At 40.0% G+C, this 241,896-nt stretch overlaps 7 protein-coding genes and 1 long non-coding RNA gene across 20 annotated transcripts; 4 read left to right on the top strand and 4 right to left on the bottom strand.

Moving 5' to 3' along the window:
- Positions 1-35,627: 35,627 nt before the first annotated feature.
- LOC144287750 (putative methyltransferase-like protein 21E) lies at positions 35,628-62,727 on the bottom strand. Of its 2 annotated transcripts, XM_077855027.1 has the most exons (5): positions 58,202-62,727; positions 57,449-57,528; positions 46,808-46,971; positions 45,936-46,053; positions 35,628-43,495 (listed from the first exon to the last, which is right to left on the bottom strand). In XM_077855027.1, the coding sequence occupies exons 2-5, from the start codon at positions 57,516-57,518 to the stop codon at positions 43,092-43,094; spliced, it is 756 nt and encodes a 251-aa protein (XP_077711153.1). In that variant the 5' UTR covers positions 57,519-57,528; positions 58,202-62,727; the 3' UTR covers positions 35,628-43,091. The 2 variants fall into 2 exon arrangements, with proteins under 2 accessions (XP_077711153.1, XP_077711154.1); XM_077855028.1 differs by lacking the exons at positions 57,449-57,528; positions 58,202-62,727 and adding an exon at positions 47,089-53,207.
- A 127-nt stretch (positions 62,728-62,854) lies between these two features.
- Positions 62,855-96,474, bottom strand: ERCC5 (ERCC excision repair 5, endonuclease). 5 transcript variants are annotated; one of them, XM_077855014.1, is made up of 15 exons: positions 96,070-96,474; positions 89,820-89,995; positions 87,979-88,094; positions 87,398-87,484; positions 85,889-85,949; positions 83,593-83,736; positions 80,831-81,038; positions 79,015-80,091; positions 75,982-76,226; positions 72,870-72,989; positions 72,473-72,686; positions 71,342-71,486; positions 67,107-67,307; positions 65,507-65,591; positions 62,855-63,540 (listed from the first exon to the last, which is right to left on the bottom strand). In XM_077855014.1, the coding sequence occupies exons 1-15, from the start codon at positions 96,155-96,157 to the stop codon at positions 62,950-62,952; spliced, it is 3,558 nt and encodes a 1,185-aa protein (XP_077711140.1). In that variant the 5' UTR covers positions 96,158-96,474; the 3' UTR covers positions 62,855-62,949. The 5 variants fall into 5 exon arrangements, with proteins under 5 accessions (XP_077711140.1, XP_077711143.1, XP_077711142.1 ...); XM_077855017.1 differs by lacking the exon at positions 89,820-89,995 and adding an exon at positions 85,134-85,393 and having other exon boundaries at positions 96,049-96,474; XM_077855016.1 differs by lacking the exon at positions 89,820-89,995 and having other exon boundaries at positions 96,110-96,474.
- On the top strand, positions 95,809-134,751 carry LOC144287751 (uncharacterized). 2 transcript variants are annotated; one of them, XR_013355514.1, is made up of 3 exons: positions 95,809-96,722; positions 96,962-97,146; positions 134,732-134,751. It is a non-coding gene; the product is annotated as an uncharacterized LOC144287751 (long non-coding RNA). The 2 variants fall into 2 exon arrangements; XR_013355513.1 differs by lacking the exon at positions 134,732-134,751 and adding an exon at positions 119,918-134,667.
- BIVM (basic, immunoglobulin-like variable motif containing) lies at positions 99,508-139,366 on the bottom strand. 3 transcript variants are annotated; one of them, XM_077855026.1, is made up of 10 exons: positions 138,975-139,366; positions 133,033-133,632; positions 126,630-126,756; positions 118,905-119,000; positions 117,517-117,621; positions 117,203-117,297; positions 106,777-106,909; positions 105,327-105,410; positions 102,204-102,300; positions 99,508-101,176 (listed from the first exon to the last, which is right to left on the bottom strand). In XM_077855026.1, the coding sequence occupies exons 2-10, from the start codon at positions 133,508-133,510 to the stop codon at positions 100,883-100,885; spliced, it is 1,509 nt and encodes a 502-aa protein (XP_077711152.1). In that variant the 5' UTR covers positions 133,511-133,632; positions 138,975-139,366; the 3' UTR covers positions 99,508-100,882. The 3 variants fall into 3 exon arrangements, with proteins under 3 accessions (XP_077711152.1, XP_077711150.1, XP_077711151.1); XM_077855024.1 differs by having other exon boundaries at positions 105,327-105,413; positions 138,975-139,365; XM_077855025.1 differs by lacking the exon at positions 138,975-139,366 and adding an exon at positions 137,871-138,022 and having other exon boundaries at positions 105,327-105,413.
- A 137-nt stretch (positions 139,367-139,503) lies between these two features.
- On the top strand, positions 139,504-160,605 carry POGLUT2 (protein O-glucosyltransferase 2). Of its 4 annotated transcripts, none has more exons than XM_077855020.1 (10): positions 139,504-139,991; positions 141,755-141,960; positions 142,082-142,287; positions 142,726-142,803; positions 145,040-145,212; positions 145,334-145,571; positions 147,308-147,517; positions 148,221-148,310; positions 149,458-149,565; positions 160,495-160,605. In XM_077855020.1, the coding sequence occupies exons 1-10, from the start codon at positions 139,810-139,812 to the stop codon at positions 160,588-160,590; spliced, it is 1,587 nt and encodes a 528-aa protein (XP_077711146.1). In that variant the 5' UTR covers positions 139,504-139,809; the 3' UTR covers positions 160,591-160,605. The 4 variants fall into 4 exon arrangements, with proteins under 4 accessions (XP_077711146.1, XP_077711147.1, XP_077711148.1 ...); XM_077855021.1 differs by having other exon boundaries at positions 160,479-160,586; XM_077855022.1 differs by lacking the exon at positions 160,495-160,605 and adding an exon at positions 151,853-152,090 and having other exon boundaries at positions 139,506-139,991.
- Positions 160,606-166,946: 6,341 nt separating this feature from the next.
- Positions 166,947-172,027, bottom strand: LOC144287754 (uncharacterized). 2 transcript variants are annotated; one of them, XM_077855032.1, is made up of 3 exons: positions 171,680-172,027; positions 170,231-171,215; positions 166,948-168,531 (listed from the first exon to the last, which is right to left on the bottom strand). In XM_077855032.1, the coding sequence occupies exon 3, from the start codon at positions 168,293-168,295 to the stop codon at positions 167,201-167,203; it is 1,095 nt and encodes a 364-aa protein (XP_077711158.1). In that variant the 5' UTR covers positions 168,296-168,531; positions 170,231-171,215; positions 171,680-172,027; the 3' UTR covers positions 166,948-167,200. The 2 variants fall into 2 exon arrangements, with proteins under 2 accessions (XP_077711157.1, XP_077711158.1); XM_077855031.1 differs by lacking the exon at positions 171,680-172,027 and having other exon boundaries at positions 166,947-168,531; positions 170,231-170,628.
- On the top strand, positions 167,533-174,435 carry TEX30 (testis expressed 30). The gene is made up of 6 exons (XM_077855033.1): positions 167,533-167,684; positions 171,017-171,090; positions 171,591-171,821; positions 172,602-172,653; positions 173,167-173,372; positions 173,959-174,435. The coding sequence occupies exons 2-6, from the start codon at positions 171,076-171,078 to the stop codon at positions 174,130-174,132; spliced, it is 678 nt and encodes a 225-aa protein (XP_077711159.1). The 5' UTR covers positions 167,533-167,684; positions 171,017-171,075; the 3' UTR covers positions 174,133-174,435.
- A 145-nt stretch (positions 174,436-174,580) lies between these two features.
- Positions 174,581-206,784, top strand: LRTM3 (leucine rich repeat transmembrane protein 3). The gene is made up of 4 exons (XM_077855030.1): positions 174,581-179,704; positions 179,825-179,858; positions 179,966-179,999; positions 186,330-206,784. The coding sequence occupies exons 1-4, from the start codon at positions 179,477-179,479 to the stop codon at positions 206,698-206,700; spliced, it is 20,667 nt and encodes a 6,888-aa protein (XP_077711156.1). The 5' UTR covers positions 174,581-179,476; the 3' UTR covers positions 206,701-206,784.
- Positions 206,785-241,896: the final 35,112 nt, after the last annotated feature.

The following is a 241,896-nucleotide window of genomic DNA, read 5'->3' on the forward strand; positions in this document are numbered from 1 at the left end:
TGGGCCAAAGGCAGTGCTAAACCACTGAGCCACCCAGGCTGCCCTAAAATATTTTACTTTATTAAGTGAATATGATTTAAACATGACTGATGGCCAGATTTTACTCTACATCCTATGAACCAACCATATGATCTTGGTTGGTACAGATCTTCTTAGGAGGTCTTCTGTAAAGCATCATGCTTCCTCTGGCATTAAGTATACCTGACATAACATTCCATCAGTTTCAGGTGTATGATTCCATATTTGTATACACTGTGAAATTATTCCCAATAAATTTAGGGATCATCTTTCACCAAAGTTACAAATTTTTTTCTTGTGTTGAGAACTTTTTAGAGTTATTATCTTGGCAACTTTCAAATACGCACTACAATTTTATTGACTTGTAGTCACCATACTGTACATTCCAGTCCCATGACATTTATTTTATAACCAGAAGTTTATAACTCTTGATACCTCTCACTCATCTCACCCACACCCCCCCCCCGTTCCCTCCTCTGGCAACCACCATTCTGTTCTCTTTATCTATGAGTCTGGTTTTCAAATTTATCAAGTCCTTGTCTACTTCACGGGCTTCAATTATGTTCATCTTTCTGCCTGAAGCACTCTTACTCTTCATCATTCTGCTTCACAGATACTTCCTCACCTGGATTTCCTTGCCCCTCCTCTCCCATTTCAACCAGGTTCCCTTCTATCCCCCTTCATAGTTTCCTGGATTAGGGCACTAGCTACATTGCAATAATAAAGGAAACCCAAGAAACAATGGCTTAAACAAGATGGACATTTCATTTTTCTGTCAGTTATAATCCTGACTCCAAGGCTATAAGGGAAATCCTGCCACCTTCAAACTGCAGCTTCCATTCTGGGATCCAAGGCTTTTGTTTCAGTTCTCATCATTTCCAGCCAGCAAGAAGGGGGAAAGGGCCAAAGAATATACATGATTCCCTTTTTAGGACATAAGTGGAGAAAAGTGGTTTAAAAAGTGGTTTAAAAAATGGTCCTTTTCCTGTTCCATTGGCCAGAACCTTAGTCGTGTGGACAAGCTATAAGAAGTGGGCAGTGTTTGGTGGTGTTCCCAACCAAAACTCAAGAATTCTATTATGAAAGACAGGCAGAATGCAGAATGCACATTGGTGGAAAACAAGCAGCCTCTATACATTCCCTTCACAGGACTTATTTCAATTAATAATTGCATGTTTATTTGGTTCCTGATTTGTTCAATGTCTGTCTTCTCTTTTGACCATAAGCTTGAGAGAGAAACATTTTACCTATTTGGATCACCACAATGTTCCCCATGCTTAACACAGTTCCTGGAGTATAATTAGATGAGTCATAAATGTTTAGTGATTGAGTAGACAAGAGTTTTTCAAGAATTGTGCAAACTAGTAAGTCTGCCTTCCTCTAACTACACTTCTCAGAGGATAGAATATATACTTTGTGTATGTGGGTATGTGTATCTCCATCGACCCTGCCAATTCCTACGCTGCCTTTGTTCTTGAGCACTCATTTCTTCCTTCTACACCTTATCTGGAGCTTAACACTCAACTAAAACTTTTTTCTTGACCTCATTTGTATTTGTCAATGCTGATCTGCTCCCTATTTTTCTTATAATTCTTTTTCTCTTGGTTTCCTCTGCTAACCAATGTTACTTCTGACCTGCTACCCAAATAGACCAGGTATCCTCTCTCATGCCTCTACAACTGAGGCTTTGTTCATTGATAGATTCCTTCTTTCATTCAACAGCTATTTGAATCTCTACTCTGCTTACTATGCTAGTCACCAAGACACAATATATATAATATAACCTCATGTTCCCAAAACTCTCCAAGTCTGTTTGGGAGGTGGACTAGAAAATAAACATTCAATTCAAAAGCAACAGGTGCCATAAAAGAGGTTTGCTTAAAAAAACAAGGGAACACATTTATTGAGTACCTGCTACAACCTAATTGCATCTGATACTAGTATCATCAGATCATCCAAACTTTAAAGATAAGGAAGCCGAGGCTCAGAGAGTTAAAGTAATTTGCTCAAAGTCAGACATCTCAGAGTGACAAACTGGAACTGCCAGTTCAAGACAATATGATGAACTCACCATCTCCTCCCCCACCCCCGTCTCAACAAGCTCTAATGCAATTCTCCTCTACTCTGCTCTGTTCTATCCTAACCTAGGTTCTTAACATGGCTTTCAGATCTGCATCTTCTCTTTGTCCACAAACATGCAGGTCCAAACAGGCCCCCGTAGTGCCCTCCATATGTTGGGGTAATGGCTTCTCATGTTCTTTGCCTCAGTTTAGGGCCTTGTCAGAACAGTAGGCATTACTGGACACTAGGCAGTACAGAGTGAAAAGACCGCTGTTTGCTAGTGTGCCAATTACCTCTTGCTGCAAACAACCCCATACATTCAAACAACAATATATCCTTATTTCTCATGGTTCTGAGGTTTGATAGAGCTCAGATGAGTGGTTTTTGCTCAGGAGCTCTCATGCAATTGCGGTGAGATGATGGCTGGGACTAGAATCATCAGATGACTTCCTCACTCACATTTCAGGTTCCTGGGCTAAGATGGCTGGGAAAATGGGGACTGAGCAGACCTCTCTATATGGTTATCCTAGGTTACCTCACAGCATGGCTGTCTCAGAGCAGTTGAACTTCTCATGTGACAGCAGGCCTCCCCCAAAAACATGCATTCCAAGAGGTCTAGGAGAAAGTTTTAGGCTTCTTTTGATCTAGGCTTATAAGTTCCAGAATGTCACTTCTGTTGAATTAAGATAAGTCTAATTAAGTCAAAATATCAGTCCAGATTCCAGAGAGGCCAGTTAGACTCCACTTCTCTATGAAAGAAGTAGCAAAAAAACCCTGGTGGCCTTTTCAATCAACCTCACAGAGAGTTGAGTAACACAAGAGAGTAACACAAATCTGAGTTCAAATCCCAGCTCTGCCACTTACTAGCTGTGTAGATTTAAGTCAGTTGCTGAATCTCTCTGAAACTCAGTGTTCTCACCTGTAAAATGTTGAAAACAGTATTTATGTCACTGGGTTGCTGCAAGAACAAAGAGAAATTCAGGGTGTGAAATGCCCTGTGCCAGGCAGGTGCTCAGTAGGCGTTAGTCTTCTTTCCCATCATGTTCCACCCTCCCTCCCAAGCAGGTGACAGAATAGGATTTCCATAAACATTTCCTAAATAAATGAATGAGTGAAACTGTGCAACTCATGGAGCTTCCAAAGTAATCTTCCAACATGCTATTCTTCATGTCACTCTCATGCTTAAAAACACAAAGGACCTTTCAATTACTACAGAGTATCCCAAAACTCCCTGCTGAGCACCTAGAACTCTGGGACCTCTGAAACTCTGCTGCCCCATGACAGATCTCAGGGCTTGTCTGGACAGCTTTCCAGACCTCCTGCTAGCCCAGAGCCCAGCACCCACATGTATCATGCATTATGAGTACCCCTTGCTGGAATAGGAGCCAATTGAAGGAGCTCCCAGTTGCCAAAGCTAAAGCAATCCAAACAGGAAAATGAATAAAGTAGTATTGGATTATAACCTAAATATAATACAAATATTCCTGAGACCATACAGATATAAATAAATCATTTAATAATAAATGGGGAGAAAAGGCAAATACCCTGTGCAAAAGAATTCCAAATAATTTAAGTAAATACTCCCACTTCAAGATATGGAGCATAATACCCTCCCCCCAATGCCTCTACTGTGGAATGAGCATAGTGACTTCTTTCCAAAGAGTATAGTACAGAAAGGGAGAAACCTGACCAACTCTACCTGAGCCAGGTGATCAAGGTCAGCATCAGTCATGTTGAAGGTATGTATTCTTGATTTGATGTGATGAAAATGGCACTTCACCTCTGTGATCTTTCTCCAAACATCCACAATCCCAGTCCAATCATAAGAAAAACATCATACAAATCCTGAGTACTTGACCAGTACCCCTCAAAACTTTCAAGGTGATCAAAAACAAGGAAATTCTGAGAACCATCACAACCCCAAGAGGAGACTGAGGAGACATGACAATTAAATATGATGTGGAATCTTAGATGAGTTCCTGGCACAGAAAAAGAAAGGATGTTAGGCTAAAACTAAGGAAATCTGAACAAACTATGGAACTTAGCAAACATAACGTATCATTGTTGGTTCATCAATTGTAATGCATGTATCATACCAATTTAAGAGATTTATAATTGAAGAAATTGTGTGGAGAGTATTGGAAAATCTCTACATTGTCTTCCCAATTTTCTATAAATCTGAAATTTGTCTAAATACTAAGTTCCTATTGGGGAAAAAAATAGCCCTTGCTAAACACCGAAATGACTAATGCCTTCCGAGGTACTATGGTCTTAGTGGTCATGCCAGGGGCAGGTCCAGCCCAGAAGCCGACAAGTTTTGGTATCCAGGTTGAGTTGGAATGCAGGCTTCCCAGTTTCGAATCACATCATATGTTAACCCAATGCACTTACTTCCTGCCTTCCTTTACTCCATGGCACAGCCACCTCCCAGTTCCCCAAGTTCAAGACTTCAGGGTCAGCCTTTCACTTTTTTGTCCTATCTTCTAAGTCCAGTTGCTTCTCATTTATAATTTTATCTCCAATCCAGTACCTCAACTCAGTACCACTGTCCTAGTTCAGGTCTTCAGCATCGATCATCCACATGCCTTTATGATTCTCCCTGCCCTCAGCCTCCCATTCCAATCCATCCTCCACAGTTACCAGAGTTGGTTTCTCCAAAAATATATTTGATCATGCCAACCCCTGCTTAAAAGTCTTTCACTCCTTTAGATAGAATACAGCCTACTAGCATTCATAAAATGTTCTTCACACTGGCCACTACTCAATTTCTACTTTCCTTCCCTCCCTTCTCCCCAATATCTCTTATGCTGCAGTCCAACCAGGTTGCCACTGCACTTCCCCACATGCATCTCAGGCCTTCATGCCTTTGCAGGTCCTTGAAGCCCCACCAAGAATGCCCAAGTCCTCCCCTCCCCATGTCTCCTTGCTTGTTGAACCCCTCACCCCACAAATCTCATCTCAGACCACTTTCAAAGATTTCTCTTAGTCCCCAAGTAAAGACTCTCCCCAGTATCACCACCCATGTGTGATTACACTGACTTCCACAAGAAGAGTCTGTTCTGTGAGGGCCACTTGCCATCTACCTGTGTTCTCCACACCTAAGCAATGCCTTATACCTTTCACATAGCTGGTGGGTATCCAGTAAATGTATGCCAAATGCCTCTATTCTTGTGTGTGTGTGTGTGTGTGTGTGTGTGTGTTATGTGGATTTATTGTGGATTTATCTTTTAAGTTTTTATTTAAATTCCAGTTAGTTAAAATACAGTGTAATATTAGTTTCAAGAGTAGAATTTAGTGACTCATCACTTACATACAACACCTAGTGCTCATCTCAGTAAGTCCCCTCCTGAATACCCATCACCCACCTAGCCCATCCCCCACTCACAACCCTCCATCAACCCTCAGTTTGTTCTCTATAGCTAAGAGTTTTATGGTTTGCCTCCCTCTCTTTTTCCCCCCTTCCCCTATGTTCATCTGTTTTGTTTCTTAAATTCCACATATGAGTCAAATCATATGGTATTTGTCTTTCTCTGACTGACTTATTTCACTTAGCATAATACTCTCTAGTTCTAATCACATCATTGCAAATGGCAAGATTTCATTCTTTTTAATGGCTAAGTAATTTTCGTGCATGTCTGTTTGTGTGTGTGTGTGTGTGTGTGTGTGTGTGTTTACTACATCTCCTTTATCCATTCATTAGTTGATGGACATTTAGGCTCTTGCTATAACTTGGCTATTGATAATGCTGCTATAGACATTGGAGTACATGTGCTCCTTCGAATCAGTATTTTTGTAGCCTTTGGGTAAATATCTAGTAGTACAATTGCCAGGTTGTAGGGTAGCTCTATTTTCAACTTTTGGAGGAAACTCCATAGTGTTCTCCAGAATGGCTGAACTAGTTGCATTCCCCCCAACAGAGTAAGAGTGTTCCCCTTTCTCTGCCTCCTCATCAACACCTGTTGTTTCCTGTGTCATTAATTTTTGGATGCTTCTGTTCTACAACTCACTCCAGCTGTTCTGGGCCACACTCCCCGGGGTCCCCTTGTTCCTATACACCACCACCACCTCCCACCCCTATTAGAACTTTTTTTCCCAGATGATGTCCCTGTTTGCTTGGCTCAGGAACAGCCAGGACTCTGCAGCAAGAGTCAGCAGAATGAGAAAAGAATTGGCACCTTGAGTTTAATCACAGGCAGAAAACCAGGAGGCAACCTAAGTGGTGGCAGTCTCTCTCCTCTCATGTGAAATATATTTCCTTGTGTTGTTGTTATATCCTGCTGACTCAAGATGAAGCAGCTGCAGCCATCAAGAGGGCAAGGGAAACTGTTTGCTTTTCCTAATAACTACAGCATCCCATCACTTCCTCCCTGACTAATCAGAGTCACAGATTCCAACAGAGAGCAGGGGAGTGCACCCTGCCTAGTCCCAAGCCCATAGGCTGGTGTCCCACTAGCCTAGATGACATATTCAACTCTCAGCCCTCATAGTCTGTGAGACACTCCCCTAAAGCAGAGAGAGGTACCATAGGAACACAGGTCCAAAAAATGAATACTGAGTCATTAGAAACCAAATTAGTAAGACAGAGGAAATTATAAGAATAAACTTCCTCAGATAAATCATACATAAATTCAAAAATGGAGGTATCTGGGTTGGCTCAGCAGTTAATCATCTGCCTTTGGCTCAGGTCATGATCCTGGGGTCCTGGGATCGAGTTCCACATCAGGGAGCCTGCTTCTCCCTCTGCCTGTGTCTCTGCCTCTCTCTGTGTGTCTCTCATGAATAAATAAATAAAATATTTTGAAAAGAAAAGAAAGAAAGAAACTTGGGACACCTGGGTGGCTCAGCACCTACTTTCAGCCCAGGGCGTGATCCTGAAGTCCCGGGATTGAGTCCCACGCCAGGCTCCCTACATGGGCCCTGCTTCTCCCTCTACTTGTGTCTCTGCCTCTCTCTCTCTCTCTCTCTGTCTCTCTCTGTGTCTCTGTGTGTGTGTGTGTGTGTGTTTCTCATGAATAAATGAATAAAATCTTTAAAAAAAAAAAAAGAAACTCAAACACGTTTACATAAATTGGTGTTAAAAAGAAAGCTTAACAGCACCTGGTGGCTCAGTCTGTTAAGTAAGCATCTGACTCTTGATTTTGGCTCAGGTCATGATCGAACCTCATGTTGTGTTGGGGTCCACACTGGGTGTGGGGCCTGCATAAGATTCTCTTTCTCCCTCTTTCTTTTCCTCTGCCCCTCCCCACCCTGAGTTCCCACACATGCGCATGTTCTCTCTCTCTCTCTCTCTCTCTCAAATAAATAAATAAATAAATCTTAAAAAAAGAGTAAGCTTAAATTTGGTCCTCTGGCCACTGAATACCAAGTGAATATTGAGAGCTACATCCAGATGTTTTCTAAAGTTCTTTTCAAATAATTCTATTTTATCACAATGAAACCATTTCTTCATTTTTGTATAATTTGTCTAATAATTTAAATTATAAATCATGGGAGTTTTTTCCTCTTGTTTTTATTATACATACTATATATATATATATATATATATATTATCTCTTCTCCTAAATAGTAATTCTTATTCTTCAAAACACATAATGCCAATGATGAGGGATGGGGGGTAGAGTCTAGCACAAAATTACTGGAGACCAGTGCTCCCATAGTTGGGGCCTAACTATGTTGCATATCAGTAAAACTTCTCTCTTGCTGAAAAGCACTAATTTTTTCCCACTGGAGCCCAGACTTGTTCTCCATGATCCTAACACCAAATGTGGTTCTAGACCCAAAGCAGAAATTCAACAAATGTTAAAGGTAGCATTGTTACACACTACACTTTTCTTAATAAACCTTTATCAGATTTTATAAGTGGAGAGTAACTAATACACTAATAAGAATCAAAATCACAAAGACCATAGTTTATACTTCAATAGGCCCACATTCGATCTTTAGCTAGCAGTGAGGTAAAAAGGTTCCTTTTTTTTTTTTTTAATTCTCCAAACTGATATTTGCATCAGAGTTAGCAGCTGATAACAGAGAGATTATGAAAATTCTGGCTAAAATTAAAATGCCAAAACTGGATCTTCTGGATAATGAGAAACTGATTGCCTCTATTACTGGAGAGGAAATGAAAACAGCAATAGAAAAATTTGCAAGTAGCAAGCCTCCTGTGGTGATGAGTACCAACTGGAATAGGATAAAGCTTTTGAGGGAGAATCAAAAGATCTGTTATGCAGGATTTATGAGGACTGTCTACTTATGAGACCCATGAAAGCCCCAACGCAAGAGCCTTTGTTCTTATAATCTGTCAAAAGTACCAAGTTGGTCCCATTTGCTTAATTAATTGCACTGGAGAAGAGAAAAAAAAGCCTTCCAGGTAGGACTGGATAAAATGACTCAGGTTGAGACTAGCGGTGGTTTCTTGCATAGTTGCAGTTATTATATGTGCAAAATTTCTAATTTACAAGTGCCAGCAAATAGATTTAGACCTCCCTTCTATTGCACAGAAAGTCTTTATCATGTGGAAGAGAAATATTTACAAAGGCTTTTAAACATATTTCATTTTCAAGAACTTTAGTAAATAACGCATAAGGCATGAACCTCTTTGTGACTATTACATCAATTATCACTGGAAGCGTTTCTTCTTTCTTCCTCCAGAGGAAGAAGCATGTGGTATATAGGTGACTTTTTGCTTCATTTCATCTGTTGACAAAAGTTTATGTTCAATTCAATAGGGAAGTGATTCAAGGTAAAAGTTAGAAGTCAACCATCCTTGGTAACTGAGCACTTCATTTTAAAGTAATGTATTCATTCCACTTTTCAAATTACTTTACAAACCTCACCTCATCAAAACCGCCAGAACTTACAAGTAAACACTTAACACAACAACCAAAAAAGACAAAGAGACAAAGCAATTGTGCTCAACAGCACTTAGCAAGTGATGAAGAATAAAATCTAAATCTCTCCAGCTAAAGATAACTTTTTTGACATGAAATCCAAACATTCCTTGGAAACTTTATAGTTGGTCACTAGCTTATTGTCTTTGGTTTCTCTCAAACTATAGCTCCATGCTATCTGTGGGTGAAGCAGAGGAGAAACTTGCACGTAGTTTTAGTTATTAGGAAATCATCCAATGAGACCATAAAAACACACACCACACAGTATATTACTGCTAATGGCGACACCCAAATTTCTCCCCCATTTCTCAGTACCTTTCCTTTCTGCTTAACCTGAAAAATCCTTGATGAACATGAGCAGGTTCGACTTAAAGTAAGATTTTTCAGACTGGTAGCTTATTTGACCCAAAATATTTTCTTTCTTTCCTTTTCTTGTAATTATCAAGTTCCTTACTATTATAATTATTAAGTTATTTATTTCTTACTTCCCAGTGAAGTAAAAGATAACTACAGCATACTAAAGAGTCAGGAGCACCCCCCGTGCTTACTGTAGCACTATTTCCAGAAGGCAAGACATGGAAGCAATCCTAAAAGTCCATCAGTGGATTCATCGATAAAGAAAATGTGATATAGATACACAACTGGTCAGCCATAACAAAGAATGAAATCTTGGCATTCGCAAAAATATGGATGGACCAAGATGGCATTATGCTAAGTGGAATAAGACAGAGAAAGACAAATACCATATGATTTTACTTATTTGTGGAATATTAAAAAAACAAACAACTAAAAGCAAACTCATAGATACAGAGAACAAATTGGTGGTGGCCAGAGTTGGGAAGAAGGGGTTGGACAGAAAAGGTGAAAGTGGTCAAAAGGTACAAATTTCCAATTATAAAATAAATAAGTCTTGGGGATGTAATGTGCAACTTGGTGCCTGTAGTTCATAATACTGTACTGCATATTTGAAAGTTGCTGAGAAAGTAAATCTTAATAGCTCTCATAATAAGAAAAAATTATAACTATATGTGGTGATGGATGTTAACTAGACTCCTTGTAGTGATCATTTTGCAATATATACAAATATTGAATCATTATGTTGCACACCTGAAACTAATATAATGTATGTCAATTATATCTCAATAAAAAAAGAGGAATTAGTAACTCTAAGTATACTTAAGAGTACTTACTGAAAGAATCTTTTAAAACATTAACAACCTTGTTATGACACATATTTGACTTATAAACTGGGGTAGTTTCTTTTGACATTTTCTTATTCTCTGTTTGCATGTGAAATTAATATCTCTGCTTTTCCAGTATCAAAACCAGGCTAACTAAAGAACCATTGTAGACTGTTATGATTATAGAAATACATTGTTATTTTGCTTTGCCAAAACTATTGAAGGTTCCTGGAGAAGTCATAACAAGAAACAAATTGCTAAGGAAGCTATTAACTATTTAGTATTTCCAGACCATATGGAAATACTAATATTATGTGTCCATGAGGATATGATAGGCATGCTTAGTATAAAATTAATATTCTCTCAGTGGAGTGTTTTTGGTATTTTTTTGTTTTTGCTTTTGCTTTTAGTATTTTGGTCAGATTCCCATAAATTCCAATGCCTTTCAAAGTTAGCACAGTTAGGTCTTTCTCATGATACACATGTATTTGGAAAATTATGTCCCAGAACAATTTATTACAGTTGTGAGAGCTGTTTCAACTAATCGGCTGACCCATCTAAGAAGGCATTTGCCAGGCATAGAATGGTAACAAGCCATTGTTCAAGGGTGGTCAGATTTTAGGAATTCTCTAGGGTTTCACTGGGCCCCACACTTATGACCCAGAATTATTGGGCTCCAGAGCTTATTGAGCCAAACTCCATACCTAGATTCAGTCTAAAATGATTCAAACCAGGCTGCAAGGGGACACAAGAGGGCCATAATCAAATGGGAAGTGTTGGAGGGAGGGGTGCAGGCACATGTATGTGTGTACACAGCATTTGTGCCTAAGTCTGGTGAAGATGGGGAAGATCAGAAGAGGTAACAAGTGAGCAACACCTTGAAAGGTGACTAGGAGGATGTCTTATTAATTCATAAGAGGAGGAAAGCATCCTATAAGAGGGAAGAAAGGAGAGGTATAAAGGCACAGAGGTCTAAGAAAGTCCAGGGAGTTAAGGGACAGTGAGATGTTCACTGGCACTGGATTATAAGGTGCAAGGTGGGGAAGGTAGTGGTGCCTATGAGTTTGTGGGACTTCTCCTGGAAGAGCACGATGATTCTGGAGGAGCATCCTTCAGGAGACACCAGCTAGGGTATGCAACCATTTAGGTTTCAGAAGGGTGACTGAAGTGCTCAGAATGGTATAATGTCAGCAGAGATTGTAGCCCAGAAACTGGAGGGTTTACATCCTGGCTTTGCCCTCATGCAGCTTTGTGACCTTTGGCATGTGACTTACTTATCTGTAAAATGGGAATAGTGACAGTACCTTTATGTCCTTGTGAGGATGAAATGAGTTAGTTATGTGTAAGGCATTTTGCATGCACCTGGCAAAGAGTAAGCATTACTTAAGTGCTAGGTAAATAGATCAATGAAGGCAGCCATTAAAGTATCAACTCTTTACCCAGAAAATCTTCTCTGGGCTCCAGACTTAAAGGGAGCCATATTCATTTACAGAAAGATATTCAAAGGATCACTGAGCTCTCTGACTCTAGAATCTTAACCTAGTAACTTGCCCTGAGGAAGAATTCCAATCTTGACCCTGGTGTTAATTGAACTAAGCCTTATGTAAGAAGTTGCAGGGTTCATCTTAAAGGGTGTAAGTGTTGGGCTCCCCAACAGAAATGAAGTATGAGCCTCTTGGGTCACTTTAGTGGGGCAAGAAGAAGGCAACAGATGAATGAGTCCCAAGCAAAGCCAAGAGAAGAGATTTGTCCCCCTCAGGGCTCTCTGATTATCCTTTGCCTCTCTGAAAAGCAATCATTCCTTTTTATAGGTTCTTCATAAAGAAATACAAGGTTATTAAGAACATTTTTTAATTCACATAGTCCAGATATTTTTGGGTAACTATGTCATAATTATTGAGTTATGTGTCCAGATTGTATACAAAATAAATTGCTGTATATATATGAGCAAATGAAATATGAAGGACAATATTCCTTATACTTGCAGCTACAATCACCTAAATGGGTCATTAAAATTTTTATAGGAACACTCTGGTTGCACTTTGTCTTCAACTTAAGCCTGTGTGGCATAAGGGTCATCAAACTTTCTTCATACAAATAGAAATACAGAGTTATGTGGAATAATTTGCTTGCTAAATTCTTTTAGATTTGTATTGCATACTATTGGCCTCTACTCAAAATAATGAAAAAGAGAATATTCCAGTTTCATCATAATAAAATAAATGCATATATACACATATGTAACATGAAATGCTGACTTTTAAATTCAGTTATACTAATTAATGATATGTCAGGACCAGAGTTTATTAAAAACTAATTATTGTAACTAATGGTGTTGGAATAGAAATCTATTTCCAATTGTTACAACTCAGCCACGGAACATTTCTTTAAAATGCAAATTAATTTTAATGTGCAGCATATGTCACCCCCACCCCACCATTACAAATATCTTTATGTATAAAAATAAGGGGTGAGGAAATCTAGATAAAATATCGTTTGTATGTAACTTGAGCTGGATGAGAACCATGAGAGTCTGTTAGAGCTTTCTATGGGATTTCTGGAAAAATAAATGCATCTGAAAATGTTTAATTAAATAATAAATTTTCTTTAAAAAAATAAAAAGAAAATGAAGTCAGGGAAATTAAAAAAAAAGATTGCTTTCTAAAAGAGACTAACAAAAGGCTTCTGATGTCACAAATTTTATTACCTTTCAATACAACTATGCTCCCTAGTGGGGACTTCTAAAAGGTTTAGTCTAAATTTTTTAGAAGTTTGTTTCATGTAAGCATCACCGCATATGCCAAATGATCCATTAAGGATGCTCTATTATAGCTTAAATAGTTCTGAGTTAAATACACAGGGTATCGTGGCCTAAGATGCTAAGAAAGTATGCAGCTCGATTCCCATTTGATGTAACTCTGCAGGAAGATGTTACTCGTGGAACATTTGCTGCATTAAGGAAACCATTTATATAATGCCTTTTATATTTGGATGCTTCTGACTCCTCCAGATAAAGTCCATCTTTCTCAAGATTGTGGAAAGTTAGTCAATTCCCATTATTCCTATATGAGATCTGCGTTTATAGAGTATGCATTGCAAACATGTCTAGAGATCTAAATTTTATCTTAGTGTTTTCATGAGGACTTTATACCACAGAGCCAACTCACTGTCCTAGACCACACCCCCAAGGCCTTCTATCTTGTGTCTTTCTCAAGATAGTAATTTCAGAGTTTAAAGTATGGACTGTCCAAATTTTTCTCTAGTTATCCTGCCCCTAATATGTGCCATCCCACTGATGGTCAAGTGTCCTGGAAACACCTTTGAGACCAGAATTATGTAAGTTGTGTCTGCATACATAGAAAGAAAACTGATAGCCACAAGTACTGAGAATGTCCTGGACTCAAGACCATGAGCATGCCCTGAGAATGCTCTACCACATGAGCCCCTGAAATCTGTTCAAAGTCAATGGTGCAAAAATATCCCCAGTGAATCTTGAACAACTTCCATGTTGAGAAACAGAGCCATTTGATACTCTATAGGCCAAAGCAAAGCATAATGTTCAAAAGTACTCATTCCTTGGAGGAAGATCCGATCACTTACTTCAGGGAACTACAGTTCTTCCACATTGTTCTTTTATATTTTGCTTTCTTTTCACTCACTCTCACTCATCAGAAATCACCAAATCCAGTTAGATATTATGGAAAGAAATCCAAGAACCAGACTGGTCTGAGAGAGTTGAAGAGTGATCAGAGGAGACTGTATGGAACAGGTAGGGTTCCATAGAAGCATTTATTTTAGAATTTCATGTAGGTGGAGGAGGGGTGAAGGAAGGCATTCTTAGTGGGTAATAGCAAAATGAACAATTCATAAAGACAGGAATTGCTGTGGAGTACTCAAGGAACAGTTTCACTGGGTCCCAGATCTATGTTGGGGATAATGAGCTCGGTTGGGGTCAGATAGGAAAGGTTCTTAAATATTAGCCTAAGTGGGTTGGAATCTTTCACACAGCAATGAAAAGTCATGAAAGTTTCATTGAGATCATGAAAACCACATTTCGGGAAGGTTTATCTGATGACGTGCAGGAGAGATTTGGCAATACAGGATGAGTTGTAGAAAACTAGAAAATGGGAAGTATCAATATGTTGTAGGCCAAACTCTCCGTTTAGCTCCATATAGGTGATTTGATCTCAAAAGGAGAAGCCCAACAGAGGAAAAATAATTGCTTCCCTCATCCAATCTCGCTATCTCTGCAGTCCCCAGGGCCGATGCAGCGACATCTGCTAGAACAACACCCCTGGGAGAATCCCAAGTCGAGCTCTACACTCCTCCCCTCTTATTCACTTACTAAAGACACACGGGCTAGATAAGGAGAGGCCTTTCCTTTGAAGGGAAATGGATTCTCCTTGGCAGATAAGGGAGCTTTAAGATCAGTAAGTCTCCACCTGGGACAAGGCCAACTGAATAGATCTGAATTGCCCTGGGTGAAAGGCCTCAGTCTATAGGGGCTCCTTATTGAAGCTACTGATCTTCCTGTGTATTCTTCATTTGATTCCAGTCCTGTTTTCTGACACCTGCCGATGCAGGGCTAGGTCCATAATGCTGCCTAATGCCAGATCAGACCTGCCAATTTCATTCCCTGCATGGCTGACCTAACCCTCTCTCCACCGAGACCTATGCTGACTTCAGCTTGCTTGACCTTAGTGTCTCCAGCACTGCTGGTGTCTAGCTGCCATCATGACCCTGACCCACCTTCCCATAGGGATGCTGTCACCTAAAGAAGCCAGAGAGGGGTTGCAGCCAGCCAGTCATAAGGTGGTGAGGGTCTGAAACACATCAAGAACAGGGCAAGAAAATAGAAAGCCATCAGATAAAGCACGCCTGATTTCTCCTATCAAGTCATAGAGAGAGGGCTGTAGGCCAATTGACTCCATAATGTACAGATCATTTCCATACATTTGTAATGCTCAGAAACATGTCAATGAAATTAAATCTCAAATCTCAGTCTCTTTATGGCAGTGATACTGAGTCCTGAGGCCTTGGCTCTCAGTAATTATCTACAAAGAGATACAATGAAAAAGAGACTGCTTTACTTCTCTTCCTTCGAAGTGATTTAAACGGAGTCACTGAAGAAAAACTTAGGATACTGGCTCTCAAGAATTCTTTATGACAAAACCCAGGTCAATTTCATTTCTTTCCTATAATACATACTTAAATTTTTTTGTCATCATCTGTTTTGTAAAATATTTACATTCTAAATGAAAATGAGAGATGGTAAAAAAAAAAAAGAGAAAAGGAATTGTTAACAAAATGCAATACAAGATAACACAGTTATGGAGGGACTTTGCTATGGGCAACCACCTATATAAAATACTACAACATATAAACAGCCTTCTGGGGGATCCCTGGGTGGCTCAGCAGTTTAGCACCTGCCTTCAGCTCAGGGCGTGATCCTGAGGTCCTGGGATAGAGTCCCACATCAGGCTCCCTGCATGGAACCTGCTTCTCCCTCTGCCTAGGTCTCCGCCTCTCTCTCTGTGTGTCTCTCATGAATAAATAAATAAAATCTTTTTTAAAAAGGTATTAAGGATCCCTGGGTGGCGCAGTGATTTGGCGCCTGCCTTTGGCCCAGGGCGCGATCCTGAAGACCCGGGATCGAATCCCACATCAGGCTCCCGGTGCATGGAGCCTGCTTCTCCCTCTGCCTGTGTCTCTGCCTCTTTCTCTCTCTCTCTGTGACTATCATAAATAAATAAAAATTTAAAAAAAAAAAGGTATTAAGTATGTCCTATAGACCAGGGACTTATTAAAGTGTAAGAATATCGAGGGAATTTTTTAGAAATATTTTCTTCACTAGTAACAAGACAATCTCTTGTGATAAGTGCAATAAACACAAAATGTTATAGAAACACACAGATATAGCACTTAATTCAAAAGCAGAGTCAGGGCAGACTTCCCGGAAGCAGTGACTCCCAGGAAGTCACTGCTGTGACTGTGGGAATGAGGTGTGATGTGATGCTGAGGTTGAGTGGGAATTGACAGGGCAGGTCAGTAGATCCTGCAAGAGAAGGCAGCCACAGGTGCAAAGGCACAGCGCTGTGATGGTGCTTGAGACACACGGGGAACTGGAGATATTCCATCTCATGGGGGCACAGAGCTCGAGGAAGGAAATAGTAAGAGAGGGATAGAGGACAAAGTAGACAAGAACTGGGCCACAGAAGACTTTGCTCACTGCGTTAAGGATTTGAATTTTATCAGGAAGGCAATGCAAAACCATGAAGGGATTTTAGAGAGAACTGACATTATTGGACGTGCTCTGAGAACCACTCATGTTGGCTTCGGAACTGAGGGGTAGAGTGGGGTGGCAGCCCTTCCCATAAACTTCTGGAAATTACTGAGAATCTTAATGTTTCAATTTCCCAGTCCAGGAAAAAAAAACAACATAATTTCTCCTACTCTTCTTCTATTTCATAATCAATTTCCTAATTGAGATATACCTATTTTTAATAGCTTTTATCACAAAACATTATCCACAGCTTTTTGAAACGTCCAAATATTGTTCCCTAGCATCTAAGCTCCCTCAAAGTCCTCTAATAAATTATTCAGATAGAATGCTTCCTGACCAAATCCAAGGATTCCTTCCACAGAACCTCTGAAATGCAGCCAATGTGACTAAATTTCTAGTACATACAGTGACTCGGTAGTAGTTCTTTTATAGGAAGGAAGCTTGTGTAAAACAAAGTGAGATTTTAGTCTAAATGGAGCTTATTCATTGTCATTATCCAAAGCTTCCCAAATTATTTCCCATATTAATATTTTCACAGAAGCATTTCCAGAACCTTCCTGCATCTTAAGTTTCAGGTCACATTTGACTGGGATTAGAAAAGCACCATTCCCCGCAGAGCTCTGCTCCAAGCCTGGGGTAATGTCTACCAAGCCATGTCTCGCATGGCTACTGCTTGCGGCACCCCACCCCTCCACCGCAACCTCCCTTGGCTCACCATAGCATCTCCCCTCAGCCACCAGCACTCACTCATCTACTATCAACACAGCAGCCAGGGGAGCCTCTAAAATCACTGAGCTGAATTATACTCATCCTTTGCTCAAAACTCTCCAATGGCTCCCTCTTTCATCCAGAGAAAAGCCAAAGTCTGCAATGGCCTACAGTGTCCTACAGACATTTCTTCCTAGCTCCTTCACCTTCACACCCTATGACATGACCTGTTGCTCACTCCACTCTGGTCTCTCTGACTGCTCTTCATTCAAAGCTCCTGGGACACTGCTTCCCTAGGACCTTTGCCCTGGCTGTTCTCTCTGCCAGGAATGCAGACACTCTTAGGGCTCACCCTACATCTCCCCATGACTGTCACCATCTCAGTGGAATCTCCCCTGCCCACTATTTATAACAGTGGTACGTACCACTCTTGCCCTGAAATCCCAAAGCCCCCGACACTGCTCTATTTTTTATAACACTCATTTACTGATTTATTGTATTTGCTGATTGTTTGTCTCCTCACACTAGAATATAAAGTCAGTGAGAAAAGGGCTTTTTCTTCCGTGTTTTGGTGTTTGGTTCTGGTGCCTGGAACCATGCCTGGCACCGCATAAGCACTCAGTAAATATTCATTGAATGAATGTGATGCATAGTAAGTGGATTCGTAATTGCCAGCAAGAGTTTTCTGTGTTCAGGTCTCATCCAGAAAGAAAAATTTAAGACCACAGTAAGAGTGGCTAGGCAGGCTAAGGGGTTGTTTTCCAAAACTAAGCACCAATAGTGCATAGCAGGGTCCTCATCCATGACCCTGGTAGATCTCGAGAACTACCTCCCATTCCTCCTTTCAACCATTCATTCATTTCTCATGCATGCATTTTCAGAAGTCTTGGAATAAAAAAGACTTTTAAGTATTACACACTTTACTGTTGATATTTACTCACACACAACTTGAAAAAATAAAACATATTAACTTCCTTTTGTGCTAGGGACCATGCTGGGTGCTACAGAGGGCTTTTTGAAGATGAGAAGATCTGGTTCTGGTGCTCAGGGAAAACCCAGCCTGGGTGCACGGAAGACCGGAAAGTGATTACATCTGACGAGGAGTGAGCAAAGGGCCATCTTCCCAGAGAAGGAACATTCAGTCTCAGTTCTTGAGCATGAGAAGGAGCTCGGCAAGTGGAATATGAGAGGAGAAAATTTCAGAGGAAAGAGAAAGCATTAAGGCCTTAGAGGCATAAAGAGGCAGAAATCTATGTTGAAGTTTTCTTAGCCACCTGTCTATGTTTTTTTCAATGGAAATAAATGACTTTCAAAAACTCTAAAGAAAAGAACAAACGTAAGGAATATTATAGTTACTTTTATTCTTTGGAAGCTTGATTTGTACAATATGTATTTCATTCCAGAGATATAAAAAAAATAAATAGGATATTAGAGGTATTTTCCCTTTGGTTGACCATGGAGAAACTTAGTCCCATTTTTTCCTACTATTCCCTTCCTCTACATTAGTTCTCAATTTTGGTAGGTTCTAGATTCTTCTGAGAATCAACAAAAGTTGTAGACAGTCTCTCAGAAAATTGTACATATGTACTATCGGTCAGAGTTCCAAGCAAAGAACAGAATCCACTCAGGAATTATAGTTGTTATCTCTACACCCAACACAGCATGAGAAGACGTAGTAGAAGGAGAGGAGGAGGCGAAAAAGAACAGAAAATCAGTGGATAGGAAGCAAGTACACATGTGAACGTATTCATGGGTTCCAGGCTCAAAACTTCCCCATGGAAATAGAACCCATAAAACATCAAGCCAAGCACAAGAGAGAAGATGGGTAGTACTGTGCACTGAAAGCCAAAGAAAAAACAGAATGTGCCTATTTTCTCATTTAATCTTTCCAATTTACAGGCCACCCTGCAAAGGCTGTATCGTAAAACCAGCAGGAGACTTCAAGTTTAGAGGATACAGTCGTGTGACTTGATCTTCAATTTCCTCATCTGCAAAATGGGTATAAAATCAAAATCCTATCCTAGTATTGCTGTGAAAATCAGAATAGATAGCATATGTGGAAAAATCCATATGCTCTCAGTGCTTATAAATGATGGCTATTATTATTATTATTATTATGTCTGATTCAATATAGAGATCAGCCTTAAGGATTGATAGTTAACTTCTATGACTTCCTTAAAAGGAAAAGCTCTTACCTACTGAAGTGCTCTAATCAATTAATAATAAACTGTGCCGAATGAAATCAGCTGCTTCAATATAAGCTCCCTAAATACCATCTGATTGATCAAGTAGCAGTTCCACTAAAAAAGATCCATCAAACCCAGGTGAGTCAGCACTGTTATTATCATATCGAACAGGTATATAGGGAATGCCAGATGGGCCAGAAATATCACTCAAAGGAAACAAGCATGGAAGCTCACATTCAGCTTTCCTACTAGAAATGCACCGTAAACTCGAGAGATCCCACCAGAACTCACATCCTCCCTTCTGCCCAAATGTCCCCCTTGCCTCTTTGTGTTGTCACCACTCCCAGTGTCATGTCCACCTCGTTGGTTTCCACCTCTACTTCCTCTCCTCCAGCGCACAGGCTCAGCAAGTAGCAAATGCTATTACTTCAACTCCTGGTTCTGTCCTCTCAATCCAGCGACACTGTTTCTGTCTCGACCACATTCATCTCTTGGAGAAATGATGCCAGCATCTTCCCTGATGCGAGTTCTTTATATTGGGAGCAGGCACATTAGATTCAGCTTTTTAGCTTGTTGCTCAAATCTGCTATGACCACACCAGTGTTTATACTCAGCAGTTACGGAGAGGAGTGTGCTGCAAATCTCCCACCATGATGCTGGATTTGTCACTCTTGCCTTGTAATTATGTCAGTTTTCGCTGTCGAAATATAAGCTGCATTATTAGGTGATTTACAACTTGAGAGTTGTTAAATTCTTGTATTTTCCTCCTGAATTGTTCCTTTCGTCAAAATGTAATAATCCTCTTTAGCCTTAACAATGCTTTTTGCCGTAAGCCCATGTTGCTTGCTATTAATATAGTTAAACTAGCTTTCTTCTGGTGAGTATTTAGCTAGTACATGTCTCTGTATCCTTTAATTTCTATTGTTGTGTCCTTATAGTGATATATGTGCCTTGTAAATTATATACAGCTAGCTCGATGTTTTATTTTTGCCTTTTGGCTGTAAAGGATTTTTTTAAGATCTGTTTATTTTAGAGAGAGAGTGAGCGAGTGAGTGGGGAGGAGCAGTGGGGAGAGAGAGAGAGAGAGAAAGAGAGGATCCAGCAGACTCCCCAGTCAGCTGAGCCTGATGTGGGGGCTCGATCTCATAACCCTGAGATCATGACCTGAGCTGAAACCAAGAGTTGGAAGCTCATCTGACTGCACCACCCAGGTGCCTCTGCTCACCATTCTCTCTTTCACTCTTCACTCCTTCCTTCTCGGTTCCACTTCCTTCTTCCTGTAGTAAATTTATGCCGATGTGTTTTTTTTTTAAGATTTTATTTATTTATTCATGAGAGACAGAGACAGAGAGAGAGAGAGGCAGAGACACAAGCAGAGGGAGAAGCAGGCTCCATGCACCGGGAGCCCGTCGTGGGATTAGATCCCGGGTCTCCAGGATCACGCCCTGGGCTGAAGGCGGCACTAAACCGCTGAGCCACCCAGGCTGCCCTATGCCAATGTTTTTAATCTAGAGTTTTATGGGTGGTGAACTACTCAGTCTTTCTTTGCCTGTGAATGTCTTTATTTTTCTCTGCCCCTTGAGTATAGTTATCTGGGTACAGAGTTGTTGCTAACTACTATTTTCCCTCAGCACTTTGACAATACTGTTCCATTATATCCTAGTATCTGTTTCTGTTGCTGGTAAGTTCTGTCAGTTTAACAGTTCCTCTTTTGCAGATGAGCTACAGTTTTCTTCTGGTTGCTTTTAAGATATGTTAGCCATTTGTGTTTTGAAATTTCATCAGGATGTGTTTTGGGGTGGATTTATTTTATGTATTTATTCAGCCCAGTGCACACACTGAATTTCCTTATCTGAAGATACATGTCTTTTAGTCAATTTTTCCAAAGCTTCAGTCTCAAATCTTCAAATATCTCCTTCCCCCATGTTTCTCTTCTTTCACTCTGGAACTTCTACTAGAAATACACTGCACCATCCAATTCTGTCCTCCACACTTCTCAACTTCCTTTTCACATAATGCCACCTCTTACTCTTTCTGTGTGCACTTGATCATTTCCTTAGATCAAACTTCTAGTTCACTAATTCTCTCTTCATCTGATCCCTACCTTTCTTTAGCTCTACTGGACTTTATCTTACCTGCTGAGATTTTTATTTTGATAACTATATTCTTTCATTCCAAGAAATTCTATTTGGTTCTTTGTCAGATATTTCTGGACCATTTTGATAGTATTGTTCTCATTCTGATCATGTGTTTTATGCCTTTAATTTTGGCATAGCTGCCATTGGGTACTCCATGATGGGCATGGAGTCTAAGCCCACTGCTTGTCTTTTTTGTTCACTCATCAGGACATACTGTTTTCTAACAGGTGTGAGTCCTAGTTCCATGCCATAATTTTGTCCTTAACTAAATTCAGTTTCCTAATCTGTAAAATGAGATAAAACACCTGTCCCACAATAGTCCTGCAAGGAGCATATGAGATAATATGTATAAAGCTCTATGCTCCAAAAACACAACTTTTGTTACTAGCACCCAGCTCTAGATTTCCCCCACTACCTATCACATGGTCTGCTCGGTAAATGTTTGATGTAAAAAAAAAAAAAAATGTAGATTAAAAAAACTTTAGAACTTAAAAACAAAAATGTAGATGAGAAAAACTGAAAACTAAGTCAGTTGTGGTAAATTTTACTCCAAGTGCTAGTTCTTTCTGGGCTATAAATGCCTAACTTATAAATATCTCAAGCATCCATCCATTCATTCATTCTCTATACAAGAACAGCCACCGCTCTAAAGATGAGACAAATAGCAATGAATGATACAAAGTTCCTGCTCTTACACGGTTTGCATTCCAGTGAGGAGGAACTGACAATACATAGATCATCTACCAAACAAAGAAGGAAATAAGGAAGAGAGAGGGAGGAAGAGAGGAAATAGATTATGATTAAGGCTTAGTCAGAGAATCAAACTAAATTGATGCATTTTGGAAAGTGGTTAAGACTTTAGATTGAATGGACATATTCTACACTGCCACTGAGCTGAGGTTTGAAGGATAGGAGGAAACTGTTATTCAAAGATATAAATAAGACAAATAGGACAATGGATACAAAGGTTTTTAGGGAGCAAATCTGTTCCTTCAGAAAGCGCAGAAGCTGGTGTGTCTAGAATTTAGTCCGATTAGGGGGTGGATAAGGTCGGGGTCATATCTTGTGGCCAGGGTAAGGAGTCTGGGGTTGATACTACTGGTACTGGGAAGCCCCGGGAGAGTTTTGAGCAAGAAAATGTCCTCATCTGATTTCCATTTCTAAAATATCACACCGGCTGATCAATGTTTGAAATGGGAAACTGTTTAAGGAGATGCACTTGCATACTCTCTGCCTGATGCCCAACCTGCCTAAAACTGCTGTTGCTGCCAGCAGCACTGACCACAGTAGCATCCCTGTGTCTACGTGAAAAGCTCTGGTCTCATACCGCCATCTGGTGGCCATCCTAGGGACTGTCTGAGCCTATGGCCTCTGAAGGTACCCTCATCTTCCCAGAAAACCCCCCAGTCTTCTAGCTTCTCAGTCTCTAATCAAATTCTTTCCAGTCCCACTTTTAATAGCATCCGTTATTCAATTTGGTCCTTTTTTGTTTTTACAAATAAAATATCAATAATATCTCATTATTTTTCATTGTAAGTAAAAGCAAGTCTGAACCAGATTAAGAGATTAGGTTATGATCTTATTAGTGAAATTTATTATTAATTGTAATTGGGTTCACGGAAAATGTGAGCATCAAGTTACCCTTCACCTTACAAACAACTAACAAACACCTCTAGAACATGACCATGGGGTAAATATGATCATTTGTGATGTTACCTTACTCAAGAGATTGGAAGTCAGCCTCCCGTATATATTTTTAGTTCAGAATGTGGTCCTAGATGTGTAATCATAACATCTGGAACAGCTGGTATGTGCTGAAAGAAGTTCACCATCTTTTTTCTTTCCTTAAGAAAGTAGCAATTTGAAAGATGAGGCTTTGTTTCAAATGGGAAAGCTATTTATAACTGGCAGTTGGCAATTGTTGAAGCTTGCTTTATATATATATATATTTATATATATATATATATATATATATATGAAACAAACTGCCTTTTTCAGCAGTATAATGGTCAAATCTGAAAACTCTCAACTTTTTCTTGGCTAATACAAAGCAGCTTTTCTTATATTAATTTAAATATGACACGAAGGCCACCAATCCCCTTTGAGAGGATTTTCCACTTGCAATAATGTAGCTAATTGCAGTGATATGAAACCTACTTCACTACACTGATATTTTCTTATCCATCAAATTGAAAGATCTTAAAAGCAATGCTTACTCGCTCAACTTTATTCCGGGAAACTTTGACACATTATAGCAAGTCTGTTAAACATTCATTTCTCTGGGCAGAAAGATCTCCTGCTGCTTTTCTAGGTGGAGTTGAAGCCTTGAATTTTTACCCCAGACATAATTAGATTGACTCTTACTTTGGGGATACTTTCGGGTCCTTCCACATCAAAGTCAGTTCTGGATAAGAAGTTGCAAAATTCCTCTTTCTGGGAAAATTAATTAAAGTGTGATTTCAGTAGCTGTTAGTGTACTATAATGAGACAGGCCTGTTGAAAACCTCTGTGCTCTCAGTAATGATCTTCTTTCCCCCAGCCCGGCCTTATTGCCGTATTATCCCAAAGTACCTCCTCTCCTGGGCATAGTCTATACGAAATGAGTTAGGGGTCTTAGCCCTCTTCTTAGCAGAGACTTGTCGCAGAATCTTTCACCACCATCGGCAGCAATTAGCACTAATTGGTACCCTGAGCAGCAGTCGAATGGAAAGGTCAGTGATGGAGTGAGCAAGCAGAACGAATTACCCTTTCGCCTCTGGAATTGAACTTATTGGTTCTGTGTGGAGCTGCTCAGTTCCTGCTACCTTTCCGGGCCTAGGAGGTGGATTAAGGAGGAATTTATTCTCCAAGGTCGTCAAACCAGAGTATTGGGGAAGGTCAGTTCACTGAGTGGGCAAAATAAAGCTGCTGAGTTATGACCACTGAACAGCCATAAATAGGTCTCCCCTCTCCACCCCATATTACTTCACCCCTTCCTATCTCTCCCTCTTGCTTTCAGTTTCTTCCTATAATATTATAAATCCAATCAAAGCAAGTGCTCTGTCAGCATTTTCCTCGCCCTCGCCACAGAGCCACGCTGTTTATGCTCATTACTGTGCACCCAGGTCGCTGGGTGGCTGGGAAGAGATGCCGTCATTTGTCGTAGCCTTGCTTTTCAGTATATTCATCCTACCTACTTCATGAGAGATGAGGGGGATGAGGTGAAAATAAGTAAAACAAGGCCAGGGCAAAACTTTCTGTCTAAAGAATATTAATTCTACTAAGTGCCTTTGTGTTTGTCATTCGAGTCTCTTTACCACAGCTACGTTAAGTCAGCAGTTTGAGAAACCCTTGAGAGCACTGTCAGGGAACAATTAATAATCTTTTCCTCTGCTACAAGAGGCCACCATATGACTTGGCATCACTTACAAGACAACAGAAGGCAAAGGAATGTTGGCATTTTGCCACCTTGTAAAACTGGCTCCTCCCGTTCGCTTAGCTCAGATGCCAGTGCTATTCTGAAGGCTGAGCAGACAGGAATATAAGGAAAGGAGTGAGCATTTGATTAAGAAAATCACAACAAGTAAACTTGAATATCAGCATATAAGTCAGTGCCCTTCTGTCTTCCTAAGAATGAATCTGAAATTCAATGAAAACTATGCACTTTCCACTTTTACATTACCTAGAAAATACTTATCTGAATTTTTAAGCGTTCACTTGGATAAAAGAACCAAGCAATGGTTGACCTAGAAATAATTCGTCCCTGCACAGATGCCTGAGCCCATACGTTAGCCAAACCCAAGAGGAACCTATCAGGATCATTTATAACTAGATCAGTATGTCAACCAGCCCTACCCTCAACTCAGTCAAGTTTGCTGGAATTGAAAGAGTAGTCCAAAAATGAAACTGCCAGAAGAAACATGCAAGGAGACAAATTTGTTCCACTTAGCCTTCTTTTCCCTTCCTAGAAACAATCCAAAATGAAGTTAATGAGGTACCTGGTCTAGACATCTTTCTATTCTTAAAGGCTTACAAAACAGCAGACAATAGAAGTGTCCAATACTGTTTGTGCTATGAAAGAGTGGGTATGTAACTGGATGGTCACTTGAAAATCTAGTAGAGGAGTAAATTTTACAGCAACTCCTTGACTTCGTTCCATTTGGCCAAACTGATGCTCTTGGCCAAAGTCCAGAATTAAAGTGCCTGGAGCAAAATGAAAAGTGTGTAACACTAGCTACAGAGGTGACATGCTCTCATTTATTCAATCAACAAACATTTGTTAGCACTTATGGTGTGGCAGACCCTGAGCTAGGCACTTGAGCACAAAGATGAAAAGCAGCAGCTCTGCCTTCCTTTTGCATTCAGTCCAGTTGAGAGAGTAGAGATGGAAATAGTGACAAAGCAGGTGGCGTAGCTATCCTTGGCTGCACCACCAGTTAGAGAGAAAGGGCTGCCAGCTCTGAGGAGTTGATACAGGAGGGATATTTGAGCTGGGCCTTTAGAGAGGGAGCAGGAAATCAAGATGGGAAAGAGAACAGTGTTCTGGGCCAAGAGCAGGCAGACGAGCAAGGAACAGACTGAGAGAGATCACGGTGACCCTAAGAAGAGCAAGTAGCTGGGTGGGTGTCAGGTCCCTGAGGGAAAAGGAACAAGGCAGAGAAGGAAGGAGGCAGAAGAGGAGGAAGAAGGAAAGGAATATGGTAGAGCTAAGAGAGCGTGCATTGGAAAGTCTGGCCGGGGCCTGTGCGCTACCTAGAAACAAGTCTGCACTGACCATAAGCAGCAGGTGCGCGAAAGAGCGAGGTAGGGAAGAGACCCGATCGTATCAGCTGGGGGACAATTCACCCAGTTTGATCAGTGTTCCTTTTGTGTCCATTCATTTCCTCCGTGTCCTTCTGGATGCTCTGAATAAATAAATGTTTGCAGAGAGATACTGTAGAGATACTCTCTACTGCAGAGAGATTTATTTATTGAGAGAGAGAGAGAGAGAGAGCACGTGCATGAGCCTGAGCAGGAGTGAGGGGGAAGATGGAGAGAGAGAGATAATCCTAAAGCCAACTCTCTGCTGAGCATGGAGCCTGACGCAGGGCTCTATCTCATGACCCTGAGATCATGACCTGAGCCAAAATCAAGGGTCAGATACTCATCTACTGAGCTGGCCAGGCGCCCCTGTAGTAAGATTCTGTTTTTTAAAAACAACACAGTGGAGGAAATTATTCGCAATAGAAGCAAAATAAAGTCAGAGAGAATACTGGCTATTTTTAAGGCAATATTTAGGAGGTAAAATCGATAAGCCTTGATGATTAAATGCCCCATGAGTGAAGAGAGAAAATGGAGTAGAAGAGAACCCTAAGGTTTCTAGAAGGATAATGGGGTGGTTGAAGAAATGCTTACCAGAAGAAGACCAGAACCTCTGTTTTTAACTCCAAAAAAGAGGCACTTGGCCCTCAAAATAATCACAAAATTTCCATCACTATGTTGAACTACATGTTTAAAGGCATGAGCAAATGGCATGTTTCCTATCAGTGCCAGAAAACAGCAAAAAAAAAAAAAAAACTTTTAACCCAGATGAGCCTCATACAGATCAAGGGAAGTATTATCTTGAAATATAGTTTAGGAAAGGTATAGTTTGTGCTTTCTGTACCTACGGTTTATAAGAAAGCAAATGCGACATTTGAAGTTAAGGACAAAAACGTGTTTCCGTGATAAGACCCCATGTTTGTTCACTCCTAACCTCCTTATTTTAAATGCAATCTCAATTTTATCTCATCTGAGAAGAGTGCATTAGTTTTCCTATTACAGCTGGAGCTCAGAAACCCAGGCAGCCGCCCAAGGCCCAGAAACAATGAACAAGGATGGAGAAGTGAACCACATTTGATGTGCATAGGAGACAGACTACAGAGGCAGCAGGTCTGGGCCCACAGTGCACTCCTCTGCACCCCCACCTTCGGGGATCCAAGCTTGTCCATTATTCATTTTGCCTTTGGCACCCAATACTCGGACCGATGGATGAACACAGCTATGCAAATAGTCCCCTCCTCGTTGCAAAATGTACCTGAAAATCACATTTTCCCAAGCTGCCCCTCAGGCATTTTAAATACTCAAAACCAGGTAAATTTTTCAATTGCCTCTGAAGTTAACAAGTACTCCACTGTGCAGGAGTTTTACTCAACCCCCAAAGGAAAAAGTATTTTTTTTAAGTTATTAGCCACATAAGTAAGGTTTTGCACAATAAGTTATTTCGTTTTGTTTTTAATCTTTATCAAAATTACACAGTTTGGGAATGCCTGGGTGGCTCAGTGGTTGAGCATCTGTCTTTGGCTCTGAGCGTGATCCCTGAGTTCCGGAATTGAATCCCGCATCGGGTTTCCTGTATGGAACCTGCTTCTCCCTCTGCCTCTCTCTCTATGTCTCTCATGAATAAATAAATAAAATCTTAAAAGAAAAAAAAACTACATGTTTTTACGTTCTATTCCTACTCTTTCTTTTCTTCACAATCCCAGGAAGTTAAGGATAAAATGAGTGTTAACAATGTTCATGTTACAAATGTACACACAGGGAAGTCAGAAAACATTTTAATAAGGTTCCGAAAGTCATTATAATTCATCCATGCTGCTCTCATCCAAAATCATATATCCTTGTCCTGTTTTCTAAATATATAGCTTACTGAGGAATGCATAAGTGCGGGTAAATCCCTGTTTGCAAAGGAAATCTTTAGTTTTACTTTTGTTGACTTAAATTTGTAATTCAAATAAACCGAACTACTAAATTGTTTTACCTCTACTCACAGTGAAGAGCATAATCTTTCTGATCGTATGTCTTGGTAACACCTATCAGGACAATTGATCAAATACACTATTCATAATATACTCTGGCCTCCGCAAAGCTACGTTCTTCTTTTCTTTCCAATTTACTCTCTGAAATATACCAAAGATGATCTGAAATATGAGCGAATTTTAATCCCATATGAATTGTGCCTGGCATTTGTATTTTGCCTTCATTTTCACGAGGAGCTTTTCTGATGAACTCTCTTACAGAGACTTTGAAGAAAACAGAAACGACAGGTACCAAACTGAGCAGCCTGCAGAGAGCCACTCTAACAGAAGACCCTACATGCCGTCTTCCCAACTCAGTTCTGCCTGGACAGGATTTGTTAGTAGCAAACAATTTACTCTTTGTGAGCCCTGTATGAAACATTTTAAGGATCTAGCTCCCAAGACAACAAATTACCTGGCATCGAATCACGGCTACCTGGTTGTATTGCTGCTGGTCTATTAAAATTCCAAATCAGCTTATTACTGTCTTTACATATTTCTTCAGTGAACAAAAACAAGAATCCTAACAGCACTGTCTCTTTAAGTCAATAGCAAAGCTGGAAACCATCAAAACAATAAGGCACAAAAACCTGGAGAATTCATTTTAAGTTGCTATCAAAGGAAGCAAAAACAAAAAATGTGGAGGTCATTAGACAGAGCAACAACCTCTCTCCTAGTAAAAAAACAAAATGCCATGCTTGCAGAAACTGACCAAGACAAAGGAAGAAACTTATGTCTATTAAAGATTTTTCACCCAAGCAGCCATTTTCATTTGATCCTGAGCATTGTGAGAAAATCAAGTAGATTCGAAGCTTCACACCTGTATGTGCCTATTTCCATGAAAGACTTGAAATAGTTTAAAACAAGACGATGTGGTAAGATGATCTATCGAGACAAATCATTTCTCTAGAAAGAGCTGAGGTTAGAAAATAAAAGTTTTGGGACACCTGGGTGGCTCAGTGGTTGAGCATCTGCCTTTAGCTCAGGTTGTGATCCCCGGATCCTGGGATTGAGTCCCACATCAGGCTCCCCTCAGGGAGCCTGCTTCTCCTTCTGCCTATGTCTCTGCCTCTCTCTCTGTCTCTCTCATGAATAAATAAATAAAATCTTTAAAAAATAAAAGTTTCTCTCCAATGGCATCATGGGGACCTATGCTCTGCTTGGAAGCTATATTGTCAATAACAATATAGCTATGAGACGCATCTGCAGCAACTGACACAGACCACAGACTCCTCGGAGCCCTCCATGACTCCTGGGAGAGCCGGTCACTTCTGTGGCCCATCAAAAGAATCAGAAACCTCCCCCAGTTTTTCAAGATCAAGCAAGCCTCTGGAGTTCTTGAGTAATCCAGAGAGAAGAGCCATAATAAGGCTGATATTCTTCTACTAACCCTGGAGATTGGAAAGTAACAATTTGTTCTTAATCGTTTTTTTTTAAGTGAGAAGCATGACATTTTTTAACAACAATATTATGGTTCATATCTGTTCAATAGTAAAATAGAAACAGACCTAGAAAATTCAACTCAAATAAAAAGTTGACATGAACATGCCAACTCTAGTGGTCAACTGTCCTGGCCTCTATGCTGTTTTGAAATGATCGGTCTGTGTAGAATGGTAAGTAGGACTTGTTTTTAAATGGAAAGTTCCAGAGCAGATTTATGACTGACTTGGTTTTAAGTTTTGAGAAAATATTGAATGTGGCCTTCAAACTCCCTAAGTGTATCTACCTAGAGAGGATAAATGCCTCCTGTCAAATATAAAGATCATATCCCTTCCTGACCCTTCCATTAGGAGCCAAGTTCAGGCAGGTACTTGAAATTTCCCAGCTCCTCCACGATAGTGACCACTCCCTCTTACCTGTTACTCAACTCCTGCACAGGTTTGGGTAATGTCATCAGTAACCCAAAGGCAAACATTGGACTCTGATCTTGCAGAGCAAGTGATTCTTTGAGTTTATAGAGGGTAGGAATTTCCACAGGAAATCCCACGTAGCTTACTCCCCTGGGTGGACCCAGGACCAGTGCATTCCAGGACTGTTATTTCCTACAGACCAACCTCAGATTCCTAGAAGCAACAGCTCTCGATCCATCCCATATCTGTGAATGACAGCCACTGCCTGTATTCCATTGGTAAAATATGAAGTATGTCTGGAAAAATGCTCTCTGTCTTGGCTAGGCCACCTCTGTGGCACTGCTTCAAGTTTTGGGGACCACAATTTAAAAGAGGTGTTGAGTGACTAGAATATGCCCAAGGGATATAATCAAAATTCCCAAAGTAATGTCCAATGACAAATGATTGAAAAAGGACTAGAGATGTTTAGCCTGATAAAGACAGACTGTTTTATACTCTTGTCATTACAATTTTGTAATAAAAGGTTTGTTTTTGTGTAGGAAAGTCTTATATATATCTTTTTGGTTGGATATAAGAGGCAAGCAGATTTCAGCTCCATATAAGGAAGTACTCTCTTATAATTAGAAATATACTGCCTTGTCAGAGATTGGGGTTCCCTCCCTGAAAAAATTTCCATTCACCATCTGTTAGCAATACTTTAGAAGACTATTTTGCACTAAATAAGAGGTCAGACTCCTAACCTCCAAGGTAGCTTGAAATTCCAGGTTTCTAATCATTTATAAACTTGGTTAGTTCATAATATACTTGCAAAAATACTTTTTTGCATGAGAATTCTGAAGCATTTCTGGAACCAATAGTTTATTCTAAAGCAGCTCAATAAGCCAGAAACACTTGATTTGATGCCAGTAGGTATGATTCCCATTACCTTACCGATGGGGTAGTAGATAAAACTATGAAAGCATAGGCTTCAATATTTGACTTAAGTTCCAATCCCTGCTCACCATTTGTAGATTATTGTGACCTAAGCAAGTATCTTAAGCTCACTAAACTTTAATTTCCTCATCTGTAAAATAGGATAATACTATTTAGCTACAAGATTGTTGTAAGGATTAAATGGGATAATGAATATAAAAAGCTTACAAAGTCCCTGGCTCAAGGAAACTCAATATAGGGCAGCTGTTATTATTAGATAACTCAAATGCCCCATACCCCTATGCCTGAGCATTGCAGTGTTTGAAGACTTTCTACATGCATCCTAGACATCCACATATAGAAGAAGGTGGATGGGGGAGGGAAAGGACAAAAACTTTTGTATTAGCCATGTATAAATAAATACATCTTAACATACATGTCTTTTTTTACTTTGAGATAACTATGAATTCACAGTCAGCTGTAAGAAATAATCCAGAAATAATAAGAAATAATCTCACGTGCTCTTTACACATTACATGCCCTTTTATGTAATGCTTTTTGTTTTATAAAATTAGGCATTGTGTCAGGTTTTGTCTCCTTCCAACTTACTGACGCAGAGTAGAAATAATAAATGTTGCTGAAAGCACGGAGAACCTGGGAGAGCTCCCACCCTTGGGACCAGTGCAGTCACTCTTGATTTTTCCCTTTAGCTTGACACACTTCACTCCCTGCTGTGGATTCCTTTCTACGTAATACCTGTCCACAGCTTTGTAAAAAGCAGAACCCCTGTTCTGGGAGATTGAACTTGGGATCTTAGAAAATGGTGGTGTTGTGGCTCATTGAGCAAAGGATGTAGTTTGTGTTTAACATGGCAATATTCCAATTTATATTGATTAGATCAATTAATATTCCAGTGCTGAGGTGAGGTAGTATGTTTTCATTTGTCCAAAAACAATTAATTAATCTATATTGCCTGAGCTCCAGGGGAAATGTATCTTAGGATATGTCTGGGGTTGCTTTCAATACAGTTGGAGGCTTTCATGTGTAAAATTCTGTATTTATCAATTACAGGCAATGAGAAAACTTGAAATTCATAAGAGATTTAGTAACTCAAAAGCCATGAAGAGTACAGTAAGAGCCAAGGAGGGACAATCTGGGCATAATTAGGCAATACACCAAACCAAAAGTTCCCCAAATGGCCAATCAACAGAATCTCATGGGAAGCTTTCAAAAATATATAGATTTCTACACCAAAATGAACCCATCCCAACCCCTGAGGGTTCTTATCCAGGGAGCTGAGGCAAGGCCAGGGAAACATTTCTCTAAAAACTTCACAGGGATTCTGGCAGCCAAGGTTGAGCACTACCATTCTGAGCAGGCATATTTCAAGATGGTGAGTGTGTGCTCATATTAGGAAAGAGAAAATACACTTCTTTCCACCTCCAACTCCAGAATTTTCTGATTGCATTCACTTTAAAATTATTTTTTTTTACAACGTAGGTGATGAATTTGTTTTTCAAGTTACTTCTTGGACATTATCTAGTTGGAAGTATTAATATGCCAATTTTGTGGAAGAGTAGAACTCTAATTGATCACTAATTTGATAAAAGAAAAAATACTGTAACTTACTGCCAGAATTAACTCACTTGCAGTAAAAAATCTGACCAATGCCAACATCTACCTTACCCAGCAGGTGGTGATAGAAGATTTGTGACCAAAGGGGTGCCAGGTGCACTTCTACAATGAGGAGATCAAGAGCCCTTCTTGGCTGAGCTGCCTGCACCCTGCCCACTGACAAACTCCTTAGCACCACCACAGATTCTGCCCCAAGTGCTATCACTATTTGTGAATACTGGAACATTCCCTATAAAGACAATATAAGGATTGGGGTCAAATCTCTGGTATGGGAGCATCAACACATTGTTTAATTAAAAGCCCATCTGAGTACGGAGCTATTACATGCTGTAGCAATAAAATTAAATAGTGTCACTATCTGTTCTTTAATAGCTTACAAGCATTTTATATTCAGAGTTCCCAAGCTAGAATTTCAAGGAATATCCCTTTAGTCTTTGGCTGTGAAATAATCTCTGTGCCATTTTTCCCGTTCTCTTTATTTCAGTCTATTTATAACTATGCTTAAATGTTACTCAAAATGGACATAAATGGTGCATACGCATAGAAGAACATTAAGTGCAAGCAAAAAAGCTTAGTCTGTAGGTTGCAATGTTGAATAGAGGTGTCCTTCCAACAACTTAGAAAGGATGGAGCCTACAGGGATTTACCTAGGGTTCAAGAAAGGTTTCATGGGGAAGAGAACAGCACTCATCCCAGGAAGAAGATGCATTCTAAGATATGAATCATCAGATACAGAAGATGAATTGAATAGAGGATCCACAGAACAATCTGATGGAGGCATCTCCTTTATATGTCAAAAGACCTTAGTCTCACATGAACGCCAAATGTTGGAGTGTATGTATACAAATGTGCTTCTTAAAGTGGGGTCCCGGACCAGGAGCATCAGCATCACCTGGAAACCTGTTTGAAATGCAGGTCATCAGGGGGTGCCTGCGTGGCTCAGGCGGTTAAGTATCCAATTCATGATTTCAGCTTAGATCATGATCCTAGGATCATGAGATCCAGCCCTGCATCAGGCTCCTCACTCAGTGGAGAGTCTGCTTGAGATTCTCTCCCTTGACCCCCCTTCCCCCACACTCTCTCTTTCTCAAATCAGAAAGAAAGAAAGAAAGAAAGAAAGAAAGAAAGAAAGAAAGAAAGAAAGAAAGAAAGAAAGAAAGAAAGAAAGAAAGAAAGAAAGGCATCAGACCCCATTCCAGATCCACTGAATCAGAAACTCTAAGCCCAGATAGTTGTGTTTGATAAGCTCACCAGCTGAGTCTGATGCATGCTCAAGTTTGAGAATCAGTATGTTACAAGAAGTCAAAATCTGGCAAGTCTGGCCAGAGATTTTCTCTCCTCAAGTAGCAAGAATCGAAACCTGTCTTCCAACTACAGCGCAGTCTCTTTCAGCTACCCATCCCCATTACTCTTCTCCACTCTCTCCCCGCTCTCCCCTCACGCCAGTACACAAATGTGCACATGCAAACGCAGCCAGGTGAACACCTGTACAGCATTCAAAGACCTGGAAACCAGCCCTCACTTTCTTTTTCTCAGAGTTTATTTTGTAACTGCACAGTGCTGAGGCAAAGGGTGGAATTTAAACAATCCATAATTAAGGAGGATGGCACCACATATTTATCACATTACACTGTTGTGTATTTACCCCTTGCCGCTCTTGATGCATTTGCATATAATCTTTCATAATTCAATTCACTTGTTTAAATCATTTCTTTTATTTTCACTTCTTTATTTGGAAAGGAACGCTCATTTTGCAGAGTACTGGGGCCTCCCAGTGGCAATCTTAGGTAATTTCAGACTCATTTTTTTATTGTGGAAGCTTTGGAGGAATGGTCTCCAAATCCTTAGCTTTTCACCTACTTGTTAGAAGAATAAAATGGAATCAACGCAAGCTATTTATCTGAGGTAGATTATATTGGCAGCCAAGCTGAAACGTCCTCAGATGTTGGACTCGGTTTCTTGCACCTCTCAGACTCCTTGTTCAGCTACTTGCTTGGTAGAGGTGTCAGTCAGTAGGTGTCAGTTAGTACTGGCCAATGCAAACACGTGAACCAGGAGTACATCCAACAGAAGGCTATTAGAGACAAAAGTATGCTGTGACTCCTCTTCCTCACTAACCTTGAGGTTTGCTCCCTAGAGTTTCCATTCCTACCATCCTGCCTTTGAAGCCATGACTGCCCAGGGAAGCCATCTCCCACCAGAAGTTTTAGCTACATTGTTTTCCCTCCTCTGACTCTGGAACATTCTGTAGCTACATTGTCTCACATCACTCTTCAGTGGCAATCAGCACCGTCCTCTGAGCTTCACGCTCACATGACTGCCTCTGGGAGTGTAACCTCCTCTGGCATCATGGAAGCACACGCTGAACCACATCGGCTTATGTCCTGCCACCTGTTGAGGCCCCCAGCCAGGGTTTGAGGCTTAGTCAGCAATGTCAACCTCCCAGAGATGAGGTGCCTGTCATCGGAGGAAGCTCGGGCCATTTCCACTGAGACAAGCACTTTGCCTTGGAGATGCTGGTGAACTTCCAGTCTCCCTGTCAGAACTCCCTTTGCCCCCTATTTGGCTTCAAAAGGCTACAACTGCCTGAGTCAAGATTGCCCTCACCTTGAAAGATTGCTGAGAGGCGGTTTCTGGTAACTGGTGTGCTCACGTCACCCCAGGGCTTACCTCTGTGCTGATGCAGTGAGCGTCACCACCTAGTAACAGGCCTGTAAACACCAGCATCATGGACAGACAGATCGGATGATGTTTTAAAGTTCAGCCCCACCCCCTTGGCCTTTTCTGCTGAGAGGTCACCCGAGGGCATCCTACACTTGCCTTCATTCTGCCTATGCCATCTTTGAAGAACAGCTTTTGCTTCCACCTTCACGCCACCTTTTATACAAGAGGGTCTTTTTTTGACACCCACACTGGCTGTTTGAAGATCACTATGTATCTTTCATTCGTGTAATATTTGTTCAGTTTCCTTGCAAAGAAAAAATTAAGCATATGCTGGGTATATACATACATTTATAAAGTCATACGCTTCTTAATATATTGTGAAAGGGGTTCATCTCGCTACTGTTCCACTGAAGCTAATTTGTGTTCAGGAGGCAAATAAAGACAATATTCAGCAGATTGGATTGCTCTAAATTAGCTAGAATAAAATTCAAATCATGATTTTCTTGCAGTGCTCAGAGTGGAAAAGGGGTGCGAAGCAGCACCCTGAAAAGAGCACAAGCTTTGGTGCCACAGAGACACAGCTACAACCTCAGAGAAGCTGCTCACCCACACTGAGACTCAGTTTCTTCATATGTAAATTGGACTAATACCTCTAGAGTATTAAAGATATTCAGTGAGATGCCATATGTAAAATATCTAAAACAGAGCCAAAAACTGTGAGTATTCTATAAATGGAGTTATTTCAGTGAGGGGCAAGAGAAGCTACAATTTTTCCAGGGAGTATTTCAAAGAGGCATTGTTGGCTGTCTTTAAAGCTTCCCACATGATGCTGCTTCTGCCCACAATGTGTCCCCTCTTCCTTCTCTCCATCTCCTTTGTCCAGCGTTCAGCAATCTTCTCTGGGAAGCCCTCACTGACTCTCTGGTTGTGGATTAGGTTCCCTCTAATCAGGATGGTCGGGTCCCGGCCCCGGCCCCCAGGAGATGCACTGATTTCTCTGTCTGCCCATTCACACCTAACCTTAGGTCTCCAGGAGGAATGGCCCATCTACCTTAATCACCGTGTGTCTACAGCCCCCTTGTGGCACATTATGGGTTTCCAAAAAATACTGAATTGATAAATGAATGAATGACAGCCATCAGATAGCTTCCTGGAGAAGAATAAAATCCAAAAAAAGTAAAAGTAGTTGCATTAGCTATTTTGACTTCTTATAATTGCCTTTAAGCCTCTATGTATTCTTTCAAAAATATAGAATCTGTTCCCAACAGCAATAGCACCTCTCCACTCTAAGAATGCTGTACATTTTATTCTATATATTTATTATAATAATAGTATAATTAGGGGCAACTGGGTGGCTCAATCAGTTAAGCATCTGACTCTTGGTTTCAGCTCAGGTCATGGTCTCATGGGTTCTGGGCTCGAGCCCCTCATCGGGCTACACATTCAGTAGGCAGTCTGCTTGAGATTCTCTCTCTGCTCTTCCCATTTGCACATTCACTCTCTCTAAAATAAATCTTTAAAAATTAATAATAATTTATAATTATTATGACTAATTACAATTATATTATAATTATTCCTCATTTCCCCTTTTTCATACATGCTTATGAAATGTGTTTATCATGTTTGACATCTAATTCTTAAATTGACTATAAATCACAGAGATCCTAAGGAAGGAGGAAATCATTGGTTAGAAAATTGTTAATAATTTACTAGAAGCAAAGTGTACTTTTACCTCTGAATACCAGGTGGGTAGAAAGCATTACTCATGTTTTTTTAATCTAAGAATTTCTTACATTTTTATGGCTTGTTCTTTGGGCTTATTTATAATGGTTTGTGACAAAGAGACAACCTTTGCTATCATGATTTATACTCTTCCAACAAAGGAAACACAGAAAGAGATAAGAAACCCAAATTAAATCATGGCACCAGATAAGAAAACTCAAATTAAAACATGACACTAAAAAAAAAATAAAAATAAAAAATAAAAAATAAATCCAGTGAAGGTAAGGGGCTGACTCATAGTTTTATAAAATAAACATGAGTATAGATAGACTGTGGACAATGAAAACATGAAAATTTTCAAACCCTAAACTACAAAATCTAGCATTTATCAAATAAGTGATTTTCAGAAACCTTATGTCCTGTATTTATGGTGGCATTATGAAGTAACATCTGGCTATTAAAACATTTTTAAGGGACTATTTTGATTTTATTTGGCTATGCTTTTGTTTGGAAAACCAAACAATATTTTTTGGTATGGTAAAGTATTAGTGGTTGGCAGCAGATACCCCATATTCCTCTGTTTTTCTATTAATGCCATTTATCACAAAATTGACCTGGACACCTGTTTTCATTTTTCATGATGCTTTTAAATTCCTTGGTGTTCAAGTGCCAATTCTAAAATTTGATTGGATTTCAGGGCAAGACAACTGCTTTAGAATCAAGGAAACTGGGAGAATTGAGAGGAAAAAATCCCGCCTCTAAGCTGTTCCAATAAAAGCACTGTTCCTAACAAAGGCCAAAGGTTAGTTGGGTAGAATTGACAGCCAGTGGTATAGGCTCAGCAATATAAGTACTACACAGCTATACACACTGAGTGTCCAGCCTTGGCACACTTTACAAAGGAATTAATGGGACGACAGAACTAAGCAATGCTAACTAAAGCCACTGAGGACACAAGTGCCCCCATTAATACTGCTACATAAGAATACAGAACATTGTCTTTGATTCTGTACAGAACTTAGAAGTAGAGCAGACATTGAAATTAGGCTTGCACATAAATATTCTAGGCTTAATTTCACATCACAACTCAAATATACCAAAACCTGGATGTGGAAATCATTTGTGAATTATTTCCAGGCTTCATAAAGAAGACCTCAGGAATTAGATCCACACACAAACATGCTCACAAGTATCTACGGTTTTTAAATTTTGCTTTGCCCAATCCCCACATTTTGTGAAATTATTTATCTGTTCCAACTTTGTTTCTTATTATTGCCTTATAATTTGGTGGAGAAAGAAATGCACATATTTGACAATTTTTTCTCCTCTACATGCAGACCTCATTGAAAACTGAATTAAAATGGAGTCGAAAAAGGAAGCACAGTATATTTTCATCTAAGCTTATCAATAAGCTTCCTTATCTGTTCTACCTAATGCTGACTTTCAATCTTTTATTTCTAGAACCCAAGTTTCCCAGTTTGCTTTCAAAATTAGTACATATAAATCTTTTCCTGTATGAAAATCCTACCCAGTGGACATACTTCCAAAGGATATTCAGAAATGATTTATCTGCCATATACCAATGGCACTGTGTAAAACAAGTGGGAGATAGTCTCTGTCTCTAGAGACCAGGCATTTACAGAGGACACCATGCTCCTGGAACTCAGGGATTCAAAAAATAAAAGAACATTCTGTTACATTTTCTTTCACAACAATGAATTTATACTATTGGCTCCAAATCCGTTAAGAAGTTACCTGAAACTCTCTTGCCCTGTTGGTGGGAATGTGAAATGGCACAGCCACTCTAGAAAACTGTGTGGAGGTTCCTCAAACAGTTAAAAATAGAGCTACCCTACGACCCAGCAATTGCACTGCTGGGGATTTACCCCAAAGATACAGATGCAGTGAAAAGCCGAGATACCTGCACCCCAGTGTTTATAGCAGCAATGTCCACAATAGCAAAACTGGAAGGAGCCTTGGTGTCCATCGACAGATGAATGGATAAAGAAGATGTGGTCTATATATACAATAGAATATTACTCAGCCATTAGAAACAACAAATACCCACCATTTTCTTCGAGTGGATGGAACTGAAGGGTATTATGCTGAGTGAAGTAAGTCGATTGGAGAGTGAGACAATGGTCTCACTCACATGGAGAATATAAAAAATAGTGAAAGGAATTATAGGGGAAAGGAGAGAAAATGAGTGAGAAAAATCAGAGAGGGAAACAAAGCATGAGAGACTCCTAACTCTGGCAAAGGAACAAAGGGTAGTGGGAGGGGAGGTGGGCGAGAGGATGGAGGGTGATTGTGTGATGGGCACTGAGGGAGGCACTTGACAGCATGAGCATTGAGTGTTATATTATATGTTGGCAAATCGAACTCCAGTGGAAAAAAATATACAAAAAAAAGGAAGCTACCCAATGTCACAATTCTTTACCCAAAAAAAGAAATATAAATATGGAATAAAAACCAATTTTTGAAAAATTTTGGTTGACAAATATTGGCACAAATGAAATAGCATATATTAGTAAACTCTAAGATAGAAGTTTTCATGCAGTATTTAGTTTCCTAAAGGTAACTGATACAGTCTGGGGCATGACGACTTTTATGGTTACTTGTGTGTCACGTGTACACTTACGGGGCAGAGTCTCACCAGCAAGCTGGTATGTCTACTGTGAAGCAAAAACTTCTACTAAAGCCTTGACAATCAGTGTTTATTCTATTAGAAATCTGGAAAGTTACTGAAAGAATTGAACCAGGTTCTCAGTAGCAGTTTAACTTGTCAAAAAAAGAACACAGACACACACAAACACAGCAGACACAACGTACACAGAGAAAAGCGAAGTAAAGGCAAAACTCACAGTAAACTCCCTTGGACTGAAGTTAACAAATCAACTAGCTATAAAATAAACTTTTAGGATAGAAAAAGCCTACTTAAATTACATCTTTTGAGATTAAATTATTATGAAATTGAATCTAGACAAGTGTGGAGAACCTACAGCAAAAAGATAAAAGTAGACAACACACAGTGTGTGGGTGTGGGTGTTAAAATTTGCAAGTGAATGCTATAAACAGAATAAAACAATGGTTATAGAACGTTGTGTTTGACAGATTGACACTTAGAGAAAGAGGAACCATATGGCTGGTTTGGTCCCAACACAGTCTTTGAAAAGAAGGACACTTTATGTATTCTACCTAAAAATAGCTTAGTAGTAATATTCAAACATTTAGCATAGGAGCCATTGTATTCACTTGTTACCCCTAGATTCCTGTTGCCACACCTAAAACACTGCTAGAAGCCCCTGAGTCAGCTGTGAGGAAATTTAGAACTCTACTGACCAGTTCAAAACCCTTTGTGGTAGTAAATTCAGATCTTTCCAAAGTCAACAGATAACTTGTGGGTAAGGGACAGAACCTCAAAGAAATCTCATATATACCTATGTCTGACCTTAATGCTGGCCAGCCCTAGGGCTCCATTCTTGTCTTATTGTGTCTTCTTGCTCCCTGAATGAGCTTTACAAACCATCTCTAAACTAATGACTCTAACTTGACATCCAGTAGCTAGGATCAAAAACTTTAGAGTCAGCCTTGACTCCTCAACATGGTGGGAAGGTCTGTTGGCTCTAGCTTCCAAACATGTCTAGAAACAACCACTTCTCATCATCTCTAGCACTCATTCCCTACAGCAGGCTGCCCTCCTTGCCCACCTGGATGGCTGCCACAACCTCCTAACTGGTCCTTTTGCCCCTTCATAGTATTCTCAAAATAGCAGCCAGAGTGGTCCTCACATGAAGTGATACTGTTTCAGTCTACTCCAAATCATCCAGTGATTCTCCCCTTCACTAGAGAAAAAGCCAGTACTTCCAATGGCCTTAGAGGCAGTGGTACTCTCTGTGATGTGCTGCCCAGATCCCCCTCAGAAAAAACTTATTACCTGGCTGCTGCAAAATGGCCCTCAGCTGTGAGCATATTCAGGGATGGCCTCAGGTGAAGAGTCACCTCCTGCAAGGTCACAGGGTAACTTGCATCCAGTGACTGCATGACATGAGGTCATCAAGGCCCAGAAGGCTTGCCCCAACACAGGACCACTCAGAAAGGCCACTTGGGGTTCAGAGCTGCTGGTGGTTGGACCCACACTGCAGCTCGTCCTCTGTCTCTGTCCCTGTCCCTCTCCTTCCCACAGGTCTCAATACCAATGGTACTCCCTGATAAATGACTGGCAAACCAAACTCCACCTCAGAGTCTGCTTCTGAAGAAGCCAGACTGCAATGAAGATCAGACATGACCTGGCCCCTTGTGATCTCCCTGACTAACCAGTGTCCCCTGCTTGCCCTGCTCCAAAGCACACTGGCCTTCGCTGTTTCTGCTAGAAGATTGGCATGCCTCTGGGGCATAGCTGCCCCTTTTGTTTGGAACAGACTTCCCTAGATATATGCATTGCTTCTTCCCTCATCTCCTTCCTGCTCTGCTTCAATGTCACCTTCCAAATGCACCTGCTTTGACAACTCAGATAAGGCCAGAAAAAAAGAGGGAAAATATAAGGAAGGGCAATTCTCACTTCTTCTAATGTATTTGCTTACCTTTCTGGGTAACGATCCCACTTTGAAGAGATGACTTCACTCATTTACAAAAGAGCTTGAGAACTGCTGCTTTAAATACATAAAGCAGTGCAGGGGTAAGAACACAGGCCCCAATCGCAGACAAGCCCTCTGCAGCCATGTGCCTGGGGCAAGTGACCACTCTTTCAGCCCAAGCAATGCTGGTTGTGAAGTAGGGATAATGATATTCCCTAGACTTCTGAGAAAGATTGTAAGGATCACATGACTTTATGTAGTAACCGGCTATGAAAAGCCAAAGAGATCATGTAATTGCTGGAGTCTGTGGGAGACAGCCCTATGGGCTGCACAGCCAAAAACCCACTAGGAGAACATCTGCAACCTCCTTACACATCAGGACCCTAGGAAGTCATTTTACAAGCTCTGCTGGGCCCTGAGTGGCTGAGAAGTTCCAGCAAAGCACAGGGCTGGGCTTAGGAGAATAAGCACCACGCCGAGGGCACTGTGACAACGTAAGGAACACTGCAAGAGTAGCCACCCACCAATGGAGTGTGAACCACTGGGACACAATCCTTGTTTTTTGCCCTCCTTGCCCTGACTCTAATTACTTCACTCTTTGTTCTAATCTCTAAGGCCCATGTGAGGAAAACCCATAGGATTTCAAATATCTAGGTCTATACATGTGCATCACAAAAGCTTTAAATTTTAAAACCAGTCCTAAGTCTGGTTATTTGAGATTAGAGACCTAAATCTTTCCATGTGTATTTTCAACCCAAAGTTTTTATACTTTCTGTTCCTGTGATAAAACATAACTGTACTTGGCTTAAAAATAAAACAAGAAGTCCTCCCAAATTTCAGCTGTGTTTGTTTGCTTCCATTCATTTTTCATTTACTAGAGTGAAATGTCCTTGCCCATAACCTCAAATCCACAAACGTGATTGATTTCAGAGGTTGCACTCGAGGCCTGCCAGGCAGAGACAACAGACCACCTATAAACTGGCACTAATGAAAACCACAAAATATAATCTCACATTTACCATTACATTATGCATCTGCCTTTTCAGATTTACTTGCAGATCCCAATATACACCATGTATTTATTCCTGAAGGGAGACTCAGATGAGCTTATGTTTAAAACAGTAAGAATGTTCATTTTATACATATTATTAAAAGTTATCCTATAGTTATACATTAAAAATAGTAGTACCATTTATTAAAATGATAATGATAATAATAAACAGTTCTATAGAGGGATGAGGAAAGTAGACCTTGTCCTAACCAATGACCACAGAGTATGGCTGGGCCAGCCCTCCCGACCCAGGTACTCTATCTGGGAAACTCCCTGTTGGGTGTGAGGCAAGTTTATGACGGTGGGGGGGTAGGGAGGGGGTCCCCTTGGGAAAGTCAGTGTTACATCAGATAGTCCATGGTCTTCTTTAAAGGAACACTCTGCTAGAAACTACCTTTGCTTTCGAAGTGCTCCTCTGAAGGTATCATGCACTCCTCCGACTTTTCTTCATAGCTTTATACAACTTAATATTCAGGCTAGGGAAACTGGAAATCTCCTCCAGGTCAAACAACTCTTTAAATCTATCTACAAAATTATTTTCTTTCTCCAACCTGAATTTCATGACCCAGAGAATGACAGTAGTTTCTTTGCACAGATGGTCAAAGGTAATGAGGAGTTCTTCCAGGAAAGGGTGAGCGTAGACAACATCAGCTGCCAGGATGTAGTCAAAATTGTTAGAAGACCTGGGGAAGTTCTCATCTAAAGCCACGCCCCAGGAGAGTTCTTTAACCTGAGGCAAATGCTTACATTTCATTTTGGTGTTTCGAGAAATATTATATCGCAGGTTTCCAAGTAATTCAGGTAAATCTGTGGCAATCACATGAGCACCTATGAAGCAAAGAACAGTAGGAAAAGTAACTCTCCAGGGATAAGGTAAAGCAATCAGGTTTCAAACCAACATGCATTTGCAATTCTGCATAATAGCTAACCCCAAGGAAAAGACTGGTCGGTCGGTACACACAGGAAGGCAATCCCTTCAAAACAGATGCTAAGGCAGCTTTACACCTCCCTTAAAAAAAATTTATATTCCTGTGTCACCTTTGCACTCCCTTACAATTTTCTGTTCTCCTGCGATTTTTTTGTTACTATTGTCCCTATGGTTCTTTGCTATTTATCTATGACATGCTAGGAGACAAATAAGCTAGAGAAAGAGAAAAATTAAAACACTTGGAATCTTTACTGGAACAATCAGAAGTTACTGTTGAAAAATGCACTGGTTCTTCACCCAAACAATTCTGAGCCCAAGTCACGTGAGGCCAAATGGGTGTATACTGCATCAGGGATCCTGCTGTTGAACAAGAGGGGCTCGGGTGTGGAAAGAGGCTTATCAATGGAATTATGTTGGAAGTATCATGACATCCATGTTTATGCCCAAGTTTTTTAGCTTGACCCCCTCACAAGTATGAATCTTCCCATCAAAAGATGTTTAAAACCTAGCCACAACATGTGCATAGTATTCCTACAGCCAAAGACCAAAGACCACAGATGCAGGACTTAGAATATTCAGATGAAGATGTGCACAATCTCCGAGTTAAAAGTGAGTAGTGAAAAAAAAAAAAAAGAAAAGAAACTAGAAGAAGCAAAATTGTAGAAACCAACACCAACAGCCAATAAAATTTGGCTCTGTGAGCTGTAGCAGAGCCTGAAAATGTGTCAATAAATCTAGGCTTGATCAACTCCACATCATTGGACAAGAACAGACTGGGGTAAGAAATAGGAAAGCAAAACTGTGAGAGAAGTCTAGTGCAGCTCAGACCACTTAAGAACCCACTCCTTAGTCACCATGACAAGTTTCTCTAGCCATCAACTATATTTTGTGGGAGATATTAAAGTGAGAGGGCAATATGTGTATCATCGGTAGAATCACAGAAATATGTTGTCACATTCTAGTGTAAGTGGGTCTATCATTTTCTTTTTAATAATAGATTTATTTTTTATTGGTGTTCAATTTGCCAACATACAGAATAACACCCAGTGCTCATCCCATCAAGTGCCCCCCTCAGTGCCCGTCACCCATTCACCCCCACCCCCCACCCTACTCCCCTTCCACCACCCCTAGTTCGTTTCCCAGAGTTAGGAGTCTTCATGTTCTGTCTCCCTTTCATTTTCAACAAATCTTTTTAAAATACCAAGATATGGAAGATCCCCCGCCCACTCCATCCACAGTGAATGTAAACTATCTGACCATTAAGATCTTTGGGTGGAGAGGTAAATACCACTAGTCATAGAATGTTAACTAAACAAAGCTTCCATCTTTGATTATTTGTGTCAAGTTATATAAGCAGCCTTAAAGGATCAATTCTTTTTAATGAAACAAATGACTTCCCAAAAACACAAAAGTGTTCTTGATCAGGAAGCCTTTAAGTATAAACCCAGTGGTGCCACTGACTACCCATATTAAATGGAATGGTGACTTTAGAAAGCCATATCAGGAAGGAACAATATAAAAAAAAAATAGGGGAGGATTTCAAGGATCCTGTATTTCCCCAGTGTTAAAATTAGGGGAGGATTTCAAGGGTCCTGTATTTCCCCAGTGTTGAGAAAGTTGTAAATTGCTAAATCTTGAATTCCTCTCAAGATTTTAGAGTGGCAGGTGTGCACTTCTAAAGACCAGGGAAATCAAGACAGATTTGGGGAGCACACATCAGAGAAGCCAGCTAAATTAAGGCAATGAAGTAGGTAACAACAACAACAAAGAGACTGAAGCGAAGCAGGCTTAGGCATTTGTAGAGACTGTCACACATGTCATGAGAAAAGAAAATGCTGGTGAGACAAGAAGAGAGTCCCCAAAGAATGAAGATGAACTGAGAAAAGAAATTCAAGCATCAATGCCTAAAATTAGAAGCAGATGAGATTGATAATATTCCTTCTCTCTCCCAACAGGTGCTTATTCATGAAAGCATAGGACTTTAAAACCTACAAGGAATGTACAGCTACCTGGGAACAAACGTCTCAATCAAGACCAGCAGAGTCAGCAGCAGTAGACTCTGCCTGGACCTTGTGTCCCACAAGCCTCCTCTGGCAGCCTAGAGGCCTGAGCACACCTCCCATTAGAATACACTTGTGACTTGCTGCTCCATGAGCTGAATTAATAGAACTTCACAGGAAATTCTGAAACACACCAGAAAGGTGACTTTAAAATTGGTCGTGTTTCTCGGTGAAGCCCATTCAATTAGGCCTAGGTCAGAGTAAAATGAATACTAAAAGCAGCTAATGACATCTGATCATTAAATTCTTTGATCCCATTCAATCAAAAATACCTACTTACCAAGTAAACTTGCCACGATGGAGACTAGTCCTGTTCCAGCTCCAATTTCAATCACGTTTTTATCAACCATATTATAGTGCTTTACATTTGTTTCCAGAAAATAGCAAAGAACAAGGGCCTATGAAAGTTTTAAAAAAGAAAAAAATAGTGCTTGGCAAGTAATAACAGAAAGTAAAATTAAAGTCTATTAGATAAATATACAATATATACTAATGCTATGACGTGTACACGTGAATATATGTGTGCAAATGTACAGATCACCACAGAAAATTATCAACAGAAGTACATCTGCCACTATTGGTGGATATCCTCCACTTTTGGAGGATGTCAACATTTAGACTACAAAAAGTCCTTGGGGATTGCTGGGGAGATAAGAAAACTGAAACTATGGAATTCAGTTGCTTACGTTTGATTATCTTTAAAGAAAGCAACTTCTAATAATAATAGTCATTTCAAAGAAGTGTGTGGGATTGGGGCAGACAGTGGAGGAAAGGGGGTGGTCTACACCCTTTATGGAAAACTGGGAAAGGATTGGTGACCTTGTAGAACATTCTGCATGTTGAGACTGACAGATTTCATTATGATTATTTAACTCAAATGGAGCCAGTTGAATGGGAAATAAAAATGTTGGCTAAACTCCCATGGTCACAAAACACTGCAGATGTAAACAGCACTCTATTAACCCTATAAGTCAAAAATAGATTTAATTGGTGGAAGCATTTTCCCAATTTCATGATTTCTATGTTTTAGTGTTGTTTGAGGTCACAAAATAGAACTGGGGAATCTTTTTTTTCCTTCCAAATAATACAAAATAAGGAACAAAACTGGCAAGAAAATCATTGAGATATAGCAAATTTTGTGTGAAATTATACCGATGGCCAAACAACAGCACCATAACAATCCATGCCTTCAGTAATCCGAATCTCCTGACCAACAAAGTGAAATCCCTCCCAGGAGGTGGTTGTTATTAACCTTGGAACAAAACATCTTGCCATGATCTCTGCAACCACTTTCTTGTTGTCATCATCTGTCTTCTCTGAAAGGAAAAGAAAAAGTCAACAGTTGTGATTGTGTTAGTAAAAACCAAGAAAAAGAACCTGATGGAAATGTAGCATTTCTACTTATTCTAAGCTACTTTTGAATATTCACTTACTTTAAGTGCAGTGTAATAGTAAGTAACTATTTTAAAATAACTGATGCTAGAAGCCAGCAGTTCATACATCCACCAAAGTGAAAATCACCATTATTCGTTTCTGCAAAGTCACATGAAACAAATAATAATTGATATACTTTTTAAAAAGCAGTATGTTTCAAGGACTACCAATCTATTCATCTAGAACAAGAGAAAGATTGGTGATGGAACATAAGATCTTGACTATTCACATAGGCTACACAGTGTAACTAGCTACATCAAGAATATATAGTAGTATATCCTTTATGATCCGCCTTTACCCAGGCAAAAAATATTTAATACCATCCAACAATATACCCCTGTGATATTTTATTATTACTTATTTTTATGCCATCACTTTGGGGCAACTCATGGCATCTTAACATCTGCAACATACATAAGCAATTCACCAATTACTGAGCACATATTTAACATGCTAGACCATGATATGATATATGATATATGATATATATATGATATATATGATATATGATATTTCATGTAATTTATTTTTATTTCAGATAATTTTTACAAATAATTTAGTCATTCTTATTTGTGATTTTACAGATAACAAAACTAAGATTCAGGGAGCCTTATTAACTTGCCCAAGCTCACACAACTTGTAAATGAAGGAGCCAAAATGTGGGTTGGTTTTTTTTTTTTTTTTTTTTTATTGTTCCAAATCCTCCCTCTCTACTCCTAAAAAGCTAGAATATAATTTTTAAAAACTAGTTGTCTCTAAAAATTTACAAACTAGTTATGGAGCAAGATACACATCTTTCTCCAAGTCTGTTTCCTCCTTTGTAAAATGTGAAAGATAAAAGAACCTCCATCTGGGAGATTAAATAAGATGCTATATGTAAAGTGCTTATCACCTTGGCTACTATTATCATTATTACAACTGTTATTACATCTTAGTCATGAAACTAAATTATATAACAAGATCACCATAGAAATAAAAATACTGGATTGTGAGGTACAATTGAAAATTCCATACTTACTCATAGAAGCAGAGAGTAGAATGGTGGTTGCCAGGGACAGGGTGGGGGAAATGGGGAGATACAGTGGTCTTTTACACAAGATGAATAAGTTCTAGAAGTCCAATGCATAGCATGGTGGCAACAGTTAATAATAATGTAGACCTGAGGATGCCTGGATGGCTCAGTGGTTGAACGCCTGCCTTTGGCTCAGGGTGGGATCCTGGGATCCTGGGATTAAGTCCTGTATCAGGCTCCCCAAAGGGAGCCCACTTCTCCCTCTCCCTATGTCTCTGCCTCTGTGTGTCTCATGAATAAATAAATAAAATCTTTAAAAATAATAATAACGTAGATCTGAAATTTGCTAAGAGAGTAGATCTTAAATGTTCTCATCACACACAAAAGAAAACAGCAACTATGTGAAGTGATGGGTATGTTAATTAACTTGACTGCCATGTTCATTTCTATACATCTATCCATATATATATATCAAAACATAATTCACACATATTAAATATACATAATTCCTATTTGTTGATTATGCCTCAATAAAGCTGGGGAACAAAAGAAAATTCTAGCACTAAATAAGGAAGGAAGAATGCACTGGTGAAGGTCACTAAGAGATGGCTTCACAAAGGAAATGTGTCTTAAATTTAGCCTTTGACCTATGACTTGCACTAACAGAGAAGCTATTTATTTCTTATTCCAATCCTTAAAACCCATTGACTTTTCAAGTCTTGTTTCTGTTCTCTGAGTCTGACTAGAATCCTACTGGCTAGTTCTCCCACCTCAGCAGGCCTAGTTCTCTTCAACCTAGTTCTTAATTGTAAAAGAGGAAGTCAAGAAGGGAAGAGGACAGAAAGGGAGGGGGGAGAGAGGAGGGGAGAGGGGGAAGAAGGGAGGAACATACAGACAGATCTACATACAACATTGGAGTCTTGCCTGATGGGAGTGCACCATAACCTGATGGGGGTGATTAATTCACACCTCAGTCCTGAGATCCAAAAATTAGCAAGTAAATATGTAACAAATACAAGTATTTCCAAGAAATTTGGGGGCAGTACAAAAATTTTTCAACCTAGTCTTCATAGAAGACAAGCTCCTCCTAGAGAATTTATTTCCCAAATCTCAAAAGTTAAAACCTTTCAAAATTTCCAACAATGCAATTATTCAAAATTTTAAAACAGATAGACCACTTAAAAAATGTCATATAGGGATCCCTGGGTGGCGCAGCGGTTTGGCGCCTGCCTTTGGCCCGGGGCGCGATCCTGGAGACCCGGGATCGAATCCCGCATCGGGCTCCCTGCATGGAGCCTGCTTCTCCCTCTGCCTGTGTCTCTGCCTCTCTGTCTCTCTCTGTGTGACTATCATGAATAAACAAAATCTTAAAAAAAATAATAATAATAAATTAAAAAAAAATGTCATATAATCCTCTAGAATGTCACGATGGAAAACACTTTAGATACCTTCCAGTTTAATCTTGCACCTCATGTTTGATGTAAACTACATATCCAGCTTGTTCAGCTTCCTTAAATATTCCAATGAGAGTAAATGTGCTACTTCATGAGATACATTTAGAAAATGTGATTATTATTGGGGTGCTTGGGTGGCTCAGTAGGTTACACATCTGTCTTTGGCTAGGTCATGATCCCAGGGTTCTGGGATCAAGCCATGCAGCAGGCTCCCCGCTCAGTAGGGAGCCTACTTCTCCCTCTCCCTCTACTGCTCCCCACTGCTGTCTCTCTCAAATAAATAAAATCTTTAAGAGAAAAAAAGAAAATAGGATTATTGAAAATTATTCTCAATACTAAGCCAAAATCTAACACCACCAATTTTGTTGTCTATTAACTCCTAAAAGTAAGCTCCAAGATAAGCAAACTTTTATTTTTAAAACATGTTCCAAAATTTTAGTGAAGGGGGAAAATATGCACACATATATAGATAGATATAGATATAGAGATATAGATATAGATATATATAGATATATATCTCCATTGCCAGTCTAAAAAATTCTGGACTACAGAGTACATAAAAGCCTCAAGAGACTTTCAAACTTCTCCACTGCATTGAGGCAAGAATAAGTAGAAGTGACAGTGTTGAGTCCCTAAGTCCTAAGAGATGTTATTTCCAACTCTGCCCTATGAGCTCCGATAACATCATTCCCTAATATTCGGGGAGCAGAATGACTAGACAGAGGTAGATCAAGTTTAACATCATTGAAAACTTCCCTCAGAGGCCACGGTCCCAGGAGGGACTTCCTATCAACATGACTTCCTGCCCTAAATTCTGCAATCCTTTAATAGAGTCCTTCTAAGGACCCACACAGAACCCGGTATTCCCAAAAAAACTCCAACTTAACTGCATGCCACAGGAAGGGCCCAGTCTACATCCACTCTACCACCAGCACAAATATTGACCCTTGACAGAGAGATACAGGAACACAAAACTGATTTTCTTCAGCAAGAGTCACCTCTTCTAATCCATTTCACCGTACTTCTTCAACTATGGCATGCACTGACGTGAAAGAAGAGCTCTAAGAACCAAATAATATTGGTACTATGTTTCACTGGAACTTGAACTTTCATGATCTTCACAGGCTTTGCTAAGATGAGGTGGGGGAGGGGCACAGCATTTGCTGTGGCAGTTCTTGAGGGAAAAGCAGGAAACAGTAATTGCTTCCTTGACCTTTTTGCGAATGTGTCCTCTTGGGCCTCCTTGCATACTCTCTGTAAGTGGAGCACTTTTTGACAAGTCACCCAGGGTATCAGGGATTAATAGATGTTAGAGTACACTAAATCCCAGGAGCATCTCCTAAAGTTCCAATCTTTGATATAAAAACTTTGCCACTGAATATTTATTGCTACAGTCTGACTTTGCAGTTTCTTTTAAAGGTTAATGGACCAGATTAGTGCTGTTGTCCTCACAACAACAGTGAAATAACAAATGATTTCTTTTTTTTATACTGTCTTTCCAAATAAACAAAACCGGCCATATTTTAGAATGGCCACATATTTATCTTTAGAAGGAAGTGAGATTGAAAACCATACACATGAATATATTATTAAAATCAAAAATTACTTACACCTCCCGATAAAAAGGATCTTCAAAGAGATTTAATGAAACAACAATCATCACTATTAATTGCATATATACTTAAAAGAGCACAACTCTATCAATCCATATGTGGTCATTCAAAATTAATCATATACTAAGATGACTTTGTATCATACAGAAAATATTATCACGTTGAATAAAATTTAACTGATAAGGTTTTATATTAATATTCTCGCTTGCATTTAAATACTATATAAACACTACAGACAGTCCTTAAGATATCAGTCTCATAAAAAATTAGTATAATCTATAACAGGAAACCAAAATGTACCAAAGTTGGCTGCTTAAAATAATTTGTCTAGATGTAATATTTAGGATTTTAAAAGCAAATACACACATGCAGTTATTTCTACCTTCAAACTTTGCTGTTTTTCAGCATTAACTTTGATTTAAAGATTTTGGGCTACAATTAATTTTAGCAGTAGTTATTTAAAAACTTTAAACAGTCATTTATTTAAATCAAAAAACATGTTTAATATTAAGTTTTAGCAAATCACTACATGATGAAATTCTCTAAACTAAAATATAGTAGAAAGAGCTACATATACATCCTCACATGGGCCTTGTAATAAAGAGAAATCTAGCCCCAAATATAACAGTCAAAGAATATTTTCCTTAAAATGCATGCTTAGTTATTTGTTGAATATGGGATTGAAATCTTGAGAAGATTAATGAATGAGTAGATATTCTCTGGCTTTTAGTTAAGATTTCAAGAGCAATTTCCTCCAAAAATTAATATCATTATCATACAATGGAATTCTAATCTACATTTTTGAAGAATATTTTTTTCCACAAATATTCTCTCCTTGTTATCTAGCATTTAGGCCCTGAGGCAAGTAACTAAAACCAAGTAATGTTACACACAATGTTGAATCTTGACTTCCCTATATGAAAAGCAGAAAACCGAATACCTGTACCTGTAGATAAAAGCTATCTACTATAAAGTATTATTTTATTAATGAGTTTAATGTTAAAATATAAATATCAAAACAAACTGTAAATAAAACATCAAGACGATATTATAATTATATTGCTATTTTGGGCCTATCTATTTTAATGCTCTTTGATACAAATAAGACTTAACACCATTTTCCTGCTATTAAATCTTTGCTGATCATGAATAAAATCTACCAGGTGCTCTTGTTCTCCTGAGAATTAAAGGAGTTTCAAGTATGAAGTGAAAATTAGCAGGATTCTGCTACATTATGGTGTTTCTTTTCTTGAGAGGAAAATCTAACAGTGAATTCACTTCAGAGGTTGGATTGCAGCAAGCCTTCAAAAACAGAAGCTCTGTCTATATTCTTCTCTTTTATACGTTTAAGGTCAATAACAACAATAATAAATGGAAGGGTCAGATCACAGAAATACACCAAAAAAAAAAAATGTCTTTAATAGCTATGACAGGTGAATTTAACCTTCCACTTGAGGGCTGTCATGAAAACCTGTCAGCAAAATTTAAAGTAAAATCTTCTCTACTAAATGAAAGAGACTTGTCATTCAGCTGAATCTTCCATTCAAAGCTGAATGTCATGTGCTTCTTAGAAATAGCTAGAGATTTGAAAAAAAGAAAGATGTTAAAAATATTTGCCGATTAGTAAATGGTCACAGGCTAACCTGAAAGAATTCTGAACGCGTCTGCAATGTCAAGGTCCTGGGCCTGATGTTAAAATGAATTCCTGAGATGAGTTCACAAACATTTTTTGTCTGGAGGTCTGCTTAGTTTCAAGAATACACAGAAGCTGTCACTTTGATCAAGTGGATCAAGTGGATCAAGTGATGCTACATTTACAGAAGAAAGACAATGCACCTTTTACCGGGCTGCTCAGGATGCAAGTGGGAAAGAAAAAAAGAACCAAAATTAGTTGTACTCAAAGTCTGCTGCTGGGACTATTGTGAACACATGTGAATGAAGGAAGCACAATAAAAGAAGTATTTCTAAAGTGCTTTGGGAAGTACCAGTGGTTGGTGAATCGGGAGAAGCATTCTCAAGGGGGAGACATTTGAGTATTTGGAGGGAAAAAGAAGGGGAGCAGGGATCCCTGGGTGGCGCAGCGGTTTGGCGCCTGCCTTTGGCCCAGGGTGCGATCCTGGAGACCCGGGATCGAATCCCACATCGGGCTCCCGGTGCGTGGAGCCTGCTTCTCCCTCTGCCTGTGTCTCTGCCCCCCCCCCCTCTCTCTCTCTCTGTGACTATCATAAATAATTTAAAAAAAAAAAAAAAAAAAAAAAGAAGGGGAGCAGGCTGACAAGGGGGAAGCAAGGTCAAGAGGAGACAGGCCGGGGGCAGTCAGAAGACCCCTGGAGCTGGTGTACAAGGTACGTGTTGGGGTGTTATAGAAAATAAGCCTAAGGAGGCAGGTTGGGATTGCACTCGCAGGAACAAATAGAACAAATGTTGACCTTTGTTCTCGAAGGTGAGGCACTGGGAGCAGGAACTGACATGAGCAAATTTGTCATTGAAGCACTCACCTCTGGCAGCAGCAGCTGAAGACTACATTAGAAGCTCATTAAACCATTATAATAATCCAGGCAAAAGATGCCAGAACTAAACTAAGGCAGGAGTACTGGCTCTAGGAGCTAAGCAGGAAACCTTGAGCCTTTGAAGTGGTGGTGGACCTCCCCTGGAGGGCAACAATTGACACGCAAACTTGACACTCAGACTTGTGTTCTGAAGACATTTGAGGCAGACTGATAAATTGATTTTATCAATTATTAGTGATTTTCATTCAATATGTAAGGAATGTATTAGTCTTAGTTAGCAGATAGTTGCTCCTATCACTTTTTAAACACATAACGTGTGTTGATGAACAATTCTCATATTAGTAATTATATGTGCTGTGGTACTCCAACTACTACATTAAAATTACTGCCTCAGACAGACTATAGTTTGATAATGTCCCTTAAACAGCAAAAGAATTACTCAGATAAACCTTCTTCTTCATAATCCAACTCTAAAGATTTTTTTTTAAGATTTTATTTATTTATTTATGAGAACAGAGAGAGAGAGAGAGAGGCACAGGCACAGGCAGAGGGAGAAGCAGGCTCCATGCAGGGAGCCCGACACAGGATTCGATCCTGGGTTTCCAGGATCACGCCCTGGGCTGAAGGCGGCGCTAAACCATTGAGCCACCCGGGCTGCCCCAACTCTAAAGATTTATAAAGGTGTTCATAAAAGGTTTTCACCTGATATCCCTAAATAACACACTATACTGAGTTCTGAGTAGAGTGAGCTGACTGGAGACCAGAAACACAAGATCATTACCAATGAGCAAACAGCAAGTCCAGCCAACAGGCCTCAGTTATTGCTAATTCATTCATTCACTCACTCATTTTATCGAGTACCTGACGGAGCGCTATAAACTTAAAGATAGAGCAACATGTAAGTGTAATAGAGATTTAACTAGTTAACTCAAAAACAGAAAGAAAAAGCTCCACATGTTGGAGAGCTCAGAAAAGAATGACCTGCGCCCTGACAATGATGAGTCTGGGAGTCAAATGAGAGAGGACAAGACACATCATGCAGAGAAAACAGCATGTACAAAAGCCCACGGGCAAAAAGACTCCTGACCAATTTTCCAGTTTGGGAAACTCTGAGAACTAAAATGTAGGATGAGTGGGGGTTGTAACATGCGACAAAATACTTAGGCCATGCTAAAAAGTCTTAATTTTGTCCTATTGGAAATAATGAAGCACCAAAGAATTTTAGGTTGAAAGCAATTGTGATGGGTATGAATTTTTGAAAAGATCATGCAGCTCTAGAGAAAGACAATAGGATAAAGAAAGAGCTGGCCTAGAGTGGGGGCAGCCAGGTAAGTAGAAGGCACTTACCAGAGTCACAAGAAGAAATGATAAAGACCTGAACCAAGGCAACTGGTGCTGCCAGAGGGCTAGTGGAGTCAGGAAACATGTTTTGGTAAAACTGATGGGATGTAATGATGAACAGTACAAGGAGGAGGAACTAGGATGATTCTAGATTTCTGAGCAGCCACAGAAATGAAATTGGTATAAACTGAGATAGAAAACATAGGTTGGGCTGGGATGTAAATCTGCAAAGGGAAACTATTTTCTTAATGTGTATTACTCTGTGGTATGACACACTGGCCACAGAGTGTGCTGTTCAGATTAAGGGATGCCACTTGGAGCACTGCTGCCCGCCAGCTCCAGTTCTGCCCCTTTGGCTCCTCAGATGCCATGCCTTCCCCTGGGGCTGCTGGCTAGTTACCTCCCTCCTGTTCCACAGACAACACACATCTAGTGGGCCACTGGCTCCCTCTCCTCTCACCTCTCACCTATGTCAGACCTGCACCTCCCGGTCTGATGGCTCTCCCCACCCACTTCCATTCTTCTTTCTTTATTGTCCACAAACATTTCCCCCAGTGAATCTCCTACACATTTAATCCCATGTTAGCATCTGCTTCTGGAAGGCTCTGACCTGACACAAGGTGGTAAGAAGGACATCGAGTAAGTGGTTAGAGGGGTAGATTTGGGAGTCATGCACAGAAATTACTGAGCCTTGGCTTAGGATAAATCTGCTCCAAGGCCACAGACCCTGTGGAGCTATTTTATAATGCACTGTTATGTGGGCTAAGCAGCTAGAGAGTAGCTATTGGCAATAGGTAGGCAATACAAGGTATTTGGAATAGTTAATATGAATAAGGTTTTAGAGAGCTGAGACCCTTCATGTAGCTTTAGAAACCAGAGAGAGAGGAGGACTATTGGTACATACGACAGTCCTAACTTTAATCTGTGTAAAACTTAGTGACATCCTATAATTCTTGGACCTTCAGGCCAGCGCTGAAATAGAAGAACTGGGCTATAGGTTTGTTCCATCTTTTCCAAGCACAAGATACGAAGTATAAAAGTTGGGACAGGAAAGTCGCTATCCTGCAGCACTAAAGAACTGAGTGTTCCTCTGGTTAGTAGAAGTCTTTCCAACAAAATGCCATCTGACTCTGCCCCAATAGCACACACTTAATCTGCCTGCAAACATATTTTTAAAGCTTTAATTGGCTATACAGATGACTATGGGGTGTGTTTTCTCATGATATAAAATATTTTAATACTTGTTCTGTCTCAACCTTACCCTGAAGTTCTCCCATTTCCTTTGTAATTTGCCAAATTATTATATTCAGAGTTGAAACCAAGCATTGTTACTAATGATAATGATGATGATGAAATTTTATTCATAAACTGCACAGAAATTGCATCTTCATTCAAATCGTCTAAATAACTGGATTCTCTAATTGATTGTGACTTTAAATATTTAGGTTTGCAAAAATCACTACAGTAAAACCATTGTGTTTAAGTCATGTAGGCTGCCAAGACTGGGCATACTCCCAGCTCTCTTGGTCTAAAGATATGCTCACCTAGGTAGAGGCCACCTGGTATGCCTAAAAAAAGGAAAAAAATAAAAATAAAAAAATAAAAAAATAAAAAATAAATAAATAAACCAGGACTACATTTCTTAGAAAACATCTGTGTGTAGATAAAGGAGAGAGAAGAATAAAGAAGCCAAGATAATTAAATTTATACAACAAATGTTCTACCAAAACATAGTACCTGCTGTTCAGGTCTACATCTAGAGTGTCTGTCTGCACTTTTTAATCTCAAGACAATGGGGATAGTTACATTACATAATCCATGCAAAGTCACTCTTGATACTTAAAATGATGCCAAAATGAGAGATCAATTTCAAATAACTACAATTATAGCAGAATTCAAACTTAAATTCTCCTTATACTGAAAGGTCAAATCATACTATGTATTTGTCTCCAATTAGTATATCAGAGGAACCATAAACACAAGCTAGAAATGTTTTTATAGTCTAAAATCATCTTTCAGGCAGGCATTCATAAAAACTTGTAGCCTTACACAAAACTATTTTTTATCTCTCTTCCTATCTAAAAAGAAATACCTTAGAAATCACAATTATGTGACTGGAAAAAAATTTATTCTTTTTCACACACATACACACACAAAACATCTAAGTACTCAGCAAGTTTGTATATTTAATTTGTCTGTCAAAACTATTTCTAACATATCATCAGGACCACACATATAGCAGTAGACGTTACGCATTATTATAGATATTTTCAGGTTAGCAAACACAAGCCGAGATACAATATGCAATTGAAAAGTCCTCGCTGTCTTTAAGACATTAGGGAACACTGAGGAGGTAAGCACTTGTATTCTAGTTAGTTGTTTCTCTTCTTAGAATCAGTCAAATTATATAAAGAAACAAAATAATGTACCTTTTTGAGTTCCTGGATCCATTAAGCGATGAACTAATGGATGGCTGTATATTGATGTTTTCTTGATCATTTCTTGAAAACTAGGCAAATAATACATTAAAATATCAAATAGTAATAATTCAAATGTGTTAAGCGCTTTTATATTTACCTAATGAAGCTTAAGTAACATCAAATATATCACAGAAAATTCTATTAAAATTTCGTATACTAATAAACTTTGATTTAAGATAGACCCCCCCCCCCAAGAAAAACACAATCTATGCAGTACAAATCAAAATTTGGACACAGGCTTCAGAGTCAGAAATTTTAGAAGCCCCTGGAAGAAAAAAAAGACATCCCTCACTAGAGACTCCCTCAGCTATCACAAAGAAAGGCGTCATCTTTATATGTACTAGTCAGGTATCAATCTTCACATTTAAGACGTGATTTAAACACTGGGAGAAAATGAAATTTCATTCAGTGTAGTGAAAACCACAGTATAAATAGATGCAAAGTTCACTTGTTTCTATCAGTACATCATTAGTAAGTACCCAACATCTAAAAGCCCAACCATTTTACGGTCTTTGAGTAGCTTTTACTTTAAAGAACCATACCATCTCACAAATATATTTAAAATTAAAGTATTTTGTGCCTCTCAAATAGAGCACACCAAGTGAATAAGCTTACACAAGCTGTTATTCCAACTTTGGGAAAAGACATTTTGATGTTTGACATCTCAGTTTCGGTTCATATTATAAATAATCACCATACTACCGTGAATTTATATAGTACTCCTTTCTTCCAAGGATCCCAGAACACTTTTCACAGCCACCACATTTTTCTTTGCAGTATGTCTCGATAAGTTAGAAGACAAATTATTTTCCCCTGCAGCTTACAAATGAAGAAAGCACACAGTTAAATAATGTCCCTGAGGTCACCGGCTAAACAACAGCAAAAGTGGTCACGCGTTTTGCTCCCAACTTAGTTCCTCCTCCATCCCCCGCCCCCCCCTCCAAAAAAAACCCACCACGGTCTTTATTACACATGTCTGCCTGAAGATCAATGTTTATTAAATGTTAGGTCCAGACATATTCTAAATGGGTTGGCTAAGTTTCTAGAAGTTTAAAAAGTATCATCCACAACTTTGTTTTTCTGGAGAGACCTCTGAGGGTGCTGGAAAGGCTAGCCCCAAAGCATGCATTCAGTTTAGTACTGTACACACTGGCAGTGAGTGTTTGCAGGAAGGATTAGGATCCTGACAGCTGCGGCAGAGATTAGGCTGGAATGCCTGTAAATAAGGGGGCTGAAGAGTAGGGATAGTCCACGTGACTGTCTTATGAAGAGAGCTAGAGCCAGGAAGTGAATATAAACCACTCCTACAAGTGAGTGAAGACTGTTTGAACAAAGTGATCCATTTTTTTAACTTTGATGTGAAGAGCTATTTAGGACTCCACAGCTATGACGTTCAGTGAGGCGGAGGCAGCATACGTTTTATGTTACCTGTCTGGGTGTGAACATCATTTTTAGAATCAGACAACCACAGCAAGATGTTAGAGGATGTGTCCAGTAGTGCTCTGGGCACAGGCATCGGATTACAATTCCTTCCTCCTAGGACTGAAGAGAAAGGCTGAGTGTCTGTTACCTGTACACCTGCACATGCATGGCTGCCTCTCAGAGTATGTATAAATTTTCCTGGACACTGAAAATATCCTTAATAAGAAATTTTTACAGGTAACAAAATCAAGCAATAGTGTGAAGTTAAATAAACTTAGAGGAGCGTCGGTACAACTTCTAAAAAATACTTTCTAAAACATAGTTGACTTGAAGTCACATTAATATACTGGACAGGACTAGTAGTCTGGGAGCCTAATTTTAATGAGTACTGTCAATAATTTGCTTGTGATTTCAGGCATTTACTCAATGTGTTTCTTGGCTTCCTCACCTATAACACAGGGAGGTAAAAGGTACTTAATATATATTTGCAGGAGGAATATAGTAGGTAAAAAAAAAAAAAACATTCTGCAAACTGCAAAATCTTAAACAATGAAAATTATTATTCATACTTAATTCTGGGCAGAGGACATTCTCTTTTTGGCTTTCTTTTAAACAAGAATAAGGAACCACTTAGTGAATAAAAATTACCTTTTTCAAGGAGCTATTTAGAAGATCATGAAACCTCAGTGCTAGATTTCTTAGGCCAAATCCCTAAATCGAACATTTAAACTGGCATAGTGATAATGATTATTTCAGTTCCACTGAACTGTTTGAAAAGTACATAGAGACCTCTGCCTCCGCCTCTAAGTTGCTTATAGCACACATCTGCATCTGAGAACTAGAAAAGCAGATTACACACACACACTCTACAGGTGAGGAGAGAGCTGCCAAGGCAGCTGAGAATTCCGTTTTTGCTGATTATTTGTAATAAAGAGACTGAGAAGCCAAAAGGAAGACAAGGCAGGATGCCAGAAGAACTTCAGGTGATCACACAGAAGTGGGGAAACAAAGAACAGTGTTTGGAGCTGGCAAGGCAGCCAGGAACTGGGAGCCCAAGATCCCAGAAAGCACATAGAAATAAACCCCACACTCAGCACTAATTCTTCACTCAAGGCATTTGCTCAACAAGATGTTAGGGTAAGAGGCTAATTTTCCAAGCAAAGAGTAGCTGAACACAGATCAAAGATCACAATAAGAAACACCCCAGCTGTCAGTTGGTAACCCCTGGAAAACTACTTTTTTAGTAATGGGGAGAAACTAGAAGATGGAATCTCACAAACACAGCAAAACAGCCTTGAATCCACCCGGTCCTGATTATAGTCAGATCTTCCCTGTGCTGCCAGCCAGAATACCTTCTGGAATCCTCTGCAGAGAAAGATCCACATCATCTATAATTTTTTATACACAACGTCCAGCATTCACTCAAAGTTTACTAATCATACCAAGAAACAGACAACAGAAAGAAACCTACAGGTAACCCAGGTATTGGAGTTGTTTAATACAGACTTTAAAGTAACCACGATGATGATATTCAAAGAATAGATGACAAGAATTACACCAAAGAACAAGAATCTATAAAAATGTCAAAAGAACAGAACTGAAAATATAATACACAAAATAAAAAAACTCAATAGATGAGTTTAACAGCAAATGTAGAGAAAGTTGAAGAAAGGATTAGTAGTAAGCTGAAAATAATTTTATAGAAAAAGTATATGATGGTTATCCTACAACATACCTGTATATACCAACTCACTTTGAATAGTAATAAATTTGTTTTGCTGCTGAGGGTTTTAAACAGGCAACCTATTTCAGAGGTAAACTATCACTCTAAATTTCAAATTAGGAGATTTGGGGCGAAAAAAAGATTTGGGTTCAGGTTACACTTTCCTACTAGATGGTTGAATTTGGTAAAGGCAGTATCTCCAAGCTTGTTTCTTCACTTGCAAAAGGATATCTCTTGGTCAGAAGGTTAAGAGAAAAAAAAGAATATAAAATGTCCTATAAATAGCATATTTACAACATAAGCTGTATATCCATTATTCCTCTTCCTGGTAGACATTACATTTCTGAGTATTTCTAGTATATTCTGAAGAATTTGCTCAGTTCAGCTCAACAGTGGAGGACAAAGGACATTCTGCTTGCCAGGGCTTTGGTTCTTTCCTCTTCCACAGGTCGAAATGCAGATATAGCAGGCACCTAGACCATTCAAACAAGACAACAACCTAGGGATGACTGAACCTGGGACCCTGAATGACCTGATGGTGGACAGCTGCCTCACCAGCTCAGACTAGCCAGCCTGTTGAGTAGGAGATAAATAATGGTCCAGCTTATGTATGCCACTATATATGAACCCTCTTTGCTATAGCAGCTTAGCCTTCACCCCAACTACTATAGTACAAAACAAATGTAAATTATCTATTAAAGACAACAAAATTAAACAAAAGTACTACCTACAAACATATATGCAGAAAACTCTTCTCAAGTAGCTTTGAGAAATGAGAATAATATGAAAAAGGTAATGTCTCCCTACCTCATCCCCCCAAATAAGTGTTCTGCTTCAAATACCTCCAGAGAAAAGAAGCATTAAAAAAAGATCTGAATTTATTTACATGGATGTCCTTGTCAACTCTAGAAAAAGCTGCTAGAGAAGGCTGATCAGAAGCAGAGGAGATATTTCAAATTAGGAAAGAACCAATGATAAGCAAGGAAAAGTACAGCTATAGACTAAGTATCTGAGAAGTTGGGCTAAAAACTCAATATAAATGAAAGTCTTAAAAAAAAGCATCCAAGGGGTCTGGGTGGCTCAGTGGATTAACTGTCTGCTTTCGGCTCAGGTCATGACCCAGAGTCTTGGGATCAAGTCCCGCATAGGACTCCCTGCTCAGTGGGGAGTGTGCTTCTCCTTCTGCCATGCCCCCTGCTTGTGCTCTCTCTGTCAAGTAAATAAATGAAATCTTTTTAAAAAGAGAAAAAAAAAATTAAAAAAAGAAAAAAAAAAAGCATCCAGCAGTAAGAGGTTGTTGAAAGGTATCTGTACTTAGTATTTATTGGGGTGAAGACTTTTAATTATTTGAAAGTGGAGGGAAGAAAATCAGTCAAGATGGAAAACATCAAAGATTTGAGGAAAGACAGACTTGGGGAGATGGTACCTCCGAAGGCCACAGAACCGAAGCTCAAGGTAATTGGCAATACTCTCCTCAGACTGATGTAACTGTAGGCAATCAGAACTTTGGGAGTCGCTGTGGGGTAAGCAGCGGCCAGAGCAATAATAAACTAACCTAGGCTAAGCCACTCAGAAGGACCATTTCTGTCAATAATGACCATCCTCCGAAAGCCTCTCCTAACAGTGGCCCACCTACACCAGTCCAGCCATGGCCCTGAGCCTCCACAGCCATTCAGGCAGAAGTCAGCTCAACACAACCCAAGTATTTTAAAAGGCAAATATTCTGGAACAGAGATTCCTGTATTTGGTTAATACTCAAGGGGGGTATCATGTACCCCATTTAGGTTCCCTAATTATCTCACTATAACTACAGCAAACATACTCTTCAAAGTGTGTTGCAGCAGTGAGGTTCCCTCCTGCTATTCTTTTAAGTGGACCCCCAGGAAAAATGGGACGCAGCAGGGGGCAGGACTTCATGTAGTTGTGGGAAATGGTCACTGTTATGGAATAAGAAATAAGGGTGTATTTCTTCTCGTCTGGGTCAGAAAGCCAGAGGGAATGCAGATTGACAGTGACTACTGATTAATAGAAACACTTCCTTTTTGTTAATGCTGTCAGAAAGCATCAGATGTTGTAGGATAATAGAAACATGAGCAAAGACTGACTACAAGGAAATATTCAATGACATGTAAATGCTAGTAAGATGTAACATGTCGGAAAAATAAATGTCCAGTTTTGCATCCATATTTTTAAAAACCACACAATACAAAAAGTGTGCAAATACTTTTAATTGTATTATTTCCTCACAACAAATTCATTACAAAATGTTAGTTGTACCTGATGATGGGGAACACATGGACTTAAATTAGCTTTTTCTCTTTTTTCCTCTTATACCTCTCAGTTTCCCCTTTCTCTTCCCAAACACAGATCTGGCAGTCACCAGCACTGGCACTGGCCCCCCACCATCATCGTCACTGGAGCTGCTGGTGGTTGCACCTTGGTCCCTGGCAGGAGCAGGCGTCACTGCACTCTGCAAACCTGGGTGGCTGGCAGGTGACTCCAGGGCTGCTCCCCTGCAGTGCATGTTCACTGAAGACCCACACTCCGTGTCCTCGCCTGAAGAGGTCCCAGATGATGGCGAGAGGCAGGCCCCCACAAAAAACCCACCACATCTTCTCTCTTGCTTGGAATCTGAAAGCCTCTTTTTTTTCGGGCTTGATGACTCTTTCCATTTATTTACGATGCTTCTCTTCTGGGTTTTTCCTTTTGCCTTATCAGGGAACTCAAAATCATTCTCCATGGCAACAGACACTGCTTCTATTTCGCTGGCTGCTGCTTCTCGCTCTTTTCTCAGCATACATGTCACAGCTCTGTTAAGTCTCTGGCTCCTAATACCCTTAGCATCTTGTCTCTCCTGTTGAGCTAATCTAAAGAAAGAATCAATTCGGAGCTGCGTCTAAAAATGAAATGAAATAATAATAAAAAAAAAAAAAATCAGGCGAGTCAGTCAACTTTCTGAAGCAAACCAAAGAGCTTCACCCTGGACACTAGCTTTGGAGGACTCTTTCAGAGAATGTGAATTCCTTACCTCTCAAAAGCCAAATCTCTCCCACAGGATTTACGGCAGCAAAATTTTATTTTCTAGATCACACATGAAGCAATATTGCATTACCTCTATCTGAGCCCTCTGTCCACAGCTAACTAAGTAGCCCCTTCCCAGGTACTCAAAGACAGTCGTGTGTTTTTCAGTAGCCAAAGATGCCATCTTCTTTTGGAATAGCACAGCCTCAGGAGTCTGTTTCTAAATTCCACTCTTCCCTTCTCTTAAAAACATCGTCATCATGCAGTATGTTGAGGAGGCAACCACATAGTAGTACATACTGGGGACCATGGGAAATGGTCATGCCCTTTGTTTAGGAATCCAATTTTAGGAAGACATTATTAAAATAATAGTTACATGTGGGAGAAGTTTTATGCCTAATGTTGATCACAGCATTATTTATGAAAACCTGATAATCAAGGGTCCACTAAGTGAACTGAACCAATAAGTGAAATTTCTTTGAGGCAATGTCATCTGGTCATTTGAAATGACAAAAACCATGCAATATACAGAAAAAAAGTCTTTGGTTAATAAGTATGGGGGGGGTTAGAAATATCAAATTGTATTTATGTATGATAACAAATATATGTGAGAAGCGAGGGGTGGGGAATAAAAGAAAATAAACCTAAATGTTAATATTTGTGTGAGAAAAAATAAATAATGGATCATTTCAATTCACTTTTTTTCATTTTCTAATTTTGGGGAAATAAATTTATATTAACTTCTTTTTTTATATATATATTAACTTCTATAATGTAAAGGAAGAAACATATTCCAACAAAATTTATCTGAAATTAAGGAGTAGTTAGTCACAAAGCCAATAAGCTTTCCTTGCCTTTGGCATAAATGTCTGCATTATAGAAAGTCATCAATTAAGCAACAAGAGACTTTCTTCAGAAGGCCGTCTTTTTTCAGAAAGGCTGTCCAGGGCAGCCTGGGTGGTCAGAGATTTAGCGCTGCCTTCAGTCTAGGGCGTGATCCTGGAGACCCAGGATCGAGTCCCACATCAGGCTCCCTGCATGAAGCCTGCTTCTCCCTCTACCTATGTCTCTGCCTCTCTCTCTCTCTCTTTGTGTGTGTGTCTCTCATGAGTAAATAAATAAAATCTTAAAAAAAAAAAAAAAAGAAAAGGCCGTCCAGCTCAGTTTTTTCAAAATTAAACAAACCTAATGACAATAGGTTTAAATATAGGTATCCTATAGAATATGGTCTCATTTCTACTAAGTGGTTAACCTGTACATATATTTTGGAGGCTGTTCCTGGGGCAGGAACAGTTTTTCTGCATGGGTAGAAACATACAGATAAAGCAAGACATGATTACCTACCCACCCACAGAACTGAGGGCCATACAAAGGCCTCATCTCTCCCCCAAAAATCTCTCCTGCCAATGTGCCACAATGATGATGATTCATGTATAGAACAAGAACATTCGTACTTGGATAGAATTTAATGATCAGGATTGCTTTGGACTAAATACTTCCTAGACTTTTTTTGAAATGCAAATAGCTCTGAAAAAGTAAAATAGTCAACTGTAAACACCTCAGTGAGCAATCCATTATTAGTCTGGTTTTTTCAAAGTCAAAATGAACACTCACAGACCCCAAAGTCCAGCCGTAAAAGTGAAATTGAGAAATGAAGATAAGGTGCAGTTTCCCCTTTTTCTGTTTTCCTCCATTCCCTTATCTAAAGTGTAAAAATTTTTAAATGTATGTTATGAGCCCTAAAATAAAAGAGTAACCAACCGGTCTTTAAGAGCTGACACTGACAGCTTTTCTACATTCACTCCTTACCCTGAACTTGGGGAAAGAGCTGCCATGATTACCTGCTGGGCGTTCAGTTGCTTCAATACTGGAAACAGAGACTCATCTGTCTTCGTCCTGTTCCAGCCAAAATAACGCTGACAAAATATGCAGGCAGTTAAGGCTTCTTCATGTTTTTAAAGATATTTAAACAAGTGATAAATAAAACGTTGCAAAGAACTCACCCATAATTTCATTCCCTGTATCTCTAAAGATTTTCATATTTATAAAGAATAAAGTAGTAAGAGAACAGAATGACAAAACAATTACTGCAACATAATCACATGGCCCTGTCTCCTGTTCAGTGTCCTCTAAGATAAAACATATCCAACTCTCATTTTAGGATATAGAGGCTCATTACTAGGAAAAAAGGTTAACCTAAAACAAAAACAGGTTTACAGATATCATACATATTTCTTTGATAGTTAGGCTAATACTACAGCAAACATTTAATTATCTATCCAAATAGTTATCTAAATATGCAGAAAGGAACATATAAATAAGAATAAAGAACAAAACTAATACTCTTTTCTATTCTTTCAGGATGAATAATTATATGGTTGTATCTATGAATGCTCATCACTACCTATTTCAAATAAAATCCTCTTTAGGGATCCCTGGGTGGCGCAGCGGTTTGGCACCTGCCTTTGGTCCAGGGCGCAATCCTGGAGATCCGGGATCGAATCCCACATTGGGCTCCCGGTGCATGGAGCCTGTTTCTCCCTCTGCCTGTGTCTCTGCCTCTCTCTCTCTCTGTGTGTGACTATCATAAATAAAAATAAAAATTTAAAAAAAAAAAAAGATCCTCTTTAAAGGAATTATTTATAATAGCTAAAACAGGGATCCCTGGGTGGCGCAGCGGTTTAGTGCCTGCCTTTGGACCAGGGTGTGATCCTGGAGACCCAGGATCGAATCCCATGTCAGGCTCCTGGCATGGAGCCTGCTTCTCCCTCTGCCTATGTCTCTGCCTCTCTCTCTCTCTCTCTCTCTCTGTGACTATCATAAAAAAAAAAAAAAAAAATAGCTAAAACATGGAAGCAACCCAAGTATCCATCAACAGATGAACAGATAAGCAAAATATAGCATATCCACACAATGGAATATTATTCAGCCTTAAAGAGGAAGGACATTCTGACCTATACTTTGGCAGGGACGAGCCTTGAGGACTTAGTGCTCAGTGAAATAAGCCAGATACAAAAGGACCAATACTGAATGATTCCACTCATAGGAGGCACTCACTAGTCAAAACCATGGAGACAGGAGGTAGACTTGTGGTTGCTAGGGGCCAAGGGGAGGGAAAGGGATGGGAGGGGGAGTTGTTAATGGATCTCAAGCTTCAACTCTTTTCAGATGAAAAGAACGGGGATGGATTTGGTGACTAGTGATTGTTGCACAACAATGTGAATGTATTTAATGCCACCGAATGGTATGCTTAAAATGTTAAGATGACAAATTCTGTTACTTTACCACCCCCAAAAAACAACCTATGGGGAAAGAAAAAGGAACATCTTAGATAAACAGAGTATGAAGAAAAAGCTGATCCAAGTTGATGTTCCCTACGACTCAAAAGAAAACACATATTTGGCTCAGTACTCCTTTATGTTTTAAGGAGTAAAAGGATACTCTCTAATTTTGTCCAGATCTGGTTTCCCCCACAGAAACGATCCCCTGGAATCATCCACCACAGGTTTGAGGTAAGCATCCGCAACAGCTGGATTGGGAAAGCCAGGTGTGAGCTGCAGCTTGCGTAATTTTTTTTTCACTTTGGTATCATAAGGGTTAGGTCTTATCTTCTTATTTTTTTGAGCTTCATGCCACCACTCTCTATAAGGGAAAGGAGAGAAGGCTTCATGATGTATAGTGGATGCACCACAGATAAAGGTAAATGTAAACTCAAGTGCCAGAACAAATCCTATGACCCACAGAGTAACCAGAGCAAACACAGACTACAAGCTCACTCTGCCCCTGGCACTGTGTCAGCTGTTGTACATGCCCGATCATCACCTGAGCACAGTCCCACCACCATCCTTACCTCACAAAGGACGAAACTGACCACAAGCAGAAGTCACTACCTGCTCAAGATTCCACGGCTGGGACTAATGCAGTCAGACCCTGAGAATCACCCTCCAGATCTCACAACTTCTCCGGGGCTCTTCCTCAGCAGGAAAATGAAGTAATATATCTGTATCATTTACCTCAAATCAACTACAATAGACCCAAGAATATTTAACAGTATGTAAAAATACCAAGAACGTGTTACATCTTAAAAAGGCAGAACACGACTCTACATCAGGTATAACCTCAATTTTGGAGAAAATGCATATATGTGAAGAAAAAAAAATAAACAAGGCAATTTAAAATAATAAAAGCAATGATCGCTATTATTTCACTGTATCAGGCAATGTTTTAAGCAAGGATACAGCTGTTCGTTTTCTTCTTTGTATTTTATTCCTTTTTCAGTTTTCCCATTGTGAGCATAAATTACTCTGGCAAGTTAAAGACAGCTAGCCACACATTCTTTGATTCTCCTCCCAATCCAGAAGTGGCGTCCATGTCCCCTTCCCTTGAGCCAGGTGAGCTCTATGACCGAGGAAGTGACACTGTGCCAGGTCTTCCGAGACTGTCGTCCATATCCTGACCCTTGGAATATCTACCTCAGAAGCAGCTGACATGGTCTGAGGAAGCTCCAGCTGGTGAAGAGGTCCAGATGGAGGGGGTCTGAGGCCCCGGCCCACTGTTTTGGCTGAGTTCCTGGCTGACAGTCAGCATCATTGGCCAGAAACATGGCTCTATCACCAGTGGATCCTCTAGCCCCGCTGAGCCAACCCCCAACACACACAGAATCTGGCAAGACCTGCCCCTGCAGCCTCACCAAACTGCAGGTTCATGGCAAAATCAATGACCATTGCTGTTTGAAGCCACTGAGGTTTAAAGTATTTTATAATGCCACAGAGATAACCAGAAAAATGTACACAATTAGGAAGAATAAATGGCATAAAGTTAAAAACAAAGAAAACCCTCACCAATCTACGCATTCAATGAAACGTTACAAAAAACAAAACCCTCTATCTCATGTTCCACTGCTTCACATACTTACTGGTATTAGAAAACGGACTCAGAGCTGTTCTCAGCCAGTCTCACTTCAACGCAGGAGTGCCACCTAGCAGTACAAAAGTCTAACTGCAGTCTTCACTGCAGGATCAAAAGGCAAAAAGTAAGATCTATCCTCTTCACCTTTACAATACTGTTTCCAAAAGTGTGCTAAGAGAATACCTATAGTTCTTGCCTACTCTCTTTAGAATTTTCATCTTTGAGATAAATTAGTAATCACGATTGTTCGTTACGTGGGTCAGCACAACATGTGGAGCACTCATGACACGGAAGAAATCCCCTCCTTAAAGCAGGAGTGCCCAGCACTACCATCAAGATGAAAGATAGCCTCTGTGAATCAGCAGAGCTGTGGGGGGACACAAAACAGGGGGTGGAAAAAATAAAAAATAAAAAATAAAAAATAAAAATAAATAAATAAATAAAATAAATAAAGGGGGTGGGAGTGACTGTGATAAGAGAGAAGGATTTGTGCCCTGGCCAGCAATCTCTGGGCATTTGTACCTAGTGCTTTCAGATCCCATTTTCCCCCCGGACAATCCAAAATGTTCCGTGAAAGCGCCCCTAATTTAAATGTTGGTAGCTAATTCAGAATGAAGGCTCCATAGAAGAGCACAGCATGTGGACCTTAACCAAACACAGCTGGGCTGAATACAGTGGGCAGGCCCCGAATAGCTCCACCAGAAGGGGTGACAAGCTGGGGTCTGCTCAGCAGAAGGAAAAGCAGAAAAGAAAGCAAGGCGACATTCTCAATCTTTCTGCTCTTCCACCTCTTCCTGCTCTCTAACTCTGCAACTCTGCATCTACCTTAAATGTTCCTGAGCCAGGTCCAGCTCAACTGCTCCTCTCTGCCACTGACCTGCCAGACAACCAGAGCAGAAATGGCTAAAGCGGACTCTAAAAACGTAAACCACTCAACTAACAACAAATGAGCAAAAACTGTTGAAAGAAAAGAAATATGGCATAAGCAGGCATTTACTATACCAGAAGTTCAAATTTTCAACAAATAAAAAAATTTAGGACATCAGATTGAAAAGCTAAACATCATTTTTACTTATCCTGAAATAATCCATTAAGAACCGAAAGATATGTCTATGAAGACACTCAAATCATGTTTGTTTAGACTTTAAAAAGATAGGAACAATAGGCATATGATTAATCAATCATGATCTATCAAAAGACTACAATGGAGTCATTAAAAACTTTATTCATCTATACATTGTTGATAGTATGCCTGTTCTATCACCAAATGAGTTACAGGTAACATAAAAGTATATGGTATCATCCCATTCCTATAAAAAGAAACAATACACACTTGTATGAGTACACATGTATACATAGGTTTGTATATATATAATGTGTGAGTATACATGCATAGAAAAGTCTAAAATTATATAAACCAAAGTGTTAACTGTAACCATCTTTTAAATTCATATTTCATAATTTTTCTATTTTTTGTATAATAGAGTTATTTGTAGTTTTTCAAGTTATTTCTGTACCATGACCTACGACCTATCTCATAATTTACTTCCAGTATATTTTCTCCTTAATAAAATGAAAATCATGACAAGACAGAGAGAGAAAGCATACATTGGTACATGTGCTATGGCTGGAGGACAGAAAACATTAAAACCACTTCTGCATTTAAGTTTTAATTCCAATCACTGATTCTTTAGAACACCTGAGAATTTTTCAGACAGAGAAGATACAATTGGAAGAACTCCAAAGAATCATTAAATCAGCTATCACCAAATAGTACCTTATGACAAGCTGGTGGTTAGAAAATGCCATTACAACTTCTAGAATAGACTAAAACCCACGGAACTGTGAAATTTAAGGTATATGGCTTACTTTCCAATGTTGGAAATGCCATCAAGGACCAACCTTAAGAAAGAACTCTTTCACAGACATCCTCCTAAACACCACCATCCCAGAACCTCCATAATTTTAAAGTGTAGCCCAAGGGTGGCACAACAGTAGGTTCTGGGTAGAATGCAGCACCACCACTGAACACAGTGGGGTACACAGAGCAAGCAACAGGACAACAGGGCTCGGGGTAAAGTTCTTAGTACTACTGTATTTCCATGCCCCCTCTGGCCCCCTCTTTCAGGACACTTGACACATGGAGGTACAGGGATGTGTTTGCTTCTGTCTCCCCAACAGTGTGGAGCTCCTTGAGAGCGCAGCCTATAGCTTAGTCAACTTTCCTACCCGAGCCTAGCGAGTGTCTGACACATAGCAGCTACTCAATAAGTATGTGAATGAATGAAATAGGGATTTCTACTTGCCTGTGAAATCCCTCAGGCCTGGCTATGTAACCTTAAACCAAGATAAGCCTTGTGTCTCTTTAAAAATCATCTCTGCTTTCACTTAAGTCTAGAAAAGGGAAAACAAATTTGGTAACCCAATCAGTTCCAGTGATTTGTGGCAGTTCATGATGTAAATAATAGTTCTATTTGTTAAATTGGATATTTTTTTAGAGATTTATTTATTTGAGAGAAAGCGAGAGAGAGTGCAAGAGAATGCACGTGTGTGTGCAGGGAGGGGAGAAGCAAAGGGAGAAAAGAATCTCAAGCAAACTCCATGCCAAGCACAGAACACGGAGCCCAATGTGGGCTTGATCCCACAATCTGGAAACCATGACTAAGCTAAAACCAAGAGTCGGACACTTAACCAACTGCGCCATTCAGGTGCTCTAAATTGGATATTTACATAAACATTTGAATTAAAGAAATTAAGAAAGAACTTACGAGAATTTTAGGAGAGGTTCCAGGCCATGTCCAGGGAATTCATTCAGAATTTCCATGGCTGTAACACAACCAACAGTTGGTATTCCTTCTGTATAATCACTTCCAAGCAAATAGGCCAAATTTATTAATTTGTTCCGGTCTAATCCTATAAAAGTAAAAATCATTTAATATCTTTATAATTTTTATTACAACACACCAAACAAGATTCTGCCTCTGGGCCTCTGCAGTCTCTAGGCCCTTTTTCCAACATGCTCATCCCTAAGGTATGTACAACACTACCTCTTTTTAGGCCCTAGCCCAAAAAGTTACCTATTAATAAAGCCTTTCCTGACCACAACTCTATATACAATAGCACATGCACTTCCTGTGACTGTAGGTCACCCTATTGTCTTCTACAGCTTTATTTTTCTACATGGTAATTATGTCAAATTATGACTTATGTTTATTTTCTGTTTCTCCTCCTAGCCTTGTATTCTCCACTGTTTCCCCCACTGCCATGAACAAGAGCTGGCATACAGGAATTACTTGATATATATTTGTTAGATGAATGGGAAAGTGAAGAATCACTGCCAGAAGCACCAGCACGGGGTCATGAAGTTAATGACTCCAGCAGGAGTGACTCCACCTGCCTCCCCTCTCTACCACGTCTGGTTTACTTCAGAGATCTCCGGGAACCAGTCAAAATCTAAACCGGTCAGGTAGTTGAAACTGCAGAAAATGCCTAAACATGACTAGGGTTTTAATTTATTTTTTTTTAAGATTTATTTATTTATTTATTCATGATAGACATATATATACAGAGAGAGAGAGGCAGAGACACAGGAGGAGGGAGAAGAAGGCTCCATGCTGGGAGCCCAACGTGGGACTCGATCCCGGGACTCGAGGATCGTGCCCTGGGCCAAAGGCAGATGCTAAACCGCTGAGCCACCCAGGGATCCCCGGGTTTTAATTTCTTAATTCTAATTTAAAAATCCTATTCCTCTATAGAAGCAAATGATCACTTATATGGAAACTTGTGTAGACCTACCTTTTCTAATTAATAACATCAAATTAGTTCCTTGGAAAGGAAAAAATTCATAATACAATTTCTAAAGGTAAATCTCAAAAAATAATCATACTCTGAAGTCTTACCAAGTTGGTTGTGAAAGTCCACGTACTGGTAATATTCTACAAACTTGTTTTTATTAAAAAAGTTTTTATAGACATGCCGTGCTCCAAACAGCCAAATATCACTATCATCAGTGATTGTCCCAGAAGTTTGATCAGTCAGGTCCAGGATGGCACACTGAGCCTCTGCTTCCATGGGAGCCTCGATGTAGGGAATGCCAAAGAGGCGAAGAAGTTCCTAGAGAGTCAGAGACATGCCATGACCCCTGTGAAATGCAGGACCTGGCCTTGACCAGAGATGGGAGCAGTGCATACACATTTTATTTAAGGCATTCCCTCGGGGAATTCAATTAAGTGACAAGAGCAGTAGGTATTGCTAAAGGAGACCCAGTAGGTATTGCTAAAGGTATTGTACACCCACCTGGCTTTCTAGGAACATCTGCCCCGTCACAGTAGCAGCCGTTCTTTCTTGCTGCTGCTGTTGCGCTTTCAAAGAATGCTGCTGTGCTAACAGGTCGTTCTCCAGAGTCTCCAGTTCCTCCTACAAAATAATTTCATCTGTAGATAATTATATTAATGATCCAATTAAGCTCATTTGTTACAAAAAGCCTGCATTTCATCTGACTAAATTACCAAGCAAGCTTTCCCACTTGGATTTCTGAGGAAGTCTGTGATATCTTTAGAGTTTCCTCACTAACTCACACAGATGTGGAGACCATCTCCAGACAGCAACCTACTCGAAAGAGGAGCCATCAGCAAGAACACAATGCATGCAAACAGAAATTGCATGAAGAGAAACTGGAGGGGGCGCCAGGCTGGCTTATTCAGTACAGCACACAACTCTTGATCTCAGGGCTGTGGCTTTAAGCCCCACATTGGATGTAGAGATTACTGAAAAATAAATCTTCAAAAAAAAAAAAGGAAGAAAACTATGGTATACATATATACAATGAAAATACTATTCAGCCATTAAAAAAAATGAAATCTAGCCTTTTGTGACAACATGGATGGACCTCAAGGGCATTGTGCTAATAAAAAAAAAGTCAGAGAAAGACAAATACCATATGATCACTCCTATAGGTAGAATCTAAAAAAAACCTTTTAATTAAAAATTTTTAAGAAGTTTGTCGATACAAAGCATAAACTGGTGGTTGCTGGAGAGGGGGAGATGATGGATAAATTGTTAAGTTTTGGGTTTAAACAAATTGAATTTAAAAAACACAGAGTGAGGGGCATCTGGGTGGCTCAGTCAGTTAAAAGTCTGCCTTCAGCTCAGGTCGTGATCCTGGGGTCCTGGAATCAAGCCTCATCTGGGGCTCCCTGCTCAGCCAGGGGCCTGCTTCTCCCTCTCCCTCTGCCCCTCCCCTTGCTCAATCTCAATCTCTCTCTCTCTCTCTCTCTCAAATAAATAAAATCTTAAACAAAAAAGAAAAACAGAGTGAGATACCACTTCCCACCCACTAGGGCGACTGTAATCAAAAGGACAGATGTTAGTAAGTAGAATGTGGAAAAAATGGAACCCTCATACACGGTTAGTGGAAATGGTGCAGACTTTGGAAAACAGTTTGACAGGTCCTCAAAAAGGTTAACATAGCTACCCTGTGACCCAGCAGTTCTATTCCTAAGTGTACACCAAAGAGAAATAAAAACCTAGGTCCCCACAAAAACTTGTACATGAACGTTAAAAGCAGCATTATTCATAATAGCCAAAAAGTATCAACAGCCCAAATGTCCATCAAATGATGAATAAAATGTGGTACACATCCGTACAATGGAATACCATTTGGCAATAAAAAGAAATAATTACTCACACATGCTATAACATGGATAGGCCTCGAAAACATTCTGCTAAGTGAAAGGAGCCAGAAACAAAAGGCCACAAGCTATAGGATCCCATTTATATGTCAAGAAAGGACAAGTCCATAAAGTAGATGAGCGGTCCCAGATGGAGAAGGGACAGGAAGGGACTGCTAATGGGTACAGGGCTTCTTTTAGGGGTGGTGAAAATGTTCTAAAATTGTGATGATTGTATAATTCTGTGAATTATACTAAAAGCTACAAACTATGAGAAATAAAATGTCAATTATTATAACCTCAAAAATATGAAATACTTGGAGATAAATCTGAAAAAAGGATATGCAAGATCTGTACACTGAAAACTGCAAAACATTGCTGAAAAAAATTTAAAAGACCTGAATAAATCAAGATATATCCTATGTTCACAGATCAGAAAATAGTGTTGCTAAGATGTTAATTCTCTCCATATTGATCAGTATATTCAATGCAATTTCATTCAAACCGTAGGCATTTTTCACACATATTGAGAAGCTAATTCTAAAATTCATTTGGAAATGCACAAACAACTTTGAAAAAAACAAAGTTGGAAGACTCAGATTCGCATTGCCTCATTTCAGAGTTACTGTAAAACGACAATTTGTGATGTGTTTTGAGTTAATTTTGTTATATCATACGAGACACCAAAGTTGGTTTTTTTCTAGCACTCTCCTTTCTCCATCCAACTGCCTCTGTAGCATTGCTGAAAATTTGTTCTCCATATAAGCGTGGATCCAGTTCTGTACTTTCTAATATGGTGTATTGATCTATTTGTCTCTTTGCCAAGAGCAAACTGTTCATTACCATTGTTTGGTTCTGTTGTAGAACTCTATTTTGTTCTACTGATCTATGTATCTATCCCTTGGCCAATATCATACTCTCCTGATTACTGTGGCTTTATGGTAAATCTTGATATCAGGTAGTGTGTAAGTCCTCCAAATTTTTTTTTTTCAAAATTGTTTTGATTATTCTAGTTTCTTTGCTTTTCCATGTAAACTTTAGAATCAGCTTGTTAACATCCATCACTGGGTTTTTACTAGAATTCCATTAATCTATGGATCAGCTTGAGAAGAAATATCTTAATAATACTGGGTCTTCCCATCCAAAACCACATCTATTTAGGTTTTCCCTGATTTCTATTATCAGTGTAGTTTTGAAATACAGATCTCTCACATATGTTGAAAGCTTTATATGTATTTTATGTTTTTAGGTATTACAAGCTGATTCTAAAATGTGGTCCTTGCTGTGGACTGAATTGTGTTCCCTCAAAATTCATATGTTAAAGCCCTAAGCCCAAATATGATTGCATCTGGAGATAGTTCATTAGGAGATAATTAAGGTTCAAAGAAGTCATAAGAGTGGGGCCCTAATCTGATAGGACTGTAGCCTTATAAAAGAAAGATATCTCCTTCCCTCCCTTCCTACCCTCTCCCCTTCCCCCAACCCCCTCCCCCTACCACATGAGGATGTGGCAAGAAGGCATCCATCTGCAAGCCAGAGAGCTCTCACTAGGAACCAAATTAGCCTGTGCCTTGATCTTAGATTTCCCAATCCCTAGAACTATGAAAAAATAGTTACTTAAGAAGAAAAAAGCATGCAAATAGCTAATAAACGTTGATCCAGTAACTTCTTAAAGTTCAAAAGCAATTTAACTTGGCTCTTTCTTAGCAGTAAGTGAAAACTCAATGTCATATTATTACCAAATTAATATCTTGCCATTCATTGAGTGAATTGTCTGCATCTTTTCCAGCTTCTTCATGTGGCTCACTATCCAAAGCCTCACTTCCAGAGTTCTGTTTTAGGAGGCCCTCAGAGTCGTCCATGGCGTCTTCCTTCTCAGCTCCTATCAGTTCTTCACTTTGTCCAGAAGGAGATTTGGAAGCTTCGTGTAACTCTGCTGGAACTTCATAATTACTAGTTATACTCTGTACTTCGATGAAACTTCCTATACCAAAACAAAAAGGTCCCTTTATTTACAGGTAAAACTTAAAATTATCCTGAGATCATCAAAAGCATTCCCAATGTATAGTGAAAAATGTTTTACCCTGAAAAGACTTGGATTTACTAGAAAACATGTAAGGGTAGCATATTACTATTAAATAAATTTAATAACAAATGCCTGTAACTTCAAAATAAGCCTTTTCCATTAGATAAACACACTGCTTTTAAAATGAGGAAAAGATTTGCATATAAGCTTTATACAAATATGCTAAGTTAACTAATATTGTTTCAGAGTTCAAAAAGGAGAGGTATCAGAGGATGTAAACAATCATGTAGGTTGTTAAATATGTTGTCATGCTATTTCACTATGAACACAGCAAAGAATAAAGCTGCGACTTAGTGGAAAGAATCCCAAATAAGTACTCCGGAGAAACAGCCCTTCTCTTCCACCTTCCTTCCCTCTTCTCTTCTCTTGTGTCTTCTCCTTAAGGAAAAATGATTCCCTTCTTTTTCTTCAGGTGGAGGAGGCTGGATTTCAGGATGCAAACAGGACAGAGTGGACTGGAGATCCCAGAATGGGGGCTGGGGCCAAGGAGACATCAATGGGACCAGGAGTTGGATACAAATCAAGAGGGAATAAGTAATAAGTCAATATATTAAGGATAACAGAGTAAGGTTTCTCACTGTTAGAAAGAGAAACTGTAACAAAACTGGAGGCTAAAATGAAATCAGATGTTGGACTGGACTGCAGGTATCACTATGAACTTATAAATTTTTATATATGAAAATATGTATTTATTTGTAGAGAAATACAGATGGGTGTGTGTGCATGTTTGCATATGTATACCTAAATATACTTCCCTGCTCTGCCCTGAAAGGGCCTGAAGCAATGACACCCCAGTAACAGTGAATACACTCAGGATCCAGATCTTGGTTTCTAAACATCATGCTCTATTATAGGGAACTATGGTTCTCTGGTGAATTGGCTGAATCTAGGGACAGGGCAGGGCGAGTATAGGATAAATCTGTAATATCTTGATCAGAAAGTTAAAAAAAAACCTTCAAAATATGCGGGGGAATTGTCCAAACTCACAGAAGCCAGCCTGAAGGGGGCCCCTACTGGCCAAAGCCAGGACAATTCCAACAATAAAGTATGATAGCATCATAAATCACTGAATAAAGTAGGAATTCTTGAGTCCACACTGATATAAAAACACAGTAAGTGAGGAAGAGGGGAAGATCTTCCTTATAAAAGGATGTAAAATGAAAAATACGTACAGAACGATGGAACTAGGAAACTGCCATTTGGCAACTATCGTAGTAATCATTTATTTAGGCAAAAGTTATCAATAAATGCTAAAATAAGTGGGCAAAGCCTTTTTCAGGAACAGCGTATTTACATAGCCTCAAAAATTCCTTTCCATTAGAGGCACCTGAGTGGCTCAGTAGTTGAGCATCTGCCTTCAGCTCAGGTCATGATCCCAGGGTCCTGGGATCAAATCCCACACTGGGCTCCCTGCGAGGAGCCTGCTTCTCCCTCTGCCTATGTCTCTGCCTCTGTCTCTGTATCACTCATGAAAAATAAATAAAACCTTTTTTAAAAATTCCTTTCCATAAAATACTAATTACAAAGAGGAAACAGTAACTTTAGAATGGGGAAGCTCAGCAGATACCAGGAAAAAAGTTAGCTTGTGTGTGTACAGTCAATTCTTGTTAATTCACAGCAGTATGTTCTATATAGTCACTGTGAATAATGAATCCAGAATATGTCACTGTTCACAGAGTAAATATATTTATAATCACAAATCCTAAATCTTGGTAAACTCTATAATTTCTTTATCTTACAAAAGAGAAAATGAGGTTTTGGAGTGTAGAAACTTGCCTGAGGCTGACCCACTAACAGGTGCCAGAACTGGGATTCAAACCCCATCCAACTAGCTCACGCCAGAGCTCCTCGGTCTGCACTGCACTGCTCTCTCCCATGTTTACCTTCTGGTCACCTCTGTGAGACAGCTGAAACACTGACACCTTGTGCAACTGCAGCTGGGAGTGGTATGGCAATTCAAATTTCTAGACACTTTACTCAGGTCCACGAATGACCACAAAGATACTACTGCTGTGTATTGATTCTGGGGTTACAAATCAATGTTAATAAGTAGGCAATTTTGCAAATAAGAAATCTGTGAATGAGGATCGACCATATAGAAGTCTGTACAGATATAAATATATAGTAAGCATGTATATGTGTATGAATATATATAAAAAGACAGGGATAGAATAAAGCAAACATGGTAAAGTGCTAGTCATTCAGGTACTGGATGAAGGAACCAGAAAGTTTTGTAACATTCTTTTAAATGTATGAAGTTTAATTATTTCAGGGGCACCCGGGTGACTCGGTTAAGTATCTGTCTTTGGCTCAGGTCATGATCCTGGGGTCATGAGACTTAGCCCCACATCAGGGTTTTTCCCTCTCCCTTTGCTCCTCCCCCTGCTTATACTCTTTCTCATACAAATAAATAAAATCTTTAAAAGAAAATTTTGTAATTATTTCAAAACATAAAGTTAAAAGACTCACTTTTACCTTTTCCAACTAGGCTACTCCCTCCTTTAAAAAAAAAAGAAAAGAATCAGCTGTGTGTCCTTGGGAAAGCCGTTTCACCTTTCTGAGCTCCTAGTTCATTATCTGAACAAAGTGGTAACTAGTGGTAACAGACTAAACCACAGAATCTCTCTGTGGCTCCTGTAGAAGTGAAACCTACAGTTCAGTATCTCTGAAGCGCAAATGCACTTACCATCAGATTCACTTTCTTCAGAGTCCATTTCCATTGGCTCCATGGACTTAGGAACTGAAATTAAGTCCTGGTCTGCAGATTCCACTGTCTCATGTTCTTGGATGGTTTTCAGGCAATTCTCAGGCTCTTTACCATTAAAGGATACTGCATCTTCTAAGTTACTCATCGCCTCCAAAGGGACACTTTGTGTATTACTCATTTCTTGCAAATGGAGAGTGCCAATTATTTCAGAATCACAATTTTTTTCACATTCTGTTTCATCATCACTTGAAAGAACAGAGGAATCATATTTGCTGCCCGATGGACAAAGCTCTTGTAGCTCAGGCTCTTTGGTGTATGTTTCATTCCTTGACACAGAACTTGAACTCATCCCAGGAGTTGGTTTCAGTTCTCTCCCACTCTGGAGTCCAGGTGCATCACTGGGCATCACCATTGTGCTTTCTGAAGGAACTGGGTCTTCTCTACCCTTAACAGTAAACTCATCGCTTTTCTGAAAGGCCTCACTCACCAAATGCATAAGTGACATTTCTTCTTTTAGAACACTTCCTGGACAGAAGACAGGATGTGACAAATGAGCTGGGTCTGCCAGCCTCTTGCCAGTGTCAGAGCTGGTTTCATGTGCAGAATTCATAAGGGGTAGATGGGGTCCTGTTGGCAAGAGCATTCCCTCTCCATCTCCCTCTTTAAGATCTTCAACAGTTTCTTCACAGCAACTGTTCTCAAGCAACTTTTTCACTCCTGACCCTCCTGTCTGCACATCATTTCCGGCATGTGCTTCCATGTCTTCATCATCGTCAAGAACTTTCTGAATAGCTAATACAGTAAGTGGTGACACAGGTGCATTCTTCGCATCAGATCGCTTTTGCTTCTCACTCTCCCACTCCTCTTCCGAGTCGCTTCCCAGCATGGCAGCCTGCATTGCCAGGGAAGTTCTTGGAGAAGGAGGGGTAGCAGCAGGTTCTTTCTCTGGCTTCAGTTCCTCACATGGAGATGACTTCACGTCAAAAGACCTGCTGTGCATTTCACTGGAAGAAGGCAGAGGCTTTGAATCCTCTGCAACTTTCTTAGATTGAATACCTTAAAAAAAATTAAAACTTTTCATTATGTAGTTTTACAGTGAGATAATATACTCCTAGTAAGATCAATAAAAGAATACTGGTTCCCATAAATGAAGTAATAAATTTTCATTTAAATAGCACTAAAAGAGGGACGCCTGGGTGGCTCAGTAGTTGAGCATCTGTCTTCAGCTCAGGGCATGATCCCAGGGTTCTAGGATCGAGTTCTGCATTGGACACCCTGCGGGGAACCTGCTTCTCCCTCTGCCTATGTCTCTGCCTCTCTGCATGAATAAATTAAAAATAAATAAATAGCAATAAGAGATAGGGTAATTGGGTGACAGGCATTAAGGAGGGCACGTGATGTGATGACCACTGGGTATTATACTATATGGTGGCAAACTGAATTTAAATTAAATTAAATTAAATTAAATTAAATTAAATTAAAAAACAGCACTAATAGTTAATTTGCTTTTTAATTTTAAAGTGGTTTGTACAGGGCCACTGAGTAATGTACAGAATTGTTGAATCATGATATTGTACACCTGAAACTAATATACACTATATGTGAATTATAGTGGGAGTAAATAAATAAATAAATTTTAAATACATAATAAAAAGAGTAGGTTAGTACAATAGTAGGTAATCCATTAAGGGCTACATATATTTATTATTACACAAGTATGGTGGTAGTTCCTAGAATTCAGAGACACAACATATTTTTGGTTTTTAACCATCAGGTAAATGATGCTACCCAATACCTCTTATCAAGATGTAATGCGACGTGTCTTCAGAGACCACTCTCCTTGACTCCACCTCCTTCAAAAAGCCCCCTTCATCTTCATATTGCCTTTGGATTTGTCCTGACTGTTGCTGATTCATTTCCTTTTGGACATTTTCTATGTGTTGATTTAGATAGTTTTTTTTAAGCAAGCCTTTGAGCTGATACTGTGAAAAGTCATTAGACTCCTAAAATAAAAATAAATAAAATTATTTTTTTGTATTAAAAACAGATATTATTCCATTTCCTTTCTTTTCCCCACCAGGAAACAAAGAGTAATTGATTTTTTCCACTGATGACATTTTCATATTTTTTTAAAAGATTTTATTTACTTATTTATTCATGAGAGACACAGAGAAAGAGAGAGGCAGAGACATAGGCAGAGGGAGAAGCAGGCTCCATGCAGGGAGCCCAATGTGGGACTCGATCCCAGGACTTCAGGATCACGCCGTGAGCCGAAGGCAGACGCTTAACCACTGAGCCACCCAGGCGTCTCATACATTTTCATATTTTAAAAGTAAAATCTGAATACTAGGAAAAAATTATAACTACCTTATTAAAAAATAATCTTTAAAACAAAAAGATTCACGCAAAAGAAAAGAAATCATGGATACTGTTTATGATTTAATCATTTACTCAAAAAGTATTTATTGAGCACATAATGCATGCCAAGCACCATGACATTTTGATTACGGCTTAATAAATAGACAACCTTCTGGAATGCAGCCAAATATGCAAGTAAACTGGGGCCCCTGGGTGGCTCAGTCAGTTGAGCATCTAACTTTTGGTTTTGGCTCAGGTCATGATCTCATGAGATATGACATTTAGACAGGCTCTGTGCTTAGGGTTGGGGGGGGGGGGAGTCTGTTTGAGGATTATCTCCCTCTGCCCCCCTTTATTCATGCCCTCTTGTGTAGGTTCTATCTCTAATAAATAATTTATGATAATAAATAACATTATAAAGCATTTTCTGGAAGGCATTTTCTAGGAGGTTTTATACATATAATCCCATTTTATTTTCAGCCACCCCATGAGACCTGTGTCATTATCTCATCTACAAATGAAAAAGCGGAGACAAAACAAGTAGCCTCCCTAGAGTCATAGGATACTAAGGGGTAGATGTGAGATCAAAAACAGGTTGTCAACCCTACACTGCTTCTATTGCTATTATGTTAATACTTACTATTATTACTATTCTCAATAATGCATTTGCCCAATGTACAGATACAAAGGTCCAACCTGGATGACTCAGACCCTCCCTTCCCTATCAGAATTACAGATGTCATGGGCTGCTGAGCAACACTACCCCTCTACTCTACCATCTACTGATCCAGGCTCTGGATAACAAAATAACAATAGAACAAAAGGGAACAAATCATTAGGGACCATCTCCCTTCTTCCCATGCCTTACTACTGTTGTTTATATAACCCAAATTCTATTTTCTCAAAGGCCAGCCAGAGATCCTTTCACACTCAAGAAATAAAATGCTGATAAACAGACTAAGCCCGGATTTTTCTCCTAGAAATGAAAATAAATTTACTTCTGTCCTTTCCATATCATTTCTCCACACCTTAGTATTTTCCTGTGCTCACATTATTCATGGAAAAACAAAGGACTGATAGGGAAAGAAATAGGACCTGTCTGCCTTTTTCATATTTTTGGTATCAATTTAAGAGGTGTTCAAAAAGTTATGGAAAATAAACCACTACATCCATTCATTAGGAACTATGCTGCTGCCAAATGTATATTCTATCCTACAGTGAGTTAAACAATGATGTGAGAAATAATAGGTGGTAGCAGCAGAAAAGAAAACAAAACTCATTCACCCACTAAAAGCAGTAGTAATTAATGGTGTAGCTTGAGCAGGAGATAAGCTTGACCCCAACTCCACACACCACCTGCTCCAGGTTTCTGTGGCTGTGGAGCCATCAGCAGATGCTCCAAGTTGAAGAATTTACTACTGAATTCCCTATTATCATTGTCTAGAAAGAGGAAGAAGGAAGATGAAGGTCCAATTGTATTTCTAGGCCTGCAGCCAAAGAAGAGACACCTGGAATTTCAAGTTAGAACATACTTTTCCATTGTCATTCAGTTCTATATTACTATTAGTATTCTAGGGTTAAAATAAGTTATGAACTAACCTAAGAATTGAACCACCAAGCCTATGCTGAGCACTTAGTATGTGATAGATACTGACCTGGGTGCTGAAAATATAGAAGTGAGAAAAACAGGCACATTTGGATGCTAAAAACTATAGAGACATTACAGGGTGTTATGAGAACACAGAGCAGGAGAAAGACCTGCTGCTTTTATTTTATTTTTTTATAGACTTATTCATTTTAGAGAGAGCATGCACAAGCAAGGGGAGAGTGAGAGACAAAGAATCTCAGGAAGACCCATGCTAAGTGTGGAGCCGAATGCAGGGCTCAATCCCCCTGACCCTGAGATCATAACTAGAGCTGAAATCAAGAGTCAGAAGCTTAACCAGCTGAGTCACCCAGGTGTCCGTGGTCTTAAGTAGAGAGTCAAAAGACTTCTTTGAAGAAATATGTATAAGTCCAAACTTACAAATTATATAATGGATCAAATATATATTACAAATATTTTTGTGAATCTCTGAGACACAAATGCTGTTTACTGAACATAGATGTTATATAAGTAATGCTTATCAATTTGCTTTTCCTAATCAAAAATTTTGCTGAAGTTCTTAATTCTAAGCATTATGTTGTTGTGTATTTCACCTCTGGCATTGCTTCAAATAAGGTTCTTCTTCGCTTGGTAAATTCTTTCATATCAGTCAAGATTTCATGCTTTATTTCAAGAGGCAGGCTGCTAAAGTCTTCAGACTCAATATCTATGGCATGAGGATTATGAAAGAACTCTTCCTGTAAAGAGTAAAATGTAACTATGAAATTTACATTTCATTCACTTAATTCTATTTATCCTGATATTTATTGCACCTACTGTAGACATAGTTCTACGAAATCTACAACAGACTAAACACAGTTGTACATAACCTGCAACAAGTATCAGAGAATAGGTAGATTAGGGAATATATCCATTCACTCACTCAATTCACTAAGAAGAAAAAAATACTTACCAGACACTCCTAATGTGCCAGGCACTGTTCTAGGTGCTAGGGTACTGGGCAGATCATGCCAGATAAGGTCCCTACTCTTAGGCATGGAGAAAGACATATGATAACCAAACAAATAAATAAATGAACAAGAAAATAAAGCAGGTTAATCTGATACGAGAGTAGATTAGGAGAAGAGGAAGAGAGACAACATTTGTTAAAGAAGACCTCATTAAAAAATGACATGTGAGCAGGGACTTGAAAGACACCAACAAGACTGATCAATGACATCCCAGGCCGCAGGAATAGCAAGTACAAGGGCAGTAAGGCAGGGATTCAAAAGGCAGGCTTTTGGATTTGAACAATATCTGTAACTCCCTTAATTAGATTAGCTTTGTTTTGTTCTTAACCTATAATCAAAAATGAAATGATAAGTGAGAAATTCAGACATCAAAAAGTAAAAAACTTTTCTAAATTTTAAATAATTACCAAAAATAATTTAAAACTCTTCATTCGTAAAGAAAATAAAATAATACAATTTGCTGTCTTATATGTAGGTATGTTGTATAGGTGTACGTGCAAGTCAGCCGGCACTTAGGCCAGTCAAGCTCAGAACACCCCGTGCTTCCCCCACACTAAGGGAGCACCTTTCTGTTCCCATCAGCCCTCCGAGGTAGGCATCGTTAGTATTTTTGTTTTACAAAAAAAAAAAAAAGAAAGAAAAGAAGAGAAGAGAAGAGAAGAGAAGAGAAGAGAAGAGAAGAGAAGAGAAGAGAAAAGGAAAAAAAGAAAAGGGAAATAAAGCCTTGGAGAAGTTAAATTGTCTAAGAACACATAGCTAGGCACAGAACAGTCCGTACCTAAATGCACGTCTTTTTAATCACAATGTTCATGGTCTTCACCACGACTGCTGTCATTTGCTGTATTAATAATGCAGAAGTTGAGGCTTGTACCTCAAAAGTCTTATTACAGTACATTAATTTGTAAAAATGTCATTCATTAAAATATTTGAGGTGATGGTTTTAAAACATGACCACAGATTCTCGGACACTCTTTCATCTAATTCCTCTCCCCTTAAATAGGGGCTGGCCTCACTGACCAACTTCTCCCAGACAGAATGCACACAGGAGGGAGGCAGCACTACATCCGAAGCTGGCTAGGAAAGGCCGCAGCACTCTGCCAGCCACTTGTTCTTGGGATGCTTGCCTTTGGAACAAAGTGCCATGCTGTGAATGAGCCCAGGCCACACGGAGAAGCCACAGGCAGGTGTTTGGATGGGCAGCCAGCATCAACTGCCAGACACGTGAGTAAGGAAGCCCTGGAGGGGACTTCAGCCCCAGCTACGGACTGCCTGCATTTACACGGGATCACGTGCGGAGAGGACTGCCTTGCTGAGCTAAACAGCACCCGGAACGGCGAGAGGAGGGTGACAAACAACCGTTTTCGTGCCACCAAGCAACGGATACCTAGAACATAGGCACAGACATACATTCACATATATATGCATGCATGTATACCTAACATGTACACACACCCAAATACACACAGATACTCAACCATAAGGAGTGGGGTGGGAGAATGGGCTGATACATACCAAAATGTTACCTGAAGTCATTTATGGGTAGTACGTTTTCTCTATTTTTACACAAGTAGGTATTACTATGTATACTTATTGTTTGTTTAGTTGTTGGTTGTAAAAGAAAGATGGCTTATTTTGGATATCCACGTATGCATAATGGCAAATGCCATATAAATAGGCAAAACGTGTATGGGTGCCTGTGTATTTGTACAGACAAACACATGCATATACACATACACATATACACACACACAATAAAGAAGGCATCTATTTTTTTTTTTACCAGGAACTTCCATAAATTCATACTACCTCATTATTCATTTTCGTGTCATTCACTTCAAATAACAGAATATATTCTGAATTCAAAAATTACATTAAGTACCTGTAATGCTTGTTTTTGACTCATTCTTTCTTGCCATTCTCTTTCATCTTCTTCTTCTGAACTGAAAGTCAAGCATACATTTATCGTATCTATGATTTAATGATAACTTATAAAAATATTTCCTGAGCAAGGGGCCACTAGTTGTAGGAGCTACAATGGTACCTAAGATGGCATGATACGTGCTGTCATTGTTCCCACAGCCAGTCAGGAGGGGACACATGCCAGAGAGCAACCACAATACGATCTAACGATGTCCATCACAAAGGAGGAGCAGGTTGCTAAAGTTGCAATAAGGGGAATTATCTCACTCCAAAGTGGATTGGCGGGGTGGGGTGGGGGGGTCCTAAAGTTTTCTGGAATCTCTGGCAATTGCACTGCTTGGACTTAGCCACAAATAAGAAAGGTACAGTTGTAGAGTCTGGGGAACATTCATGGAGACAAGTGTTCCATGCAGCAACACTACATCCTATAAACATCTGGAAACAAGGGAAAGAAAGCCTGCCTGGAGATGATAGAGAGGACCTGGTGAGGTTGGAGAAGCATGTGATTAAGAGGATGAAGTTTTATCCTAAAGAAATGAGAAGCTGGGAAGCATTTCAAGCTCTGAAATGAAATTATCAGGTTTGGGTTTTAAGAGCTTCTACACCACAAAGCAGAGATTGAACTTGGTGGGTAGGGGTTCCAGCAAAAAGGGAAGATCAAAGACAGAGAAAGAAGTGAGGAGGAGCATACTTCTTGAGCGGCCAACAAGAGAATTCTGGTCTGTTTGGTTAGTTTCTCACTCTAAGTTAATATATAAACATTCTGATATTCTTTGAGTTTGCTTAATGTGAGCTTGTTCTATACAGCCTGATCATCTATAGAACTCTAGAGAACTCTAGATAAACAGAACTGGCCTGATTCGAAAGCTACCTGGTGTCTCCAGAGCCCCTGAGAAAGGAATGCAGGCAGGTGAGGGCAGAGACACACTTCCTGGCCCCCCTCCTGCACTTCAGCCACAGAAGCCACTGATAGTGAACAGGGACCCAGAGGGACAGTCCACAGAGGAGCCTGAGAAAGTGGCCAGAGAGGTGCCCAGATAGCAGGACAACACAAATGCCACGTCACGTGCAGCTGAAAAGTACAGTAAGCTGACACCTGCGAAGTACCTACTAGATTTAGCAAGGATGTTGTGTGTCATCTTGTAGCGTGGTGGTGACAGAAAGATGACTCGAGCTGAGAAACAGGCAGAGACGACAAGTGTAAGCAAAGGATAGGAAAAATGGAAATCCACACCTTCATAAATTACACAGGAACAGTGCTAACACAGGGTCTGCAGAATGAAGAGACAAACCAACACAAACTACCAAACCACAAGGACAAGTTAGTAACTAAAAATCTTAGTCTTTGAAAAACATTCTAAAAGGTGTTGAGAATGCATTTTCAGATGCATTAATTCCTACATGTCTTATCATGTAGATAAAAACATAAATATAGACAATTACTAGTTTTAAACAGTTAAACATTTACCTATTTTTCTCTTCCTTCTGTAAAGGTGGCAAAACATAGATGTCATCTTCTCTTCGAACTTGAGTAAGACTGGGGAGTGCTTCGTCTCTGAAAAGCACACACAGACTTAAGCAGAGGTGACAGGAAATAGGATGTTGAGTCAGTAAGATGCCCCAACTGAGGACATAGGCACTGAGGAGGGGGTGAGAGGGGGGAAAACACAGGGCTGTAGCAGGTTCACCCTGCAGCCCTGGCTGCTGCTGTTAAAGCAAGCATGCCCTCAGGAGAATGGAAAACTCACTGGAGCTCTGGCTCCAGGCACCTCAGCCAGGGCCTCATCTGCAGGCACAGAGATGCATCTAATCAAAGTATAAAGTGCCCACAACCACTACCACAGCTTTCCATTCTCATATCAGAGCTGATCTTCACCGAACAGAGAATTTTCACAACTTCCAGTTACTGAGTCCAATGGATAGCCCACTTATTCCTCTGATTTCACTCTCTGTGATCTGCAAGTTAAAATCAGGGAAAGGGAACCACAGGAATCCAACACAAAAACTAAAAGCTCTTAATCTTCAAAAGTAATGTAATTTGCTTCTTGCCTTTTGCTTTTTAAGGCAGTTTTGATAGCCTGTCTTTTCAAAAATGTTTTCAAAAGCTTCTCTGTCGTTTTTCTGGAGTCGGTGGCTGCCAAATCCTTTCTATGCCTTCTCTTAGCCTGTGAAAACAAAGGACACAAGACTGTTTCAGGGAGTTAGTATATTAAAAACATTTCTGTGACTTTTCTCCATAGGATTTAGTTTGTCTGAGTTTTCAGATTATGACTGCTTTAGTATTTCCTCCCAACCGTCACATCAGTGGGTATGTTCCTGCTACGCAAAAGACAGATGTCTCCATCTCCCTACGACTAAACGGACTGGCTAGGATATAGTGTTTGGGAAAGTATTACTTTCAGTTTCTTTTAAATAGCCTTTAACATCCCCCAGAAGCCTAAAACTTATTAGTATATAATTAAGCAAATGTCTCTCAAAAGGGGTTATTAACATATTCTTTAAAATTGCCAAAACCAATCTGATACTGATCTTTATAAAAATACATTACTTGGGGCTCCCGGTGGCTCAGCCAGTTAAGCTTCCAACTCCTAACTTCATGACTCCAGTCATGATCTCTGGGTCATGGGAATGAGCTCTGTGTCAGAACCATGCTCAGCAGGGAGTATGCTTGAGATTCTCTCTCCCTCTGCCTCTGCCCCTCCCCCTGCTCTTCCTCTCGCTTTCTCTCAAAGAAAATAAAAATCAAAATTAAAAAGTACATTACTAACATGCCATTCTGTCCCTCAACATTCAAGATTATATCATATGAAATCCTAAAATGTACAGAAGAATCTTGTAAGAAATGTCCATGCAGGAAAAAATGGAATACTCTCCATGCTTATGATGGAATATAAGAAGGAAATACCAAAACATTATTTTCCTTTCTTTCTTTTTTTTAATTAAAATATAACAGACATAGAACACTGTGGAAAGTTTAAGATATACAATGTGTTGATTTGGTACACTTATATATTACAAAATGATTACTATAGTAGTGTTAGCTAAAACCTTTATCATGGGGCTGGGGAATTAGGGAGATGTTTACTAGTAGATAAATTCTGGAGTTCTTTTTTCCTGTCTAATCCTTCCAAGGAGTTCCTGATAGAATGTGCCTTGGATAATTTAAAACTGTAACATGCAAGTCTAGATAGACCTTTTATTGGGGGAACAAATGTCTCCAAACATTTACTGATCCTTACTCTTATCCTACATCCTCACTAAATTAGACAATGTCTGTCTGGTGTGATTATGAAGTGATGAACTGGCATTTTCAACACATAAAAAGTCCTATGTTCAAATGGGTGCTGTCATGGGCAGTGGGGGGCAAGGCGGGGGTTACACAATTACTCCAAAGCTCACAACTTTGTTCCAATATTGTTTCAAACTACTTTCAGAATGAAGAAACTCAGTGTCATTCTTTTACATCCTGGCCAACTTCCTTCCTCAATAATCCACATTAGTCACACCTGGCACCACATAAAATCCAATTAGTCTTTAAACACTGAGGACCCACGCTCTCAAATTCATGGAGGCATCTCCCCAACAGACTATCATACTCAGCAGCACAACTGAAACACACGTAGAACACCTAAGATATTCTAAAAGGAAAACTCTCAAATGTAAGGATTTAGTCATTCTATTAAAAGCTGAATTTTATCACTACACCCAGGATATAGTCTCACAAATAATTGTTTAAAAAAAAATGTTGATGTGTTCAAGATAAATTTTTTTTAAAAGTTGAAATTAAGTTGGATATATGTCAAAATAAGTCTTGGCATCCAAAATTCTACAGAGAAAACTAAAGTTCTATGTTTCTCTAAGAATGCAGAAAGAAAAAAAATGATTCTTACCAAAGTCTGTTTCTTCAATAGTGGAGCATCCCCATCAAATACAAAAATAGGACGAATTCGAAAAAATAAGAGTTTGCAGAGCCGATGAAACAAAGTGAGAAGATGAGCATTTCCTATTGAGTTCCCATGGCAATCCCGGACCCCTCTTAGTGCCTGGTTTAACCAAATGCTAATATCTGGAAAAATTGTTAATGGAAAGTATTTTGGAATTTCTTCCCTCATCCCCACAACTTCAAGTTCTAGTAACTGATATCATCTAGACCCTGAAACTAAGCCCCATCAGTTCATGAGAAATTGAAAAATGTTGAGCCCTAATAGAATCTACCTAAAATCAGTTTATTTGAACTCTCATTACTACTATTCACAGACTGTATGTAAAACCATACATCAATATATGTGTGATTTAAAAAAAATCTAATTGTAAACAGTTGCTTCTTCAAAAAAACTAATAATCTCTACATTATTTTAGTAAATTAAGCACAACTCTTCTGGGGAACAATTTGACAATATTAGCAAAAAATGTAAAAACTGGCATTTCTATTTTACTACTTCTATTTCCAGGCACTTTATTCTCAGAAAATCATCATATAGTCACAATTAAAGTTACTTCTAAGAATGCTTACAGTGATGAAAATATGAAAAACAATGGAAAAGTTTTCCAACAGGTCTTTACTTAAACTGAACTATGATATACGGATTTGCTGGAATATCAAACAGCCCTCAAAACTGGAAGCTATGGCAGCATGTATAGTGATAAGAAAGACTAAATATTAAAGGACATGAAACAGCTTACAGGACTATGGAATGCATAATTACGTTTTATAATATACATGGTATGTTAAATATGAAAAACTAGAAGTTCAGATGCCAAAATATGAACAATAGTTAGCTCTTTTGCAATTTTAAGTAATTTATGTTTTCCTGGATTTAACTTTTGTAAAAAATGCTTCTTACTAAATTATTTCCTATTTGTCCATCAGATGGACAGGGTGATGTTGGTTTTCCTGCTCTCCATCTCTCTACCCACTCCTCTAACTTGCTGCTCAGGCATGACTTCAGCAGAGCTCTCCTGAGCCCCCAGCCCTTCCTCCTGCTGCACTGGCTCCCCAGGCTACCTTAGCACCTCCACACCACACCCTCTCTATCCAGTAGGCTGCCCCAGGACTCTGTCCTGACTCCTAGACTAGATGGCCTAGTTGACATCTCTACCTGGTGCCTTGCATACATTCCCAACTTGACATAATCAAAACTAAACTCCACATCTATTTTTTTCTTTTATTCCTATTTATTTACCTACTTAAATTCAAGGTAATTACCATATACTGCATTATTAGTTTCAGGGGTGGAATTTAGTGATTCATCAGTTGCATACAATACCCAGTGCTCATTACACCACATGCCTTCCTTAATGCCCATCGCCCAGTTATCCCATCCCCCCTGCCCACCTCCCCTCCAGGGACCCTCGGTTTGCTTCCTAGAGTTACGAGTGTCTCTCTTATGGTTTGCCTCCTTCTCCACATCTTTTCCACCAGGCTGCTTATGCCCCCATTGCAGAGAATGTCACCCCCATTCACCAGAGCCAGAATGCTGTCATCCCCAACGCTCCCCTCATCCAAACACTACCAGCTTCTATCAATTCCATCTTTTAATCTATCTTGAAGAGAGATTTTTCCTGCCTCCGGGGTCTTCTCACGTGCTCCTTCCTCTCTTAGCTTAGTTACCTCTGATTCACAGGTCTCAGTCTAATGGTCACTTCCTCAGCCCAGATAAAGACCTCCACTTATAGGCTCCTATTCAAAAATATATTACTTATTACATGACAGAAATCCCATTGGGGATACAGCCCTGAACGAAACAAAGGGTTTGCCCTCGTGGAGTTTACAATCTAATGGAGGGAAAAACCAGTGAGATCCATGTCTTGTTTAGCTAGACCACACTTCTGTGCAAGGCTCTCCCTTTCCGAGAGCATATAGGAGGCAACAAATACTTGATATTAAGTGAGCTGAATAGTATTTAAATAGATGTACATTACCTAATTTATAACCATAAAACAAATTAGACCCATCAACAATTAACTCAATAAACACTGTGTAACAAAGTAACTAGTGGAAAGCAAGCTATTATTCTACTCATTCCAATATTTGAGTGCTACTATGTGCTAGCATAGTGGCCCAAATTCTTGGGATAGAATAGCAAACAATAGCCCTGAACAGGGTGCCTGTGTGGCTCAATCAGTTAGGTGTCTGCCTTCGGCTCAGGTCATGATCCCAGGGTCCTTGGATCGAGCCCCATGTCAGGCTCCCTGCTCAGTGGAGAGTCTGCTTCTCCCTCTCCCTCTGCTTTTCCCCCCTCCTGTTCTTTCTCTCTTCAATAATAAAATCTTAAAAAAAAAAAAAAAAAACAGAGCCCTGAAAGTAACAGATAGGGTGTCTGAATCCAAGCTTGTACTCTAATGGGGAAGATGAACAATTAAAAAGGAAAAAAATAAAGTAACAGAAAAATTATAGATATAATACATATAGATATATTATATAATATAAAAAAGTAAATAGAGCAGAGTAAAAGGACATGAGCGGGGGTCAATGACTAATTAGGGAAGGCCTATGTGAAGAATTAGCAGAGAGCTGAATGAACAGGAGCAGCGAACGTTAATGTCCTAGAAGAGAAGCACGATTCCATCAAAGGACAATATGGCAAGAACATAGCCCCAGGAACAAGAGAGTTGATGAGGGTGTACAGCCCCTGGGCCATGACTTAAAGATCACCCTAGCGACAAGTGGGCAATAAACTAGAAGGAAACTAGTTTTAAAACTAGTTATAATAGGCCTAGTAAAGTGACAATGAGAAGTAGCAGGTTAAAGATTTACCTTGGAAGTAGGATTTGGTGATGACTTTGTACTGTACTGGATAAGTATTTCTGCTTGCTACACTGCTGTACAGGATTAAGTTTCCACTTAAACCATTACTTTAAATGCTATAATCAATGAGAAAATCTATTTTCAGATCAGTGGCTCTCAACTCTGCTACCCTTTCAAACTCGATATAAAGCTTTTAAGACAGAGATTACTAGCATTCATATGTTTAAAATTCAAAATCTAGACTTTTTTTAATTAATCATACGTAGTCTCAAAGTTGAAAGTTCCATCTTAAAATTATTTTTTAAAATATATGTAAAATTAGGCATTCTGAAAATATATGAATAAGACTTCAGCCCAGGGCCTGATCCTGGAGACCCCAGATCAAGTCCCATGTCAGGCTCCCTGCATGGAGCCTGTTTCTTCCTCTGCCTGTGTCTTGGTCTCTCTCTCTCTCTCTCTCTCTCTGTCTGTCGCTCTCTGTGTGTGTGTCTCCCATGAATAAATAAATAAAATCTTAAAAAAAAAAAAAAGACTTGTCTAATTTCAGTAAGTCTATAAAAAAAAAAAAAAAAAGGAACAGCTGGAAAAAAATTAAATCCACAGCAAAGCCAGAAACATTTTATAGATAAGACCCAAAGGACCAATAACATTCTGAAATGAAAGGTAAATTACTTTAGTTCTATTGGTAGGTGACTTACAATTTAATACCAATTAGTGTGCATAGCTTAAAGAGAGTGTAATATTTTGCTAAGAGACGTAAATGCATTTTACAAATGCATTTTGTATGCTAATATTCATAAGAAACTAAAGTTAAACTCTTAATTGTTATTGGGCACATTTAGATTGGATAAATAAACAAGACACTCACTTATAGATGGTTTTAAAAAATGTATTTTAGGGATCCCTGGGTGGCGCAGCGGTTTGGTGCCTGCCTTTGGCCCAGGCTGTGATCCTGGAGTCCCGGGATCGAGTCCCACATCGGGCTCCCGGTGCATGGAGCCTGCTTCTCCCTCTGCCTATGTCTCTGCCTCTCTCTCTCTCTCTCTCTGTGACTATCATAAATAAATAAAAATTTTAAAAAAATGTATTTTAAGGATCCACGAGTAACTTATGAACCTAGTACGTCGTAGATAATTTCTTAACAAAAAAGACCAAAAAAATGGAATATAGGTCAGATATTTTAATTCAAATTCCCATGAAAATGAAACAAAGCAAAATCAATTATAAAACAGCAATCAAATATTCTTTTACATATATTTTTATACACATACGTATATAAATGAGATTGTAATTATAAGTGAAAGATCTTTGACAGTCCTCTTTAAATGATTTGTTCTTTCAGAAAAACTTAATAACCTCATGAAAATCATTTCATGTCCCAAAAGAGCTCCTGGGTCATCTAAAAATAATCTAAATTCTAAATTAAATGATTTGGGATCCCTGGGTGGCGCAGCGGTTTGGTGCCTGCCTTTGGCCCAGGGCGTGATCCTGGAGACCCGGGATCGAATCCCACATCGGGCTCCAGGTGCATGGAGCCTGCTTCTCCCTCTGCCTATGTCTCTGCCTCTCTCTCTCTCTCTGTGTGACTATCATAAATAAAAAATTTTTAAAAAATTAATTAATTAATTAAATGATTTACCTTCCTTACTTTGGACAACTTCCTAAAAAATTAGAATGCTGAACTTCATGTGTCATCTTAAAGATTTTATAAATTGTTAATTCTTCATAGGGGCTGCAACATAAAATGCCTAAGTCTTTGCTGAAGTTTAAAGGGTTCCTGTCACTGAAAACTGCGCTTTCCTCCAGGTACAGGTCTATGATGAAAATCTTTAGGAAGCAGTGATTTGAAGAACCACTAGAGGGCAACAATAGCACATGTGCTTAAAAAACAACCACCAGCACCTTTCCCTTTCGCCTACGCATGGTATCCTGCATAAAAACTTTTCAGCAAGCCACAACTTGTTACAGACATAGTTCAAGATTATTCACACTGCTGAAAATATAATCATCATCTTAACTTTAATTTGAAAATTTTCAGTGTTCCACTATGAGTTGTCTCCAGGCTAAATAATGGTTCCTCTATGTGGCTCCTTTCGCAGAATTCTTACCCATTCTTAAACTGCATTTACCACCGACAAGAATTATTTACATGATTCTCTCCTTCACCTCCCTTATGAACTCCTAGGCTCATAAGTTCCCATGTAAAGAACTGGTGTAAGGTGCCACCAGCTTCCAGAACAGAACAGCCATTCAAAAAAAAAAGGAGGACGGAAAGGAGGAGAACGCTTAACAAATAAAAAAGACCAAACTTTCATGAATATTCATATTTTGATAAAGAAGACAAACATTTGGGAAGGCGTTGGGAGATGGGGTAACTAGGTGCTGGGCATTAGGGAGGGCACATGATGAGATGAGCACTGGGCATTATATTATATGTTGGCAAACTGAATTTAATTTTTTTTTTTTTTATGATAGTCACAGAGAGAGAGAGAGAGAGGCAGAGACACAGGCAGAGGGAGAAGCAGGCTCCATGCACCAGGAGCCCAACGTGGGATTCGATCCCGGGTCTCCAGGATCGCGCCCTGGGCCAAAGGCAGGCGCCAAACCTCTGCGCCACCCAGGGATCCCTGAATTTAATTTTTTTAAAATAATAAAAAAAGAAAAGGAATACAGGATCACAATTTAAAAAAAAAAAATTAAAACGTTTAATTCCAAAGACACCAAACCAGACAGATACACAAACGACAGTCCTTTAAAGTCCATCATAGAGACTAGGAGGAGAAAACAAAACAACCAACCGACCCCTGTTTCTCTTTTGAAGTCTTCCCAGTGTTGTACAACATCGCTTTCCTATTCCAAAACCCATAATTAAAAAAAAAAAAATAGTAAAAGTTACTTTTTAGGAAAAAAAAAAAGGTCCAACCCCTGTCCCCGCCACCCTTCTTCTAACAAGCCTAAGTGGAGCAGAAGTCGGGACAGCAAGTACGACTCCCGGCGGGGAAGTCCGCTGCAGGCTGATCTCCCAGCAGGGATCCTCCTTCTAAGCCTTACAATGTTCACTAAGCTCCTGTCCCTTACGCAACCCCTTTATGACTCACACCGACCCTGTGTGTGGATACCACCATCACTGCCACCTCCCAGACGACACACACACACCCTACGGGACAAAACCCGAGGTCGGCCAATCCTGGGTGGCCTGACCCCAAAGCAGGGAAGGGCAGACCCTCGGGGAGAGAAAAGGTCATCAAGGAGGTTCTCCTGCACCCCCCGAGTGCGCCTGGCATCCTGCCCGCCCCGCCCCGCCCCGCCCCGCCCCGCGCCGCGCCCAGTGGGGAGCCCACAGCGAGGAACTCCTGGCGAGAATCCCGCACCCGAGAACACGTCAAGGATACCCACGGCGAGGATCTTCCCTTCCAGGGTCTCCGGGCTGACCTGCCGCCCGGAGCACTCCAGCAGCTTCCAGAGCCCGTGGACCCCCATGAGGCTGCGGCGACGGGCGGCGCGGCAGGGGCGCAGTCGCCCTTCAATTCCAAGCCTCGCGCCCGGGGAAGACGGACGGTAACGCGGCCGCAGCGGTACTTCCGGGTGGCGACACTGCCTCACGGGAGAAAGGCGGGGCCAGAGAAGGGCCGGCGTCGGCAAGAGCAAGTCCTCCTCTCGCCCAAGGTTTGCCCCAAACCTACGCACTCTAAACGGAGGAGCGGTGGGGGCGCCGTCGGCGAGACGAACCGCCAGGAGGGGTTCCCCCACACAGCCTGTCTTCTGGAGTCAGTGCGTAAACTGACGCAAAACGGGAGCGCCCGCTTCCGTCTAATGCGGGCTCCAGACGGAAGTCCCGCCTCCTGGCTCACGTATATTGGCTGCGCCTCTCCAACCCCGGAAGCGGGGCGGGTTCCGTGGCTGTGTTTGTGTCCTGCTGTTCCCGAACCGCCTCCACGCGGGCATGGTCGCCGCTAACCGTTACCGCGATGCGGAGCATCTCCTCGCTGACGTGACAGCTCTCCACGTGGCTTTTGCGGATCACTTTCTCCCCGCCCGCCGCCAGGTGTGCAAACCCTTAATACCGACTGTTGTTTTACAGGAGAGGCGACCACAGAAAGGGGGATGCTTGGCTGAGGTTTTTAAACGAACACGTGTTTTGTCCGACACCCTGTAGTAGCTAGATAATAATAGGGCATCGTTTTTGTTTTTTTTTTTAACTTAACCACCTTTTAAAAGCCTTAGCCCTTGAAATATAGTTTGCTTTTTCTCCGGTGTCTAAATGTAGGATTCCATGTTCCGTAGGTCAGAAGTGACGAGCAGAAGAAGGGACTCGATCGCGAGAGGAGTTGCTGGAAAGGCGGTTGCAGGCCCAGAGTCCGATCCCGACCACGCCGCGTCCTAGTGTTCGGCCTTGTTGAGGGCTTGGCGTTTCCTCTGCAGATGGGGCGGAAGATCCATCTTACGGACTGTGTTAGCTAGGAATACAGGTGATGTATGAAGACTGCTTACCACTACCATTCAATAAATGATAGCTCATCATACATATTGGTTCTGACTTGTATAGAAACGAGGTTGAAGCTCAATGGAAAGGTTGATTTAGGGCAGCCCGGGTGGCGTCAGCCTCCGACTCAGGTCATGATCCCGAGATGCTGGGAGATGCTGGGATCGAGTCCCGCATAGGGCTGGCTGCCCGCAGGGAGCCTGCTTCTCCCTCTAGGTCTCTGCCTCTCTGTGTCTCTCACGAATAAATAAAATCTTTTTTAAAAATTACTTTTTAGGAAAACCATTGCACAATTTTGGGGGGGTTTTGTGGGTTTTATTTTATTTTTTTTTTTTTTTTGGTCTTTACTCCCATTTGTGGAGTCATTCCCAGGAATGGTTACTAGTTGTATTTTACAGAGGTTAATATAATTGCCTGTTCAATGTTTGTCGTCCCCCTCCCCTCCACAGGAGGCTATAGACTTACTGAAGCCAAGAGCTGTTTTGTTGACTGTTAGGACCCCACATACACTCCATACACTTAGCAGGTGTTCCATAAATATTGCCTGAAGGACTTATTTCAGCCTCTAAAGCTGTGGGGTGTATCTTGCATCCTCCTGAAAGAGAATGTCCTCACAAGTCAGGCAGCCCGTGGTCCAAATCCTGCCCAAGCCACATCATAACCCTGTGTTGGTGGGCTCAGCTCTCTGTTCACCTCCAAAATTTATATGGCAATCCCCTAAACCCCAACACCTCAGAACGTGACTGTACTTGGAGATTGGCCTTTGAAGGGTGATTAAGTTAAAATGAGGCTGTGAGGGTGAACCTAACCCATTCTGACTGGTGCCCTTATGAGAGGGAATTTGGGCACACAGACACCAAGGATGTGCACACTGAGGACAAAGCCTGTGAGGACACAAGACAAGGAGAAAGGCTCAGGTAAAACCAAACCTGTCAACCCTTGATCTCAAACTTGCAGCCTCCAGAACTGCAAAAAATACATTTCTGCTGGTTAAGCACTGCAGTCTGTGGTATGTTATGGCAGCACTAGTAAACGGAGACACCCGATGATCCTAAGCAAGTTTCTTCACCAGTGAGGGTCTGGGGGGGAAATAGTGGTGCCACCTATTTCTTAGGGTCCTGAGATCGGTGATTTTTATATGAAACACCTAGTGGGTAATAGTGATCAAATTAGTTCACTGAGTGAATGATCGAGGGAGAAAAATGCTATGAGTAAAACCGATATGCAAACTGTGATGAATCCCAGAGCAAGTTGTCTGGGACAAGGCAAGTTTGGACGTGTTTTGGCTACTGCACCAGCCTGGCCTAATGATGGGGTGTAGCACTGGGGATAGGAACAATTTCAGAATTTCATCTAAAACATTTTTTATGTCTACAAGCTGGGTAAAAACAAATAGCAACATAGGCATCTGAATATTACATGTGCTTTTAAAACCAGAGCAACATTGCTTGAATACAAAATATTCTTTTGAGGGAACAGTCACTAAGGGGTGTGTATTTGACTTACTTAAGGAGTTCTCAAGATTCTGAGCAGTAATACACACTTTTGGAGTAATAATAGCAAGCACTGTCTGCAAAGCACTCTTCTAAACACTGTACATGCATTCACTTATTCTTCAGAACAATTTATAAAATAGATGCTATTATCCCCAACCAATGCAGAAATAAGCACAGAAACATTAATCTTAACTTGCGCGTAGTGATGCAAAGCTAGTGAGCATGGAGCCAGTATTTGAAACTTCAGTGCTTCTATGGAGATTCCTAAAAAGCACTGACCAAGAAATCAAATGTGACAGGAATGTTACTCATCTTGAAAGACAAGTGCACAATGACTTGCGCATAGTTTTTGGGGAATTAGTCTCTATAAACCTCAATGTGCTCTTAATAACTGCTGAACTTATATATCAAGTTATTAAGTAATCCTATATATCAAGACTTTTATAAAAATTGTTTATGGCCAATAGGTAATTCATATAAACTCATCCTCTTTCTTAGGTGTCCCTGTATTCTTAATGTTGCATTGGTCTCCTTTCCTCTTGGTATTCACTATCTATCTCTTCTCTGAAATGTGTCATTGAACTCAAACTGCTGATATTCAACCATGTTTGACCTACAAAAGTGACAACTTCGTTTAGGTCAAGCCCATATTACTAAATGTTCTATTTCCTATTTTGACGTCTTACAGGAATCTAAAACTATAGTCATAATTTATATCGTTCCACTGATTATAAAAGTCTAATACAAGAAAGTTTCTTCTAACACACTACTTAGGCACAATTGTCACAAACTTCCAACAGAATTCGAAGGGCACTCCCCACCTAAAACAAAGGTTCAAAGCATTCACACTGTTAAAAGTAGAAAACAAAACTTTATTTGATGAAAACTTCTTAAAAGTTTCAGTGTGAAGTAACAAAATCAACAACCTACAAATCTCCTCATTCCTTTGCATTTCACGCAAAATATTCTCTTCAGAAAAATGACCCTTTCGTAATATATATCCCTGTCTGTAGGCTAGGCATGTCTGAGTGGATAAATGGATATAAAATTCAAAAGAGAAGAAAATGAAAATATCCTAAAAATAAAAATCTGAACCCTCTTCCTTGAGGTGTATTGCAGTATGGTTACCAACACATTCAGCACCTTGTAATAATCAAGTTACTGATGTGAGTCATGGAACAGCCCCTGAAATGAAAGAACAAGTCACAGGTTGGCAGCAGAATAAAAATTGACATCAACTAGAGAGGAGCTCAAATACATGAAATCCACACTTTCTGAACTATTTAACACTCACTTCAAACAGCTAATTGCACAGGTTTAAAAAAGAAGCAGCTCAGAGTTGGGAATATGGATATTTGCCCTCTGAGTGACATAGCATTCCTAATGCCTCTTTAATGCTGTTCACAATATAGACTCCACACTGAGGGACCAATCAAATATCAGAAGATTTCATTTCACAGATTACCTTGGATGTAGAAACTTTGGATCCCACTCGTTCTTTTATTGTATCCCAAAACAAGGTTCATTGTACACAGAAATCTTTCAAGACCTGAAGATCTTGCCAATATTGGATAGTAAGATACCAAGTCAAAAAAGTCAAGAATATCCTGAATCAATGCACCAATAGAAAAGATGAGTTTCTTGAGTCTTCTCTTTTGCCTCTTTATTGAGGATCCTGAGAAAGCCAGGAAACAAATGAGGCAGTCAAGATACTGCTTACAAGAAAAAGAATTCTAGAGTCCCTAAATAATTTTAAATGAGCTTTAACCATCAGAGAAAACTAGAAATCAACAACCCTAATTTTGTTTAAAAAGGTAGATGGTGCCTTACATTTTGAGTTTAGCAATAAAACTATCTGCAAAAAAATGCCTGGTGATTAAGTCATAAGAAATAATTTCATGCTTAAGTATTGCAAATCATGATGTTATTAAGTGAATTTGTGTTTGATTTGTTTATATGCAATTTATTGGATTTTGTGAAATTATCCATAATGTTTTCATACCTTAACTTTAAAAGGACAGTAATCTGTGCTCATCTGCTTATTTCTCTGAAATCACCCATCATAATCATACACAAGCTTATTTACTGGAGAACTACAAGGTTATGTTTTGTACCACAAGATCTGTTCTATTTAGTGTAGGCTTAATAAAATCTTCTACTGTCTTAATGCAGTCTTGTGTAGAACCAGTTGTGTGTTTAACACAAGATGTTCGGTACCCAACGTGGTCAGTCATTCCCATCATAATCACTGTAACCCTGGTAGCCACTGTTCCTTCTCTCATGGATACTGGACATCTTTTTCCATGCTGAGTCCTGATGGAAACTAGCACTAAAAGACCGGCCCAGACGCCCATGCTGCTTCTTGGATATATTATCTTCACTCTCAGATTTAGCAATTCCCTGGGCATGTGTTGGAGGTTGTGATTCTCGTCTAATGGTTCCAAATGGAAAGTTCCAAAGGCCAAATCTTTGCCAATTAAGTCTCTGGAATGCGATGATGCAATGCAAATTTCCCCCAACCTGAGAAGAAAAGAAGCTGGGTTAAGAAAATAAAAGGAATTATGCTAATTATGTGGGTTCCTATGAATTCCCTTATTTTTCCCCTTTTACCTGCCTCAAAACAGACATCATCAGATCACCTTATCCTGCATCTTTCTAGACTAGCTGCCTTTACAAAAATATAACAATGCCCACAGGAACCAAAACACTCCCCCACCCCACCCCCGGCACTGTACGCCTCCCCACAAGTCACACATACTGTAACCTCCCCATTTGCCTAATCCAAACTCCCAAGGTCTGTGGCAACTGGGTGGTCAATCATCAAGTGGCCAACTCTTGATCTGTGAGATCAAGCCCTACCATCCAGCTCTGCACTCAGTACAGTTTACTTGGGATTCTCTCTCTCTCTCTCTGTCTCTCCCCCTCTGCCCCTCACCCACTCTCTCACACTTGTTTGGTTCACTCTCTCTCAAATAAATAAAATCATCAAACACCAAAATCATTCCTCTTCCTATCTCCTATACATTCTCAGTGTTAGTAGGATCATATCAGTGGGAGGTCAACACAATCCACAGAATCTACCATTCCCTGAGAACCTCTCCCAGCTGCCTTCTTTAAACATGGCTCTGCTTTATGGCCACAGTTCATTTGCCTCAGGAATGAACACCTGACCCAAGCTGGGCCAAAGCTCTGAAACTGGGCCAGACACAGGCCAGTCTCATCTGAAAGGGAGATATAAGTTGAAGTTCCTGATCTTCAGGAAACAATCTGGCAGACAAGACCAACATACAACTCCCAAAAGAATCAAACAGATTAGCAACTTGGCCCCTGCTAACATTCTTTGAGGTGATACCTATCCCTTACAAATCCAGGCTATCGTCTTTCCCTTTTCATTCTAAAGATAGCCCTATGTCCTGAAAGTAATTTTCACTTCTCTATCTAAGATACTCTGAACTGGATTTCTATTATTTACAACCTAAAGAGTGCTGAGTCAAAGACTGCATTTGGGCTGGTTGGGAAATATCTTCAAATCCTATTGTGTTCTTACCTTCTTTGTTTTTCGATACTGCAGCCCCCTCTCCAAGTGTCGGATATCTAGATACTCTGGGTTTTGAGTGTTGAGATCAGTAACAATATCTGCCCACCTATAGTGGAAAAGGAAGGATAAAGAACACTTTTCTTTAAGTATAAGATACCATTGTCATGGAATTTTTTTAATATTTTATTTATTTATGTGAGAGAGCACATAAGAGAACGGAGAAGCAGAAGAAGAGGGACTGTGCTGAGTGCAGAGCCCAATGCAAGGCTCGATCTCATGACCCCAAGACTACAATCTAAGCTGAAATCAAGAGTTGGACTCTCAGACACCCTTGTAGCCCCCCCAGACACCCTTGTAATGGAACTGTTCACATGAGCACCTTGCTACAATATTACCATGAAAGTAATTTTCTTATATCAAGATTGTTCCACCTACTAAGCTTTAATTCTTTTTTTTTTTAAGATTTATTTATTTATTCATGAGAGACACAGCCAGAGAGAGTGGCAGAGACCCAGGCAGAGTGAGAAGCTGGCTCCTCGCAGGGAGCCCAATGCGGGACTCGATACTGAATCCCAGGATCATGACCCAAGCCGAAGGAAGGCGCCCAACCGCTGAGCCACCCAGGCATCCCTAATTCTTTTTTTTATGACAAGTCAGTTTAACCAGCTATTGCCAAGATTCTCAGTTTTAAAATGCTTACTTTCACAATGAAATACATACATATCAACCTGTTACATGAAATCTTGCAGGCTAGAATAGAAACAGTCCATATTTCCCTTTTAAGTAAAGTCGTTTTCAAAACATTTAAACATTATATGAGGGTGCCTGAGTGTCTCGGTCCATTGGATGTTGACTCTTGGTTTCAGCTCAGCTCATGATCTCCTGGTTGGGAGATGGAGCCCCACCTCCCGTTCCAGCTCCACATTCAGCTCAGTGGGAAATCTGCTTCCCATCTCCCATCTCCCTCTACCCCTCCCTCCCACTCATGCACACTTTCTCTCTCTCTCAAATGAATAAATAAATCTTTAAAAAAAAAGTTAATGTCCATTTATTCACAGACAACATGATTGATTATATATAAAATACAAAGTAATTACAAATTACTCTGTATTATAAAACTATTACTGGAATTAATAAGTGAGTTTGATAAAGATGCAGTATTCAAGGCCTATATAGATAAATTGTATTTTTGTACACTACCAGGAAATAATTAGGAAAGGAAATGTTTTAATATTTAAAAACATTTTAAAGGAAGTATATACTTCCAGTTATAAGACAAATAAGTAGGGATATAATGTACAATATGGGGACTGTGGGAAACACTACTATATGATATATAAGGAAGTCAGTGAGAGAGTAGATCCTAAGAGTTCCCATCACAAGGAGGACTTTTTGTTAACTAAATCTACTGTGGTCATCATTTTACAATATATGTAAATCAAACCATCATGCTGTATACCATCAACTTATATAGTGATATGTGCTAGTTATTTCTCAATAAAACTAGAAAATAGATACTTTTTTAAAATACTTTTTAAAAAAAAATCAATCTGTAATACCATTAAAACACTTAGGAATCTGTATAGCATGGTGACTATAGTTAATAATACTGTATTATATACTTGAAATTTGCTAAGAGAGTAGATCTTAAGTGGTCTCACCACACACACAGAAAAGGTAACTATGTGAGCTAAGGGATATGTTAATTAACACTGATGGTAGTAATCATTTCACAAAATATATATCAAACCAGCACATTGCATACTTCAAATATATACAGTTGTATTTGTACATTATACCTCAATAAGCCTGGGGAAATAAAATTAAGTAAAAAAAAAAAAAGAACAACATCAAATATTGGTGAAGATATGAAGAACAACTGGACTTTCCATACATTGCTGGTTCGGGAGCAGCTGAGTGGCTCAGTGGTTGAGCATCTGCCTTTGGCTCAGGTCATGATCTCAGGGTCCTGGGATTGAGTCTTGCATCAGGCTGCCTGCAGGGAGCCTGTTTCTCCCTCTGCGTATGTCTCTGCCTTTCTCTCTGTGTCTCTCATGAATAAATAAATAAAATCTTTTTAAAAAAATTGCTGGTGGGAGTGTAAAATGGTACAACCCCACTGGAGTATGTTCTCCCAGTTTCTTAAATACACATCTATAATCAGCAATTCCATTCCTAAATATCTATCCAAGAGAAACAAAACATAAAAACATGTCCTCAAAAAACCTGTACAAGAAAATGTGGCATATCCATACAGCAGAAAAGTATTTGGCCATATAAGCAGATGAAGTTCTAGTCCATGTTACACCACAGATGAACATTGAAAACATTATTCTAAGTGAAAAATGACAGATACAAAGGCCACAAATTTTATGATTCCATTTTTATAAAATGTCCATTTTAGGCAAATGCACAGAGATAGAAAGTAGATCGGCATTGCCAGGGGCTGGGGGAGGGGACTGGGAAGTGATTGCTAACGGATATGGGGTTTCTCTTGGGAGTGATGAAAATGTCCTGGAATTAGGTAATGGTGACTAATGCTCAACTCTGAATACACTAAAATCCATTGAATTGTACATTTTTAAAGAGTGCACTTTTATGATATGTGAATTTTATTTCAAAGAAGTTGTTACTTAAAAAAGTTTTAAAGACATGAACATTAATGTTCCTAACAGCTTTACCCAGAGTACACCAAACTCCAGACAATCCAAATGGTCATCAAACAGGAAAATGGATAACAAATTGTGGTATACTTATAATACTTAATATCACTCAGCAATAAGAAAAGAAGCATGACATGCATGATACTGGGGATAAATTTCACAGGATCACTTAACTGATAGAAGCCAGACAAGAAAGAATATTGTAGGACTCCATATACATGAATTTCAAGAACATGCAAAGCAATTCCACAGTGTTAGAACAGAGGTTTTCTATGGAGACTGACAGGAAAAGAAAATGAGGGTACTTTCAATGCAATGAAAAATGAAAATCTTCCATATCTTGATTTGGGTGGTGGTTACACAGGTGTATTCATTTACCAAAATCCACCTAATTATGCAATTAAGATCTGTGCATTTCATTATATATAAATCTTACCTAAATTAAAGAGAAAAAGAGAAATTAACATACTTTTTACAGTGAATAGCAGGATGTTTTCTACTTGATTCTCCAATTAAGATCCAATATTCTACTTCTTGTGGTAAGAGGGGACCCCTGCTAAATATAAAATATAGCAAGCTTAATAAAGGCCATTCACTCCTTTGATAATATTGCTTCAACTATGTTAATAAAATATATACTAAAGTTTATTTAAATATGACATTCATTAATGCTAGAATAGATATTATGTTTAGGCTTGAAGAAATTTCTTAAGGCCATTAAAGAGAAAGCATAAATTAAACTTAGGTCTTGACCTCTATTATAAAATATAGGACAAAAAAAAAAAAAGAAAAGAAAAAGAAATATACCACCTCTCAGCATCTAAAAGAAGAAAAAAAAATCCTAGCATACTACCAGCATTCTCCCAACTACTCCTCTCCTTTCACTGTGTATTTAAAAAGTTTCAAAAAGCATAATAAAAAAAAAAAAAACTTAAAGTATACCAATGCCCTCATCTCACCTCCAGAAACTAATTCAAGTAAGTCTGGAGTAGAGCACAGGGAGGGATTTGCCCAGTTGTAAAGGCATCTCAGGTGATTCTTAGGTACAGGCAAAGGTGGGAGAACTCTCCCTTAAAGAGTACAAAGTAGGAGTACCTATTTTTTCACATTTCATATTTGATAGATATCTGGAGTAAGGTGAAGGTGCAGGAGGAAACCATAGGAGAAACAACATGCCTCACCTCCAGAGAGATGAAAAAAACATTTCAGGGTTTGGAGAAATCAAGTCGTTTCCCTCTTCCTCCCCATTCACAAAAACACAATGTCCATCTTCCTGGTTCTCCCAGGTCTCAGGATCCTGTCCCAGGATGCCCCAGCCCCACAGTGCCTTGAGAGGGACTCATGCTACATAGCCTCCAGCCCCAAAGAACCCATCCTACCCCCCAGATGACCAAGCCGTGCTCTCCCTGCCTGGCCCTCAGGTTTCATGGAAAGAGAGCAATGCTACTCCTACCTCCTCCTTGAGCAAAGGGGAACACTGGTAAATTCCACATTTTTCACCATGAGAAAAGATGCTTCTTACTGTATTCATTTGGGACAATTTTTTGCTACAAGATTCCATAATTCATTTTCCGTGTGGGACAATGGATGAAAACACCATGACATAATATGTGAAGTCCTTTGCAACCATTCTATAATATACATAAAAGTGATTTTTCAAACATCTTTCTCTTCATGAGTCTGAAGTACCCAAGTGGATAATGTAAAAGCACAACTAACCAAATGCAATTCCGCAAAAGAGTAAGCTAAAATATTTAAAGAATAGTTGAACTTTAAAAATAGAAAAAGAATAGTCTAACTAGAAGTAGAGAGAGCAAATAACCAAGTGTTCCAATCTGTGAGCAACTAAATATTTCTTAAATGCCTTCTACCACACATTTTCTTGGTGAATTATCCACATAAAATATGGAAATACCTACCTGAATGCTTTATTAGCTTTAACAGGGGTTGCTTCAAATCCAATCGGACAAAAATAATGATTTTGGCAATGATAGATATAAGCCAGTGATTCATCTTTCAATCCATGAGTTAACTTCGACAACGCCCCTGAAGCTAAACAAAAGCAAAAGCAAACAAACTGAGGGACCCTGAAGCACTGTCGATGCTTTATACACACACTCAAATTGCTGAGGAAAAATCAGAAATATAGATACAAAAAATATTAACAAATTTACTTTCAGTTTTACCCTTTCAACTGAAATTCAGATAAACTGAATAGCAAACTAAAGACCTGAACTATATCCTTGCTTATCAAAACCTTCTAATAGCACATACTTACCTACAAAATTTGATTACCACATAAAATCTAATACCCAAACAATGGTCTCAACTTTTCTGGTTGTGCACATCTGTCACTGGAAGTTTCTGAATAGGCATGCTCAATAGAAGCATTTTTGTTTATAGACTATGTACACTACTAACATGCTACTAATACGACTTTATAAGAGATATACAAAAGGTAGAAATTTTTAATTTGTAATTTCCAATATGTCCTTCCCATTCCATGGTGGTCTCATCTCGCATAGCTCCAGCAGTATGTACGTCCCCAATCTGAAGAGCGCTGATATTGATGGGTAAATATAAACTCCAGATAATATACAAACCCCCAAAGAGCAAACATTTCCCCACTAACACACACTTTACTCTTTCTACAAAAGTTACCCAGGCTAGAGGGAGAGCTTTCATAAGCCAAGTGATGAGACAAGAACATCTCTCAGACAGGCTGACCATAACCACAGAATCCTCTTATAACCATTCTTCCTTTTACATTTCCCACAGCTATATTAGTTGTGAAGTAATTTCAAAAGTATTACCCTACGCAATGTTTTTTTACCAACACTCAATACTTAAAGCCATTAACTGAGGTTTTATTAACTTGCATCTCCGGGAAGAAACTAAATTATGCATGAACAAATAGCCCATTCAAACTGGAAATCCTAAAAATAGGGAAGCAGATGAAAGCTGGCAATTTATGGTTTCCCCGATTGACTTTTTGGCCACTGACATAGCTAAAGACTACTCAGAACAGCAGGTCAAGGGCTGTAGCAAAGCTAACGCAGCAACATGCCACCCCACCCCTCCAGCCACACACAGTTTGTGAGCTGCCTGGGGGTAATAACATTTCAGGCTTCATTTTCTTCTCCAAGGCTTCATCTAGGTCTTTCCCATAGATTTTTACTTCACGGCCTACCAGCAGGGCATATCTACATGATGAGGTGATCTTTTCCACTAACATTTCTATAGCATAATGACAAATGATAAATAAATCTTTCTGCAGCTTTTGGTTGCTTCCCCTGGCAATTTAAAAACTAACATCCAAGGGCAGCTCTAAATGAATGCCCATCAGAATTAAAATTCTGAAGAGGGTCATTATGTCACTACCGTAGTTGATTCCAGGATCATGAGCAAATGTCAATGTATGCATATGGACTCCTAACAAATTCAAAAATTACAAAAGATGGTTATACATATAATTGGTTGAGAAAAAACTCTTAAACTCTTTTTTTTAAATTGAGAAAATGTCAAATAGGAAGTTTTTCCAAATAATTAAAACTTCCCAACTAAAATTTTTAATAAATAAAATAAAAGGAATTTTTATTATAGCTTTTTTTTAAAAAAAAAGATTTTATTTATTTATTCATGGGAGACAGAGAGAGAGAGAGAGAGGGAGAGAGAGAGGCAGAGACACAGGCAGAGGGAGAAGCAGGCTCCATGCAGGGAGCCCGACGTGGGACTGGATCCTGGGTCTCCAGGATCACGCCCTGGGCTGAAGGCGGGGCTAAACGGCTGACCCACCTGGGCTGCCCTTGTTATAGCTTTTTAATGAATATCTAAGTATTTGACAATTTCCTTCTTTAAAGTCAAATATAATACAAAACATCTGACTTCATTTGTGTGTGAAGAGTAATGACTCTAATGTCCTGGAGCAAATGAGATAAAGTAAGAAAATTTGCTCTCATCAATCTTTACATCTTTTTTTGTCTGCCACATTCTGACCACGTCCTCATTTTTTAGAAGACATGAGATGTTTGGGTGTTGTTGTTTTTCTATAGAGTAATAATTATGGGCTTAGTGCTAGGCATGGATGTTTCTGCTCCTTACTTCCAAGATTCTGATTAATTTGGATTAGGGATTAGCAAATTTTTTCTTAAGGGGCCAGAGAGTAAATATTGGAGGTTTGTGGGTCATGAGCGCTCCTCATACTAGTCATCTCTGCCATTGTAGCATAGAAGTAGCCGTAGGCAATGTGTAAGCAAACGGTTATGGCCGTGTTCCAACCAAACTTTATAAAAAGGACAGTAGTTTAATGACCTCTAATTTAGATCAATAATTTTCAAACTTTTTTTGGACATAATCCTTCTGCAAGGAAAGCTGACATGGCAGGCTAGTACATAAGAGGGCTAAATGCACAGTGTCTGTGGCCAAAAAGGAGGTAGAGAATCTAGATGCCCTGTCCTCTCCCCTCTCAGCACAAAGGCATTGCCATAGAATTCCCATGGATCCACTAAGCGCAATTTGCAAATCACTGAATTTCCTATGAACTGAAGACCCAGCTCTTGAGAAAGAGGTTGGATAACATCTCTTTAGAAAGACTACAGCAATAGTTCTCAAGCTTGACACATGGAGCTTGTTAAACAACTGATTGCTGGTACCCAACCCCAGAAGTTTGACTCAGTATGTCTAGAGTGGGGATGAAGAATCTGCATGTCTAACAAGTTAGCAGGTGGTGCTGATATTGGTCCAACCATCACATTTTGAGACTTGGTCTAGAGTTAAAGGAAAATTTCATTCAACTCAATCCAGTAACAGTAAGCAATTCGTGAGCACCTACTAACTCACAAGAAGCAAGTAATGCACAAGACATTAACCTGCCCTCACAGAGAAGATAAAACAAGTGACTTTCACGGAGTAAGACAGTGCCACAGAAAAGGGATATAATTCAAAGGAGGAAGAACACATCAGGTTTGAAGAATCAAGAAGGGTGGCATTCAAGACAGACTTTAATGAAGTGTTAGGATTGCAAAAATCCAAACAGAGGAAAGGCCATGAGGAGAAAACAAAATCATAGCAGGGCAGGGATATAATTAGGGAGCAGCAAGTGCTCTAGTTTAGAATATACAGTATGATAGCATAGCAAGTCCTACCGTAGGGCACCCCCAGAATTGCAGGAAGGTCAGAAAAAGATCACCCTCTGAAATAAAAGACAGTAAATACAGTATTTAATACATTAAGGTAGTCATCCAGGGAAGTACTTCCAGTCAGGAGAAGATACAGAAATGTGTTACTGATGGAAACTAAATTCAGCACGATGTTCAGCCTCAACCAGAGTATTTCTAAAAAATCTGAAACCTACATGACAAAGCAACCATTTCCAACTGCAGAGCCTGATCTGCATGGCATACAGGGAGAAGAGAACTACTAGAATCAGTTGGCCTGCTATACGGTGAGGAGGAGCATGATTCCTGAGTGGCCAACAAGAGAATTCTGGTCCCATTGGTTAGATGTTTCTCACCCTAAGTTAATATATAAACATTCTGGTATTCTTTGAGCTTGCCTAGTGTGAGTTTGTTCTATAGAGCCTGATCATCTATAGGAGAACTCTAGAAGAAGTTATCAAAATGTATTTTACATCTTCGAAGACAAGAACCTGATTCTTTAATCCAGAAATGTAACATCATCCTGCAAGGCTCTTCCTCCCTTGACATCTTTTAAATATAACTGGTACATGTAGGACAGCAGTGAAAGGACAATCTGCACCAGCTTTGAATGATGCTAAGGATTTTATACTTTAAGCAAGCAATAGAGAGCTCCTAAAGCAGAAGGATCTATTACCACTGCACTTTGAAAAGTGCCATAGTGTCAAATAAGAATTGGGGAAACCAGTGGGTGAGGAAAACAGAATATTAATGCATAGTCCACGAGACGAGCTAAGTCACTGTGGTAAGCTCAAAGCAGCAGCCACAGTGAGAGTGTATATGAGACACAAAGAGATAGGGTAGAGGTAGCTAATCTTGGTTAAGCAAAACTAATAAGTTAAAATATATACTAGAATTAAAATGAAAGACATGGGGCAGCCCCAGTGGCTCAGTGGTTTAGCGCTGCCTTCTGCCCAGGGCAGGATCCTGGAGACCCAGGATCGAGTCCCACATCAGGCTCCCTGCATGGAGCCTGCTTCTCCCTCTGCCTGTGTCTCTGCCTTTCTCGCTCTCTATGTCTCTCATGAATAAATAAATAAAATCTTAAAAAAAATAAAATAAAATAAAATGAAAGACATGAACATTAGTATAATTGTTAGGCTAGCTGATTAGAAAAAAATTAATTGGGTGTCTAGGTGGCTCAGTCGGTTAGGCTTCTGCCTTTGGCTCAAGTCATGATCTCAGAGTCCTGGGATCGAGCCTCACGTTGGGCTCCCTGCTCAGTGGGGAGCCTGCTTCTCCCTCTCCCTCTGCTCCTCTACTCACTCATGTTCTCCCTTTCTCTCTCTCTCTCTCTCTCAATCTCAAGTAAATGAATGAAATCTTTAAAAATAAATAAATAAAATTAAACTAGGGGCACCTGCGTGGTCCAGTCAGGTAAATGTCAACTTTGGCTCAGGTCATGATTCCAGGGCCCTGGGATTGAGCCCCACATCTGGCTCCCTGAGAAGTCTGCTTGTCTCTCTCCCATTGCCCCTCCCTACCCCACCCCCATCACTGGTGCACTCTCTCTCTGTCCCAAATAAATACATAAACTCTTGAAAAAAATAAAAAAATAATAATCTAGACTTCCCTGGCACAAATGTTGGTAGCTGAGGTTTTTAACTCACCTGAATAATAATAGTAATATAATAACAATATATGAACCAATAGTTTGAACTAGTTGTTGACAACTTACTGAAAAACTTTTATTATGAGTAATTACGTCTCTGAAAAAATACTTCTACTTACATCAACAGTTAATCTGTTATTTTCATCAAAATCCCTGTCATTTTGTTTTTATTCCATGAGTGAGCTTGGTTTCCATTTACTGAGGGACCACCGGAAATGGTCCTGTCAGCAAGCACTGGGGAGTTACCAAGTCAAAGAAGCCTAGTACCCAAGAAAACAGGCCTAATACTTCTTTAAAAATAATTTAAACAAAAAGAGAATAGACATTTCAAAGTGTTTTTCAAGTGAACAGCAACAAGTGGCAATGGTTTTCACTACTGAATATCCCAGAAACAAATGAGAAAAGCCTATTTCTCAACTCTTTCTTCCACAAAGAGGGAAAACAGAAAGGTCTTTCACTTGACACATGTACCGCCCTTCCCTCTGAACACAGCCAGAAGTTCTAGGGCAGCTTGTGAGAGGTCATGGGGCACCATATATGGACTCAAAGGGCTAGTGAAGGCTGTCCCTATAGTCAAGGAGCTGGACATAAACATTGAAAAGATGAAATGTGGGGCACCTGGGTGGCTCAGTCAGTTAAGCATTTGCCTTCGGCTAGAGTCATGATCCCAGGGTCCTGGAATCAAGCCCTGCATCAGGTTCCCTGCCCCAGAGAGAGTCTGCTTCTCCCTTTCTCTTTCTCTCTAGCTTTTGCCCTGCTCATACTTGCTCTCTCTCAAATAAATAAATAAAATCTTAAAAAAAAAAAAGATGAAATGTAAAGCCAAATGCCAGACAACAGATGCAAATAATCCGTCCTGTAGGAATAAAGAGGAACTGGCCCCTAATGTGGCAAGGAGAGCTTCAGTGATAGAGCAGGGTTGGCACATGACAACATTATTGAGGAAGAAGACATGAAAATTCCAAGGCAGCAAGCAGATCAATTATCCTTCAGGAAATACACACAGAAAAAGACATGGTCAGGAGTTAAGTATTGTACTAGGGAAAATGAAAACAGAAAGAAAACTGGGAAAATATATTATTAAAATTCATTTGGAGAAATGGCAGGAACCCTGCTCCGCCCTTCCAAGAAAAGAGGGTTGGGGCAGGGGAATAGGTGAATAGGTAGTTCATTCCATTCCTCAGTAAAAAATACCTGGTGTATATTGGAGGAAGTTTGAACATATGGACAAAAAAAGTGCATAGGGCCCCGTACCACAGATTATTAGGGGCACTGGTGAATCTACACATCAAATCATTAAGTTAAAAAAGTCATAAAGGACTCAAGAGGTACTAGTCTATTAAGAAAAATAAATAAATAAAATACAAACCCTCAAAAGATTTGCAAATGACAGTTTTCTAAAAAAAGTAGGGCATAACATCTTGAAGTTGGACAGGATGTTGAACAAAATTTGTTTAAAATTCCAGAACAGTGGTTCCTAAATCAACTGTCTCCAGGGCCCTATCAGTATTTTCTTACATTCCATTAATAAGTAACTACATTTTCTTACTTTGAGAATTCAATTAAACTTATTTTCTTTGGGATCCCTGGGTGGCGCAGTGGTTTGGCGCCTGCCTTTGGCCCAGGGCGCGATCCTGGAGACCCGGGATCGAATCCCACATCGGGCTCCCGGTGCATGGAGCCTGCTTCTCCCTCTGCCTGTGTCTCTGCCTCTCTCTCTCTCTCTCTCTGTGTGACTATCATAAATAAATAAAAATTAAAAAATAAAATAAAATAAAATAAACTGATTTTCTTTGATACCATATTCTTTCTGATATCATATTTTCTTTCATATTACAATTTCTCTGAGTCTTCATGATTCCTCTGATTTCCTTTCATTTTACTGACCTTCTCCACATAGGTCCTCCCCTCTATCTAGATGCTGCTGATATTAATGCAACAAAAGCCCATGAACTTCTCTGATGAAATCCTCTTCTGACTGGTAGGCAATGAGATAAGCAAGTACTCATGAGTTTTAAGTTGGCGTCTCTCAGGGCCCTACTCATAATGCAGTCTTGAGACAGTATCCTGAGAACTGTGTTACAGTACTTTTCCACTGTCTCTGACACATACATGTGATATCCTCTCCACTCATTTTTTTTTAAGATTTCATTTATTTATTCATGAGAGACACAGAGAGAGACAGAGAGGCAGAGACACAGGCAGAGGGAGAAGCAGAGTCCATGCAGGAAGTCCAATGTAGGACTCAATCCCAGGACTCCGGGATCATGCCCCGAGCCAAAGGCAGATGCTCAACCACTGAGCTACCCAGGCATCCCCTTTCCATTGATTATTGCATTATTTATAGAAAAGGTCTACCAATTGCTGCTCTCGGTTAATGATCCTCAGTGTGGACACATCCAAGTGGTTACACAAGACCTCTTGGGGCACAGAAGTAAAATATTAGATCATTTACTGATGTTTATTGTCATACTAAAGCAAATTAAGCTTTACTAATATTTATTCTATGGATTGAGCATGCATGTCACAAAAGGTCACATGTCACACATGTGCAGTCCCCAGAGAAGGGATGGAGTCCCAGAGTGGAGGTGCTGGCTCATATCACTAATTACTGTGCTGCAACACCCTTGCTCATTCACTTGCCTCCAGCAAACTTCTGTCTCCAGTGTAAATTTTAGAAGACCTTTAATGAATAAAATCATTATTATACTTTGTCATAACTGGAGAATGTTTAAATCTTTTGGGCCAGAAAAAAGATTCAACTTATCTTGTGAAAGTAAATGTGAATATCTTAAAATAAAGGTCTCATAAAACATAGAGCCAAATTATCCATTTTCTTTCACAAAAAGCATCCCAAACCCATGGACATGGTGATACCATTCCAGTAATTCTGATACCATTAACAGTCATCCTGGCAGATATTTTTTTTAAAAAGAAAAATATGGGATATCTGGGTGGCTCAGCAGTTGAGCATCTGCCTTCGGCTCAAGGTGTGATCCCAGAGTTGCGGGATAGAGTCCTACACGTCAGGCTCCCTGTGGGGAGCCTGCTTCTCCCTCTGCCTATGTCTCTGCCTTCTCTCTGTGTCTCTCATGAATAAATACATAAAATCTTTAAAATAAATAAATAAATAAATAAATAAATAAATAAATAAATAAATAAATAAATAAATAGAAAAATATGCAGCAATCTAAAAATCAAACAAAATCCCTGAGCTAAGGAGAGACAGAACATTTAGGGGGAAAATGTTTAGTAATGTTTCTATCAACATATAATTTTGTTGCTGAAAATAACATATGTTAATTACAAAAAAAAATTAACTATTTAATAGCTCTAAAATGCAGTAGGATGGTTAAAAGAAGCCAACACCAGAACCCACAGAACAACAAGTGGTTAGGTTTGAGATCTGAAGTCAGGCAGACCACGTTTGACCCCTAAATCTACCACCCAACTAGCTGTGCAACCCCTGTTGAGTTTATTGAATTTACCATATGTTTCCTCATCAGTAAAGGGGGAATGATACATCTGTACAGGATTGCTACAGAATTAAAGCAAGTACGTCAACACAGTGCTTAGCACACACTAAATTCCCACTAAATGATGATTTTACTACTATAAAATTAATCTTTAAAAAACTAGGCCAAAAAAAAAATAAATAAAAAAATAAAAAATAAAAAATAAAAAACTAGGCCATGGGCAGCTCCAGTGGCGCAGCGGTTTAGCACCGCCTGCAGCCTGGGGCATGATCCTGGAGACCCGGGATCTAGTCCCATCGGGCTTCCTGTATGGAGCCTGCTTCTCCCTCTGCCTGTGTCTCTGCTGCTCTCTCTCTATCTCTCTCTCTCTCTCTCTCTCTCCCGGTGTGTCTCTATGAATAAATAAACAAAATCTTTAAAAAAAAAAAAAAAAAAAAAAAAAAACTAGGCCAGCCTGGGTGACTCAGTGGTTTAGCACTGCCTTCGGCCCAGGGCGTGATGCTGGAGACACCGGGTCAAGTCCCACATCGGCTCCCTGCACGGAGCCTGCTTCTCTCTCTGCCTATGTCTCTGCCTCTCTCTCTCTCTCTCTCTCTCTCTCTCTCTGTCTCATGAATAAATAAATAAAATCTTTAAAAAAAATAACTGGGAACTAGAAATGTATAGTAAAATGTACCAAAATGCCCTTACATTTAAATGAAATTACCCTCAGGGTGACTGAGTGGCTCAGTCAGTTAAGCATCCTACTCTTGATCTTGGCTCAGGTCATGATCTCAGGGTCCTGAGATCAAGCACCATGTCCAGCTCCATGCTCAGTGTAGAACCAGCCTGTCCCTCTCCCTCTGCTCCTCTCCAACCATGCACTCACTCTCCCTCTTTCTCTCTCTCAAATAAATAAATAATCTTTAACAAAATAAAAAAGTAAATAAAATTACCCTGAAAAGGTAATATATGAGCAAGATGACAGCAGTCAATGTGATTATATAATTTTATCATGGCAATGATGAGCATCTTGTTTTACACTGATATTATAAGCTAGCATCACTATAAACTACAGTACAGATCAGCAAGGATAATAATCTAGAACCAACATAATTAATATTATTTTCCTTTAATTTAAAGAAATAAGGTGTAAGATGTTTCATTCCTAGAATAAAAAATATACACGTCTTAGGATATATGTCCTCTGGCTAATAGGCAGAAATTATTAAATATTAGTAAAAAGTACATTAGGGATCACCAGACTTATTACCAAAGATGATCCTTACTTGTCAATGCTGATTTAAAAAAAAAAAAAAAAAACGACCAAAGACCTTAAAACCCCAAAATTGTATAAACATTCAATAAATATTAGTTACTATATGACTATCTACAAATAAATCTGGTTTAAAGAAGTAGATGTTGATCAAAGACCTTAAAACCCCAAAATTGTATAAACATTCAATATGTTGATCATAATAAAGAAATTTAATCACAGAAGTAATTTAATCACAGAAGTAAGGTAATATTCATAGTATAGTTGTCTAAGGAATTCTAAGTTAGGACTGTTTCACACAACAGAACATAAATGTGAATATAAACACAAATCTATAAAACATAAAGTTTTTAAACTGACACATCATTTTTTCTTCCTTGGGATACATAGACCCTGAATAACCCTGCCAATGACATGACAAAAGTACTGGATAAAATATTAAAAAGATATGCTAAAATACATAACTGAAGAATTTCCAGAGATTAAAAAAGAAATTAAAGTAGAAGTCCTATGAAGGCATTTGACCTGAGGGTTTCTGCTAAACCCCATAAAATGTAAGTTTCTACTTTGATGGCTACAGGAGGTATGCAAAAAATAACCCTGGGGTGCTCAGGATAGAGAAGGAAGGACACCAAAATATGCCTGTCACCCAAAATATGCCTGTTTGACATAAAAATTATTTTGAGCTAAAGGCAATTAAGCAGCTGCAAATGTAGAAAAAGCTCTCTCAACCCTCCCTTTCCCTATCTAAAGGTAGGATATAAATTCTTTTACTAGAGAAAAAATATCTTCTATATATTTACTTACCAGTTTCTCCAGCTGTTTTATTCTTCCCATGTGGCTTATATAGAACATACGAACATCCTTTTACATGAAAGTGGTCATTAATTTGTCTAAACCATCTGAAAACAACAAGAACATTTGTTCATGGCAACAGTTCCATAGCACAGATGGCACAGTTCCAATTCCAGATAAATTCAGGCAGCACCCAAGTTTGGCATATCTATGAGAGTTTGGGACTCTACAACTGGAAACATGGTTTACTATCAACAAACATTTACTGCATTGTTATTTTGCAGAACTAGAAATAAGGTAATTGCCTCTAAGTGAGGACTTCATACCTCATAAGTGTTGTATTTCCAGTGAAAGGGCCGAACCTAATATCTTCAAAGGGGGGTTGAAAGCCCAAAATATGTAAAGCTTCTTCTTGAGTAATAGGTGGAAGACTACAAAAGAAACATTGCTTTTCATTTTACAATTTCAATCATATGCAAATATAACCTGTCTCAATACTCATATGTCATTCTGATTTGCAAACAATTTTACTAATACAGTTGATCCTTGAACAACATGAGTTTGAATGCAGGGATCCACTTATACGCAGATTTTTTTTTATATAAAAATACAGTGCAGTACTTTTTTTTTTATTTTTTATTTTATTTATTTATTTATTTATTTATTTATTTATTTATTTATTTATTTATTATTTGTGCAGTACTTTAAATGCATTTTCTCTTCCTTACCATATTCTTTTTCTTTTCTGTTTTTCAGAGATTGGGGGGTCGGGGCATAGGGAGAGAGAAAGGATCTCAAGCAAGGCTCCTCACCCAGCACAGAGCCTGACACAGGGCTTGATCTCATAACCCTTTCAGATCATGACCTGAGCTGAAATCAAGAGTTGGATATTTAACTGAAGGAGCCACCTAGGGACCCCTCCTTACATTATTCTTAAAAGTATTTTTTTCCCTTGCTTACTTTATTATAAGAATACAGTATATAGGGCAGCCTGGGCAGCTCAGCGGTTTAGCTCTGCCTTCAGCCCAGGGTGTGATCCTGGAGACCCGGGATTGAGTCCCACGTCAGGCTCCCTGCATGGAGCCTTCTTCTCCCTTTGCCTGTGTCTCTGCCTCTCTCTCTCTCTCTCTCTCTCTCCATTTCTCTCATGAATAAATAAATAAAATCTTTTAAAAAAAAAGAATACAATATATAATACATACAACATACAATGTATGTGTTCATCTATTGTTTATATTATTGGTAAGGCTTCAGTAGGCATGAGTAGTTAAGTCTTTGAACAGTCAAAACTTTTATGTGGATTCTATTTTACTTTTTTTTTAAGATTTTATTTATTTATTCATGAGAGTCACAGGCAGAGGGCAAAGCAGACTCCCTGCGGGAAGCACAATGTGGAACTCAATCCCAGGACCCTGTGATCATGACCTAAGGCAAAGGCAGACACTCACCCACTGAACCACCCAGGCATCCCTTCACGTGGGTTTTAGACTGCCCTAACCCCTGTGTTGTTCAATAGTCAACTATATTTTTAATTTTTATTTTGTCACAAATAATGCATGCTTATTATTTTCAGCTGAAGGCTTATAACAAAATGTAGTAATCTTTTCTCAATTTGTGAAAAACTTCTTCTTAAAAATATTTAATTACAGAAAAAGCAACACCAAATAACTTCTGGATTTAGAATTTAGAGATACCAATAAATTAACATACTTACTTTCCAGCTCCCATTGTGCTATATAAGAAATTCCAACATGAAATTAATGAGGAGATACCACAAGAAGTCTTATATTGTGGTCGACTTATGCAGTACCTGAGAAAACAGAAGACCATTTTCTTCACTTAAATGAATACAAAATAAGCATATAGAAATATAACACTCATGCCAATGAAATGTGTTAACGTAATGTAAATGCTACTCATCCAAGCCAATGTAAAATCTCCACTCACTTAAAAGATTTTTATATTTATTAAACATATCGTAAATGCATAACAACAGTAAACCATCCAGTTTAATAAAGTTAGCTAAGTTAACTAACCACTAGGGTAAAGTAAATGTTATCTAAACCAATGGAAAAAAAATAACAATATATATGTAGACACCAACACTAAAATTTCAGTGTAAGCTCCTAGTTGAGCTGCATACATGATTACTTACAAATGCAAAAATACTGGAGAAACAAAAGCATTGTCCCCATGCATCAACTTTTCAGACTCTTCAACTCAGACTGAAAAACATCCATTTATCACCCACTTTGTCCAACTAAAACCCTTAGGTGAGAAGCAGTGGTTGCATTGTCACAGAGAACTTTAAAGTCTAATACAAAATCCTCCCATGGCACAATTTTGTTGCACTGAGTAATCCAGACAATTTTCCAAATAGTCGTGTGTTGGGCAGCCCAGGTGGCTCAGCGGTTTAGCGCCACCTTCAGCCCATGGTGTGATCCTGAGGACCCAGGATGGAGTCCCATGTCAGGCTCCCTGCATGGAGCCTGCTTCTCCCTCTGCCTGTGTCTCTGCCTCTCTCTCTCTCTCTCTGTGTCTCCCATGAATAAATAAATAAAATCTTAAAAAAAAAAAAAAAAAAAGTCATGTGTCAAGAGAAGTGACTGCAGCTAATGTGAACAAAGGAGAAAAGAAGCAGACTATTCAATCAATAAAAAAGAAATGATATGGGCTTCCAAATTACCTTCTCCCAATCACTTTCTTTTCCTTTTTTTTTTTTTTTAGATTTTATTTTTAACCTCTACAACCAAACATGGAGCTCGAACCCACAACCCTGAGATAAAGAGTCACAGCATCTACTGACCGAACCTCCCAAGTGTCTTCTAATGAAGGTGCTAACAATGGCCAAAATGAAAAGGAGAAACAAGAACTATCATTAAACACGGTTTTAATCTTAACTTAAAATTACAAAAAGAAAAATTAGATATATGTATGTTTGTATATGTACATATAATATGCATAACAGCACATATGCAAATCAACAATCCTTGTCTCTACAGCTGAACTGGGACCTTTAAGACTAAGATACAAAAGACGATTACAGTCACTTACCTATATGGTTATTATGGGGCCATATAATACACGAATTGTTATGGACTGAACTGTACCTCCCTAAAAAGATATGTTCTAACCACAGGTACCTATGACCATATTTGGAAACAGGGTCTTTGCAGATGGAATCCAATTATGATGAGGTCACATGGGAGAGGTGGATCCTTAATCCAAGATGACCAATGTCCTTATAAAAAGGGAAGAAGGACACACAGAGAGAATGCCTGCCAGGTGAAGACTCAGACACAAGGCCAAGGGAACACATGGCCATGGCCAAGGAGGCAGAATTGTTACAGCAGCAAGCCTAGGAATGCCAAGGACTGCCAACAAAGCACCAAGAGCTGGGATGAAGCAAAAAATTCTACCCCATGGATTTCAGAGGGAATGTGGCCTTGCCAACAGCTTGATTTCAGACTTCCAACCTCCAGGACTATGAGACATTTTTTGTTGCTTTAATCCCTCCATATATGGTACTTTGTTATGGTAACTCTAGGAAACTCACACACTAATCATTCTCCAGGAAAGACTAAAAATTGGTTTACATCCACAAAAGAAAAAAAACAATGAACACATTTTACATGATTTTGTTTATATCTATCTGCAAGGCTATTTTAAAAAGAACTCCTACCCACAGAAATGATCCTAGCTTGAGAAATTGTTGGCATTATAGAGCTCTCACTTCAAACTCAGAAGCTAACTTCCTCAAGTGGTCAAGTATTCATAGCTCCTACCAACATTCTGTCCTGCAACTAAATTTCCTACAAATGGACTAAGCAGTCAACATGACTTGTTTCCTACTGCTTTCCATTCCTTTCTTTCCCCCCCTAATATCTTGGGTGGTTTACATTCTTTGCTAAATGGCTAAGCACTCATGGGTGTTATAGTCACTGAATTCTTTCATCATTGGGAGTCTGTTGCTTCCACACTCAAATGACAATGTGAATGTGACATTTGGTGACTTGTTCTCACCTGAGAAACGTGACTCCACTGTAGCCTGGCAGCTAGTGCTGCCATGGTGAAGACTGAGACCAAAGGGATAATTTCCCTTTGTACAACTGTTTTTGCATCTGGGTGCCCAGGACCCCCTTATGCTTGAACTTCAGTAATTCAGTAACTCCACTAGAACATGCCTTGGTGCTGATCAATCTGTATTGTGTTTCCTTTCCTGGGACACAATTTACCCTTTCAAATCTGCAGACTCTAGCCTTTCTTTATTTTGGGAACATTCCTTCCAGGGGTGTCTTCAAATTCTTTTTTTTTTCTATTTGTTCTGATCTCTTTCTCTGGAATACCAGTTAGTGCTATTTGGAGCCTCTGTCTCTTATCCATATTTATCTGTTCTTTTTTTTTTTAAGATTTTATTTTTAAGTAATCTTTACACCTAATGTAGGGCTTAAACTTACAACACCAAGATCAAGAGTCACACACTCCACCAAATGAGCTAGCCAGGCACCCCAACATTTATCTATTCTTTAATCATTTTTATGCCTGTTCTTTTCCATGTAAGTTTTGTATGATTTCCTCACACTGGCTCACCACTGACTTGATTATGCTTTTCACTGGGTTGGGTTTTTTTTCTCCTTGCTTCTAATGTGGTTTTCACCTTTGCAATGACTTTTTGTTGTTGTTGTTCTCCACTTCTTTCCAAGGGCCTGTCAAATATTTCCTTCTGTTTTCATATAATCTCTTCTTTGACTTCATTTTGAAAAATTTCATAAATTATAACTTTTTTAATATAAAGGACTTATTCTGAATTTTAACTTTACTTCCTCAACTAACTCTCCCAAAAATGTATATGTCTTCTACAGTTGTCCCTGTTTTTTTTTTTTTTGCCACTTTTATACACATATATCAAGTTGCTTCCTCTATGACTTTTACTCATCCTTGAATGGAGCTGTTTGCTATCTTTGACACTCCATCATCAAATCTGCCTTCAATTTTGGGTGAGATTTTTATAATTCTGGTAAAAAAAAAGTTTACCATCTTAACCATTTTTAAGGGTACAGTTGAGTAATGTTAGCTATATTCACATTGTGGTGAAAGAGATCTCTTGAAATTTTTCATTTTTCAAGACTGAAACTTTACGCCCACTGGACAACCCAGCCTCTGACAACTACCATTCTACTTTCCATTTTTATGAGTTTCACTACTTTATACTTCATATAAATGGAATCATACAATACTTAACTTTTTGTCACTGGCAACCACCATTGTACATTCTGTCTCTATGATTCTGACAACTATTAATCACCTCTTATAAGTGGAACCACATATTATTGGTCTCTTTGTGTCTGGCTTATTTCATCTAGCATAGTGTCCTCATGTGTCAGAATTCCTTCTGTATTAAGGCTGAAAACATTCCTTTGTATGTATATAGCACATTTTCTTTATTCCTTTATCTATGATGGACACTTGGGTTGCTTCCCCCTCTCAGCTATTGTAAATAATGCTTCAATGAACATAGTATGCAAATATCTCTTCAAAATTCTTCTTTCAATTCTTTTGGATCCGGATAACCAGAGTGGAATTCCTGGATCATATGGTGTCTTAGTCAGTTCAGGCTGCATAGCAAATTACAACAGACTTGGTAGCTTCAACAACAAACATTTATTTCTCATAGTTCTAGAGGCTGAAAAGTCCAAGGTCAAGGTGCCAGCAAATCTAATATCTTGTGAGAAACTGCCTCCTGTTTAGCATATGACCATCCTCTCACTGTGTCCTCACATCATGGAACAGAGAGAGGAGGAAGCAAGCTCCCTCTTCCTGTCTCTTCTCATAAGGCACTAATCTCATTTACTGGGGCTCCACCCTCATGACCCAATCACCTCTGAAGGCCCCTCTTCTTATACCATCACCTTGGGGGTTAGGATTTCAATATATGAATTGAGGGGAGACAAACATTCAGCCTATAACATAGAATCCATTTTTAATTTTTTGAGAAACTTCCATACTATTTTCTTCTAGGAGTTTTATAGTATTAGGTCTTTGCATTTATGTCTTTAATCTATTTTGAGTTCATTTTTGTGTATGATGAAAAGTAAGGGTTAAGTTCATTCTTTTTGCAGATGGTATCCACTTTTCCCAACACCATTTGCTGAAGACAGTCCTTCCTCTATTCTGTGGTCTTGCCACCCTTACTGAAGATCATTTGCCCATTTATATGAGTGTCTATTTCTGGGCTTTCTATTCTGCCCTATTTGTCTACATATTTGTCTTTATGCCAGTATCAACTGTTTTGCTTATGTAGCTCTGTAATGTTTTGAAATCAGGAAGTGTGTTGCCTATGTTCCACTCTTGCCATCACTGCTTTCCCAGCAATTCACTAGAGGCACTGTCCTGGGCTGAAAATTACAGGATAAGATAATGGAGTGGCAATCAGATCAGCAGGATATCTCCTTTTGCAACCTCTACCTGCATTCCTGTAGTGCTGAACTGGATCTCCAACATGAACTCTGATGTTTTTCCACTCATACAGCTTCTCACACCCCTAAATCTAACCAAAGGGTCACCAGATGGTTTCAGGACTGCCATACGAACATCAGGAAAACCTGCACTGTTCCAGGCCAACAGTAGTCTGTGCAGCCCTTGGTGTCCTCTCTCTGTTGGTCCAGAGTGCACAGGATTTGATAACCTTGGATTAAAGCTATGTTTCTATTCAATAGCCTATCTTGTTATTTCTTTGTTTAAGGGAAGATAGAGTTTTTCCTTATTTTTTAATTTTCTTGTTATTATTTCCATGGGCTTGAGGTATAGGGCCAAGGGCAGGCTGCCCCAAGATGGACCACTTTCTCATGAACATTATTTTGAGTTAAAAGCAATGCAAACCCAGCAGATTTAGAAAAAACTCTTCACTTCCCCTTTTACTGCCTGCTTTACCAGAAAGAGAGCTATTGACAGAGACTCCTCTTTACTAAGAAATTTATCTGCCTAACAGGGCAAACTCTGATTTTCAAAACATTTCCTTTCACCTTCTGGCTAATGGCCTTCCTCTCCTTTAAATCTGACTCCTATCCTCTCCTCAGCTCACATAAGCTTCATGTTACCTCATTGTCATTGGAATTTCCATGTCTGTGTGAATTTCCTCTATATACATTATTAAATTTGATTTTCTCCTGTTAATCAGTCTCATATCAATTTGATCCTAAGTCCAGCTAGAAGAACCTTGAAGGACAAAGGAATGTCTACCTACCAACAGAGAGCAGGACTGCAGTAAAAAGACCTTTTTCTGGTCATGTTTAACTCTCTCAACCTTCTATCTTAAACACTTCTTCACAAAGCCTTAGGATCAATCCTAGGTACCCTTAAGATTTTCCCTATTTTTTCATCAGTTCAAACTTGTTTAACTGGTCTTACTCATGACAGGCCTACAAGTTTAACCAACTTTCTACTATTTTTTATGGGTGTTTCCACCCCAACCCTAATCTTGTAATATATTCTCAGTGAGGGGATCCCTGGGTGGCGCAGCGGTTTGGCGCCTGCCTTTGGCCCAGGGTGCGATCTGGAGACCCAGGATCGAATCCTGCATCGGGCTCCCGGTGCATGGAGCCTGCTTCTCCCTCTGCCTGTGTCTCTGCCTCTCTCTCTCTCTCTCTCTCTGTGTGACTGTCATAAATAAATAAAAAATTAAAAAAAAAAAAAAAGAAAAATATTCTCAGTGAGAAATGAGCTTGTCATCCTGGTAATTTTCCCCCTAAGATTATTTCTCCTGTCTACCCTTCCTCATCCAAGCCTTTATCGCATCACATGTTAAACTACTAAAATACAGTTATCCAGATTTGTTGTTAAAACATATCTTAAAAAAAAAAACATATCTTAAATCTAAGAGATTCAAAGCAAAAATGAGCAAAGCCCATTATTAATAAACATTAAAAAAACATTGTTTTTGATTCCAGTATCTTTCTCCAACACACTCTACGTACTTATTACTACCAGTTTATCTTTGAAACATAATCTCTTATTAAGAAATAATCAATGTCTTCTCTCTATAGCAGAAAAAAAAAGAAAGCTAAATGCTTAGCCTGGTGTCTAATATAGATCATGACAGGTGTTACAAAGAAAGAATATGAACTTGGGAGTCTGGCTTTCTTCAGTTTCAGTACATCACCATGTGATGTTGGACAAGTTTCTTAGCTTCTCTGAGCTTCCCTCAGATAAGTTTAGCTAATCTTCATCACCAACAAGCAAGATACTTTCCTACCACCCATTCAAAGACCTTTGTAGCATCCATCTCTTCGGATTTCTTCTCTTAAGACTTAGCTCCTCAATGAATCCTCTCTTAATCCTCTCTTAAGACTCTTAAGACATCAGACAAATTGCCTGAGGTATTTTGTATTTTTCTGCTTTGTTCCCATTTCTCACCTAGATTTTAAACCTTGAGAAAAAAGGACCATGTTTTATATATCTTCATATTCTCAGCCCATAGTAAAGGGTCAATATTTATTAAATAAATGATAAAATCTAACATTTTTAAACCTCATACAAATAATTTTTAAAACCTCAAATCATAGACTAGTAATATTTAAAAGCAATCATTAATTAAACATTTTTTTGTTTAGAATAGGAAATATATTCTAAGGTAACCAAATAGCCCCAGCTGATGAGTGAAAGCTCTTATCAGAAGAATATCAGCTAATTAGAGGAGAAGAAATGATAGAAATTTGAAATATCACCATTTTGCAATAAAAATTCGGACAATTGTCAATGGGTCTGACTAAGATCACTAGGTGAAAAGTTGATGGGGACAGGACATTAGCCTGATGCCACTGTCATCCCACTGATTACATGATGGCTGTAGAATGGAACAAAAAAACCTTGACAAGGTGGGCTATGCTTTCAGCATCTAAATCCAGTAATCACTCTTAGAATCTAAAACTGGATGACCAGATACTATGTACCTCCTGATGTGATCCAATATGAAGGACACAGGAACACTCAAGCAGTATTCTTGCCTAAAATGTTCAACCAGAATCTAAACCAATTCTTTACGTCTAATTCCCAGCTTTCAGGAAATGCTGAGGTTATAGAAATAATTTAGACAACTATCAAGGGAAAAAAATTAGACAAATCCAGAAGGTAGAACATCCTACAAGACATCTGGCCAAGTCTCTTTAAGAAGTCAATCTCCTAGAATTAAAAACAAAAACAGTGAGGAGAGTGAGGTAGAGACCATTCTAGATTAAGAGAGATGTATAGGCCACAACAAGCAAACACAAGGTGTAGTTAACGGTTGGGTCCCACTATGAACAATCAGGCATGAAGATACTTCAGAAAAATTCGGGAAATCTAAATTTAGCCTGGGAATCAGATACTATGGAAATAGCTAATTTTATTAAGTATGACAATGGTATTGTGTGGTTAAGGAAAAAAGCCAACTTTTAGAGATTACCATCTTCTGAGATCTAATACTTTCCGCTGCTTAATATCTTCAAGAGGAGAATACTGAGGCCACTCCCTCTGATGTCTTCCTTTTTTATCTGAAGTTTTTTTCTTGGAAATTTGTTTCTTTACATTGCCTAGAATATAAGAATATAAAATAAGCAAAATGCTCAAGATGAAATAAACTGCCACGGCAAAACAACTAATTATGAAACAAAATTAAAAAGCCATGCCACTAGGGACACCTGGGTGGCTCAAAGGTTAAGAGTGCCTGCCTTCGGCTCAGGTCTTGATCCTGGGATCCAGGATCCGAGGGTGTTGGGCTCCCCTTGGGGAGCCTGCTTCTCCCTCTGCCTAGGTCTCTGCCTCTCTGTGTCTCTTGTGAATAAATAAATAAAGTCTTTTTAAAAACAAAAAAGGCAATACCACTAGCTCTCAAAATACTTGCAAATATATTAAAGAAATTTTTTTTCCAAAAGTACTCCCCTGGCTTGAAGAGAGAGAATAAAAACAACTTTAGGCAACCACGAGTGTTAGTTCCTATCAGATTCTTATATTCCAATTCCCAATCAAGTTGCTTAGATAGTAAAAGACTCAATCACAGAATTTTTGGTGTAGAAAATCAAATTACCAACAGGAAAATATTTAACTAGACCACTTTCCAGAAAATGAATCCTTTCTATAAAACAATAAAATCACATTAACCTAACTCTGTTAAGAAAGTAAAAGCACTAGATCCAATAATGCAATGATGTGATCTTTAAAAATATCTCCAAGCCTTACAGAGACCACAAAATGGATTAAGAATGATTCTCACATGCACATTATTAAAATGCAACTTTAGCACCAGGAACTAGAATAGAAAACAAAGTCTCCTTTCTGTGGGTGAGTCTGCGCTTATAGGTGAATGCACACAAACGTGCATTCACGCATACACACATACATCAATCTCTCTGAAAGACACATAAGGCAAATAATAGTAATTACCTAAGGGGGAGAGGAATTGGGAGCTCGATAAAAATAATCAGATTTTGCATTGTCTAATTTTAACACTTTTTTATTTCTGAATGCTGCTAATGGATTACTCAGGCAAAAGTTATTTAATTAAAATCTTAACTCTAGAGAACAAACTAATGATCACCAGAGGGGAGGTAGGTGGGGGGGATGGGTGAAATAGGTGATGAGGATTCAGGAGTGCACTTGTGATAAGCACTGGATAATATATGGAAGTACTAAATTACTATATTGTACACCTGAAACTAATATCACATTGTATGTTAATTAACTGGAATCTAAATAAAAACTTTTTAAAAAATATTTATTTATTCATGAGAGACACAGAGAGAGAGAGGCAGAGACACGGGCAGAGGGAGAAGCAGGCTCCATGCAGGGAGCCCAACGTGGGACTCGATCCCACATCTCCAGGATCACACCCTGAGCTGAGGGTGGCGTCAAAACACTGAGCCACCTGGGCTGCCCTAAATAAAAACTTTAAAATATGTATTAATAAATAACATCCCAGTTTCATATCACTAAAATACCATAAACATTTCAGAGAGTTATGCTCAAATACTTAATCATGTTCACACATACTACATTTTTAATGAAATCATCAAATCTGTTATAGAAACAAAAGCTAATATTTTATTCTTATGAGCTATTCAGAATTATAAAACATAGATTGTGTAGCTGTATGCCTAGAAAACAGACATGCAAAGGGGCTTGTTTCATTCATTCGGATGCTCTACAATAAAACCAAAGCCAGCTGGAACTCAGCACTCTTGTGACACAGGGGATTTCTCTGATTTTTATAAGATGTCATAATGACAAAAACTGTAATATCCAGAAACAAGATTTCCCCAATCCCTCTAGCTATTCTAAGTCTTCACAAAGAACACAAAATTTCTACAGAGCTGAAAAACCACTGGCAAACGTGAGTTAAATCTTATTCTGATAAGTTTCTTTCACCAATAAAATAAATCTTAGAGAGTAAAAAGATGGAAAAACTACTTTCCAACATTTCTTCCCATGTCTTCACCACCCAATAATACCTTAATGTCCTATGTAGCTTTCCTAGCCACTTAAAATCCTAATAGGTTAATGAAGTGTGGTAATCTGTGACCCCAACAGCCCCCAGAGTGGTCTGGATACTTTTTATCATTTTATCATGAAATATCCACATTCTTTTCCTCTAAGGCTTCCCTGAGCTTGTCCTCTGTCCCCTTCTGCTTTACTCCCATGTTCTCCCTGGGCTAAATAAGCATGTGCTCTAAATAAGCAGCCTTCATGAAATCCCTACATTGCCACAAAGACAGCTGGTCTCACAGACAAAATTCCATTCAATTCCAGAGAGGGGGGCAAACCAGGTGGTTTACCGCCGCCTTCAGCCCAGGGCATGATCCTGGAGACCCAGGATGGAATCCCACGTCGGGCTCCCTGCATGGAGCCTGCTTCTCCCTCTGCCTGTGTCTCTACCTCTCTCTCTCTCTCTCTCTCTCTGTGTGTGTGTGTGTTCTCATGAATAAATAAATAAAATATTAAATAAATAAATAAACAAACAAACAAACATTTAAAAAAAAATTCCAGAAAGGGAAGCTCTGGCAAAGTGGAAGGTAAGTCTGAGAGGGGAACATAACATACCAACACCTAAACACTCTTGTCTCTCCATCCCATCAACTCCAGGAACCTTTGTCTACCTTCCCTTGTCATTGTCATATTCCTTCATCCATTCCTCACCCTACCCATAACATACCCATATAGCCCCAACACCAAAGAAACATATGTACACTCCTACCTCTATTCACCACACTGGCTGTTAGAGAAAGATCTGAGGATAGCAAATATCTGCTGTCTTTTTTACTTGAGGGACAGAGTTTTGGACAATTATTGTCACTTGAAAGTGAACTGGGTGGGGACCCCAGAAATAAAAGAACCAGAAAAGAGGAGACTCAAATTTTGTGTACAAATTTGGACCAAATCTTAGGCTGATCCCCAAACCATGCATGCACCGAGCAGACCCCAAACAGCACAACTAAGGCTTAAAAAATTGGATGGAGATTTGAAATGTCCTCAAGACACAAAATTTACAGTTTCAGTCAAACCAAATTCACTACTGCTAAAATTAAAGACAAACAAATGAATGAACTTAAAACACTCTTTGGAGGAATATACCAGAATCCAAAATCACCACATTTCCAATACCTTAGATATGATCCAAAATTATTGAATATGTTAGGAAACTGAAAAATGTGACACCTTTTCATGAAAAAATATAAGACCAACTCTGAGATGGCCCAGATTTTTAAATTAGCAGATAAGAATTTTAAAGTGCATATTATAACTATGCTTTATGAGATAGATACAATATTCCAGTCACAAATGAAAAGATACCAAATCCAAGATAGGAAACAAAAACTATTTTAAAAATGTAAATTCCAGAACGCAAAGAAACAATACCTGAAACAAATAATTCACTGAATACTCTTAAAAGCTATCTTTAAGAGATGTGCTTTACTTTTTTTTCAGTTATAAGATTTTTATCAAGAGGAAGACGAATCATGTCTTTTCTTTTTCTTTTAAGTCTTTTCTTTTTTGAGTGGAGTTGACACACAATGGTACATTAGTTTCAGATGTACAACATAGTGATTCAATGATTTTAGAAGTTATGCTCATCTCAGAAGTGGCTATCATCTGTCACACTATTACAGAATCACTAGCTATATTCCCTGTGCTGTACCTTGTATTCCCATAGGTATTCATTCCATAACTGGAAGCCTGTATCTCTCACTCCCCTTCACCCACTTTGCCCATCCTCCAACCCCCCTAACCTTTGGCAACCATCAGTTTGTTCCCTGTATTTAAAGGTCTGAATCTGCGTTTTGTTGGTTTATTCATTAGTTTTGAGTTTTCGATTCCATGTTTAAGTGAAATCATATGGTATTTGTCTTTCCCAGTCTTATTTCACTTAGTATGATAGGTCCATCCATGTTGTGCCAAATGCCAAAATCCCATCCTTTTTTATGGCTGAGTAGAAGAGAGAGAGAGACTTTAAATATAAAAAGATACAAGTTGAAAATAAATGGATGAAAAAGGATATACCACACAAACACTGTTCAAAAGAAAGCTGGAGGGACACCCGGGTGGCTCAGCAGTTGGGCCTCTGCCTTTGGCTCCGGGTATGATCCGGGGGTGTGATCCCGGGGTTCTGGGATTGAGTCCCACATCAGGCTCCCTGTGCAGAGCCTGCTTCTCCCTCTGCCTATGTCTCTGCCTTCTCTCTGTGTCTCTCATGAATAAATAAATAAATAAATAAATAAATCTAAAAAAACACAAAAAAAAAACAAAAGAAAGCTGGAGTAGCTAGATCATATCAAAGTTGCTTTCAGAACAAGAGATATTACCAAGAATAATGAGGGACATTTCATGATAAAATGATAAAAAGGTCAATGCAACAAAAAGAAATAAAAAAACATAATTGTGTGTGCACCTAATAATAGAGTTTCAAATTACGTACAAGCAAAAATCAACAGAATTAAATGCAGAAAAGATGAAAATCATAGTTAATTCTTAACACCCCATTTTCAGCAACTGATAGAACAAGACAAAAATTAAGTAGCAACACAGAAGATGTGAACAACACTCTCAAGCACATTGACCCAGTAAGTATTCATAGAACACTACACCCAGCAACTACAGAATGAGCATTCTTTTCAAATGTATATGGTACATTCACCAACATGGACTGTATGTTGAGTCATAAAACATACATAAAACGTAAAAGTCTCAGCCCCTTCTGAAAGACCGAGATCATATGTCCTTTGTACACAATGCAATTAAATTAGAAATCAACTTTTAGCAAAAGCCCCAAAATATTTCAAAATTAAGCAGCACAGTTCTAAATAGTAATACCTATATCAAAAAAAAAATCACAAGGGAAATTAGAAAATACTTCACTTTAAATGATCATACAAATAAAGTGTATCAATAGTTGTGGGCTGTGGCTAAAACAGTACTCATAGTACAATTTAAAGCACTTCTACTAATGCTCATAGTTGAAAAGTCTTGAATCAAAAAGCTGGAAAATGAAAAACAAAGTAAACTAAACATGAGTAGAAGGAAGAAAAATAATAAAAAAAACAGAAATCAATAGAAAAACAAACAATTGAGAAAATTAACAAAGCTAAAAGCTTTATTTGAAAATGAACAAAACTGATAAAGCCCTAACCAGAAAAAAAAAAAGAGAGAGAACATAACATGATCAGTATCAGGAATGAAAGAGGAGTTATTACTAAAGACCCTGTAGGTATTAGATGGATAAAAAAGGACTATCAGAGATAACTTTACACCAATAAAATTGACAACTTAGATGAAATGGACAGGCTAAAATTCAACAGAATTAATGGGAAACAAGACAAGTTAATAATCACTATTCGAGATTTTTAATACCCCTCTGAAAACCCCTCAGAAAACAGGAAAGATCACTTCTAAACTTGTCTTAGGAGACCTGCATGGCCCTAATGCCAACATTTGAAAAAAGATATTACAAAAAATTTATAGACCAATCGCCCATAAAAATAGACACAAAGTGAAACCCACAAGACACCAAGAATTACAAATTAACATAATATTCTGTGAAACAAGTTGATTTGGCAAATGAACAAGAAGTGTGGAGGTTTTACAAAATGGTCAAAGAAGCCTAGAAGTAAAATATAAATCCCAGTTCTACCTCTTATTAGCTATCAACTTTCCACAAGCAACTTACCTCCTCTGAGCCTCAGTTTATCTACAAAATGAGGATAAGAGTACCTACCACATAAAAATCCTATATTACTGTGAGTTCAAAAGAAAGAAGTGAAAAGCAGTAGTTTCTACCAGAAGGCCACCACACCACAATTGCAAAGGCTGTGTACTGCACCCTAGGTGAATAGCACCCTCTTAAATTGTGCAGTACACAACCTACTCAGTGGTACCCGGAGACCTTTTTGGGTGCTCAAAAAATTTTAACATGAAAAAGCCACAATGTTATATCGTAGAAAAGAAAAGTAAGCATTTAATTGGGAAAGATGAATTCGTGTCTCTGCAAAACTACAAAATAGTACTATGTTATTCTAGCCACCCCATTAATCATTTCTGAGCTTCTGTACACTTATCTGCAATACCCGTATTTTACAGCCTTCTTAGGTTTTTCAAAGCTCTCAAAATGCTCAGGTTATGTGTAAAGTTTCCAGTAGTAACCCATTAATGAACTAAATGTCCTCTGCCCAAAGTTATTTTTTAACTAAAATGATGGACAACACGATAGCAATGTTCCTTGTTCAGCCTTATAAAAGGAAACCATGTTTAATGGCAAGCTTAAACAAGATATATTGTTTTTTTATTATTTTCACATGTAAAATTCAAGCCTCCTTCCTCACCTGATTTGTGTTTCAAATTTGTGGTCACTCCATCAAATTCAGATTTATCAATTTCCCATGCGAGAGGTAGCTTGCCCAAGCTATTGGATAAGTTTTCCAAGCTATTTTCTTCATTGTAGATGATTTCCGATGTACTTGTTGGGATACCAATGTATCTTGATGGATTATTTCCAGCAGATAAAGAGGTACTATCAGGGAGGCAAGAAGAGCGGGTTGAATTTGGAGTTTTATAGATTGAGGTTGCCTGGTTGAGGAAGGCATAGTCTGAACAGATGGCATAAATTTTCTCCCGAGTATGGGTCACTGGACAGCTCCACGGATAATGACCATCTCCTTTGGGACCCAAAGGTGTCCCCGAGGCACGAGTACAGAAAGACTGGACAGCACCTTGTAGATTCTCTTCGGGAGACTTTCTCTCAGATCTGTGCTCACCATTTCCAGAATCATTTGCCCTTTCTGCTTCTGCAACGTTAGGCATTGAACGCAACTATCAAAGTTCTATTATGAAGAAGAAGGTGCAATTCTTTCTATTACTTGAAAACCAGCTGTGAAAATTGTTTACAGCGTTCTACAGAAACTTGAGAGCTGCAAGATGGGCTCCTAAGAAAAGAGGGAGGAGAAACATCAACAATCCACTAGATACAATGAAAGCACTAAAAAATGTATCAAGTGTTTTCACATGGCTTCATTCAACAAATATTTATTTTATAACTACTATACACCTACAGCCACAATCACTGGCCATGTGTCTTATTAGAAATTTATTTTACAATAATGCTTTAGAAGAACAAAAAAGGAATTCAATTAAAAAACGGGCAAAATATCTGAAGAGTCACTTCTCCAAAGACAGTGTAGAAATGGTCAATAAACACATGAAAAGATGCTCAGCATCATTAGTCATCATGGAAAGGCAAATAAAAAACCACAAGAAAATATGTCATACCAAGCAGGCTCTAATCAAAAAGATAGATAATAATAAGGATTGTTGAGGATGTGGAGAAAATGGAACCCTCATACCATTCTGATAGCAATGCAAAATGGTCCAGTCACTTTGGGAAATAGTTCCTCAAACATTTATAGTTACCATATGATCAAGAAATTTCACTCCTAGGTATACATCTAAGAGCAATAAAGACATACGTCCACACAAATGTTCATAGGAGCATTACTGACAATAGCCAAAAAGGAGAAACAACCCAAATGCCCCTCAACTGCTGAATGGATAAATAAAATGTAGTAATATCCATGCAAAGGAATATTTTGGGGCAATAAAAATAAATGAAGCACTGACCCATACTACAACATGGATAAGCCTTGAAAGCATTATGCTAAATGAATGAAGCCAGTCATGAAAGAGCATAATCACATGATTCCACTTATATGAAATGTAAAATAGGCAAGTCTCTAGTGACAGAAGTTAGATTAGTGGGTTACCTTGGGCTGGGAGGGAGGAGGAGGCTGGGGATGATGGCGTTTCTTTTCAGTGTAATAATAATATTCTATAAATGACTCAGCTGATGAACTCACAATTTTGTGAATATGCGACAAGCTACTGAATTGAACATTTTAAACAGGTGAATTGTATAGTGTGTGAATTTCATCTCAATAAAGCTGTGCATTCCTCACCACAATCAATTATAATTAGTGGTCACTAACTTCTTTTTATTTATTTATTTATTTATGATAGTCACAGAGAGAGAGAGAGAGAGAGGCAGAGACACAGGCAGAGGAAGAAGCAGGCTCCATGCACCAGGAGCCCGACGTGGGATTCGATCCCGGTCTCCAGGATCGCGCCCTGGGCCAAAGGCAGGCACCAAACCGCTGCGCCACCCAGGGATCCCGTGGTCACTAACTTCTAATCAGTCAGGAAAAACCAATTTTTCAAATCTACACCAATTCCTTTGGGGAAGAAAACAGAGAACAGTTCAAATTGCAACCAAGGGCATTTGAGGAATCTGAAGATTTATACAAAAGCAAGCTCTTGATGAGTTAGACCACAGGTGGTAGAGGAGGTATTCGATGCAGGTGCCAGGCTGAGTATGCCCACAGCGGTAATCACTCAAGATATGCAACCCACCGCCAGGTGACCAGTTTGATGTTTACTAGTTAATATCTCTGCCTATTCACTTATTTAAAAATATTGGAAATGAGAATAATTCTCATAAGTTACAAAAAATGATTACATAAAACCTATCATAGAAATACTGAATGCCAAAAACCTCTAAGGCCATAAGAAATAACAGAAGAATGATTGCCACAAGAGCCATGGCCACTCTAAGTCTATGGAGAGAAAATAGTAAAGATGATTCCTGTCCTTCGTGGAATTTAAAGCAACAGAGCTCACTAAAAGGAGGACTCCACATAATCTAGAAAAGATTCCATTTTCTTTATTTTTCAGGAATGCTTTCCCACTATTCAAACCCTCAGGTAGCGAATTTTTTTTTTTTTTTTTTAGTAATTGGTGCAGAAAGTATAGTTCCTTGCAGGAAGGTTGGTTTGGCTGGAACTTCACTACCAAAGATAGAACCTCTAATGGTATCATTTTGGAAACTTTTTTCATGAAATCCTAGGGACGCTTATAACAGATCTCTAGACAGGAAGCTTTTATGCCTTTTGCTTCTTCCTCATCTTCTGGTATCATGGTGATGTTACAGGAAGATGCAAAGAGAAGGTCAGTTGCATAGACCAAACTGGGCTTTTCTGAGGAGTCTGTTTCTTTGGTTCTTACCAGATGACCTTACAGAGCATTTCCTACTGATCTGCTACCCTCATGCCTTTCTCTAAAAGCCAGCATGGTGGGCAGTGGTAGGTATTATTTGTGGCCTTGGGATTGTAAGGGTGGGTTGTAGGATGGGCAGGAAAGAGAGCAGAGGGTCCTGGTAAGTAAGGGGTGGTGACCCAAGGGTGTTGGAGTCAGTCTGGGGGTAGGGGCGGGGTGGGGAGAGGAGGGAGATAGAAATGTTGCAGGCACTACCCTTATCTCTTCATCTCAAGCTTAGCTTCTACTTTGCCAGAGCGTCCTTCCTCAGATTTAATGGAATTGTGCCCAGCTTCTATGATCCCAGCTACGGAAGACACTTAACAAAACATAGGCAAAAGGAAATTAGTGCCTTTTGAGCACAAAAAGTAGGGCCAAGCTTTCTGGAAGTTAAAGAACATAGCACTTGATTAACAAAATGTTTATCAGTCTGGTTTTGTTTGCTTGTGTTTGGGTTTGTCTGCTTTTTTATTGGGGGGGGTTGTCTGCTTTTAAACAATGCTCACTGAACAATAATGATCTCTTTGGTTGCATTTCTACAAAAAGAAAAAGTGAAGATCATCAACGTAAGGACACAGTTTGTATTGATTGTCAATAAAAACCAGTGGTCTGAAAACACTCTCACTTGAACCGCTGTTTTTGGAAATTTGAAAAACTGTGTAATTATTTCTAGATTTTTCTCATAGACGTAAAACAAAGGACAGGAAAACATTGCGAAATACCAAGATATTAACACAGAAAATGAAAATTATCCAAATCCCATGACCCGAATGCTACTGGAGTTTCTTTCCTTATTAGGTGTCAGATCCATGTCTGTTCTCCCCACGTGGCCAAGGGTGCTAGTTATTATTATCATGTACCCTGCTTTCCTACAAGTGAACTGAGCACAATTTATTACTGATAACAGAATGATTAGAGACAGCAATTATGGTATTATGTTGTAATTATAGCCTCAGGAAATACTGACGTACAGAGGAGCAGTTTGTCCCTCCACTAAATAGCCTACAGCTCCCCCCGTTTTGTCTTGTGTCTGTATCTCCTGTCGTTGCTATTTTTGTAAACCATTCCCAATTCCATCCTCATTCAGCACTGGCATCACCACCACCCCAGGGTTGAAATTTCTAATCTGGCCTGTGCAGAGATATTAGAAAGTAAAGCTTGGACACATATATGATCGTCTAACTCCCCTTCCTAAAACGTTCTGCTCTTAGAAAAAGCCGACTCCTTGTCTGGCCCCATAATCTATCTCTTTAGCTCCACCTCATCCTCTTCTCCCTTCCTCCTTCCAATGTTCCATTCTCTGGATGTGGTCTCCTCCTATTCACCCTCCTGTATTTGGTTAATCCCCATTTGTAGTGAACATATCCTTCGATGTCACTTTCTGGGGACTCTTTGCTCCCCAACTAGACTAGGTCACTCTGTACACACTCAGGACCTCTCGTTCACAGGCTTGCCAGGGATGGGCGTTTGTGAAAGTCTCCTCAACAAATAGTTACTTGTAAGTGCCTACATCATGCCAGGCATTATTTTAAACCCCGGATTGAGGGGCCTAATTCCCGGAGGATTTACTAGGAGAGGCCTTGGGAATCAGGAGCTGGATTTTCAGCCGAGAGGCCCCTTTTTATCTTCCCTGGTTCTCATCTGTGAGAACTAAATTTCCAGAGAGGCGTCGCTCTATTAAGATTTTACAAAGAATGACTGCAGGACCTACGGACCTACGGCTCAATTTAATGTTGAATTCCTGCGATCATGGCACAAGCAACAGATGTACTATTTAACTGTGAATGAACACAATTTTTTTTTTTTTTAATAAAACGCTCCGCTAGGGTAAGGATTTGTAAAAATCACTAGAACGAACTGTTCTGCAAAATAGACGTTCCACTGGTGAGGTCCACAGTCATCGCTTAGGCTACCTTCTTTTGGGGTTATATTTTCAATCCGTATTTTTAAATGTCCAGTTTGCTTAGGGAACGAAGATCTTAAGAAGTCTGTTCAGCAAAGCCTCCCCCATAGGACAACTATTGCGATCTATATCCCGTATCCAAGGCCACGGAGACGCAGGAGCCTGGAAGTGACTTACTAATGGTGAAACAGGCGCCCGACGGCTGGGTCAGACCCCCTAAGCCCCGGCGGGGCGGGTCTCCGTGCTTCTCCGCGGCGTCCTCCCCGCGCGCTGCGGGCGCCCTGCCGGGTCAGGATGCGCGGTGCCCCCGCGCGCCGCGGCCGCGTCCAGCCCAGGCCCGGGGCAGGCGAGCGGGGCTCCCAGCGCCCTGCTCTGCGCAGCTCGCGGCGCCGCCACGACCGGGCGACAGTGCTGCAGGCCGTCCTCGCTGCGCCGAGCCGCCCGCCCACCGGCCCACGAGGGCTGCCCCGGCCCCGGCCCCCGCCCCCGCCCCCGCCCCCACCCCGCAGCGAGGCCTCCAGGCCGCTCCGTCCGCCTCCCTCCGCCTCCCTCCGCCTCCCTCCCGGGCCGGAAGCCAGACTTGGCCGCCAGAGGGAGCCGGCAGTGGCCGGTGCAGGGACCGCCTCCGAGCAGCCGCGGGCTGCGGGAGGGCCCGGGCGCGCGAGGCCCAGGGCGGGTGGGACGCCGGCACCTGCTGCCCCCGGGCCAGCGGGAGGCATCCGAGGCCAGCTTTGAAGGCACCCGTTGGTATCAATGCTCAAGACAATTGCAAAAGCAAAAAAAAAAAAAGAAAGAAAGAAAAAGAAAACAGAAGAGCCCCGCTTGGGCCTCCACCCAGGCCGGGTTTGGCTGGCGGGGCCACCCGGCGCATCTGGGTTGTTTTTCCAGGGCAGCTGCAAGGATCCAGAGGGGGGGGGGTGCAGGGAGAGCAGGAGCTCTGGGTCACCCCTCCTGGTGGACCCCGGCCGCGGGGCGGCCACCGCTCGCTCCCGGCCAGGCCCTGCCGTGCGTGGCGCGTGGAGAGCGGCGCCCGGCAGGAGCCACCGGGCCCCACGCGGGCATCTCCAAACCAGGCTTTGTTCCCGAGAGCACTGGTCCCTGGTGTCCCGCACACTTCCCCCATCTTGCGGCCCAGCTCTTGAGCCCACTTTCTCCCGGGAGGAGAGCGGGCCCGGCTGCAGCGGCCTCCGCTCGGACGGCCCCCGGCCTCCAGGCAGCGCAGGCGGCGCGCGGAGCGGACCGGTGCCCCGCCACCTGCGCCCCGCCCGCAGCCCCGGGTACCTCTGCACTGTCCCGCGGGGTCGAGTCGCTGCGGCCGCCGCAGACCGGGCACGCGACCCGGATCACAGCTTCCCGCGCGCGGCGCGCCTCCGGCTACCCTGGGGCTGGCGTCTCTCGTCCCATTGGAGCGCGCGGGGACAGCGCCCTGGACGGCTGCGCCCGGCGGCCGGTTGTCAGATATCATGGACAACACCTTCCTTTCATCCTTTTATACCTGCCCTCTGCACGTGCGGAGGCTGTGGGGACGATTTGTTTTAAAAGATCCTAGCCGTGTCCCCGCACGCCACTCTGGGGGGCATCTAGTCTATGACTGTTCCCTGAAAGCGGTGGCCGCAAAGTCCATAAATAGGCGAGGGATGGTAAAGCCTGGCAGGATTTCCGCTGGTCCTGCGGCGAACTACACGTCCCAGGGAGCCCTGGAGCACGGACGCGGCGGCGCCGTCCACTTGGAGGAGGCCTTACTCAGCCCCGCAGACACGCGGGCCAATCCCCTCGCCCCGCACCTTCGGCTGGAACCTGAGTCCCATTTGCCCCCAATGATGCTCCAGCTGGACGAGCAACACCAGCTCATCTTTGTCCCGAAAAAGAGGAGCAGCGTGGTTCCTGCTGGTTTGAGCCAAACCACCGGCATCCTTCAGCTGGACAAGCCAGCGCTGCGCCCCTGATTTTCCGGGGGGAAAGCGGGGACCCGCGCGCGCCTGCACAGCGAGCCACCCCTCCCGAGGCGTGTTTGCTGCTGGGATCCGCCAACGCGCCCCTGCCCAAGCCGCGGCTGGTTGCGGCCACCTCTCACATTCCGTTTATCCGTGGATCATTTTGCGGGTCGGGCTTGTAAATGTTTAGCATTTTGCTGCTTTACTGCTTCTTTCTGGGGACAGCGCCAGCGCTTGCTGAGACTGGCGGAGAGAGGCCACTGAGTCCGGAGAAGAGCGAAATATGGGGACCCGGGCTAAAGGCGGCTGTCGTCCTACCCGCACGCTATTTCTACATTCAGGCGGTGGATACATCAGGAAATAAGTAAGTCCAGAAACAGCTCCCTAACTATTTTTGGAATGCAGTTAAAATGCATTGTTTCCCCCTTAATGTTTTATCCGCCCAAGAACTCTTTTTTTCTTTTTTCTTTTTTTTTTTTTCCACGGCGGTTTAAATTCCAGGATATTTGGATGCTATCCACATCTGGTTGTAACAGTCTTTCCCTTCGCGATCAATTTTAATCTGTAGCTTTAGAAATAATTCCGCATTAGCTCTTCTCCTGGCTGTTTGGATAGGGACTCCCACAGGACTGGAGAGACAAAGCCCCTTAGCTGGAAGTACTATTTCCACCTCCTTTTGCATAAGCTGTTATAAGGAATTTAAACCCGGTTGTTAAAAACTCGGTTGGTTCATCTTTCTCTGGCGCTGCCCTCTGTTTCAGGTAGACCTCTGCAGGTAAGCATGTTTGGAAACTCAAAAATGAAGCACTATTAGAAACTTTACAATTGAGAGGGACAGTATCAAAGTGTGAATCTCCTGCGTGTTTGTAACAAACATTAGTTAAGTCCACTGAATTCCGACAGTTAAAATGATAACTCAAAACTTAGTTTTGGGATTCACGTACTCCTGAAATGATTGTCTTTTTTTATTGGTGGATGCTGACTGTGTATATTTTATGAGAAAAAAAAAAAATCTTGGGTGTTCTAAGAAAATCTTCAAGAAGTTTTCCAAAGAAGAGGGGGAAAAAAGTTATCAATTTTGTCACTTGGCTATAACAATTGGGGGAACTAAATACCATCTTAACAATCTTAAGAGAGAGAGCACTCCCTTAAACAAACAAACAGATTTTTTTTTAATTTTTATTTATGATAGTCACACAGAGAGAGAGAGAGACAGGCAGAGACATAGGCAGAGGGAGGAGCAGGCTCCATGCACCGGGAGCCCGACGTGGGATTCGATCCCGGGTCTCCAGGATCACCCCTGGGCCAAAGGCAGGCGCCAAACCGCTGTTCCACCCAGGGATCCCCGAACAAGACTTTTATACAGTGTCACTTAGATGATACACGACCTACTAGCTTTTGCCCATGGCTAAACATGATTTATAATACTGATCTCTTAAAGAATCATTGAGAGAGACTTTTCAAAAGCTCATTATCTTCAGAGGCACCATTTGACCACAAATTTCCAGGTGCATGAAATAAAAGGGTTAATAAGAATATTTTTATATATTGGGGTGCCTGAGCAGTTCAGTCAGTTAAACATCTGTCTTCAGCTCAGATTGTGATTCCGGGGTCCTGGGATTGAGCCCCCATATGGGCTCACTGCTCAGTGGTAAGCCTGCTTCTCCCTCTCCCTCTGTCTGCCCCCCCACCCCACCCCCGCCGTTTATGCTCTCTAAGAATAAAATCCTTAATAAAAAATAAAATAAAATCCTTAATAAAAAATAAAAATAAGATTCTGTTGTTGAGTTCTATTTCATAAACAATAGGATTTTTTTAAAAAGAATATGTTTATATATAGAATGCGTAAGTGGGTTCTATGTTTATGTAAATATGTGGTCTTTACATACTCCCTTGCAATTTCCTAATATGTTTGTTATTGTGGCCGTTTGTCATCCTCTGCTGCTTTTTTTCAATCTCTGATCCATCACATTCTGATACTACAAGCGTTTGAGAGAAGCAGCAGGCATATATATGTTAGGGGAAGACTATGGAGGAAAATAGTAAGACTCACAGACTGGAGAGCATAATCGTCGTGCGTTTGTGCCTTGAAATAATCTTTGTAACTTGCTGTTCTTCCCATGACAGTTTCACATCTTCTCCAGGTGAAAAGGTGTTCCAGATTAAAATCTCAGCACCAGAAGAGCAATTCACCAGAGTTGGAGTCCAGGTTTTAGATCGAAAGGATGGGTCCTTCATAGTAAGATATAGAATGTATGCGAGCTACAAAAATCTGAAGGTAGAAGTTAAATTCCAAGGTCAACATGTTGCCAAATCTCCATATATTTTAAAAGGTGATTTGTAACCTAATTTTAAAACAACAGTATTTTTAAAGCCATATAATGGAATTTCTTACCTGTTTTGAATGCTGAGTGAAATATTTACTGTGATATTTTGTTACTTGTGTGTAATTAGGGCCGGTTTACCACGAAAACTGTGACTGCCCTTTGGAAGATAGTGCAGTCTGGTTACAGGAGATGAACTGCCCTGAAAACATTACTCAGATTCAGAGAGATCTGGCACATTTCCCTATTGTTGATCCAGAAAAGATTGCAGCAGAAATCCCAAAAAGATTTGGACAAAGACAAAGCTTATGTCATTATACCTTGAAGGATAACAAGGTATGATTTGTGATTAAGGTTTGCTTATTTCCCTTAGTGATTTTTTGCTTGTTTGTTTTGACCATTTGGCTCTAAGAAGCTACAGATTTTTATTAAAAATCATTCTGTGTCGGGGCACCCTAGTGGCTCAGTCGGTTAAGCGTCTGCCTTCTGTTCAGGTCATGATCCTGGGGTCCTGGGATCATCCCGCATCTGGCTCCTTGCTCAGCAGGGAGTCCGCTTCTCCCTCTCCCTCTACTGCTCCCCCTGCTTGTGCTTGTGCTCTGTCAGAAAAATAAAATCTTTTTTAAAAAAATCATTCTGAGGATCGTTGTGATAAGCTTTACCTCAATGAAATCTGTCAGTACTTTTAGATTAAAATAATAAACAAAATGGAAGTAAGGTTGATGGAAAATAAAGTTTCTAGGTTAACATAATAAATGTTCAATTCTCTTTTAGGTCTATATCAAGACTCATGGTGAACATGTAGGTTTTCGAATTTTCATGGATGCCATACTACTTTCTTTGACTAGAAAAGTAAGTATTTCTCTTCTCTTAGGTTTCAGCCCAGGTTTTACAATATAATTTTTAGTAGTCACAGCATCAGTGGTGTTCTATTCTGTAACTTTATTATAATACTATTCTGAAGCTTTATGTCATATAGGATACCTGTATTAATTTCCTTCGGGTTGGTGTCACAAAGTACTGCAAACTTGGTGGCATAAAACGGCAGAAATGTTTGTTCTCTCAAAGTCCTGGAGGCTAAAATGGGGAAGCAAAGTGTCAGTAGGGCCATGACCCCCAAATCCACCCCCACCCCCCTGAGACCTGTAGGGGAGGACCGTTCCTTCCTCTCCCTGTCTCTCATGGCCTACTGGCCATCCTTGGTGCTTCTTGGCTTGCAGCCACATAACTCCAGACTCTGCCCCTCATCACAGGGCTTCCCACATGTGTCTCTCCCTTCTCCTCTGGTGAGGACACTAGTCATATTGAATTAGGGCCCGCCCTGCTCCAGTATGATCTCAGCTTAACTAATTATATCTGCAACAACCATACTTCCAAATAAGGTCATTCTGAAATACTGGGGTTTGGGACTTCAGCTTATATTTTGGGGGGGACAGAATTCAACCCAGAACAATACCTTAAGGGAGAATGTCTTAGAATAAAATTGTTTTGGTACTAAACCTACTTTGAGCCCAAAGAAGGCTTACTTGTATGCTAAATCCTGTTCCTGGGTGTAATGTGCTTTTAGCAGGGTTCTAGTGGAGTATCTAACAGTCATAGTAAACTGGCTGATGGGAAAAGTATACCCACACTGTTGCCAGGTGCCTAGTAGCTATTTATTGGATAATCTGTGTCGGCGTCTTGATTGAATTACTCATGGAAAATCACAGTACCTTCTCTAGCTTGCAGAACATTTACAGTGAGTTTATTCTGAACATATTCTGAACATACAAAGCATCTATATTCCACTTCCTTTACCTAAACTAAGATGCTGGCAAGTTTTCCTTGCTCATCTGTGTTAATCCGTGGAAAAATAAGACTGCTCCTCAGGGCTCCAGTTTCTCAAGATGCTTCTCAGACTGACCAAAACTGTTCCTACTGTCTTATTTTTATATCTCAAACATTTACCGTGGTTTGACTAAAGAAAAAAAAAAAAAAAAACAGGTTCTTTTAACACATTTGTGCCGCCTGTCAGTAGAGGTGGTCTAGCTTGGAAATCACTAGTACTGGCTTTGGTGTTGGGCTTCCAGAATTCGGATTCTGGCCTCCCCCCACCCCCCCATTACTTGGGGGTAGGGTGTGGTATATTTTTTAAATGGGAACATCTAGCTCATTAACCAGGAACTAGGGTTAGAGTCCTAGTGCTTTGTGCTGTAACTGTTTTCCAGTAATTCCCTTTCTCTCTCTGATCATCCTAGAGTCTCTTGGCAGCATTAGAACTGAGATTACCTTTGTCATTTAATCTCTTTGTGAAGCCAGTCTGTTGGCCAATTTGGTTGTCACAGCAAGGAAATCTAGTGTGTGTGTGTGTGTGTGTGTGTGACAGTATTCTGAAAAATTACCCACCATTCAAATTGGGGTAATTGTCATCGCCTGAAGCTTGTGAATTTGGTTTTTCATTTGGTATGATTTCTAATGTTTATTGTGTTTCATTGCTCACTGGGTGGTCTGGCTGCACTGCAGGATAGAATATTAACCTGAATGTGGCCAAAGTGGAAAGGCAGGTAAATGCCACCCACCCAAGGAAGAAACCCGGGTGGGATTTGAGGTTGCTGAGAAAAGACAGCATGCACACCAGCCTCAAGGTGTGTAGCATTCACTTACGGCAGAGGACGGGGAGCGAGACCCAGCCCTTGCTGTGTGGTGGTCCCCCTGGGCCTGCAGATCTGTTCCCTCTGCCCTGCCCCTGTACCCACTCAGCACTGTGGCTGCAAGCATCTCACTTACCGCTGCGATGGAAGCTCCCTGACCCCTCCTTGCAGAGTCTGAAATATAGCAAGTTGGGCAGCCTAAGGGCCATGGACACCTGGCTAAATACTTAAGCAGAAAAAGAGTACATTCACTCATAAGGAGGGAGCACAGCCCAGACTTCGAGGGCTCTATCTCTTGGTAAGGAAGCCTTTCCCAGACCTGAGACCCATTCTTATGTGGCCAAGCAGGAGTGGAAAGACTGCAGCATGCATGAGGCTGCCTTTCCCAACACCTTGATCCATACATAGAAGGGATTATCCACTGCAACAAATGAAAATAAGCCATTTTCTTTTTCCAGGTGAAGATGCCAGATGTGGAGTTTTTTGTTAATTTGGGAGACTGGCCTTTGGAAAAAAAGAAATCCAACTCACAAATCCATCCAATCTTTTCCTGGTGTGGCTCCACAGATTCCAAGGATATCGTGATGCCTACCTACGACCTGACTGACTCTGTTCTAGAAACCATGGGCCGGTGAGAGACGGGTCTAAGATGACCCAGAGCCTTGGTTTTCTTTCCTTGCTGAGTTCTTTCCCAGCAGCCTTTGTGTTGTGATGGTTTGGGAGGAAAATCTATCACACTTTCTGTCTTCCAGAGTAAGTCTGGATATGATGTCTGTGCAAGCTAACACGGGTCCTCCCTGGGAAAGCAAGAACTCCACAGCTGTCTGGAGAGGGCGAGACAGCCGCAAAGAGAGACTGGAGCTGGTTAAGCTCAGCAGGAAACACCCGGAGCTCATAGATGCTGCCTTCACAAACTTCTTCTTCTTTAAACACGATGAAAGCCTATACGGTCCTATTGTAAAACACATTTCATTTTTTGATTTCTTCAAGGTATGACATCAATTGTGTCTAATCCTTTTTGTTTTTCTAAATGTCTTCATCTGGGGGAGGGAAACTGAGGCCTATAAACTATAGGGGTGAGAGATGTGAGCACCAAATTTAGTGAACATGAAGGCATGAGGCCCCAGGGACAGCTTTGGCAACATGGGTTGTACAAACTACCCAGACCTGACATTAAATATGCAGCAAGGGAGCATGGGGTCTGGGTAGAGCTAGAATTTTTTCCCCAAATGACCCTCAAGTTAAGTGCATTTCAAGTCCAAATCCTTTCTTATTATTAAATACGTGTATGTGATTTTACAAATACTTCTCCCCAGAGCATCATAACAGATCAAAGATGATATAAACCAGGTGTCTCTTATCAGACTTCCTGATGGGGAAATGTCTTGAAACCCATCCAGATGATTGCCTGGGAAGTCTGAGGATTAGGAGAACTTTCTGTATCTAAAATGTGGATTGCTCATGTTTCCTGGGGAGGGATCCATTTTCTAACCCCTTTTTCTAGGCAGTGGGGCACTGCCCGGTTCTCTAAACCACTAAATGGTTTTTAAAGACCCATGTCATGGAATTAAAGGTGGACAAAAGGTAGTCACCTGTCCTCTGTATGTGGAAAGGCAAGTGATTAACAAGCTCTATCCATGCTGCAGATGGCCAGGTTTTCATTTGATGGGTTACATGGCAACAGCTAGACTACATAATGCCATAAGTTGAATTGTCAAGTGTTTCCTCCATATGCATTTCATGGAGACTTTTGAAAGAAATGGTTGTATAACCAAAGAGAACTGTTATTAGCCATTCCTCATCAGAAGAAGTTCTATCATGCCATGGCTTTATTCCTACCTGTTGAATTTGCTACAGTGAAAGACTAATTGATTACCACAGCTCTACGAATATTTTTTTTTTAAGATTTTATTTATTTGTGAAAGAAAGAGAGAGAACACAAGCAGCAGGAGCAGCAACAGGAGAGGGAGAAGCAGACTCCCTGCTGAGCAGGAAGCCCAATATGGGACTCCATCTCAGGACCCCGGGATCACGACCTGAGCTGAAGGCAAACACTTAACCAACTAAGCCACCTACACGTCCCATATACAGATGTTTTTATTCATAGGTGCTCTTGCCCCAGAGCTTGTTAATTTCTTCAAGATTTGTGTGTAGCCATCTGATGTTTAAAAGGTATAGTTACCAGTATGGCATAGGCTGCCATCCTTAGGTGCTCACATGTGATCAGGAAAGTAGTAGAGAGATTAGAGAATCACAATAAATCTGTCTTTCCAGGCACCTGGGTGGCTCAGTGGTTGAATGTCTGCCTTTGACCCAGGTTGTGATCCTGGGGTCCTGGGATCGAGTCCCGCATTGGGCTCCCTGCCAGGAGTCTGCTTCTCCCTCTGCCTATGTCTCTGCCTCTCTCTCTGTGTGTCTCTCATGAATAAATAAACAAAATCCTTTAAAAAAAAAATCTGTTTTTCCTAGGACAGCACTCATTATTTTATTATCTGCTTTAACGTTGTCAGACTTGTGGCCCCTTTGTGAAATTTAGGAGAGCACTGCAAAAAGTTGTTAGCTCTAGGTCAGGTGTTATATGATAGCATTTACTCCATGGCAGAGGCAGAGGGCAACATCTGGCCTGTTTGTACCTGACAATGATGAGGCCAGAAGTGTGGGAAGAGGAGAATTAAAAGTGGGAAAAAGAAACTTAATGAGGCTTTTGTTTTACTGCTGACTTGCAGCACAAGTATCAAATAAATATTGATGGCACTGTCGCAGCATATCGTCTGCCATATCTCCTAGTCGGTGACAGTGTTGTGCTAAAGCAGGACTCCATCTACTATGAACACTTTTACAATGAGCTGCAGCCTTGGACACACTACATTCCAGTTAAAAGCAACCTGAGTGATCTCCTAGAAAAACTCAAATGGGCAAAAGATCACGATAAAGAGGTAAGGTCAGTCTTTTCTACCCTCAATATCAGAGGTTCATTTTAAATGTTTTGTACCTGAAAAGCATTTAGGATGCACAGATATAGACCCTTACCTGTAAATGGGAAGCCATCTCCCCATGGTAGCACATCAGTCCTCAGGGTGAACACAGGCATCAGATCTTGGATTAACTATATATACTCTGCACTCAAAACAAAAAGCTGAATATTGGCCTTGAGTATGCTCTCTCTTTTGGTCAGGTTGATCAGAGCCCCAAGCACTGCCTACCTCTACAGGCAATATGAAAATTAAGATGGCCAGACTGGCAGGAAGCAAAACTAACTGCTATAGATAAATATGCAGAATTGCATCAAGTAAACTTCAAACGAATTGCTGAAAATTGTCGAGGCAGTGTATTAAGCTTTGTCTTGCATTTACTTTACAAAGTCATTGTTACTTCATTTAATGTGTGCCCTCTCTCTGCAAGAAAGGCTTAATTCTAGAAGGTCCAGTATGATTCCTCACACCTGCAAGTCTAAAAAACCTCCCTTTAATTTGAGCATACCCTCTTAAGTGTTCCCTTTACTGCAGAAGACTCCCCTCAAAGATACTCTTCCTGCATTGTCCTACTATATGGGGACTCTGAAGATCAGTGTGCATACGTCTGCATGGGAGAGAAAAAAATGTGTTTCATTAAAGGCCTTTGTTGTCATTGTTCCCACAGGCAAAGAAAATAGCAAAAGCAGGACAGGAATTTGCAAGAAATAATCTCATGGGCGATGACATATTCTGTTACTATTTTAAGCTTTTTCAGGTCAGTATTTTCTAAAAGAACAGACATACAATTTGTAACTGGACATGTTAGCCGCAAATAATATTTCACTTAATAGTTTCTAAACTAATATAAGAGGATATATACAAGAGAAGTATGTATACTTCTCTGTGGGCAAAAACCAGAGACCAACATCAAATAGTGATAAAAATAGTACAAAACCAAAGATCAGCTGGAGGGAAATGCTACAGTATCATGGGAAAAGTGTTTATGTTGGCACTCTGTGCTATATGGTTAGGAAATTGGCCTCTGGTCCTGCAAAGTTGCTGCGTGTGGATGTGTGTTTTCTGTATGTACAATCTTGATGCTGCTTTACCAATTCTTTGTTTAAACAGTGCATGGTATCTTCAGACCTATAACACTGACCCCCATATGAGCCATGACATCTCTTGAAAAGTATTTTCATAGATCTAAGCATTTAGGGATTATAATCAAAGTATATCTGATAATTTAAAAGGCTGTTTTTTAAAAATACAGTAGTAAATAAGTAGTTTATCTCAGAATTGCAGGTCTTGAGCCCCAAATCTTAGACTCTGTTGCAGAACAAAGTTGGTCTGTTTCTGGTCTGCACTGACTCCTCCACCTTTTTCACCTTCCCAGGGGGATGTGCAGGGCTGGAGAGGATGAAGTGTATAAACTGAAGGATCAGGGGATTTACCATCTGAATTCCTAAAGATCCACAGGGTTGTGTTCCTTCATTCTAGTGCATCTACTAGAGCATAACCACCCAGCCCAGAGCTTAACACAGAGCAAGCGCATTATGAACAAAGGTGGTGGCTGAGGCTCTGTGAGCCATGTTGGGAATACACTCTGTCCTCAAATTCCTAATCAAGAGGAGATCCTGTGCACAGTTATTGTCACTACAAGGCAGATGGTGGCAAAATCAAACCCAATAAGTTGTATAAATGAAGGAGAGGTCCATTTGCAATAGGCAGCTAGTGTCCAAAAGGCAGCCACCTCTCAGAATCTCTGTTGTTGGGTGTTTAAAGGGAGCATGAAGAATTGTGTGTATCACAGTTTGTTAGATATGAGTTAAAAAGGACCATATTTTAGCAAATTCCAGTGCATCTAATTTGGTGAATGTACTTCAAATTACATACGGAACACTTTTGAATTGTTGCTTACACAGGAATATGCCAGTCTGCAAGTGAGTGAGCCCCAAATCCGAGAGGGCATGAAGAGGGTAGAACCACAGACGGAGGACGACCTTTTTCCTTGCACGTGCCATAGGAAAAAGGTAACCAGAGTTAGCCAACCTCACAGTAAGACATAGTGCGGTTCTAAGTCCTCGCTCATTCCTGTATCATTCAGCCAGGCAGCAAGTATTTGAGCTCCTCTGGGAGCCCTCATGCAGTTCAGTCTGCCGGAGAGGTGGATGTCACGGACAATGGCCAAGCCCAAGAAAGGGCACTGACATGCAGATAAGAGAGAAGACACGGAGTCCCCCCAGCAAAGTGGAGGAGAGCCTTTTTCGAACACGAGAATTCAGATTATGTGGCATTCAAATAGATGCTTACATGTGAAAACTATTTTCACATGTATCATGGGAGATTGGTTTGACAAAGTTCATTATCTCAATTTAGAGATGAAAAAAAGATATAACCGTGATCATCCATTTCATCAGATTATTCATGTAAGAGCCATCTCTGTTGATACCAGCGTATACTGATTTGATTTATAAAAGACAGATTCATAGAGACTTGTAAGGCTAAAAAGGACCTTCAGGGTCATCCAGTAAGTGCCTTCATTTTATGGTTAACAAAATGAGCCTGAAGAAGAATTTAGTTCAGAATCATCTAGCTGGATAGCGAAGCTAGGACCAAAAAACATTCTCCATCATCAGATTGTGTGCCTGCTTGTGTGTAAAGACATGACGTAGGAGAGGAGAGTTGTTTTGATTGCAGTTAGTTTTTGTATAAAATTGTAGTATAGACCATACATATATATCTTAGATATATATAGATACATATACAAGCTTAACAGTATTCTTTTTTTTTTTTTTAAGATTTTACTTATTTATTCATGAGAATACACAGAGAGGGGAGAGAAAGAGAGACAGGCAGAGGGAGAAGCAGGCTCCATGCAGGGAGCCCGACGTGGGACTCGATCCCGGGTCTCCAGTATCACGCCCTGGGCTGAAGGCGGCGCTAAACCGCTGAGCCACCGGGGCAGCCCCAGCTTGACAGTATTCTAAGCAATGTCCTCATATCACTAAACGGACAAACTCAAAACTGTGGTATTGTGACCAAAGATAAGAAGGCAGATTTGGCAATTATTATGCCTATCTCACAAGGAGCTTTAACAGGCATGGTTAGGGGACACCGGCCTTCCCCGCAGGGAACCTGCTTCTCCCTCTGCCTATGTCTACTTCTCTGTGCCTCTCATGAATAAATAAATAAAGTTTTAAATAAAAATAAAAGAAATAGTTGCCACTCTCCCCAGTGGTGTGACAGAACCAGTTTATACAAGGCCACTGACTGTGACATATTCAGGAATTTTGCATACTGGTTAATTTCTGGTAGCTTGGAATATGCCTGGTGGGAGAGTCACCATGACAACAACAGGTGCTACAAATCAGAGTTTTGGTTATTTTGTTTTTATTTTTGGGGGAGGAGTACTGACTGGCCACTAAGTAACTAACCGTCCCTCCCACCAAAAGTGGTACTAAATCCATTTTAACCCCTGTCAGTGCTGGAAGTTCATAAAATGAGTTAAAGCCATTGACCAAACAAAAATTGCCAGAATCAGGAGCACCTAGCGGGTTCAGTCAGTAGAGCATGTGACGCTTGATCTCAGGGTCATAAATTCGAGCCCCACATCGGGTGTAAAGATTACTTAAAATCTTTACAAACAAAATGCCAGAATTGAAATGTACACCCTCATAAGATTTGTGATTTGGTATCATAACACTTGCCTCCAGATGAAACTGGGCAGCTTCTTTCTCCAGTCCTCTTTTTTTTTTTTTTTTCCCCTCTTCATCTAAGTGATTTTGAGGAGTGCCAAATCAGTATCTTCACTGACTGGTGGCCTAGAGGCTCTGTTAATTTCTTCTTCATTGTCTGCATTCACCCTTCACTGACGTGATTCACAGCACAAGGCCCTTTACAGGAATGCAGACACACATGTTTGTGTTGCCCATCAGTAGTCTGATAGAACACAACGTGACTTTCCCCAGGGGTGATTCCAAGCATAGTCCTAGACCCTATGAGCTTCCAGCACCAACTTGTCTGTTTTCCTCTTCCCATTGTTTTTTTTTTTTAAGATTTTATTTACTTATTCATGAGAGACACAGAGTGAGGCAGAGACACAGGCAGAGGGAGAAGCAGGCTTCCCACAGGGAGCCTCATGCAGAACTTGATCCCAGGACCCTGGGATCATGCCCTGAGCGGAAGGCAGACACTCAACCACTGAGCCACCCAGGCACCCCTCCTCCTCCCATCTTGAGAGGAAAATAGTTAACATAAGTTTTCTTGACTCATGTAAGACTTCTTGATGACACTAAATATTTTGCTTCTTAATTGCAGACCAAAGATGAACTCTGATATACAAAATACCTTCCTTTCAAATAATGGTGCTCTGAAGACTCTTCTTAACTGAAAAGAAGAATATTTTTAAAATATTAATTCCATGGACAATATAAAATCTGCTACGTGATTGTCTGGATTATAAACATGTTTCTTCTTATTACACAGTATTCCCATGACGATCCTTCAAGGCACAGTTTTAAAATTTTATAATAAAACCACTTTTATTTTAAAGGCCTATGTTGTTCTGATTATTGGCCGTGTTTGGACTATAGAGTGGTGCACAGAGGAGTCTGGCCTCGGTGTGGAGCATCACAGCAGCCACCACCCACCCGGACACATGGTTTATATGACAAAGCAATGAACTGCGGTCTTTATGCCACGTTACTTTGGAGATTCAGTCTCATGGCCAAACATAATTCTAACACCTATACCTTACAAGGCCTTTCATGACCGGCCCCTGCCTGCAACCTTAATCCAGTTTCTCACCACTTCCTAATATGTACCCTGTGGTCCAATAATACCAGCCCCTTACCATTCTGTCGACGCCTTGTTTCTTACAAGGTTATGCTTTCTCTTTGTCTGGAATGCCAGGACTCTCTTCTTCTGGCTTGGATACCCTCCAATGCACATCTCAGAAACGCCTCTTCTAAATCTGCTCATCTGCATACTTGTATCACTGTAGTTACCCTGAGGTGTGGTAATGATCTCATCATCACCAAAGCTGAAGCAATTTGACTGTAGAGACCATGATATTCCATATAATCTAATAGGGTGCAGGTGCCTGCAACCAGAAAGGCTCAACGAATATCAGATATGTGAATACTGAAAACCACTTTGAAATGGGGTTAAGAGAATTAAAAAGAAGCTAGAAAGCCTAACACAAACCATAACAATGTCCTACAAATCATTTTTTTTAAGATTTTATTTATTAATCATGAGAGACACACAGAGAGAGGCAGACATACAGGCAGAGGGAGAAGCAGGCCCCATGCAGGGAGCCCAATGTGGGACTCGATCCAGGGACTCCAGGATCAGGCCCTGGGCCAAAGGCAGATGCTCAACCACTGAGCCACCCAGAATCTCCCTACAAATTCTATTTATTTATTTATGTATGTATGTATTTATTTATTTATTTATTTATTTATGATAGTCACACACACAGAGAGAGAGAGAGAGGCAGAGACACAGGCAGAGGGAGAAGCAGGCTCCATGCACCGGGAGCCCGACGTGGGATTCGATCCCGGGTCTCCAGGATCGCGCCCTGGGCCAAAGGCAGGCGCCAAACCGCTGCACCACCCAGGGATCCTCCCCTACAAATTCTTTTACCCAATAGTTTCCCTTCTATCTAGCTTTCGATTAAATATTGCAAATTTTTTAAATTGTGGGATGTATCCTATACACAGAAGAATATAAAAGAATATATCTGCATTTTGCAAATAATTATAAGAAAACAGCCACGTAATTACTAACAAAGATACTTTGCTTGACGAAGCTTTAGTCAAGCTCCTGAACTTTCAAGGGCTATCTGCATTTCTTCGTAAAATCTGGTTTGGGCAAAATCTCTGCTAAGTTGATTTAGAATCTTCATTCTCCATATCTGATCACTCTTGTTGTCTAATGGGGTTCCTGGTCCTCCACCATCCCCCAAGTGATTGATTATGCTGGCATAGTCTCAGCAAGAACCCTGTTGGGTCAGATTTGCCAGAATCTACACCCTCCCCCCCATCCCCCCATAACCCTGATGATTCCCAGTAATTTTCTATCCACTGACCTCTACCCTGCCCCTTGGCTGTAAATCCCCACTTGCCTGTGCTGTATTAGGAATTAAGCTGGTTCTATACTGAGATCTCTTTTCCCCTTTATTGCAATAATCCTGAGTAACTTTTTTTTTTTTTTACCACTTTACTGTCTAGCTCTGATTTTACTTTGATATTACCAACACAGGTTGAGAAATGAAAAAACTGTTTCCTTAGAAGTGCCCTCCTGTTGCTCACCCTATTATCCCCTGCTCTTCTGTTCCCACTTGACCACTGTTGTGATGGTTGGGATCATCTTTCCCTTGCACTAATTTACAGTGTTACCACCTACATATACTTCCTTAAGCAATGTAGTTGAATTTTGCCTATTTTTAAATTGATATAAATGGAATCACACTGAACATATTTTTGCTGTTACTTGCCTGTTGATGTATATAGTGACAGTCCATTTGATAGAGGAGAGCTAGATTCTTGTCTCACAGAGTCAAAGAATGAATTTCTCAGACCACAGAGAGTGAGCAAAGTGATAGAAGTTTAAGCAGAGATACAGAGAAAGCTCTCAGAAGTGAGAGGGGTCCCAACAGCGTTGCCACTGGGGTCTTTTAGGGCAGACTTTTATTAAAGCCTAGCCAGGGAGCCTACAGCCTTGAGATTCTTGTGCAGCCTTGGTTTGAGCAGGGACCATTGATAACACCTTAATGACATTTCTTTGTGGCCTGGTGTGTTTCTGTGATTAGTAACCATCAAAAGGAGATACTCCCTAACATTTTGGAGCTAGGGAGCCAGGTTTTTTTTTTTTTTTTCTGTTTTTACTGTCTTATTGCTGTTTTCCTGGAATGGGTAGGAGCCTGACTTTGGGCAATTCCCTTAGCTTTCTCTGCCTAGCCCCATCTGCCCTGAACTCATTCCTACATCACATTCACTTATACATGTAGACAGGATTTCATTGTATGAATAGGATCGCCCTTTTATACATTCTGTTATAGCTGGACATTTGGGTTGTTCTTATTTTTTGGCAATTCCAATGAAAGCTACTATGAGCATTCTTACTCATGTTTCCTGGCTCCATTTGCTTAGGAATAACATTACTGGTTTATAGAGTATGTACGTCTGCAATTTTACTAGATGATGTCAAACAACGTTCCAATTTGATTGTCCCAATTTACATTCCCAGCAGAGTCAAGGATTTCCAGTTGCTTTACCTCCTTGCTAACACTTGAAATTATCAGACTTTGAAAATTGTTTTGCTAATCTAGGGTAAAATGATAATATTATGTTTTAAATTCTCATGTCTCTAGTTACTAATGAGGCTGACCATCTTTTCATATGGTAACAAGCCTTTGTGTTGCATTTCTTATACAATTTTTATTTGTTTATTTACTGTCTTTTTTTTAAAGATTTTGTTTATTTATTCATGAGAGACACACAAAGAGAGAGAGGCAAAGACACAGGCAGAGGCAGAAGCAGGCTCCATGCAGGGAGCCCTACGTGGGACTCAATCCCAGGTCTCCAGGATCACGCCCTGGGCCTAAGGCAGGTGCTAAACCGCTGAGCCACCAGGGCTGCCCTTTATTTACTGTCTTTACTTCATTTCTCTACTAAGTTGTTTGACTTCCTGGTAGATTCATAGAATTATATTTTAGAACTAGTACTTTGTTGATTGAACCCGCCACATACCTTCTTCAATTCTTATTGCAATGTCTTAGATTCTTATTGCAATGTCTTTTAATGTTCAAAAGATGATGATTTCTTTCTTTCATAAATTTTTTTATCTTTTTTTAAAACTTTATTTATTTATTCATGAGAAACACACAGAGAGGCAGAGACACAGGCAGAGGGAGAAGCAGGCTCCATGCAGGAGCCTGACGTGGGACTCGATCCAGAGTCCCCAGGATCATACCCTGGGCACTAAGCCGCTGAGCTACCAGAGCTGCCCTTTCTTTCATAATTTTTTATGGGTTGTTCTGAGGATCGGTACAGACATTTCGATTTGCACACAATTCTTAACGTACATACCAAAAATTTTATTAAAAAATCATGTAGTTGTGATTCTTTTTAAAAAGTGACTCCAGTGACTTTCCAGCTTAAAATTTGGAGGCAAGTTTTCCTTAATAGTATATCAAGCACTAATATCTTCCAATGTTGATATGCTGTTTTATTAACAGCATTAAATGCCTGACTATTAAATGCACGACTGATTCTCAATTGCCATTTATATGCTTTGTATTATAGGATATAAAAACTACCCCATTTATGGAATGCTGAGCTAACACCCAAGACAATCAAAGCCTCTCATATTCACTATCCCACTATTTTCTGGTTGCAGCAAAAACATAAACCAGCAAATAATTTCACTTCTTAAAAGAAAGAAAAGTATTTACACTTAAGAAATGGGATGAGTTGGAATTCCTTCTATTGTTTCTAGAGCTACTAGAAAAAAATTGCATTTACAAAACAGTTGATAAAAATACTCTGGATTGTACAAGAAAGAAGACAAGGACCACTGCTAAGGCATGATGTTAATTAGACTTGGCTTCTTTCTCTTGCTTCATCAGAAGCTGAACTCTCTTCATTCTAGTTTCTCCATTTTCTCCAGGTTTTATTTCTTGGTTAGCCACTTCAGCCTGGTTTCCCTTTGTTCTCCTTTTCCCTTTGGTTTGCACTTTTTTTGTCTGGAGATTTATCCTTTTCTGCTGCCTATTTTGGCTTTATTTCTACTTTTGCAGGAACAGGTTTGGCCAACAACCTCCCCCAGCCCTGCATGGAGCTGACCTTCGTGTTGGGCATGTGGATAGCAGGGTCAGCACACAGAGAGTCTTCTCAAAACCTGGCTGCCTGGCCACTGCCACTCCTACTGCCCCAAAAGATGGTAGCACAGGAGCAGGGGGAAGGGGCAGAGGGAGAAGCAGACTCCCTGCTGAGCAGGGCACCCAATGCGGGACTCTATCCCAGGACCCTGAGATCATAACTTGAGCAGAAGGCAGATGCTTGACCTACAGAGCCACCCAGGTGCCCCATCAATATTTCCTTTTATGGCTAGTGCTTTTTGTAACTTGTTTAAGAAATCCTTCCCCTACCAACACCCCCCATCACTGAGCCAGTTTCCTATGTGTAAGTTGCCTTCTGTGTAAATTTCCAGAGCTGCCTCAGCAAATTATTACAACTTGGTGACTTAAAACAGTAAAAATTTATTCTCTCAGGGCCCTGGAGGCCAGAAGTCTGAAATTAAGGTGTAGGCAGCATTGGCTCCTTTCAGAAGCTCCTCCTTTCATGCCTCTCTTCTAGCTTCTGGTGGCGTCTAGCAATTCTTGGTGCTTCTTAGCTCTTAGACACATCACTCCAATCTCTTCCTGGGTCTTCACAGTGATTTCCCCCTCTGTGTGTCTCTGTATTGTCTTCTTCTCTGTCTCTTATAAAGACACTAGTCATTAGACTTAGGGCCCACCCTAAAACCAGGATGATCTCTGTTGAAAGCTTTAATTATATGTGCAAAGACTTTATTTCTAAGTAAGTACATTTCACAGGTAGGCATGTTAGGACTTGGACATATCTTTTTTGGGCCACCATTCTACCCACTACATCTTCTAAAAACATTCCTTTTGAAATTAGGAGCAGCACGAGGATTCCCACATCACACACTACTTACTGTTCAATATACTGCTGGAAGCCTGAGCTAGCACAGGAAATCTAAAAAACAAAGTAGAAAGTAGGGTTGAAAAATAACCAATAAAATTGTCATTAAAAGCAGATTACCAGGCACCTGGGTGGCTCAATGATTGAGAGTCTTCCTTTGGCTCAGGGAGTGATCCTGGGGTCCTGGGATAGAGTCCCAGATTGGGCTCCCCAAGGGAGCCTGCTTCTCCCTCTGCCTGTGTCTCTGCCTCTCTCTCTCTCTGTCATGAATACATAAATAAAATCTTAAAAAAAAAAAAAGATAGCACACCTGGGTGCCTCAGCAGTTGAGTATCTGCCTTCGGCTCAGGGCATGATCCTGGAGTCCTGGGATCAAGTTCCACATCGGGCTCCTTTCGTGGAGCCTGCTTCTCCCTTTGCCTATGTCTTTGCCTCTCTCTCTATGTCTCTCATGAATAAATAAATAAAATCTTTAAAAAAAAAAAAGAAATTAAAACAAATAAAAGCAGATAACCAGCCTCAGTATACAGAAAACCCAAAAGAATCTACAGATAAATTGTTGTAATTTACAAGAGAATTTTGCATTTGCTAAATATAAGACCAACATAAAAAGTTCAATTGCATTTCAACATACCAATTAGTAACAGAAAATGAAATAAAAATGTTTAAGATGGCACTTACAATAGCTTTGAAGACTCTGAAGTACATATTTAAGGAACTGACTCTAACAAAAATGGACAAGACCTTCACAGAGAAAATTACGAAAACCTAAAAAGAACTAATGAAATTGAAAAATATTACATGTTCATGGATTGGCTAAATCGATGTGAAAGATGTTATTTCTCCCCACATGGTATATAGAGTCAAAGTAATATCAACCAAAATATGCCCTGCCTCTTATTATGTGGAACTTAGTGAACTTCTTCTTTAAAAATGTACAGGCCCAGGGGCACCTGGGTGGCTCAGTTAGATAAGTGTCTGTCTGCCTTCAGCTCAGGTCATGATCTCAGGGTCCTGGGATCAAGCCCCACACAGGGCTCCCTGCTCAGCGGGGAGCCTGCTTCTGCCTCTACCTCTGCTGCTCCTCTGGCTTGTGCACTCTTTCTCTGTCTCTCTCTCTCAAATAAATAAATAAAATTTAAAATAAAATAAAAATGTACAGGCCTGTAAAGTACAAGAAAAATTAAACTCTCTAGAGGAAGGATGAATTGGGAGAAGTTTCCCTACTATGAAGCAAGACTTTTTATAATCCTATAATATTTAAGACCATGATATTAGTGCAGGGATACAAAATATAAAACAATAACAGAATAGTGCTGCATAAACAGACGCAGAGCTGTGCATATGTGGAAAATCAGTCTACACTCAGAACTACAGGAAGGTTTGGAGAAAGGTTGCACAGTGCGGTGCAAGGAGTTGGGTTTAATGATTCTGGTTCCAATTCCAATGTGTGTGTGGGGGGCGGGGGGGGGGGGGCGGCGTTCCCTACACTACCAAGCAATTCTCAGACACCAGCAGCGTATCCTAGAATTCAACTCCATTCTGACACTGTCTACATGGAGATGGCATCAGATTCCACAGGTTATGAGCTGAGCCCCATGAGACTGCCATCTACTTCAGACTGCAATCCCAAATCCAGGTTGTTCAGACCAACTGGCTATAAATCATAGATTACTATGACCCCTTCTTTGGTTTCAATTAATTTGCTACAATGGTTCACAGAAACCAGGAAATCATTTTACTTGCTAGATTACTGGTTTGTTACAAAGGATATCAAAGGGTATGAATCAACAGCCAGATAAAGAAATACTCAGAATGAGGTCTTCAACTAAGGAGCTTTTGTTTTGGGGCCCAGTGGCACATGGTTCTGGCTCACCACCCTGGAAACTCTCTGAGCCCCATCCTTTTGGGGTTTTATGGATGTTTTATCATAGAGACATGACTGATGGAATCATTGGCCATAAGTGATTGACTCAACCTCAAACCCCTCTCACCTCCTAGGGTAACCCACTAGCCACCTGGCTGGTTCCCTTGGTAACCATCTCCCATTCCTAGCTACTTTACAAGTCATCTCATTGCCATGACAAAAGACGCATTTATCACTCTCAGGAAATTCTAAGGGTTTTATGAGGTAGGTGCCAGAAATGGGGATAAAGACCAAAAATATATTCCTTATTATAAATCACAATATCACAGGTATCCATATATGGAAGAAAAGCAATTCAATCCCTAGTACACAGTATATCTAAAGATCAATTCCAGGAGGATTAGACAAAAATGCAAAACATACTATTTTTAAGCACCAAAGAGGCTGTCTCTATCTTATGCTAGTAGTAAAAACTTCAGCAGCTGAAATGGCTGAAGAACTATTATTTCCTTTACTCCGTGGCTCTGATAAAGTCCTAGGAGTTACTACCAAAACCTCTAGAAGTTTCCAGAACATGTGTTCCTCATTGCACAAGTCTTTTTTCGCCTCAGCCTGAGAAGGTTGCCATTTCAATCTATCACAATGGCATTGCCACTGACGGCCTGTGCATGTTCCCTGGGCCTCAAATGACCTGCTAGCATAGCAGGAATTCCTTTTCTGAACACCATGTCTACTAGTAAATATAGGTGAAAAGTAGGTGCTGACAGGATGGCATTCATAATACATCTCTGCTTGTCTTATAAATCTTTTGTTTAAGTGTAAATGAGGAGAATTGAAGATTCCAATGAGGAATTCAGGAGGACTGACTTTGTTGAGTGTAGAATGTGTAACCTGTTGATGGATGGTAACCTTGGCACGTCTCATGGGTCAGCGTCCTTCAAAGTCTGGTTTGGAGAGCCAGATTTTCAGTTTGAACATTTGAGCTGGGTTTGAGAAGTTGAATTGAAAGCTTCGTATGCTCATATAAAAGTACCTAAATTTTTTTCCCTCTCCAAAAAATCATTTTTTTGCAACTTTTTCACTTTTCTGCAATTTTTTTACTCAACAATGCCTCAAAGATCATGGGAAGATATGCCTGCAGTTGTAATGCTTCTTGTGGTGTGAGAAATCTGGCATGTCCCCAGATTTCCCCTACCCATCAAGGGTTCATAGTAAAATAGTCCTGCTGTTGACATTACAAAAAAAGAAAAACAATAACAGACAAATAAGAAAACCACAATACATCATGGATCTGTTTCTGAAAGAGGATTTTTGCTACTTCCATTTGGAATGAAAACTTTCTAATTGATCAAATTCTTCTTTCCAGCTTTCTCTTAAATTAGGAAAAAGATTCTGGGAACAAAGCATTCCCTGAATGGAACCAAAACCACACCCGTCGGGCAATAAGAACTTCTCTGAACCAACAAGACCCCATGTGATTCACTCAAGACCACGATCTGGCACTTTGGAGATGGTCTTTGAGACACTAGTCTATTGCCTTCTGGGTGTTGGCTTCACTGAAGTAAACTCCTTTCTTTTGTCACCACCACTCGTTTCTGCCTTTGGATTTTGTCAGTAGGAGCAGCTGAGCCTGGTCTGTTTGGGACCCCAGGGAGCCAGGTCCTCTCACACTCCTGGGCCCCAGCTACCTTTCCATAGTCTTACATTACATTTTTCTTAAGAAGAATATCTGGGATATGGAGAGAGGATATGGCTATAAAGAGTAGATTGAGGCATACTTGTGGTGATGGATTAGTACTGTGTCTTGATTACAGTGCTGGTTACCAGAATATACCATGTGATAAAACTATACAGAACCCATGCACACACACGCACATGCACACACACGCACATGCACACACGCACACAAATGAGTGACGAGAAACAGGGCAGTTACCACCTGCACTGGGCTTGGAGTAGATTTATTCATCTAAGAAATAGTGATTTGCCAGGCATGACTGCACACACAGGAGATTCGAGGTAAAACAATCACAACAAAACACTCTGCTTCATGGAGAGTTTACAGTTCAGTGAGGCAACACACATTCACAATATATTAGGGGACTAGGATAGAAGGATGGAAAGAGTGGGTGAGGTGATGAGGGAAGTCCACACTGAACAAATGACATGCAAGCAACGAGCCCAAGGAGATGCAGGGTGAGCCACTGGAGGAAGAAGACCCAGGACAAAAATCCTGTACTGGAGGCATGTCTGGTGGGTTCTGGTGTGAGGACAGCAAAGAGATCTGGGCGCTGAGAGCTGAAGGAGCCAGGGAAGGTGACCAATAGGAAATAGAAAGGTGAGAAGTGACAGGACTGATCATATTGTTAAAAAGAAAGCCACAGGCCCCCAATACAGTCACTTATATTAAGATCCCACATTAGCAAACCATGACTTAATACTAACTTAACTGTAGTTTTGATTCCCCCCACCAGCACCACCACCAATGTAACCTTTAACCAGTCAACATGGAATTTCCCAGTCAGCACCACAGTACTAGGAAATTTACTGATAGACCCTTCCGTTCCCCTCAGGAGAAGGACCTTGCCTAAGACAATCCATTACTTGTTAATAATTTCCTTTCCCCATAAGCCCCCACCTTTAAAAACCTTTCTTCTTCCACAGTTTGATGGAGCTCCCTTTTATTTGCTAGATGGGATGCTGCCCAATTCATGAATTATTCAATAAAGCCAATTTGATCTTGTAAGGGCCAAGGGCAGCTGCCTCAAAATGTGTCACTTTGGCATATTGATTATTTTAAATAAGAATTACTTAAGAGACAACCCGTGCAAGGACACTCAGACCCTCTTCTGTCCCTCTGAAAGCAGGAAATGAATCTCCCATCAGAAAGGTACCCTCCCTGTACCAGGAGGTAAAGAGTCATCCTTACCATCAGAGATGGAAAATGTAGAGCTGAAAAAGCTGTATAAACAACCTTTGTTACTTTTTACTAATTTGTTCCCACAGCGAAGTTCTGTTTAGAATTCCTCACAGATTGAAGCCCCCAGAGTTTTCTTTGTCCTGTCAATTCTTCACAGATTTATTGTCTCTGTCTAAAAAGTATAAAAACTGCCTGTCTTGATCATTTCTTTAGGTCTCAATTTTGTAATTGGGCCTCTGTGCACACCTAATAAAACTGTGGGGTTTTTCTCCTGTTAATCTGTATCATGTAAATTTAAGTCTTAGCCCACCTGGAAGATCTCGAAAGAGAATTTTCTCTTCTCTCCGATCTGTTAAATTGGTCATTTGAGTTTTTATTGTTTAACAATATAAAACTGAGGAGCTAAGATGGTAGGAGTAGTAGAAGGACCCTAGGCTTGCCTCCTCCCTGGAACACAGGTAGACAAATATCAAATCATTCTGAATACCTGAGAAATCCATCTAAGGACCGACAGAACAAACTGCACAACTATAGGGAGAGAAGAGGACACGTTGTAGAAGGTAGGAGACATGATATGGGGGAGAAATGGATCACGGGTGCTGCAGAGGGCGGAGGGGGGTTGGTGTCCCGGTCACAGAGAGAGATGAGAGACAGAGGGGCACACAGGGGATCACATAAAGAAAACACTTCCCCGGGACACCTGTGTGGCTCAGTGGTTGGATGTCTGCCTTTGGTTCAGGGCATGATCCCATCTGGGGATCGAGTTCTCCGCCCCACTGCCTTGGAAAGAGTTTATTTATTTATTCATAAGAGACACAGAAAGAGAAGCAGAGACACAGGCAGGGGGAGAAGCAGGCCCCCTGCAGGGAGGCTGATGTGGGACTCGATACCGGGAATCTGGAATCAGGCCCTGAGCCAAAGGCAGATGGTCAACTGCTGAGCCACCTAGGTGTCCCAAAAAGAATCTTTAAAAAGAAAAAAATGAAGAAAACACTTCCCCCAAAGCCACTGACTGGGAAAACAAGATGGGCTGAGTTTTGTGAGTTTTTACAACCAGCGGGGTTCAAGTCTGGAGTTGTAGGGGTCTGTGGCATGGCTGGTGTGGAGGCCTGGGGCACTGCGGTGCTCCTGTGGAGGAGGAGGGCAGGTAGCCCGGAAGTAGGCTGACAAAGCTGAGGATCCCATGGGATGCACTAGGAGAGATAGCTCCCCCCTCTTGGAGCGCATCTGAGAGAGGTGGCATTGCCTCTCTAGGACAAAGGAGTTGGCAAGTACCATTACCCACCCCTGCCCCTCAGCATAAACACAGAGACACCTGCTGAGACCTGCTAACCTGGATACTGGCTCCTTCCTGAACTTTACTCCAGACTCCATGCCCCTGTGCCTTGGTACAACTGCCCTTCTAGGACCAAGTGGCACCAATCCTAGCAGCTCAGGAGAACCTCCACCAGAGGATCAGTGTGGGTCTGTACCGTGCCAGGTCCCTAAGTTTGAAGTTTTATTTTATTTTATTTTATTTATTCGTGAGAGAGAGAAAGAGAGAAAGAGAGAGGCAGAGACACAGGCAAAGGAAGAAGCAGGCTCCATGCAGCGAACCCAATGCTGGGCCCGATCCAGATCCCGATCCCGATCCCAGGTCTCCAGGATCACGCCCTGGGCCGAAGGTGGTGCTAAACCACTGAGCCACCCAGGCTGCCTCAAGTTTGAAGTTTTAAAACTCAGCCAGCCTGCCAGGCATATGACACAGGTGCACTGGGCTGCCAGGTGGGCAGGTGGCCCACCAGACAGGGTGAAGACAGGGATCTGAGGGACACGCGGGACACACAGGGGAAAGGGATCTGAGGGACACGCGGGACACACAGGGGAAGACTGTTCACTCTTCTGAGAGAGCTTCCCCAACAATGGTGGGTGGGAACTCCCCTCTCCAGGTACAATGAAGAGGGCTGCTGCTATTTCTCTCCCCTGCCCCCAGGGTAAACTAACTTCAATAAGCTTCATAATGCCAACAAACTGGGGGCCTAAGCTGCTTATACCAAGCCCTGCTCCCCTGCATTCTGTAGATGATGCTTTTCTCAGGCAAACCTGCAGTGGGGGCCCTCTTCCAGAAAATCAGCACCCCTGCAACATGTATCATGTCTACAGACCATAGAGAGAAGCCAAACTTCAGCTCTAAAGGAAATAGCATCAGGTCTCTTCTAACAAGCAGACCAGGGCACACCTAGTTAAAACTTGTCACACTCTGGCCAAGGTCCTATCACTCCCCACTGCAGGCAAGGAGAAACTCTGCAAAAGACTGACCTAAGGGAAACAGCAGCCAAAACACAGCAGCAGCCAGCACATAACACATACCACATACCAGAGACACTTCCTAAAGCACTAGGCCCTGGGCAATATATGACCTCTTATTTATAAAGCCTTTGCTCTCAGGAGCAGGAAACATAACAGGCTTTCCTAACACAGAAAAAGACAGAATGCCAAGGTGGAGGAATTCATCTCAAAAGGAAGAAAAAGAAAAGGTAACAGCCAGGGACCTAATTGAAACAGATATAAGTAATATGCCTGATCCTGAATTTAAAGCAACAATCACAAGGATACTAGCTGTGCTTGAGAAAATCACAGAAGACACCAGGGAGTCCCTTACCACAGAGGTGAAATGCCTGAAAACTAGTCACACTGAAATGAAAAATGCAATAACCAAGATTTGAAACTAACTGGATGTAATGACCACAAGGATGGAAGAAGTAGAGGAATGAGTACATGAGATAGAAGAAAAAAGTCTGGAAAACAATGAAGCTGAAAAGAAGAGGGAAAGAAAAACATTCACAAATGTAGACTTAGGGAATTCAGTGCCTCCTTAAAGCATAATAACATTTGTATCATAGGAGTCCCAGAAGAAAAGGAGAGTAAAAGAAGGTAGTAGGTTTATTTGAGGAAATTATAGCTGAAAACTTCCCTAATCTGGGAGAAGGAAACAGACATCCAAACCTAGGAGGCACAGAGAACTCCCATCAAAATCAACAAAAGCCAGCCCACACCAAGACGTATCATAGTCAAATTTCCAAAATATAAAGAAAAACTCCTAAAGGAACCAAGACAAAATAAGCCCCTAACTTACAAGGGAAGACAAATAAGATTAGCAGCAGATCTTCCCACAGAAACTTGATAGGCAAGAAGCAGTGGCATGCTATATTCAATGTGCTGAATGGAGAAAAATATGCAGCCAAGAATACTCTATCTAACAAGGCTATCATTCAGAATAGAAGGAGAGAGAAAGAGTTTCCCAGCTATATTACAAAGCTGTAGTGATCAAGACAGTATTGTACCGGCACAAAAAAAGACAGATCATGAGAACAGAACAGAAAACCCAGAAATGGACCCGTAACTATATGGCCAACTAATCTTTGACAAAGCAGGAAAGAATATCCAATGGAAAAAAGTCTCTTCAACAAATGGTATTGGGGAAAGTGGACAGCAACATGCAAAAGAATAAAACTGGACCACTTTCTTACACCATACACAAAAACAAATTCAAAATGGATGAAAGACCTAAATGTGAGATAAGAAAACACCAAAATCCTAGAGGAGAACATGGGTAGCAGCCTCTTTGACATCAGCTATACCAATTTCTTAATTTGATAGGTCTCTAGAGGAAGGGAAACAAAAGCAAAACTGAACTATTGGGACTTCATCAAGACTAAAAGGCAACCTACAGAATGAGAGAAGATATTTGCAATGACATACCTGATAAAGGATTAGAATCCAAAATCTATAAAGAACTTATTAAAGTCAACACCCAAAAAACAAATCATCCTGTTAAGAAATGGGCAGAAGACCTGAATAGACATTTTTCCAAAGAAGACATCCAGATGGCTAACAAACACAAAAAGATGGTCAACATCACTCATCACGGAAATACCTACCAAAACTACAAAGAGATACCACCTCACACCTGCGGAATGGCTAAAATGAACAACTCAGGAAACAACAGATGTTGGCCAGGATGTAGAGAAAGGGGAACCCTCTTGCACTGTTGGTGGGAATGCAAACTGGTGCAGCCACTGTGGAAAACAGTATGGAGGTTCCTCAAAAAGTTAAAAATAGAACTCCCCTAGATTCAACAATTGCATTACTAGGTATTTGCCCAAACAACAACAACAACAACAACAACAAAAATACTGATTGGAAGGGATACCTGCACCCCAGTGTTTATAGCAGCATTACCAGTATTAGCCAAATTACAGAAAGAGCCAAAATGTCCAACAGCTGATGAATGGATAAAGATGTGGTAGATGCCAACAATGGAATATCACTCATTCTGTTTGCAATGGTGTGGATGGAGCTAGAGTGTATGATGCTAGGTGAAATAAGTCAAAGAGAAATACCATATGAGTTCACTCATGTGGGATTTAAGAAACAATACAAATAAACATAGGGACAAAAAAAAGAGAGGTAAACAATAAAACAGATTCTTTTTTTCTTTTTTTAATAAAACAGATTCTTAACTGTACAGAACAAACTGAGGGTTGCTGGGGGGGGGGGTTGGCTTAAATGAGTGATAGGTATTCAGGAGGGCACTGGAGAGGAGCGCTGGATGGTAAGCCTAAGAGCTGAATCACTAAATTCTACACCTGAAAGTAATATTACACGGTATGTCAACTAACTGGAGTTTATTATTTATTTATTGGAGTTTAAATAAAAACTCGGGGATCCCTGGGTGGCGCAGCGGTTTGGCGCCTGCCTTTGGCCCAGGGCGCGATCCTGGAGACCCGGGATCGAATCCCACGTCGGGCTCCAGGCATGGAGCCTGCTTCTCCCTCTGCCTATGTCTCTGCCTCTCTCTCTCTCTCTCTCTCTCTCTGTGACTATCATAAATAAATAAATAAATAAATAAATAAATAAATAAATAAATAAAAACTCGAAATTGAACTGGAGTTTGTTTGTTTACTTACTTATTTATTGGAGTTTAAATAAAAACTCGAAATTGAAACAAAACCAACAGCAAAAACCAAATATAAAGCCTTGGTGGTCATTGCAAGGGCTTTGGCTTCGTTGTGAGAGATCCGGGAAGCCTCTGGGTTTACATTTCAATCAGGTGCAGTTTGTCGCTGTGCTGATCAAGTAGCAAACACGTGGGGGCAAAAGTGGGATACGAGAGGGCATTTGGTATTTCAATAATCCAGGCAGAGTTGAAGGGGGTGCTCCCACCCGTCTGGTAGACGCAGGAGAAGGGTTGGGTTTTGCATATACTTGGACACAGAGTCCGCAGGATTGACAGCCTGGGGGCGGGAGAGATGTATCAGCGTCGACCTCCTCCTGTTCACGGCCTTGCGCCTCCGTGAAGGGCGCCGCTGGGAAGGGGAAGGAGCCAGCGTGGAGCACGCGGGGAGCGAGGCAGCGCCTGGAGATGCTCTCGAGCCCCCCGACCGCGGCTGGACACCTGCTGCCCCGCCCCCCCCCCACGAACGGGCTGGAAAACTCCGGCTCCCAGCGTGCCCCGCGCGCCGGCCCGCGCGCCCAAGGGGCGGAGCCTGCGCGCGCGTGCGCCGAGGCGGAGAGGGCTGGCGGGTGAGGCGAGGCGGTCCCTTCGAGCGCGGTAGTTTGTCCCGTGAAAGGAGCCGGGACGGTTGGGCGCTCTCGGCCGCCTCTTCCCCGGTAAGTGCGGCGGCGGCGGCGGCGGCGGCGGCGGTGGCGGTGGCGGTTGGCGCCGCCAGGTGAGGGGCGGCCTCCGGAGGAAGGTGCCGGCGCGCCTGGCGACCCCGTCTTAGACGTTTGGGGCTCGCGGCCGTCGCCCCTCGGGGGCTGCTTGTCGCCTCCGGGAGGCGGTCGGTGTGAGCTCGGTGCCCGCGGGCCCGGCCGCCGGGGTTTCGCCCGCCTGGCGGGTGGGGAGGCCTGAGGGGAGGGAAGGGGCGGGCGGGGAGAGCCGAGCCGCCGGGAGCCGTGAGGCGTCTCGCGGGGCCCCGCGCACGCGCGCCAGTGGAGCGGACGAGGGCGGTTTGAGGTGCCTCCGAACCCCACAGCCCTGCTGAGGGGGCCTCGCTCGGCTTCTGTCGTGGACCCGGCCGGCGTATCGACCCCGCCGCTCGCCCGGAAGACTTGAACTCTTGACGGTTTTGTGTGCCCGCGACGTGCGGGACCGCTACCGTCGCTGCAATAGAGCATGCCCGGGCGGCTTCCCGGTGGTGGCGTTTCGGCCGCGGGGCGTGAGGGGCGATGGCGTGCGGAGCCTGGAGCCTGAGGAGAAGTCCCGCGGGTCCCGCTGGCATGCCCGCGACGTGGGGACACTGCCAAGTACCGAGACCACCGGCTCCTCGTCACGGCGACTCTGTAGCTCCCGGGCTTACCCTGCCCGGTGCGAATCCCAGACCAGAGGCTGTAGCCGGGACTGTGGAGCCCAGGTCGCCGTGGCATCCTGCCGTTGATGGTGGTGAAGAAGATGTGCGCCAGCCGAGAAGCACGGGTGGTTTGTTCATCGGGAAATCCGGAAGGGATGAGAGTTTCTCTGGAAAACGAACACAAAACCCAAGTTGTTGAGGAGCAGTAGAGCATTCTAGGCAAAGAGGGTGGGTTGAATACGTGTATCTAATATTACTCCCTCCTGGAATCTCACCGAGGTGACAGTAAAAAAGGGTTTTTCTTTTTTCTTTTTTTTAATTTTTATTTATTTATGATAGTCACACAGAGAGAAAGAGAGAGAGAGAGAGAGGCAGAGACACAGGCAGAGGGAGAAGCAGGCTCCATGCAGGGAGCCCGACGTGGGATTCGATCCCAGGTCTCCAGGATCGCGCCCTGGGCCAAAGGCAGGCGCCAAACCGCTGCGCCACCCAGGGATCCCTGTTTTTTTTTTTTTTTTTTTTAAAGACATAAATCCAAATGATGGAGAGAATGGGAAAGGAAACAATAGCAGCGAAATATTGGGGTCTGGAAAGCAAATGTACTTAGCAAACCCCCAGCTTAATTCTGAACCTGCAGCACGGAATGACTGGAACAGGCCTGTACAAGCCCCACGGAAAGTGGCAGCACCGGCCACCCTGGGAACTGCCAATGAAGCAAATGGTGTGGGGGTGGAGGTGGAGGGCTTAGATAAACCTAAGTTCCGTGAAATCTTTTGAAGAAGCGATTAGATATCTACATCCCCTTTCCTAGTTCACATTTTTGGGTGACTGCCTTTCTCCCGTTAGAAGGCAGGAGGCTATTCTCTTGAGAACATAAAACAGGGTCTTTGAACCAGGGCACCCAGGCACAGTTAATTATGGGGGCTACATTTATAAAAGGGACACTGAAGGCTGGAGTCCCTTGTCGTCCTTCTCCCATTCAAGATCCCAGAATTTTTCTTGCCAGACTAATTCCCCTCAAGCTCAAATAAGAATTTTTCTACACACACACACACACACACACACACATCCACATATGTGTGTGGAAGGACAGACAGTAAGTTGGTCACAGTGGTTGCTTCTGGGAAAGGGAAGGGACTAGGTAGCTGGAGGAAAAGGACTTAATAACTATTTACATTTTTGTGGGGTTTTTTTTGAAATTTTGCGCCATATGCATATATTATCTATTCAGAAATAAAATATGTTCCTTAAAAAATATAATTTCAAATTATACCCTTAGGTAAGGCAATTCCTCTCCCACAAGTTTATTATATAGCTTTGTCTACACAGGAGAAAATGTAAGGATGTGTCATTCATTGCAATATTTTAGTAAAAGATTAGAGACAATCTCAGTGTTCATTAATAGATGATAGTTGGTGAAGTAAATTTCGTACAACTCTTGGAAAATTCTGTAGCCATAAAATACAATGAAAGAAGCTCATTGTATAAAGAAAAGAGTAAACACAGCATGTATTTTAAGCGGTGGAGGATTTAGAAAAACACAAGTATATTAAAAGGAATATGTATATTTGTATAAGATATCTGGCAAGATCTATAAAAAGCAGGTAATGTTAGCTGAGTTTGGAGAAGGGATCTGAGTAACAAGGCAAAAGTGGAATGAGGGAGGCTTTTCACCATATGATTTTGATACTTTTTGAACTTTGAATCCTCTTATTGTCATGTATTCAATGAATGAATGGATAAATTTTAGCAAGAAAAAATAAATGAATAATGGAGATCCTGATGTTGGTAATACCCTGAACAATAAAAAGTCTCTTAAAATAGGGAAGAATTCTGCATAACAGTCCCCAAATCTCAGTGGCTTACATTTCATGCCCTTGGTTCTTCAGGCCAACATTTCTTGGTTGTGGCTTAGATCTTGGCTAGATTAGGCTGGGCTCCAGACTTCACTTTTGGGTTCATATCTGCAACATATATCTTCCTTCTGGGACCCAGGCTGAAAAAATAGAAATACCTAGAACATGCTTTTCTGATGGCTGAGGGTGGGAGTTGAAGGGGGCTTCTAGAAATTTGCCGTGTTTCAGTTCAAAGTGACTCATTGCAACTTTCACATATATTCCATTGTCACATAGGCAAGCCCCAAATCAGTAGGGTGGAGATGTATGTATACTCTGCCTGTTGGGAAGCTCTGCAAAGGCACCTAACAAAGGATGTGGATATATAATTCTGTTGCAGAGCAGAGGAGGAGGAGTTGGGAAAGATAATGAAAGAAATGAGTTCATAGATACTGTGAAATTAAATTGAAGATAGTTGTTTGAGAATAAAGATGCTTAGAAAAAAAGATATCCATATATGCCAAGATACAACATTTTACTTTGATATGAATTTTCTTAAGGTTTCCATGTCAAGGTATCACATTGGCTTTTCTTAATGTAACATTTGCCATCCCCACACCTGGCCCTGTAACCAATTCTGAGTGCCTGTGGCTTTAGGAAGCTTGAAAGTAATGAAATAATGCACCTATAAAGGCACTAGTTCTTAGAGAAGTATTTCTAAATATGTTTATTTCAGCTACTGAATGTGTTCACTCATAGTTCTTATGTCATATCCATGTCTGCCAACCCATCTTTCACAACAGAATCTTCTTTTCAGGGAGATGTCCTTTGCTTCTCAGATGTAATGCACTTTAAGTTTGTTATTCAACAGTGAAAATGAGTCATACAGAGGTAATACATATTTTCATATGTTCTGAATCTTCAGGGTTCGTTCTTTATTTCTTTTTTCTTTTTTTCTTTCTTTTCTTTTTTAAAGTCATGTGGCTCCAGAGTAATTTTCTTATTTTCAACTTGTACTGTAAGAGACAGTATAGCATTAATGGTTAGAAGGAAGGACTTTTGGAGCAAACTGCCTTGAGTTTGAATCCTAGCTAGTGGTTCTATAACCTTGGGCATGTTACTTAACTTGCTGTGCCTCTGCTTTCTCGTCTATAAAATGGAGGTAATAATAGTACTTGTTTCATAGAAGTATTAGGAAGGTTAACTAAGTACAAATAAAGCACTTATACTGCCTGACACACAATAAGTACTTAAATATTAGCTATTGGTAATATTGCTTCTTATTTAGAGGCCATGTGTATCATGGGTCTCACAGAATAAACATATTGTTATTTAGTTGTCTGAATAGGCAAGGAAGTAATTTTTGATCCCTTTATTCTCTTGAATTCCAGGTTAAATTAAAAATACCTTTTGGAAATAAATTACTAGATGCTGTTTGTTTGGTACCTAACAAGAGCTTAACATATGGAATAATTCTTACACATGGAGCGTCAGGAGATATGAACCTTCCTCATTTGATGTCACTGGCATCCCATCTTGCATCTCATGGTTTTTTTTGCCTGAGATTTACCTGTAAAGGCCTTAATATTGTACATAGAATTAAGGCATATAAATCAGTTTTGGTAAGAAAATTTCTTTATATTTACTTATAACAGAATTTTGTTTTAAAATTCTTAATACATTTAAGGCAAATTCTATTAGCAGTCATTTGGTTTATTTTAAAAAGCTTTTAATGACTATTCTTAGAAACTCAACAGTATATTAAGGCTGTATAGTAGTCAGATTTCTTTTTTTTTTTTGCTCTCAGTTTCCATGGAGATGAATGCTTACATCATAAATGTTCTCCATGGTACTGTCAAGGAAGCTATGTATGATGTAATTTTCTTACTAGAATTACATAACTTCAGAATATAGTTCTGGATATTTGCCTACTATACTCTGAATGTACAAATACAGCACAGTTTTGAAACTAAAATCCTAGGATAACAAATTTGAAATTTTTAAAATCCAGATTATTTCAAACTTGCTAAGTTTTTCAGGGCTTTAAATTAGATTTTAGTACTCTTAAATTCTGTATTAGTTGGAAGCTTTTACTGGCTGTTTTTTTTTTTTTAAATATAATTCTTTAAAAATATTTTAGTACTTTTAATTTTTTTAGACAGGTAAAGTGATTTTTTTTTCTCATTTATTCACCTGTATTTACCCAGCTATGATCTGATAGTGACAGCATGACCAGAAGAGCAAAGAACTGGTTACCTCTTTCAAGAAGAATCCCTTAAGATTTTATGGTTGTCTTTGCAAAGAGTTTCATACATTTCAGTAATGATAAGAAATATATGTTGGTTTTCCAGTGAAATATTTTATAGGAAAGGAACTGATAAGTTTTTGGTTGGTTTTTCTAGAATTACCTAAAGACCTCAGGAGAGTACAAACTGGCAGGTGTTTTCCTTGGCGGTGAGTTGCAATACTTGCTTTTAAATCTATTCATATTGATATAGGAACAGGTAATCAAGAATTAAAATTAATTGACGACAGGAAGCTAATTTAAGGATTTTCTTTGTTTTGTTTTGGTAAGTCACTTTCTTGTGTAACATCAAGGTACTTTATATATTTAAAGCAAATTTCAGCCTTATAAATATGTATTGTAACCCAAAGTTCACTCCTTTTATTTATATCCCTGAGCCACTATCTCTCAAATGATTCTTCACAAAGATTGTCTTTACCTCAAATATTCTTCAGGAAAAAAATTCCTTTTTTTTTTTTTTTTTTTTTTTAACTTAGGATCAATTATTAACTCTTCATAGATGTCCATTATGGGTATTACAGTTTGTTAATTGTCATCTTTTGGAGTTAAGTGATACAATCACGATGGATGAACAGTAAATGAAATCTAATATGCCATATTATCACCACTTATGTATATGAATGTTTGTATTTCAAACTGAACTTCATTTTAATTGATTTTAGGTCGCTCAATGGGCTCAAGAGCAGCTGCTTCTGTAATGTGCCATATTGAGCCAGATGATGCTGATGATTTTGTTCGAGGTCTCATTTGTATTTCTTACCCACTGCACCATCCAAAGCAGCAACATAAACTTAGGGATGAAGATCTCTATCGTATAAAAGATCCTGTGTTGTTTGTGTCAGGCTCAGCAGATGAAATGTGTGAAAAGGTGAATTATAACTTGATGTTTGTGTAAGTGAGAAAGTGAATGAAAGTATCTTGAGAACAAGATATTACCTGCAACTTTCAGTCTCTTTAAAAAGAACTGATTGGACTAATGTTAGTTTTGTGACTTAGTTGGAGAATTGAAAAATATAAGCATACTGACAGAATTAATCTCTGTGGAAAGAGTTGCTAAATGGATTGACTCTTATTTGGGAATGAAAGATTAAATCTGAAACTTCTGATTTTAGCATTTATACTAGACTGTACATTTGATTTATCATTCCAAAATTCAAGCAGATTCTTCAATTTGTTAAAATTGACTTGAGAAAAAGTAACTTGTACATGTTACTACATATTCTCAGGAATGAATGCTTGATTTATTCTGTGGTGTTGCTGTATTTGAGATGTAGACTGCCATTTCTGTGGACATTTCTTTAAATATTCCATTGCCTTGAAAGTTATCTGTAGAGTAGGTATTTAATCAATATTTAGTGAATGGATGCCAGTAAAGGAGGTGCAGGGGAGAGAGAGGATCTTTATTAAACCCTAAAAGAGCACTGGTCTAGCATCCTCTTCTTTTTTTCCTTTAGAACTTGTTGGAGAAAGTGGCACAGAAAATGCAAGCTCCCAATAAAATCCACTGGATTGAGAAGGCAAATCATTCCATGGCAGTGAAAGGACGGTCAACAAATGATGTTTTCAAAGAAATAAATACACAGATTTTGTTTTGGATCCAGGAAATCACTGAAATGGACAAGAAATAATTATATTTAGCTGAAAGCCCTGTTATTTTGAATACAAATACAGTTCATTTGATAAAGAACAGCATACCTCTCAGCATTATGAGATATTTCAAATGAATTTAATGTTCTTTAATGTTTCCCCCATTTTTAAAACCTGTTTTAATTGTGAAATTAATGTCCTTTATATAATATCTTTTAAAAGCACTGTTATAGTTGTATAAAGATGATGTACAAATATTGAAGGTGGTCTAAATATAATTTATTTTCATTAATATAGTTAAGTTTTGAAAAAAAATTAAACATTTGAATTTTGTTACAAGGGAACTTTTGTCTTATTTGCTGTCAACTGAGCAGGTACTCTAATTTTGCAGAGCAATGTCTTTAAAAAAAACCATTTACTGTGTAAATTTAGTTTTATAGAATGTGTACATTCATTCACCTAATCTTTTAATGTCAATTAGGGAATAGGAAGGAAGATATATTTTCAGATATGGGGACCTTGAACATTGTTTTTTGGAATGAAGTAACAACTTTCATTCAAAACATTTCTTGAAGGCCTGTTAATAGGCAAAGCCTGATTAGATTTGTGACAAGTAAGTACTTGGAGCTTAAATATAATGGAGGATGTCTAGACCTCTCTCTGATTAAGGGGAAAATGAAATAAGGATGAAGTAGTGGGACTAACATCTGTGCTGTGTCTAGGCAGAGTTAGTTAGGTCACTTAATTTTGGCTTGGAAAGTTCAGTTATTACCTGGACTGGACTTAACAGATATTGAGTTACATATTAAAAACAGTAGTGTCTATATTTCCTACAAAGGGCACAATATGTGATGGGGCTCATATACATTTGTAGTAAAGGATAGTTTTCTATAGTAAGATATTAACTCTTTCTTGGCTTCTCTACTACTATAATATTAGGCCTTTCAGACAGCCTTAGAGTGGGCTGAGAAGCCTGTAGATTTTTGAGGTCCCTCATTCTTCCTGTCCATGGATTTTAATTATTTGTTAATTTTTCTAAATAGTTCATAAAGAACAGAAATTTAGATAATGTCCAAATTGTTTATATTATAGAATGAAACTATGAAATCAAATTTTCTGTATCACTCAGTGTATAATACGTTTTGACTGAATTTCTTGAACAAGGCCTAAATTTTTAAAAATAGGATATATTTCATCACTAACATTCAACTGATGTCAAAATATTATAAACGTGTAAAAAACATCCATAGCTGACAAATATAATCCTGGCGTAGAAGTATAAATCATTTGGGAAATATTAATACTGTAAATCAGAAGTAAAACTAATGAGAAAATGAAAACTTATAGAGCAGACCATAATATAAAAATACAATGAAAAAATAGATTTTAAAGGTTACTAACCAGATTATATAGTTATAATACTCAAGTTTTCAGATTAAACTATAGGCATAATATAGATGACCAAAGATAGGGAAACGTAGAAGTCCCTTTAAAGTTGATTTTTTTTTAAGTTTGCCTGTAAGAAACTTTTTGATTGATGAAATGGCTTGTCATTTGAGAACTGTGTACCTAGTTAGGGGTGGGGAACATATAACTCCTAGATATGAGTGATCTGTGTAAGGCTGAAGTGAACATTTGTGAAAAGGTCCCAGCTGCTCTTCACAGATTTGCCACATCTTGTAGCAAAAATGTGCAGCCCCTTCAAGTTTGAGATTATGGTCACTTGTGGAGCCTCTGCTAGGCATCCCTGATTCATGGCACAACCACTACCTAGACCAATAGTTCTCAGCTAGTGATTTTTGCTGCCTGAGGGACATTTGACAGCGTCTGGAAACTTGGTTGTCACGATTGGGGTGGCGGTGCTGGCATCCGATAGGTAGAGGAAAGGGATGCTGCTGACAGTCTATAATGCACAGGACAGCCAGCCATAACTGAAGTATCTGATCCAAAATGTCAGTAGTGTCCAGGTTGAGAACCTTGTCTCAGACAAACCTTAGTTTTGGAGATATTTTGAAATCCTTTCTCCCTCACCCCTTTTCTACCCCTTCCAAACCCATTTGCTCCCTTTTAGTTGCCAAACCCTGGGTTTTCAGTCTCAAAGTCTGATTTTAACACTGCCATCATTCTAATTGAGGCCTTTATCAATTGTCATCTGTATAATTGCAATAACCTAATTGATTTTCCTATTTTGTGGCCTCCTCACTTCAACAAACCAATTCACACCCTCATCTCTAAAACTGTTGTTGGATCTCCAAAAGTGACTATTAAGGTTAAAGTCTTTAGTTCAAGGCTGTCTGCAATAGGCTCTACCAACATTTTAGCCCATTTCCCCCATACTCTGAAACTGTACAGCACAGTATTCCAGTTACAAAGTTTTATTTTTTATTTTTTTAATATATATTATTTATTTACTCATAAGAGACACAGAGAAAGAGAGAGGCAGAGACACAGGCAGAGGAAGAAGCAGGCTCCATGCAGGAAGCCTGATGCGGGACTTGATCCAGGGTCTCCAGAATTACGCCCTGGGCCGCAGGCGGGCACCAAACCACTGAGCCACCCAAGGATCCCCCAGTTACAAAGTTTTAGAGCAAAGTCTTCCTGCCTCCTTTTCTTGAAACTTTCTTGTAGTCTTTGCCTGTTACCAAATCCTCCTCATTCTTTAATACCCTTAAATTCTTTTTCCCTCTTTACAGCTTTTCCTCCTTGGAACCCATATAGTATCTTCCTCTCTCTTTATTGTTTTTCTAAAGATTTTTTATTTATTTATTCATGAGAGACACAGAAAGGAAGAGACACAGGCAGAGGGAGAAGCAGGCTCCAGGCAGGGAGCCGGATGCGGGACTCGATTCCAGGTCTCCAGGATCAGGCCCTGGACGGAAAGGCGGTGCTAAACTGCTGAGCTACCCGGGCTGCCTTCTCTCTTTGTTGTTAATCACACTTTGCCTTCTCAGTACATTTATTGGGATATTTGCCATACCACATATTAAATACTCCATGTCAGGGAATGACATGATCTTTGTATTCCATAGAGCACTTTTTATAGTTGTTTAGTGCCTTTCATACTCATTATTCAATATTTGTTGTATTGAACTAAGATATTTAGAGGGAGAATTTTTTTTTAAAGATTTATTTATTTATTTATGAGAGACACAGAGCAGCAGAGACACAGGCAGAGGGAGAAGCAGGCTCCATGCAGGGAGCCTGACATGGGACTCCATCCCTGGTCTCCAGGATCACGCCGCGGGCTGGAGGTGGCACTAAACCACTGAGCCCTAGAGGGAGAATTTTTTTAACCATTATGAGCAACCCCTGATTTTATATTGCTGCTTTATGCACCTGTTACTGGGGCTTTTTCCTGAAACATAAAAAAAAAAAAAAAGTTCACAATGTCTATAAATAGTGTAAAGAAGGTGACATTAGTACGTACAATAGATTTTTTTTAAAACTTCAACAATTTTTTGAAGTGTTCTCTTGTGTTCATATTACTGTTAGTGATGGGGTTTCTCTGGCGTTATTTTTCTATTGTCTTTGTAATTTTTAAAAACAAATCCAGCTAGCACTTTTTATTCAGCTTGAGATTGGCACGAGAAGAGGTTTCTGGTGTAAAGAACAGAAGTATCTATGTTGGAAACTATGTGATTGTACTTTTTTAGTGGGTAAGTACATAGGTAACAACCATGAGAAAGCCCTGAAGGAGGATGCTCTGTACCTCTGTGCACATTTCCCTATCAGCAGGAGTGGTACACAGAAGTTCCTTTTCAGTTCTGACAGAGCTGCTCTGTAGTGTACTAATTAGGGATTCAGTGCCACAAAGCTCTGAAAGATCTAAGGAACTGTAAAGTGTTAAAACATTGAATACTCTTTACAGTAGTTAGTGTTAAATGAATTAGAGAGTGCCGGCTATCAGGCAACTGAAATTGAGTATCTTGCCAACTGCAATAAATATTCTAGAAAAACCCAGCAGAATAAAATCACCTTGATTGTGTATGTGGGAGGGGTGTCAGAGAGGAGGGTGTATTTTATCCTAGAAAAATCCAGTGGAATTGCTGAAGTTTCTTCAAGAACTAATGAATGCCTGTCCTGCATTCCGGAAGGCTATTCCTTGCAAAGACAAACCCCAAGATCATAGTTAAACCTAAGTAAAGATTATAAATACCTGCAGACTATGGTTGAGTAGATTGGAAGACTATAAACTGATGCTTAGGATGTGTCACTGAGCTCATTATTTCCAATACTCCAGGAAGGTAAGAGCTCAATAAATCTTTCTTGCACTCCATTATACTTAATGTGACAGAAGAGACCTGAACAATTAACTCTAGTATAAAGAATATACTTCTTTCCTCAACTCACCTTGACTAAGTGAAAACAAAGGAAGGATTAATTACGTCTTTCAAAGAGAAAGTGCTCTGAACCCAAGGTCATGTTAACACTTTATTAATAGTCCAGACTATCTTGTATTTGCTTCACAAACTTATACACCTACTCTCCAGACTTTGAAGGAAAGTGAGTAGTACTTAAATCTGGCTCTGCTCCATGCTAATTCTGGCATCAAGAAGCCTCACAAATAGCTGTTCTTTGGAATCACCAGAGATAGGGCAAAAAAGGGAATTCATCAGGAGACCATTCAAAATCTCACTTTGGTTTTCATCATAACAGTAGATTTTTGAAGAGCATTGCTAACAGACCCTTCTAGCAAAAAGAAGAATAAAATGAGATGTTCTATTTAAAAAAAAAAAATCAGGCAGGCCCATAAGAGACAAACTATTCTATGTCCTACTTAGTGACAATGAGACATACTAAAAAATTATTCAGTATTTATATGAAACTCAAGCTGGGGCATTTAGTTTCTTTTTGTTTGTTTTGTTTTTTACTAAATCTGGTAACACTAAGAATTGTATATTCCTAATTAGGAATTGTATATTCCTAATCACAACCCTAAAATACAGTATTCCCAGTGGTTACGTCTAATTCAGATTTGTTCTGCATTTTTTGAATTACAGGGTGATAAATAATCCAACTGTGCTAAAGGATTGTTTATGGAATTGTGTTTTCTTTTTGTGAAATTAATAAAGGATGATTTAAAGTTTATAAACTGAAAAACTATTAAAGCAGTATACATGTTTTACCAGTGAACTTTCATCATTGCTAAAAGTAAGTTGACATGAGCTTAGATGAATACCCACTATGACACGTACCTCCCTCTACTCAGAACCAGAGCAGTCACTGCTGTACCTGATCAAGACACTGAGCAGCACTGGGAATTTTTTTTCTGGCAGAGCATTCCATGTGGTCATGAGATGGGCATATCACCTTTTTGTGTTTTGGGGCATCCAAAATTGAAGATTTCAGAATGAGACATCAATCTATGTCACATATTACATAAAAATGTCAAAGCAATTTTATTTCTTTAAAAAAGCAGCACGGAATAGACTGGAAGATAATACATTTTGGACATTGTGGGAACTTGTAGAGTCCTGGACTCAAAATGATTGGTTGGCAATCTTTTTTATAATTTTCCTAGGGATTATTTTTGAGATCATACTCATAAAGATTTGTACATCCTTTAATAAGAAGCCTGCACTTCCAGAAAAGGGTAGTTCAAGTGCTCAGGAGGTAACATGGTTGATTCTTTCTCTCCTATCTTTCAAAATCATATATAAGAATTACTTCTAAAATTGTAGAACTTTGATATTTGGACTACTCTAACATTTATTTATTGTCTTCTTGAAATAGAAGGAAAACAATTGCCTGAAAAGTGTGAAATTTGGTAAATATTATATAATTTCATGATTTAATATAAAAGTTGTTCAACCTGAGCCTCTCGTATTGGTGCTCTGACCTTTTTGTTGTTGTTATATTCCCACTTATCTCTAGATAACTGGCCAATTCCTTCATCTTCAGAAGAAAGGTAAGTGATCCATTTTAAAATTAAATGAAATAGATTGGTATTGTGCTATTCAAAATTGCATTTATATCTGAATTACAGAAAAGGGTTTTCCCAAATGTATAGAGCACCACAGCTACTTGACATCATAATTCAATCTAACATTGATTATCTTTTTTTAATTTAAATTCAATTAGCCAACATACAGTACATCATTAGTTTCAGATGTAGAGTTCAGTGAATCATCAGTTGTATCTAACATTGATGTTAATGGTTATGCTCTGTTCCAAGCTGTGTTAATAGCTTTTCATGTACTGTTGAAATTGTCCTTCCAAGTAGGTAGCATTATTACTGTTTATAAATGAGGAAAAAGAAAGTTTATAGAGGTTTAGTAAAACTTGCTTCCCTAACCGACCTCTCTGCAGTGCAAATGAATAAGTAGCAACACCAGTTCATATAACTCAATTAAAAAAAAAAAAAAACATTTAGCACCTACTGTGAACCAAGTAAACCCTGAGCTAGGTACTGCAAGGATGGTACTCTGTTTATACAGCCAGAATCCCTCAGCATCCCAAAGATATACCAGTGCTAGGATTAAATATGACATCACTACTCTTATTGTTGTTAATATTTTAATTGCTCTTATCAGGATCCATTGAACAATCATTAGATATCTGGTCTACAATGAACATTGTGTTTGATGCTGGGATACAAACAGTAAAATAGTTTCTGTTCCCTAGAAGCTTACATTCTCATGGAGGAGACATATACATAAAGGATGAGTAACTGTGATAGAATCATTAGGAAAACATTTAGGAGATACCTAAGCCAGCATAGGGTGTTGGGGATGGCTTCATGAAGACGTTATGCTGGAGCTGAATTTTAAAAGATGAGTGAAAATTAGAAAAAGACAGCAGGTTAGGAAGATAAGGAATAGTGTAGCAGGGTATGTGCAATAAATTATGACTACTGTTAGGAAAGAGATATGGCTCTCATGGTGGGCAGCATATTGTAGTGAAAAAACACAGATTTTGAATTTTTAAAAATCTAGGTTTATGTCATAGTTTTGCCTCTTAATGACGGTATAGCCTTGGGCTTAAACTCACGGAAACTCCATTTCCTTACTTTCAAAAAAGCAGTTAGAAGAATTACCTCTTAGGAAATCATGGAGATTAGTTAAAATGATATGTGTAACAAAGCAAAAATACTTTATACCGTGGCACCAGGATTATTTTTGAGGGCAGAACCATATTTGGGAGAGCATCTTATATTATTTTGAAATGAAACTACTTGAATATTGGTGGAAGCCCAAGCATCACATTCGTTAAAGTGCATCACATCAGAGACCAGATGAATTCTGCCTTGCTTATGAGGCGGGAGAGAAGAGAAAGGTGGAGGACTGAGCAGAGAGGAGGGAGGAGTAGGGAAGAAGATCTGAGGCTCAGGACTGAATGGTGTAAAGAACATCATGAGAACACTGCGGTATCTGGAATCAGGGAGACTCTTGCTGGCCAGGCCTAGTTCAGTGAGCAAAGCAAACTCTCATCTGAAGTTGATCCAGTTTTGGGGAATGGTTTGTTTCAGGGTTGACATCAGCCTTAGAAGTGTGTTCCTGGAGAGCCTGCCACCATTATATGACTCTCAAAGCTTGGAGCTGTCACTGACCAGTTGGTTTCAGAAGCGTATTTCCTGAAGGGTATTATCATTGATAAAAATAGTTTAAAAACAAAATTGGTATTTATTTGTTACCATGACCTTAGGATTGTACTATGACTGTATTGCATTGAGCAGCTTAATGGATTAACAACTACTTCTGGTATTTACTTTTTAGCATGGCTATAGAACTCTCAGTCTTCCAAGGAGTGTAGAGATTTCTTTTAAATTTTCCAAGGCCAGTTGAGATTGCTGGGGAGAGGCCAAAGGACATTGCAGAAATGGGAGACACGACTAATGTTTTAGTGGGTGTTATTTGTGTTGCTATAACCAACTCCCCTCCATTTCTGCCTTCAGTTCTGAGCCACTTTTATGAGTGGTTTGTGTATGTGCATTTCCCCCCTTCTGAACTAAAAGAAAGGGTTGGGTTGTATGTCTGGGTCAGCTTGTTATGGATAAGGGTTAGTAATCAGAATAGGGTAAAATAAGGTAGAAGAGTATTCCAGACAGGGGGACCAGCTAGAACAAAGGCCCTAAGGGGGAGCTTGCATAGTGTTTTAGGAACAGTAAGAAGGCCAGTGTGGCTTGTGCAGGGAGTGGGGGTGACATACAAAGGATGGGGTTCAAGAAGGAATCGGCGACCAGATCATGGTTGGGCCTCTTAGGCCATGTTAAAGACAATAGCTTTTACTCTTAAGTAACAACAGGGAATCATTGTAGAGTTTTGCACAGGGAAGTGATATGTTCTGTCTTGATATTTTAAAGGATTATTCTGCCTGCTGTGTTGAGACTAGACTGTATTTGGTCAAGGGTCTAAGGAGATGGCAGGCTATTGCAAGTAACCCAAAGTGAGAGATAAAGGTGAGTGACACCAGGGTGGTACCAGTGGAAGTGGTGAGACATTGTTGGTTTCAGGATGTACTTAGAAAAGCCAACAGAGGAGGCAAAGGTGACTCCCAAGAGTTTTGGCCTGAGCAAGTAGAAAGTGGAGTTGTCATCAATCCAGATAAAGAAAACTGTGGGTAGAGCAGGTTTTGATGGGGGAGATCAGGAATTTTGTTTCGTATTTGTTGAATTAGGGATATTGATTTGATATCTAATAGAGGTAGTGAATAAGTGGTTTGGAAAAGATGTCTGGTAGAAGTCATATGTTTGGGCGTTGTTGGCTTATAGACAATATTAAAAACTACAAGAGAAGATGAGATTTCAAAGGAACTGTAAGAAGAGAAAAGGAACAAGGACTGAGCCCTGAGACACTTCAAAGAGGTAGAATGAAGAGGAGGAGCCATTAAAGGAGACTGAGAAGGAGCTACCATGGAGTGAGGAAGAAAACCAGAATTATGATGGCCTAGAAGCTTGCCAGATGGATTGTATGTAGAGCTGGCATTTCAGATATCAGACCCATAACCCTTATAAGTATAGAAGCAAAATCCTTACATATATTTTTAAAAGACTTTATTTGAGAGAGAGACAGAGAGAGAGAGAGAGCATGGGCGGGGGACAGGGTGAGGGAGAAACAGGCTCCCCACTGAGCAGTGATCCTGATTCTGAGCTTGGTCCCATGACTCTGGGAGCATGACCACAACCAAAGGCAGACACTTAACCAACTGAGCCACCCAGAGCCCCTAGGAGCAAAATCCTTAACAAAATACTAGGACACCAAATCCAGCAGCATATTAGAAAGATTTTACACTATGACCCAGTGGGATTGTTCCTAGGAGTACATGGTTGGTTCAACATATGAAAATTATTGAGCATTGTTTTATTGTGTTTAAAAATACACTATTACATTGCTGAAATATCTGTGTTGCATTTCAACTTTCCTCTTTTTCCTGAAATGTGCAAGAATTAATTCTTTTTATGTATTACATTTTCACTATTCTACTTTTTCTTTTTTTTAAAGATATTATTTATTCATGAGAGACACAGAGAGAGAGGCAGAGACATAGAGGGAAAAGCAGGCTCTCACATGGAGCCCAATGTGGGACTCGATCCCCAGACCAGGATCATGCCCTGAGCTGAAGGCAGATGCTCAACCGCTGAGCCACCCAGGTGTCCCAATATTCTACTTTCTTAAGTGAATGATCATATTCTTATCCTGAAGAAATTTTATCCTAATTATGTTTGGACACTGTTATAACTCATTGGGGTCACTTGATTCCCCAGAATGCTTGTATATCCCTCCCTACCTGTATCAGTTAGGATATTTTAATTCTCACGTGACAGAAAACCATGATTCCAACTGCCATACTAAGAGAGGTGGGTAGAAAGGTGGCCACCAGAGTTTCAAAATCAGAATAGCAACATCCAGTAAGGAAGTAAGATGTCAATTTTTCCTGTGTCCTTCTTAAGAACAAGGCAACTTTTTCCACAGGTCCTTAAAAATCTTTGTCTTATGCTAGAATTAGTTCATGCCCACTCCTAAACTAGTCACTTGGAAATGAGATTACTGTTAGACTTAGCCTAATCATTGGGTGTAGAGTAATGGTGCAGAGTCCACTTGCATGATCATTATTCCAATCCAAAATTCTGCTGTGAAGCACTGCCCTAGAATATAGGCTTTTCTATTGATCAGAAATAAATAGCTGTTAAAATAATCTGGGTTTACTTGTAGAAAACTATTGCTTATGGTATTGGACATTCTTCTGTTCTATCTACTAAATATCCATAAGAATATTTTTATCTTTGCCAAAACTTTCATACAGAGAACAGAAACAAACATATTCTTTGTAAAAGCATATAATCTTAACCTGCGACTTTTTGTTTGCTTTTTTAAAAGTCACATTTATTCAGCATCATGATCAGACTATTACATTTAACAATCAACAGCATGGGTACAAAAAAAAAAAAAAATCTACATTAAAACCTTTTGTTGGGCAGCCCGGGTGGCTCAGCGATTTAGTGCCACCTTCAGCCCAGGGCCTGATCCTGGAGACCGGGATCGAGTCCCACGTCGGGTTCCCTGTGTGGAGCCTGCTTCTCCCTCTGCCTGTGTCTCTGCCTCTCTCTCTCTCTCTCTGTCTCTCAATAAATAAATAAAATATTTTAAAAAACAATAACAACAACAACAACAACAACAAAAAACCCTTTTGTTGGAATGCTTTATACTTTCCACAGAACAGAAACTAAAATAACTTGTTATACAATTAATCACAAATACAGTGCTTGAGTTTTTCACCCATACACATGAGTATTGTCTAAAACATGTCTTGTCTTCTTTGTGGCAGCAAGGCCCTGCCTCACTGTGCTTGGCTGAATTCACAAATCTGTTGTCACCTGTAGCTTCCCTGTCACTTCTCCTCTTCTGCTAAGCTTTGTTTCCTGGCAGTAATTTAAAAAACCTTTTGCCATTGCCATAGCTGCTGCTGCTGCTGCTGCTGCTGCTGCTGGAACCACCATAGCCACCTTGGTTTCATGGTTTGGCAAAGTACTGGCCTCTACCACTATAGGGGCAGAGCTCCTGCCTCCAGAATGTCCTCCTTTCACTGGGTCCAAAATTTGAGAACCGATTGTTGTAATTGCCAAAATCATGATAGCTTCTGCCACCTGCACAGTTGCTTCCATCTTTACCAAATCCATTCTAGCCATTTCCACTGCCACCATATCTACCACCACCTCGACTGCCACCAAGCCACCTCGCCCACTGAAGTTCCTTCCATGACCAAAGTTGTCATTCCCATGAAAACCACCTCCACGACCACCAACAAGTTTCCAGAACCACTTTGACCTGTTTAGCTGGATGAAGCACTAGCCATCTCTTGCTTTGATAGGACTTTCCTTACTTCACAGTTATGGCCATTTGCATTGTGGTATTTTTGAAGGAGTCTTGTTTACAGAGTCATGATCATCAGATGTTACAAAAGCAAAATGTCTCTTTTTGCCACCGCCTCAGTCAGTCATGATCTAAATCAGTTCAACTTTCCCATACTGTTCAAAAGAATCTCTTAGATGATATTCCTCAGTGTCTTCTGTAATGCCACCAACAAAACTCTTTTTTTTTTTTTTTCAAAACTCTTTTTCATAGTTAAGTGGGCACCAGGTCTTTGAGAATCTTCTCTTGAGGCAGTCTTCTTTGGTTCCACAACTCTTCCATCTACCATGTGTGGCCTTGCATTCATGGCTGTATCCACCTCCTCCACAGTAGCATACATGACAAACCCAAAGCCTCTGGAGCCTCATTATCACACAGTCTATAAGTCTTCCCCATTGTTCAAAATGGCTCCTCAGACTTTCATCGGTTGTTTCAAAGATCAAGCCTCCAATGAAGACCTTCCACAGCTATTCACACTCTTTGGAAGACTCTGACTTAAACATGATGATGGTGGTGGTGGTGGTGGTGGTGGTGGTGGTGGTGGTGGTGAGACTAATGATGCTTACTTGGCAGCATCCAAGGGCAGAAAGATTAACCTGCAACTTTCACTCATTGCTGTCAAAAAGTCTTTGAATAGGTTTTTGATGTAAAAAATCCCTTGTTCTCTGAAAAATGAAAACAATTTACCTCACCTTGTCAGTGGATTGATTTATGAAATAAATGAAACTAGGTTATGAGTTATTTTGTAATGTAGATAATAACTTTTCAATTTATCTTTATGTTGAGCTATGTTTTCATATACTATGTTGGGTTTCCTTAAATCTAGAAGAGACTTCTTGTATGAAATATGTCCTAAATGACAACTCATTTATATGTTTCCTTATATTCAGAGTTGATGACTTTTCAGAAAGAACAATTGCTTCATCACTTACTTCTGAAGAAAATGAAAGTAACTTTGAAGATAGAGTTCTACTGGCAGATGAAGTAATATGGTTGAGTACCAGTGAAAGTAAATATCAAGTAAGTCACTTTAGTGAAAGTCATATAACGTCTTCAAATGGGACTAGCTCATCTTTGTCACTGTTTCATTCAGAAGTAAAGGAATTTTTTCCAAGCCATGGAGGGTATCCAGAAAATGAACATGAAACAATACAATTTTCATCAAAGAAATTATTTTCAATATTGAAAACCAACAAAAATAAAAATTTGATATTTTCTTCCGACTTTAACTTTTCAAGAAATTCTAGAAGATCTATAGAAAGTGAAGATCTCAATGTGGCACCATGCCCTCCTGCCCACTTATTTCTTTCCAGAGACCAAGTCAGAATTCTGGAAGAAAATGTGAGAAATCAAGTTGCTTTAAAATCCAAAACTACATCAGAGAGTAAAACTACTTATCTGTGCTCAAGATTTCAAGAGTCCCCAATTCAGAATCAACATTCTGTTACAATGGATATTTCTGCCCAAGCACAAGATTTTCTTCCAGGACAAAATGCTATTCAGAATCAAGGTTTTTATGAAGCCAGATTTACTAGTCAAGTCCAACAATTTGTTAACAACCAAGAATCAGTCAATAGCCAGCCTGATATCATGGTCTTTGCTCTGCCTCGAGATCTGACAAGGAAGCCATTTTGTAGCAGCACACAAGAATCCTTCCAGACCCAAGAAAAGGACAGAAGCCAACATTTGGTGAATGTGTCATATTCTGTTGAGACTCAAGATTCAATCAAGGGCCTAGAGTCTGATAAAAACCAGTTCGATGAGGCCCAATATTCTTTTTGCTTTGAAGATTCAAACAAGAGTAAACATTTAATAGAGGGGCAAAATGCTATTTTTAAGAATTCCAGATGTCTAGTTTTAACTGTAAGTCCAAATGCACTTGCAGAAGGGATGCTACAAATAGAGAGTGTAAAACCAGAGGGCCAGAAACAAATCACTTCATCAGAATTAAATCAGTATTTTACATATGGCTCAGGGCCTCTTTCACGTACTCTTTTTAAAAGGCAGAAAAACAGGAGAAAAACATTACATAGTAAAAGTAAATTTAGTCTCATAGTTCTATCTCAAAAGTCAAAGAAAACGCAAGTTCCACTGGTATTTCAAATCACAGTATGTCACACTTCAAAACCCAGCAAGTTAGGATGCAAGTATAATGCTAAGAAAGAATTACATCAAAGGAAAAGTATACCAGATACAGCTTTGCATCTTACTTATGTTTCCAAGCCTGTCCCTCCTTATATTAAGAAGTATTCCAGAAAAGAACTAGTGAAAGTCATGCCAGGTGTAACAGGATGTAGACATTCTCTGTCACTTGATGCAGAGAATGTCAATGATGCTGGGTCTACAGAGAAAAGAAGAACCTCAGGCAGGACTGGAGATATAAAGCAGCATGGCAGAGAAAATGAAGGACAAAAAACCATTTCACCGAAAACCTCGCCTCAGCTAGAACAGTCTTTTAACAATATTTTTCAGCTAAAATCACCTTGTTTTTCACTAATAGAAATGAACTGGAAGAATAAAGAGTCTCTTAAAGGCCCAATTACACAAGCAAAGGGAATTGGTATTGCAGAGTTTCATGCCCCAAATAGTAAAAAAACATCTGACCTGCATATTCCAAAGCAGGAGGCACCTTTAGAAGACATTATATCAGAACCTTGGCAAAAATTTGTCTCCTCTCCTAAAGTGGAATCGAACAGGAGGATGAAAATACAGGAAGACCTCAGAAGTACAGAGAATTCCCATCTTCCACTTTTAGGTGGAAAGAAATTACCAACTAGTTCACCAGAAACGCGAAGGTACTTTCCAGATGGAAGTACACAAAAGCAAGAAGATTTTCTAGAAATTGTTCTGGAGACTTCAGAGGTTAATCTGTTCATTTCACTAGGAATCAAAGAGTATAAAGACAGTGAACAATTGGCAAGTATAAAAACTCAAAAGAGTACAGAAGATGTAATTATGAAGGAAAAGAAACCACCAGTAACACTTCATGCTACAGAAGGTGATAACCCAAGTGATAGCGAGGGACTGGAATACAACAGTAGAAGCAACGTAAAAAATATGCAAGGGGAAAGAATATTTGCTACATTTCTTGATGCCACTAACACCAACGTTTCTGAACCACTTGATATGAAAATGCATAGCAGATTAAAAGCCAAGACAGATAAAACAACAACAGGGTCTAGCCATTCAGTGGTAAAGCTGAAGAAATTACCAGATGAAAAGAAAATACGGGATGCAAAATACATCGAGAAGAGATGTATATTTAAAAAGCCACAAGAACGTATCAGAGAGGAAGAGGAACAAATTTTAGAAGAAGGAGTTCCACAGCTGCCACAAGATTTCAGGCTTAGCTTGCAACTAAAGCAGAAGCCCAAATATCTCAGGTTTGATATAAAACAGAGCAGTCCAGGAAGTGGGGAAACTCAAAATAAAGAGCAAGAAGTACAACCACAAACTCTTCCTACAGAAACAGTTTTGGTGACTAGTCCATGCCCCACAATGGATCCATTTCAAGTTGAGGTAAAGCAAAGCGCAGAGAGACTTACAGGCAGAGAAACTACAGATCCAGAGAATCCTCTTACAGTTCTAGAGAATTCACGAGTTGGTGAAGTTTTAATTGAAACAAGAGAATGTGGTATCCCATTTGGTGGAAGCCCCAGAAAGACAATGGATGATCATATTGCAGAAGAAAAGACAGACCTCAAAAGAGTTTTATCTGCAATTGCCTTGGGGTCTTTCATTATCCATATGCTTCCTTTATCATATTTTAAAAGGCAGAAAATAAGAAAAAAATTATCAGGAGCCAAAAGGCTACTCAGCCCCAAGTCTGTAATTAGGAAAGTAAAGAAGTCGACAAACTTACTGATGCTTAGTATCAATAGGCATGGTACTGCAAGTCTTAGGAAAAGATTGAGAGCCAATTTTAAAATCCTGATTAAACAGATGCTGCAAGATAAAATTGTGGCAGATGTGCTTGTGAATGTTACTTACACTCACATGTTTATTTTGTCTCATAGTAGAACACACAGCAGATTAAATGCAGAGAACTGCAGTCAGACTGAGCTAAAACAAGAGAAATCCAAAGATGAAAAGGAAAAAAAGTATTCTATTAATAAAAGCAGTTATTCTCGATACACACTAGAAGAAGTTAAATTGCAAGATGAAGTGAGAGGAGATGAAGCTCCACCAGAAGCAGTCCTTCATGACAGCTGGAACCTTAGAATGGATGCAAATCCAGAGAAGGAGCTCAAAATGGAAGAAGTACCTCAAACAATTACATCCAGAGAAAGCCTTATGGAGTCTGTTTCATATACACTTGATGGCACACAGAACAAGGGACTGCAATGCAGTTTTAAAATGAAGATGAAAAATCCACAGCAAAATAAAAACAGAGCAGATGCATTTCTCAATGTCATTCAGTCCAAGGTGTGTCTTTTGCCCAATGCCAAAGTGAGTAGTGAATTAAATGCAGAGACAGATATGCAGAGGATAACAAGACATGATCATATGCAGCCAGTACAAGGTAAATTGCTAAATGGAAGAAAAGTATGTTGTCTACTTGTGAGTACTTTATCTAACAGTGTAAGAGATAAGAAAGAGGAGGAAGGGAAACATGAAACTTTACCAGCTCCAGAGAATAGCCAACGCTTCATATTCAATGCATATCAGAATTGTGGCTTCATCAAGTCTGATGAAGAACTGAAAGAAACACAAAGTATAAATATTCAGGTACAACCACAAACACATGATAAACAAACTATCTTAGGTTCTACTTCATGCCCTGTATTGGATCAGTTTCAATTTGGAAATCTAGAGAGTTATGCTAGGTTTTCACCTCCAAAGTCAGGGGAAGGAAAGATTGATGAAATCATTTTTTCTACAAGAGAATACAGCGTCCCATCTGATTCAAATCATCAAAAGGAACAGGCTGGTGGTACTGAAAAGAAAGACACAGTGACTTTTAATTTCTGCATACCTGCTTTATCTACGCTCAAAAGGAAGAGAAATTTTAAAAAATATTCAGACACGAAAACTTTAGTGAATCTCAAATGTGGAATTTTAAAAGCAAAGAAACCACCAGTTTCATACATATTCAGTATCAAGGGTGGTGTTAGCCCAAACCATAGAAAAGAATTGGGGTGTAACTCTACAACCAAAATGGTAGAGGTGGATCAGAGTGAAAAGATGGAAGCTAAAACGTATTCTTCCGTGACTATTACTACACCTAACCTTAATATGTATAGCAAGATAGAAAGAGAAAAAGGTACGTTAGGAGAAACAAGTCTCAGTTCTAAACAAGTAAAGCAAGCAATACCACCAAATGAAGGAAAGATTATCTCAGATGACACCAAAAAGAACAGCCTTCAAGATGAAGAGAAAGTAAAAAAAAAACAGGAGACATTAAAAGTAATTCCACAGCACAGCCAACACTTCAAATTTCATTCAGGCCAAAGGAAGGAGCTTGACCTTCATCAATCAGAAGGCCAAGGAAGTGTTATTGAACAAGACATCTCACACCGAATGCAGCCTACAGATTCAATGCAGGGAGAGAAGCCAAAGAAAAGCCACCAGACACAAAATGGTGCAATATATACAGCAAGTTCAAAGCTTCCTCTTCTAAAATCAAAGGAATCACTAATTGGTGAAATTTTAATGGATACAATGATGGTTAGTGTCCTAACTGTTGGGAGCCACAAGGGGAAATTATACAGTCATGGTAAAGAGGAAAATGCAGGGTTAAAAAATCTACAAGCAACTGTTTTGGAGTCTTTGGATGTCTCCACACCTGATCTATCTGAATCTAAAAGGCAGAGAAAGACATTTACATGTAGAGCCTTAAAAAATAAAATGAATCCTAAATGTGTAGTTATGAAAGCAAAGAAGGCACCAATTTCACTGATATTTAATATCTCAGGGAATGGTTGTCTAAAAAAACTATGTCCAAAGATCCTGAAATCACAAGTTATTGACTTGTTAATTCATATAAAATGCTCTGGGGTCCTGGAAGATCTTATTGCAGAGAGAAAGGAAGGATTAGCACAAGAATTACCAGCAACAGTTCCGGAGTCTTTGGATTTATCCACATTTGCTTTACCTGCATTGAAAAGAAAGAGAAACAACTTAAAGTATATAGACAGAGATAAAATGAGTCTTGAATGGGTAACTTCAAAGGCAAAGAAGGCACCAATTTCCCAGACACTTACTATTTCAAAACGTGGAACACCAAGCCATAAAAAGCAATTCAAATATAACCTCAAAATCATGATGAAACAAGGGAAACCCACAGCAGACATGACCCTAAATGCCATCTCCTCTCCTGTTCCTGTTTTACTTGACGTGAAAATGTATAACAGAATAAAAGCAGAATCAGATGTGTCATGGAAGATGAGATTCAGTCATGAACTGCAACAGCGAGAACAATCACCAGATGGGGAGAAAGCCTGCTCTGCTGATTCCAGTGATAATAGGGGTCTTCCCTCCAGTAGCACAAAGGAAGTCAAAGACCAACATGAAGAAGCAGCCCTGAGAAATTCTCAGCACTCCAGTTTCATTGCTGGTAAAATGAAGGAGCCCCACTTTGTGAAGTCAGAACTAGAAGTGAAGAATTTAGCAAGGGAAAATGTCACAGAACCACTTAACACAGCCCAGGAGCTGCAGCAACAAACACTTTTTACAAAAAGTGTATTACATTGTGTTTCTTGCTCTATTTTGAATTCACTTCCACTTGAGAAGCTACCAAAAAGAACAAAAACACAAAAAGGCTTAAAATATGCAAAGAGTCCAAAGATTTTATATCCAGTCCTAGAGAAATCAATCCGTGAGTCTTTAATTGTTACAACACGGAGTGACATCCTGTCTGAAAGAGGCCCTAGGAAGGAACTTGCTAGTTCTATTCCAGAGGTAAAGTTGCAAAAGGATTTACAAGCAAGAACCCTAAAGTGCTTTGATTTCTCCACACCAGCTTCATCTGAGTTTGAAGGTCAGAGAAATGCAGCACAAATCCCCAAGTCTAGAAATGGGAAAGCTCAGGTGGCATCAGTTTTAAAGACAATCAACATCCCTAGGTCTGGTGCTCTTCGCCATGGGAAGGAACAGGACTTCATCTTGAAAAACACGGCCAAAGAAATATCTCAAGGTATGCCAGGTATATTTGTGAATATTTTCCCTTTACTAACACCTGGTTCACCTGCCATCAAAATGTATAAAAAAGTAAAAGCAAAGAAAGAGCCATTAAGAAATAAAAGCAATATTTTACAGCCACAACAACACGAAGGGGAAAGACTGGGTCCATATTCTCCTAAGAAATGGAGCAACTCGGGCAGTACGTCAGAATCAAGATGGCAAAATGAAAAAGAAAGAGAGGGCAATGGAGTTTTATTTGAAGCAGGTCTACAATTCCTGAATAATACAAGAAGGAGAAAAGATCAAAATATACTTATTACAGAGCAGAAATTGCAGCAACAAATGCTGGTTTCAAAAAATAAATTGGAATCTACTTGTTCTCCTCTGATTCCATTTCAAATTGAAGAGCTGAGCAAGAATATCCCATCACAAAAAGCCATACCACATAGAATAGGTCAAAAGATTCCATGTCCAAAATCAGGGAACCCAGCATTTGACTACTTTTCAATTGATGAAGCAGAGTGTAGCACTGTATCTGATGGGAGCCCTGCAAGGAAGCTGGATGTTCACACTGCAGTTTCCCTACTACCTGGAGAAGAAGAGGAAGACATAAAAACTCAGAAAATAATGAAACACAGATTGATTCAAAATATCTCATCTACCAAATCTGGGAACTCAGTACTTGGAGATCCAGGAAATAAAAGCTCTAGAAGGAAAATGGGTGGTCACATTGCCAAGAAATATAGGTTGTTGCAAAGAGATTTACTAACAATGTCCACAATGTCTGTTTTATTTGACTCTGAAAGTCAGGAGAAGATACTAAAATTTTCAGGAAGGAAAAATCGTTTGGGTCCCAAACGCATAACCATGAAAGCAAAGAAGCGTCTTTGTTCACAGATGCTTAATATCACTGAGCATGATAATGTCTGTTATAGAAAGGAACAGGATTACAACTTAAAATCTACAATAAATGACATGCAACAAAATAAAAGTATAGCAAATGCATTTTTGTTTCCCACACTTGTTTCAACTGATAATGATACAGATATTGAAATGCACAGCACATCAAAAGCAGAAATGGATCAACCAAGAGTAAAACTGTACAGCCATACCTCTGCAGAGCTAGGAAAATCACCAGGTGATGGGGAAGTGTGGAAGGCTGACTCAATTGATACACAAAACAGATCAAGCAACACAATAAAAAGGAATGTGCAACATAAAAAGGAAGAGGAAAATATCCAAAAAATGTTATCGGAATCAGTTCCAGACTATAACCAACACTTTAGTTTCAGTGCCTATCATATGAAAAATCCTGGTTCTTACCAATCTGAGTCTGAACTCAATAATAATTCAGAAGTCAGAAACTCTTGGAATTTGTCTTATACAGCACAAAAGATGAGGCAAGAAAAATGCTTTAGAGAAACTATTTTGGAGCCTGTTTCTAGACATGTAATGAATTTTCTTCAGGTTGAAACAGTGAAAAGTCATCATGCTCAAGAAGAAATTAAATGCATGGAAGGTGTAAAGACTCCATTTCCAAAAGTGAGGAAATCAAAGACTGGTTCAATACAATGTGGTGCTCGCTGGGATAGAAACCCTAGGAGAAAATGGGACAGTTCTATTTTTGAAAGAAAGGCATGGAATCAAAATGACTTGGTAAGAACGGTCTTAAAACCTTCCAATTTTTCCAGCTTTGATTCATCCGAACCTAAAAACCAGCGCTATACTTTAGAGTTTGAAGGCAATAAAACTATAATAAATCCCAAGTATGTAACTCTGAAGGCAAAGAAACAGCCAGTTTTACAGTTGCTTGATATCACAAGGTGTTTTACAGGAAGCCATAGAAAGACAATGGGGTGCAAATTCCAATACAAGATGAAAAAGAGGCAGTGGTTTGAAAGTGTGAGCGAGGCATCACTCCTTGCTGAAGGGACTGAGATTCCACCACCCAAGTTAGTGACTGATAAACACTCCTTCAGTGCAACAGCAAGGGACACTCTGTATAACAGACCACTTCACAGAAATTTGCATGGTCATATCACAAAGGAAAAGGCAGAGTTAAGGGAAAATTCAGCCACAACTTTCCAGGGGCCTTTAGATTTCTTTATGCCGATCTTATCAGATTCTGAAAGCCAGATAAACACAGTACAATTATTGGAAGAGAAAATCACACTGAATCTCAAGTGTTTAACTATGAAGGAAAGAGATCCAGTAAATTCACAAATGCTTAAAATCAGAGGGCGGTTTACCACAAAACGCAGAAAAAAACTTGGATCCAATTTAAAAGCCAAAATGCAACAGATGAGTCAAAGTAAAAATGTGGCTGATACATTTCCAAATACCGGTTACTTCACACCAGATACCTCTGACATTAAAAGGCAAAGCAGACTCAAAATAGGGATGGACAGAGTATCAAGGTTTAGTGGTGTACAACCAACACAAATGGAGTTGCCAGTTGAAGGGCTAGTGATTTCACAACCACTTAATACCACTGGTAATGCTGCTTTAAACATTAATGAGCAACAGGAAAAAAAGATAGAAAGAAAGAGAGAGAAAACTGTATTAAATGTGGACCTAAAATTTATGTATGATTCTATGCCTATTTTGTCACACAGAAAAATGGAGGAATCCCCTGGTACCTGGGGTATCTATGAAGAGTCTTCTGAAAAGAGAAATACCCTAAGCAAAGCAAATGCTAGTTCTGCTTATGCCTGCAGACCTATGCATCCCAAAATCATAAAACATAAAGCTAAGGTAAAGACAGCAGATGTGGAAAACACTTTGCATACCAGTCGGGTGACATTGAAGGCAAAGAGGCCACCTGTCTCCAAGCTGTTTGATTCTGTTACTACCAGATATGGAACCAGAAGGAACAAAATGGAACTGAGATGTTACATTAAGGCACAGAAGGAGTTCCAGCAATATAAAACTGTAACAGATTTATTTCTGAACACTATTTATGGCTCTGGATCTGTTTCATCTCAAATCAAACAATTTACAGAAGTAAAAGGGGAGAAAGACAGGTCAGGAAAGCCCATGTACATTACTCCACAGCTAGAACTGGAGAAATCACTAAACAAAAGAAAAATATCATCTTCAGGGTCCACTGATATTAAGAGTGCTATATCAAGAAATATCAAAATACTGAAACAATGCATTAGAGAGGAGAAAGAAAACTGCCAAACTGTCTTACGAGACATTCTCCCGCAATGTAGAGATCAGTTAGCGATTACCCAACAAGTGAAGAAGGAGCTTGATCATGTGAAAATAGGAGTTGCTTTGAAAAGAGAAGTGTACCCTGATCTAGCTTCCCCGAAGAGGGAAATCAGTTACACTAGGTTCAACATCCCAAGAATTAGAACACATACAGACTGTGAATTCTTTGTTGCACAAAGAGTAAAGCACAAAGATGCAGACATTGTCAAACATTCAGTTTCAATTCCATGGGAGAGAGGAGTATCGGAGAAAACCAATGTCTCATTAATTTCAAAAGGACATAATATATATCTTACAGAGTTGGATGCTTTTCGACAGAGGACTCACAAGGAGCAAGAATTGTGGAAACGAGAAAGTATTTCAAGGACAATTCGGGGATCTATTGTCTACCCCATTATGGAACCTTCTCATTTGAAAATGACAGGAAAGGTAGCTGAGGAAGATATGTACATTAACAAAAAAAATATTTCACATCTACTGAGAAGAGAAGATATAGAAGAAACCAATATCTTACAAGGTTCAAAAGGACACAAGTTTCTTTGTACTAATCTGGTGGTCCAGCAAAATATGTCTGCAGTGCAGAAAGGAGAGGCAAAGCCAGATGACATTCCTGAAAGTATTGTGGATTCTGTGTCTCACCCAAATAGGGAACATCTTCAGGTAACACAACCAGTACATACAAAGAAGGAAGATGTAAGCATTCCTATGAGGTTACCTGTAAATCCATGGAGAAAAGAGCAATCAAAGTTAACTGATATTCCATTAAGATTAAATAGACCGAAAATAATTTTTCCAGAAAAACTAAGGGTGAAGCAACCACATAGTTCTACCCAGGATAAAGGAGATATTCTGGAATCCATTTCTTCTTGCATATTGCATCAATTCCATAATGAAAAGCTAAAGGAAAAAGTATCAATGGAAAGAATGAGCTCAAAAGTTTTGAGTTCAGTGGTAGACAAAGCATCAAATGAAGCAGATACTCTAGGAGATCCACCTTATATTAACTTGTATAATAGAAAAAGAAAAGAACATCAAAAAGAAAGTACATGCAAGGTTCTTCCAATGTCTGTTTCTCATTCCTCAATGGATGTACTTCAGATTAAGTTGCCACGTGTAAAAAAAATATTAAAGCCTCCAGCATACCACACTTCAAATACAAAAGGAATTGGTTTGCTTGTTGAGGAAAAAGAGCATCCAGAATGTATACATCAGATTTCTCCAAAGTCTGCTCCTCACTCTTTGAGGGATGTATTTCAGAGTAAGATACCACGGGAAAAGAAGGCATCAGAAGTTGTTAGCATTGTGGATTACGTTCCAAGTACAGAAAAAATTGGCCCACCCATTACAGGAAAAGAAAGCAAGGTGCAGACAGGTAAAGGTAAATCAGGTATGAAACTGACAAGTTTGTGTACTTCCTTACCATCTCTGTCACACACTAATATGAATTCAAGAGCAAAAGTAGGACAAGATAAGTCAGGAATACTCAGGAGCTGCCTTCTACCACTAACGCTCCAGGTATCACCAAATGTCAGGAAAATATCATTTGCAGAGTCAATTAATAGAGACAGTTTAAGCAACATACAAGAATCAGAACATTTGCCACAGGAAAAAAAAGATGGAGAAAATGTAGTACATGTGAAAGACAGAATGGGCCTCCAGCGTGTCACTTTCAAAGGACAGAAAACAGCTTTTAAACACACACTGCATGGAAATGAACCACAATGGAACAACAAAGAACAGGAGAAAATGAGGCAGAAAGATAGTGATCTCGACATAGTCAAGAATAAACATTATGCTTCCATCCCTTCTCCACCTCACGTGGAATGGGACCCTGAGATAAAAGAGGTACTCATGCGAGGAATCACAGGATTTTGTCTTCCATCACTGACACTTCAAGAATTATCGAATGCAATGGGAATATGTGAGGAACCAACTGATGATATTTTAAGCAGTATAAAAAAGGCAAAGTATATGCCACAGAAAGGTAGAGTGGAAGTGGCTTTGGAAGAAATAAGGCACCCCAAAATAATAGTTCTGAAGGCAAAACAGACTCCAGTTGCACAGGAATTACAGTTGAACATCAAAGAAAAAGAGAAAAAGCTGCAAGAAAATAAAGATAAACAAGTTGGGATGTGGAGCGAATCTTCTGTTTCCATCTCCTTTCCACCTTACTCAGAAGTGGACACAAGAGTAAAAGGGGAAGAAGCCATGCTAATAAAAACAAGATCCTCTTTCCTACAAACAAAATTCCAGGAGTCATCAGATACAGGAAACATAGCATATAGACAGTCTATTAATGGTGATGCCTCAACCAGTATAAAAAAATCCAAGGAATATATAATACAGGAAGAAGAGGAAAGAGTAAAAATGGTACAAGTCGTACCTTTGAGGAAAAAGAAATCACCAATTTTACAGGAAACCCAGCTGGACAGCAAAGAGCAAGAAAAAAAGATACAAAAAATGAAAGGTGAGTCAAATATCTTTGTGACCAATACCAGTACTTGCACACCTGCTCCTTTTTATGTACAATTGGATACAAGAATAAAAAAAGCAGACTATGTGACTGAAGTTACAAGATACTCTCTTCCAGAACTATCACAGCAGAAATCATCAGATGCAATGAAAAAAGCAAGTAAAGAGGAGTCCACTGATGGTGATATCAGAAGTGATGTGCAAGAAGCAAAAGAATATGCACTGCAGAAAGAAGAGACTAATGTAGAGAAATCAGCCAAGAGAGACATGATGCAGCCAAAAGATGAAGATTTGGAAAGAAAGCAAGCAGTTTTACAGGACATACCATTGAATCTTAAAGAGCAGGTGATAGTGGATCCAAAAGGTGAAGATCAAGGGAAAATGGATGGTGGAGGTAAGGGTAAACAGGAAGTAGTTCTGTCCTCAAATTGGGCTTCTGAATCTTCTCTAACTTACCATGAATTGAACACAAGTATAGAAGGAGAAGAAGACATACAAGGAATAACAAAATCTGCTGTTTCACTACTACAGCTACAGAAATTAGTTGATGCAAGGAAAATAGTGTATACAAAGTCAGCTGGGGATGATACCCCAAATGATGTAAGAGGAGTACAAGAGTATGAGCCACAGAGAGAAGAAGATAGAAGAAAAACCATAAATATGAAATACATAATGTACCCCCAAAGCACTAAGGCAAAGGCATTACCACTTCCACATGTACTCTATACTTCTAGGAGTTGTGACCCCCAAATTAGAGAAGTACAGATGAGCATAAAAGAAAAAGTAAGATACACACAAGAAAGAAGTGAGCTAGGTAAGATTCTGACAAGACCCTCTCTGTCTCAAGTTAAATTAAACAAAGGTATAGAAGGCAAGGAAGAGAAACGAGTAACAGGACCCTTTCTTCCACCCTCATGGCACAGGGAATCATCAAATGCAGAGAAATTAAGATATACAGTACCACTTTTGGATGGTATTTCAAACTATTCAAAGAGAACAAAATGCATGACACAGAGAGAAGAGGATAAAGCAAATAATTTTGAGAAAGATATAATACATCCCAAGTACATAGGTTTGAAGGCAAAGAAATCACCCCTTCTCCTTATACTCAAAACAAAGAAATTGCAAGTGAACATGAAAGAACAAGAGAAAGTGGGACAAGAAGATAGCAAGGAAACCATTGTGCTTCTGAGCAAAATTCATCCTTGTGTCACTTCAACTCGTCTTAAGTGGAATGCTATAAAAGATAAGGAGGGTGAGCCAGGAATAATAAGAAATGATGCACCGTATATTGAGCCCCAAGAATCATTGCCTTCAATGGAAATTGCATCTACAGAGGTGCCCGATAGCTATGTGAAGAAAGGAGAACAACGTCCACAACAGGAAGAAAGGAATAGAGTACAAACCGAAGCCAGCTCAAGGCTGCTGAGGGATACAGATTTTAAGGCAAAGACATCATCACCTCCTCACACATGCAGTGTCACTGAGCACGGTGATTTGAACAAGAGAAAGGAACCCCAGTGGAGTATGAAGGAGGAAGAACAGGAGCAGCAGAGAACAGAAGACCCTGATGTGGCTCTGACAAAAACTCCTCCTTCCACACCTTCACCATCTTATCACAGATTGGACACAAGAACCAAAGTAGACAAAGACTTGCTTGCAGTTACAGGATTCTCTCCTTCACAATTGCTGTGCCCCAAGTCATCAGGTGCAGGAAAAATCAGATATGCAGACTCCAATAAAGGTATTAGCTCATGTAATGTAATAATAAAAGCTTATCAATGTATGCCATATACTAAGGTAAAGGACAGAAAAAAAATAAAATATGGAGAAGGCATAATATTCCCCCAAATAATCACCTTGCCAGCAGAGACATCCCCACTTCCACATCTACCCAGTAGAAAGAGACTACCTTTGAATATTAAAGAGCAAGGGAAAGGAGTGCCAAAAGGCAAAAGTGAACTGAAGGAAACCTATGCCTGCTTACCTTCTTCATCTTACCTGAAATGGGACACAAGAATGAATGAAAGGGAAGACACACTGAGGATGACACAATCCTGTTTTCCACCACCAAAGATTCAGGATCCATCCAATTCAGGCAAAAAAACATATACGAAGTCATTTGATGGTTATGTGTTAAAAGAGAAGGGTAGACTCAAAACTGATACTGAAAACAAAATGGCCCGAATACATATGGCTCTGAAGGCAAAGGAATTACCACTTTCACTTATGCTGAATACCAAAAAATTGCAGTGGAAAATTAGAGAGCAAGAGAGAAAGGTGCAGAAAGAGAAAAATGACACAGCTACAAATCTGGAAAACATTTGTACTTCTTTATTTACTTTACCACATCTTAAATTCAGCTCAACAGAAGGAGAAAGGTACATGATAAGAATTACAAAACTGCCTCTCCCACAACTACAGTCTAAGGAATCACCAGATGCAGTGAAAACAACATATGCAGAAACAACTGATACAGAACTTTCAAATGGTGTAAAACAATTAAAAGAACACACATTACAGGAAGAACCGAAGGATAGAGAGAAAAACATGGATGTAAATAGTCTAGTAGATCCCACTGATAGGTATTTAAAAGCAAAGAAATTACCTAATTTACTTAGATACAATCTAAATGACCTTCAGTGGAAAACTAAAGAGCAAGAGGGAACAGCTCAGGAAGTTCAGCATAAGCCATGTGGTGCAATGCTGACTAAGACTTGTATTTGCAGATCTCCCCTACTTCACTTCAGCACAAATACCAGAGACAAGGAAAAGAGAATGCCAATATTAGCGAGATCCTCTTTGTCCTCAGTCAGCTTCCAGGAATCATCAGATTCTGAGGACATGGAATATATAGAGCCGATCGCCAGTGATATTTTAATCATCCCACAAAAAGGAAAATATCATATGCCCCAGAACAAGGAAGAGAATGGAGTAGAAATAGTAAACCTCATGCTCCCCAAACATCAAGAAAAGAAGATGCAGGAAAGTGAAGATGAATCAGATGTGGTTGTGGCCAAGTCTTCCTCTCCATTACCATCTCTCCCTCGCCTGCAGTTGGATAAAGAAATACAGGTAGATGATGAAATTCTAGGACCTACAAGGTCTATTGGGCAGAGAGTATCCAATGTTGGGGAAATAGTGCATACAGAAGCAATCAATGATCATGTCATGAAAGACAGTGAAAACAGGAAACAACATGGGCCTCAGGAAGAGGAGCAGGACAGAGAAAAAACAATAGATAGATCTATGATGCACACCACAGATATAAGTTTGAAGTCCAGGAAATCACCTCCTTCCCTTATGCTCTACAGAACAGAATTGCATCTGAACATTGTAGGGCAAGAACAAAAGAAACATGAATGTCCAGGTAAACCACTCGGTACTGTGCTAAGAAAACTTTATGTTTCCAAACCTCCAGCTAAGCTTACATTGGAAGAAGGTACACAAGTAAATGAAGAAAGGCTTAGAATTAAAAGACCCTCTCGACTTCCACAAATATTTTCAGCAGTATCAGATACAGGGAAGAGAGCAGATACAGAAGCAATTTGTGACCTAAGAGAAAAAAAACAACATATGTCACAGAAAGAAAAAAAGCATGAAGTGAAAACAGTAGATATGAGGATCAGGATGGATCACAGAGAGGCCAGGATTTCATCAATTTCACATATCTTTGACACAAAGGAATTTGTGTTGAATATTAAAGAACTAAAGGAAAACATGTACAAAGGTAAAGATGTAGTTCTGACAAGGACTTTTCTTTCTGCCCCATCAGCTCCTCCCCTTTATCTAGACTCAAGGAGCAAAAGAGACAAAGATATATCAGGAGTTACAGGATCCTCTCCTCCACAGCAAAATTTCCAGGAATCATCAGATACCCAAAAAATGTCAATTACAGAGGTAGTTGCTGGTAATAGTGAAATCATCGTTAAAAAATCAGAACACTCTGTGCCGCAAGAAGAGACAGTGCAACAGTGGACCTCAAACTTCATGATCAGTGTACAGCGAAGGAATGAACCTCCACGAGTCAAATCAGAAGGAGATTTGAGTCAGTTAGTTTTAAATTCACAGCCTGAGGACGTTTATTTAACAGGATTTGGCACCATAAGAGGGAAAAGGTTGGAATATTTCTTTACAGGGCAAGAGGTTCAGCCAGATAAATATAAAACAGAAACTTTCACTACATTTCTTTCCTACCCCACAATGGATCCAGCTAAAATCAAGAATCTGAAGAAACAAACTGAAATAATGGATAGCTTAAACCACAAAATGAGTCCTAAGGTTTTAGTTTCGCCACCACAGAAAATATCTAAGGAAATATATGTCACGTTTGGTCCTCCTGCAAGTACAAATGGATTTTCTGTTTCAGAGCAAGGTGCCCACCAGCAAAAAACTTTATCAAAAGCATCTCCAGGATCTGCAGATTCATATAAATTTGGTAAGCCTGAGGGAGATGTACACGATAAAGATAAAATGAGCAAAATACCCTCCCCCAAAGTGTTAGCCCCACAGACAAAGGGATCACTTGAGAAAATGAATATCACAGGGTCAGATACCGCCCCAATTATAGAGGAACAAGAGATTGTCATGAAAAAGCAAGTGGTGCTACAGTCTGAAAGTGGACAGAAGACCTGGCTGGACTCCAGCTTTTCTCTTAAGTTCCCACTTCAAAATGAAAGGCAAAAGACACCATTGGAAATAGATGTACACAAACAAAGTACAGTGTACCCCAGAATACAAATACTACCAGGAATCCACATGGATATTACAGTGTTTGATACCATAGGAGGGGAAAAAAAGCAGACATTGCCAGTTCCAGAACAAGAGGAATGTATTCTAGAATCACTTCAAAAGTCTCTTTCTTCCCACTGGACTTTTCCACTTCAATCTGGAGGTCTAGAGGGAAAAAATAAAACTGATACAAGCACTACTATAAATCTGGAGCAAAAAACATTAGAGATGGAAGAAGGGGAATTAAAAATAGACAGAAACATAGCTATCTGTCTGGGAGAGGACAAAACAGAAATGCACAAGCACACCATGGTCAACCTGGAGGAGAATAAGAAAAGGGACACAAGCAATACCATAGACATGAACATTCCATCTCTAAAGGCACAGAAATCTCAAATTAACACTCAGATGATGACTCATACAGCAAGCAGCTACCCAATCAAGCAAAAGCATAAAAAGAAACTAGAAGTCTCTGGTGCAAAACAAAATATTCAGCCACAGAAATTGTTTCAAAAACATGTTCTGGATTCATTTTATGCCTATATTCCTCTTTCTCTCAAATTAGAAGGCTGGAAAGGCAGATTAACAGTAACGGATTTGAAAAGAGAATTGAGCCCCAAATATTTAACTATGAAAATCCCAAATCATCCAATTTCACAGATTCTTAACAACACAGGACGTGGCACCCCAAGCAATAGAAAGAAATTAGAATATGACTTTAAGAAACCAAAGAAGACAATTTTGTGCAGTAAAGATGCCTCAGGAACATTTATCAGAAATCTCTCTATTTCCACGATGAGTTCATCTCAGACTGAAGAAATAGCAGACTTTGAGACAAACCTAGAAAGAGAAAAGATATCCTGTCTTTCTGAATTCCAGAAGAAATCACCAAACAGTAAGAAAAAGAGCTCAAGCGCTGTAAAGGAAGGGAACCAGAATTTCATAAACACAGTTCCACCAGATTCCCAGCCTTTTTTGGTGTTGGACAAACAACAAATGCAAAAACTTCCCAGTGTCAAATCAGAAGCAAACCTCAGCTGTGAAACAAATGAAAAAATTTTAATTCCACAAACAAAAGAAGAAAGGGTTGTTCCAGGGCATGCTAGCTCAAGCATCATAAAAGAACCTGACTTGCTTATGACTGAGGAGGAAGAAAAGGCACCAAAACCCATTCTGACACCCACAGAGTATCCACTTATGTCTGACTATCCCAAGGACAATGTGGAAATCCATATGGAAAATCCCATAAGTATGAATATTTTCCCCCCAGGACTAGAAGAATCACAACATGGGACTCAGCCGTTCCATATAATGGAGTGTACCTCATCCCCTGACCAGGGGGAGAAGAGTGAACCCATCCAGGACACAACCACACAAAAGGTCCAGCAACAAAAGACTTTTCTAGGAACAGTGCCGATACCATCTCAAGTTAAAAGTAATGAAATAAAAGTAGTGGCACATAGTACAAGTGCAGAAAGTTCACTTCCCCTTTGTGAAGCAACTAAGAATATCTTTGAATCCCAGATAAAAAATATAATCCATGACAAAATTTGTGAGGATATACTGAAAAAAGTGAAAGACCATAAACCTAATGATTGGAAGTCACTGCCTTGTGCAGGGAGTCCAGAAACAACATCCACAATGATACCTCCCAAACTGCAGTCAAAACCCATTTTAGAACGTTTTACTCCCAAAGAGAATGGTAGGCTCACTAATCATTTAGAGTCAAAAGCATTTGAAATCAAACTGAATCTGATACCAGAGATGGCAAAACACTCCTTCCAAAGGTTCGACTTTTATCTAAAACAGTCTATTTCAGAAGATAACAGTTGGAGGCCATATCCAAGACATAAAAAAGTTTGCTTTTTGTCTCTAGAAGGGATTGATACTATAGAACTGAACTTCAAACAGAAATATGCCAAGGATTCACCTCCTGTCAGCTCTTTGAAGACATTGATTGTCAATGTTTCAAGTGACAGTGAAGAGATCATTACAAAGTTAAAGAGTACTGGTAAGCTAGAAGAAAGGGGAGTGTCTTCAGTGACTTCTGCTAAGCAGATGCTATTGCCACATGTTCTCCAAAACTACTCAGTAGAGGAAAAAGACAAACTGCTCATACACTTTTCTATGAAGACATTGGAGATTCGAATGAAAGCCTTTCCCAGAATTGTAAGAGAATCGTATGCAATGTCCAATCCTCAGAATATAAGGAAACCTTTATCTAAATGTATTCATTCTGGTATCAAAGTACCAAAGCGAAAAAACAGAGTTTTGTTAATTTTTGAGGAAAAATCTCTTCATCAAATAGATCTTGATTTACAATACAAATACCTTCGTTTTCTCCTGGGGCTTCCAGTCAAAAGTATATTCCCTAAACCAACTGCACTTCCCAAACATATTCTCAAGTTAAACACAGTTGCAATATGTGAAAACATAGATTACAGAGGAGAAAACAGTGATGATCTTTGCATTGACATGGAGCTGTTAGAACAGCACATCTCTTTCAAAAAGGAAAGTCCTCATGAAAACTCGTCATTGATGAGAAAATTCCTGGAACCAATCCAGGTGTGTGCTTCTGACCCTGATCAACAGGGCACAGGGCAGAAAGACACTACAGCTCTTTCAGAGTTAAAATCTCACGTGACTCCAGGAAAAGATAAACAATGTCATGTATGGTTTCAAGAAACAGATGCAGACAAAGCTTTTGATTCAAAGACTCAGGAAAGTGCTCCCAGTTTAGTAGATTCCCATTCAACTCAGCTTTCTGAAGATTTTACTGGGAGTCAGACAAATATTGAAAGTTCAGCCAACATGGAGGAATGCTCAGCTCCTGAAGCACAAGAGAGTGAAGAATGTTTGTTTTTAGAAGCCAACCCTTACTTAAGTCAGGAATCACAAAACATTCTCTTTGAATTGCAGAAAGGCATTCCTTTGGGAAATCTCTATAAGATGGAAAAAAGCAAAACTGTTTTGAAACCATTGTACAGGGAAGATTCAGGTTCCCATCATACTAGAGGCTGTAGAAAACATTCCTCCATTGTTACACCTTCCTATGAATCCCACAAAGGCAGGAAATACAGCTCATCCTCTAAGATGCCATCTCCTGACTGGTTGTACCACAGTTCATTAAATGCTGTGGAAGTTCCGTCTAGATCATCATCCATCCCATCTGGTGAAGGGAAGACTTCATGGACTGCCAGGTACAGAACCAGCCATTCTTTAGCTCCCTTAACGGAATCAAATGTCAAACTACATCTTGCAAAAAGGCAAGGTAAATCTCACAGGCATCTGGAGAGCAAAGAAAGAAAGAAGGCCAAATCTGACTTATGTAGAAAGAACAACATTCATTGGGACTGTGATTACAGTTATACACAGAATAAAGAGAAATGCACAAGAAAGAAGAAGGTATGTCATTATGAGTCAGAAAGGTCAAGTTACTTCCCAGGCCGACTTGAGTTATCAAAGCCTTATCAAGAGGATATCAGCTTCCATTTTGAAAGAAAACAAAACCAGCCATTTTTTTATGCCTGTATACCAGCAGATTCACTGGAGATTATACCCCAAACTGTTCGCTGGACTATTCCCCCAAGAACTTTAAGGAAGACAAACTTCAGAGTTCCTCTGGTGGCAAAGATTTCAAGTTCTTTCGATATATGGACTTCATCCAAAAAGTTCTTGGAGTCCCTCTTGGGGTCCTTCAGTCCAGTTAATTCAAATTGATATGAGCATATGTAGATTCATCTGAAGTAGAAAGCTGGTTCCTATTGTGGTATTCTGTGAAAAATAAAATCAGATAAAGTCAAATGTTTCCTCATGAAGTGTTTTGTAAACTGATATATTTTATTTCTGCAATAGATTTGTACAATTGGGAAGCCCAGGTGGCTCAGCGGTTTAGCGCCACCTGCAGTTCAGGGCGTGATCCTGGAGACCTGGGATCGAGTCCCATATCGGGCTCCCTGCATGGAGCCTGCTTCTCCCCTTTGCCTGTGTCTCTGCCCCCGCACCCCCCCCCCCGTGTCTCTATGAATAAATAAATAAAATCTTGAAAAAAAAAAGATTTGCACAATTGTTCTGGGAGGATAGGATGGAAGAGCAGATGACTTTGGGCTTGATCTCCTTTTAGTTTATGCTGCCTCCTCATAATCCCATGGGAGAGGAGCAGAGCCGTGGAAGCCCTCTTTCCATCCCACACCAGTGCCCGAGGATGAGTTTGAAGAAATGGAGCCTATAAGTGAGATAGGGAGAAAATGACCTGAAAGTTGGGAGGGCATAGGAACTAAAGGGAAAGAGTTTTAAATAGCAGTGAGGGTTCAACAAAGGTCACAAAATACAGGGGTGAGTTCTGGTTTTCAGAAACCAGATTCCTGTGATGACTTTGTCCTTCCTCTGGACCTTAGTGACAGCTTGTTGACCTGTACCTCATCACCATCTGCCATTGGTGGGTCACCAAGTCATTTTGGTACCTCACTCCAGAGCACCTGCCACTGTGCAGGAACATTCTCTGAGAGGGGCAGAAAGTCGTCTGAAGACCCAGGGGAAAGAAGACTGACTCCCAGTGTAGACCTGCTTTCCTATGACCACCTGCAGGTGGACTTCTCTGCCCTTGGCTTTAAGTCCCCTGGCTCAGGGGTGCAGCAGGCTCACCTGGTGGCACAAGTGACTGAGAGCCTTCACCTTTGTTCTCTGGGCTGATGACCGCTGCTCAAGCTCTTGGAGGAGGGCCAGAAAGCCTGAGTCGACTCAGGACAGGGGTGGGAGGAAAACAATACAGATGTGGGGGATGGAGGTGGGGGTAGGGCAGCAAGATTTTTAGCAACAAGTGAATATTTTTTAAATGTATTTTGGGGGCTCCGGGGCGGGGGGCAAGTCACTTGAGCATCTGCCTTCAGCTCAGGTCATGATCACAGAGTCCTGAGATGAGCCCCACATCGGGCTCAGAGGGGAGTCTGCTTCTCCCTCTCCCTCTGCCCCTCTTCCTGCTCGTTCTCATTCTCTCTCAAATGAATAAATAAAATCTTTGTAAAAAATGTGTTCTGCACTGGCTTATTCCTGGGATGTGAATAAAGTATTGGTCTTATTCAGAAAATAAATTTGGGGGGCTCAGAAATATTCTGTAATGTAAATCATCTTGTTATTAAATGACAAGATAGATGATAGTTTTTCGTATCACTATTAAATTCATGCTACAAATCACAATGCTTCCTTTATCATAAATGCTACTTGATTTTTTTTACATTTGTTTTTACTTAAGTTCAATTTGCCAATATATAGTATAAAACCCAGTGCTCATCTCATCAAATGCCCTTCTAAGTGCCCGTCACTCAGTTAACCCATCACCCCACCCACCTCCCCTTCCACAACCCTTCGTTTGTTTCTCATGGTTTGTCTCCCTCTCTAATTTTTCCCACTCAGTTCTTCTCCTTTCTCCTTATAATCTCTTTAGCTATTTCTTATATTCCACCTATGAATGAAACCATATGATAATTGTCCTTCTCCAATTGACTTACTTCACTCAGCATAATACCCTCCAGTTCCATCGCTGTCGAAGCAAATGGTGGGTATTTGTCGTTTCTAATGGCTGAGGAATATTCCCTTCTATACATAAACCACATCTTCTTTATCCATTCATCCTTCGATGGACACCGAGGCTCCTTCCACAGTTTGGCTATTGTGGACATTGCTGCTGTAAACATCGGGGTACAGGTGTCCTGGCGTTTCACTGCATCTGTATCTTTGGGGCAAGTCCCCAGCAGTGCAATTGCTGGGTCATAGGGCAGATCTATTTTTAACTCTTGAGGAACCTCCACACAGTTTCCCAGAGTGGCTGCACCAGTTCACATTCCCACCAACAGTGCAAGAGGGTTCCCCTTTTTCCGTATCCTCTCCAACATTTGTTGTTTCCTGTTTTGTTAATTTTCCCCATTCTCACTGGTGTGAGGTGGGATCTCATTGTGATTTTGATTTGTATTTCTCTGATGGCCAGTGATGCGGAGCATTTTCTCATGTGCTTGTTGGCCACGTCTATGTCTTCCTCTGTGAGATTTCTGTTCATGTCTTTTGCCCATTTCATGATTGGATTGTTTGTTTCTTTGCTGTTGAGTTTAATAAGTTCTTTATAGATCTTGGATACTAGTCTTTTATCTAGTCATTTGCAAATATCTTCTCCCATTCTGTAGGTTGGTTGTCTTTTAGTTTTGTTGACTGTATCCTTTGCTGTGCACAAGCTTCTTATCTTGATGAAGTCCCAATAGTTCATTTTTGCTTTTGTTTCTCTTGCTTTCATGGATGTATCTTGCAAGAAGTAACTGTGTGTCTTTGTGTATGGTGTAAGAGAGTGATCTAGTTTCATTCTTCTGCATGTGGATGTCCAATTTTCCCAGCACTATTTATTGGAGAGACTGTCTTTCTTCCAGTGGATAGTCTTTCCTGCTTTGTCAAATATTAGTTGACCATAAAGTTGAGGGTCCACTTCTGGATTCTCTATTCTGTTCCATTGATCTATGTGTCTGTTTTTGTGCCAGTACCACACTGTCGTGATGACCACAGCTTTGTAGTACAACCTGAAATCTGGCATTGTGATGCCCCCAGATATGGTTTTCTTTTTCAATATTCCCCTGGCTATTCAGGGTCTTTTATGATTCTACACAAATCTTAAAATAATTTGTTCCAACTCTCTGAAGAAAGTCCATGGTATTTGATAAGGATTGAATTAAATGTGTAAATTGCCCTGGGTAGCATTGACATTTTCACAATATTAATTCTGCCAATCCATGAGCATGGAATATTTTTCCATCTCTTTGTGTCTTCCTCAATTTCTTTCAGAAGTGTTCTGTAGTTTTTAGGGTATAGATCCTTTACCTCTTTGGTTAGGTTTATTCCTAGGTATCTTATGCTTTTGGGTGCAATTGTAAATGGGATTGACTCCTTGATTTCTCTTTCCTCAGTCTCATTGTTAGTGTATAGAAATGCCACTGATTTCTGGGCAATGATTTTGTATCCTGCCACACTGCCAAATTGCTGTATGAGTTCTAGCAATCTCGGGATGGAGTCTTTTGGGTTTTCTATGTACAGTATCATGTCATCTGCAAAGAGGGAGAGTTTGACTTCTTCTTTGCCAATTTGAATGCCTTTTATTTCTTTTTGTTGCCTGATTGCTGAGGCTAGGACTTCTAGTACTATGTTGAATAGCAGTGGTGAGAGTGGACATCCCTGTCGTGTTCCTGATCTTAGGGGAAAGGCTCCCAGTGTTTCCCCATTGAGAATGATATTTGCTGTGGGCTTTTTGTAGATGGCTTTTAAGATGTTGAGGAATGTTCCCTCTATCCCTACACTCTGAAGAGTTTTGATCAGGAATGGATGCTGTATTTTGTCCAATGCTTTCTCTGCATGTATTGAGAGGATCATATGGTTCTTGTTTTTTCTCTTGTTGATGTGATTGTTTTATGAGTGTTGAACCACCCTTGCATCCCAGGGATAAATCGCATGTGGTCATGGTGAATAATCTTCTTAATGCACTGTTGGATCCTACTGGCTAGTATTTTGCTGAGAATTTTTGCATCCATGTTCATCAGGGATATTGGTCTATTGTTCTTCTTTTTGGTGGGGTCTTTGTCTGGTTTTGGAATCAAGGTAATTTAGCCGGCCTCATAAGACGAGTTTGGAAGTATTCCATCCCTTTCTATCCTTTGGAAAAGCTTGAGTAGAATAGGTATGGTTTCTTCTTTAAACGTTTGATAGAGTTCCCCTGGGAATCCATCAGGCCCTGGACTTTTGTGTCTTGGAAGGTTTTTTATGACTGCTTCAATTTCCTCCCTGGTTATTGGCCCGTTCAGGTTTTCTATTTCTTCTTGTTCTTGTTTTGGTAATTTGTAGTTTTCCAGAAATGCATCCATTTCTTCTAGATTGCCTAATTTGTTGGCAGATAGCTGCTCATAATACGTTTTTTAAATCGTTTGTATTTCCTTGGTATTGGTTGTGATCTCTCTCTGCTTTCATTCATGATTTTATTAACTTGAGTCTTTTTCCTTTTTAATAAGGCTGGCTAGGGGTTTATCTATATTACTAATTCTTTCAAAGAACCATCTCCTGGTTTTGTTATCTGTTCTACAGTTCTTCTAGTCTCCATTTCATTGAGTTCTGCTCGAATCTTTATTATCTCTCTTCTGCTTGGTGTAGGCTTTACTTGCTATTTTTTGTCCAATTCCTTGGTGGGAGGTTAGCTTGTGTATTTGAGTTTTTCCAATTTTTTGAGGGAGGCTTGTATTGCAATGTATTTCCCTCTTAGGACTGCTTTTGCTGTATCCCAAAGATTTTGAATGGTTACATCTTCATTTTCATTAGTTTCATGAATCTTTTTAATTCTTCTCTGATTTCCTGATTGACCCATTCATCTTTTAATAAGATGCTCTTTAACCTCCATGTGTTTGAGTTTCTTCCAAATTTATTCTTGTGATTGAGTTCTAGTTTCAAAGCATTGTGGTCTGAAAATATGCAGGGGACAATCCCAATCTTTTGGTATTGGTTGAGACCTTTTTTGTCACCTAGTATGCGGTCTATTCTGGAGAAAGTTCCGTGTGCACTTGAGAAGAATGTGTATTCAGTTGCATTCAGATGGAAAGTTCTGTATATATTTGTGAAATTTATTTGTTATTGTATTATTTAAGGCCCTTGTTTCTTTGGTGATGTTCTGCTTAGAGTATCTGTCATTTGCAGAAAGTGTCATGTTGAAGTCTCTTACTACTAGTGTATTATTATCTGAGTATGTCTTTACTTTGGTTATTAATTGATTGATATACTTGGCAGCTTCCACATTAGGGGTATAAATATTCATGATGGCTAGGTCTTCTAATTGGATAGAGCCTTTCAGTATGATATAGTGTCCCTCTTCATCTCTTACTACAGTCTTTGGGATAAACTTTATCTGATATGAGGATTGCTATCCTAGCTTTCTTTTGAGGACCATTTGAATGGTAAATGGTTTTCCACCCCTTCATTTTCAGGCTAGAGGTGTCCTTATGTCTAAAATGAGTCTCTTATAGACAGCATATAGATGGGTCTTGCTTTTTTTATCCTCTGTCTTTTGATGGGATCGTTTAGCCCGTTCACATTCAGAGTAATTATGAAGGATATAAATTTAGTGTCACCGTGTTACCTATTCAGTCCCTGTTTTGTGGATTGTTTCTTTGGGCTCCCTCTTTCTTTTACAGGTGCCCCTTCATATTTCTTGCAGAACAGTTTGATAGTCATGTATTCTTTCAGTTTCTGCCTATCCTGGAAGCTCTTTATCTCCCCTTCTATTTTGAATGAGAGCCTTGCTGGATAAAGTATTCGTGGCCGCATTTCTTCTCATTTAGGACCCTGAATATATCCTTCCAGCCCTTTCTGGCCTGCCAGGTCTCTGTGGAGTGGTCTGCTGTTAATCTGATATTTCTCCCCATATAAGTTAAGAATCTCTTGTCTTGCCCTGCTTTAAGAACTTTCTCTTTCTCTTTGAAATTTGCAAATTTCACTATTAAATGTCGAGGTGTTGAATGGTTTTTATTGATTTTTTAGGGGTCCTCTCTATCTCTTGGATATGAATACCTGTTTCCTTCCCCAGATTTGGTAAGTTCTCAGCTATGATTTGCTCAAATATACTTTGTGGTCTTCTCTCTTTCTCTCTCAGCCTCTTCTGGAATCCCAATTAGACATAAATTGTTCCTTCTCAAACTATCATTTATTTCCCTAAGCTTTTCCTCATAGGCTTTTAATTGGTTTTCTCTTTTTTCCTCTGCTTCCTTCCTTACCATCAACTTGTCTTCTATGTCACTCACTCTCTTTTCTAACCTCATTAACCCTTGCAGTTAGGACATCACATTTGGATTGCATCTCATTTAATCTATTTTTAATTTTGGCCTGATTAGATCTCAATTCTGCAGTAGGGAAGTCTCTAGCATCATTTACACTTTTTCCCAGAGCTACCAGTAGCTTTATAATTGTGCTGTGAATTGAATTTCTGACATCGTGTTGAAATCTAAATTCTGTAACTCTGTGGCAGAGAATATTGTTTCCGGTTCTTTCTTTTGTGGTAAATTCTTCCTTCTAGTCATTTTGTCCAGTACAAAGTGGCTGTATGAGTGGGCTGAGTCAAAAATATCAACCCAGACCTAAGTAAAATTCCCCCTAGATGATTCCAAAGATATCAGAGGCCAGAAAATAAAAGAAGAACAGAACAAAATAAAACAAAAGGACCACTAAAGTGAAAAGCAAATGTTAAAACAAAGTAGTTAAAATAAAAATCCAAAAACCAAAAACAAAGAAGAAAAAAGAGAAGAAGAGAAGAAAGAGAAAGTAAAAAAGAAAAAAAGTAAAGAAAAGAGGAAAAAGAGAAGAAAAAAGAGGGGGAGGTGGTGGTGAGGAAGTGACAGTGGAGAGAGAATATGGTCTACCTGAGGGGTTCTAGAGGGTGATCCTCCTGGTTCTGAGTGTGTTTTGTTCAGTATGTTAGAAGATGCTCAATCCCAAATTGATATAAACCAGCAATACTTAAAGTCCCAACATTGACCACCAAAACATAAACAAGATAAAAGAGGGGGGCAGAATGGGAAGGAAGAGAGAATATAATCTCACAGACTGCAACAGCAGGGTATTCCACTTGGTTTTTGGTGTTGTTGGTTGTGTTTTAGAAGGTATTAACTTCCACCATTGTAAAACAAAACAAGGCAGAAAAAAAAAAAAACCATATATCTCATATATCTACCAAAATTAAATTGAATATATTGACGGGAATCCAGAAGTGAAAAATATATCTAACGACATGTATTTGTAGAAATATGAAAGTTGAAAAGGAAAAAACTTAAAAATGAAGAGCCGGTAAAATATTGTAGTTAAGGTGGGAAAAGAGAAAAACTATTGGAAATTTTTAGTCTGATATAAAAATAAGTCGTGATGGAAAAAGAAAAAAAAGCAAGGGAAAAAAGGGACCCTCTAGTTATGTGTACTATTTTCACTTGGCCGTGGAGCTTTCCATTACTGGTGGGTCAAGAACTTGCTCTTCCCTTGTCCTTCCAGCTGGCCTTCTGGGGGAGGGGCTGCTGTGCTGACTCTCAGGTGTGTGCACCTGGGGGAGATGCCCCCCTCCCCGCCAGGTGCCGGGCTCAGTGGGAGCTCTTTACCTTTTGAGGCCTCTGTCCCCTGGTGGCCCCGCCTTTCCCAGGCACATTGTGAAACAAGGAGGGACAACAACACTGGTGGCGGCCAGCTCTCCAGCTCTGGGTCAGCTCCCCAAGAGTAACTAACCACAGTGTCCCAGTCCACACTGGCCTAGATGCTCCTGAGGGCAGGGACCGGGGTGCTGACCTGCACAGCTTGGGGGCGCCCAGCCGCAGGAGAGTTCTCGGTGTCCTGTGCCCTCCCCGCTTCCTCCTGTCCCAGGGGAACCAGGATCACAGGCTGTGGTCGCTTGGGCACCCTGGGATCTGGGGCCCTGTGCGCTGGACTCGTGCTCCGGGGACCGCCTCTCCCGAAGGGAGCGGGCGCAGCCACCTCACCTTTGCGGTGAGCTTTCCGGGGCGCCCCTCCTCTTACAGTGATTGTGCCTGATTTCCCTGCTGGGCACTTTTCCAGCGCCGGTTTTTAAAGTTCCCGCTTCTCCAGGGCTGGGCTTTGCTGCCCCGGAGCCTTTTGCTGCCCTGCTTTAGCCCTGCTCCTCGCGGTGCCCCTCCTCGCGGTGCTTCTTATTCTTATTTTTCTGAATTTTTTATTTTTTTCACCTTCCTACCTTGTTAGAAGCTAAAACTTTGCTCTCTGTACCATTCCACCTGTTATCTCTTTGAATCTCAGGTCAAATTCGTAGGTGTTCAGGATGTTTCAAAAGTTATCTAGGTACGTTTGTGGGGCCAGGTGAGTTGAGGACCCCTATTCTTCTGCTATCTTGCTCTTAATCCCACTACTTGATCTTTTTAAAACCTATATTTACTATGCTTGGAATATTTGGGAATGCTTAATACAGGAATTATAAAACATTCTTTTTTTTTTTATCAAGCAGAGTACTTGATTTTATGCAGGTTACACACAATTACAATGTTAGATATAGAAATAATGAAATTATTTCACTTTTTGATATTTAACAATAAAAAGACTTTAACTCCCAAGACATGCAGTACACCCAATTTAATTGATTCATCAGAATGATGGTGTTGGCATCTTATATGAGTTATGTCCCTCTAATCTGTACAATCAGATTGAATATATTAATATTTTTAATTATAAAAAATATTGAACATACACAAACAAAAAGACAGAACAGTAGAATGGACCTCTATGTCGCCCTCACCCAGTCCTTGAATGTCAACCTATAGCCAAATCTGCTTTACCCACTTCTCAATTAGTCACAAATCACAGATATATAATTTTATCTATAAATATTTTTATATCTCTACAAGGTAACTATTTTTTAACATAACCATTTCACACCTTAAAAAGTAACATTGATTTCTTATCAAATATTCAGTCAGATGATTTCCAATTATTTCACAATTTCACTTTCTAAGTTTGTTTGAATTGGGATATGTCATTTTTAATCTATAGGTTTCTCATTCCATTGGGGGTTTTTTTCTTACAATTTTTCAAATTTAAGAAACCAGGTTTTTTGTTCTGTAGAGTTTCCCATTATCTGTGTTTTGCTAACAGTGTCCTCATTGGCAGATTGAAATGATTAACTATGGATTCCTAATTGTTCCTTAAAAAGGTCTTCGAATAGATTATGTAATGTGCAGCATTTCAAATAAAATGTATTATTTCAGAAGCTCAGCTGTCATTTGTGGCAATGCAAATTAGAAGCTGTTAGAGAGCTCTTAAATAGTTAAATGTTATATAGAGCTGTTTTACAGTTAGAGCTGTTATAGCTGGGATTGCAAAATTTCCTACCATAAATGATAGGGAGGAATTAAGTGACTAGCTCTTGCATCGTGAAGACATTTTACATCATGAGATATCAAATGTCTGTTTGTTAAAAGAGAAATATTATAAGGGCAGCCTGAGTGGCTCAGTGGTTTAGTGCCACCTTCAGCCTAGGGCGTGATCCTGGAGGCCCCGGATCGAGTCCCACGTCAGGCTCCCTGCATGGAGCCTCCTTCTCCCTCTTCCTGTGTCTCTGCCTCTCTCTCTCTCTCTCTTTCTCTCAAATAACTAAACAAAATCTTTAAAAACAAAGAAATATTATAAGATTCTGAATGTAAAAGAGGGTATGAAAGGGGATATTTAGAGTAAGAAAGGAAATCGATACAAAGTTTAAAATTTGTAAAGCTGATCAAACCCAAACCATCAAAATCCAGAAAAATGACATTTTTATTAACTACTTAATATATTTTCCAACATCTTCTTTGCCACACACTCTTTGATCACCTCATCAAAAAAACAATTTTATAATATAATTTTTTATACAGATCAAAGGTAAACCAAACTTCTAGTGGTAGATCAAAATTTATTATTTATTACTGACAATGTAGAACATGCAAGCACTTTTGCTGACTCTGGCCATTTTGCATACCATTTCATTTGGAACCACCAAACTTCATTAGAATATGATACAGCGAATCAGTATGATGTAAGCTGACAAGCCAAGATGCAAGCTAAGGTGTTACTTTACACACAGATGTCCTTGCTGTTGGCAGTACTGGTATAGGTTTGTACCATAGTAGCAAACTAATACACTCTGTATCATGCAATCCTCATTAAAAAAGAAAGCAGGCTAAACATACCCTGTGTGCTCTGCTCTTCTGAATATATTTTTATCAGAAAAGAATATCCCTTTTGACTTGGTGTTGTAGAGAATGATTTATCATTTTATATTTTTTATATACCTGATGGAAGATTTTCTTTTCTTTCTTTCTTTCTTTCTTTCTTTCTTTCTTTCTTTCTTTCTTTCTTTCTTTCTTCTTTTTCTTTCTTCTTTCTTTCTTTTCTTCTTTCTTCTTTCTTTTAAGATTTTATTTATTTATTCATGAGAGACATAAAGACAAGGGCAGAGACATAGGCAGAGGGAGAAGCAGGCTCTGTGCTGAGCAGGGAGCCTGATGTGGGACTCAATCCCAAGACCCCAGGATCACGACCTGAGCCAAAGACAGACACTCAACCATTGAGCCACCCATATGCCCTGATGGATTATTTTCTGTAGACTAGTTTCCTATATCTCCCCTCCATGTCCCATTTTTCTTTTTCCCTGTACTGGGCACTGTAGGAAGCTTTCACATGCAGAAGCCCCAGACCTTACCCCTGATTTCATGTCTGAATCTGAGATGTGTCCTTCACAGTGGGCAGAAGGATTCCTGGAGCCCATTTTATACACCAGGATGGCTAGCCTAACTACAGACAAAAGTGAATGTCAATCACAAACATTTCACCCACTGAACCCAAACTGAATGCGCCCTAACTCCATTTCCCCTGAGACAGAGACGAAAAATATTTGCAGTCTCTCTGATCTCAGCAAACATGAAGTATGGCAGACGGTAAGTCAAAGTAGAGATAATATTTTTAACTAATATTTAACTATTAAAATATCTCAAATATTTATAAATCTTTGGGCACCCTATAGCTTAAGTTTCTTCAGCTTCAGCTTATGCAAATTAAATAACAGGAACTTATTAATTTTCGTATTCTAGCATCAAACATTTATTCAGTGTCTGCCATGTCTGACAGTGCCTTGTCCTGGGTGCTGAACTTAACAAAAATGTTCAAAGCATAACCAGTTGACTTGGGAAGTTCACAGTTACAGATCAAGAAGAGACACTCTTTGCAGAGCCCTGTAACAGGCTCACATATGCACACATACATAAATACAGCCTAGTGGCATCTCATTTCCGCAACACACATGCCCTTGTTCCTGTATCTTTGCTGGAGAAAACAAAAGCAGTTCTGAGGCCACAGTTACTTGGCCTAAGCCATCTATCAAGAGTTACCCATGTGCAGTGGATGTTGGCAAAACAATTAACATCCAAGCCAAGTCTTCTGGTGACCCACATGGCCTGGTTTCCTTTAGATATACAAGACTCTAAGGGAGCTGAAAGTCGTGTATTTCCTTCTGGCTTTAAATACCCAAGTTATAACAGATGCTGATGGTGCAGCCAAGGGCCATTAAAACCGGGAAGACAGATTTCTGCTCAAGTTTCAAGGTAATGAGGGAGGGAGGGTTTTCATAAGCTATGTGGTACAAGACTTAGACTTAGGTCTGAGAATTTCCTAGTCCTACTGCACCTGACTACATCCCTCAAGGGCTTTGACCCATTACTTGGAAGAAATAGAGAAAGCAACTGGAATTCATTCTCAAGTCACAGGTTCCCAAACTTTCTGAGTGTCGTTAGTATCTCCAATTATACCCGTAGACCAAAATAAATAACTTGTAATTCTTTGTAATAGATAGCTTAGGTCTAAACAACTTAATTATTATTCATATCTTAACAACTTAAGTAGTTGTTTGAAAAAAACAATATAAATGTAAATTTTTAAATTTTATTAGATAACCACAATCACTTGCTAAAGGGATGTGTGCAGTGTTGGGCACTGCACAAATTTTCAACCTTTGGAAATAGATTGGATACTCCACACTGATTTTTCTGCAGTGTTTTCTTTTATTTCAGCAAAAGCAAGAAAACTCAGCTTCACAAATAAATTGAGGAATGAAGAGGAAGGTAGAACCATCTAGTAATGTAACTGTGAACTAGGTGGAGCTAGTAGTTCACACCACGTCCAACAGATGTCGCTGCATTTCCCTCACAACTTAATACTCCATGTGGGCCAGAGGGCACATATTTGGAACTGCCACCATAAGTTTGTTGCAATGCTCTATTTTTGTAGTTTGTTCAAGAGCAAGTCTTCAAGAATAATAGAACAATGAAGGTGGTGTGCGTGGAGCAAAGGAACAGAGTTATGAGAGACTAAACGTCCTGGATGTATTCATTTCTTTCACCAAGCAGATTACTCTACATACACATTGTCACTCTAATTTGTGTCCTCCTACTTTTGCAAAAACAAAACTCCAGGGGCACCTGAGTGGCTCAGTGGTTGAGTGTCTGCCTTTGGCTCAGGTCCTGGGGTCCTGGGACCGAGTTCTGCATTGGGCAGGAGCCTGCTTCTCCCTCTGCCTCTGTCTCTGCCTCTGTCTCTTTGTCTCTCATGAATAAATAAAATAAAATAAAATTTAAAAAACAAAACAAAACTCCATTGGGCCTTAGTATATTTCCATAATGCATTTACTACCATATCTCTTAGCTATTATCTTTACTTCTCTCCTCAAACCACTAATACCTCCTACCCCATCCTCACAAGCAGGTGGCCTTGCTCTGTACTTAACTGAGAAGTGGGGATGTTTTTCACAGACTCTCTTTGCATCTGCACCTACCACAGGTGGACGATCCCTGCTGCTATCTCAAACCAATGCCTCTATTTGTGCATTAGCTCCCATTCCTTCTTATCTACTCAAGGAATCATCTTAACATTCTCCCCTCTCTGTATTACACCATCATTTTTTCCTCTCTCTACTGGATCATTCCCAACAGCATATGCTATTATTTCTTCATCTACAAAAAAAGGGGAGGGGGTGCCTAGATGGCTCAGTCACTTGGGCATCCAACTTTCAGTTTCAGCTCAGATCATGATCTCAAAGGTGGTAGGATTGAGCCCCATGCGGGGCTCTGTGATCAGCACAGAGTCTGCTTCAAATTCTCTCTCTCTTTCCCTCAAGCTTTCTCTCTCTCTCAAATAAATAAATAATCTTAAAAAATAAATTAAAAAATAAAAACAAGAAATCAACATACCAAGCCTCCAACTCATCTCTTAGCCTTTCTTCTGCTGCCAGCTACTTCCTCATTTTGTTTCTTCTCTTTGCAAGTCCTCAAAAGAATTCTTCACTCACTATTCCATTCCTCTATTCCACTGTCTTTTTTTTTAAGATTTATTTATTTTTATTTATGATAGACACAGAGAAAGAGAGAGGCAGAGACACAGGAGGAGGGAGAAGCAGGCTCCATGCCGGGAGTCCGACGGGGGACTCGAACCCGGGACCCCAGGATCGTGCCCTGGGCCAAAGGCAGGTGCCAAACCGCTGAGCCACCCAGGGATCCCACTGTCTTATAAATCCACACCAATCATGTTTTCTCCACCACTCCACTTAAACCTTTCTTATGAAAGACAGGAGTAACCTCTGCATTGTGAAATTTAATGCTTTAAATCCAAATTACAAAACTTCATCCATTAGCAGTATCTGACCCAGGTGAGCTTTCCCTTTTTCTTAAAACTGTTTTCTTCCATCAGTTTCCATGATACCACAGATTTTTGGTTTTCCTCTTGCCTCACTGGCTCCCTCTTCTCTGTTCCATCTGCTCATTCCTCCTCTTTTCCCTGATCTCTTTATGTACTTGGTTTCCTTCCCACTCCCTGGGTGATCTCATTCAATACTGTGGTTTGAAAGATCTGTATGTTTGATTACACCAAATTTATATCACCAACTCAAATATCTCTCCTAAACTCTAGACTTAGTTATCTAATTGTCCTCTCCATTTCTCTATTTGTTTGAGTCGTACATGTTGCACACTCAATATCACCAAAACCGAGGTATTGAGCTTCATTTACAAATGTGATCTGTCCATAGTCCTCCTCATCTCAGCTGATGTCAACTCTAATCTTCCAGTTGTTCAGATCAAAAACCTAGGGTTTGTGTCTTCTGGTTCCAGATAAGATGGAATAACACATGCCACCCTGCTTCTTCCTTCAACTATAGCTGAAAACTCTGGACAAAATACATAAATATCAGAAGACTCTGAAAGGTGGAAAAAATAAGGCAAATTAGACAGGGACTTTAGGACTCCAAAAAGGAGTCCTATAGAGATGAATTCTCTGTTTTATTTTTCTACCTATGTATCCTGCTCTGGGGACTAGAGAATGCCAGAACCTAAAAAACACAAGGAGCAGACAAAATAAAAATCTCAAGAAATGATTTCTCCCTGTAACTGGACCAGGAAAGGGGAAGCTAAGCAAGACAGACAGAACTCTTTAGATAATAACTGCTCCCACTCCTCACAAATACCACAAACTATACTCTTTCCTCTCTCTGCTAAGTACTATAACAACCAGCACTAGTACCGTGGACGGAGCCCCAACATCTTCCCTGTCCTCCAGGAATGCAGTGACACATCTTCCCCTTCTACCAGCCAGTGGGTAAGGTAAGGTTTCCATGGAGACTTCGAGAGGCATCCAGATATTCCCTGCCACTTTGCAGTACTATGAGGTGGTGCTTCTCTCAACCATTAAGTGAGGAAATGATTACTTAGAGGAAGGAGCAAAAGAAAAGAATTCCTTACATATGCATATGAAGTGCTGGGAGACTCTCTAGCAATCTCTGCATGAAATGTGCCAGAATCAAACAGTAAAAGGTCTTAGAAGTCAATTCCAGTATGAAATGCTAAGTGGGATTCAGACAGCCCTCTAAGGAGCACACAAATAGGGCAGACCAAATTAACAGTACAAAAGCTTTGAAAACTAAGTTGACATTTCAAGAAAAACAATGCAACAGTGGGCCGGAATGTATGCTCTAAAGCCAAATAGGGTGGCTACCTACCAGAGTAGAAGAGTTAAAGAACTAGATTCTCACAATACCCAAAAAGTCCAGAATGCAATCAAGTATTAGTCCACACCAAGATCCAGAAACATGATCTCAGTGAGAAAAGACAAGAATCTATCAAAGATTTTAAAGCAGTCATCACAGAAATGCTCCAATAAGCAATTAGAAACATAAAAAATGAAGTCTCAGAAAAGAAATAGAAGATACAAAGAATCAATTGAAATTTTCTAAACTGAAAAATTCAATAAAATTAGCAAGCTCACTGAATGGGCTCAATAGCAGAATGGAAATGACAAAGGAAAGAGTTTGTGAACTTGAAGGTAGATGAGGAATCTGAGGAATTCCTAAAGAAATTTGTGCCAAGATACATCATCATACAATTTGTGAAAACAAAGACAAAGAGAAACATTGAAAGTATTCAGAGAGAAGTGAAATATTTTCTATAGGGAAAAAAACAATTAGAATAATAGTGTATTCCTCATCAGAAACCATGAAGCATGAAGGGAATGACACCATATTTCCTAAGTGCTGGAAAAAAAGAGATTTTAATAGAAAATTCTATATTTAACAATATCTTTTAAAATTTTTTAATTTTTATTTATTTTTTAAAAGATCTTATTTATTTATTCATGAGAGACACACAGAGAGGCAGAGACATAGGAGAGGGAGAAGCAGTTTTCCTGCAGGGAGCTCGATTTGGGACTCAATCCCAAAGTCCTGGGATTATGACCTGAGCCAAAGGCAGGTGCTCAACCACTGAGCCACCCAGGTGCCTCAACAATATCTTTTTAAAATAGATTTTATTTATTTATTGGTGACAGGGGAGGAGCAGAGGGAGAGGGAGAAGCAGACGCCCCACTGAGCAGGGAGCCCGACATGGGGCTCGATCCCAGGACCCTGAGACCAAGACCTGAGCCAAAGGCAGATGCTTAACCAACTGAGCCACCCAGGTGCCCCCAATAATATCTTTTAGAAATGGGAAAAAAAAGAAATGAAGGTGAAGTACATTCTCAGATAAAGGAGAACTAAAATAATTTGTCACCAGTAAACCTTCCCTAAAATAATTGCTAAAGGAATTCTTCAACAGAAAGGATATGATAACAGAAGGAAATTTGGAACATTAAGAACAGATAAAGATGATGGAAGAGATGAGTATATGAGAAATCCACAGACTAGGCTTTGATGGTTGAAAGTAAGCTGTGATTTTCAATATAAGAAGAGGAAATATTTAAGATAAGTATATTTTAAAAAGGACCTAAGTGCAAAGGGACCTAAGTGGTAAGGTTTCATAAAAAAAGATTTATTTATTTATTAGAGAATGAGCAAGTGGGGGGAGGGGCCTAGGGAGAGAGAATCTCAAGCAGACTCCCCTCTGAGTGCAGAGCCCTACACTGGACTTGAGATCAAGACCTGTGCCAAAATCAAGAGTCTGATGCTTTACCGACTGAGTCACCCAGGCGCCCCCTAAATGGTAAGGTTTCTATATTCCACTATTAGCTACTATTTAAATATGTTGGTGAAGTGCCAGGGAGACTCTCAAATGGCTAATGCATGAAACCAACCAGAATCAACACAAAAAAAACGTTTTATTAGTGAACTACAAGGTTGCAAACACCCAGAATCAGATCCTAAAATGTGCATATGTATATATGTACGTATATATATTTTAATTATATATACCATGATATATTTTTAAATTATATATATGTACACACACATATGATATATTCAAAGTATTCTTCAGAGAAGTCAAAATTGATTACTAAATACCTTTTAAGGGATTCCTGGGTGGCTCAGTGGTTGAGCATCTGCCTTTGGCTCAAGTCATGATCCTGGGGTCCTGGGATCGAGTCCTACATCAGCACAGAGCCTGCTTCTCCCTCTGCCTACGTCTCCACCTCTCTCTGTGTCTTTCATGAATAAATAAAATAAAATCTTTAAAATAAATAATCTTTCAAGTAATTTCCCAGAGGAATGCAGGAAAAAGGAAACAGGAACAAAACACAGAGGGAACAAATGTTTACAAAATACAATAAAATGGTAGATTTAGGTCCTAACATATTATTTTAGCCAAAAGAAGAAGAAGAAGAAGAAGAAGAAGAAGAAGAAGAAGAAGAAGAAGAAGAAGAAGAAGAAGAAGAAGAAGAAGGAAGAAGAAGAAGAAGAAGAAGAAGAAGAAGAAGAAGAAGAAGAAGAAAGAAGAAGAAGGAAGAAGAAGAAGAAGAAATCTTACTGCTTGTGACAATGTGAATGGACCTTGAGGGCATTATGCTAAGTGAAATAAATCCTACAGAAAAAGATAAATGCTGGATGGTCTCACTTACATCTGGAATCTAAAAATAAACAAAAACCAGGAAAAAAAATGGAGCTCACAGGTACAGAGAACAGATTGGTGGTCATCTGAGGCAGGAGTGGGGGTGGGTGATATGAGTGGAGGGGGTCAAAAGGAATCAGAAAGGGGGAGTGAGATGCAGGAGAATGTTTCTTGCAGCACCCAGTGATAGCTCTGTGCAATTTCACATTCCATTCCTTCTAAAATTCACTACCGCCAAAGCTGTATTCCTATATTTTCCTCAATTTCATTCAAATTTCATATTAAAGATGTTTGCTAGTTTTCTTAAAATACAATCAAATATCTATTCCCGATCCCTCCTGCACAACATATAAACAATTCCATGACTTTTCTAGCAACTCAGATATGCTCCCTGAATATCCAGAAAAGTATAATACCACACCTTAGCCAACTCATTTAGTAGATTTTGGACATGCATATCATCATAGGATTACTAGGATTATTACAAAATAAGCCATATCACCTCTCCTTGCTGACAAAAATAGACTGGAACTCTGGAAAGGAAAGCTTGCCCTTCATCCAAGAATCTCAACTGATTGTGAGCTACCACATGGTATGCTTACCAGGTCTCAGCATTACTCTGTGTTCATCCTAAGTTAACATGTCATCAATTCTTCAAAACTCAGCTGTTGCTGGCATATCATTTTCCAAAGGGAGTAAATAAGTTGCAACATACATTCTAAACACTAAATAATACTGTCCTGATGTACAAAGCAAAGCCAGGGGACCATACCATGAGTGGCCATCTCATCGGGGAAGTTCTGTTCCCACACATGCCAGGGGGAGCGCATCAGGCCACACTTACTAAGCACAAGGCACTCTTGATACACATCATGTCATTTACTTTTCACGCAGACCTGGTAGTACTACGCTCTCCATTTTACAGATGTGGAAACTGAGGCTCACAGTTTCAATAACTTGCCCAAAGTCACCAGTTAAGGGACAGCATTCGAGTTGGATGCTCCCTCTAATTTCCGAGACTCATTAGAGAAAAGTACAATTCACATTACCTTTAAAGATCACGTATGAGATTTTATTTGTTTTTTTTTTTTTTTAATTTTCATTTATTTATGATAGTCACAGAGAGAGAGAGAGAGGCAGAGACACAGACAGAGGGAGAAGCAGGCTCCATGCACCGGGAGCCCGACGTGGGATCCGATCCCGGGTCTCCAGGATCGCGCCCTGGGCCAAAGGCAGGCGCCAAACCACTGCGCCACCCAGGGATCCCGACGTATGAGATTTTAAAGGTGGTTACTTCAGGCTGGCTCACCTCTGGTTAGAAAAGCTTGGGGAGCTAGGGTCTCCTCCCTGCCTCTCCCTGAACCCTGCCTCCCGACCTCCACAGTCTTGTTTTTCCAAAGCTGCTGCTCCTCCCAGGCCAGCTGAAGCAAAAGGGCAAGCGGAGAAGCATGGAGTTGACAGACAGGGGACGTGGGGCTGGCCCAGTTCTGCTACAATCTGCTGAACCTTCTGGGCTCCCTTTTATAAAATAAGCACATTGTACTCGATTTGTGATCTCTCCTATCTCTATCCAAGAGCCTAAAAAAAGATCCTTGACTTTTTAGTTAGCATAATCTCAGCTGTCTCCTTTCAGGCTAACAAACCGTGATTTGCAGTGAACTCTCACGACACTTTTCTTTGCAGCTCACATCAGCCCAAGTTATTTCCTTCTTCTCTGAATTCGTGGCTCATCATTTGCCATGTGGAATGCTGTCCTGACATTATTCTTGCCCCAGGGCCTGGGAAGAATACAAAAGGAGGCCCACATACCACTTGCCTAAATATGTAGAAGTTATAAATCAAACTAACAAGCTGTTATAAAAAATATGTTCTATCCTTCTGCAGTGACAAATAAATCTTCGTAATGCCCTGGAAGCCCAGGCTCAAATTCAGAATTCTCAGACTTCCTGGAGATATGCTCTGGTAAGTGACAGTTGCAGGGAGGGCTACTCTTGGTTCAGGATGCTGACCCAGAGCCTACCTTCTTTCCTTCCCAACAAAGAAGGAGAAAATCATGCTTATGGGTGTGAACACACTAGTACACACAGGCAAGCTTCATCAACTTTCCCCAACACACACACACACACACACACACACACACACACACACACACACACACCTGTCCTTGCCCACCCTGGGTCCTGCCTTCTATGTTCATCCCCTGGAGAACAGACTTGAGAAGAAGCCCATTCAGATGCTAGAAGTTCACTCGGGTCTGTTTGGACAAGGCATAGTGTCATCCCTGGAACCTACAGCCTAGTCCAGAAGAAAGTGGGTGGCCATGAGCCTTTCTCCCCACCACATTCCTCCTCCCATTGCACACACTGGATACTCCTTGCCTGGAAGGTAGACCCTGCAGGGAAGAAGGTAGATGCTCCTCTAACACCTGGCTGTGGAGCAGGAGACCCTCTTGTGGGCATCTACGGGTGGTACTGATTTTGTGGCATTTCCTCTTATCCTTTCTTACTTTTATCTCTCCTATTTTCTTGTCAGATGAGATCTTCAGGCAGCTTTGCTTCCTGTGGGTCCCAGACTTTTCCCAACTCTCATTTAGGTAAGATATTGGATATTGTACTTCCAGCCTATTGACAGAGTTTTCTTTGCACAATGCTTTTTCTATTACAAGAGTCCTTATTTAGTATTTATACAGAAGCCTAGAAACCAAGACAATCAATCATCAACCATTTGGAATTAGCCATATATCCCTAGAGTCATTGCTAAAAAGTTTTCTCCATTTCGTATTTCTCCATCTTGAAGTCAATTTTCTAATTCATGTCTCATTTATTGTAGCTAGTTTTCTGTGTAGTCACCACATGGAATATGAGTGTCACAGCCTGGAAACCATTCGTGTCCCCATATGTGTTTCTGTTGCCACCTGGTTATGTGCTACTTTGGCTGGATATGGATTCTTGGGTTGCAACCTTTTTTTAGCTACAGTTCATAAATACTATCTGTTTCCTAGCCTCAAGTGATGACAGAGGAGACATTCAATAGTATTCTAAATCTTTTTTCTTCAGGAAGTTTATTTTTTAGTTTGGAAGCTTTTCAGTTTTGCCTTTATCCCTGGAGTTCAGAGCTGTTCCGGGATCGGCCCACATCCAGGTCCGCAGGGTTTCCTGGATAGTATAACCCTCTCAATTCACAATGTGAGTCTTCTGTTTAAGGGGTTCAATGCATGTTCTGTTATTGCCCTCTTTTTGCTTGTTGTCTCCTCTGGAACACCTGCATTTGCACAGAAGTTCTTTCAGATGTGTCTCCCATGATTTTCATTTTTCCCTTCAGGCTTTAGATCTGGTTTTGAGATAATCTTCCACTTGATATTCCAGGCTACAAATGTGTGTTTCATCCCCCCCCCCTTTTTTTAAAGATTTTATTTATTTATTCATGAGAGACACAAAGAGAGAGCCAGAGACACACATTGAGGGAGGAGCAGGCTTCCTGCAGCGGACACGATCCCAGGACCCCAGGATCACGACCTGAGCCAAAGGCAGATGCTTAATCCCTGAGCCACCCAGGTGTTCCTGTGTGTTTCTTTCTATTACTAGTTTCCAACAATATGTTTCAATCATGAACAGGTGTTAAATGTTATGAAATGTGCTTTACTAGATCTGTGAGATGATCCTACAACTCTTCACTCTCTTCCTGGTAATGTAATTTTGACCATGAAACCACCCTGCCCTGCCTGGAATAAAGCCTGTTTAGACATAATGTATGCCTTGTCGTACATCATTTGATATGCTAGTATTTTGTCTCCTTTAATTCCCCATTGAATTTTTAAATTTGAAAATAGTATCTTTTTGGTTTTGCTTTTTCAGTCCAGAGTGAATTAGCATGTTGTAGTTGAATCTCTTTGAATGTCCTTTTTAATGCACTTATGTTGGAGTTACCATCTGGACCTGATTAGAAATAGCTCTCTGTCACTAGGCACTGTGGGCTCGGTGCCTTTTGGTGGTCTTCCGCTCTCTGGCTGCATCCATAGAGTTCTCTTTTGCTCCTTTGTGGCTCTCATCCTCCAGAGGGGCTCAGACCAAGTCCCTGATGTGCCTTAAGCAACAATTCTGTAAGTTGCAGGGGATGGAATAGCTTCTCCCCTGGTGGCAAGTTTGTGTTCCCTGTGGATGTCAAGTCTACTTCTTCCTATTCTCAGCTGCAAGGCCAACACTCCCAGTTTGCAATTTAGAAGAGTTCAGCCCAACTCTGCTCCTTCTCTGCAAGTCTTCAGCAGCAGAGGCACAAGCAGGTAATCCTAAGAAAAGCCATGCGTCTTTCCCCTCTCAGATCTGTGGATCAACACAAGCCAAGCTTCTTCCATGAGCCAGTTTATCTAGATCATCTCACAGTCTCCCCCGCTGGTCCTCAGGCTGTCTTGTAGACCAGTGGTGGTGGTGGGAAGCTAGCAAGGTCCCTCCTCATGTACACCCTGGCAGATCCCCAGGCCCCTTCAGAGTACAAGGTAAACCATGGAAGTCTGGAAAGACCAGCAGCTGTTTTGCTCAGAAGAAATCATTGGAAGAGGAAGGTATCAGGGCTCCATTTGGGTTGCCATCTTCCCAGAAAGCCCCTACCAGCATTTTTTTTTTAGTGCACTTACTGAATCTTTTTGGGTTTTTTTTGTTTGTTTGTTTGTTTAGATTTTGTTTATTTACTTGAAAGGAGAGAGAGAGAGAGAGAGCACATGAGCCGGGGGAGGGCCAGAGGGTCTGAGGTGTGGTGAGCCTGATGTGGAGCTTGATCCCAGGACCCTGAGATCCTCACCTGAGCCAAAGGCAGATGCTTAACTGACTGAGCCACGCAGGTGCCCCACACCAACCCAATCTTGAAGGATTCAGACAAATCGCCCTCCCAGGTGCCTTTCCCTATTTATATCCCATAAATACTACATGTGAGTGTTTTCTTCCACACCCTTGCAATGATCACATACCATCAAATCTCTTAATTTTTTTTTCCATTTAGTGAATGTTCGGTGGTATCTCATGTTTCTCTCTTTAAATAGCTGTATTGAAGTATAGCTGAAGACAATAAGCCACATAATCTTAAAGTGTACAGTTTTCTAAGTTTGACTTATTTATGCTCGAACAAGGTAATGAACATATGCCTCACTCCTAAAGTTCCCTTGTGCTGCTGTCTGGTCCCCGACCATGCCCACCTCAGCCACTCCATGCCCATTCTGCGGGGAACTGCTGACCTGCTCTCTGGTACCATAGATTAGTCTGGATTTTGTAGAGTTTTATATAAATAGCACAATTATATTGAGATTCATTCATGGTGTCTCATGCATCACTCACTCCTTATAGCTAAGCCCTACTCCATTGTATGGATATGGATACAAAGTATGGATACTTTGTTTATCCATTTACCTATTTCTAGACACTAAGTTATGTTCAGTTTTTGGCTACTATGAATACAATTGCTATGAGCATTCATGTATACATCTTTGTAAGACATATTCTTTCATTTCACTTACATAAACACCTAAGCGAATGGCTGGGTCTTATCACAGCCCTATGCCATAACTTTTTAAGAAACTACAAAATTATTTTCTAAAGTAATTGTATATTTTACATTCCCATAAGCAACGGATGAGAATTCTGATTCCCGCATATCTTCAGTGACACTTGGTAGTATCAGTCTTTTAAATTTTAGCCATTATAATAAATGTTTAGTGATACTTGTGGGTTTGAATTTATGTTCAATTGGTGGGTAATGATTTGGAGCAAATTTTCATGTGCTTATTTGCTATCAGTATATCTTCTTTGGTAAATTGCATTCAAGTCGTTTGTGCATTTTTTTACTTTGTTGTTTTCTTATTATTGAGTTTTGAGAGTTACATTTTGTTGAACATTTTGTAGAACTTGATATAAGTCTTTTATCAGATAATTTGCTAATATGTAGAAAATAAAATTTTCTAATATGTTCTTTCATTCCAGGCTTGTTTTTAATTATTCTATAGTGTCTTACAAAGAACAGAACACCAATAGTCCCACCACTTACATTTTTAACTTTACCTTTTATCATAGTTGCTCCCAGGGTTTGTTCTGGATAGAGATATAAGGAAAGGCCTCTTTCAACAGATGTAGTGGGCACATCTTGGACTTTCTGCCTCTTAGCTCCAAATTCACCCTTTCTTGACTGCTATGAAAATATACATGAGTCTTTTATAAATTTTTCCTTTGTCCACTGGGATAGTACTGAGCTTTGTGAGTAAAGAGTGCAGGAGGAAAGGGTTTTGCCTCCTAGTTCACGTGTGTCCCAGGAGTCAGCTCCGTGGAGCCCGCAGCTTCTCTAGTGCTCTGCATGCAGTGCATACACTGAAGGGTATGGTGCCAGCAGCACCCCCAGCAGCTCCCCACAGAAGCCTGGGATAGTTTTGTAGCTCAGTCCTTCCCTACAAACAGCTTTCTGGGGCACCCTCTAGGGCAGATTTCCAATAGATGTGACCAGCACAACAACACCAGGGCAACTCTTCTGCAATCTAGTAAACCATAGCCAACTGTATCTTCTCATGAAAATCTGGACCTCAGCCCTATTGGGTACATGGGTGAGGAGCATAGGAGGTATTTTTATCCCAGCCCTCAGTGTGATGGCTGCTCCCTAGATTTTCTATTCCTATGTTCTTCAGAGTTCTCTTCCTACTAGCCAATGCCTTATTATTCCTAACCCGTTATACTTATTAATTCGTTACATTTACCTTTCCTTGTTAAATTACTGTGTGGTTTCTTTCTCCTTATTGTACCCAAGCAGAAATAAGTACCAGAAAATGTCCCTTTCAACAGATATCCTAAATTTATATTTTTAAAATAAGGTATAAAGTTGATGAATATTGCCGGTGTAGCTGCTTTTACATCTGGATATTTGGTAGGGGTTTATGTGTTCTATGTTTGTATTTCCCATCCCATAAGTGTCAAAGGTGATAGTTCTGATTAGGCAGAGCTGATATAGTGAAGTGAGGATACCTTTGGGGACTCAGCCTCCCAACTCTTCTGAGCTGTACGTCACTGCGACTAATGGTTATGCTCAATGGGCAAAGGGACACAGCCCCCATTTCAATGCACAACCTAGAGGTGCTGGACTTGTGACTTCCCTGATGTCACTGCCAAACACACCCCTTTTGAAAACTGCTATTGACTTGCTCTTGGACTCTGAGTGAAGCTGCACACCTGACTCATGGAGGCCTTTTGACTCTCCAGCCTAATATTCCCATCATGGGGTGGGTAAACTCAGACTCTGTGACTAACAGGGTGGGAAGGACACAGCAAGTCTCGCTTGAAAAATAGCATCCAGTAGCATCTTGGCTTTATAGGAAAAGGTGGCTTATAGTCCTTTGAAGGTAATACTATCCCCACCACTTCACCACTGAAGCGATCCTTCTGGCTCCATGAGGCTCCCAACTCAAAAAGGGGCGCAATTGGGGAATAAGAAACATATAATCATTCAGTTCATTTAATGAGTTGACATATATATAATATATATGATATATATATCTCTCTCATATATATATCTCATATATATATGATATATATCTCTCTCATATATATATGAGAGAAAGAGGGAGAAAGAGAGAGAGAGAGAACCCTAGTTCATTGGCTCTCACTGGAAGTACCAGGGCACCAATTTCTTCCTTTGAAAATTGCAATTACAAGGAAAGAATTAAGCACTCACCATGCCTTTCAGGGTAATCAAATAGCCCTGGTTGAAGAGAGAAAGTTCATAGTTACAGAAGAATGCCAACTAATAATTGTGTAAGGAATGACAGACTCAGAAAATTATCATCACTTTGCCACCCCTAATGAAATAATTGAGTCATGAAACAATCATCAAAGGATAATAGCACTTGGTCAATGGTTGGTAGAAAGCTACAATGGAGAGTTCAGGCTGTTGCCACCCAAATCCTTGATCAATCTTAGCATCACTAAAAATAGAAGCCAGGTGCCTCCTGATGAAATTCAATATGAGGAACACAGCATCAACTATAACATATTCTTGCCCCTCTCCAAAAAATTTAAACCTGAATCTAGTCAATTCTCCTGGGTGAGCTAGAGAAAATACAGGGGATAGAGAAGAAAGTTAAGTAAAATCACAAAGAAGCAAAGAAACAAATTGGAATGTGGGACATTTTATGGGACAACTGATTTAGGTTTATTGAACAAGCCATGGCAAAAGAAAGGGTGGAGAGGGAGGATTCCATTTGATTAAAAGAGACTTAAAAAGCACAACCACCAAGTATTATGAGTGGACCTGGATTCAATCCTAATTTGAATAAATAATCTCTACAAATATTTTTGAAACAATTAGGAGAATTTGATCATGATCTGATTATAAAATGATTCTGAATAATCACTGCTAATTTTATTAAGTGTAATAACAAAATAGAAATTAGAAACCACAAAAATGAACAGCAAGGGAACCAAATGTCAAAGATTGGGGGGATGTGGAAAAAATATTCACAAGAAATCTTATAGCCTTAAATGTTGTGAATAAGAAAAAAAAATAGTGAGAAAAAGAATCATTTAAGTGAAAAAATTAGGAAAAAGCATACTTCTGCAGTTGGCCAAGATGGATAACAGGGGATGGATTTACCCATCTGCCCAAAACAACAAAAACTGGCCAGCCTATAAGACAGAGAAGCTCCCAAAATATTGAGCATCAGGTCACAAAAGAAAGTAATCGCAGAGAGACAGCAACTGAAGAGGTGAGCACTGTGATTAACCCAGCTCACTTTCTGCATCAGACTTCTAGGCCATAGGGAAGGGAGAGGGACCCAGGAAGAACGTCAACCCCTACCCCTACCCCGTACCCTGCTACCCAGTCTCCACGAGTTGAAAAGAGGTGTCATTGTTGGAGACAAGTAGCTAAAGCTCAAAGAACAGAGCCACAGAGAGAACAGAGAGCTGCATGGAGCTGGACGGGGACCGATAGATAAAGGACCCACATCCATTCTCACAGAGCAGGCAAAAATGGGTAAATTTAGGGCTGAGAGGCAGAAAGTCCTTGACCTCACAATGTATCTGTTGAAAAGGGACCTTTACTTACATCTCTATCTTGAAAACTACCCAGGAACAAATGGTAAAAGGTGAAGTTAAAATTCTAAGTGATGGGGCTTTTGGTGTTTGTTATATCAGCTTTGTAACCTTCTGTATACTTCAAGTTAAGCAAAGAAGTCCTGGTGACAAAAAAGGGATTGATATATTATTTAAGCTTGAGAAAAGTTGAGATAGTAGTTCAATCCCCTACGTCCAAAGAAAGTGATCTACATCAACTTTTACATGTGTGTGATCTGAGATGTGTTGAAGAAATAAGTAGGGAGTTGTTCCCGTTGTTCACTCATACATTCATTTATTCATCAAACATTTAATGAGCATCTTCTCCCTGCCAGTAACCACACCAAGTACAGGCAGGCTCTATACCCTCGGGTTTCTCATGGCCCAGTGGGCAAGACACAAACCTCAGGCAGTTAAACTGGACCATAACTGAATAGGATGTTTACTGGGAAGGGGTTCTGGAAGTCCTCCTGGTTCAGGGATGTCCAAGCTATGATTTTTCAGAGACAGCAATTATTTGAAAAAATAAAAAGTCTAGCTCAGTTTTCACCTATAAAATAATTAACCCAAGAGATGTCTGGGTGGCTCAGTGGCTGGCCATCTGCTTTTGGCTCAGGGCGTGATCCCAGAGTCCCAGGATCGAGTCCCACATCGGGCTCCCTGCATGGAGCCTGCTTCTTCCTCTGCCTATGTCTCTGACCCTCTCTCTGTGTGTGTCTCTCATGAATAAATAAATAAAATATTTAAAAAATTAACCCAAGAAAATGGAAAATGTTATACTGTACGTAAGAAATGTTTGTAGAAAAGAGCTATCTTCTAAATAAAATAATTCATAATTTTGATGGAGTTAAGGTGTTTATAAGTAACCTGTCATCCTACAGCTCTCACTGTGCTCAGAGTTTTTAAAAGGCTCTATTAGGGGCACAATTAATTTTCTGGCTATCTGCGATGCTGCAGGCTTTAAGTGGTTGGGATAACTCAGCATGCATTTCAGACTGGAATCAACATATTCCAGGACAGGTGACACAGGCATCTGTCATGAAATGTGCATTTTAGCACACTCATCTTCTCCTAAGTGAAAGTAGTATGGGATTTGCACGGTCTCTCCTGTTTATCCCAGGTTTTCAAAGAGATCCTGCAAGGTAAGATTGCTTGTTTTTCATGTATGTGTAAGGGAGTATTTCCAATCTTATTGTCTATGTGGTAAGGCATGCTGCAATCCTTCCCTTTGGGAGCAGTCACTGTGTTGTTGTTCCAATACCTGAAATGATTCATATGACTGGAATGAAAAGATGATCCCATATTGGTGCCACTGATAATGCCATCGTTATTGCTATGCTGGGCAGACAACCAATCCTGTAACTAAATCAGCTGATCTTTGACACATGTGTAAAGCACTTAAGCTACCCTGCAATTCAGGGTTTCAACTTGCACTGACCTGACGATTGAATTCTGATTTCCACTCAGGGTTTTCTATTAACATGGTGAGAAACGATTGTAAAAGATTGACTTGTTAAATGTTTTCTCACAAAACTGACATGGAACCCACCCTAGTTATTGCAATCAAAGTCTCTCAACTAACATTAAATCTGAAGGAATTTTGTTGCCATTTAATTTTATTAATTAGTAATTTGGGCAGCCCGGGTGGCTCAGAGGTTTAGCGCCGCCTTCAGCCCAGGGTGTGATCCTGGAGACCCAGGATCGAGTCCCACATCGGGCTCCCTGCATGGAGCCTGCTTCTCCGCTTCTCTCTCTCTCTCTCTCTGTCTCTCATGAATAAATAAATAAAATCTTTTACAAATTCTAAAAAAAATAAAAAATAGTAATTTAATTTTTCAGAATAGGTTTGGGTTCACAGCAAAAATGAGTGGCCAGGACCTGGAGTTCCCATATGTTCATCTGTCCCCTCACATGTATTGACTCCCCTACTGTCAACATCCCCACAGAGTGGTACATTTGTTATAATTGATGAACCTACACTGACACATCACTATCACCCAAAGTCTATAGTTTACCTTAGGGTTCACTCTTGGTGTTGCACATCCTTTGGGTTTGGACAAGCATGTAACAACATACACCCATCATTGCAGTTTTTTACAGAATAGTCTCACTGCCCTGAAAATCCTCTGTACTCAGCCTTTTCATCCATACTTCCCCTCCACTTCCCCTCCAACCCTTGGCAACCAGTGATTTTTTTCTTTTCCTTTTTTTTTTTTTTTTTTTTTTACTGTCTCTATACTTTTGCCTTTTCTAGAATGTCATGTAGTTGGAGTCCTATGGTAGGGAGCCTTTGCAGACTGGCTCCTTTTACCTAGCAATATACATTTAAGTTTCCTCCATGTCTTCTTATGGCTTGATTGAAAATTCATTACTTTTTACTGTTGAATAATATTACATTGTCTGGATGGACCACAGTTTATATGTCCATTCACCTGCTAACGGATACTTAGGTGCCTTCCTTTTGGCGATTGTGAGTTTATGAGTAAAGCTGCTATGGGTGTGTGCAGGTTTTGGGTGGACATGTTTTCAACTCCTTTGGGTAAACACCAAGGAGCCCAAGTTCTGGATCACAAGGTAAGAATAGGTTTTATAAAACATGCCACATGGCCTCCCGAAGCAGCTGCACTGTCTTGCATTCCCAGATTTCCTATTGTTCCAGTCTGTCCAGAATGTGGTTTTCACAGTTCTGGATCTTAGCCATCCTCATCGACGGGAAGTGATATCTCCTATGTTGTTGTTCTATCATCATTTCCCTGATGACATACGGTGTGGGTCATCTTGTCATATGCTTCCTTGCCATCTATGTATCTTCTTTAGTTAGGTGTCTGTTGAAGGTCTTTGGCTCCTTTTCAATCAGGTTGTTTTTTGCTGTTGAGTTTTAAGAGGTTTTGTTTTGTTTTGTTTTTTTTAATATTTTGGATAACAGTCCTTTACCAGATGTGTCTTTTGCGATTACTTACTTCAGTCTATGGTGCCTGTCGTATTTTTGGACATATATTTGTCTTATGCAGAGCAGACGTTTTTAATTTCAGTAAAGTTGAGCTTATCAGTTATTTCCTTCATGTTTGAAATGTGCTTTTATTTGACTCATTATTTTCATTTTTTACTCTGATAAAGATTGCTGTCCTGGGAACATCCTGCTGCTCTTGAAGAGTTGACTAACTGGAACTTTCCCCTTGTTCATTCCCTGGGTATCAGTGCTGATGCTTTTTCTGTAGTTCCCACAAAATTGCTATTAGCATTAAATAAGATAATGTTTATGAATGGATTTTGAAAACTGAAAGCAGCTGTACACGTCGGGTAGCCTGAGCAGTCTTTTGATACCACACGCACACTAACACTGACACACATGCACATGCACATGCAAGCACACACATACCTTTTTTCTGTCATGACACCAATGCAAAGAGACTAACTTCTCATTACAATCGACAGCAGTCTTTGAAATCTAAGAGCTAAGAAGTGGTAAACGTCATTTTTAATTCCAGAAGTTGCTGATCTTCACTCTCTTAGGGAGGCCGTGGGTCTATTCTAGTGCCTTTATCTCTGCAAGCACCAAGAATTACTTTGTGATTTTGCAAGATTTTCTCAATTTATGTTCGTCTCCTGCTTCACATTTTTCTCTCCATCTGTTTTGATATGACTAAATGAACAGTGAACTTTGAATACTCAAAAACAAGGAAAGAAAATAGAGAAAACAGATGGGGAGAGGTGGAGAGGCAGAGGGGTAGGGGGTGAGGGAGAGAGGAGAAAGGAGCTTTCTTGCTGCAGATCTAATCAACAACTCTAGAAAGGAAGGTATCAGTATTGGCAAATGTTCTAACCAGGCAGTTTGTGCAGCCCATGTCACTTTTATCCATCCCATCACCATGGCAGTTTTAAGGTCAGAGCTAGCATTTCTGGGAGTTTGGGACAGTTTAAATCTTGGTTAAGTGACTGCGAGTGTTTGGTCTGGGGTGTTTTGGAGCTGTGGCTTCCATCTGTTTTTTCCCATAACAACATCTCTGTTTCCAGTGTTTGTACTGATGCCTTCTCGCTCTGCGTACATATGAGTGCGTGTGTGCTCCTGGTCCTTTCTCCCTTTTCCACACCTGTCCCCTTAAGTGCATTCCTCTTTTGAAAATTCACATGACAGTACCAATTGTGGGTAATAAAGATAGAAGAAACTTTATCAAAGTATCACTAATTATAATAAATTTAAATTAACCATGACAGAAGAAAAAAAAACTTCATTAATCATTTATCTTTCCTATAGAAATAGAATAATATGTTATCATATAAAGTAATCAAAAAGTAGGGAGCCAGAATTTTAGAAAATGATATTTTTAAAGTGTTGCAGGAAGTTAATTCATATGATATTTAAGATACTGTTATATTGTTATAATAGTTATTATGTGATATAGTTATAATAATTATTTGGTGATATATTGTTAACATTACTTTAAAATACTTCATTATTTTTCACCTTTTAAAATTTTATTTTTGAATACTTTCTCATCTTAAATAAATCTTACCTTTGTCTCCAATTCTGTATTTGCAATTTTAATTTTTTTCCTTAAAGAGGACACTCCCTGCAGGTTTGTGTAAACTTCAGCCTTCCCCAATCCTGGATTTATTCTGGCCCCAGTAATCTCACATCTTGTCAACCCAAGGACATTACTTTTGTGTTCCAAGTGCTTCAAACCCCCAAAGCCTTTGGATTCCAGAGGTGACACCCAAATCTGATACCCCTAGGCTTGTGGTGCCATAAACTCATTCACTCACTAATATGGCTTTAATTCCCTCTTCTTTTATGATAGTTAGGGCCATTTCCTTCCTTTCAAGGTTGGGCATGCATTTTTAAAGCTTATTTGAAGACACTCTACCCAGTATCTTATGTGTTCCGAGCGGAAAGGAATGTCTGCATCAGCTTTGTCAGCTAGTGGCTGGAGTGAACTTCTATTTTCTTCTCTAACCTTATGGATGCACACATAGCATGGGGTCCAAATTCCTCTTGAACGAACTAATGATAATGCCGACACAGTCTGTGTAATGTCCAATCAGTAGACCTGTAGAAGCACCCAGGCTGCGGTAGACGTGTTGTCACCCCTAACAGAGGAAGGAAAGGGAGCCTGGAGATGTGGCTTCCCTGCGATGGCCCAGCTGGAGCCCAGGAGGGCGCGCTTCCCACGGAGCTGCGGGGTCCTCTCTGCTGCTTTCCACCTGGACGGATACTAGAGAGAACTCAGCCTGTTCCCCGCCCCCATCCCGACAGCACAGCTGCAGAGGAAAACACGTGTTTCTCAAATCAGAGTCTGCCCTGGAATGGGGGGAAAGAATGAAAGGAATTCCCCTTCGCAGCGCATCCCAGAATAGTGCCACCAGGTAAACATTCTTTCCTAATAGAAATCTGTTGGGAAAAAATTATTACCTTCCTGAACGCGAGTCAACTGCTGTTGCTAAAATCAGAGCATGATTCGTTACCACTAAGCCCCTCTAAAAAGTGCCATTTCCAAAGCAGCTGATGGCCATGTGGCAAGAACAGCTGGCCCTGGAGGCGCCTGCCTCTGGGGGAGGGCGGCTGAGAGGCCCGTCATGGTCATGGTCATGGTCATGGTCATGGTCATGGTCATGGCTGCTTCGAGGGCGTGACAGGAACCCTGCAACCCAGGGATCGCCTCTCACCCTCACTCTCCGAGTTCAGTCACTGTGAGCGAGTTTTTCCATAGTGACAGATTCGCTGGGCTCCCTAAGCCATCATTTATTGAATTTTAAATTAGAGGGAATGTTATTAGCCAACTAGCCCCTAATTCCTAGACATTTCAATGTCAGAATTTCTTCTCTAAACCCTTTTCCCAAGCAAGACATTCCTCCCTGTAATTAATATCACAGGCCTATTGCTCAGCTCCAAGGCACTCTTGGCTTGTTGATGACATGAACCCTGGCGGTTACCGATTGTGATTTATACACAGGTCCAGCTGAAGATGCTCCTAAAATAACAAGAAAATTTCTTTGAGGGTCACTCTGTTTTAAGAACTGGTTTGGGAGGGGCACCTGGGCGGCTCAGTCTCTTAAGTGTGTCTGCCTTGAGCTGAGGTCATGATCCCCAGGTCCTGGGATAGAGCCCACGTGGGGCGCTCTGCTCAGCGGGGAGTCTGCTTCTCCCTCTGGGCGCTACCCCCCCCCCCAATAAATAAGTAAAATCTTAAAAAAAAATAAAAAAAGAACCGACTCGGGGAAAAACTAAAAATAGCAACAAACAACTAAATACATCTCTCTTCTAAAATACAGGTAAGGCCACTGGGGCTGCTCCTGGGCTTCCAGCGAGAGCCATTCTATAGGGCAGATGATGTACGGACAGCTGTGCCTTTCCCCGGGGCAGATGCTTGGGAGGAGGCAGGTGCTATTTTTAAGATGAAATGACTATAACTTCACTCAGTTTTCAAATGGATTGGATTCTTTCACTCGTAGTCTTCTCCCTCAGGGGAACGTTTGTCATTATATAAAAGGCATTTAAAATGAAACAGAAGTAAATTCTTCTATGTCCACAAGCCTGGCAAAACTCAAGTGTTGCCAGGATGGTTTTTGGGCACCTGCTGTAAAATTTCTGATGCTGTCCTTTCTTTAGCATGAGGAGGAAGCCGTCGTGTTCACGCACCAGCCAAACCACGACAAGAAGAGTGGCCTTCATACCCTGCCACGTTGGCCGACCTTCCGTGGGTGATGATGCGGCTGCGCGTCTCGCTCCAAATCCTTCCATCCCTTGGGGCGGCGTCGGTGGGTTCTTCCCCCTGGCATCTCAGGGGCTGGCCCCGACATCTGGCAAATGAGCGGGCTTTGAAGCAGCCCTAAATCATTCTCCAGAGAGGGTCATGAACTCAGAGCCTCTGTGTTACCAGAGTTGAGGGACCAAAAACTATGGAATTAGGTTTCACTCTGACTGAACACGCTCTGCCTACCACACGGGGCATCCCATGCATCCCTGAATGTTGGTTACCAGGGTGTTTAGAGAACTTCTAGGTCTGCAGTGAAACCCCATCTCTCTGGAAGGGAGCTCTCACACAGTCTCCCCTCTGTGTATGGAGGACATACCTTCTGTGTGTCTGATCAGCAACCTTTCCTTTGTAGAATTTTGCTGAAGGTCATGTGAAAGCAGTGAGCCTCTCGTTCACATTCTGGGGGTGCAGCAGCATCTGGTGAGCAGTGATGAAATAGCCAATCAGGTTATTGTCTGTGGGCACCAGGGAGTGCATGTCCACTGAGGGAGAGGCAGGGAGCTTCATCTGGAGGTTCTGAGTTAGGCGAAAGCCAATGAGGCTTAGGCCATCCTCCATCGTAGAGGATGGGATGTCCATTTTGGAATTGTATTTAAGGAAATAAGAATGTATGTACACACAGGGTGGCCAGGAAGGGAGGGGAGGCTAATACAGAAGTCTTGCTTGTTACGAGGCCAGCATCCCTCCTTCAGCTCCCACTCACCTCACTCACCAGTCTCTTAGACACACCTGCATCCTCCAGCTGCTGGTTTCTGCATCCATCCCGAGGTGCTCGAATCCCCAGAAGCCCTCTGAGCCTGGAATGGAATCATTCTGAGCTGTGTATTTTGCTCATCTCCCAGCCTTGCCCACGAGTGCAAGTTTTCAGCTGACTGCACTCAACACCCTTTGCTGGCTGGCTACCCATCGTTTACCTGGATGATTCTCCCCCTACCCAATCCTTTCTCTCAAATCCTTGTCTCTGGGTCTGCTCCCAGGAGAAACCTGATGGAGCAAGAGGGTGTGAGGTTGGATCTATCTACTGGATGGCCTGTAAATGCTGACCCACCCCATTTTATAGGCGAGGACACTGAGGCTGACCAGGCAGAGATCACCCAGATAGTAGATGGTGTACTGTAGGGTGGAAATTAGAATTGGCCCTGTGGCACCCAGCATAGAGCACATGACTCCTGATTGCAGGGTCATGAGTTAGAGCCCCACGTTGTGGGTAGAGTTTACTTAAAAATAAAAAGTGTCTTGAGAACTCACCCTGCAGCTCCTGTCCCCCACCTAGACAAGGGTTTCTCAGGCTCAAGCACTGGTGACATTTTGGGCAGGAAGAGTTGCTGTGAAGAGTTGTCCTGTGTAATGCAGAACGTTTGGCAGCATCCCTGGCCTCTATGCATGAGATACCATAGCACCCCGCCCCTAGCTGTTCCAAGAAAGAAAAAGACAACAAAACTCCAAATTGCCAAATGTCCCTGGGAGGAGGGGAGGGTTCCTCCATGGTAAGGACCACCAGCTGAGAGAGTTAGGTTCTGCTGGAAAAACACTGTGGGAGATCGGAGGTCTACTGTGTTGGAGAAAGGCAGAGTGACAGCACACTCATGGCCTGTTTATTGACCCTGTATAAACCTTTGGTCCAATCTCCTGTGTTCTCACTCCAAATCTGGCCCACTTTCCATTATGCTGGCTCCCTGAGATCAATTGTTCCATTGTTCTGCTTGTTAGAAAGTTCTTTCCTATTGAGACCAAATGTGCACTTACTTCATCTGTGTGTCCTCCAGAGCCACGCTGAAAGCCTAATCCCTCGTCAGGGGCTGACATTTCAACTATGTGAAAATCAGTCACGTGGCCTCTGCCCTATAGATCGCCACCGCCCGTGTGCCAGGGGCTGCAGACACATAGAGGGTGGCTATTGGACTTGGAGTTGAGACCTCTAGGCTCTTTCCCAACCTTCGAGCAGGAATTTCCAGGGGCCTAGACTCTATGTGTTTTAAAGCTTCCGGGTAATTTATGATGTAGCCAGAATTTAGAGACACATACATATACATTGCAGTCAGTTTTCTAAAGTCATTTAAAGCATCGTAACCACCTTCTGATGACCACCTTTTGGCTACTTCTTATACATAGGGGTGCTTACACAGCGGTGCTGACCCCTGGTGGAAACAAGGTACCCAAGTGACACAATCAGAGACC

The sequence above is a fragment of the Canis aureus genome, chromosome 17, assembly GCF_053574225.1.
Source record: "Canis aureus isolate CA01 chromosome 17, VMU_Caureus_v.1.0, whole genome shotgun sequence".
Classification (NCBI taxonomy): Eukaryota; Metazoa; Chordata; class Mammalia; order Carnivora; family Canidae; genus Canis; species Canis aureus.

Coding starts and splice junctions, on each gene's coding strand:
- POGLUT2 (XM_077855020.1), top strand. CDS start 139,810: ATGTTTAGCATTTTGCTGCTTTACTGCTTCTTTCTGGGGACAGCGCCA. Junction 139,992..141,754: donor GTGGATACATCAGGAAATAA/GTAAGTCCAGAA, acceptor TTCCCATGACAG/TTTCACATCTTCTCCAGGTG. Junction 149,566..160,494: donor GCACGTGCCATAGGAAAAAG/GTAACCAGAGTT, acceptor CTCTTAAATTAG/GAAAAAGATTCTGGGAACAA.
- LRTM3 (XM_077855030.1), top strand. CDS start 179,477: ATGTCAAAGCAATTTTATTTCTTTAAAAAAGCAGCACGGAATAGACTG. Junction 179,859..179,965: donor CCTGAAAAGTGTGAAATTTG/GTAAATATTATA, acceptor ACTTATCTCTAG/ATAACTGGCCAATTCCTTCA. Junction 180,000..186,329: donor CCTTCATCTTCAGAAGAAAG/GTAAGTGATCCA, acceptor CCTTATATTCAG/AGTTGATGACTTTTCAGAAA.
- LOC144287754 (XM_077855031.1), bottom strand. CDS start 168,440: ATGCCACGGCGACCTGGGCTCCACAGTCCCGGCTACAGCCTCTGGTCT.
- BIVM (XM_077855024.1), bottom strand. CDS start 133,510: ATGCCTAACGTTGCAGAAGCAGAAAGGGCAAATGATTCTGGAAATGGT. Junction 117,622..118,904: donor AGCACAATGGGAGCTGGAAA/GTAAGTATGTTA, acceptor TTTCTTTTGTAG/TCTTCCACCTATTACTCAAG. Junction 105,414..106,776: donor AAAGCTAATAAAGCATTCAG/GTAGGTATTTCC, acceptor TTTTATATTTAG/CAGGGGTCCCCTCTTACCAC.
- LOC144287750 (XM_077855027.1), bottom strand. CDS start 57,518: ATGATCAAGAAAACATCAATATACAGCCATCCATTAGTTCATCGCTTA. Junction 46,054..46,807: donor GTGCTGTTGTTTGGCCATCG/GTATAATTTCAC, acceptor AAACTTTCATAG/GCCCTTGTTCTTTGCTATTT. Junction 43,496..45,935: donor CATCGTGGCAAGTTTACTTG/GTAAGTAGGTAT, acceptor TTTGCTTCATAG/GTGCTCATGTGATTGCCACA.
- TEX30 (XM_077855033.1), top strand. Junction 171,822..172,601: donor AGGCATATAAATCAGTTTTG/GTAAGAAAATTT, acceptor TGGTTTTTCTAG/AATTACCTAAAGACCTCAGG. Junction 173,373..173,958: donor CAGATGAAATGTGTGAAAAG/GTGAATTATAAC, acceptor TTTTTCCTTTAG/AACTTGTTGGAGAAAGTGGC.
- ERCC5 (XM_077855014.1), bottom strand. CDS start 96,157: ATGGGGGTCCACGGGCTCTGGAAGCTGCTGGAGTGCTCCGGGCGGCAG. Junction 83,737..85,888: donor GTCAAAAACAAGCATTACAG/GTACTTAATGTA, acceptor TACTCTTTACAG/GAAGAGTTCTTTCATAATCC. Junction 65,592..67,106: donor GATCTGGACAAAATTAGAGA/GTATCCTTTTAC, acceptor AACTGCCTGCAT/ATTTTGTCAGCGTTATTTTG.